At 40.8% G+C, this 288,358-nt stretch overlaps 1 protein-coding gene across 1 annotated transcript; it reads left to right on the top strand.

Annotated features, from left to right (window-relative positions):
• Positions 1–123,783: 123,783 nt before the first annotated feature.
• DYNLT3 (dynein light chain Tctex-type 3) lies at positions 123,784–279,828 on the top strand. The gene is made up of 5 exons (XM_044072410.1): positions 123,784–124,029; positions 169,210–169,251; positions 261,578–261,701; positions 273,138–273,215; positions 278,759–279,828. Exons 1-5 carry the CDS (start codon positions 124,003–124,005, stop codon positions 278,833–278,835), a joined length of 348 nt encoding a protein of 115 aa, XP_043928345.1. The 5' UTR covers positions 123,784–124,002; the 3' UTR covers positions 278,836–279,828.
• Positions 279,829–288,358: the final 8,530 nt, after the last annotated feature.

The following is a 288,358-nucleotide window of genomic DNA, read 5'->3' as shown; positions in this document are numbered from 1 at the left end:
CTGAAGTGCAGAACAAACAGACCCTGCATGTGAACAGTCTGTTGAGCCTCACCCCTCTACAGGATATGGAACTGTTGAATGGGTTACAGCAACATCTGCCACACTCCACAAGTGTTGGTGCACAACAGACTATGGGAACTATAGTCTTATAAGCCTATGAAGTCTGATCTGCAAGGCCATGGAGTCCATCATGATTGAAGTCATAAACAGAGCTATTGGAAGCCTGCAAACACACAGCCCTACCAACTTTGGTTTGGTCATGGGCAGATCATGGTTCCCAAACCTGCTAGACTGTTTGCAAGGCAGTCACCCAGGACATACATCAATGAAATGAGCTACACACGTCCCACATAGACTTTGAATAGCCCTTTTCCAATATCCCAGACACATGTCGTATCCACAAAATCAACAACCTGTGCATAAATACGTATTGTCATTTGATGGATTGGACCACTGGGCCACAGATAGATCACACAAGGTAAGAACTGTGGAGTCCTGTTCAAGTTGGTAACACCTGTTGTCCCCCATGACTCAGTCCTGGGATTGCATAAAACAAAGTGTACACACATTACCATGTCTAGTCTGATGATGTCAGCATCCCACAAGTATAGCAGGAGAAATTAAAACTCCCAATAAAGCATATAGTGCGTCGTGTTAATGTGTATTTCTCTAGTATCATAACATAGTTGCTTAGGGGTTTGAATCCTGCAATTGCTGTGTGTGTGTGTGTGTGTGTGTGTGTGTGTGTGTGTGTGTGTGTGTGTGTGTGTGTGTGTGTGTGTGTGTGATTTCCTTTGAGAGGAGTGCCCTTTCTGGAGAGTAGGAAAACGCCTTAAAAGTGGTATATTCATCTTTGGCAAGTCTGATGATGTCAGCATCATACAAATATAGCAGTGGAAATAGCAACTCCCACTAAAGCATATAGTGCGTTGTGTTAATGTGTACTTCTCTAGTATCATAACATAGTTAATTAGGGGTTCGAATCCTGCAATTGCTGAGTGTGTGTGGTGGTGGGGGTGTATGTTTGTGTGTGATTTCCTTTGAGAGGAGTGCTCTTTTTGGAGAGTAGGAAAACGCCTTAAAAGTGGTATATTCATCTTTGGTGAGTCTGATGATGTCAGCATCATACAAATATAGCAGTGGAAATGACAACTGCCAGTAAAGCATATAGCGCGTGGTGTTAATGCGTATTTCTCTAGTATCACAATATAATTAGGTAGGGGTTTGAATCCTGCAATTGCTGAGTGTGTGGGGTGGTGTGTGATTTCCATTGAGAGGAGTGCCCTTTTTGGAGACTAGGAAAATGCCTTAAAAGTGGTATATTCATCTTTGGCAAGTCTGATGATGTCAGCATCCTACAAATATTGCAGTGGAAATAACAACTCCCAGTAAAGCATATAGCGTGTTGTGTTAATGCGTACTTTTCTAGTATCATAACATAGTTAGGTAGGGTTTGAATCCTGCAATTGCTGTGTGTGTGACACTGTTGGTCAATGTGTTGTGGGTTTTGCTTTTACTACTGTATGACATATCAGTATAACAACAGTATGTGCATTGCACACTTCAGGTATCTGTGTATAGAATAGTGTGAGTGAGGGTCCATGCCTGGGATCTGTCAATAATGGACATTCATTATAGGTGTACAACAACCTTTGTGGATATGCATACAGACCCCTTATTGCTTATGTAATACACCGAGGAACGTCAGAATACCTTTGGAAATGTGAATACCAAAGGACAGATGACATAACACTTGGCTGTATGTATACATCGGTACCCGTTCTACATGTTGGGGGTTACTACCTATGTGGAACTGTCGGGATACTATGTTTAATAAATGTGGATGACTATGCTATAGTTGGCTTATAGCTTTACAGCATGGGTTGGACAACAGGTATCTGTCTGTATGATACCCTTGCGGAGGATAAGTGTCTCATCTGGAGAATGCATTGTAGGCCACTGTATGCATTTCCAGATGTGGACGGACATATCCCTAGTGTGTTTGCTTGTACCTAAGAGGGCTATATGCCAAACAGGAGTGGTCCCAGGAATGGGTGGCAGTCAATACCACTGGTTACTGGTATAGTATAGTACTGGAGGGATCCAAATGTTACTGAGTTTCCTACATCTGTGCGTCAGTTGTCAAGATATCATCTAACGATTGGTTATAGTCAGGCTGTTGAGGTTGTGTATACTACCACAATGCAAACCAATGACAGATAGTAACAGTATTACCCACAGCATAGTGTCAAACCATGTCATACACACATGTGTACCCAAGTTAAAACATATGTGTAGTAAAATGCATACTGTCCACCAATAGAAACTATGAGATTTTAACACTGTGTAATACAGGGTGTGCCACCCTTCACGTGTCCACTATGCATGTACATGCAGACAGTGCACCTCCACCATGTTCACAAATGTACACCTGCAAATCTGTACTGCACACATCACACATGTACTGTCCACTCACTAACACATGCTGCCAAACCTACACACATCAGCCAAGTGGCACATGGGCGGACAATACATTGTTGGAATTAACAGTGGTGTAAACAATACTACATTGAAAATCATAGCTTTAATGCATCATGCCTGCTCAGATATACCTACAGGATATCATTACACTTTACTGTTGACAACATGCTAACATTGCTACACTGCTATAAAGTCACCCTGTGCATCAGCACCATGTTAACCTGTTCCTGCATCAATGTTACAGATGACAGGAGGTGGTACAGTTTCATCATATGCACAGGGTGTGTTGTTGGTTTGTTTGTTGCTCAACAGCATGCAGTGCGAGTGTAGAGAATCCTTGTTAATAACAGTATACATGTCTTTGATGCATGTGTGATGTTCAGTGATTGGCCTCACCCTGGAACAGAATGTGTACATGGACACAACAGTGCTGTGCAAGTATTGAATGCTTTCCAATGTCCTGAGCACCATCACTCACAGGTATACATACCATGGCTGGATGCACACAACCTTCAGGTGTATAGCAATGAATGCTATGTGTAGTACTGTAGTTACTGTAACTGGATGTAGTGTAGTACCATGTGCCATCATCAGTCAGCATCATGTGGTCACTTAACGCCACTAATGTGTGCCACACTGGCAACTATCTTGCTGTACCTGAACTGCAGCACTGTGACTACATTAACCATTTCACAGGCAGTTGTTACATGGGTATGTAAGTTGTTCAATAGGGAGCATTGCCTAACATTAATGTGTTGTGTGTTGAAGAGTGTTGCACCACCCCATTATAGGCCTCTACCCCTCAGGTATAGTATGTGTGCTGTGTGGATGACATTTGGGATACTGGAGTCTGTCCTTACAGCAGGTGTCTAAATATGCCATGTGTATCATATGAACACGTACTGCGTCTGACAAAGTGGTGTATATTGTGTGCATGTGTATTGACTCTGCCTATACAATGTCCACTACAGTGTACCACAATTGTTTGGGATGCCCTGTGTATTGCATGTGTTTGAGGCATCTACTCATGTTACTGGGATGTGCATAGTCCCACAGGAAAACATGCACAGCATGCATTATGTATAGGTGTTTTACATGTGTATATGGCCTACAACTGACCTATGACATGCACATGTTATTTGCTATATGAAATGTAGAACACTCACCAGCATGGGTCAGCTGTCTTGCTGTCACACCAGGGGGACCTACAATGATATGAGACAGTTTGTCAGTGTCAACAACTATGGCATTGCTGCTGTGAGTTTGCAATTTTACAGTAGTACAATGGTTGACAGTCATAGGCATACAGATTATGTTCCAAATTATCAGTATTGCACAACACCAGGCTCCACATCTTTTAAATAGACAGTACACATCTGACATATGCATGTTCTAACAATCGAGATAGCAGTAGTCTACAGATATACCATGTTACCTGCACGCTCTGGGTCAACTTGCTGGGTGACTCCGGCCTCCATGATGACACATGTCTGTTGTAGTGGTTGGCCAGGAGCCACCACGCTGAGGAGCAGCTCCTCCACTCTGGTGAGGGGCGGATGTACTGCTGCACCACCACCTCTGGCAAGCTGTTGTCTGCAGACATCAGAGGCATGCTGCCGGACATGTCTAATTAAATCACTGCAGTGATGGCATACCTGCTCATAAGTCCGGTTATGCATGCCTACATCATTAACCCGACAGACAACATCTTGCCACAGTGCAGTGCACTCATGCTGGTCCTGGCTGGTTCTGGAGAACAGCAGGGTGTGATGTTGTACTAGTGTGGTTATTATTACGTCTTCCTCTTCAGGGGAATATGCAGGGTTTCTATGGTGAGACATGTCCCTGGAAGACAATGAAAGAATAGCTGTGAGCAAGTCATGTGGCACACTTAACATTCTAAAGTACAGATATCAATGAAATGCCATATATAGCAACCTATTGGCTGTCAGTAGATACACACTTTTAATACCACATATCAGTGCTCAGCCCACAACTGCCTGACAGTGTCTGGCACGTTCTATATAGTAAACCATGTTCTGCACAGCAACAAAGACAAACCAGTATGTAAGACTATACAACAGTACATGGCACACTGTATGTGACACAATGCACCACCTAGCCACAGGAGGTATATATGAAGCTAATGCATACAGACATATGTCATCCATTGAAATGAATATAAAGTACAGTTACAGTACTAACAGTACACCACGCTACTTGTTGATAGCAAACCCCTAAGTAACATATGTGCACATTCATTAATATAGGTGGCATACTGCTGTACTACACTATACATGTTGCTAGATATGCACTTATATCCTGTGACACACATACAACCGAGGCCATGTTACAGGCATACCCACACACACATCAGACATACCTACAAGACACAATGGTATGGCAACCCAGATGAGTTTTACCTGTGTACCATACAGTACTGTGTGTCAGCACTTACAAAACCTTATGCCTGAGGTATGTAATGTGTGAGGACTACAGGTAACAAACAAAACAGTGTTTCCAAGCAATGTGGATATACACCATACTGTGCTGTTTAGGCCTACAGCTTCTGACAGTACTACAGTTCATACAGGATTTGTATTCACTAGTGTTAACAATCAATCAGCATACATGTACTGCTTTAGCCTACAATGGCACACTCCAGTCAACACCATGGGCCTACGTCACACCGTATGCCATACGTCTTTTCCTGCCTAGCAATAACATACATATCATTTGCTGGGATCAGAGCTACAACACTACATACCATGGTATACACTGTTTCCCACTAGGCTATCACACACATATACACAACTCTGACACATTCATCTACACATTCACCATCACACTCAGTCAATCTCACATAGCAAGTGATGCAACAAGTACAAGCATGTGTGTATCGGGTCCTAGGTAGCTAATAGGCTATTAGCCGTAGAGCCTATGGAAGCCTAGCCATACGGTACCCTGCCCTTCAACACCCATGTAATTTAAGTTCATGTGCCCCAGTCATGCAGAGCCACAGAGGTGATTCCCAGGTTGTATTTCCTATCTCACATCCAATCATCATGATTATTCATGACAACTGCTAATGAGGACCTTTATTTGCTATTGATAGGTAGTTAGTTCCAGAGTATAGTATGTGTCTGAGATGATAATGTACCACTCCAGCATTCTCTGCTTTTTGACATTACAAGGTTTAGATCAGTACAGTGTTTAGCTTGTATGGATTTTAATCTGTTTATATGGAGCATGTCCAACACCTGTGGGTTTGGCATAGCTTTGTATGTTAGGCAGAGGTTGCCTCTGGGTAGGCGGTATGCGACACAGTGTAGCTGTGGTTTTGTAAGACAGTCTGCATAGGGCATCTGTTTGAGTCTGGTAATACTCTTTGTGAGGTATGTGTCTGGCGTCTACAGTTGCTGTAGATGTCTTCTGAGGTACATACCAAAAGGGCCATTGTACTCTATGATGGGTTTTATGACTGATGAGTAGAGTGGAACACTGACCTTTTTTTCCATGAATGACACACCTTTTCTGATGACATCTGGACCGTACACAGTTTACATGACTAGTGAGGCACTGTGATTATCAAATGGGACACTACTGTCCACCTGTGTCCCGTGGTCTCTTATCACACTTTTGGTGTTGAGTAGCCTACCACCTATGTGGTAGTTCATGGGTACAGGGTTTTTAACAAAAGGGATGGCAATACATTTACAACATTGAGTTGAGCGTACATATAAACATCCATTGGTGTACATATACATATAGCCACATATACAGTCCACCTTTCATGGTGGGAATATCAATTATGCAAAGGTTGAGAGGGATACAGTTATGTAATAATTTTGCACAGTCTTGTGCAGAATGCATGGAAGGTATTCTCAGCCCATGTATCTTTAGCAGGACCTCCTGTCTGGAAGACTAAAAACTTAACAAATCATACCCACAGTGTTTAAACACCACATGTCATATACCAGCACTGTATGCTGTCTTGTTCGCCACACACTACAACCTACATAACAATATGCACATAACAACCTGCACCAACATATATATGCCCACCCTTCATAAACGGTTGCAGTATGTCCCTTGCTCTATGCACATGTTAAGATGCTAATATATCGGACACATAAATATCCCTCCATATGTATGTGCCATACACACACAAGGTCCACACTGGTGTAAGTCTGTACACCTCACGGATGACCTGTTGGGCCTTGCTACAACATGGACAGTTGTCACGTGTGCGTACAGTAATAATACAGGGAGTATATATAGCTGCAAATGCTACATTACTATACTAGCCTGGTACAGCAGTTGCCAATGCTAAGCTACACATTATATGATTATCATGCATGTCTTACTCTGTCACATCCAAGTTTCTATAGGTGTTTGCACTACTCCCCCAAACTGCCATTATACACAGTACTGTACAGAACATAGATAACATGATCAGATGTTTGACATTTAATACTGAGCTACATATGTCACAGTTATGTCCCACTGCACACAGCTACACACTACTTTGTCCATGGCAGTAGTTATGCATGGCATCAGTGCATACATACCTACTGCTGCCACATATGCATGTTTCAGAGTATGTACAGTACTCTTCATAAACATCTACTACTTGACGGTAACTACATATCTGTTACATACCTGTTTGTCACTTTCAGGTCCGTCTGTGTATGCTTTCACTATTTTTTTTTTATTATTAATTAAGTAAAGTTATTTTTTACTTAATTGTTATTTTTGGTTATTAATTAAGTATTTTTTTCTTAATTAATTTCTTTTCTTAGTAATTAAGCTTTTTTTTACTTAATTAAATATTTTGTTATTAAGTAATAATTGTCTTTCACTACTCTCCAGGAGTTCTCTAGTGTGTAGCATGTGCAATGTAATGATTGCATGTGGGGATAGCAAGTACAGTCTGCTTTTATAGGTATCTGCACATGTGCATGTGATGCCCTCTGCACCAATTGGTGCCCAGCATTTGGTAAATGCATGCAGCCTGCTGTGTGGTAATTGCAGTACTCACTGTCATAGCAACCCAATGCTATAAATTGCTAAGGTATGTAGGCATAGCCCTTTCAGATTGCCAGAGTGGGGCCCATGCTTGTTTGCTGTGGACACTGTTGTGTAAGTCAGAAGGTTGGCATACTTCTTATATCTGAATCTAGGGGCGTAGACAGTGATGTAGATGTTGTACTCAGACATGACTGTTGCCATTTCCAGTACTGAGCTATCAGTGTAGAGTTTAACTCACCCCTACAAATGCTTACACAAGATATATGTGAATATGTAGTTTCTTTTCAACTCATATAATTAACTGCCATACAAAAGTAGTTATTGAGAAGTAATCTTTCGGCACATGAACTGTTTGTGAACTGTTATACTGTGAATATTGATGTACTCACTTCTGCAGGGTTTGTGTTTTTTATTGTTGACATTGGCACAGGATTCTCAGGTAAACTGGACAATTCCAGTACTGAGTATGCCTACCTACATCCTTGGTAGACCCTGAACACACAAGTATATTTTTATTGTGGGGGGATGCAGACATACAGAGAGCATTATGTATTATTGTGTGAATGTTATCTTACTGGACTTAAAGGATTGGTGTGTACCTGTTAGTTTATCAAGGCAGGTGCTCTGTCTGCATAGTTCCCAACTGTGAACCTATCCAGATGGTAGCCAGATGTTACACTGTTATTCTTTGTCTGTGCAACCCACAGGTGTTTTCAGCACTGGTACAATGGCATTGTTACAGTCAGTTGCTACCAGTACATGTCTACATCCTTTGGTATTTCTGTGTTGTACTCCTACATAAGGGTATGGTTGTAGAAGTCCTACCAAAGCTATTTGCAGAGTGTGTAACATCAGAATAGCTGATATGCCTGTGTGTTAGTGCCTCTGCCAGGCCTATGAAACACTCAGATACATCTTTGCATGGAGTCAGGGATAGGTAGTTAAAAGTGAGGTACACCTTACACATAATAGAGACAGTAAGTGTAGACTTGAGTGAAGCAGTGTATATGGATTAGTACACCTTTTATGATATACAAGCAGTGTCTACTGTTATTATTGTCAGTATTCATTGTGTAATACCCCACCTTTCTGACTGACGTCAGTACTTTTCAGAGGGATTTAGACGGACACAGCTAAAATATGTTTCACAATCAGGGACATCCCTGAAAAGTAGTCACAGTTAGGAAGTATGGCCTCTGCTCTAATCAGATATGCCAGGGTTTGTCCTGCTATGATACTGTGTGGGGGTGGTAAAGTGCCTCTGTAACATTATTTGCTGCTAGAATGGCTGCTTCTCTTATCACACTCATGTAATGCAATTCCACAACAATTGCTGGTAAAGATCCACAGAAGAAGCTTTGTGTTATGGCCTTTCTATTTTTTCCTTTACATTCACTCATTGTAATGCATGATATATTTATTTCAGCACCAAGTTATTGTATATCTGCTGTGGCTTACTGGTACATCATGCAGTCTAGTGTGCCCAAGGTCTGGGGTTCAAGACTGACAGAGGTGTTTTATTTTGCTGCTGAGCAGAACAAAGGCCCTGACATACAGAGTGACTAAGGCACTTTTAAGCAGTTGTAAGCGGGTTTGTGCAGGTTTGCGCGACGTTTAGCAATACTTAGCTAAGCGCACACATGCACACACTCTCGCAAACCCGCTTACTACTGCTTAAAAGTGCTTACTCCCGCTAACCCCCAAGCTAATTTCTTTGAAAGAAAAGAAAATGGGGAGATAGGAAAGTGGTGAAAAAGGGGGCACAAAGAGGGAAAGACAGTAGGAAAACCAGCTCGGGATGTGCAGGACGGGTGTAGGGAAGGTCCATAGCTGCCCATTTCTTTACCAGCAACAGCTGTGCATATGTTAGAAATTTGGAGTGAAATTTGAAACCTTCCACCCCTGAGAGAGGGGTGAGGACAACAGAGTATGTTGTACTGCCAATTATAATTATCAGTTTACATGTCCAGTGGACATGTGTGCGAAATCGGCAGCTATGTATGGGGTGTCATTTTTTTGTGGGAACAGATTGCCCTTTTTTTTTTCAGGTGAGAGTGGAAAGTGAGGTAGAGGAAGTAGGTATATTTGGGGAGGTAAACAGACAAGACAAACAAAACACATACAGGGGCGGAATATGACACATGGGGTGGGTGTACACAATTGATGGGGACGGATGTTTGGAAATCGCAAGCCCATGAGCCCACAGATGGTAACAGTGGAACTGAGATCCCCACCCATGGGCAGTCACCACTGCACCTTCACAGCCCTGAGGGTGGCTGTGCTGGGGGCTGCGTAGGAGGGGCAGGCTCACCCGTGAGTCGCGCCACTTTCGCCTCGAGCTGGCATAGGGGATCAGCAACTGAACGCTGGATCTCCCTACGCACCACAGCCCAGACCCTTCGGAGGGTGACAGGTGGCCCTTCTCCACCCACACTTGTACAGGGGAGATGAGCCCCATCCCCTGCAGTGCTTCCAACCAAAGGTGGCACAGGACCAACGGAGGAGGGGAGCCCGAGCTGGGCACCAGACCTGCTGGTGCCAGGTGCAATCGCCAGCTGCGGAGGGACAGGTGGGTCCGCTGGGACCGGCCTTCCCTTACGTTCTGTGTTTAGGTGTGTTTAATTACAACATAGACAACAGCATTCCAAATTAGTTGTAACAGCATACAGTAATATTCCCATTAACCCAACACACCAGGGTTCCAACAGTTGAACAGCAAGCATAACACATGCATATATTGAATGACAATGGACATTCCAACAGCATGCAGGGATGATTGGTGGCAACAGGCCACCAAGATTGGGGTGTTTGAACAGGGCACATGCATCAAAGTTCATGCAGATATTTATAGAACAATAGGACATATGTCCCAACAAATGTTGTCAGATTAGACATACCCATTGAGGTGTGGAAGTGCATTGTTTATGCACATACAGTAGGGTGTAAAAAGATACCTCCATTAACATCTTATAAGTACTTTTAGTCTACACTACATTCCTATTGACTGCAGGTGTATATCCCCTACATGTATTATTACACTTGGCAACGTGCATTAGGTTGTGTAATGGGTTTGGCTAGTTCATTATATACCTGATCTATATCTAACATACTAACTGCCCAAGATGCAGATGTTACTGCTACATACTTATAAATTTTATGTATATTTATATATCTACATATCTGGATGTGTTCACGTGACATTTTCTGTTACATTTCTGCAGAAACCTACATTTCATGTAGCACACTCACATTTCTGGGGTACACATTAACAAGCTACTCATGTGCCACATTTACCTATGCATGCCAGCTAATTACCAACTGTTGAGGACTGTATATATGCTTCACAACTACTGGCACTTTCTTCATCCACTTTATATGGGACTGCCCAACTGTGGGTTGACAGCACTTAATACAACAGTATTATTTATAAAATGCAAGGGTACAACAACATTTCAAAGTAAGTGACACAGACACACTCCAAGTATATACCTTTATTAATTACATTACACACTTTTCTACATGCTGTCTCATTTATTTGATATTACAGTGCATACAGAAGACTTATTCAAGATGTATCATACCTTTATTAATAGGTTACAACACTCTTTTTCAGGCTTGCTTACTTATATTATATAACAGTGCATGCAGAGATATTATTCCGGACTTATTTTACCTTTATTAATGGGTTACTACACTCTTTTTCTGGCTCTCTCACTTATTTTATATAACAGTACATGCAGAGAAATTATTCAGGGCATTTTATGGCTTTATTATTGGGCTACAACACTTTTGTTCAGGCTCGCTCACCTATTTTATATAACAATACATGCAGAATAATTACTAACCTGCCTGGTGGTGCAGCCTTAGCAGCCTATTTGCATAGGCTTGCTGATTCACAGCATGAGCACCTGCAGCTGTGAAGTAAATGAAGGGATATTGAGACATACCTATCCATTATATAGACTAAATTAGTATGCCTAACATACTTCATTCCATGGCTACCTACTCAGTAGTGGAGCAACTTGCATCTCACGGGCCTCCTGGACCCATTGGTTCAGTAGGTCCTGCTTCTATCTCTTCAGGTCTGCATGGTGGTGATGGACCTGCTCACCAGTCCGAGGGACGCCTGTGGCACTGGTGAGATCATGAGCTAACCGATTCCAAGCCTCTGCTTTGTACTCCATCCCTTGGAACTGGCCCTGCAGGAGTCTTGACTCATGACAGTGGACAAGAAGTCAAACAATGTATTTTGACTCCTCGATGCCCCAGCATTGCACTCGAAAGTGACTACCCTCTCCAGCACCAGACATTCTGACTGCAAATGGGAGCCTCAATCAGTTATGGCGAGTATTCCCGCCTATGGATCTTAAATATACCGCATTTCCCGCACTTTTTTGTGATTGGCCATGTTTGAAATTTCTCGGCTGACTGCAGACATGCTTAGCAATGGTTAATCTTCCATTTATAAGTATATGTATGTTAAGACTGCATGTTTATCCTAAGCTGTCATGGCTTAGTGGTTCAGTACTTTGATTATGGTGCGCAGTGTCCCGGGTTCAAAACTTGTCATTGCTTTATATTTTACTACTGTCCAGACAGGCTAGGGGGTGTGGCTGTGTTTAGGTGACTTTGCTCTACTTTGCCCCACGTTGCCCTACGGTGCACTGGTTAGCACAGTGCGCAGCTCCACGCAAACCTATTGCGCTAGGTAGGGCACTGCTTAGCTATGGGCAACTATATTGTGCTAGGTAAAGTGCTGCTTAACTACGGGCAACTATATTGAGCTGGGTAAAGTGATGCTTAGCTATGGGCAACTATATTGCGCGAGGTAAAGCGCTGCTTAACTATGGGCAACTATATTGAGCTGGGTAAAGTGCTGCTTAGCTATGAGCAAATATAAGTCAGGATCCTTGTTATATTTATATATATATACATTTTGTTCATTGATACATAGGCCATTTTAATGCATTTTAGTATAATTTTATTCATATATGTCAGGAATTATTTCATATACTAATTTAAACATAAAATAGAATGGGGAGTGGTGGGACTCGAACCATGAATACCTCCTCTTTGTGCAAAGGCTCTACCACTACGCTATTGCTATTTGGCTTAATTTGCATAAACATTTCTTATTATGCTCTTCAATGTCAAATTGCTAACTGTGGCTAAGCAATGGGCACACCCGTGCACACACACGCAAATACGGGCAGCTGTATCGAGAATTATAAAAAAAAAAAATAAAAGTTTTTCATTTTATAACTGTACTGGGGATTTACAATGTGAGGGAGTGTAGTGTTGGGTATGAAGACATTTGAGCGGACTCGCTCATGTGTGTTGACATTTCACAATTCAGACACTTGCAGGGGCATGGACCTTTGGACTGCTCGGCAGTCAGACACACCCCCTGCCTTCCTGCATGGTCCGTGTTAGACTTGGAGTAAAGTCAGCGTGCCCTCATGAATATGCATGGCACGCTGATGTCATACCGTTCAACTGCAGTTTCTGAATAAGACTTATTTAGTCTTACATGGAGGATTCATGAATCCGGGGGTATGTCTTCAAAAAAATGTTGGGTTTGATGAGTTTCCTGAATAAAGTGTACCCAAATGGAGATGTTTATACCAGATTAGTGCTTGGATGGTACAGAACTTTAACAAGGTTACAAAAAGAGGGATGGGCTGAGACGCCATGCTGCTGGTAGTGTGATATGACAAATGTAGACCAATTAAAAATATAGTGGGTATGTGAGGAAATTAACCAGGTAAGATTAACAGAAGAATCTGTAGTGAGATATCTGAGATTTTTCAGAAAGAGATTCCAGATTCATGACAGTTCTGTTTCGGGTTGAGTCCACAAAAAGGAAATGATCTTAAAAGGAATTTATATCTAGTAATGGGGAGCATTAGGAGAAAAATAGCAAGAATGTGGAAAGAAGTGAACATAGAATAATCAAAGGGGGAGGTGAAATGTGGATGAATAAGGTAGCATTAGGAAAGAGAGAATGGATGGCTGGACAAAGAGAAGAGGAGCTCAAAAAAAAAAAAAAAAAAGAAAGCCAGATGAACTGGAACATCAGGAAAGGAAATTGCAATAATTGTAAAGTAAGAAAATGTTTAAGGAATACAATTTAGATGAGAGAAAGAACGGAAGATACAATAAACTGAATATTAGTAGTTGGAGAAAAATGAATTTGAAAAGTGAGAGTGATAGATACTCCAAGAAGAGGGGAAGGGGACTTAAAAGGGGTATAATGGAAATGAAATGGTAGGGTAATGAAGAAGAATGCCGTATTGAATGATCGAACAGCAACAGTGTTATTAGTAGACTATATCTTAACATTTTGTAAAAAGCTTATGAGTTTTTCCTATGGAAACTATTTTGTAACAATGTGGTAACATGAAAAAACAATATAAATCATAATGAATAAAAATTAGGCCCGGATTCTTTTTTTAACAATGTTCTAAACCGAAAACAAAAATAGTAAAACACAACATACAAAAGCTTGAAGAAAAAATAAATAAATTACTACCTGACTGAATTTATTACTCTGAAATTTGCCTTTGCTATCCCCTCACTATGCCTTCATTCAATAACTGCATTTCTAATGACACCTGTCCATCGCTAAAACTCCTTTACTGTTTTATTCTGTCATTAATAATTGCAATATCACGTAAACAATCTGCAGTTCTTCTAGCAAATCTTATTTCTATTCTAGTAAATATGTACAGAAATCCGCTTGATGCACTTCCTTGTCCATTTCCTATTTCATTTTCAGGTCATAATAAGAGGGATTTTCTTAAATCTTAAGGTGCCTTGTACAAAAACTATCTAAAGAAGCAAAGGTTTATTGGTCTGTGTATAGTTATCCTTATTTGCCAATAAATGTATATACATTGAAAGATGGAATTTCTAATATATATGCATCATTGCTAAGAATTATTTGGCTATATGTGAATGTCTCTACTATACACCTGCTTTTGCTGGTATACTTCCTGTAACAGCCCAGATGATACTCATTTGTAACACAGCAGGCACGTTTACCCAAGCATACATCAATACTGAAACTACTATGACTAGATTCTTGAGAATTCAAATCTCTTTCCTGTTCATAGATTCATTGACATAATACAACAGATTCTAATAACTTTCTTAGTGGCACATTTATCTCAAGCATATTAAATACAAAATTTGCAAGATCTTACAGCATTCACAGAAATATCAGTAAATGAAGACTCCACACTCCAAAGTAATCCAAACCTTGTGCAGAGAGTTATTTTCACTCCTTGTTTGATCATCTATATGTTTCCATGCTCAAAATATTACATTGCTGGAAAAAGGAATCTGCACTATCCTGCTTAATGAAAGGAAGCCAACACAAATCTTGTACTTTTCATTGTTGGTTATAACCCTCAATTTCACATCCTGTCTTGCTGAGACCAGTAAAATGCTATAAAAAATAGCTGTGTAGAAAACAGTTTCATTGCATTTTTAATATATGCTTTGTATGAAGAACAGTGATAACTTATACTGCAAAACTTCATTAGTAAACTGGTATTCTGATTTGTGGCAGTGGGATGTTGCTGCTATCAAAGTTACTACTAAATTAAGCTCAGTATCAAACATTTGTAGCCGGCTATCAAACGTGTTTAAAATGCATCACTTTTTAACTCTTTACACTACTGTTATCAGCATTAGTTTTTCGTGTTTTTTTAAACTGCCCAGAACATCTTCCATATTTGTGTATTTCCTATTGCTACCAGGGATAGATATATTGTTGATGTGAATAGTTCTTGCTACCATTTCTGATCTGATAATTAATTTATGGAAGCCTTTATGAGATACAGAATTGGAAAGTAATTTGACTTTTACAAGTAATGGAAACCTTATGCTGTGGAATTTTCTGAAACTCTACATTCTTTTTTTGTTTTTAATTCTGATAATAAGCAATGTTTTCCTTTTTCTAAACCTTATGCTGTGGAATTTTCTGAGACTCTACATACTTTTTTTTGTTTTTAATTCTGATAATAAGCAATGTTCTCCTTTTTCTAAACCTTATGCTGTGGAATGTTCTGAGACTCTGCTTCCTTTTTTTTGTTTTTAATTCTGATAATAAGCAATGTTTTCCTTTTTCTATCTTTAACTTTCTGTTGTCTATCTTTTCTAGCAGTTCTAATAAGGTTTTATTGCATTGCTTTCTAGTGTAATACCAAGTTAAGACTTTTTCATATAATATACTTTCATTAAGTCTCATAGGATCATACCAAAAACTTCACCGTTATTATTAAAATCTAAGAACCATACTATTTCTCTTAGAAATCACTCTTTAAAATCTTTTTATGTGTTATACACTTGTAGTCTGTTAAAAGAAGACAGTTTTGTTGGATGTATTATTACTGTGTAAGGAAATGCATTGCAGTCTGATAAAGATCTATTTTAGACTTAATCTAGAAACCTAACTATTTGATCTATATCTCTATATAGTTGGGTCCCCTTCAAATAACTTACCTGACTTTCAGATGATCAAGGCGAGAACACCGACAGTACAAAACACTAACTGCTTGGAACAACGACGGGTAACTAACAGTAAGTAACTGCTTGGCCAGCATGTTGACCTTTGCCCCTTACCAGCATGGTAGTGCGATGTCAGAGTTGATATATTCAGTTAGGGGGTATGTGGGGGGGTGTGCACAAGTGGCCCGTCTTCAATCCACTAAGATAGGATACAAACTCCAGTGATAGTTTCGTACCCCTGCTGTCTCCAGACAACTTACTACTGGCACGCTGCTATTCCCACATGGTGGCTCCCTCACCTTTTGTTCCCCACTTTGCTTCAGTGGACATTTGCATGTTACATGGCCCCTCTAGTTACATTTAAAACATCTAACCTCTGATCCTGGCCATGTATTTGAACTCGTGGCTTTCCCTGTTACTGGTTACTCTGTTGGGGTGATTTAGGCTGCCCATCATGGGTTCCCTTATATCAATGTACAGAACTGAGTATCCCTTTCCTATGGAGTGATGCCCTGCTTGCTAAGTAGAAATCCTCTTTTCTTCCCAGCTTATCTGCAGAGTTATACTCCCAGTCTGCCAACCAGATTATCATGTCCTCAGGCAAAGTACTAAGGGCTTGTTCCCTCACCAAATGGTCTGCCAGTCTTTCAAAAGTGGTGACCTGACACCCACTCGCCCATGTCTTCCCAAAAGCTCACTCTCTCTTGCTCTCTCTCTCTCTCTCTCTCTGCTTTTTACTACTAATCTCCCTCTATCTTATTCCCCTACATCTTTTCATTTATTCTCTCATGTCCTTTCACATACCCAACTATTCTGCCTTCCTTTCCCAATCTTACCTTCATCTTCCTCTTCCTTCTCCTTCTCCATAATCATTTCACCATCTCCTTCTTCCTTTCACCTACTCCCTCCCTCTTTATTCTACCCTCCCGCCGTCTTACTGTTTTTTTCCTTTCACCCTTACATCTCTTCCTTCTCATTCTTTCTATGTATTCAACCTTCTTCTCATCCCTCTCAGCTCTCATATTTCCTATGCCTGTCTTCATTAAAACTATATTTCATATCCGCTTCTTCAGTTCATTAATTAATACCATCTACTTTGAAAGTTATCCCTATCCTCTACCATGCTACACATGTCTATACTCAGTAAACAGCACCACCATGTTAACTTCTCCTTAATCTCATTATCACTACAACCTATGTTTATATCCCTCACCTTCTTCTGTTCTATCCATTCAACATTTCACTCACCCATCCATCTGCAGATCACAATTTATGTCTGAGTCTATGGTTATTTATTCCATTTGTAAATTATAAATATATTTTTCACTTCTTTAGCTATTTTTTACTTTTCTTAGCCATATGTTACTTGTAGTGCTCCTCTGTTAACTTTAATGCACTATATGAAATTTACAGAGCTTTTTCTACGTATAATCATTTGTTTCTGTTGCTACTTACTCCTTTTGTAAATTGTGAAATATTCTTTCACTGCTCTAAATAATAGTTTCATTTTTGTTAACCATATGTTTCACTCATAGGTTCATAGATTAGTACTAGGCTAACTGCCCTTGCAAGCCATTTTAAGCCTAGCCAATTATCCCTTGCGAGACTCAAACCATGCATCTTGTATTTGTAAGGCAAACACCTTAACCATTAGGCCACCCTCCCAACCCTTACTTGCATTGCTCTTACATTCACTGTAATGTTCTGTTCTTAATTCTTGGAGCTTCTCTCCTCAGAAATCCATTAAAAGGGGTTGTGTATGGCTCAGTTATACTATCTCAATTAACAAATGGAAATAAAGAAAAAGAAAAAGAAAAAGTAAATAAAGTGAAGAGATGCTTTGTTTTCTTTTTTTATTTAAACTATTTAATGTAAAAAGTTGTAAAAAAACTAACAGTGTTAAAGTGGGAAAAAAATAACTATGTAATGTAATTTTTATTTAAGACATTAGGTTTACTCCTGGATAAGAGAAGAAAATGAGGGAAGCATGGTGGGAGAATTAAACTGTAGTTATTTGGAAATGGAGACGGTACAGAGGTAATGATTATTTTCTCAGACAAAAACAAATAGGTTATAAAAAGTAAAATCCCAACAAGGCAAGCTGATGAAATCCCAACAACATTCAGAATGAAAAATCCCAACCTGGAAGGTAAACGCTGGCAGCAAATAATATAAAACGTCTTTTATTGCAGAGTAAAAACAGAAGTAAGCGCTTTCGCGGTCAAACCAACCACTTCATCAGACATGGTTATAGTAAAAAACACAGCATTCTTATATACAAACTCTTCAACTGCCAATTAATCAATAAAATTCCCTCCAAAAATACAATTAATATTCCAATTGGCAGAAAGCAAGTTAATTAATATAATTAAAGCAACAACTACTTACATTCAATTTAAAAAACACAGAGATATAAAAATAAATGTAATTACATTGTTAGACATTTTCATTTAAGTTTCTTCATTCTTAAAGCTTATTTTATACGGACAGAATCGTTAAGCCCCATAAGTCTATGTGCCCCAAGTCTCAGGATCCACTCTAACTAACTCAATATTTTCAGTATTATAACTAATGGGTCCTAATCTACCATTGTCATGTATAACAGATAGAACTTGAAATAAAAAAAGTGTGTTCCCTTCCCAACTCAAAGTGTGCTTTGCAAGTGCACTAAATAATTCACCTCTCCTTGAACAATAGTTATGGTCCCGAATCCTGTCTCCTAATCTCCTGTTGGTCTTGCCAACATAAAAAAAAAAAAACATTTGACACAATGTGCAACAACATAAACCAAATTAGCCGTGTTCCAATCTGCTAACGGACGTAACTCCCAAAGTTTCCCAGTGACAGGATGCTTAAAGAATCTTGAACAATATGGACAAAATCTACATTTCCGTGTCCCTCCCATAGGTGTAGATGCTGTTTGTGCAAGCTTAGGATAACATAGCGTCTGTCTCAAATTTTTCTTGTTCTTATAAACAAACTTGGGAGAAGGGCCTACTACCTTACTTGTTTCATCATCCACTAACAACACAGATCAGTTCTTATATATTATTTGTTTAGCCAAATCAATGTCTTGAGTAAAAGAAAGAACTAATGGAAGGTAAGGGGACTTCTGGAATGAACAACTGTTCACAGACATCATCTGTTCCGAATAATAGGGTCTCCCCCATACAGGACCTTCTCTACGAACTTTCCTAAATGCTCGATCAATCTCAGCAGTGGAATAATCCCTGTGCATAGAAGCATCTTTTAGATAATCCAGCTCAGATGAAAAACTCACTTCATCACCTGACAAGCGAGACATCCTCATACCCTGCCCTACTACAACATTAGAGAAAACATGATGTAGGTCCATGCTCCCTCTATGTAAGAAGGCAGGTATATAACAATCCCATCCTATGCACCTTGGTTCTTATAATACTATTCTCCATAGAGACCATCACATCTAAAACATTAACACTGTCCATAGACATATTAAGGATAAATCCCAAAAAAAGGACTACTACTGTTCAATTTATGATAAAATGAAGTCAAATCATGTTTATCACCCTTCCAACAAATAAAAATGTTTAACACAAAAATTATTTATGTAGTAGCAGAACATTTATTGATTGCAACATAAATTATTTATGTAGTGTACTGGAAAATGTGGCAAATTTCATGTATGGAATACTAGTAAGGAATTTTAAATATACATTTCAGAATTTCTTAACATAAGTTAATGAAAGTGTAATAATGATTTACGCTGTAAAATACTTTAAATAAGAGTGATGGGGCTGATTTTAAATCTGAAATAAAATTAAATGACTACAGAATGCAGAGAGTGACTTTTTTATTTGTGCACCTTTTGACCTTCTTATTGTTTTATTACAGATCAGGCTACTAGCCACAAATGCCTCGTTCCATTAGCAGACAGGCAGAGTGCTCTAGTTATGTGACTTATTCAGACATTTTTAGTCCTTATTTTGGAGGAACATTCCTATTTTTAGACCTAATTTAGGATGTACCTATTTTTGGGGTCTATATTATATATTCAAAGTTTCAAAACTTCGAACCTCATATGTTCAACAACATATGAGCAAAGTTTGAAACATTGAAAATATAATAAAAAAAAAAAAAAAAAAACACTTACCTCAACGCCCGAAGCAGGGGAGCAAGCCCCCCTGTGCCCCCACACCCCCCTACTTAAATATACCAACTCCGAGATCGCACTTCAGTACAGAAAAGGAAACTTTCCCATTGTGCACCATACGGAGCCATTGCTTTTTACCTTCAAACTTTTTAAAGTTCGATCATATGGTGTGGACCGGTCTATATTACACCATCGAACTCACAGGAGTCTGAACGTTGTAATATCGAACCCAAATGTTCGAACTACAAAAATAGTGAAGCCACGGGACACTGATTTTTTCTCAAGGAAAAAAAAACATCGGTGGGCCGTTTTCGGGGCTTAGCTATTTCCTCCACTGTGGTGCGATCTTGGAGTTGGTATATTTAAGTAGGGGGATGTGAGGGGCATAGCCCCCCACATTAATTTCAGTTTAAAGTGTAAGTGTTTTTTGTTTTTGTTTTTTTGTAATGGAACAGCGATTTTTTCCATGGGGAAAAAAAAATCACTGTTCTGTGTTTTCGTAGTTATTGGGTTTTGAACTTCATGGTTCAATATTACATTATTCAGACTCCTGTGAGTTCAACAATGTAATATACACCCATGTCAACCCTATGACATTCGAACTTTAAAACATTTGAATAATTAATAGGGACCCTATTTTTGGCAGTATGTCCCTAACTTCAGACGATTTAATCCGCCACAAAATTTTCTGAATCCCCATCATCATATGTGATTTTTGAAACTGAATAGTACTTACAAGATCACACTATATGACCAACATACTAGTGGCAACAATAACTTAAAGAAAGAGGACACATATCTTACAAATCCCTTTTTTTTTTGAAGCAAAAATAATTTGACCTTGTATGTCAGAATTTTGATATAAGTGATTAAATTCTGCTGATTTTACACTGTCTCTTTGATAATGTGATTGTATTTTTTCTACCATTTTTGTCTTCTTCTTCTTTCAGCTTTTCCCGGTTAGGGGTCACCACAGCGGATCACCTGTCTGCTCATGATTGGCAGTGGAGTTTTATGGTGTTGAGTTGCCAGCTCGGCACCCAACCTTCCACAGAAGGCACACACATGCACGCACTCACACCTAGGGCCAATTTAGAGTGTCCAATCCACCTACAGCATGTCTTTGGGATGTGAGAGGAAACCCATGCGACCACAGGGAGAACATGCAGACTCTGCACAGAAGGAATCCCAGCTGAGGATCGAACCGGAGAACCTCTTGCTGTGAGGCAGCAATGCTAACCGCTGCACCACTGTGGTTGCCCTTTTCTACCATTTTTGTCACTCTCTGTTTTTTCAAACATGTTTTCTGTGTAGTATTCCACTTTCCTACTGGAAGCAGGAAGAGTTATAGTGCTGTTTGGTATTAACATGTTGTGCACATTACATGTCCAGATTTTTACCGGGATGGTCCTATTTGTCAAGGACCTTTGATCCTATTTTCAGTGTCTGTAGGTTGAGAGGTGGAGCCCAAGATTAAAAGATGAACTTTGTTAGCAGTTCAAGCAACGCTTTAAGTATCCCTACTATCCCATCAAAAAACTTTTTACCGTTATCTTTCCCAATTGCTTTACTGACTGATATACTGACAATGCTTTAGCAGCTTAATCTATGTTTTAAATAAATCAATCTGAAAAATCTGAAAGTAATATTAAGGAAAAACAGCTAAACTATGGTCATGTTGAATTATTCTTACTGGCTCCGAGTGGCAATTAAAATGGTATCAGGAGGTAGGTGCTCACTTTACAGTGCATGTGTGTGTGAGTGTGTGTGTGTGTGTGTGTGTGTGTGTGTGTGTGTGTGTGTGTGTGTGTGTGTGTGTGTGTGTGTGTATTCTGACTGATTCTGCTGAATATAATTTCTGTTACAAAAAGGTAAGAAACTTGTGTTTAATATAAGTCTTACGGTTCAACAGAAATGTCACCCTTGTTTTAATTTTAGTGCTAATATTTTTAAACTGACATGAGGCACTGCACAGTGTTGAATTAAAATGGTATAAAAGTCCAAAAATTTAAATAATTGCTGGGACATGTGAATAGGTAAAACTTTTAAGCTCCTGATAAATAGTTATTTTTCCCATTTTTTAAAAATATACTCTTTATTTTCTGCAAGGGTAACAACTGACCACAGCATTGACTTTCAGTGCTAAGACAGTACAGTAGTTATACACCATGCAGTAAAAATTGATATATTTCTTAACACAGTGCTCTTTGAAATGCAGGCTGAGGTTACTGTAAGCTTTAATGTTAGATTTTGAAAGATCATGTTAGCTTCAGTGACGGTGGATGATTCTGTCATGATCATAAGGACAGTCGTGAGATGCACCTTTGTAGCAGACAAGAAGGACAGCATGGTCTTAACCATGTAGAGAACCTGTCTATACAATCCCAATTATCAAGCAGAACACTGTGTCACTCTTCTTATGTACATTAAGAAGATGGTGAGGCTTGGGTGCTCGTTTAAGTAGTTTATTGTATACAAATACATCAAGATGGATAGCAGGAACATTAAACTTAAATGAACTATCTTACTAACTGACTGACTTGCATGTTCACACTCTGGCTGCTCACTCAAAATGGCACTCTTGCTTACATGTGCTCAGTATGTACATACATATGCTAACTCACAAGAAAGCTTCTTAAAGGTATATCGCACACTCTGATCTACATCCTCCCTCTTTACTGAGCTGTGACACATAAAAAAATGACATTTCAATAGGCATGCAATTATAAAAACACTTATAAAGAAAAACAACAGTCATGTCCAGCTTGCCGTGTATCTGGAACTAGGTTTCGAGATGTGACCTGATCTCATGACATAATAGTTAGGACTGGGTTTAGCAACAGGGATAGTCAATGGAGAATGTTCTGCTTGGGGAGTTTCGGGGATTTTCTCAGGAATGGGGATTGCTTACGGAATGTCCTCTGGAACAAGAACATTGGACAAGTCACTCTGAGAACTAGTGTCTTTGTCACGGGCAAGATACTGTAACACTGGTTTGGATACTGGTAACAAATGCTTCCGATTTCATTTGAATTCCACTCCTTGTGATTCCACAATGTACGATCTTGGCTGTTGACACAAACCTTTCACAAATCCAATGCAATCAAAACCTTTTGACATCTGCATCCTTGCTATCTCCCCTTTTTGTAAAGAAGAGAGCAGTTTGTTGGTTTTATCATAGTAAGACTTTTGGGACAAGTGCTTCTTCAACATGTGGGTGTTTGCTGCTTTGTTGTTTTTAACACTTGGAATCAATACATTACTGCTGATTGGTAGTGTGGTTCTGGTTTGTCTCGACATACGTCTCTGGGCAGGTGACCCAAGATGTTTATCACGAGGAATATATCAGAGATTTAACAAGTGGAGTAAAACATTGGTATTGTCATGTCTGGATTTCTCTAACAGCTGTTTTGCACTTTGAACTGCACATTAGACCAAGCCTTTTGACTGAGTGTATTCAGGACTACTCATAATATGAACAAAGTCCCACTCTTCTGCAAATTTCTTGAACTGCTGACTTGCAGACTATGCACCATTGTCAAAAATAACTCTGTGCAGACTACCATGGACAGCAAAATGTCACTTCAACTTAGTAATGACAGTACTGGGAAGTAGGTCACTCGAACTAATTTGAATACACGTCTGCTAACACCAAATAATATTGACCAGTCCACTCAAAGATATCCGTGGCTACTGTTGACGAAGGTAGTTCAAGAATCTGGCTTAACTGAAGCAGTTCTTTCTGTTGATGTGGCTTTATATTATGCATACTGAACAAGATGAATGCACTTTCTCAATATCTCTTGACATAGAAGACCAAAATACTAGTCCTCTCACCCTTCTTTTGATAGAATCAGTTCCTAGGTGGCCATGATGCAAGATCTTAATATACTCTTGTTGAAAGGTCTTTGGAACAATCACCTTAGGACCTTTCATGATGATGCCTTTGTCTGACAAAATCTCATCTCTGTAAGGAAAATACTGCTGCACTTCTACTGGTAAACAAGATTGCTTTGAAGGCCATCCTCAACTGATAAAGAAGTTTAGCTTCTGGAGAATTGGATCTGAAACTGTGTGAGTTGTGATCTCATCAAGATGTGTGGAAGAAAAATTACTCACTTCCATGACTTCAAAATCAAGTTGTTCATTGTTATGCTGTTCTGTGGTTTTAGCCGGTGATCTGGTTAATGTATCAGTAAGATAATGAAGTTTGCGTTTCATGTAAACAAGACTGAAATTGTACTTTTGCAATTTGAGCATCATTTGTAGCAATCTAGCAGGAACTGTATACATAGGCTTTATCAAAATAGTAGCTAGAGGTTGGTGGTCAGTTTTGATCTGCATAGGTCGACTATAAATATAATCATGAAACTTCGAACACTCTTTCTCAATCTGGGCATACTACATCTTGGTCTGGGTAAGAGTTCTTGATGCATGGACTACTGGTCTACCCTCTTGAAGAATGACTACACCTAGACAAAACTTAGAAGCAGCACAGGAAAGAGTAACTGGTTTGTGAATATCACAGTAGCTGAGAGTTGGTGGGTTGACAATTTTCTGTTTCAGGACATCAGATACTCTTTGGTACTGTTCTGACCATAATCAAATTACATCTTTGTGTGTGAGCTCTCGTAATGGTGCTGAAAGGTGGCTTAAATTTGGAAAGAACTTGCCTAGATAGTTGACCATGCCAAGAAAATGTTGTAGGGCTTGGATATTGTCTGGATCTGGGATCTTGAGAATTGCTGTTTGCTTTGAAGGATCTGGTCATAATCCAGAACTGGTAAACAAATGACCAACATAAGTAACTTCTCAGAGCTTGAACTTGAACTTCTGATGATTCAGCCTAAGATTCACTTCACATGCTCTTTCTAGAACTTTCTTGAGGTTTCTGTCATGTTTGGCTTCACCATTGATTCCTACTAGAATATTATCTACTATAACAGCACATGGACAGCCCAAAAATATTTGCTCCATTGTACGCTGAAAGACTTCACTGGCAGAATTTATTCCAAAAAGCATTCTTAGAAATATGTATCTTCCAAAAGACATGCCGAATGTGGTTAATAAGGAAGATTTTTGGTGAAGTAAAATTTGCAGAAATGAACTCTTTGTATCTAAGACAGAAAAAACAGTAGCATTTGGCATGAGGGCATCAACTTCTTCAACCATGCACATAAGATGATGAGGTCTTTTTAATGCTTTGTTCAAATCTTATAGATCAGTACATATTCTGATATCATCTGAGCTTTTGTTATGAGCTACATCCATGGAGGATACCCATTCAGTAGGTTCTTCTGCTGGACATATTACTCCTAGCTGCACCATTCTTTCTAACTCTGCTTTGAGTCTGCTCTGCATAGCTACTGGAACTTTTTATGCTGGTCCAATAGCTGGGCTGACCTCTGGGTCTAACTTCATGGATTACACAACTAATAGTTTGCCTAGTTTGTCTGCAAAATTATCAACATACTCAGAAAAAATAGTATGGGTGAAATTTGAGCTGTTGTCATGCAGGCTTACATGGTGAGCATCTTTATTAAATGAATGCAATCCCATATTTAAACTGCTTCTAAGGCCTAATAATGACTGCATGTGTCTCTTGACTATGAAAAATTACAGGTCATAGCTGTTCCCAGCAGAGTAACATGAAAGCACTATTGAGCCTTTGGTTTGAATCTCTTCACCACCATAACCATCAAGCTTTGCACACTTTGTCAAATTAAGTCGTTCTGCAGCTTTTACTCTAGCAAATGTTTCTGCTGACATAACATTGCATTTTGAGCCAATATCTACTTTGAGCTCTACAGGACTCTCATTAATCCAAACAGTAGAAAAGATCTCATTCTTTGCTTACAAATCTCCTGTATTGACTGGTTCACCAAGCACAGACACACCATCAACATAAAAAGTAGGGTTGCAGCTTTCTAAACTGATCAACTTGCCTCTTGGAATGCCCTCTTTTAATAAAAGAATGTGCCTTATTTGAGTTACAAAACCTTTCAAAATGATTCTACTTATTGAAAGAATGACAATGCTGACAAAAAGCTAAGCACTTTTCTCTTTTGGGGTTCATGATTTCCACCACAATTAGGTTCATAAGTTCATAAGATGTTTGCTCTGAGAGTGTTGATGGAGAAGTATAGAGAAGGTCAGAAGGAGCTGCATTGTGTCTTTGTGGACTTAGAGAAAGCATATGATAGGGTGCCAAGAGAGGAGTTGTAGTATTGTTTGAGGAAGTCGGGAGTGTCAGAGAAGTATGTAAGAGTGGTACAGGATATGTACAAGGGTAGTGTGACAGTGGTGAGGTCTGCGGTGGGAGTGATGCATTTAATGTGGAGGTGGGATTACATCAAGGATCAGCTCTGAGCCCTTTCTTATTTGCAATGGTGATGGACAGGTTGACAGACGAGATCAGACAGGAATCCCTGTGGACTATGAAGTTTGCAGATGGCATTGTGATCTGTAGTGAGAGTAGGGAGCAGGTTGAGGAGACCCTGGAGAGGTGAAGATATGCTCTAGAGAGGAAAGGAATGAAGGTCAGCAGGACTAAGATAGAATATATGTGTGTAAATTAGAGGGGAGGATAGAAGAATGGTGAGGATGCAGGGAGTAGAGTTGACGAAGGTGGATGAGTTTAAATACTTGGGATCAACAGTTCAGAGTAATGGCGAGTGTGGAAGAGAGGCGAAGAAGAGAGTACAGGCAGGATGGAGTGGGTAGAGAAGAGTGTCAGGAGTGATTTGTGACAGATGAATACCAGTGAGAGTGAAAGGGAAGGTCTACAAAAGGGTAGTGAGACCAGCTATGTTATATGAGTTGGAGACAGAGGCATTGACAAAAAGGCAGGAGTCAGAGCTGGACATGGCAGAGTTAAATATGTTATGATTTGCACTGGGTGTGATGAGGGTGGACAGGATTAGGAATAAGTATATTAGAGGGTCAGCCCAGGTTGGACGGTTTGGAGACAAAGCCAGAGAGGTGATATTACATTGATTTGGACATGTGCTGAGGAGGGATACTCGTAAGGATGCTAAGGATGAAGTTGCCTAGTAAGAGGAAAAGAGGAAGGCCTAAGTTAAGGTTTATGGATGTGGTGAGAGAGCACATGCAGGTGGTTGGTGTGACAGAGAAAGATGCAGAGGACAGGAAGAAATGGAAACAGATGATCCGCTGTGGTGTCCCCTAATGGGAACAGCCGAAAGAAAAAGAAGAAGAAGAAGAAGGTTCATAGGTTCAAAGGTGTTTACTAAGCTAACAACCACAAGGGCCTTTTTAAGCCTAACCATCCATCCCAAATCTCTGATGAGTTCTGATACCCTTGATAAGTGTAAGCATGGGCCTGGGAGAAGAACCATTTACAGGGTTACCTATTTGCATCAGAGACATACAATATGTACGAAACCAGGGATGAATTTCCAGTTTCGCATCCAATTGTCCAAGTTGCACTTGAATTGATTTAGGAAGGAACTCTGTTTTACATGGATGGGAAGCCTTTTCCATAGACAGGGTAGTCTCTGAGATACATACCTATCTCTCCAGCAGGCCCTATGTATATCACAGACAACATTTAAGTCTTTAGAATGGGGAATTCTGGTACTGTTTGTTTTGTGAATATGCAGGAGGTCCATCAGAGTGGGGTCTGACAATGCCCTGTATGCCAGGCATAGATCTCCCCTCAAAAGCCTGTAGGAGACCAAATACAGGGATCAGGCCTTGAGGAGGGATGCATAGGACATATTACTTTTGCCCTGTATTCTTTTAGTGAGGAACCTCTGTTGACATTCCAGTTGTTGGATATGCCTGGTTAGATACATACCAAAGGGGGCATTATACTCAATGACAGGTCTGATGAATGCTGAATACTGTGGAACAATGACTTCCTTGGACTTAGATGCCATACCTTTGTTTATAAGTTGCACAACATAGAATGAATTCCTCACCACTGTAGACACGTAATGATCAATGGCTAGATTACTATCTATGTGTGTCCTTAAGTCCCTGACTACTGGGTCAACTCTAAGGGGTGTGTTGTCAATATGATAGTTAACAGGGATGGATGACTTCCCGAAGGATACTGTTATGCATTTCTTGGCATTTAGTTTTAGTCCATGACTCTGACACCAGTTGTTTGTCTGGGTCAGCCCCTCCTGGAGAACATTTGTGTCAGTGTGTGATTCAATGACAGCTCCTAATTTGCAATCATCTGCAAATTTAGTCAGCCAGAGACCACTGACAAATGACAAAAAAGAGCAGTCCAAGGACTGATCCCTGAGGGGCTCCACTTGTGACTGACCTCTTTGTAGAGATGGACTCCCCAATTCTAACTTCCTGGGTCCTGTCTGTTAGCCAGTTGGCTATCCACCGGCTGACATAAGGGTTTGTGCCTAACCTCTTGAGTTTGTCAACAATACCCATGTGAGGTATTGTGTCAAATGCCTTGGCCAGGTCAAAGTAGGCAGTGTGAACCATGTTGCCCTCATCCATTGCTTTGGTGACCTTCTCAAAAAAGTCTACCAGGTAGAATAGGCATGATTTGCCCTATTTGAAAACAAACTAGGTTGAGTTCAGTATCTGGAGATTTACTATATCTCCACTGATCATCTCCATGACAGTTATGACAGTCGATTATGAAGATGGGTGGGAGCACATGTTTTGACTTTGCTGACTCACCCTTATGCTTCACTAAGCATGCTGTGGAATTTGCTGGAAAGACTTGTGGTTTTCCAGGGACTGTTACAGGTCTTGCAGTAGCTGCCATGTGTTTGGGCATGTTTCTTTTAACCACATGCTGCATACTATCAACATGAGCTTTGTCGCTGTGCCTTCTACAGCTATTCTCATTTGTAAACATACTTGTGTGCTTTTCTGTAGGCTCATATATCTGAGAAATCTCAATGGCCTTATTCAACATTAATTCACTATCTCAAAGCAAAATCTTTCTCACTGTGTCATTTTTAATACCACACACAAACCTGTCCTTTCTCAACTTATCTCTCAATTCACCAAATCTTCATGTTTTTGCTGTATTTCTCAAGTCAGTTATATATGCTGCAAATGTTTCACCAGGCTTTTGATCCCTTGTTTAAAATAACTTCCTTTTCCACTGTAATATTCTTTTTGGGGGGTTACACATTTCTCTAAATTTACATTTTAAGCACTCAGTCAGGGTCTTCTCTTGTTTTAGCCGGTACCACTATATGGCGGTTCCCCCTCCCCTGCAAACACACCAGGTACATACACAAATGAATGGTCTCTTTCAATGGCCTCTGAACCAGCTAAGTTGAGCAGAATGAATGTTTTTGTACATGTGTTTTTATCAGAAAAAGCAGCCTGTATGAAAATATTGTATTTCTGTTCACTCTTCAATTTTCTGCAATATTGTTATCAAACACAAGTGGTGTGGGTCTGCAAAATCCTTCTGCCATGCCCAAAGATTACAGTAAAACACAATGCAAAATGGCCCTTGTAATTATGTGTGAACATTCACACACACCAGGTACTTGTAATAATATTGAAATACACAATAAGTCTTCAAAATACTGTACTCTGCGAAATATGCTTTGAAATAACCTTACTTTGTGAAATATTCTTTGAAATGACTGTACTTTGTGAAATAACTGCACTGTAATACTGCACACACTTGCAAACACTTTGCACACTACTGATATTTTGAATAGCTTTAGTTAATATGAAAAAGTAGTATAGTAAACTCTCAGTTAACCGGCACCCATGGGGATTGGTAGATGGCGTATAACAGTAGTTTCCGGTTGCTTGAGAGTTACTCTTAAAAATAGGCCTGACTAATACTGTACCCTATACTATTTGTTTGGTTTGACTTGTTCTCAGGTTGGGAGAGAGGGAATTTATTCCTATCTTCCTTTTTAAAACTCGAAAACTCTAAAAACATAAGGTACGTTTCTGCAGGGGGAAAACAGAAAGTGCAACATGTGAAAATTGTACTGTATTTCTTTGATATTTTTTTGCCTGTTGCTTGAGTTCTGGTTAACCAAGGGTTTACTGTACATAGCAAAAAATACAGTCATTTTCCGTTTTTAGTACATTTTATGTGATTCAGATATTGTTTCAGATGTTTTCCTAATTGTTTTGAATATTTTTATCAATATGTCGCAGTTTCAGACATTTCATTTAATAAGAAATTTGTTTTGAGCATTCTGAGTGCTTTGTTTTATATTTGTAGCAAAATAAATCATTTAAGCAAGTTTTAGTACCTGGAACTTGTTTCTGGCCTGTTTTGTGAGTTGTTTGAACAGTAGGGATGATCTACTGTTGTATATTCCTCCAACTCTAACCAGTTGCCTTATGGCTGTAACTCTGGATCCCATTCTGAAACCATGTTGCTCTTCTTATGTGCATTAAGAAGACATTGAGGCTTGGGTGTTCATTTAAGTAGTTTATTGTATACAAACACAATACATCAGGATGGATATCAGGAACAATAAACTTAAACTAACTGACTGACTACATACTTGCATGCTCACACTCTGGCTGCTCACTCAAAATGACACTCTTGCTTGACACGTGCTCAGTACTTACATGCATATGCTGGCTCAGTGGATAGCTTCTTAAAGGTACACACACTCTGTGCTACACACTGGAGCTGATATTGCTGGTAATGAGGATTTCAGGTAGCTAATCCTGAAGTAGCGTTTCAAGACACCGATGGCTGTCAATAATTAATGGTTGTTATAGTTGGAGAAGAAGAGGTTTAGGTATAGGATAGGGGTTGTTGTGTGACATCATGCCTTACTTATCAGAGGTGCAGAATGTCTACAATCAGTACAGTTAAATTTACCATGTCTGGCTTACTGTTTTGTTACTCGATGTATTGTTTCTGTTTGGGGATTAGGTAGTGCTTCTGTTACATAGAGAATCCTAGGATTAAGTTAGGGTAGATGTATGGGTTTGGTGACATTATTTAGTATTTCGGGGTGCAGAGATAGAGAAGAGCTTTCATTATGTGGACCAACTCCACTGCATAATTGAGTAATACTTGAAGTTTAAGAGTATCAGACTTCATTGTTATGAATAGTGTTGCTGTCAGGATGACAGAATAAGCAAAACTGTGCAAACTTCCATCATGGGACTGCTCAGAAGGTTTATGAATACCTCAGCTAAATAGAATTTCCATTAACATTAGGGTCACAGAAACATTAAGATTAAAGATATGGATGGCGCAGTGGTGCAGCGATAGTGTTGTCACCTCACAGCAAAGGGTTCTCTGGTTCAATTCTCGGCTAGGGTGCCTTCTGTGCAAAGTCTACATGTCCTCCCTGCGTTCGTGTGGGTTTCCTCCGGGTGCTCCAGTTTCCTCCCATGTTCCAAAGACATGCATCTGGAGCATTTCAACCTGGGCCTCTGCTGAAAATTGGCTTCATTCCAAGTTGGACTTTCCCAGTTAACAAATGTTAAATAAAATAAATAATAAAGATGAAGGATGGTATTTATCAGAATATTACTCACTGGGTAGTGGGCTTACACAATGGCTAACTTAAAACTGTAGATTGGGATTCAGAGGCATAATGATTTCTACATTACAGTTCCATAATCCTCCCTTCCACAAGTTGTCTGCAGTGTAAGTCACCTTAGGTTACATCTATGCTAATGCTATGCATGATTTAAAACAGGACCTGTCTGCACAGAACAGGGGACACCTGTGTACATGATAACCATTTCAGGCACTGTGTGAATTGTTACCTATAACCTGCATAAATGTTGAAAAGCATGTGGAGATGTTTAAGAGAGTGAGGCAAGGATTAATATGGTAGGTGCTATCAGGCCATATAAAGTGAGGCATGAAAACTGTCACACATTTCATTCAATTTTTGTTTAATCTGCCTCATACACAGCATAAGATGAAAGAGAAAGAAGAACCCACTATAGAAGAAGTTAGAATGGCAATAAAGAAAAATTAAAAAAAAAAAAAAAAAAAAAACAAGCCCAGATGAACTCACAGTAGATAGCATCGACATGTTGGGTAAGTTAACAAAGAATTGACACCTAAGAGTACTCAGGGTTGTATATAGAGTAAAGCATATCTCAGATGACTGAGAATAAGCATTCTAGTGCCAGTTTACAAGAATAAAGGGCACATTCACAACTGTGGGCAGTATAGCCATATCAAACTCCTGTCACACTGTATGAAAGTGCCAGAATTGGTGGCTGATAAATAAATAGGCAGAGTAGAAAAAAGTAAGATGGGAGATTAGCAATTTGGAATGACACTAGGAATCAGATATAGGAATGGAAGCACATACTTAGAGCAATAAGATAAGCAGCAGAGATGATAAGACTGGTGAATGGAGCAGAAAAGACTGTTGTAAAGTTGACTGGAAATACAAGAGACAAAAGAAGCTGAAAAACTGTTAACAGTTTAAAAGAGGGAACAGGTTAACAGCTTCAAGCAGGAATAAGGAAGGGTGGTTAAGGAACTGAAAACAGATTAAGGAGGTCAAGCACTGACAAGGTTTGCTGCAACAAGCTGTTGGCACAGAGGTGGAAGAAGAGTGGGTGACAAAAGCCAAGAAGTCAAAAGCACTGGTGTGACTAGTTCTTTCTGTATGGTTCAGAAGCCATGGCAGGTTGAGAAGCACAAGTCACTGGGCATCAGAAAATTGAGAATTCAGAAAATTTATTGTGACAATTAAATCTTTCTATTTCTCCACACCTTTTCGTGAATCCAGTGAATGGGATGCAATAATGAGCTGTACAAGCTGAGGAACAGTAAGCACAAAGGCAAATTTTCAATAAAAGTGATTCGGATGCAGCAAGTGAGCAAAGAGAGCAATTTCACTGGTCCAGTGAAGAGAGCTCAGGTGACTGAGAAGCCATCAAAATCATAGACATAGTGAGCCCTCCACAAAACCCCATTCCCCAGCTCACCTTCCTCCCTCTCTCCCCCGCCAAATACCCCCCCTCTATATCTCTCCTAAAACCCCCTCCACAGGTTCTCTAAGACCAGGTTCTAAGGCCAAGAACACTGAGAACATACCAGGAGCAGATATAACCCTGATGTGCCTCTCAGCATAGAACAGTACCTATCAGGGCCCAGACTAACTTGTTCCTATAGACAGCTACTATGGAAAGTCAGTCCTCTGCACAAAGGTGGGAGATACCACAAGTCATCCTAAATCACAAAAGGTGGGCCATCTACAGACCCTGGAAGCTACAGAGCCAGGACTTATAATCATTTTGTAAACTACATGTAGATAAAGAATTGTAAATAATCAAAATAATGATAGTGAAAAAGCATCAGGCTGACCCTGCCCCAGGCCAGATCATGCCAACCTCACCTGTTCACCTTAGAACTCTTGATGGACAACTTAAAGAAATGGACCCAACCTTATTGAGACTTCCCAAAGAAGATGCACTCCAAACCCATGAGACAAGCATTAACACACCAGACTAGAGGCCAGTTAACAAATGATTTTTGACAAATTAACAAACTCAGGGTTTGTTGATCCACTGGATAGCCAACTGGCCAGGCCCCAGGATCCAGGAAGGAAAGAGTCAGTCTCTGAGTCAAGAAGACTACAGCTACAAGTGGCATTGGAGATCGGACAGTCCTCACCGCTTGACTTTACAAGCATTTACTTCTCTCTCTGCAATCATTGGTGGCAATTCTTGTCTCTGTCATTGAACCTCATGATAAAATTAGGAGCTGTCAAATAAAACCTCATACTAACACAAATGTTCTCCAAGAGGAACTGGGACACAGACTAACACAACATGCCCTAAATGCCAAGAAATACATAATCAAAAAAAATGAATACAATCATCCTAAAGTAAAGTCATCCATCCCTTGGTAACTATCTATTGACAACACACCCCTTAGATATAGATTAATAGTCAGACACCTAGGGACACACATAGATAGTAATCTAGCCTTTGACCATCATGTGTCTGGCAAGTGTGAGGTAATTTTTCAAAGTTGTGCAACTAAAGTCCAAACAGTCAATCAGCAACAACAGGTCATCATCTAGCTAGCCTCAGCAATCATCAGACCTATCATTGAATACAATGCCAAAGATATGTCATCAATAAACTGGCATATCTGACAACTGGAAACATCCACAGAGGTTCCTACTAAGTAAATGTCTAGCTTAAGTAAATGTCTTATGCTGACTCCTGCTGCCTCCCTCCTGCACCATGTCTCCACATATCTTGACCTGACACTTTGAGGAGATCTATGACAGACACACACCACACCTAACTCTGATGGACCTTCTGCATACCTGCAGCCAAGACAGAATTACCAAATAAGACTAAAACTTAAATATAGATATAAATGGACATAGCTGAGAGCCAGAGATGTATCCCTGAGATCTCCCTTTCTCTGCAATACAACATCCATGAGCAGACAGAGTCCTCCCCAATCCAAGTGTGACTTAGCAATCAATTTTGGTTGGATGGAACAGGGACATCATCCCAGGTCTAAATGGATATGGGCCCCTGTGTAAATGTTTTTCCCAGGCCTTGGTTGTAAATATTTCATCATCCTCCAACCTGCTTACACTTACCAAGAGGGAGATCAGAACTTCAGAGAGATGGATGCATGGGGGCTGCTGAAAAAGCCCTTATAGTCATTAGTCTTGTAAATACCTAGGAAACTATGAACCTATAAGACAATCTGGTAAAGAAGATCTGGCAGGAACAGGAAGAAGACAAAAGGAAATGAGGACACCCAGCAAAGACATTGATGGACTGTGTGAGAGAATACTTGCAATAATCAAGTATAACTGTCAAAGAAGTGGCATTAAATCAAGAGAGATGGCAGCAGTTGACGCAATACTCTGACCCCATGTAGAAAATAGGAAAAGGGGTTGATGATGATAAAAATTATGATGATGCATATCCCTAGGACATTGATTCCTTGACATCTCTTCTAATGGCTTCATTGCCCTTAGCCCTAGAATTATCCCAGGCACAATGCTTCCCTGACAGCTGTACTAAAGCTTCACTGACTTTGGTCCTATGATTATCCTAGCACAATGCTTCCCTGACAGCTGTACGAAAAGCTTCAATGCCTTTGAATCTAGAGTCTTCCCTTGCACAATGCTTCCTTGACAGATGTACTAAAGGCTTGACTGCCATTGGTCCTAGAACACAGGGTGCTCTCTGTTTACACCATATAAATAACTAACTAAAACTATCACCTTCACAAACAACTATTGAGACGCATAACCAATTGAAGTGAATACTGCTTCACTGCGGGTAATATAACCCATTCAACATTGTTTAAGAAATAATCTGTCCATCTGATATGACTCTACACTCACCATGATCTACTGCATGAAGCTAATGGTGTAGGTTTATCGCTTTATCTTGTATGTACCTAGTATTCTTGTACTGATGAGCTAATAATTTTGATGTAGTCATCCTATGTTATTTCTTTTTCTATTTTCTCTTCAGATACTTTTTTTTACTTATTTGCTTTTTGAAACAAAGTCAGTTCTGAATAATGTAACTATGATGAACACATTTGCCAAAATATAACAATTAAATAAAATAAATCCTTGCTGACACCATATGTTTGATGATGCACTTAATGCCTCTTCCACATCAGCACCAATATAGACAATGATCCTTTTGTACAGCCTAGAAGAATTAGGACCACATACAGAGCTACAGTTAATAAGGAATGAACTGCATGGGCATAACAAAGGTTTAAGGGTTGGAGTTCATGTAAAATAATAAATAGGCATGCATGTGTGTGTGTGTGTGTGTGTGTGTGTGTGTATAATAAATATGCATGCATGTTTCTGTGTGTGTGTAATAAATATGCATGTGTGTTTGTGTGTGTGTGTGTGTGTGTGTGTGTGTGTGTGTGTGTGTGTGTGTGTGTGTGTGTGTGTGTGTTCATATAAAGGAAAAAAAAAAACAGGATGAATGCAAATACATCCAAAGCTCAAAGACACTATTAGGATCCATAGCCGGCCCAGAAAATATAGGGTCAAGCTAGGGGGTAGGGGGTTGGTAGGAAATAAGCTGGTAGACCTGCATGGATGTGGAACACTGGGGGCTGGGTCTGTTAAATGATACCCAAATGGAACCAAAAAATATAAAAAAAAATGATAATCTCTCCAAAGAAGAAGACAATTTCAGTCAAAGGCTATTAGAAAAAGAAAGAAAGAAAAATCTCCAAACGTCAATATCCATATGACAGAACACATAGTTTATAAGGGAGGCCCTTCTTTAGACCCTAATAATTAATGAAGCAAAAAATTCAGATGACCACCACGGCTTAAAACAGCTTTATTTAGACAAGCGCTTTCACATACAATAAGCCACGGTTTCTCAAGTCTTCAATAAAACAGTAAAAATCCCTACACATTTTATATCATAAAGCACTATCAATTACTTAATTAAATACATCATTAAAATAAATCCAACCCTTAAAATACATCAATTAAGTCTTCAACTAGTCTTCTTCTGGCTTTTCCCGGTTAGGGGTCACCACAGCGGATCACTGTCCGCTCATGATTGGCAGTGGAGTTTTACAGTGTCGAGTTGCCAGCCCAGTGCCCAACCTTCCACAGAAGGCACACACATGCACGCACTCATGCCTATGGCCAATTTAGTGTGTCCAATCCACCTACAGCATGTCTTTGGGATGTGGGAGGAAACCGGAGCACCCGGAGGAAACCCACACGACCACAGGGAGGACATGCAGACTCCGCACAGAAGGCACCCCAGCCGAGGATTGAACCAGAGGACCTTTTGCTGTGAGGCGGCAACACTAACCGCTGCACCACCGTGGCGTCTTCAACTAGTATTACATCTTATTTAAGTGAGCGAGCTTCTAGCTCAGGTTTAATGCAGACATAGTTGTTCAGTCCAGGGTATACATGAGCTTGCAGCTTTAATATCCACTTTAATTCAATTCTTCCATTTAAGTTGTTTAAATTACCCCCTCTCTTGTCATTATTAACATTTTGTAGGACTCTAAACTTAAAATTATGTGAAGGGAATTCCATTGTATGCTTAGCTAAAGCATTTAATTTGTTCTTATTTTTTACATCATACATATGCTGATAGATTCTGTCTCTAAGCCTTTTCTGTGTCTTCCCTATATAGAAACATGCACACGCAGTGCACTCTGCCATATATATTAAGCTAGTTGTTCTACAAGTAGCATAGAATCTAGGCTGAAATATGAAGGACAAAATAGGGTGTTTAAATTCTTGTACAGAAGAAACATATTGACACATTTTACACTTATTGCAAGGATATGTTCCAAGCTTTAGTGGGGACACAATGTTCTTTAGCCTATCATTACAAAGTATCTGTTTTAAATTGCTCTTGTTCTTATATGCAAAACTGGGCACTCTACCTGTAACACTTTCTGTTTCCTTATTAGTTATCAGGAAGTGCCAGTTTTTCTTAATTATATCACAAACCTTGCTAATTTCACTAGCATGCTTAGTAATAAAATGCACTTTTTCATTGTGCTTGAAATTCTTTTTTATAGTTACATTCATTGCTGGCTTTACACTGATAGAATGAATCCTTTGCTGTTAACAGCAGTTTCATTCTTTACAGTTTGGAACAGTTTTGTCATATCCCCTCTCCAGAAACAGTTGCTCCAAGTAATTAACTTCTTTCTCTTTATCAGTTTGCACATTGCATATATTACTAGCTCTAATCAATTGCCGTTTGATAATATTTGGGAAAATGTGCTTAGGATGCATGCTATCATGAACTAAAAGACTATTTTTCCAACAGTCTTTTCTAAAGAGCCTGGTATTGATTTTACCCAAACTGTCTCTATACACAGAGATATCTAAGAAGTCTATTTCTATAAGAGAGAAAGACATAATAAATCTCAAGAAGTCTGTTGTAGACTCCAAGCACTTAATGGAATCAAATAATAGTGATGGATCCCCTTCCCACAACATAAAAATGTCATCGACAGAATGTCTATACATCTTAATCTATTTACTGTACACACTGTTGAATAAATACTGTTTCTCCCAATAATAAACTACTATATTCGCATATGAATTTGCACAGGGGGTGCCCATGGCAACCCCCTATTTTTGTAAATATATATTGCTATCATATACAAATATATTATTAGATAATATTAAATCTAATAATGTGCAAATCAACATGATTTCATTTGTATCGCTGATCCTCATTTCTTTCAGTTCATTTCTTATTGCCTCAACTCCATACCCACTGGGTATGCAAGTAAACAGATTTGTACATCAAGGGTAATCATATAGCAACTACTACTACAACCCTAATAATTACAAATTGTTCAGCTTCACATGCATATTGTGCAAGGTGATGTAGAATATTATCATGGAAGTTATTTGGGCAGGACCTGGAAATCTATTACTCCATGACCTATCCTAGTACAGTATTGTCAAAAATAGATCTCGTATGTGTAACCTCCCAATTTTCATAAAAGTGCGACTGCTCGGGTGTGTGCGCAAGTGAATATATTGAAAAGGTGCTCCATGATGACCCAGGATTTAGCTATTAAATTATCAGCTCAATTCATCTCCACCTCATCAGTAAAAGTATAAGACTGTTAGATTAGCTGGGATCCCTGTTCAGCTTCTTCAACTACATCCTGTTCTAGGGAGAACTAGAGTTTCTATACCAACTGTGAAAAAACCAATACCATATGGCAAATATAACCAAGGACATGGCAGTAAAGCCAAAACATAATGCAACCAACTCCGAGTGCAAACAGTGAAAATATGAGTGCTGTCAACAGGCTTTCCCTCAACACACTAATGCAAGAAGTTAAAATGGATCTCCAGATCCTAAAAGATACAGCTGAGGCTACAAAGGACAATGTAGCTATGATTCATCTAATGATGGAGAAAGTGCATACAGATTTACTGGAGCGCTGAGATCTCCTAAATGTCCACACCCCCCCCCCCCCATAGCTGGAAGAATTCAGGGACTGGAGTAGACAAACTGAATTAAAAGTTGATGATATTGAAAAACTGATCAAGACGGAACAACCTGTGGTTGATAAGACTGCCTGAGGGATGGAAAGGCAACAACCTTCTTAATTTATAAAACAAAAACTGATCAAAATGATAGGCTACCAGTCACTGAGTGCAAGAGAGAGAGAGAGTGAGACAGAGACAGACATAGAATCAAGTCCAAACCAAAGTACCTACTCATCACTGAAGGCACTTTATTATAAAGTTCTTTTGCTACAATAACTTTTCCAAAACTACCAAATAAAAGGAACAATAGTATATTTTGCACCAGAGTATAGTCTGCCTTTATACAACAAGTGTAAATCCTTCCTCCCAGTGCTTAACAGATTTAAAGATCGGGGTTTCCAGGTCCAGCTTCAATTTCTAGCAATGCTTTGGGTTCACAAGGGAAAGTTCATCATGTCATCCAGCTGTCCCACTGAAGCTGAAGCTTATTTTTATAAGAGAAGAGTGGGTCTGCGGATCCCTCTACAAGCAATGGGCCATAGTACTGAAACTGAAAGAAAGTTACTAAAATCTCCAGAGGCGGGAAAGAAAGCTCCAGGAAAGAAAAAGATTCATAATTTGTTTGTCTCTCCTCTTAAGAATGGAGCTTCTAATATTTCCATGCCTCAGTAACCCTGGCAACAGACATAAGTCTAAAGTTTTAAAAGATTCTTACCACTAACACAACCATCCAAAGATGAGACTGAATCCCCCACTGACTTTGTGGCTCCAGTCCATCTCTTAAGCAACTGAATAGACTTGAAAAGGAAGAAGATAAAGCAGCTTTTGTACAATTTATAGCAGTGGTGAATGCAAGACTCCCCTCCATCCTGACTTTTGCCCCAAGAGGTTTACTTTCCTTAGTGCAGTAACTGAACTGGGTAATGTTTTGGAAGGGTTCAAGAGGAAGGAACCAATTTAGACATGATGTCCTTAGCTAAGTGTGTGCACTGCTATAATGTGTTTATATAGGATGATGTTTTTCATGTCTGCTATTGCTTGGAAGGCTTTGTTTTTGCGGATAATTTCATAGCATAATCATGATAGTTACATCATCTATATACTGACAGTACGGGAGTTTGAAATGCTCATTTTTTCTCTATTGGTCCTTTTTAATCAAAGCAAGGTTACTATTAACCTCAAGGCATATCTAAACTTTTATTGGTTAATTGCTCTCCTATATTTTGTATTTAACAATCTGGTTGCCATAGCAACCCAGAATAGTCCACTTACATAAGGAGCTAACAACATACATGGAAGCTTTAAACTGTAAGTAAATCCTTCCAGTCAACAGATCACCCAAGCAAAGAACACAATTCTTTAACTTCACTTGATCATTTTTATTTAGAGGGCATTACAATCTTTTAAACCACACTGTTTTAATAAGGTTTGTCTTTACTTCTCAGTGTGGTTAGGGTGGATATCTGCCTCTTTTGTAATACATAAAAGACCCACAAAGAACAGCCCAATTTGTGAGAGCCATTTATTTCCTCTTATTATATTAGGGTGTGTGCAAAGTTCTCGTTAACCCAGGATCAGCAGTACACGAGGAATTTGTGTGTTTCTGCCCCAAGATATACTATCTCTTTCAAGCAAAGTGTCAAAATAAAAGTCACAGCTGATCCAAAACATCCCACACTTTTACACAGCATATTGAAGCCACAGAGACAGAAACTAATGCATTGTGAATGGGGGCCAGATTGTGTGTGTTACCTGCAATGTGTTGTAAGAATATCTTTAATCTGTTTCATTTAGTATATTTACTGTCTTTTCAAAACTGTTGCCAGCATGATTATTAGCTTGAATAAGAAGTTGCAAGAATAATATGAAATATAAAGGGTTAATTTAGGAATAGTATAAAATGCTGAAAATTAGAAAGTAGTAAGTGTGCTGGCAAACATATATAGCTTAATTAGATATTGGCATCCATGTAAAGGAGTATGTTATTGAGAAACAGAGACTGTAAAAATAGTTGTGCAGATGGTGGTTAAAAAGACATCAACAAAATAAAGAAATATAACATCAACAAGATAAGCTGGAGTACTGAGGTTCACATAATGCTGGAACACTAAGTTCAGATAATGCAAGACTCAGAAAACCAAGGACAATCATGAATTAAAAGAACAAAGAAATACTGTTATACATCAGAATGAGGAAAAAAATCAGACTTTTGTATAAATATGAGTGTGTATAAACAAGCTTTGAGAATTTGCCATAGAGAGCTGACAGTATTTGTGTTACATGCTTGTAGACCCAAAAGTAAAATTGTAAAAGTAAACGTATTAACTGAAGCAGTTTGTCTCAGTGTATTTATTGTACCTGGACCGAACCACAAAAGGAGGGGGAGTATCCATATTCATCAAAGATACCCACACCTCCAGGTTAGTGGCAATGCACGAAGCATTGGAGACCATCCATGTGCAACTAACCGAAGGCAAAACTGCCCTACAGTTTGTAGCATGCCACAAACCACCCTCTCAAACTCAGGAACCCCACTCAGCCTTCCTGAAGACACTGGAGAGTATGAATGTCTCTCCAAATACCATCATATTGGGAGACTTCAACTACCCAAACATAGACTGGGAGCATTACTCAAGCCCCAACACCCTAGCCCAAAGGTTACTAGAATTCATAAACTCAAATGCAATGGAACAACTAGTCACCACTCCCACAAGAGGAGATAATATACTAGACCTGATCATCACAAACATGGGGACACAATGCTCCACACCGGAAGTATACCCCTCATTGGTGAGATCAGACCATAAATTAATCTCACTGGAAATCCACATCCCGCCACCACCCCCAGCACAAAAGACCACAGTGAAGAATTTCTCAAAAGCTGACTTCACACTTCTTAAGACTGAAGTGGTATCCTTCAAGGCCCCTGGGCCAGTGGAAACCACAGCCCACACCGATGAATCCTTTATAAATGCTTTTTACGGACACCTTCAAGAATGCATGGATCATGCAATCCCAAATAAAACCAAGACCCATTCCCCCAAAGGCAGGTGTCCTGTCTGGTGGACCCCAGCCATTAACAAGCTTTACAACAGGAGGAGGAAGCTACTACATGACAGAGCAAAATCCCCAAAAGGGAAGGCATCTCTGATCAGTACTAGCAAAAAACTACGATCACTCATAAAATCATCCAAGGCCAACTTTGAGAGAAAAATCGCAAAAGGCACTAAAGACAATCACAAGGCCTTCTTTAGTTATGTTAGAAACCTGGGTGGAAACTCCCAGATATGCTCAGAGTTAGTCCAAAATGACAAAAAATACACTGAACCCACAGACATTGCCAACATACTAGCAGACAGGTTCAGTGCAAATTTCTCCCCACCCTCCCCCCCAAAAGGAGAAATATCTATCCCAGCAGAGTGTAGCCTCCCTGACATCTCAGATGCCCAGGTGAGAGCCGCCCTCTCCAAAGCTAAAAACACAGCAACAATGGGACCAGACGGTGTCCCGGGTTGCGTGCTACATGAACTCCAAGAGGAACTGAACCCGCACATAAGGCTGCTGTTCAGTCTTAGCCTTAATACAGGATACGTACCCAAAGAATGGCGTACAGCAACAGTGGTCCCACTCCACAAAGGAGGTGCTTCTATGGACCCTGGAAATTACCGCCCTATAAGCTTGACGAGCCTGGTCTGCAAAGCTATGGAGAGGATCATTATGGAACTCATAAACAAAGACATCGGGGACCTACAGACACTGGATCCTACCCAATTCGGCTTTGTCAAGGGCAGATCCTGCCTTTTGAACCTGGTCAACTTTTTTGAAACAGTCACTAAGGCCATTGATGAGGGTAAGGCAGTTCACACAGCCTACCTTGATCTTGCAAAAGCCTTCGACACAATATCCCACTCGGGCATCATAGACAAGCTCACCAGCTTAAATGTAAACCCATATGTCATAAGATGGGTTGCAAACTGGCTCAAGGACAGAACCCACAAGGTCAGAATTGCTGGAGCCATGTCAGACTCTAAGCCAGTCACAAGTGGTGTCCCACAGGGCTCAGTCCTGGGACCCCTCTTAGTCGGCATTTATTTTTCCGAGGTGCAAGCAAACATAGGAGGATTGTGGCTGACAAAGTTCACAGATGACTGCAAACTGGGCACCATAACTGATACTCCAGCGGACACAAGCATCCTTCAGAAAGGCCTCATAGAAATGGATAACTGGTGCCAGAGCCATGGCCTTAAACTGAATGCCAAAAAATGTATAGTCATACCCTTTGGGAAAAACAAAGTACCCACAAATTACCACATAAGTGGTAATCCATTAAGTATGGAAGAAGTAATCAGGGACCTAGGGACCCAAGTTGACGGTAACCTCTCATTTGACACTCACATTGCCAAGGTGGTTAGGAAGACCTTCTATATTACCCACCTTATCATGAAAGGATTCACATCTAGATCAAGAGAGGTCATTGTGCCCGTATACTCTTCCCTTATCAGGCCCATAATTGAGTACAATGCCCCATTTGGGATGTACCTTACCCGACACCTGCAGCAGCTAGAAAGACCCCAAAAGTACCTCACCAAGAGGATCAAGGGTCTCAAACATATGTCATATGCTGCCCGGCTGAAGAAACTCCAGCTCTATTCAGTCGCATACTGCCTACTCAGAGGCGATCTATGCCTGACTTACAAGGCCATGTCCAATCCGGAATTAATGGACATGCTCCACCTCAGAAAATCCAAATCCACCATAGTCACGAGAGCGAGAGATTTGAACCTCAACACAGAAATAAATAGGATGTGCTGGAGGGACAGATTCATAACCCAGAGGCTCCCTACACTCTAGAACAGAATCCCAGTCCATGTTAGGCAGAGCCCCTCACTGACTCTCTTCAAGAGAAATCTTGATGAGTGGATGGGAGATCATAGGTTTACCCCGGGGGTCATCTCTGTGTCACTACTAGACAGAGGCACAGTAAACTAAACCCTAAATGGGCATAGTATTCTCATTCCAAGGGGTGGTGAAAGCCACACACACTCTGGCTAGGCTTATAAATGCCCTAGGGCAGATAGCCTAGTATGAACCTATGAACCTATGAACCTAGGAACTTAGTACAATACAGTAATAAAAGTAGTTGGTCACAATAAATAGTTAATATACTGTGGTATGCATGTGTACTAATGCAAGTAACAGCAAGAAACCAACAGAAGACATGCATATAATTTTTCATGTGTGAGGTCTGAATTCTGCAGTTAAGGCAGCATGTGTGCTAAAATAACTCAGTAACATGTAAGTGGGAATGATCTGCTTACAAGAAACAAAACCTACAAAAAGGCAGTGGCATCTGGATCAGCTGGTTGGAAAGAATGGTATGCGGGGGCATAAGGGATGAGGTCATCTAAAGGTATACTCACATTATTTAAATTGCCATTAGGATGGAGTATAAATAAATCCATAGCTGACTTCAGATATAGGTCATTGTCATTGCTAGGTCCAAGGATGAGGGTGTCATATTAGGGAATTTCTAGGACCCCAAACACCTCTTTTTTAAGAATTACCAAACTCAGGAGTGCTCACCTGCCAATTGTGATAGGGGGATTTTAACACTGTTCTGGATTACAAGAGAAACAAATTGCCAGCTGTTTGGTCCAAATTTCATTGACACAGCACCAAGCTATTCACCTAAATGAAAGAATATTTTTTACTAGACACATGGCAAGCATGCCATCCAGATGTACAAAAATTCATATACTTTGCAACTGAACTCAGACTTACTAGCAGATTAGACCTGTTTGTAGTAAGTCATAATGTCTTACAAAGTATTACAGCAGTGGAAATAATTCCCAGGGTATATTCTGACCACAACTCAGAGGTCCTTAATTTTAAGGGTAGAGCCTGGCTTAGCATTCCTAAGAGAAAAAAATGGACCCCCTTATCACAAAAGTCCCTTTGATGATAGAAAAGATGAGGGGCTGGATAAACACTTTTTGGGAAAATAAAAAAGGCAGAGCCTGGGAGTACTAGGATGGTTTCAAACCAATTGTTTTCAGCTTCATAAAATATGTGGGTCAATCAGAACAATCTAAACAAAGGCAACAATATCAAGCTATGAGTGCCAACTAACTCATCTCAACTATGTATATACACAATCCAAATGTAGGGATCAAGTAATATTAGCAGAGTTCAACAAAATAAAAGCAGATGCAAAGGCTTTTAAATAATCCTTTCAGCACCAAGTATGGCAACATCTTAAACTACTCGACTGGACCAAACAAATGTACTCTCCACACTTGTTAACCACTAATTTTAGGAAAAGGAAACAAATGGTCTCAGTTACACTGTTGCAAAATAAAGATGGAGAACCATACATCTCAACCTCTTAGTGCTAGAAATTTGGACAAAGTCTGATAAAATGGGGGGGGCAAAGTCCCAAAAATAGGGGCATATTTTAAATATTGCTCTTATAAACTTAGAAAGTTGCTAGAATATCAGGGTTTGTGTTAACATGCATTATCTGAAAATTTTGAAATCTGAAACTCGAATGTATGTCATTATTTAGTGACTTCAATCCTCAGACCTTCCCAGTGATTTACCAGAAAATCACAAATTTTATGTGGAACACACCAAAAATATGAGGTAAAAATTTGGACATTCTGAGAAAATCTGGACAGTTGAGAGGTATGTGGGGAACAGCAACAATATGCACATGATTTGAATTGCATCATGATATTAGAAGTTACACAGGTGATGGATTTCTCAGTTAAATAAGCTGGCCACTTCTCGCCTTAAAGGAATCTGAAGAATTATATGCACCCTTAACTTTTTAGATGTTAAATGAGCAATTAATGAACCAAGGAGCTTAAGCTATTTCAGGATAGTCTTTCTAGGGCACACTCCCAACTCATGCAAGGACTGCTAAAATTACTACTTTCCCAGATGAAGGCAAAGACCCTTCTCTGCCTCAGAGCTATTGGCCACTATCTTTTCTAGTTACAGGGATGATTTTAGCAAAAATCTTTGCTAACAGACTTGGGGAAATATATACCAGTCTTAATTAACTGGTAATTCACAACAATGGTTTATCCTGGGGCAACAAGAAATCCAGGGATAATTAGATTATTCTTCTCTTTACAATAAATAGGAGAACAAAGTTCACTCCTTATGGCTGCAATATTTATTGACTTTAAAAAAGTCTCTGACTTGGTATATTAGGACTGTATAAGGGAAATTATGGACTGCTTTATCATTCATGGAGACTTTCTGAGATAGTGTCAAATAATTTACTACAAACATTTAGATACAGTGATAACCAATAATTTTTGTTCTGAACCCTTCATTTTATACAATGGCACAACACAGGGTTGCCCCCTATCCATTTTATTATTTATATTGGTGGTTGAAATGTTGGGTTTATACATCAGACAGTGTCACTCACATTGGAGAATACATCTGCCAGATGCATGATTTGCCATTGAGTCTGTCCTTTGGATTACAGACTAATACGGCTCAAAGCAGAATTATACCTTATCCACTGTTAAGCCATTACCCTTACCATCATAGAACAGGGGAAGGTAGGGGATACGGGTAGTAGGGAAAAATGACTAAATGTTTACTATCTAGGAATCTTTACCAAAAACTCACAGTTTAGGAGAAAGAATATGGGAAAACAAACACATTTTAATTGATTAAAAATACTATTTACTGGGGTGCCTGAGTGAAGGGTTACATTATTTACTGGAGGAATCTGTTTATTGGCAATGGTTTGACACAGCTAACTTTGGTAGAATGTATTAATAATGCCTACAGTTCCCAACTACTCTCATGTCAGTATTTATAACTATTTAGCCTGTCTTGGCAACTAGATAAAAACAGCCTATTTCTAACACAAGTAGCACTGTAGAATTCCCACCAAGTAGCCAAACCCCATCTCCTATCTAGCTATTTCAAGGGAACTACCTAGACTATCTAAAATTTACTATTATTGCAACCACAGAACAAAACCTTTTTACTCTGTAAAGGCAACAGCTGAGGCACTAGAGATTCAGAGTTTTTATAATAAAATCCATTTTTGGGAAAGTAGAGCTGTTTTTCACTGGTTTTGTTCTGTGGTTGCAATAATTTACTTAATCTATTGTAGTCGAAATATCTAAAACTTACCACCACCCACAAACTTATCTTTAAACCCTCTGACTGCCCATCCCTTAGTTCCAGCTTTACCTCCTACATTCCCAACAGACCTCTTAGATCTGAGAACACAAACCTCCTCCAGGTGTACAAGTGAAAGCATTCACCTGGACAGCTTATTTTCTCTTTCTCCCTTGCCAAAAAGTTGAAAGCCTTCCTACCATCCCTCAGAACTATCCACAGCCATGACACCTTTAAGTCTTCTCTACACTCTTATCTCTGCTCTGCCTGGAAATGCTCCCACTCCCAATCCTCTGCTAACCACCCCCCCATGAAAATTCTCCACTTCATGACTATACATTCAATGGCAAGGCTTACCATTAGCTAATATGTTATCTTTGAATCACAGTGTGTATAAAGTCTAGATATATTTTATTCTTTCTGTACTGATAACGTTGTGTGAAAACTTCTTTACTGTGAATTGTATAACTCTTCTAATCTTGTTGTATAAAGTCTACAAATGTTAAAGTTTCTGTATATATTACATTGTGTACACAACTCTTTATGTGAATTGTATTAACTCTTCTAGTTACTGCAACATTTCTGTTAATGTACAGTCTTTCTATTTACTGTGGAGCTTTTCTCCCTGGGTCTCCACTGAAAACTGGTTCTTTATGGCCCAGTGGATTACCCCGGTTAACAAATGGCAAATAAATAAATAAATAAATAAATAAATTAGACAATTATAGCCCCCCTATATTGGAAAGTGATATGTAACACTCGGAAGTGAACATAAACTCCAATATTACATAAGATGTTGGGATAGCTATAACTGCATCTCCACTCTAGTCAAAACAAAATGCAACATTCCTTACACATTAAAAAATACTATATTAATGACATCTCACACCGGATCTGTTCAAAAGAAGGAGAAAAGCTATAAGGAAGCATTTGAGATGTGGTGAGCTTAATGCCAACTCATCATCTTCTTTCAGCTGTTCCCGTTAGGGTTCACCACAGCAGATCACCTGTTTCCATTTCTTCCTGTCCTCTGCATCTTGCTCTGTCACACCAACCACCTGCATGTCCTCTCTCACCACATCCATAAACCGTATCTTAGGCCTTCCTCTTTTCCTGTTACCTGGTAGCTTCATCCTTAGCATCTTTTTCCCAATATACTCAGCATCCCTCCTCAGCACATGTCCAAACCAATGTAATCGTGCCTCTCTGGCTTTGTCTCCAAACCTTCCAACCTGGGCTGACCCTCTAATATACTTATTCCTAATTCCGTCCACCCTCGTCACACCCAGTGAAAATCTTAACATCTTTAATTCTGCCACATCCAGCTCAAACTCCTGCCTTTTTGTCAATGCCACTGTCTCCAACCCATATAACATAGCTGGTCTCACTACCCTGTTGTAGACCTTCCCTTTCACTCTTACAGGTACTCGTCTGTCACAAATCACTCCTGACACTCTTCTCCACCCATTCCATCCTGCTTGTACTCTCTTCTTCACCTCTCTTCCACACTCACCGTTACTCTGAACTATTGACCCCACATATTTAAACTCATCCACCTTTGCCACCTCTACTCCTTGCATCCTCACCATTCCTCTATCCTCCCTCTCATTCACACACATATATTCAGTCTTAGTCCTGCTGGCCTTCATTCCTCTTCTCTCTAGAGAATATCTCCATCTCTCCAGGGTCTCCTCCACCTGTTCCCTACTCTCACTATAAATCACAATGTCATCTGCAAACATCATAGTCCACGTGGACTCCTGTCTGATCTCGTCTGTCAACCTGCCAATCACCATTGCTTAATGCCAGCTACTATCACTTAACTGGGTCCTGTTAAAAAGTCAACAACACATGGCATCATGTTTATGATGCAGCTTCCTTTTCAGTCAGATCACTTATTCCTCCTTTACGTGACATGCAGTATCGGATATCAGGGATTAAACCTTCAGACCTTACCTTAAGTAACCAAGACATCACTTAGCTTCTGCACCTGCTTATGGTTTCATCAGCTATAATTTTCTGCTATTGAAAAGAAATTCCTAAAGATGTTTGAAAAAGACTTTCACCGTTCTGGTGATAAACCTAGCCAGACATTTAAAATTGATCCGATGATTGCATTGCTTAATGAAAATTGGTGTAATTTTTACTCTTTTTGAATAATGTTGGCGTTTGGCCATTGTTATATATTGGTAGTTTTGTTCTCTTTCATTGTAAACATAAAACACCAGTTAGATTTGGTCCATAACTTCATTAACATGAGCGAATGCATTCATTAATTAATTAAGGCAATATATAGCTTCTCTATGGATCATATTTAATGACACTATTTCAGTTGTGTTTTTGTTTTTCTTACAGTTCATTGTGATGTGATTGATCTGTTCTATAAATAAAGTTTCATTTGGTGAAAAAAAAAGATTGTGACTGCTGCCTGGATAAAATTGTATCTGCCCATCCAAGTTACCTCAATTTAGCTAAAGTGGTTGATACTATATCATATGACGGAGCATACATACACTCAGGGCTCTCAAGGTAAAAGAAGCCATAATAACTTGGGTTCATAATTGGCTACAAGGCCATATACAACAAACGACAATAGGAAGACTTATGTCTTCAACATTTCCTTTCACCAATGGAGTCCCTCATGCCCCTGAAATGGACTTCATATTTATGGTCTGTCCCTCATAAAATTTGTAGTTTTCTGGCAAATCACTGAGGATTGAATTCACTAAATAATGACATATGGTACATTTGAGTTTCAAACTTCATATTCTTCAGAAAATGCATGCTAAGACAAATCCTGTTGTTCTACCAACTTTCGAAGTTTATAAGAGCAATATTTAAAATATGTTCCTATTTGTGCACCTTTGTACCCCTATTGTTTTAAGTTTTTCCAGAGTTTTTGCACTACGATATTGAGAGGTGTGAAACCCACTCTAAAGTCAAGCTCACCAAACACACAAATGACTTAAAAATGGGGACATTGTTATTAGCCCTACTGACACCATCTCCTTCCACAAGGCATTCTGGATAACGCCAAACTCAGAAAAGACAGCACAACATGGCAGAGTGAAACGACAAACCAAATTAAAAACAAACACTCATCGAGCTATTGAGTAGAGCAGTTTCACTGACTGTCAAAAAAGATTGTGAAACTATCAAATTCCTTTTTGACAGTTGATGAAGCTGCTCTACTCACTAATTTGATGAGTGTTTTGTTTTTATTTTGGGTAACTTGTTAATGGTGTAGTAGAAATGATTATGCCTTCAGTGCCAAAAATGAAGCATTTTGTCATTTGGCAAACATTTTTGGCTAGTATTATATACTATTAGAAGATGAATAAAATGAAAAAAAAACAGCTAATCTGATAAGTAGCATTTTGAAACAAAGCATCATTCACCAAGGAAAATGTATTGAAAAAACAAGAGCTGTTTCTCACAGCACAAAAACTCAACTGTCAAGGAGCACACAGAAAATAAAAAGGCTGCCTTATTTGTCAAAAATTGCATTGACATTTGCAAAAAAAAAAAAAGTGAAACTAAAGAAAGTACGAGTACACCATCATTAATTATGGTTAAAATCATTTAAAAAATCCAGACCAAAGTACTAAGAACAAAAAAAAGCATAAATGCACAAATAAACAGCACACCAGTATATTGTTCAAAGTATGTCGACTTTATACATCATTCAAACCCAGTCTGGATTCATTTAAAAGAGATCTGCTTATCACTTCTGATACTGAGTTTGATGGTAAGGAAGAAGCTGCAATTTAGAAGCATAATAATAAACACATAAATATTCAGCATGGCAAAATACTATCTAAAATATAAAAACAGCAGTCTGTCCTTGCACAATAATCCAAGCTGGACATGGTGGGAGAAGCTAGAATACAGTACATCAGACATACACACACTCGCACGCGCAAATGCATTTATGCATCATAAGTTCCTTCTGAATACAAAATGAAAACATGAAAAGCAAAGTAAATACTAAGCTAAATACAGAAAAAGAATGTATTCACCATACCAACAAGCCTTGTGAAAAAAATAACACGTGCATATACCTACACATAAGAAGAGAGGGAGACAAAGAGACAGAGGAAGGAAGAGAAAGATAAAGTGTGTGTGTGTGTGTGTGTGTGTGTGTGTGTGTGTGTGTGTGTGTGTGTGTGTGTGTGTGTGTGTGTGTGTGACTGACTTCTAGTCTTGTGGAGATATCTAGTGGACATAATGTAAAGCATCCACACAATACTCAAAAAAGATACAAAACAGAATAATGCACACAAATATTGATAATAAAGGATTTTTGTCAAAAATGTAAACAAAGATATAAAAATACAAAATATAAATAAGAAATGCCATGTTGGATATTATTATCTGCTCAACGGTCAAAAACTACAAGGTGTCAAAACAGTAAAAGATAGTAACAATCCTTGTAGGTAATGACCTTTCATTTGATACCCACATAGACACTTGCTGTGTCTTTCGGCTTCTCCTGGTTAGGGGTCGCCACAGCGGAACTCCAGTCCGCTAATGATTGGCAGTAGATTTTTACGTGCCGAGTTGCCAGCCCTGACGTACAACCTTCAATGAAGGTATGCCCATTCACGCATGTCTCCACACAGAAGACGCTCTAGCTGAGAATCGAACAGGACATGGTCTTACTGTGAGGTGACAATGCTACTGCAGCGCACACTGCTATCTGAAAACCTAGGCATTGTCAATCTGATCCTCAATGTAGTAGATAGACATGTCACTGAGATACATGCCCCCTTTATGCAATTCTTATCAGAGCTATTGTACAATACTTCTCCCAACTCTGTAATCTCACATGCCTTCTGGTGCATATAGCTCTCAGATGTCCCTGATTTTACAGAGGAACCCTAATTTTGCCTTACAGTTTCACCCTTTCTCTTCTAAAATTTTGATTTTCTGGTAAATCACTGAGAATTACAGTCAATTAGTCAAAAATGCCAGACATTAGAGTTTCACACTTCTTATTGTTCAGAAAACATACTGTGATGCAAAATCTGCTAGTCCATTACCTTTTAAAGTAAATTTGGATAACATTTAAAAATTGTCCATGATTTTGGACCTAAGTCCTCATTTGTCAGTTTTTGTCCCTGAGCTGATTGGAGAAAATACAAAGATTCTGCAACTAGAGTCAACCCCCTCTCACACCCACCCATACCCCCAAACCCTCTCACCCTCAACAATCCCTCCCAATAATACCATCAGACATAATCCTCCAACTATACCTAGGGAGCATGTACTGGCTGCAGTCACTAAAGCCAATAACATGGCCTCAATGGCCCCCGATAACATCCCGGGTTGCATCTTGAATACTCTGAAATATAACTTATCAGTACCCCTGGAGTCATTATTTAACTATAGTCTTAAAACAGGCTTTTTGCTACATGAATGGAGGACTGTGATGGTCACCCCCCTTCATAAGGAAGGAGCTTCAACAGATCCTGGAAACTACAGACCCATTAGATTGACTGAACTTATTTGTAAAGACATGGAAAGAATTATCATGGAAATTATCAACAAGGACATAGAACTCCTCCAGACTCTGGATCCATCCTAGTTTGGCTTTTTCAAAGGAAGGTCATGCTTACTGAATCTGGTGGATGTCTTTGAAAAGGTCAGTAAGGCAATGGATGAGAGAAAAAACGTGCATACTGCCCACCTAGATCTGGCTAAGGCATTTCATACAATACCACACTCAGGCATCATCAGCAAACGTATGCAATTAGGTATAAACTCTTGTATAACATGCTGGATAGGTAGCTGACTCACTGATAGGACCCAGGAGGCTACCAGTAGAGTCCCCCAGGGCTCTGTGCTAGGTCCACTCCTCTTTGGCATCTACTTCTCAGATGTTAAAGCCAATGTTAAAGGCCTCTGGCTAGCCAAGGTTGCAGATGATTGCAAACTGGGAGGAGTCATTGAATCCCTTAAAATAAGAACGCCCTTCAGAAAGGTCTAATACAAACGGTTGGTGCCAAACCCATGACTTAAAACTCAAGACCAAGAAATGCATTATAGTACATTTTGGGAAGTCTGCCACCCCAGGTTACTACATCATTAATAAAACACCCTTAAAAGTTAATTCACTAGTCAGGGATCTGAGAACTCATGTAGACAGTAACCTAGCCTTTGACCAACATGTGTCCAAGGTAGTAAGAAAATATTTCTGTATTCTCAACTTATAGGCAATGGCATGGCATCTAGGTCCAGAGAGGTCATCATATCACTGTGCTTGGTCCTCGTGAGGCCCATCATAGAGTATAATGCCCCCTTTGTTATGTACCTGACCAGAGACATGCAGCAACTGGAACATTCACAAAGGTTCCTTACAAAAAGAATAGAGGGAATAAATACAATGCCCTTTACTGATCATCTCAAAGCTCTGTGTCTTTACTTGGTAAAATAAAGACTTGTGAGAGGTGATCTTTGCCTGACATACAGGGCATCCCTGGACCCTGTTTTAATGAATATTTTGCAATTACACAAAATAAACATCAGAATTACTAGATTAAAGGACCAAAATTTCACTTGCAACATAAATAGAACATATTGGAGAGACATATATGTTTCTCATACAATTCACATTCCCTGGAAGAGGCTCCCCATTCTTGTGAAGCAGAGTCCCTCTCAATCCCTATTTAAGCAAAACTTGGACCATTTGATGGGTAATCAGAAATTCACCCCTGCTCTGGCTCCTATGTCTCTGATGGACAGAGGCAGTCAATCACCCCCTATAAATCAAATATAAATCAAATTTGTGGGTCACATTTGGGTTGCATGGCTAGGTTTTTATGGACCCTAGTGGTTGTTAGCTGAATATACACCTATGAACCTATGAAAGAACCTTGAGACTTGTCTAACAGCAAGTGGCTAAAATGACTATCTCTTCTTAGTATCTTATAATCTTCTTAGGGGAATCCTTGGCCTGACACACAAAGCATTAAACAACCCCTTATGTTTTGAAATCCATTGCTTAGAATATGTCCTTGTTAACTGAACACAAGAGGGCACTCAGCCTGAATAAAAATTAATATTAACCATATCATGAAATGTGAGAACTTCATATCTGAACGACACTCACGTCTATGGAATGAACTCCATCTACCAAATAAACTCAGCCTATTAGTACATACTTTCAAAAAGGAACTGGATAAGTACATGAGCATTCCCAAGGGAGGTTGGCATAATGGTTAATGTGTTTACCTTACAGACACAAGGTGCAGGGTTTGATTTTCACTTGGGGTAATTGGCTAGGCTTAAAAATGGCCCACAAGGGCAGTTAGCCTAGTACTAAACTATGAACTATGAACCATGAAAGTTCCAAAATATGGGATCCAGGCATCTTAACGACCAATTTGCTTTGAGTTAGTATCTCACGATTTATGAATATATGAGATTACTTTTTCATAATTTGCCTTCTGTCTTTGTATTGTTATGAATTTTTGCATAAGGTCTCTAAAAGTTCAATACCTCTTCACTAAGGTTAGTAGAGCTATTCATAGTAGGGACTTATAGCAAGTAACAAAACTGTAACCAATAATAAGTAGTGGGTGTCAAGCAGAAAAGTAAACTGAAAAGAAAGAATCGGCTAAGAAAAACTAAAGCACATTAAACTAAGCTATGTACTACAGTAAAGATAAATGTAAATAAATAAAAATGCAGATTGTATAAATAAAAATAACCAAATCTGGGCACAGCTCATAGCTCAGCTATGGATTTAATGCATCTCAATTTAGCATGTTCATCTTAAGGAAGACTTCTTCAGAAATTAGTACAAAAGTAAAATAAACGCTTTAATAACTGTGATAAAGCCATATGAGCAAAACAGCAAATCAGTACACAAACAATGTAAAGAAAAAAATAGTATGTTAAAACTACTTTAAAATTGTCACTTTTTTATTGAATTTGGTTTTTAAATATTTTTAATTTTGATTAAATCATTCAGACATGGAGGTTTGTTATAATTCAAATGAATCCACAACAAAACTTAACACTTCCAAGTCATTTTCAGCGTCGCTACCTCTATAATTGCTATTCAGTGAATCAATAATGAAAAAAAAATAATAATATACACCTGTCTTTATATATCCTTAGAAAGTAGTTTACTGGGTCTGCCTCAAAGTTTAATTCAAGCTATTGATCCTTCTTATCAGGTGGTTTCTGGTAAAAAAGAGAGATACCTCTTTTCATGAAGAAATTCAAGATTCTGAATCTGGACAGGAAAATGAAAGGACTGATACAGGATTTTCTCCTCAGCTTTCTGATTCAGACTTGGAGAAGATCGCAGTTTCTTATTCTCCCTGGGGGTTTCTCTTTCTCTGAGACTATTTCCAGAATGTGCCAATGTATTCAGTGGGAGTATGCTGAGGTTTCTCAGTCTCCCAAAAAAATTCTATGAGATGTTACAGAAGAAACTTCAAGCACCTTCATCCATTCCCCAAGTTCTGCTAGCTCTGGAGATGTGTGTGTCAGTACCTGCAATTTTCCTGATACCCTGCTGCCTCTAAAAAGGCTGATAGAATGTATAAAGTTCCTCAGTATTTTTAGTTTTTATACACTCTTCCTAAACCTGACCCAGTGTCTATAGCTTTACTTAATCCTACTGCTGGTAAACATTTGGTTAATTATAATTCTACTCTTTCTGACAAGGATGGGAAGGTTATTAATAAGTACGGGGAAAAGCGTATGCTTCTACAACTCTGAGTTTCAGAATTTTGAATCGTCAGGCTCATTTGCTAAAGATTATTCTGATTAATTGTGAAAGTATGAGGAATGTTTTGTCTGCAGTTTTTTCTTGTGAAAAATCTGCTTTAATTAATGTAGCTTCTTCCATTGTACAAGTCACAACTCCTTGTTTGCAGTGGGTGCATGACTCAGTAGGCACTTCTTCAATGGCTAAGGCCACTGGTACTGTTTTGAGGAGGTTTTCCTGGCTACATTCTCAGAACCTCCCAGATAATGTGAAAAATGAGATTTTAAATTCTTCTTTGGATAGAGATTTGGTTTTTCATTCATCTGCTAAAGAGGTTATCAAAATGTGTGATGAAAGGGGTAAGCTAATATAGAGAATCATTAAGATTTTCTAGCCCTCATTTTCCAAATTTCCTAAGGGATTCTGTAGCCACTCATTCAATTTTGGCAAAAAAAAAACAAAATAAGCAGTCTCAACAAAATGTGGGTAAACAAACATTTAAGAAGAAATGGCAGGAAACCCAAAACCAAGGCAGTCCAACAAGTCAGAATGACTATTTAAGGGACATTGTCTCTTTTTTTTCTTTCCAGAAAGTCTGAATTTCTAAATTTCTCTTTGGCAACATATAGTTTCAGATGAATTGGTTCTGAGGATCATTCATCAAGGGTACAGATGGCAGTGGGAGGAAATCCCCCCTTTTCAGGAGGTAATTTTTCATTCACCAGACCAGATGTTTTTACTTCCCCCTGCACTTCATAACATGCTGTCCCACAAAGTGATAGAACCAGTTTGTCCTTCCCAGGCTGGGAAAGTTTTTTTTTTCAAGGATATTTTTATAGGCTCATAGGATCATAGGAAATTACTAGGCTATTGGCCCTGAGGCCCTTACAAGTCAGCACCCTATGCCATTGTCCAGCAGGGACATAGGTGGAATCTCAGGGGTGTATTTTCTGTTCCCCATCCAGTTATCCAGATTGTGCTTAAAATGGTTTAATGAGGTACTCTGCTTAATGTGCAGAGAGAGTCTATTCCACAAAAAGGGAGTCTCTGGGACACAAATCTGTCCTGCCAACAAGTCCTATTGATGTCACATACCAGGTTGAGATCTCGCGTGCGGGTTACTTGAGTGGAGCTTGACTTGCGGATATGCAGCAGTCCCATCAGGAGGGGATCTGAGATTGCTTTTTATGCCAGACAGAGGTCACCTCTGAGGAGTCTGTAGGAGACTGAGTAGAGGGACAGGGCTTTTAGCCTTTTTGTGTAGGGTAGATGTTTGAGGCCCTGGATTCTCTGGGTGAGGAATCTCTGTGCTCTCTCCATCTGCTGCATATGCTTTGTGAGGTACATGCCGAAAGGGGCATTGTACTCAATAATCAGTCTTATAAGGGAAGAATACAGGGGTGTTATGACCTCCTTGTTCCTGGATGAGATATCCTTACTAATGAGGTGGGCATGTAGAAAGCTTTCCATACAATGGAGGCAATATGGTGGTCAAAAGTCAGTTTGCTATCAACCTGGGTTCCCAAGTCCCTCACGACTGATTGCATGATTAGTGCCTTATTATCGATGTGATAATTTGTGGGGACATCATTCGCTCCAAAAGGGATGATGATGCATTTTTTGGCATTCAGTCTGAGGCCATGTTTCTGGTACCAGTCATTTGTTTGGGGGAGACCCTCTTGGACGATGTCCACATTACTAGGGGAGTTGATGACAGCACCCAGCTTGCAGTCATCTGCAAACTTGGTCAGCCATAGCCCACTAGATTTGGCTTGCACCTCTGTGAAGTATATTCCAACAGCAGAGGCCCCAAGACTGATCCCTGGGGTACACCACTTATTACGGGTCTACTACTTGAGGTGGCTTCCCCTATTTTGACTTGGTGGGTTCTATCAGTGAGCCAGTTTGCTACTCATCTGGTAATATATGGATTGATGCCTAGATGAGAGAGTTTATCTATTATACCTGAGTGGAGAATACTATCAAAGGCCTTGGCCAGGTCAAGGTAGGTGGTGTGCACTGTCTTCCCCTTGTCTATGGCCTTGATGACTGTCTCAAAGACGTCAACCAAATTTAACAGGCATGACCTCCCCTTGACAAAAGCAAACTGTGTGGGATCAAGTGTCCACAGGTTGCCAATGTCCTTGTTAATGAGGTCCATGATAATCCACTCTATGACCTTGCAGATCAGGCTAGTTAGGCTGATGGGTCTATAATTTCTTGGATCGGTGGACACTTCACCTTTGTGCAAAGGGATGAAAGTAGCTGTCCTCCACTCAGCTGGGACAAAGCCGGTACTCAAGCTTTGGTTGACTAGGGTGCTTAATAGTGCTGCACGTTCCTGCCTGAGTTCACTTAGGATACAGCCTGAGATGTTATTGGGTCCCATGGAGGCTGTATTTTATGCCTTTGAGAGGGCAGTGATCACTTGCTCCCTAGAGATAAGTGGAAGGGGGCAGGTATTTGGATGTCCTGTTTTACTGATGGGGGGGACAGAGGAGTGAAATTTTCACTGAGCCTGTCTGCCAGCAGGTTGACTATATCTACAGGGTTTGTGTATGTGATGTCCTTGACCACCAGTTCTGAGCAGATCTGGGTGCTTCCTTTGAGATTGTGGACATATGTGAAGAAAGCCTTATGACTGTCTTTAGTAGATGTGGCCAGTTTGAACTCGAAGTTTGCTTTGGAGGATTTCACTAGTGCTCTTATTTGCTTGTTCAGGCTAAGGAGAGATTGCTTCCAATTAGACAGCTTCACCTTCTTGGTCCTGGACAGCAATTTTTTTCCTTTTATTATAGAGTCTATTTATTGTAGATGTCCACCAGACAGGTTTACTCTTCCTTGAGGAGGAGGATTTCATCCTGTCTGGTATTCCTGATTCCATGCAACTATATAAATGTTCATATAGTACTTCGGTGTTAGTTTGGAAATATGTGCCAGTTTCTGTGGAGGGGGAGGGGGCTGTAAAGCTGTTTATACCTTCCCTCAGGGGGTTGTAATCAGCTTTGGAGAATTTGTTTTGTTTGACCCTAGCAAGGGGCAGGGGGGGGTGTTGGGGGAGATGGTGACTTTGAAAGTAACTGCTTTGTGGTCGGATCTTACCAGGGATGATGACACTGTAGGGATTTTGCAGTGGTTACACATGTTGGTTAATACCAAGTCCAAGATATTTTTACCTCTTGTGGGAGTGTCACCCAAGTGGTGCAAGGCATTTGCATTGACAAAATCAAGGAATCTCTGGGCATTTGTGTTTTGGGATGAGTATTTCTTCCAATCTATGGTTGGATAGTTAAAGTCTCCCAGGATCAGGGTTAAGAGTTGAATCTTGATAGATTTGAAGAGGTCCAGATAGGTGGAGTGGGCATCTTGAATCAGAGTTGGAGGCCTATAGCTAGCTATGATTTGAATAGGGGTCTTGTCAATTTTTAACTGCACCTGGAGTATTTCCTTTGCATCATACTGCTTGACCAGCCTAGTGGTATGTATGTCTTTTATATATATATATATATATATATATATATATATATATATATATTGCAACTCCACCTCCTTTTGTTTTGCTGTCCATGGCTTGATGTCTGAATGATTGATAGGATGAGTAACATGGTATGGCTGGGGTGCTGTTCACAGCTTTAAACCAGGTTTCTGTGATTGCATAAATGCCAGCTTCTTTCAAGGTTATGAATGCTTGCAATGAGTGCAGTTTCATGTTTAGACTCCTAGCATTTAGCAGCATAACCTTTAATTTATGTTTTGATGAAGTTTTCATGTTGGTAGTGTTGACCTCATGGCATTGCCTAAAAGGCACTATGGAGGATGCAAGAGCCTTTGCCAGGAGCCTGAAGCCCAAGGGAGACAGATGCATTCCATCTCTGGCAAAGCATCGTGGCTTGTCAGTCATGTCATCCCAGGCTATCAGGTACTGGATCCACTTTGAATGACACCAGAAACTAAGCCAGTTGTTAAAGGCATCATTCTGGGTGATGGTAAAATGTTTCTTAAAACTAGGGACATACCTGCCTGGGACACATACTCAGCGAGCTCGATCATGTCTCTCTTCATATAGTCCAGGGACGTACATCTCAAGTCATTCACTCCAACATGGACTATGACAGAGTCATAACAGTACCTGTTGAGAGACTTGAGTGCATTGGTGATATGGCAGATTCTGAAACCCAACAAACAATTAACTGTGACTTTATCCTTATCCAGCCTGGTGAGGGGCACATCTGTGTGTCTCACAATGGAGTCTCCTATGACTAATGTGTTGGGTTTATGTTTTGGCCTTAGTGGCTGTGAGACATGGGTGTGGACTATGTGTGGTGTGTGGTGTAGTGGGCAGTGAGTTTGCATGTATTTATGCCTCGGTGGTCTCTTTTGTTTGGTATGCTTTTGTTGAGGGCTTCCACATATGTGGGAGTGTGTTGTGTAGGTGTGGGCGGTGTTTGAGGTGTGATGCTCATGTTGCAAACCTTTTCAGTGCCAGATATACTGGCTTGTGGGGGAGAGAGCAATGACACTAGTTGCTTGATGTACTTGCATCTCTCACAAATTGTGTTCATAGGTGGTAGTAGTAGAGGGTTGTCCATGTACATGAGGCAGTTGCTACACTGTCTCAGGATGCCCATATCGACCAGACTGACAGAAGAAAATGTAGGAAATTGTCCATCCATATTTGTCAGAAACTGAAAGAGCTAAGAGGGTAAAGGGAGGAAGGTCTATGAGTAGCACTACTAGATGATGACACAAGTTCTACTAAGGGAAAACTTGTAGCTGGAATACCTCAAAAAGGGTTAAAAACCATGAAGCTGAAGCTCTGGATGCCACAGACCTGTGTCTAGACTATGCTGCGCAATTTTAAGGTTAAGAAAGCTCAGTAGGAAAAAATCACAATGGAGCACAGATTAATCACTTATAGTCAATAGAATAGAACTCGCAGTATGAAAAAATACAGTTAAACAGCAATGAAATGCAGTAAGATGCAGTTAAACAGTAATGAATTGCAGTAGATAGCAATGAAATATAATCAGTAGATTACTTTGAAACAGTAGCTCACAAGTCACAAAGGTAACAGACAGCACAAATAAAGCAGCGTAATAAATACAGCAAACTCCTAAGCACAAACAGCAAAATGAAGTGAAAAAGGTACAGTTTTTTTTCTTCTTTTTTTTTAGAAGAAAGTGAAGAGACAGAAGATAATGAGATAATTCAAGGTTCAGAAGCTAAAGGGGTGGGCCTTTACTAAGTTCTCACTATTAACAGTAGAATGAGCTAATGTAATGTGACTGGGGGGAGTGTCCAGTATCAGCTTTATACTAGAGGCGGGCAACTCAAAGCCACCAAGACTTAAGACCACCATAACAGCTGGGCAAATGGGTGGGACAAAAAAACAGTTGCACAAATTAGACAGATATACAGTAAAACAGAAGTGCAGAAAGTTGAAAATAAGCAGTTATCTTATCCAATATCACAGCAGAGCAAATGGCAGAAGGCCTCTCACTGCAGCTTTGAACAGCTTGAGCAAATACGTACAACTGCTTTAAAACACTGGCTATTAAAGGCAGAGAAACAGAAACCAGCCCAATTATCCAATCAAAAATAACAGCATTAAGTGCAAAAGGAAGAAAATTCTTGGAGAACAAATCTGGATCTTTCTTTCCTAAACCTGTTTGTGCTAGTGCTCAAATTCAAAATTATGTCACTTCACACTAGATTTAAAAGATGCTTATCATCACATTCCTATTCATCCAGACATCTTAAGGTTTAGTGTTTCTGGATCACATTATCAGTTCTCCGCCTTACCGTTTGGACTAACCACAGCATCAAGTGTTCACAAAGTGTCTAGCTCCAGTTATAGCTCATTGCAAGCTACATATTTGGATGATTTGCTTATTTTTGCAGTCTTTTTCAAAGCATCATGAATCTCTCACTTGAGAAATCTCTTGCGCAAGCTGGGATTCCAAGAGAACATTCAAACGTCTTTTTTGACTCCTTCACACAGGATTGTGTTCCTGCGATGTCAACTGGACACCTCGGTTCAAAGAGATTTTCTTCTGAAGGAAAAAAATCTACATATATTTCTAAAGTTTCCTACTCACACTTCAGTCACTGTGAGGGAATACCTCAGAATTTTGGCTCTATTGGCATCTATGACTCTCGATACCACTGGCAAGACTTCACATGAAAAATATACAATGGTATCGGAAGTATCTTTGATGTCAGTACCAATGTCTTTTATCTTTTCAAATCCTAGTGCTGTTTATTTTTTTCAGAAGAGAAATTGCTTGGTGGAGACAACAAATTTCTCTAAACTCAAGTCTCCTTTTCTCCCTTCCTACTCCAAAATAGTCAGTCAAAACAGACACCTCAGACTTTCCTTGGGGAACTGTTTCAGGAGGGATAAAAGTGCAAGGTGTTTAGGTTCATAGGTAGGTACTAGGCTATCTGCCTGAAGGCATTTATAAGCCTAGCCAGAATGTGTTGGCTTTCGCCGCCCCCTTAGATTAGTTCCCTGTGCCTCTGTCCAGCAGAGCCACTGAAGTGATCCCCGAGGTAAACTTTCTGTTTCCCGTCCACTCGTCAAAATTTCTTTTGAAGAGTGTTAGCGAGGAGCTCTGTCTAATGTAGATTGGGATCTTGTTCCAAAGCATGGGAAGTCTCTGGGGCAGGACTCTATCCCTCCAGCACGTCCTATTTATTGTTGTGGTGAGGTTTAGATCTCTAGAGCGTGTGGCTCATGGGGATAAGGTTTTCTTTAGGTGGAGCATGTCCATCAATTCTGGGTTGGACATGGCCTTGTATGTCAGGCAGAGATCACCTCTGAGTAGGCGGTATGCAACCGAGTATAGCTGTAATTTCTTCAGTCGAGTTGCATAGGGCATCTGTTTGAGGCCAGTGATCCTCTTGGTGAGGTACTTTTGTGGTCTTTCCAGCTGTTGCAGGTGTCTTGTAAGGTACATTCCAAATGGGGCGTTGTACTCTATGATGGGTCTGATGAGTGATGAGTAGAGGTTCACAATGACCTCTTTTGATCTGGATGTGAACCTTTTTGTGATTAGGTGGGCCACGTAGAAGGATTTTCTAACCACTTTGGCAGTGTGATTATCAAAGGTGAGATTACTATCTACTTGGGTCCCCAGATCCCTTATTACGTCTTCAGTACTTAGGGGACTACCACCTATGTGATAGTTTGTGGGTACTTTGTTTTTTCTAAAGGGGATGACTATGCACTTTTTGGCATTTAGCTTGAAGCCATGATTTTGACACCAGGTATCCGTCTCAGTGAGACCCTTTTGGAGGATGTCTATGTCAGCCGGAGAGTCAATTGTAGACCCTAGTTTGCAGTCGTCTGCGAACTTGGTCAGCCATAGTCCTCCTGTGCTTGCCTGTACATCTGAAAAGTATATGCCGAACAGGAGGGGTTCTAGGACTGTGCCCTGGGGAACTCTTCTTGTAACTGATTTACAAAAAAAAAAAAAAAATATCCTTGTTTTCCCGCTTTTCTGAACTAGAATAGTCCAGTCTTCAGATTTTTGCTGATCTCTGGGCTTTGTCTTAGTTCCTGTGCTATCCATATCCTTATTTGGATAAGAGGAAGCTTCTTTGTTCACCAGTGGGAGTGGGGAGCACTGAGCAACCTATTTGTCCCTAGAGGAGTGGTTCCAGCCCAGCAACTTGTAGTTTATTGGCCATTGTTTATTGGCCATTTTGGGTCAATTCCTGGCTCTTTTAAACCCCCTGCTATAAAGCCCATTTTTGCGTGCTTTTTCACTTGTATACGACTCAGCACAGCTCCTCGTGGTGTCCTGCAGAGTTCTACAAGCAGCAGAGAGTGAAAGAGTGACTTTCCATGATTTTTAAGTATTTTTTCTGGCTTTCGCTTTAATTACTGCATCTCGACTGCATTTCGCCTGAAAAACAGCTCTGCATATTGTTTTTACTGTACCTGTGTAGATTCTAAACTGTTTGCACTTTAAAAAGTTATTTTTGTTTAATTTAACTGTTAGGCTAACACACTCAAGTGCGCTAGCTGTTTTATAGCATTACTGTTTGCTACTGTATCTTTTTCTTCTGTCTCTGTAAAAAAAAGAAAAAAAAACAAAAAAAATATCCTTGTTTTCCCGCTTTTCTGAACTAGAATAGTCCAGTCTTCAGATTTTGCTGATCTCTGGGCTTTGTCTTAGTTCCTGTGCTATCCATATCCTTATTTGGATAAGAGGAAGCTTCTTTGTTCACCAGTGGGAGAGGGGAGCACTGAGCAACCTATTTGTCCCTAGAAGAGTGGTTCCAGCCCAGCAACTTGTAGTTTATTGGCCATTTTGGGTCAATTCCTGGCTCTTTTCAACCCCCTGCTATAAAGCCTGTTTTTGCACACTTTTGTGCCATTTTGCGCGAAGTTGCTCATAGAGCAGCATCGGGCAGCGCCGGTTAATCAAGTTTAAACTATTTCTGGCTCCGTAAAGTCTGCTCTTCAATTTTTCCCTTAGAACTGCTCTACTTGCAATCTAAACAGCCTATTCTCTATCTGAAAAGCTCAGCACTTGCTCCTAAAGCATTTTTTATACAGGTAAAGCACTCTTAAACAAAAGAAAGTACTTCATTCACCTAAATTCCCTTGAGTACCCATTTCCCTATAGGTCCTTTCTGACTCAGTTACACAGCAATCTTTTTCACTATTCTAGCATGTCAAAGGGTCAGTTGCTGGCGTCCTCTCCTGTTCAACTGGTGAATCTGGGAATCTTGAGGCAATGTTACAATTGCCTCATGTACACAGACAACCCTCTCCTCCTCCCAACAAATACAAATATATGCGAGAGATGCAACTATATAGCCAAACTGGAGGCTGAGTTCTCTCAACTCAGTACTGGCAAGACCAGTCAGGAGGAGAAGGTAACCACGCACACCACAAACCCAGTCTCACATAGAACTATCACAACTGCAAACCAAACACATAAACACACAAAAACATACTCGGAGGCGCTGATTAAAAATCTACCAAAACAACAGAGGCCGCCAAAGCAGACACCCAAGCAACCGCCACCTCAAGACATAGCACATGCAACACATAGTTCACAAAGTCAGTGTGCTAAACAGTCACAGCCCTTAAGGCCAAACAACATGCCAGACACACTTGTAATAGGTGACTCCATAGTCAGACACACTGACGTCCCGCTCACCAGACTGAACAAGGAAAAGGTCACAGTAAGCTGCCTGTTGGGAGCTAGAATCCGCCACATAACACAAGCACTCAGGTCACTCCACAGCAAGTACAAATATGACTCAGTCATTGTACATGCCGGTGTGAATGACCTGAGACGTACCTCCCTGGACTACATGAAAAGAGACATAGAGGAGCTCTCTAATTATGTAGCCCAGGCCGGTATGACCCTGACCCTGAGCAGCATCTTACCCCCACCAAGAATGATGCCACAGTACAAAGACAAAATGATCAGTTTTAACAATTGGCTTAATTACTGGTGTCATTCTAAGGACATCCAATGTCTGTCTGCTTGGGATGACATGCTCGACAAGCCACGCTGCTTCGCAAGGGATGGCTTGCACCTGTCACCCCTGGGCTTCCGGATATTGGCCAAGGCTCTTGCCACCCCCATAGTGCCTTTTTTAGGCAAGGCTCAAATGACAAACCTACCTCCCTAGAAAACACAAGTGGAAAAAAATGCCAGAAGTCTAAACCTCAAGATGCATGCTCTCGAAGCCCTCCTCAGTATGGAGAACATCGATGTCTGTGCAGTGACTGAAACCTGGTTCAAGGCTCCTGAGAGCACCCCAGGACTATCATATTTTACCTCATATCATGCTTTCCGGCCCCAAAACTTGGACTGAACCACAAAAGGAGGGGGAGTATCCATATTCATCAAAGATACCCACACCTCCAGGTTAGTGGCAAGGCACGAAGCATCGGAGACCATCCAGGTGCAACTAACCATAGGCAAAACTGCCTTACAGTTTGTAGCATGCTACAGACCACCCTCTCAAACTCTGGAACCCCACACAGCCTTCCTGAAGACACTGGAGAGTATGAATGTCTCTCCAAATACCATCATATTGGGAGACTTCAACTACCCAAACATAGACTGGGAACATTACTCAAGCCCCAACACCCTAGCCCAAAGGTTCCTAGAATTCATAAAATCAAATGCGATGGAACAACTAGTCACCATTCCCACAAGAGGAGACAATATACTAGACCTGATCATCACAAACATGGGGACAAAATGCTCCACACCGGAAGTATATCCCTCATTGGTAAGATCAGACCATAAATTAATCTCACTGGAAATCCACATCCCGCCCCCACCCCCTGCACAAAAGACCACAGTTAAGAACTTCTCAAAAGCCAACTTCACACTTCTTAAGACTGAAGTGGTATCCTTCAAGGCCCCTGGGCCAGTGGAAACCACAACCCACACTGCTGAATCCTTTACAAATGCCTTCTACGGACACCTTCAAGAATGCATGGATCATGCAATCCCAAATAAAACCAAGACCCATTCCCTCAAAGGCAGGCGCCCGGTCTGGTGGACCCCAGCCATAAACAAACTTTACAACAGGAGGAGGAAGCTACTACATGACAGAACAAAATCCCTAAAAGGGAAAGCATCTCTGATCAGTACTAGCAAAAAACTACGATCACTCATAAAATCATCCAAGGCCAACTTTGAGAGAAAAATCGCAAAAGATACAAAAGACAATCACAAGGCCTTCTTTAGCTATGTTAGAAACCTGGGTGGAAACTCCCAGATATGCTCAGAGTTAGTCCAAAATGACACAAAATACACTGAACCCACTGACATTGCCAACACTCTGGCAGACAGGTTCAGTGCAAATTTCTCCTCCCCCTCCCCCCCAAAAGGAGAAATAACTATCCCAGCAGAGTGTAGCCTCCCAAACATCTCAGATGCCCAGGTGAGAGCTGCCCTCTCTAAAGCTAAAAACACAGCATCAATGGGACCGGACGGTGTCCCGGGCTGTGTGCTACATGAACTCCAAGAGGAACTAAACCCACACATAAGGCTGCTGTTTAATCTTAGCCTTATAACAGGATACATACCCAAAGAGTGGCGTACGGCAACAGTGGTCCCACTTCACAAAGGCGGTGCTTCTACGGACCCTGGAAATTACCGCCCCATAAGCTTGATGAGCCTGGTCTGCAAAGCTATGGAGAGGATCATTATGGAACTCATAAACAAAAACATTGGGGACCTGCAGACATTGGATCCTACCCAATTTGGCTTTGTCAAGGGCAGATCCTGCCTTTTAAACTTGGTCAACTTTTTTGAAACAGTCACTAAGGCCATTGATGAGGGTAAGGCAGTTCACACAGCCTACCTTGACCTTGCAAAAGCCTTTGACACAATACCCCACTCGGGCATCATAGACAAACTCACCAGCCTAAATGTAAACGCATATGTCACAAGATGGGTTGCAAACTGGCTCAAGGACAGAACCCACAGCGTCAGAGTTGCTGGAGCTATGTCAGACTCTAAGCCGGTCACAAGCGGTGTCCCACAGGGCTCAGTCCTGGGACCCCTATTGTTCGGCATTTATTTTTCTGAGGTACAGGCAAACATAGAAGGATTGTGGCTGACAAAGTTCGCAGATGACTGCAAACTGGACGTCATAATTGACACTCCAGCGGACACAAACATCCTTCAGAGAGGCCACATAGAAATGGATAATTGGTGCCAGAGCCATGGCCTTAAGCTGAATGCCAAAAAATGTATAGTCATACCCTTTGGGAAAAACAAGGTACCCACAAATTACCACATAGGTGGTAATCCATTAAGTACGGAAGAGGTAATCAGGGACCTAGGGACCCAGGTTGACAGTAACCTCTCATTTGACACTCACATTGCCAAAGTGGTTAGGAAGACCTTCTATATTGCCCACCTTATCATGAAGGGTTTCACATCTAGATCAAGAGAGGTCATTCTGCCCCTATACTCTTCTCTTATCAGGCCAATGATTGAGTACAATGCCCCATTTGGGATGTATCTTACCCGACACCTGCAGCAGTTGGAAAGACCCCAAAAGTTCCTCACCAAGAGGATAAAGGGTCTTAAACATATGTCATATGCTGCCCGACTGAAAAAACTCCAGCTCTATTCAGTTGCATACCGCCTACTCAGAGGTGATCTGTGCCTGACGTACAAGGCCATGTCCAATCCAGAATTAATGGACATGCTCCACCTCAGAAAATCCAAATCCATCAGAGCCATGAGAGCAAGAGACTTAAACCTCAACACAGAAATAAATAGGACGTGCTGGAGGGACAGATTCATAACCCAGAGGCTCCCTACACTCTGGAACAGAATCTCAATCCATGTTAGGCAGAGCCCCTCACTGACTCTATTCAAGAGAAATCTTGACAAGTGGATGGGAGATCGTAGGTTTACCCCGGGGGTCATCTCTGTGTCACTACTAGACAGAGGCACAGTAAACTAAACCCTAAATGGGCGTAGTATTCTCATCCTAAGGGGTGGTAAAAGCCACACACACTCTGGCTAGGCTTATAAATGCCCTAGGGCAGATAGCCTAGTACGAACCTATGAACCTATGAACAGTCAGACCTAGCTCCCGCAACTGTCACCATGTGGGTTCTGTCTGTGAGCCAGTTGGCAATCCATCTTGTGATACAGAGGTTTATGTTCAGGCTGGTGAACTTGTCTATAATACCAGAATGGGGAATGGTGTCAAAGGCCTTTGCGAGGTCTAGGTAGGTTGTGTGTACCACCTTTCCCTCATCTATAGCCTTGGTAACTGTCTCAAAGAAGTCCACCAGGTTTAAGAGGCAAGATTTGCCCTTAACAAAGCTGAACTGGGTAGGGTTCAGTGTTTGGAGGTTCCCAATGTCTCTGTTAATGAGTTCCATGATGATGCGCTCCATAGCCTTGCAGACCAAGCTAGTCAGGCTTATAGGTCAATAGTTCCTGAGGTCTGCTGTGGCTCCACCTTTGTGGAGTGGAATTACCGTTGCTGTGCTCCACTCTATGGGTACATAGCCTGTGGAGAGGCTGAGTCTGAACAGTGTGTTTAGGTGAGGGGTTAGTTCTTCTTTGAGCTCATGTAGGACGCAGCCTGGGACACCATCCGGTCCCATTGATGCTGTGTTTTTGGCTTTGGAGAGGGCTGTTTTAACCTGAGTGTCTGTGATTTCAGGGACTCTACATTCTTCTGGTATGGTTATGGGCCCTTTTGGGGGTGAGAGGGGATGAAGTTTGCGCTGAACCTGTCTGCCAGGATGTTGGCGATATCGGTCGGTTCAGTGTATTTTGTGCCATTTTGCACTCCGAGTAGATATGAGCATTGCCACTTAGATTCTTGACATAGCTAAAGAATGCCTTGTGGTTATCTTTGGAGTCCTTGGCAATTTTTCTTTCAAAGCTCCCCTTGGATGATTTTATGAGGGATCGTAGTTTCTTGCTGATACTGATCAGGGATGTCTTCCCTTCTTGGGATTTTACTCTTTTCTGTACTAGTTTCCTCCTTCTATTGTATAGCTTGTTTATGGCAGGAGTCCACCAGACTGGTTTCCTTTTCTTGGAGGAGTGAGTCTTGGTTTTGCTTGTGATGGCATGATCCATGCATTCTTGTAGGTGCCCGTAGAATGCATTAGTAAAGGATTTTGCAGCTTGGACAGCGTTATCCTTCAGCATGAGGGCTTTGAAACTTTCCACCTCGGTCTTAAGTAATGTGAAGTTTGCTTTTGAAAAGTTTTTCACAGTGGTTTTCTTGTCCAGGAGTGGGGGCAAAATGTGGATATCCAAAGTGATTTGATTATGGTCAGATCTAACCAGTGATGGGTTGACCTCCAGTGTGGAACACTGGTCACCCATGTTGGTGATGACTAGGTCCAATATGTTGTCACCTCTGGCGGGAGTGTTGACCAGTTGAACCAGGGCATTTGAGTTTATAAATTCTAGGAAATGTTGGGCAAGGGAGTTAGTACTTGAGTAGCTCTCCCCGTTAATGTTTGGGTAATTGAAATCACCCAATACCGGGGTGTTTGGTAGGACCTTTATGTTTCTTAGTGTTTCCAGAAATGTGGAATGGGGGTCCTGGGACATGGTGGGTGATCTGTAGCAAGCTACAATTTGAATTGCAGTTTTGCCCATTGTTAGTTGCATGTGGATGATCTCTGAAGCATCGTGCTGTGCCACTAACCTGGAGGTGTGGGTATCCTTGATGAATATGGATATGCCCCCGCCTTTTGTATTTTGGTTTGGGTTCTGTGGCCGAAATGTGTGGTATGAGTTGTAGCCTGGTAGTGCTGGGGTGCTCTCTGTAGCCTTAAACCAGGTTTCTCTTACTGCACATATATTGATTTTCTCTATACTGAGGAGTGCCTTGAGTGTGTACATTTTGAGGTTCAGACTTCTGGCATTGAATAGCATTACCCTCAGTTTTTTGTTACTTGTGCTATTTACAGTGGTGGGTTTGTCTTTTGAGCCTTGCCTAAAAAAGGCTCTATGGGGGTGGCAAGAGCCTTGGCCAGTATTCAAAAGCCTAAGAGTGACAGGTGCAAGCCGTCTCTAGTGAAGCAGCGTAGCTTGTCGAGCATGTCATCCCAGGCAGACAGACACTGGATCCCCTTTGAATGACACCAGAAACTTAGCCAATTGTTGAAATAAGATTTTTTTCTTTATACCGTGGTATCATTTTTGGTGAGGGCAGGATGCTACTCAGGGTCAGGGTCATACCGGCCTGGGCTACATGATCAGAGAGCTCTTCCATGTCTCTTTTCATGTAGTCCAGAGAGGCACAGCTCAGGTCATTCACACCAACATGGACAATGACAGAGTCATATTTGTACTTGTTCTGTAGTGACCAGAATCCACCACATAACACAAGCACTCAGGTCACTACAGAACAAGTACAAATAAGTCAGTTAACAGTAACCTTCTCCTTATTCAGCCTAGTGAGTGGGACATCAGTGTGCCTGACTATAGAGTCACCTATTACTAGTATGTTGGGTATGTTATTTTGCCTTAAGAGCTGTGATTGCATGGCACACTGATTTTGTGAAGTATTGAGACACAAGGACATGAGCAAGAACATAAATATAAAAGAAATTTATTTAATGAGAAAGTCCGACTTGAAATGAAGACAATTTTCAGCAGAGACCCTGGGAGAAATGCTTCGGATACCTGTCTTTCTAATGTGAGAGGAAACCGGAGTACCCAGAGAAAACCCACACGAATGCAGGGAGAACATGCAGACTCCACACAGAAGGCAGTCCAGCCAAGAATCGAACCAGAGAATCTCTTGCTGTGAGGTGACAATGCTACCACTGCACCAAAATGCTTGTCCTGATCAAGTCACTCAACTCTCTGAATCATTTATGCTCCCCTGGACCTCTTCAAGTTGATACAAACAATACCACAGTCATGTGGTACATCAACAAGCAAGGGGGAGCCAGATCATGCCAGCTCTACATACTAACCATGTTAGCTTGTGATATTGCTTCACAGCATAATCTCACTCTACAGACATCTTGCTTTCTGTCAGAGTAAAATTATGTGGCAGGAAACCTGAGCAGGACAAGGGAAACCCTCATAAATACAAACTAGATTAGGGGGTCTTACAAGATTTAATCCATCTGTGGGGAGTTCCTCCAGCAGACTTATTTACTTCCTGTCTGAACAATCAACTAGCAAGATTCTGCACCAGGACTCCATCTAAGAAGGCATGGAAGACAGATGTCTTTTCCTTTCCTTGGACAGGAATGCTCCTGTATGCTTTTCCACCCTTTCAACTAATACCCAGGATACTTCTGAAGATTTAGAAGGAATCCCCCAAGATCACTGTGGTGACTTCCTTCGGGCCCAGACAACAGTAGTTCTCCCTTCTTTTGGAAATGGCCAGGGTGAATTACCACAAGCTTCCTCACAGAGTGGATCTACTCACACAAGATCAGGGGTGTTTGATACACCTGGACCTCAATCAATTTCAACTAACAGCCTGGATAATAGGGCATCAATTACCTTTAGGCACCTATTTTCTAAGGACATGCAGCAGATACTAATATAGACAAGAAAGCATTTTACCAGAAAACCATTTATTTACAAATAGAAAAGGTTGCCCAATCATGGTTAGCTGTTTTCTGGTTAACAATATTTGTGTAAGTTACTATCCTATGGCCTCTCTTACTCCTCCATCAAGGTTCATTTATTGCCATTTCAGCATTTCTACATATGGATCCTGCTGTTTCAGTGTATTCTTATGTCAAAATGTATTTCAAAGGGGTTTTGCATAAGAGGCCTCCAAGAAAACTGGTGGTCCATCCTTGGGATCTTTGTGTTGTGTTCATAGCTTTCAACCTCTTAGCACAAAAAATCTGGGCAAAACCAAAAATAATGGGGGACAAAGCCTCAAAAATAGGGACAGATTTTAAATATTGCTTTTATAAGCTTTAAAAGTTACTCGAATAAAACGGTCTTGTGTTATCATGCATTTCTTGAAGGATATGAAGTCTAAAACTTTAATGTGTGTCATCATTTAGTGAATTCAGTCATCACTGATTTGCCACAAAAATCCAGAAAACTACAAATTTTATGAGGTATAGATCAAAAATATGAGGCAAAAATCTGGACAGTTGTGAGGTATGTTTGTGTTACAGAAGCTAATATTTGGCTCCATTTGAACCAACTAGTCTGGCTGACTTGGAATTCCTAACATGGGAAACTGTTTTACTGATTGCTCTGACCTCTACAAGAAGAAGTTGCAAGTTCTTATAGTGAGGCACTTCTATCTCATTTTCCCCAGAGATAGTGTTTTTTTGAGAACTAATACTTCTTTTATGCCTGAAGTGGTATCTGAGTTTACTTTAAACTAAACTATCCATATCATGGTTTTCTTTCCTGAACCTAAAAATGAGGGAGAAAAGATACTCCATACATTGGATGTCCACAGACAACTGAGGTACTATCTTGACAGAAATACATTTTCAGATCTTTGGATCAGTTGTTTATTTCTTGTGAAAGTAAGAAGAAGGGACAACCTGTGTCAAATCAAACAATTTCCAAATGGTTGCATCAGCCTATTACCTTTTGTTATACTCTCCACAACAAAAATATTCCATACAGGGTCAAGGCCCACTCTACCAGGGCCTTTGTTTCATCTATGGCTTTTTGGAAAGAGATAGATTCTGGAAGTATTCTAGAAGAAGCAATTTGATCCTCCACACATGTTTACTAGACATTTCCAGCTTGATTCCTTCTCTAGGTCTAGAGCAAACTTGATAGGACCATTGTCCAGGAGTTCCTGGACCCTTTTACTTCCTCCTCTCATAGCTTCATAGGTTCATAGGTGTTTACTAGGCTAATGACCCTGGAGCCTTTAAAAGTAGAAGTGCCCTGGCATTGTGCTGCCTGATGTTAGTTCCCAGTGCCCCTATCAAGTAGAGCCACTGGAGTTATCCCCAGGGTGAACTTTCTATTACCCAGCCACTCATCAAGATTTCTCTTGAAGAAGGACAGCGAGGTGCTCTGCTTGACATGTATGAGAAGTCTATCCCAGTGCATGGGCAGTCTCTGGGTGATGAACCTGTCCCTCCAGGATGTTCTGTTGATTGTGGTAATGAGGTTGAGGTCCCTGTAGCATGTGGTACGGAGGGATTGGGATTTCTTTAGATGCAGCATTTCTAACAGAGCTGGGTCAGACATGGCTTTGTAAGTCAAGCAGAGATCGCCTCTGAGTAGGCGATATGAGAGAGAGAGAGAATAGCTGGAGTCTTTTGAGTCTGTCCATGTAGGACATGTGTTTAATGCCTAGGATCCTCTTCATGAGGTACTTCTGTGGCCTCTCCAGCTGTTGCAGGTATCTAGTGAGATACATGCCAAATGGGGCATTACACTCAATGACTGGTCTAATGAGAGAAGAGTAGAGAGAGATGATGCCCTCTTTCTTCCTGGATGCAAAACCCTTGGTAATGAGATGTGCCACATAGAAGGACTTTCTGACCACAGCGGCAATGTGGTAGTCAAAGGAGAGGTTTCTGTCAACCTGCGTCTCCAGATCTCTTATAATGCCTTCAGTGTTCAGTGGGCTTCCATCAATTTGGAAATTAGTGGGAACTGAGTTTTTACCAAAGGGGATGGCGATACATTTTTGGCATTAAGCTTAAGGCCATGGTTTTGACATCAGTCATTGGTCTCAGTGAGGCCTTCCTTTAGGATGTCTGCATCACTTGGGGAGTTAATAATGGCTCCCAGCTTGCAGTCATCTGTGAACTTGATCAGCCAGAGTCCCTTTTTGTTGGCCTGGACTTCTGAGAAGTAGATACCGAACAGGCGAGGACCCAGGACCGATCCCTATGGGATTCCATTCATGAGTAGTTGGCAGTCTGACTTGGAGTTCGCTACTTTCACACTGAGTTCTATCTGTGAACCAATTTGCAACCTACCTAGTGATATAGGGGTTGATGCCTAGTTTTGTGAGTTTATCAATAATTCCTGAGTGAGGAATTATATCAAAGGCCTTGACCAGATCGAGGCAGGTTGTATGCACTGCCTTACCTTCATCCACAGCCCTGGTGACGGACTCAAAGAAGTCAATCAGGTTGAGCAGGCATGATCTCCCTTTCACAAAGCCAAACTGCATGGGGTCCAGAGTTTGGAGATTTCCTGTATCTTTGTTAATCAGGTCCATGATGATGTGCTCCATAGCTTTACATATCAGACTCATCAGGCTAAAGGGGTGATAATTCCCAGGGTCTGTAGTTGCTCCCCCTTTATGGAGAGGGATGACTGTAGCAGTGCGCCATTCAGTAGGGACAAAGCCTGAGGTGAGGCTGTGACTGAACAGGGCACACCGATGTGGTGTCAGTTCACTTTGTAGTTTATGTAGAACACAGCCAGGGGTATTATCAGGTCCCGTGGAAGCTGTATTCTTGGCCTTGGACAATGCAGCTTTAACCTGTGCTGCAGTAATGGTGGGTGCCTGGCATTCTTCAGGTATTGTGATTGGTCCTTTAGGGGGGGAGAGATGGGTAACATTGGCACCAAATCTGTCAGCCAGTATGCTGGCAATATCTGTTGGCTCAGTATAGGAGGTACCATTGTGCAGTAGCTCAGAGCAAATCTGGGTATTGCCATGGAGGTTCTTGCTATAACTATAGAAGGCTTTATGATTATTTTTAGTGTCTGCCGCAATTCTGCCTTCATAGTTGGCTTTAGAGGATTTGATGAGGGATCTCAACTTTTTGTTGAGGCTAATAAGGGAGTTTTTCCAGTCTTAGGACTTCACCTTTTTCTGCAACAGTTTCTTCCTTCTGTTGTACAGTTTATTAATGGCAAGGGACCACCAGATTGGCTTCCTTTTTTGGAGGAGAGTGTCTTGGTTCTGTTGGGTATGGCTAGTTCCATGCATTTATGTACACGTTCGTACAGTGCATTGGTGTATGATTTGGCAGTCATGCAGCTATTTTCCATTGGCATGGGTGCCATGAAGTTAACACCTCTGTTTTTAGGAGTCCAAAGTCAGCTTTGGAGAAGTTTTTCAAGGTGGTTACTTTTGTGGGGGTGTGGGTGAGATGTGGATTTCCATGGTGATTAGTTTATGGTTGGATCTGACCAGGGAAGGATTGACTATTGGTGTAGAGCAACGGTTGCCCATGTTAGTAATAACCAGGTCAGGAATGTTGCTTCCTCTAGTGGTGGTCAGAATGAGCTGGTTCAGGCCACTGGAATTGATGAATTCTAGGAAGCATTGGGCCAGTGTATTGGTGCTTGAGTAGTTTTCCCAGTTGATGGAGGAGTAGTTGAAGTCTCCTAGTATGAGAGTGTTGGGTTGGATCTTGATAGATTCCAGGGTGCTTAGGAATGTGGTGTGAGAGTCTAGAGACATGGTTGGGGACCTATAGCAGGTTATGACCTGGATCACTGTCTTCCCCAATGTTAGTTGTACCTGAAGTATCTCAGATGTGTTATGTTGGGCTACTAGTCTGGAGGTGTGCATATCCTTTATGAATATGGAGACACCACCACCTTTGGAGCTTCGGTCCATGTTTTGCATCCAAAAGGTGTGGAATGAGTTATAGCTTGGTAGTGTAGGGGTGCTTTCTGCCGCTTTAAACCAGGTCTCCATTACAGCACAAATGTTGATATTCTGCATTTTGAGGAGTGCTTCGAGCAAGTGCATCTTGAGATTTAGACTTCTAGTGTTGAGCAGCATGATCCTCAGATTGCATTTATTTATAGCTGTTATGGTGGTAATTTGGTCTTTGGAACACTGCCTAAAAAGGCACTATAGAGGTGGCAAGATCCTTAGCCAGTACCCAGAAACCCAGGGGTGACAGCTGCAGGCCATCTCTGGCAAAGCATCGAAGTCTGGATCCCCTTAGAATGACACCAGAAACTTAGCCAATTGTTGAAATCAATCATTTTTTGTTTGTACTGCAGTATCATTCTGGGTGATGATAGGATACTGCTAAGGGCTCAGGGCTAGTGTCATGCCTGCTTGGGCCACATAATCTGAGAACTCCACCATGTCTCTTTTCATGTAGTGCAGGGAGGTGCATCTCAGGTCATTCGCACCCACATGGACAGTGACAGAGTCATACTTGTACTTGTTGTGGCATGACCTGAGTGCATGTGTTATGTGTCGGATTCTGGAAGCTGATAGATGACTGACTGCTACCTTCTCCTTATTCAACCTAGTGAGTGGGACATCTGTGTGCCTCACTATTGAGTCACCTATGATTAGTGTATTGGGCAAGGTGTTTAGCCTTCGGGGCTTAGGTTGACGGGCACACTGTGGAGGTGAGCTATGTGTCCTGTGGTTTGTGCTGTGTTGTGATGGTCGAGTGTGTTTCTGTCTTGGAGGTCTCTGCTGTTTGATTAAATTTCTATTGAGAGCCTCTGCGAAGGTGGGTGTCTGGTTTGTTTTTTTATGTAAGAGCTGTGATAGTGGGTGTTCTGGATGACTATGTGTTCCATGTGGTGTGGTGCAGGTGTTGACCTTCTCCTCTTGACCAGCTAGTCCAGTCTTGGCTGGAAAGTGCATAGCTTCCAATATGGTGATATAAGTGCATCACTCACAAGTCTGAGTGTTGGGAGGTAAGAGGAGAGGGCTGTCTGTGTACATGAGGCAGTTGCTACACTGCCTCAGAATGCCCAAGTGCACCAGGTTAATAGGAAAAAGCACAGGGAACTGAACTTTAATCATACCAGGAGGGGTCTTAATAACTATTAAGTACTGGAGCTATTTTTGTGAAGAAGGACTAATGCTGATGGTACTTAGGTGTGCTATAATAATTGCTACAAAAACCTGTTGAAGTGCAAAGTGATTAGGTTATTTGAAGTCCAAAAGAGAAAGAACTAGCAAGCTCTAAGGAAAAAACTGAAGAGCAGACTTTCTAGCACCAGTAATAGTTTACCTCAGCTCGACGCCGCTGAGCAGAACTTAAACAAGTGCACAGCCACGAAAATGTGGGCTTTTAAACCAGAAAGTTGAAAGGGATGGAAAAACCGCCAAAATGGCGAATAAACTACATTTTTTGGGCCAGAAACCACTCCACTTGTGGTAGATAGGCTACCTAGTGCTTACCATTCCCACTGATAAGCTAGAAAGCTTTCCTCCAACACAGACAGGCTTGGGGGGCTCAGAAGCTTACAAACAGTCCTGGATACAGCAAATCTGTATCAGGACTAGACTAGTTACAGGAAAGGTGGGAAGCAAGTGCAAATGTGGGTTTTTAAACCAGAAAGTTGAAAGGGATGGAAAAACTGCCCAAACGGCCAATAAACTACAGTTTCTACAAACAGTCCTAGATACAGCAAATCTGTATCTGGAAAAGACTATTTACAGGAAAGGTGGGAAACAGGCTTACTTTCTTTTTACAGAAAAGCAGCTAAAACAGCAGCAAAAACAATTCAAATGCAGTGCAAGTTAGCACACTTGAGTATGTAGCAATATTAAAGTAAATACAGTTTAAATAAATGAATTAAATTTAAAAAAATGACTAAAAACAAGTGCAGAAAGCAGTAAAGTAGGAAAAAAGTCAAAATGAAGGCACTTAGAGTATCAGAAAACAATGCCAGCAAATATATAAATAATTCAGTCAAGCAAAAAATTAAGACAGTGCAGAACTCTGAACAGTTAAAAAGTGCCAAAAATATACTTACCAGTTCAATATTTTCAGATTGTTTGAGAAACACACTCAGTCAGAACACAAGGAGATTCTACCAATAGCATATTCTAGCAAAGTATTTTTTTTTAATAAAGTGAAAGGGGAGAAAAGATGAACAGAAGATAATTCAAGGTTAAGAAACTAAGTGGGTTGGCCTTCTCAAATGTTCTCTCTGTATTAGGTAGAATGAGATAATGACACTAGACTGGGAGGAGTGTCCCAGATCAAGTTTAAAATAGGGGCGAGCAACTACAAAGCCGCCAAGTATAAGAACAAGACACCAACAGGGAGGGAGAGTGGGAAACTATACTACACCTACTAGCTACACTATTTTAGTCAGAAAACTCTACAGAAATCTTTATCACAGCAGACAAACAGCAGTGAGCCACTAAATTAAAGTTTTAAACAGATAAAAGAGCAAGGAGACTCTAGAGAATATTTTTAACTGCAAACAAATCAGTTGTATGAAACACTCCTTGGCAAGAAATCAGAACAAACAAACAGATGATTAACAAATTGTGAAAATGTCAAGTTAATAACTTTCACACAGTGAAGCTACCTAAAAAAGCTTTACAAACAGTGTGACAGTAAAATGTAGAAAGCTACGGTAATCTGCCCAGGTCTGTTGTGTATGACTGAATCACCCTAATGTTAAATGTAAAACAATGACAAAATAAGTTCAATCATACACAGCAGTAAATAAATGCAAACATGAAAATAATATCAACAGAGGAAGAATATTTCCTCTCCCAATATTAAAAATAAAAACCTGTGTAACACTAGTCTCAAATTTATCTGAACAGTGGCAGTGTTATGGAAATGTTTTAATGATGTTAAGGTGCAGGGTTAGGGTTGAGGAAGGGGCAGCATTGGGCTTAGAGTTAACATCCATTACTAAAGAGGGCAGTGGGCTCCCTGCCCTCTTTAGTAATGGGTGCAAACCCTAATGTTGCCCTTTCCCCCAGTCCTAACTCTACACCTTAACATCATTAAAACCTTCCCATAACACTACCACTACACACGACAGACTCATACTCAAACATTCACAAACACACAAAAACAACACTATAGCTATCCCCTAACCTAACCCTTACCCTAAAATATACGAACTCACACACAAATACACAACACCCATCCTTTACTCATCCCTGACCCTAAACCTAACTCACACACACACACACGTGCGCACACACACACACACACACACACACACACACACACACACACACACACACACACACACACATACATACAAGCACATTCTCTCATCCACCTCAACCCCACTTTTAACATTCCATACCATTGACATATCCACCATTTGGCCACCTGTACCGTTGACATTAAATCACACCCCTGCATTTTTGGGACAAACATACATTTGGTAAAATGCAGGGGACCCATCTATCCATTTAGGTAAGCCTACTGCAGCAGTGATGAATATGATGAACATAGTACAGTTCAGTAAATAAACTTACTGTAACAGTAGATATTTGAATCATCACTGCTGCAGTAGCCACTCCTTCCATCCATCCCCCTTGTTTTTTGATGTATTGTTTATGTTAGGGTGTGAATACTTATTTTTTGTTTTTCCCAGCATTGTCCTTTCAGGTCTCAGTCTCCCTTTTACTTTTGGCATGAAAGCTCTGAATAGCTTGACACCAAAACTTGGATTTTTAGTCAGGTCAGCTCAAGCTGACTGATGTTTTGGAAACATGGAAGATGCCCCAAAGCTCTGGCAGGATATAACCTATATAGCTAAGGCCACTGTAGCATTGATCATTTTAAACGTCTACTGTTATGGTAAGTTTACCTACACAGCTGTAATTTTTGATCTTAATAACATAGGTTCTCTCTGATTCTATGAAATAATTACCTTTTAGTTTTACCAACATAGAAGGTATCACAGGAAATACAGTTAGGGCAATACACAATATTTTCACTTTGATGAGCACATCTCTGCTTGACCCCATTAATATAAGCCATGTACGTGAGAAATATATTGGTGCAACATAAATGAACCATCACCATTTTCAGTATTTAGAAGTGAAAATGCCTGTGCTAAATTCAGTACTCTGCAGTCCAGCGATTCCCAACCAAGAGTATGCGTACCCCCAGGGGTACATGCTTTGTACTGTAGGGTTATGCAAAAAAAAATTAATAATGGCTCCTTCCTAGCCTACAGTCTGTGAGATCAAATCCTGCCCAATGAAGATCAAAAGGCAGAAGCCAGTTTTATACAGCGGCAGTTTGGGGCTATGATGCAACCCAAGGTCAATAAGTTCTCTCTGCAGATTTTCAGGAGTCAGAAGGCTGTAGAGAAGGAGCAGGAAAGGGTGAAGTCTGCTGGCTTTTGGATTATTCAATCTTACAGTGACTTCAGGTAAATGCAAAAGATTGAATAATTAACTAAACCAGTTTTATGTTTGGCTAAGTCGCTCATAAAATGAGAGTCTCAGTATAAATTCAGCTGTCAGCAGGGCTCATATGTTCTGCTTGAGTGCTCCATCCTTCCTGTAGGCATCATCACATTTCATATCTTAAATACAAAGCTGCAAGTGTACTGGTTTTGTAACTTTATATACTTTCAAAAATGTAATCTGGGTGCCTGAAGAAATTACTTGTTCCATTTTCTCCTCAGTTTTTGTTTAATTTATACTTGGGAGACCTTTGTATGGATGCATGTGTTGGGAGGATGTCTGCCGGTTAGAATAGTATTAAAATATTTTTGTCAGCAGATACCCACTGTTGGTAGGTTTCCTAGAGAAGTGTAGTATGCGTGTAGCTAAAAAAAATCAACATTCCTGCTTTATTTAGGCAAGTAAATCATCTGCAAACCATTGCTGTTTACTTCATAGTGTACACTCAAAAATGATCAAGCTTTTCAACCAATAGGAAGATATGCCATACATTAAAGTGCTCGGTGGCAGATTTAATTTTTGCTGTGATGAAACTGAAAATGGCTGTCTCAAGAAGGTGCAATAATGTTAGTAAAAACAGTTCGAGTAATTGGTGGTTTAATCAGGCTAAATGTTTACGTCACTTGGGTTGCTGATACTGGATTGTGTTAAGGGGATGGAATGCTGCAGTCCTGAGTATCTCCTCCTTTGGATGAGATGCCTAGTAACTATGAACCTGTTTTCAGTTTGCCATCCATTCCCTATTTTTGAAAGTAACATAGGCAATTTATTATTCAAGGACAGCAGGCACTGAATTTGTAGATGAAACACTGAAATATACAGTTGTTTGCTAGCAGCAACCTTTTCATTAATTACAGATCTCTTTAATGTGAAATTATTCAGATGACTTTTACTTTTGCAGAGATTGTGCATATTGACTGATATTGGTGAATTGTAATGACCGAAGTCTGAGTGGCCTTTTATGGTTGAAATGTTCTGTCTGAATTTGGTAGTTTTGTCATTATTGGTTCATATGTTTTGGCTGTTGCTGGGCCCTTTGAACAGTGTATGATGAGTGAGTTTTTCCTGATCTTCTTAACGTACAGTAATTTTTATCATTATTTAAATTTAATTTCTTAATTTATTATTAAAAATGGATAAGTAGCTGAAACCTGGCACAAGAAAAGAACTGAAGCATGATATGTAAAGTGATCAATTACTAAGTACTTCTCGAGACATGTCTGATATTTTGGTGCAAAACAATAACCAGGCACAGTCCTTAGTTTCTCAGAGAGAAAAAGAGAAAATACTATGTTGAATACATGAAATATGGATTTTCGTATGTTGGAGATGAAGACTGTCCTAACCCCAATGTGTGGTGTGTGCAGAAGTGCTGTCAAATAGCAGCATGTAACTTTCCCTACTTTTATGACATTTAGAAAAGAAACATGCTAATTGTAAAAACAAGGAATATAGTTTTTTCAAATGCTTAGCGGAAAATAAAAAAGATCGAATTTGACATCATACATCCTGACAGCTAACAAAAATTATGAAAACACAGTTGAAGCAATTACTGTATTAGTTACCATATCACTAAATGTGGTAAAAATCATACTATAGCTGAAAATCTAATATCTCCCTGTATAAAAGATGTCATTCAATGTATGCTTGGAGAATAACATGTGTGGAAAATGAACACTATCCCTCTTTCGAAAAATACAATATCTTGAAGAATTGAAGATATGTCTGATGATGTAATAGATAAAATTAAAAATAGTAAAAGTTTTGCTATTCAGGCTGATGAAAGCACAGATGTTGCTAATTTTGTTACTTTGCTTGTTATTGTGAGGTGTTTGAAAGATAATGAAGTTGAAGAAAACCTTTTGCTTTATCATCCTCTGTCAGAATGCACAAGAGGTGAGGATATATTTAATATTATTGATTGTGATTTCAAAGAAAAGGAAATTAATTGGTCTAACTATTGTGGATTATGTACCAATGGCAGGGGCGGCCCGTGCTATTGGACTGCCGGACTGCAGCCCCCTCAACTTCAAACTAACAAATAAAAAGAAATAAAAAGAAAAAAATAAGAAAAAAAAATTTTAAATTTCGCGGACTTCGCACATGCACACTAGTCCAGACTGCTGCTGAGACAGTCTGGAGCATGGAGCATGCGCAGATTGTCTCAGCAGCAGTCCTGATTGAGACATGTGAACAGGAGCGCTCCCAGACTGCCTGGGAACTCACTGGGGAAACGCGTCGGGGGATTGACTAGTGTGTGTGTGTGTGTGTGTGTGAAAATGCCCCTGGTGCAATATACTGGGGAAACGCGTCGGGGGATTGACTAGTGTGTGTGTGTGTGTGTGTGTGTGTGTGTGTGTGTGTGTGTGTGTGTGTGTGTGTGTGTAAATGCCCCTGGTGCAATATACTGGTGGTTAGGCTCATGGTGGTGTGGTAGGGAATACCTCAGGCTTGAACCCTGTACCTTGTATGCAGGTGTTAAAGACCTGAATTCCCTACCCACCACCATTTGTAAAGAAATTGCAGATTTTTGCCTCATATTTGATCTGATCTGTTCCTCATAATATCTGTGGTTTATAAATGGTGCAATGCTTGATATTTGATGGTGCAGTGGTAGCATTGTTGCCTCACAGCTGCAGGTTCTCAGGTTTGCTTCTTGGCTGGGGTGCCTTCTTTGTGGGGGGGTCTGTATCTTCTCCCTGTGTTTGTGTGGGTTTGCTTTTGTGTCCTCCCATGTTACAAAGACATGTCTGCATTATTTCTTCCTGGGCCTCTGCTGAGAATTGTTTTTTGTTCCAAGTCAGACTGTCCTGATTAACAAATGTTAAATAAAACTGACAGGCATTTGAATTTCAGACTTCAGGTTTCTGAATGTTTAGTTCCTTACATATTTGATGGTGCAGTGGCAGTATTGTTGCCTCTCAGCGATAGGTTTTCTGGTTTGATTCTTGGCTGGGGTGCCTTCTGTGTGGAGTCTGCATCTTATCCCTGTGTTTGTGTGGATTTGCTCTGGTGTCCTGCCATTTTACAAAGACATGTGTCTACAGTATTTCTCCCTGGGCCTCTGCTGAAAATTGTTTTTGTTCCGTCAGAAGTAAAATTGACAGGCATTTGAATTTCAGACTTCATATTCTTCAGAAAATACATAGTAAAACTTTTATTCTAGCAATAAATATATAGTAACACAACCTTTTATTATAGCAATTTTTTAAGTTTATAAGATGGTTATGCAGTGTAAATGTGCAGAGAATCCCACCCATCCAAGGTAGACACAAGTACTAGAGTGGCTTTTCATCTGTCCTTGATTTTTACAGAATGGTCTGGTTTGGTTTCTGTCATATTTTTTGTACTGTTGATTTATGCTTATTACTCAAAGTGCCTGTTGCTCTGTTTAAGTAGCAATACTTTAATGACCATCAGGTAAGCTTGGCTGAGATTGCAAGATGCAAGTAAGCTTTAATAAGCATACTGTTAAAGAATTGCCAACATTTAAAGCCTTTCTGTTGCCATGTAGAGAATACTTAACTAGATAATGTATAAGCCTTGGGTATTGAAATGCATATGCCAGTATTTGTAATAAAGGACAGAATTACATTATTTTAAGAGTCTCATTACACTTGGAGACTTCCAGTCATCTCTGCAGGCTTTAGCCGTAAACCGAACGCCAATCGTGTGGCCCATAACCTGTACAGTAATCCTTTTAAGCAATGTATCTTAAGCTTCTTTCTTGTTTGCTTTTCATTTTTACTTTGATCATGTTTTCCACATGAAACAAGTAGATGTCAGGCAGCAGGTCTTCTTTGGATAAGAAACATTTTTACAAGTGGGGCATCAGAGATTTCTACTTTGAGCATGTTACTTGTTACTTTAGTAAAGCTGAATATAAATTATAATTAGAACTGCAGTGCAAGAAGTGGTTTGAGTTGAGTGCTGCTTGTTTTTCTTATACTTGATTTTGACTGGCGTTCCATTAATGTATTTAAAAAAAGTAATTTATTTTTCATGCCTCACAACCTTTTTGTTTCCATCTAGATATCAAGCTGTCATGCAGCCAATGCATTGAAATATTTTTATTCTTCTACACTTCATTTTGTCTTGATTGGACTCTCATGACGACTGTTTGGCACCCAGTGCAGTATATTTAGTTTTGTGGTTTGCTACTACAGGGGTGTGTGTGTGTGTGTGTGTGTGTGTGTGTGTGTGTGTGTGTGTGTGTGTGTGTGTGTGTGTGTGTGTGTGTGTGTGTGTGTAGGGAATACCTCAGGCTTGAACCCTGTACCCTGTTTGCAGGCGTTAAAGACTTGAGTTCCCTACCCACCACCATTTGTAAAAAAAAAACTGCAGATTTTTGCCTCATATTTGATCTGATCTGTTCCTCATAATATCTGTGGTTTGTAAATGTTGCAATGCTTGATATTTGATGGTGCAGTGGTAGCATTGTTGCCTCACAGCTGCAGGTTCTCAGGTTTGCTTCTTGGCTGGGGTGCCTTCTTTGTGAGGTCTTTATCTTCTCCCTGTGTTTGTGTGGGTTTGCTTTTGGGTCCTCCCATGTTACAAAGACATGTCTGCATTATTTCTTCCTGGGCCTCTGCTGAAATTTTTTTTTTGTTCCAAGTCAGACTGTCCTGATTAACAAATGTTAAATAAAATTGACAGGCATTTGAATTTCAGACTTCAGGTTTCTGAATGTTTAAGTCCTTGCATATTTGATGGTGCAGTGGTAGTATTGTTGCTTCACAGCTATAGGTTTTCTGGTTTGATTCTTGGCTGGGGTGCCTTCTGTGTGGAGTCTGCATCTCCTCCCTGTGTTTGTGTGGATTTGCTCTGGTGCCCTGTCATTTTACAAAGACGTGTCTGCAGTATTTCTCCTGGGTCTCTGCTGAAAATTGTTTTTATTCTGTCAGCAGTAAAATTGACAGGCATTTGAATTTCAGACTTCATGTTCTTCAGAAAATACATAGTAACACAACATTTTATTCTAGCAATTTTCTAAGTTTATAAGATGAATATTTGAAATTTGTCCCTATTTTTGGGACTGTATTCCCCCATTATTGGCTTTGTCCAGGTTTTTTTGTGCTAAGGTTGACAGCTATGGCAAGAACTGAATTCACTGAATGTTTGAGGGCTGTATTCCCTCATTACTGGGTTTGTCCAGGTGTTTTGTACTAAGAGGTTGACAGCTATGGTGAGAACTGAATTTGCTAAATGATAGCCATTTAAGTTTTTGTCTTCCTCTTTTACAAAGCAGCTGATTTGGTGTAGTGGTATGTTGCTCTGACTGTTTTGCACAGGGAGCTTGGCAGTAAAATGTATGGTTCTAGCAAGTTTCCAAGATTATACAAGCAATGTTTGTGTCCCTGGTTTTTGGGCTTTTGACCCCCCCCCCCCAATACATTTTGGCTTTTTCCAGTTTTCTTGTGCTGCGAAGTTGAGTATTGAGTAGATTTTACAAGGAGCTGAGAGCTGCAGGGGAACAGAAGTTTAGTGTTGCTTAAGTGAAGTTGGTTTGCCTTGTTAATAGCACAACAGGTTGTGTACTTGCCTTTGATGCAGAAGGCTGTGGGTTCTACTCCCACAAGGGGTGGATGCTGCCGTACTGAGAATGTTCTCCTTGGTGAAGATACTAACTATGAGTCCGTTATCAGTTTGCCATCCATTTCCTCTTGCAATATTACTAGCTTATCATTTTTTAATGTAATATAGGCAGTTTATTCCTGAGGGGCAGCAGACACTTTATTTTTCGATGAAACCATGAAATATAAAGGTGTTTGCTAGCAGCAACCTCTTCATTAGTTACAGATTTCTTTAATGTGGAATTATTTAGATGACTTTTACTTCTTCAGAGATAGTGCATATTTACTGATTATGGACTGTGTAGAATAGTGCATATTTACTGATAATGGTGGACTGTAGAATTGTGCATATTTACTGATAGTGGTGGACTGTAGAATTGTGCATATTTACTGATAATGGTGGACTGTGGAAGTCTGAGTAGACTTTTATGATAAATGTTCTGAACTGGGCAGTTTTGTCATTATGGGTGCATGCATTTTGTTTCATTGCTTACTGGAAAAATGTTCAAAACAAATTTAAAACGCCCTCTAACAACTGTAATATATTGTACAAGGAATATAATTTAGTACAATGAGGAAGGTGTATCAAAGAGCACATGTATGTTTCATATGCAAGGGGCCTATGATTTGAAAACAGCCCAAAATTAATCTTTTATCTGCCACTGGCAAAATGTATTTTCTTTGAATGTGGGTTTCAATACTGTTTCAATGAATGTGAGTTTCAAGGGCAGAGAAGTTTTAATGCTAAGTTTTCATTGTGAGACTGCATTGCTTTGTTTAGTAGATGACTTAGTGTTTGTGCTGTAAAATACAAAATAAAACTTTCAAATGAAGTCCAACTCATCATAGAAGTAAAGCAGTATGCACATTAGTGTTTATGGTAAAAGGAGTGAAATAGCCAAGTAATGGTTCATTGGAATGGCTGCAGAGGCTCCATTCAACCATGATTTTGTCAGGGGGGAAGGGCAGCAAACTCAGACAGGCCCAGCTGAACTATACCTCACAACTGTCCAGATTTTCAAAGAATGAATAGATTTTTGCTTCTTATTTTTGGTTTGTTCTTCATAAAATTTGTAGTTTTCTGGCAAATCATTTAGAAATTAAGTCACTAAATAATGATACACTGAGTTTCAGACTTCATAACCTTCAGAAAAATGCATGCGAAAGTAAGAACTGTTATTCTATCAACTGTCTCAATTTATACAAGAGCAATTTTAGTACTGTTTATATGTTCCCCCAATATATTTTGCCTTGTTCAGATTTACTGCATTAACAGGTTGAGAGGTACATGCAAATAAAATTGCTTTATAGAATTAGGCATAGCCAACCTCTCAACCGTCCCGATTTTGGCTCAAAATGTTGCTCTCCCCCTAATAATCCCTCCGCAAAATAGCAATTTTGGAAGAAAACATGGAGGGTTTACAATTAAGAAATAACTGTAATAATCAAAGTTATAGATTACTTGAAATGCATGTAGATTCTTTTATTTTGTTAGCTGCTCAAGTTAGCAGTGCTAATATTAAAGTGTCCCTTCTTTGACAGGTTCCCAGCTGTATTGTGTGGCTATTTTATATTTTTGCATCACATTTGGTCCATTTTTCATAAAATTGTGTTTTTGCCAAATTAGTGACAAATCACTAAAGACTGAAGTTAGAAAATAATGACAGACATTTGAGTTTCAGATTTTATACCCTTCAGAAAAGTCATACTAATGCAAGACCTATTCTATTATCTTTCTAAGTTTATTAGAGCAATATTTAAAAATTGTCCTTATTTTTGGGTATTTGTCCCACTTCTGTGTATGGCTTTGTCCAGATTTCTTGCTCTGAGGTTGAGAGGTATGACAAATGTGTCAGGGCCATCAGTCAGCCAGAGACATTTCAAATTGTGACATACTTGTTGCACCCCACTCCACCATATAGTGACTCTGGATGTGTCCAAGCAAGGCAAGGAGTAGTTATGCAGTGTAAATGTGCAGTGTCCCCCCATCCAAGGTAGACACAAGTACTACAGTGGCTTTTCATCTGTCCTTGATTTTGCAGAAAGGTCTGGTTTCTGTCATATTTTTGTACTGTTGATTTATGCTTATTACTCAAAGTGCCTGTTGCTCTGTGCAATGCTTTAATGACCATAAGGTAAGCTTGTCTGAGATCGTAAGATGCAAGTAAGCTTTAATAAGCATACTGTTAAAGAATTGCCAACATTGAAAGCCTTTCTGTTGTTGCCATGCAGAGAATACTTGACTAGATAATGTATAAGCCTTGGGTATTAAAGGACAGGATTCCATTATTTTAAAAAGCTCATTACACTTGTTGGAGACTTCCAGTCATCTCTACAGACTTTACCCGTAAACTAAACAGAATGCCAATGATCATGTGTGGTCCATAACCTGTACAGTAATCCTTTAAGCAATGTATCTTGAGCTTGTTTCTTGTTTGCTTTTCATTTTTTTACTTACATGTTTTCCCCATGAAACAAGTAGATAGTTGTCAGGCAGCAGGTCTTTTTGGATAAGAAACATTTTTACAAGTGGGGCATCACAGAGATTTCTACTTTCAGCATGTTACTTGGCACTTTAATAAAGCTGAATATAAATTATAATTAGAACTGCAGTGCAAGGAGAAGTGGTTTGAGTTGAGTGCTTCTGTTTTTTTCTTGTACTTGATTTTGACTGGCATTCCAGTAATGTATTTAAAAAGTAATTTATTTTTTTCATGCCTCACAACCTTTTGTTTCCATCTAGATATTAAGTAAGCTGTCATGCAGCCAATGCATTGAAATATTTTTATTCTTCTACACTTATTTTTGTGTTGACTGGACTCTCATAATGATGGTTTGCCACCCAGGGCAGCGTATTTAATTAAAGTTAGTTTTTGTGGTTTTGAGCATAGCTCCTCCCCTTTCTAGTTGGCCACACCCCTTCCCCTTGACCCCACCCATTCAGCTGTCTCCTGCAGCCCCCCTTTGATTTGAAGTCAACAGCCGCCACTGACCGATGGTGCCAGGTTTATGCCAGGTATTTACTATGGTCTTCATGATCATGTCATGAATGAAGCTGCCAATAAGTTGGAGCCACTGCTGCATCCACAGATAAAGTCTGGCATGTAAGAACCTCCCTGGTGAATTAAAAGGCATTTTGGATGAAACTGTGAAAGTGGTGAATTTTCTAATGTCAAAGTCCACAAATGCAAGAATTTTCAAAGCTCTGTGTGAAGAGATGATGAGTCATCATTCTACTCTGCTCCTACATGCGGAAGTAAGATGACTTTCTCGAGGTAATGTACTTACCTGGCTGTTTGAACTTAGACATGAAGTCCAGGTGTTTTTTGAAGTTCATCCTTTCCTCCTTGATTCCAAGTTACATGACTGTAAATGGATTCAGGCACTTGTGTATTTATCAGATATTTTCCAAAATATAAACAAATTAAATTTGACATTTCAGATAGCTAAATAACAATCTTCAATGACTCAGACAAAATTGAATCTATGATTAAAAAATAGATTTTGGAGGTCATGTCTTGAAAATGGCCAACCTAAGGTATTTGAATCTCTGCATAATTTCTTATCTGAAAACAAGCTTCTTCTATCCCAGGAAATAAGCAATAAAATAATTGAACACTTGAAAGGGCTAAAATCAGATTTTGAGAAGTACTTCCCCAAACATGAAGAAGATAACTATTGTATTTCAAATCCTTTTGAAGAACAATACATCCAGGTAGCTAAATTATCAGTCAAGGAGTAAGAGAAGTTGATTGAACTTTCCACTGATAAGCTGAATTCAAAGGACAATTTCTTATTAACTTTTGGGCAAACATCAGCAGAGAATACGAGCAGCTTTTTGACAAGGCCCTTAAGTTTCTATTGCTGTTTACAAGTATGGAACTGGCGAAGAGAGCTGTCTCTTCTTATAACTTTATAAAAAACAAATATCATAATAAACTGAATGCAGTTCCAAATTTATTATTACGCCTAGCAACAGTTGAACCAGATTTCAAAAAACTATGTGCCTCAAAACAAGCACAATGATCACACTGAATATATGTTTAAGTTAAACCCCGGGATTCAATAAAGCTTACACAGATTGTAAGGACAGTGCAGTCACTCCTGCATGGAATATGGTTGCCGAGTGATCCAGTAAACAAGCCTGGGGATGTGCATGAGCATGGCAGCACTATTCCTGCATGGACACCACTGAATAACGCTAATTATCTCATTTGCTGGTGAAAACCATGTAAATGAGATGAATTAGTGATTCAGTAAGCAGGCAGGCATCTGTGAGGGAATAGTGTGAGGTGCAGAAATGTATTTGGCTACTAGCCAAATACAGTTCTGCAAAAATCAAAATGGAAGCATGACAGCTCAAAGTAAAGCATGTATTATTCCCCTTAGGCATGCCAGTGGTCAAATATATGGCCATTGGAATGGGAAAGTGTTGCAACATTATAAAAATCAAAATGTATTTATTTTTTGGCAGATCTTAGCCATTTAAGCATAGGGCAGCGATGCACAAACGGGATTGTGCCGAAAATAAAAAAAAATGTGAAAGGGCAATTTTAAGTGAAAGCTGCATTTTGCCATTATAGTCTATGGCATGCAGAATCAAAACAGTAACAGGTAACACTGGTTGCTAAGGAAGAAGGCTATGGTGTAGTGGTGTAACCAGAGACTAAGGCAGTGGGGTGTGCAAGTTAGAAAATTTTACTGAATCACTAAAGAAGAGACCATTCTCTGGCTGCACCTAACAGTGTAGCAGCTATAAAACAGTGGTGTAATCAGGAGAAGCAGCTGACATGAAAAGGGTGTGTCATGCTTGGTGTAAGCACATTGGAGCTCCATGGCTCACATTTGAGCTTAGCTAAGCACAGGTAAGCAAGGGTGTGTGTCTGAAGCTGAATTGACTTATTCCATGAAATGAAGAGTGTGTTCATGTCCAGGAGAGGGCCAGTTTTCATTGTTCACCTTAGCTAAATGGGTTTGCACAATGTGCACCAGGTCTAAAACAAACAAACAAAAAAACTCGGAAATAGCAGGACTGTTTACATTTGGGTACCAGGTTTGTGCGACATGCCTCATGGCTTAAAAGGGGTGGAAATGGGAAGAGAAAAAAGAAGAAAAAGGCAAATAGCAGAATAAAACCAATCAAGTACAAATAAAATAGCAAGCAGGTGGAATGTATCATAGCCAGCCAATCATACAGGCAGTATCTGCAGCACAACAGTATAAACTGTGCAATCATGTTTCAGTCTGGTTTTCCCACAAACCTTGCACCACTGGTGTACACATGTGGGGGAATTTTAACCAAAATAATGTTAGGGGCTGTTGTTGCTTTGATCTATCAGTATGTGCTAGAGGCAGAGGGTTGTGAGGAGGATAATGCTGACAACTGCCCCAGACTGAGGAGGAGGAGAAGAGTGTTCAGACCTAGTGGGGACATGATGGGGTCTCACAGGCATCTGCATCTAGAGTACTGCACCGGTTCCTGAATGCCATGCTACCACATGCTGGTGAGCACATTTACTTCCCCAACACCCGTGAGGAGAGGACCAGTAATATGCATCTCTTCCCACGTGTTGCAGACTACCCAGAGGTACTGGATGCGATAGACTGCACGCACATCCACATCAAAGCACCACCTGGTGTGCAGGCTAGGGTTTACATAAACTGCAAGGGCTTCCCCTCCCTCAACTGCCAGGTTGTGTGCAATGCCCAGGGCATTATCATGAATGTGTGTGCTGGCAACCTTGGAAGCTATCACGACTCCCACATCTGGTATTCGTCACAGCTGTACCAACATTTGCCAGTGAGGACATCCCATATGGCCATCTGGTAGAGGATGCTGGCCATGCACTGGAGCCGTGGATGATGACACCCATCAGAAATGCACACCACCCAATCAAGAACTCCATAGTGAGGTACACGCACAAACCAGAATCATTATAGAGCATGTGTTTGGGATTTTCAAGTCACGTTTCCACTGCCTTGACATATCTAGTGGAGCCTTGCAGTACTGTCCAGCCACATGTACACACATGTTCATAGTATGTGCCATGCTACACAATATGATCCTGCAGAAACAGCTGCAGTCTGAAACTCAATTGTATGCCATTACAATCTAACCTGTGGTCTCAAGTGATATTCTCCAAGACAGAGCACAATACTATGCTAAATTGAACCAAAATGTAAAGCCAATATCAGCACAGTATATGCAAATGTGTACCATTGACAGGTGTACCCCCCAACACCCTTATTCCCATAGAAATGCAGTAACATGTAAGTTTGTAGGGTAATAGCAGCAGAGCACACATTGCCAGGGCTGTCCCAATCGACAGGATAACCTGTTGTATGTCCACAATATGCAGGGGTCAATGAGCTATGTATATGCGTGGGAAATACTATCAGGATGTGGCTAGCACTTACTCACAGCTGTTGTGTCTTAGTGGCCTAGGTACAGTACTGTGGTAGACAGAGCCATGTTCCAAGAATCACAGTGCCAACTATTTTGCATGCCAGCTACACCTACAGTGGAAGTTTTACACACTGTCCAGAAGTCAATATCCATTACTGCTGATAAGCTGGATAGATCATGGACAGGGGGCCACACATGTGAACAGTACACAGGTCAGAGTAACCTACACAGTGTCTATCATACCTCCCAACTGTACAGACCTTTTGCAGAATGTACAGAGGTTTGCATCATATTTGTTGTGTCTTTATCATGAAATAGTTGTTTTGTGGCAATCATTGGCAAACCACGAAAGTCTAAATTCAGAAAATAATGACAGATTGTAGTGTCTCAGAATTCATACCCTATAGAAAACACATGCTAATGCAAAATCTGTTATTGTAACATCCTTCTATGTTTGTAAGGCCAATAGTTAAAATGGTCCCTATATTTAGGCCTTTGTCACCTAATTATTTATGGCTTTGTCCAGATGTCTTGCTCTCATACATAGACAGGTATGGTGACTAGTAGCACAGCAGGTACCTGAAGGTCAGTGTACTAGCAGGTCATAAAAGGCTGCCATCTTACTGTGTTTGCATTGACAGCATGTCACTGGCCAACAGCCATACCCCTGGAATGGCAGGTTGTCACAGAAGGAGCACAAGTATGCCTTGTATATCTGTTTTGTTTGTCCTAACATTGCATTCACCTGCAAAGTATTTGCAAAACAAGAAAAGGTCATGTCAAAACATCAATAACAGACAGTGGAAAAGCAGATGTCACACCCATAAGAGAAAGCAAGCAAGTAACAAACTGGTCGTATCAACACCCTGTCCCCATGTGTGGGCCTTCATCTGACTGTCATTTGTGCACCTGTCCAAATGTCACAGTCAGTGACAGTTTGACAACTACTAGGCCAACATGTAGCCGCATGATAACATAGTAACACAAACTGTCTGAGGACCCCAGCAGATGTAGTGGTACAATAATGGACAACCTGCCAAATAAATATGCTCAGATGTGTGTAGACCAAAACCTTGTGTGTGATGTTATGGCATTTACCATGCTCACACCAGAATTACAAATACATAACAGCAGCCACTATGGGCAAAGCTTGTGACCAGACTACAGAAGGATAAAGAGACACACAGAAGGGGGAGGAGAACCACTGGCCAGACAAATGGAGAAGATGCACACCAGAGCACATTTTGCAGTAACATAGGTGCCCTGCAGTGTATGGAGTCAGTAAGCATTACCTGCAGATACACAACACTCACCCACATAAGTGGAGATCCATAACAAATCAACCCCCAAGTAAAGGACATCTCAAAGGCAAAAACACACGAGAACTTCCCAAACTTACACACCACAGACCACGCATACTCCACACACCAAGGTCCTGCAAACACTAAGGCCTTACCATACACACAACATATTACTCATAGAAGACTCCACTGTGAGACACACAGATGTGCCACACACCAGGCAGGATAAGGAGAAAGTCATGATTACTTGTTTGGCAGGTGCCATAATCTGCCATATTACACATGCACTCAAGTTACCCCACAACATGTGCAGGTATCACACTAGCCTGGTCCATGGCAGTGTGAATGATGTCAGAAGTACCTTACAAACTATAGAAAGACAGACATGATGCAGCATGCAGAATATGTGTCTCATGCAGGTATGTCCCTAGCTGTAAGCAGCAGCCTGCTGTCACCCAGAGTGATGGAGCAATATGAACAGAAAGTGAGTGTCAGTAACACCTGACTCACCATTGCCACCCCAGGGGGATCCACTGCCTGTCAGCCTGGGAACATATGAGTGACAGAACACACTGTCTTACTACAGATGGCCTGCAGCAGTCTCACATTGCCTACAGGCCTCTGGCAAAGGCCCATGCCTCACTCATAGTGCCATTGTAGGGAAATGTCATGGAGTCCATAGTACCAACATAACACAGTCAACAAAATGCAAATAAAAGGCCATGCCACTAAATGCTAGTAGCATACCTCTCAACCTCGTAGAGGAGAAATCTGAACAAAGCTATACATAATAGTGGGATAAAGGCCCAACTATAGGGACACTTTTGAAATAATGCTCTCATAATGTTAGAAAGATGATAGAATAACAGAGGGGGTATGAAGTACCATGGACGTCAAGAAGAGTGTGAAGTCTGAAACTCTAATGTTCAGTCATTATTCCCTGACTGCAACCCTGAGTGATTTGTAATAAACTTGCTAGAAAACCACAATGTGAAGGGAAACTGACCAGATATATGAGGCATGAATCTGGATAATCTGTGAGAGTCTGTACCATTGAGAGGTATGGCCACACCAGGATATGATCTTTCAGGTAAGAAGAATACCACACAACCAGGAGATCCCTAGCCAGTTTATCACCAAGGTGCTGGACCTTTTATACAGCTTCATCAGTTAATTGGCTGTAGCCACACCTCCCAACTAGCCGGATTGTGCAAGAAGGTCTAGCCTTTGCTTCATATTATTGGTCTGTGCATCATCCATCTTGTATTTCTCTGGTAAATAACTGTGATGATCTGCTGATATCTGCAGTAGGTAATGACACAATACATTACAGTTTCAAACATTGCATAAGTCATAAAATGTCTGCTAAAGCAAACCCTGTAACTCAAGCAACTCATACATTAATAAGAGCTATAGTTACAATATTCCCCTATGTCTGGGCCATTGTTTCCCCATATTGACAGCCTATCTCCAAATATCTTGCATAAATAGGTTGCAAGGTATGGCTGTAGCACACAACACCCCGGACTGGAGTTACAACTATTCCTGGAATGGATTCCCACACTTACTATAGAAGGTCATACTGGGCATGTTCCTACACTTAGAGAGCATCTATATTATCTTACCGAAGTTTCAGAATATTGAATCTGATATTGTCGACACCATATCATCAAATTCTGAAACATCGAAAGATAAAAAAAAATTCTTAAAAACAAAAATAAATAAAAACTTTCCTTTGCAATCAGGGGGGGCAAGCCCCACTGCACCCCCCATCCCCCTACTTAAATATACCAACTCCGAGGCTGCACTATATTGAACTTAACAGAAATCTCCCCTTATGAAGATTTCCGTTTAAACGTTCAATGTTTTTTGCTTTCACTAATCTGGTGCCGATAATATCAGCTTCGATATTGTCGGCCTTCGACAAAGTGAAGTAGACCCCTTAGAGAGATAAAGCCCATGTCTGAAACCACAACAGACTATATATATATATCTGTATTGTGCAGATGTCTTTGCATACACACAGCTATTTACATCTAACTGTCTCCACACACACCCATCAGACAGGATTACCCACAGCCAGCTGTAGGTGGCACATATGTGGTATATCTGCATCTGTTGACTGTGATGCGCACACATATATATGCGCAACATATTACAACATGTCAAGCATACACAAACATAGACATGGGGAAGAGAGAGACAGACAGAGATATAGTGAGACACACAGGGAAACACACACACAGAGAGGGAGTCATACACCGGGATACACTGAATGGCAGAGAGTGATGTCCTGCTGCAGACAGTTGCATACCAGTTGTAACCACTGGCACGTGCCAGCATGAAAATGAGAATCATTGTTTGATGGTACTGAGGTGGGTGTTGTAATATCACATCACATACATTTGTATGTAAGTGTGTCTGTAGGTCTAAGTATCATGATGCCTTACCCATCCAGTACACTTCCCATTGTCCTACTTTACAAGGTCTGCTGATGTCATTCACCTTAGAAGTACATTTGGACTAGTTTCATTTCTGTAATATCTGTAGCATGTGTGATAACTGTGTAACACTATAATACAAATAACTAGATAGGTAGGGGTCCTAATCACAGTCCTGGCATATGTAAGCATGGTTGAGTGTGTGGGCGCGTGTGCGCACATGTGTGTGTGTGTGTGTGTGTGTGTGTGTGTGTGTGTATGTGTGTGTGTAGGAATAAGTGTTTTAGTCCTTTCCCACCCAGTGTGGGGGTGTGTGCATCTAGGAATACATGTTTTAGTCCTTTCCCGCCCAGTGTGGGGGGTGTGTGTGTGTGTGTGTGTGTGTGTGTGTGTGTGTGTGTGTGTGTGTGTGTGTGTGTGTGTGTGTAAGATTAAGTGTTTTAGTCCTTTTCCACCCAGTGTGGGTGTGTGTGTGTGTGTGTGTGTGTAGGAATAAGTGTTTTAGTCCTTTCCCACCCAGTACACTTCCCATTGCCCTCCTTTAGCAGTACTGCTGATGTCAGTCACCTTAGAAGTACCTTTGGGCAGCCCTCAGCCCTATAAGCTCTGTGGTGTGTTCGATAACTGCGTAACACTATAGTACAAATAACTAGTTAGGTAGGGGTTCTAATCTCAGTCCTAGCAAATGTAAAAGTATGTGTGTGTGTGTGTGTGTGTGTGTGTGTGTGTGTGTGTGTGTGTGTGTGTGTGTGTGTGTGTGTGTGTGTGTGTGTGTGTGTGTGTGTGTGTGTATGTTGGGGGGGTGTTTGTAAGTTTAAAATTGTGAGCCCATTCACACCCATTTCATTTCCATTGCCCTACTTTGGCAGTCCTGCTGATGTCAGTCACCTTAGAAGTACTTTTGGGCAGCTCTCATCCTTATAAGCTCTGTGGTGCATGTGATAACTGAGTAACACTGTAGTACCAATAACTAGTTAGGTGGGGTTCTAATCTCAGTCCTGGCAAATGTGTGTGCGAGTGTATTTGTATTTGTGTTTGTAAGTGTGTATATCTGTTAGAATCTGCAGAAATACCATCAAGGCTGGTTTGGACATGGCCTTGTATGCCAGACACAGGTCAACTATGATCAGTCTGTATGAGACTGACTACAGGGACAGGGGTGTACCTGTATAGGGTAGGTGTTGTAAACCCTGGAATTGCCTGGTCGGGAACCTCTGTGGCCTCTGCAACTGCTGCATTTGCTTGGCAAGGTACATGCCAAAGGAGCCATTGTACTTGGCAGTGTGTCTGGTAAGGATGGAGTACAGGGATGTTGTGGCCTCCAAGTTCCTGGATGACATACCCATATTTGTGAGGTGGGCCATGTAGATGGCCTTCTCTACAATGGTGCCCACACGGTGGGAAACTGTCAGGTTGCTACCAACCTCGGTGCACAAGTTGCCACACACCTGATTGCATGCTCAGTACATTATTACTGTCATACTTAGTGTGAATGACATCTGCCACAGCAGGGAGAATGATGCCTCAGTGTGCCGTAATGCTCCTTGCACCAGCCAGTAACTGGGTGAGTGCCTCCTGGGTGATGATCACATCAGTCAGGGAATGTAAGACAGTGGCCAGCTTGCATCTGTACACCTGGGCAGCCACAGACCACTGCTTTTGTCCTGTACCTCAGATACATATATCTCAAACAGTAGAAGCCCCCAGACTGATCCTTGGGGTACACCATTTTGGAAGAATCTACTACTAGATGTGGGTTCCACTACTTTGACTGTGTGGGTACTATCATTGGGCCAGTTAGTTACCCATCTGGTAACCTACAGGTTGGTGCCTAGCTGTGTAGGTGTATGTATCCTGGCCATCTGGGGATTAGTGTGAGAGGATTGGGCTAGGTGAAGGTAGGCATTGTTCACCATCTTCCCCTCATCTCTGTGTTTGTTGACCACTTCAGAGAGGTTGACCAGGTTTAACAGGCCTGATCTCCCTTTGACAATACCATGTTGTGTGGGTTCAAGCATTTCAATGTTGCCGATGTCCCTGTTCATAATGTCCTTGATATTGCCTTCCATGCCCTTGCAGAGCAGGCTAGTTAGGCTGATGTGCATAATATTGGCTGGGTCAGTGGATTGCTCCACCTTTGTGTATAGGGATGACAGTGGCTGTCCTCTGTGCAGATGACATGACACCGATGCTCAGTCTTTGGTAGACTACAGTGCAGAATAGATCTGAGATCCCATGCCTGTGCTCATATAGGACACAGCCAGGGATGGTATCAGGCTTATGGAGACCTCTGTGTGTTTCCTTTGACAGGGCATTATGGACCTGCTTCCTGATGATGAGGGGAAGGAGGCAGGTGCTATACCGGCATGTCTAAGGGTCAGCTTTCGGTGATTTCTCCTGTCTATCTGATGAATCTGGGCCTTTTGGGGCAATGCAGCAATTGCCTCATGTACACAGACAACCCTGTCCTCCTACCACCCAACACTACAACCTGTGAGAGATGCACTTATATAGCCAAACTGGAAGCAAAGCTCTCTTCACCCAAGACTGGACTAGACAGTCAAGAGGAGAAGGTAAACACTTGCACCACACCACACTCGTCACATAGTCCCTCAAAACCTACACCACCAAAACACACACATAGAAACACAAAACACACACCTAGATTCACAGAGGCTCTCAATAAAAACTTGCCCAAGCATCAGGGACCTCCAAAGCAGAAACGCAAGCAAACTCCACTCCCCAACACAACCCAAATGACACATAGCCCACAAACTCAGTGTGCCACTCAACCACAGCCCATAAGGCATAACAACGTACCCAACACTTTAGTCATAGGTGACTCTATAGTCAGACATACTGATGTCCCACTCACCATGCTAAACAAGGAGAAAGTTACTATCAGCTGCCTGTCAGGTGCCAGGATCCACCACATAATGCATGCATTCAGGTCATTCCACAAGTACAAATATGACATTGTCATTGTCCATGTTGGTGTGAATGACCTGAGACGCACCTCCCTGGACTACATGAAAAGAGACATCAAGGAGCTCTCCAATCTTGTAGCCTAGGCAGGTATGACCCTAGCCCTGAGTAGCATCCTGCCATCACCCAGAATGATACCACCGTACAAGCACAGAATGATTGGCTTCAACAATTGGCTAAGCTTCTGGTGTCATTCTAAGGGGATCCAGTATTTGTCTGCCTGGGATGACATGATCGATAGACCACAATGCTTTGCCAGAGATGGCCTGCACCTGTTGCCCTTGGGATTCCGGATACTGGCTAAGGCTCTTGCCACCCTTATACTGCCTTTTTTAGGCAAGGTTCAAATGACAAATTCACCACCGTAGCAGGTACAAGCAAGCAAAATCTGAGGTTAATGCTACTCAGTGCTAGATGTCTAACCTCAAAATACACTCACTCGAGGCACTCCTTAAAATGGAGAACATTGACATCTGTGCAGTGACAGAGACCTGGTTCAAATCTCCAGAGAGTACCCCTGCATTACCAGGCTATAATTCATACCACACCTTTCGGCCACCTAACCTGGAATGAAGCACTAAAGGTGGAGGCGTGTCCATATTCATTAAGGATATCCACACCTCCAGGCTAGTTGCACAGCATAATGCATCCAAGATTATCCAAGTGAACTAACTCTGGGCAAGACTGCAATCCAAATTGTAGCTTGCTACAGACTCCCCACCATGCCTCTGGATTCCCACTCCTCATTTCTTGATACACTGGAAAGTATTAGGGTACAACCCAACACCCTAATAATGGACAATTTCAACTACCCCACCATTAACTGGGAAAACTACTCATGTACCAACTCTTTTGCTCAACATTTTCTGGAATTCATAAATTCCAATGCCTTGGATCAACTTATTCACACCCCCACCAGGGGCAGCAATATCCTAGACCTCGTCATTACCAACATGGGCAACCGGTGTTCCACACCAGAGGTCAATTTCTCGTTGGTCAGATCCGACCACAAGTTAATCACCTTAGACATCCACATCCCAATCCACCCCCAATTAGGGAAACCACCATAAAAAACTTCTCCACAGCCAACTTCCCACTTCTTAAGACAGAAGTGGCAAACTTCATGATACCCATGCAGATGGACAATAGAGGTACGACTGCTGAATCCTACAAAAATGCTCTTTATAAGCACTTACACGAGTGCATGGATCATGCTATCCCTAATAGAACCAAGATGCTATCCTCCAAAAAAGGAAGCCAATCTGGTGGTCCTCTGCCACAAACAAACTCTACAACAAAAGAAAAAAACTGTTGCAAAAAAGAGTAAAATCCCATGACTGGAGGAACTCCCTGGTCAACCTCAGTAAGAAGCTGAGATCCCTCATAAAATCCTCCAAAGCTAGTTACGAAAACAAAATTGCCACTGACTATAGCTATGTCAAGAATCTCAATGGCAACACTCAGATCTGCTCTGAGTGACAGCACAGTAGCACTAAATATACAGAACCAACTGATATTGCCAACAACCTGGCAGATAGGTTCAGTGCTAACTTTACCTCCCTCTCACCCCCTAGAGGGCCCATCTCTATACCGGAAGAATGCAAAGTTCCTGTAATCACGGCTGCACAGGTAAAAAACACACTATCCAAAGCCAAGAACACAGCATCCATGGGACCTGACAATATCCCAGGCTGCATTCTACATGAACTACAGAATGAACTGGCATCCTACCTAAGCACCATGTTCAATCATAGCCTCACCTCAGGCTGTGTGCCCACTGAATGTCGCATCATGACGGTTATCTCACTCCACAAAGGGGGAGCCATGAAAGACCCTGGGGAACTACTGCCCCATTAGCCTGACAAGCCTGGTCTGCAAGGCCATGGAATGTATCATCATGGAACTCATAAACAAAGACATTAGTAATCTCCACACTCTGAACCTTACCCAGTTTGGGTTTGTAAAAGGCAGATCATGTCTCCTAAACCTGATTGACTTCTTTGAAGCAGTCACCAAAGCCATAGATGAGGGTAAGGTGGTTCACACAGCTTATTTAGATCTCACCAAGGCTTTTGACACCATCCCTCACTCTAGAATTATAGATAAGCTCACTAAACTAGGTAAAAATCCCTATGTCACAAGATGGGTTGCCAACTGGCTCATGGACAGAACCCACACTGTGAAAGTAGCAGACTCCAAATCCGACTTCAGACCAGTGACAAGTGGAGTACCACAGGGTTCAGTCCTGGGTCCTCTCTTGTTTGGTATCTACTTCTCTGAAGTACAATCTAACACAGAAGGTCTTTGGCTAAAAAAGTTTGCAGATGACTGCAAACTAGGAGCCATAATCGAAACTCCTAATGATGTGGACATACTACAAAAGGGCCTTACTGAGACAGATGCCTGGTGTCAAAGCCATGGCCTGAAGCTCAATGCCAAAAAGTGTATTGTCATCCCCTTTGGTAAAAACTCTGTACCCATGAACGACCACATAAGTGGTATTCTACTTAATGCTGAAAGTGTGATAAGAGACCTTGGGACACAGGTGGACAGTAGTCTCTCCTTTGATAATCACATTGCCACAGTGGTCAGGAAATCCTTCTATGTGGCTCACCTCATCAAAAAAGGTTTCTCATTCAGAAAAAAAAGAGGTCATTGTTCCCCTCTACTCATCACTCATTAGACCCATTATAGAGAACAATGCCCCTTTTGGTATGTACCTCACAAGACATCTACAGCAACTGGAAAGGCCACAGAAATACCTCACAAAGAGGATTACTGGCCTCAAACAGATGCCCTACACAGACTGTCTCAAAAAACTCCAGCTTTACTCCATCCCATATTGCCTACTCAGAGGCGATCTCTGCCTGACATGCAAAGCTATGTCAAACCTAGAGCTGTTGGACTTGCTCCACTTAAAGAAATCCCAGTCCCTCTGAGCTACACGCTCTAGGGACCTAAACCTTGTCACAATAAACTTGCTGGAGGGATAGATTCCTGTCCCAGAGACTTCCCATAATCTGGAACAGACTACCTGTCTATGTCAAACAGAGCTCCTCATTAGCACTCTTCAAGAAAAATCTTGATAATTGGATGGGAAATAGGAAATTCACCCCAGGGATCACTTCTGTGGCTCTGCTCGACAGGGGCACAGGAAAATAATTTTCTTGGGTGGCGAAAGCCAGGGTACCTTTTTGGCTAGACTTATATAGGCCCTAGGGCTAATAGCCTAGTACCTACCTATGTACCTATGAACATGCACATGGTTACCAATGGGGGGATAGGGGGTGATGTTTACACTTCACCTGTCTGCAGCCAGTTGCCTGAACAGTGATGGCTATGTGGTAAGATATTACCAAGGAAGATGGCACTGTAGGAGTGCTACAGTGACTACTCATGTTGGTTAGGACCAGGTACAGGATATTTACACCTGTTGTAGGAGTGTTGACTGGCTGATCCACTGCATTGCAAATGACAAAGCCAAGGAATCTACGTGTGATCATTTTCAGATGCATAGGTCATGCAGACTATGGTTGGGTATTTGAAGTCACCCAGGAGCAGGGTAGACATTGAATCCTGACAGATTCTAGCAGGTCCCAATAGGTGTGGTGGGTGCCCATAGTCATGTTTGGAGGCCTGTAGCTAGCTATGATTTGAGTAGGTGTTTTGTCAACTGTTAACTGCACTCGGGATGTCACCCATGCATCATACTGTTTCGCCAGCCTGGAAGTGTGTATGTGTATGCTAATGTTCAACACTCTACCTCCTGCGGCTTTGCAGGCCTCCATTTGGGGTTTAAACGTATGATGGCATGAGTGACCTGGCAAGGTTGGTGTGCTCTCCACAGCTACAAAGCAGGTGTCAGTGACTGCAGAAATGTTGGCATCCTACAGGACAAGGTACTCTTGCATTGACATGGGTTTCATGGTAAGACACCTAGCTCCTGTTACAGCAAGACATCTGCACAAAGGCACATATCAGTGATGGGCAAAGGCCAGTAAATTGTGTCACTTTATGAATCTGGCTGAAACACACTTAGTTGCCAGCAAAGACAGTGTTGCATTCACAGGACTACTTTGCAGGATATGACATCTGACAATCAAATGCATGTTAATATGTTATGACTTCAGTCTTTAATGGGTTGCCAGTGATGTGCCAGACAACACACAACTGTCTGAGGCATTGACTACAAATATGAGGCAGACATGTGGTCAGTCTGCAAAACTCTGGGCAGTTGTCAGGTATGGGCTCAGTATATCACATACAGCTCAAAACACACATCTGCACCTGTTGTGTAGTATGCACATACCCTATATACATCTCTTACATTTGTAAGGCAAGCATATATATCAGAGTAGCATTCACAGGTGACATATGAATAATTACAACATCCCAGGTAGCTGGCCTAGCGGTGACACACTAAGTATTGGACAACAGACACTCCAGTAGTATTCATACATGAGCTGACCTTTGCTGGGATGACTCAGGGGCCAAAGATGTGCTCCATGTCAATGCAGACAGGGCAAGTGGGAATGGCCATAGGGGCTGGACAGCAGCATGTGCATCCAGCAGGTCTTGTTGTGGCCTAGTGTTTAATTTCCCATTTGACATCATTGCATCCCCCCTTCTGCATTCCATTACAAGCTTACATGATTGACATACCTGATATAGTGCTGAAGAGTTTCCTGACAACAATGCAAATGGTTAGGTTTGTGTAGTTGCAGTCTGTCTTTGTGTAGATGGGTTGAGACCTATGTTGCATAGGCAGCAGCTTGCCTTTTGTAGGTTCTGCTCATGAGCAGGTGATGGCCTGTGCACCAATCTGTGTCTCCCACTTGCTACTTGCATCCTTGAGCAGCTGTGTTCTCTTTCCTTTTGCCAATGCCATAGCGACACAGTGTTATAATTACGTCCTTCATGTGGACCTTGCTCCTTTTCCTTGCCTTTGTGGAGGACATTATGGAGGTGTGGGGGCTACAGTTTTATAGACAGTAGGTGGGAATACCTCTCAGGACAGGACATATGGAGACAGCCCAACAGCATGGGGGACAAAGCTCCAGAACTGGGTACAGATTGTAAGTCAGTAGTGCTGTTATACACATAGAGGGTTGCTAGATTAACAGGGTTTGTCTGGACATGCATTTTCTGCATGACTTGACATCTGACAGTGATATGTCTCTGACATACCTCTCAAATGTCCTGATGTCCACAGACTGCCCAGAGGTTTGCCTATGTTTGGTCTGTTCTTCAGACAATGTCTGTTTTTGTGGAATCAGTAGAATAATGTGAGGATTGTAGTCAGTAACTGTTGACATCCACTGGTGTTTCAGACATCATATGCTTCAGGGTTGGTATGTTACAACAAAGCCTGTGACACCAGCAACTGTTTCAATTTGTAACATCATTATGTGAGATATGTCCCTCTTTCTGGCCCCCTGGCCCCCACGAATGTCATGCTTTGTCCAGATGTCTTGCAGTAAGAGGTTCAGAGGGATCGTATATTATTATTTAGTGACTGCACTCCAGGTATCAGCCCATTGACTTAACAGACTCCTGGAAGTGGTATGCGGCAGTGGCCATGAATATGGTCTCACACCCTGGACAGTCTGTGGAAATCTGTACATATGAGAGTTATGTATGTCTGGCCATTGTGACAGACTGCCAAGATAGTGTAGCAGTGTTATGTGTAGATGTTTGTTGGGCTGAGGAGGGAGAGTAGCAGATGTGAGTGTCATAGATCCTTTTTCTATCTGACTGTGCATACTGCTATGGCTGCTGGTCTGTCAGTTGTGTATGTTTGTAGGAGCAGACTGAGAAATGTCCTGTAACACCTCAGGATTCCCAGTACACTGTGTGCTGGGCCAGTATATGTCAGTGTATTGTGTGACTACCAATCAGGATATGTTTGTTCAAACAGTACTTCTACTCTAGAGTTCATTTGGGGTACTGGTATGTTGCTGTGACTGTTGTACAAATGGGTGTGGCTGGACACTTTTGAACCACTATATGCTTTTCCCTACAGTTCCATCCCTGTAGTGCATGATACATTTGGATATACATGGGTAATTGCCCAGAGCTGATTTGGGATAATGTCTTGTTGGTCTTACTGTGGTTCAGAAGGTGCTGGGTGACATTGTTGGCAGCTGTCATGGGTTTTTCCATTCTTCTACATGACTGCAGTCATACCTCTCCACTGCCCAGATGTCTAGACACTGTCCAGATGCATGTCTTATGTGTTTGGTCTGTTGCCCATAACAGTTGTGGGTTTCTGAGAAAGTACTGGGATGATGTGAGCATTGACATCAGTAAATAATGACACTCATTTGTGTTTCAGACCTGGAATCTATCTGGAATTGTATGTTAAAGCAAACCATGTCCTTCTAGTGGACTTCTACACATATAACAGCCATATTTCAAAGATGTCACTATTGTTTTCCCTTTATCCCCCCACTTTGTCGGGCATTTTGCAGATGTCTTGCAGTAAGAGTAAGAGGTTGGTTATCTCTCTCCCTCTGTAGATATATATATATATATATATATATATATATATATATATATATATATATATATATATATATATATACACACACACACACACACACATGAATATATATATATATATATATATATATATATATATATATATATATATATATGTATCTACTACTATTCACCGAAAGCACATTTCACCAAAAATCAAATTAGAGTGCACTTTTCACAGCAAGCTCATTTCACCGAAAACACAATTCACAGAAACACATTTCACCGAACGTTGTAGATGCCCTGTACCCTACTGTAGTGTGACCCTGGAGTTAGTATATATAGTAAAGGGGTGTGGGGGCACCACATAGTGGGGTGTAGCCCCCCACATATTTTATGTATATATTATTGCCAGAGAACAGTAATATATTGTAATTACATGTATCCATGTATATAATTCAAAATATTTAAAATATGTGGGGGGCTATGCCCCCCACACCCTCCATATGGGAGGCGGTGCCCCCCACACCCCCTTACTATATATACTAACTCCAGGGTCCCACTACAGTGGGGTACAGGCCATCTACAACTTTTGGTGAAATGTGTTTCGGTGAATTGTGTTTTCGGTGAAATGTGCTTTCGGTGAAAAGTGCATGGTGAAATGTGTTTCAGTGAAATGTGCTTTCAGTGAATAGTAGTAGATCTATATATATATATATATATATATATATATATATATATATATATATATATATATATATATATATATATATATATATATATATACATACACACACACATATATGTATATAAGAGTACTATGGATATATGATTTCCTTATGTTAAATGACTGTTGTGCATGATATGTTTGTAAAAAGATTACACATTTCCACAGCTCAGATGGCGTACAAGTATGTTGTTGTGATTGTAGTGCACAGGCTCCTGGGTTCCAGACTTGGCAGTGATGACTTTGTTTTCCATTAATGTTAAATGACCAGAATGCATGATATGTTTGTAAAAGCATTGCAGATTCCCACAGCTCAGATGATGTAGTGGTATGCTGCTGTAATTGTAGTGCACATCATTTTGGGTTCAAGACTTGGCAGAGCTGATTATTTTGTTGCCAGGTAGAACAAGGGATGATGGAGACAGAGTGATTAAGGCACTTTTAAGCAGTTGTAAGTGGTTTTGCATTGTTTTGCATGGAGCTAAGCGATGCTAACAGATGGTTAAGTCCTGTTAGCTTTGCTTTGCACCTCTTACTCCCGCTTACACTCGCACTAATTTTCATTAAAGAAAAGAAAAAAGGGTAATAGGAAAGTGGTGAAATGGGGGCAAGCAGGGGGTAAAACATTAGGAAAAGCAGCTAGGGGTGTGCAGTACGGTTGTATGAAAGGACCATAGCTTTACATTTCTTCTGCAGCAACAGCTGTGAATAATGTGTAGAATTTGGAATTTACAGCCTTACACCCCACAGAGAGGGGTGATGGTGACAGACATTTGCAGAATTATCTGTGGGTTAATTGATGAGTTTCACTGTACATGGGGGTGAAATGTAGAGCTATGTATGGGGCAATTTTCTTTTTTGCGGGACAGATGCCCTTTTTTTTAAGGTGAGCGTTGGATGTTGGGGAAGGGATCTAGGCATGTTTGGGGAGGTAGGTTGGGTAGGATAGGTTGCATTTGCAGACAGACAAGACAGCAGACAGGGGCAGTATATGACACATGAGGGGGTAAACACCTTTGATGGGGAGGGTCATTGGGAATCCAAAGCCTATGAGCCCCCAAATAGATACAGTGAGACTGAGGTCCCCACCCATGGGCAGTCAGCCTTGAAGGTGGCTGTGCTGGGGGCTGGAAAGGAGGGGAGGCCTGACCCTTGAGGTGTGCCAAGCAGCCCTCAATTTGGCACAGCTGTCCACCCAACTCTGCTCGGATGGTGCGGCACACCAAACCCCAGAACTGACTGAAGGTGAAAGGCTCCTGTCAGAACCCGGTCCCAGGGGGAGGACCTGAAGGTGGTGCAGGACCAACAGATGAGGAAGTCCCGAGTTGGGTCCCAGATGTGCTGGGGCCCGGTGCCACAACCAGATGAAGTGGGACAGGTGGTTCTGCCATGATCTGCCTTCCCAATCGTGATATTGTGTTGAGGCTTTACAAAATATGTCTGTTAGTCATGAACAACGCATTTCAAGATTAGTTTTAACAGCATGCGTGGGTGTTTCAATTAACACCATAAAACAGATTTGAAACAGTCGCATAGCAAACAGAACACATGCATACATGGAACAACAGTATGCATTGTAACAGCATGCCAGTAACATTGATGGCAACAGGCCACCAACAATGGTATTTTAACAAGGATGTTAACATGCAACCAATCAAATATATGAATAATAATAGAACACAAGTCCCAGCATAAGTGTTAAATCTTGTGTTATTTCAGCTAAATATCTGAGCTTTTGGCTGGCTAAGATCTACCTGCAATCAACTGGATGTATAAGTGAATTTAAGTACACTTTTATCTGCACTTTTTCATATAGTACTGCATTTTATTTTTTTTTCACTGAATATTAATTGAATTGAATATTGTGGTCTCTGGGTCTATACAGAGAGCTTGTTAGAAGTGTAGCCATTGGTAGCAATGGGGGTAGTTTCATTTCATTGATATTTTGTTTTTAACTCCTAGCCTAGGGGGTTTGTCTTGCCATATAAGTGTTACATCTCGTGTTATTTCTGCGAAATATCTAAGCTTTGGCTGGCTAAGATCTACTTGCAATCAACTGGACATATAAGCGAATTTAAGTACACTTTTTCTGCACTTTTTCATATAGTACTGCATTTCATTTATTTTTTTACTGAATATTAATAGAATTGAATATTGTGGTCTCTGTGACTCTACAGAGAGCTTGTTAGAAGTGTAGCCATTGGTAGCATTGGGGGGGTTCATTTCACTGATATTCTGTGTTTAACTCCTAGCCTAGGGGGTTTGCCTTGCCATATAAGTGTTACATCTTGTGTTATTTCTGCTAAATATCTGAGATTTGGCTGGCTAAGATCTACCTGCAATCAAATGGACGTATAATCGAATTTAAGTACACTTTTATCTGCACTTTTTCATATAGTACTGCATTTTATTTATTTATTTCACTGAATATTAATTGAATTGAATATTGTGGTCTCTGTGTCTCTACAGAGAGCTTGTTAGAAGTGTAGCCATTGGTAGCAATGGGGGTAGTTTCATTTCATTGATATTCTGTGTTTAACTCCTAGCCTAGGGGGGTTGTCTTGCCATATAAGTGTTATATCTTGTGTTATTTCTGCTAAATATCTGAGCTTTGGCTGGCTAAGATCTACCTGCAATCAACTGGATAAATAAGCAAATCTATGTACACTTTTATCTACACTTTTTCTTATAGTGCTGCATTTTATTTATTTTTTTCACTGAATATTACTTTAATTGAATATTGTGGTCTCTGTGTCACTACAGTTCGTTCTCTACCGTCCCTCCCTGTTCTTGTTTTGGTGTTAATCTTGGTGACTTTGACATTGCCTGCCCTTCTTGTAAATTTGTATTTGGATACTCCTTCTGGGCCCATCTCATTTGCTCACTCAACTGAGTGCAGTGAGATCATATTCTGATTTCAGGCACTCCTACTATTCCCATCTCTTCAGCTGTATCTATTGTGTACAAAGAGAGCATTTGGGAAGGACAACCCCTGTAGCCTCTTAATCCTGCTCTTTTCCCTCCCTCAAAATAAATAAATAAAAATGTGTGTGTGTGTGTGTGTGTGTGTGTGTGTGTGTGTGTGTGTGTGTGTATATATATATATATATATATATATATATATATATATATATATATATATACTTTATTCAGCTGTTCTTACTGAAACTGTCTTAATTTGCTGTTCTGCCTGCTGTTATCTGTTCAATTGCTCATACTCTGCATTTATTATTGCTTGTTAGTAGCCTTCTAATTTACTGCCTTCTGCACTTGTTTTTAGTCATTTATTAATTTAATTGCATTTATTTAAACTGTATTTGCCATAATATTGCTACACACTCAAGTGTGCTAGCCTGCACTGTATTTGAATTGTATTTACTGCTGTTTTAGCTGCTTTTCTGTAAAAAAAAAAAAAAAGAAAATAATAAGCTTGTTTCCTGCCTTTCCTGTAACTAGCCTAGTCCAGATATAGATTTTCTGTATCCAGGACTGTTGGTAAGCTTCTGAGCCCCCCAAGCCTTTCTGTGTTGGAGGGAAGCCTGTTAGCTTATCAGTGAGAGTAGTTAGCACTAGGTAGCCTATCTACCACAAGAAGAGTGGTTTCTGGCCCAGAAATTGTAGTTTCTTGGCTGTTTGGGTAGTTTTTCCATCTCTTTCAACTTTCTGGTTTAAAAGCCTGCATCTGCACTTGTTTCCCACCTTTCCTGTAACTAGTCTACTCCAGGTACAGATTTGCTGTATCCAAGAGTGTGTAAGCTTCTGAGCCCCCAAGCCTTTCTGTGTTGGAGGGAAGCCTTCTAGCTTGTCGGTGGGATTGGTAAGTACTAGGTAGCCTATCTACCACAAGAGGAGTGGTTCCTGGCACAGAAATTGTAGCTTATTGGCCGTTTGGGCAGATTTTCCATCTCTTTCAACTTTATGGTTTAAAAGCCCACATTTGTGCTTGTCCCCGCCTTTCCTGTAACTAGTCTAGTCCAGGTACAGATTTGCTGTAAACAGGACTGTCTGTAAGCTTCTGAGCACCCAAAGCCTTTCTGTGTTGGAGGGAATTCTTCTAGTTTATCAGTGAGAGTGGTAAGTGCTAGGTAGCCTATCTACCACAAGAGGAGTGGTTTATGGCCCAGAAATTGTAGTTTACTGACCATTTGGGCAGTTTTTCCATCTCTTTTAACTTTCTGATTTGAAAAGCCCTCATCTGCACTTGTTTCCCACCTTTTCTGTAACTAATATAGTCCAGATACAGATTTGCTGTATCCAGGACTGTTTGTAACCTTCTGAGCAATGCCAAAGTTTGCTCTTCAATTTTTCCCTTAGATCTACTAGTTCTCTACCATCCTGCACTTTTACTTACTTGTTAGCTTAGCACTTTACCAGACTTCTTGTAGCAATGATTGTAGCACACAAAAGTGCTACCAGCACTAAACGTTCTACAAGGAAATAGCTCCAGAACTTATTAATACCCTCCCCTCCAGGCATGTCTAAAGGTCAGTTCCCTGTGCTTTCTTCTGTTAACCTGGTGAACTTGGGCATCCTGAGGCAATGTAGCAACTGCCTCATGTACACTGACAACCCTCTCCTCTTACTCCCCAACACTCAGACTTGTGAGTGATGCACTTATATATCCAAATTGGAAGCCACGCACTCTCCAGTCAAGACCGGAATAGTTGGTCAAGAGGAGAAGGTCAATACTTGCACCACAATACATGGAACACATAGCCCTCCAGAACACACACCAGCATTGCCTTCACATAAAAACACTAACCACACACCCACCTTCACGGAGGGTCTCAATAAAAATCTTACCAAACAGTAGAGACCTCCAAGGCAGAAACACACTCGACCACCACAACACTAACCACAAGACACAGAACTCTCCTAAACAGTGTGCCACTCAACCAAAGCGCCTGAGGCAAAACAGCATGCCCAACACACTAGTCATAGGTGACTTGATAGTGAGGAACACCGATGTCATACTCACTAGGTTGACTAAGGAGTAAGTAACAGTCAGCTGCCTGTCAGGCGTCAGGATCTGCCACATAACACATGCACTCAGGTCCCTCAAAAACAAGTACAAATATCACTCTGTCATTGTAAATGTGGGTGTGAATTACCTGATACATACCTCCATGGACTACATGAAAAGAAACATGGAGGAGCTCTTGGATTATGTAGCCCAAGCGGGTATGACCCTAGCCCTGAGCAGCATCCTACAATCACCCAAAATGATACCACAGTGCAAGCAGAAAATTATTGATTTCAACAATTGGCTAAGTTTCTGGTGTCAGTCTAAGGGGATCCAGTATCTGTCTGCCTGGGATAACATGATTGACAGACCTCAATGCTTTGCCAGAGATGGCCTGCATCTGTCACCCCTGGGCTTCTGGATACTGGCCAAGGCTCTTGACACCCCTATAGTGCCTTTTTTAGGTGGTGTTGCAAAGACCAAATTACCACTGTAACAGCTACAAACAAATGCAATCTGAGGGTCATGCTGATCAACGCTAGAAGTCTAAATCTCAATATGCACTCACTCAAAGTGCTCCTTAAAATGGAGAACATTGACATTTGTGCTGTAACAGAGATCTGATTCAAGGCAGCAGAATGCACCCCTGCAGGCTATAACTCATTCCACACCTTTTGGCCCCAGAACTTGAACCAAAGCTCCAAAGGTGGTGGTGTTTTCATATTCATAAAGGATGCGCGCACCTCCAGACTGGTAGCCCAACATAACACATCTGAGATACTTCAGGTGCAGCTAACATTGGGTAAGACATCGATTCAGGTTGTAGCCTGCTATAGGTCCCCAACCATGTCCCAAGATTCACTCTCCATGGTCCTAAGCACCCTGGAAAATATTAGGGTCCAACCTAGCACTCTCATACTTGGCGACTTCAACTACCCCGCAATTAACTGCAAAAACTACTCATGTACCAATACACTTGCCCAAAGCTTTCTGGAATTCATTAATTCCAATGCCCTGGACCAGCTCATTCTTACCCCCACTAGAGATAGCAGCATCCTTGACCTGGTTATTACTAACATGGGTGACCGTTGCTCTACACCAATAGTCAACTCCTCCCTGGTTAGATCCAATCGCAATCTAATCACCTTGGAAATTTACATCCCTCCCACCCCCACCCCCAACAAAGGAAACCACAATGAAAAACTTCTCCAAAGCTAACTTTGGGCTCCTAAAAACAGAGGTGGCTAACTTCACAGCCCCCATGCAAATGGAGAATAGTTGCATGATCGCCAAATCATACACCAATGCACTGTACAAACATATACACAAATGCATGGATCTCGCCATACCTAATAGAATTAACGTGCTGTCCTCAAAAAAGAGGAAGCCAATTTGGTGGTCCCCTGCCATAAACAAACTCTACAACAGAAGGAGGAAACTGATGTAGAATAAGGTGAAGTCCCAAGACTGGAAAAACTCCCTTATTAGCCTCAACAAAAGGTTGAGATCCCTCATCAAATCCTCTAAAGCTAGCTTTGAAAACAGAATTGCAGCAGATAGTAAAGAAAACCACAAGGCCTTCTATAGTTATGTAAAGAATCTCCATGGCAATACCCAGATTTGCTCTGAACTACTGCACAATGGTACCTCCTATACTGAGCTAATAGATATTGCCAATAGATATTGCCAATATACTGGCAGACAGATTCAGTGCTAACTTTACCCCCCCAAAGGGCCAATCACAATACGAGTAGATTGCCAGGCACCCAGTATTACTGTTGCACACTTTAAAACAGCACTGTCCAAGGCCAAGTATACAGCTTCTATGGGACCTGACAGTATCCTTGGCTGTGTTCTACATGAAGTACAGAGTGAACTGGCACCTCACAAGTGTGCCCTGTTCAATCACAACCTCACCTCAGGCTTTGTCCCTACTGAATGACGCACTGCTACAGTCATCCCTCTCCACAAAGGAGGAGCAACTACAGACCCCGGGAACTATCGTCCCATTATCCTGACAAGTCTGATATGCAAAGCTATGGAACGCATCACCATGGACCTAATAAACAAGGATATAGGGAATCTCCAAACTCTGGATTGTAACCAGTTTGGTTTTGTGAAGGGTAGATCATGCCTGCTCAACTTGGTCAACATCTTTGAGTCAGTCACCAGAGCTGTAGATGAAGGTAAGGTGGTTCATACAGCCTACCTTGATCTGGCCAAAGCCTTTGATACCATTCATCACTCAGGAATCATAGAAAAACTTACTAAGCTAGGCATTAACCCCTATACCACTAGGTGGGTTGCAAACTGGCTCACAGATAGAACCCACAGTGTGAAAGTAGCTGACTCCAAGTCAGATTGCCGACCAGTCATGAGTGGAGTCCCACAGGGTTCGGTCCGGGGTCCTCTCCTGTTTGGTATCTACTTCTCTGAAGTCCAGGCCAACACGAAGGGACTCTAGCTGACAAAGTTTGCAGACAATTGCAAGTTGGGAGCTATTATTAACTCCCAGAATGATGTTGACATCCTACAGAAAGGCCTCAATGAGACCAATGACTAGTGTCAGAACCATGGCCTTAAGCTCAATGCTAAAAATGTGTCTTCATCCCCTTTGGGAAAAACCTGGTTCCCTTGAATTACCACATTGATGGTAGTCCACTGAACACAGAAGGCATTATATAAGATCTGGGAACACAGGTTGACAGCAACCTCTCTTTTGACCACCACGTTGCCACTGTGGTCAGAAAGCCCTTCTATGTGGCACATCTCATTACTTAGGGTTTTGCATTCAGGAAGAAAGAGGTCATTGTCTCCCTCTACTCTTCCCTCATTAGGTCAATCATCGAGTACAGTCCCCCATTTGGCATGTACCTCACTAGACACCTGTAACAACTGGAGAGGCCACAAAAGTACCACACAAAAAGGATCCTAGGCCTTAAACACTTGTCCTATATGGACAGACTCAAAAAACTCCAACTATTCTCTGTCTCATATTGCCTACTTAGAGGCGATCTCTGCTTGACTTACAAAGCCATGTCTGACCCAGCTCTGTTAGAAATGCTATATCTAAAGGAATCCCAATCCCTCTGCACCACATGTTCCAGAGACCTCAACCTCATTACCACAATCAACAGAACATGCTGGAGGAACAGGTTCATAACCCAGAGACTGCCCATACTATGCAATAAACTTCCCATCAGGGCCGGTGTTAGCATTTTGGGGGACCCCAGCAAATCTCAAGTTTGTGGCCCCCTAGGCACTTCAGTCAAACTATCACCCTGTCACTGCCACCCCTCAGAAGCAGTCTTTTAGTTCATGCTGCATCTGTGCAGTAACTGAGACCTGGTTCAAGGCTCCAGAGAGCACCCCTGCAACACCAGGCTATAACTCTTACCACACTTTTCGGCCACCAAACCAGGACTGAAGCACTAAAGGTGGAGGAGTGTCCATATTCACCAAGGATATTCACACCTCCAAGCTCGTTGTCCAACACAATGCATCGGAAATTCTACAGGTGCAACTAACACTAGATAAGACTGCAATCCAAATTGTAGCTTGCTACAGATCCCCCACCATGCCCCAAGATTTTCACTACACCTTTCTAAACATACTGGAAAATATTAAGATACAACCAAACACTGTAATACTGGGTGATTTCACATACCCTGCAATTAATTGGAAAACTACTTGGGTACCAACACCTTTGCCCAACGGTTCTTGGAATTCATAAATCCCAATGCCCTGGGTCAACTAATCCATAGTCCCACCAGGGGCTCAAATATCCTAGACCTGGTCATTACCTACATGGGAGATTGATGCTCCACACCAGTGCTCCCCACCTCATTGGTCAGGTCTGACCATAAGCTAATCACCCTTGATGTCCACATCCGACCCCCCAAGTAGGGAAACCTCCATAAAAAAACTTCACCAAAGCCAACTTCATGCTACTCAGGTCAAAAGTGACAAACTTCATGACACCCATGCAGACAGGAACTGAAAGTTTGACTGCTGAATCTTTTACTAAGGCACTGTACAAGCACATCCACTCATGCATGAATCATGCCATTCCAAATAGAACCAAGACGGTCTCCTCCAAAAAAAGGAACCCAATCTGGTAGTTCCCCCTGCCATAAACAAACTGTACAACAGACGGAAGAAACTGTTGCAGAAAAGAAGAAAATTCCAGGTTGCAAAAAAACTCCCTTACCAGCCTCAGTAAGAAGCTGAGATCCCCTCATAAAATCCTCCAAAGCTAGTTACGAAAATAAAATTGCCAAAGATTCCAAGGACAACCACAAGGCATTCTATAGTTATGTCAAGAATCTAAATGACAATGCTCAGTTTTGTTCTGAGCTACAACAGAATGGCATTAAATATACTGATTCCAAGGATATTGCCAATATCCTGGCAGATCGATTCAGTGCCAACTTCACCTCCCTCTTACCCCCTAAAGGGCCCATCTCAATACCAAATGATTGCCAAATTCTGATAATCATGGCCACACAGGTAAAAAAACTGCACTCTCCAAAGCTAAGAATTCAGCATCCATGGGACCAGACGACATCCCGGGCTGTGTATTACATGAACTACAAAATGAACTGGCACCTCACCTAAGTGTCACGTTTTATCATTGCCTCACCTCAGGCTTTGTGCCCAATGAGTGACACACAGCTACATTTATCCCACTCCACAAGGGGGGATCCACCTTGGATCCCGGGAACAATCATCCCATCAGTCTGACAAGTCTGATCTGCAAAGCCATGGAACTTATAAACAAAGACATTGGCAATCTTGAAACACTGGACCCCACCCAGCTTGGTTTCATAAAAGGCTGATCTTGTCTCCTCAACCTGAATGACTTCTTCGAATCAGTCTCCAGAGCCATGAACGAGGGTAAGGTGGTCCACACAGCCTATCTGGACATCGCCAAGGCCTTCGACACCAACCCCCAGTCTGGAATCATAGATAAACTTATTAAGTTGGGCATTAATCCCTACGTCACTTGATGGGTTGCCAACTGACAGAACCCACACTGTAAAAGTAGCCGACTCAAACTCCAGCTCCAGACAAGTGACAAGCGGAATACCTCAGGGTTCAGTCCTGGGACCGCTCTTGTTTGGCATCTACTTCTCTGAAGTACAGGCCAACACTAAGGGACTCTGGCTAACAAAGTTTGCTGATGACTGCAAACTGGAAGCCATTATTGAATCCGCAAATGATGTGGATATTCTACAAAAGGCCCTTACAGAAACAGATGCTTGGTGCCAGAGCCATGGGCTCAAGCTCAATGCTAAGAAATGTATAGCTATCCCCTTTGGGAAAAAACATGTACCCATGAATTACCACAAGTGGCAGTACACTAAACACTGAAAGTGTGATAAGGGACTTAGGGACACAGGTGGACAGTGGTCTCACCTTCGATAACCACATAGCCACAACAGTCAGGAAATCCTTCTATGTGGCACACCTCATCACTAAGGGCTTTTCATCCAGTAAAAAGGAGGTCATTGTCCCGCTGTACTCATCCTTCATTAGACACACTATAAGAGTAGAGCTCCCCATTTGGTATGTACCTCACAAGACATCTGCAACAACTAGAAAGGCCACAGAAATACCTCACTAAAAGAATCACAGGCCTAAAGCAGATGCCCTGTGCTGACTGTCTAAAAAACTCCAGCTATACTCTGTCGCATATCACTTACTCAGAGGCAATCTCTGCTTAACATGTACAAGGCCATGTCAAGCCCAGTGCTGTTGGACATGCTACACTTAAAGAAATCCCAATCCCTCAGAGCCACATGCTCCAGGGATCTAAACCTGGTCATCACAATGAACAAAACATGCTGGGGGGATATGTTCCTGAACCACAGACTGCCCATACATGTCAAGCTGTGCACCTCTTTGGCCCTCTTCAAAAGTACAATATCCAAACAGAAGAGGCTCACCACGACCACGTAATAAAATAAAACAATTTAATACTGCAGTAAAAGTAAGCGCTTTCACATTTCAACAACGCTTCTTCAGACTTTAACAAACTGTGGTGAGCCTCTTCTGTTTGGATATTGCATTTTCTTGGTTCTGCAGAGGCTTTTTATCCAGTACTGCTTTGTTTGATTTGCCTCTTCAAAAGTAACCTTGATGACTGGATGGGAGATAGGAAATTCACCCCGGGGATCACGTCAATCACCCTGCTAAACAGGGGACCAGGGAAGTAAGTATTCTGTGAAGAAATAGCCAGGGAATTGTTATGGCTAGGCTTGTATAGGCCCTAGGGCCGATAGCCTAGTGCCAACCTATGAACAAAGATCTCCCCTAAGAAACAAAATATATTCATGTTGCAACATACATACCATGAAATACATAATTTATATTTATGGGTTTGTTATACCTCTCCACCTCCAAGTGCAATAAATATGTGCAAAGCTAAATATAATGGAGGTCACAGACCCAAAATATGGCGCTTATGAATTTAGAAAGTAGTAGGGTAATAAGCTTTGCATTAGTATTTATTTACTGAGAGATATGAAGTCCAAGACTGAAATGTATATCTTTTAGTGACTTCAACCCTCAATAATTTGCCGCAAAACCACAAATGTTTGTGATGAACAGACCAAATATACAAGGCAAATATATGGGCATTCTGCCAAAATCTGGAAAGTTGAAATATGTAGTATTTGTTTAGTTTGTGTAGGACTTAGAACACTGACTCTGCTTTTGACAAGTTTCAAATATTAGTCCAAGGGAGAGCAATCTTTTTGGGTCTTTTAACTTTGCCTTGTCCCCTCTCCACACAAAAACAAACTTGGCTGCCCGTACCGTGCACTGTTTAATCTCCAACTTGCTCTATGCAACGTCTCTCGTGTCCTTGGTTTTGGCTCATATTTTCACTCCGACCTTCTTAAACTCCCTGACACTTTCAGAAAAAAAAGGGCTGGACTGTAGTCATCAAATAAAGTCATTCACTACAGTTATTTACTTCAAAAATGCGTATTAATGCATGCACTCTAATCCTGTCAACATTCTAAGTCAATGATACTAACATTTAAAAACTATCTCTGACTGGCTCCTGACGCTATCTACACATGCTAAACAAAACATCTCACATCCAGTTGGTACAGCAGACTGCTAAATCCTGCTTTTCTACCTTAAACCTTTTATTTACCAGTTCAACCTCCTTATCCAGTGACAGGCTGGACATTATTACATGTCAAAAAAAAAAAAAAAAACAAGTTCTTTTCCTGGCTGCTGCAGCCAATCAGGTCCTGTGCTTACAGGCACAAAAAAAAAAGAGGAAAACAGTTTGCAGTCGCGCGGTGATGTTACTGAGCCATGTGGATGTCCAAAAGGTGCTTTGCTGAGCAAAGAGCGGAGGGGACAGAGAAACTCGCAGCTGCTGCATGGGGGCCCTCATTCGCTGGGATGTAATCGGGGGCTCCCCACGACCACGGGTTTCGCGGGTGCCTAACGCCAGCTATGCTTCCCATACATGTCAAGCAGAGCACCTCACTGGCCCTCTTCAAGAGAAATCTTGATGAGTGGATGGGAAATAGAAAATTCACCAAGGGGATCACTCCAGTGGCTCTACTCGACATAGGCACTAGGAACTAAGGTTGGCATGATGCCAAGGTAATATTATGGGCTAGGCTTGTAAAGGCTCCAGGGCCATTAGCCTAGTATACACCTATAAACCTATGAACCTATTAGGTTTGGAGAGCAACATACCCGTAGTATATGAATAATAATTATTGATGCAAATGAGGGGTGAGGGAGAGACAAAAAGTCTATTAACTGTTTATGCTTCTATTTTCCACAACAGTACTGCTCGATACTCAATGGGTCTGCCCTCACTTTACATCTACCTATGGCCCATAGCTTCTGTAGCACAAACATACCTATTAAACTGTCAGCCTGGAATGGTATGAGGCAAACTGTGACAACTCTGGGCACATGACTAGAGGGGACTCGTACATGTCAGGGTTACATATCTGGAACAGGAGGGGTACCCTAAACTGCTGTTATGTGAGTGTGCTACTGGCATACTTCAGCTGGTTTCCTATCTGTATCCAGGATTATTGGCAGCAGTGACCACTAGCCATGACAGCATGACACTTGAGAGACATGTATCGGGAAGTGTGCATGTTATATGTATCTATTCTGCTGTCATTTGCAGGTATGTGGTGGGATAGTTGAACAGTTGTACACAGTTTATTAATATACCCTTCATACAGCTACTCCCAACATTTCCTTACCTGTAAAACCTGTGGAGAAAATATCTGTTAACACTACCTGACTGTTTTTTCATATATTCCTGATTCCTTGTGTGTAGATACGCACACATCTTAGTACCACTCCCTATTCAAACAATGTCTGGGTGTGCAAAATAACAACTAAGCTATTTCTCATCACACTGAGCTACTGGGGAACGGCTGTTTTTTATTTCACTGGTTTCTGCCTATTAGTCTCTTGGTTAGACAGTCTGAACTTGTAATTGTGTGATGTATGCATGACAGATAGTTAGTGTACTGTGCATTATTCCTTTGAATTACTACAATCTGGAAAGCAAAGGTTGACACAGGGCATTTATATCTTGTTTTACAGCTCCATTCTACGTCTACAACAACATACCAGAGTAAACACAACTGTTCGTGTTATAGATGTTTATTTCAGATCAATATTAGTCAGACATACTTTATTTATTCCACTAACACAGTAACAGTATACCTACTAGCACTACACAATGTGCTCCTTCCTAGTTATTTGCACAATATACTGCAAAATAAATTTTTACTCACTAGGCTGTCAGCACAGCCTCAGCAGTCTGTCGGCATGGGATTCGATATTACTAGCCCTCTCTGCTGCAGCTGTAGGATAGAAAAACAAACATTATGCATACCTGTCTATCACATCCTCAGGCTAGAATTTGGTACACCTATATCTGTGATACTTACAAACTGCTGGAGCATGGTTGTCCCTGACCTCTTGGATCCACTGGTCCAAGAGAACCCCTTTCCTCCACTTTAGGTCAGAATAGTGGTGCTAGACCTGCTCACCAGTTCAGGGGATGCCAGTAGCACTGGTGAGATCATGGGCGAGACAGTCCCAGGCTTCCACTTTATATTGTGAGCCCTGGTACTGGCCATGCAGCAGTCTCTCATCATGGTTATATACGAGGAGTCCTGCAATGATCCTGGACTCCACGATGCCACAGCACTGTGCCCTAAAATGCGAACCGTCACCTACGCCAGCCATGGTTCCTGTGCAGGTTGAACTATAACAGGTACTGACTGTGTTCCCACCTGTACAGTTTAAATAAGGCCATATTCCCTCCCTTTGCCATCATGGGTCGATTTTGAAAATGTTGAGCACAGCTTAGAGGTACGCAAACCTGCTAAGCCAATTTTAGCGATGCTTAAAGGGGAAATTGTTGCTCAATGCTTAGTGTGCAAATCCACTTAGCTGAGATGACGGTTGCTTAGCATTTATATCTAAGCATTGCTTAAACTGGCTAAGCATAGCTGAGCACTGCTAATCATGGCTCACTTTTAATTTTTAGATATACTAGAATAATGACTTCATTTAGTAAGTGCTTATAGTTTACTTTACATGCTGTCCCTCTATGTGCTTTCTTTACATTACCAAGGGGTGTGACTATACTGCATGGGACACTTGTGTATACATGGGTGGTTTCACATGTTATATGCACTCACACTTCCATTTTAGACCGGCTACACTACTCTGGTTGACAAATATCACTTACTGCATCATTTACAAAAAAAAATAATTTTAACACTACCTATGTAAAAATAAAGTGGTTGTCTTGGTACTCGAAGTATGAACACCTGTATACAAAGTCAGGACTCTAACCACTACACAATCCCAGTGTTAGGATTTTAGCTGATTATTTTTATTTATCTCCTCCGGGGTGTTTAAGTAGTGCTGGGCAGAGGGCCATAATGCACACACCTGCTCAGCTATGCTTAAACATACCTTAGTAGGGGAAAAAATTATTTTAATTATTTATGACCTTGTACAGCTTTGTTACTCTAGGAGGTTGTCACGTATGTGAGTCAGGCATCTGGGCATTCTGCAGACACCTGTACAGTTGGGGGGTATGGCCGTATGGCATGTTCAGATGGAAGACATTTGTGTTTCAGTCTTCATACCCTTCGGGAGGTCCGTGCTAATGTTAACCTTTTATTCTATCAGCTTTTGGGTTTGTCAGTGCAATGTTTAAAATGTGTCCCTGGGCATTCTGCAGAAACCTGTACAGTTAACAGCTATGGCTGTATGGCACTTTTACATGGCAGACATTTGTGTTTTAGTCTTCATACCCTGCAGTAAGTCCATGCTACTGCAAACCTTTTATTCTATCAGCTTTCGGGTTTGTCAGTACAATATTTAATACTTGCCCCTATTTTTGTGGCTTTGCCCCCCCCCCCCATTATTTATGGCTTTGTACTGCTTTATTGCTTTTGGAGGGTGCGATGTGTGTGAGGCAGGCATCTGGGCATTCTGCAGAAACCATACAGTTAATGGCTATGGCTGTACAGCACTTTTACAATGCAGGGGGTGTGTAACAGAACCTGTCACACACCCCCTGCATTGTTTCTTGCTCCCCTAGCTATTTCAGTGTCTGCGGACACTGAAATGCTCATTTTAATTTCATTTCAGTGTCCGTGGACACTGAAATAGTGTTTGAAAGTGCTGTACGTCACTTTCTGAGTGCAGGGGGTGTGTTCAATGTCTGTGCACTACTTAAACACAACCCCTGCCCTCGTTCACTGTTCGTGTTCTTTTAGCCTTAAAAGCAGTGCATCTTCATGAATATACAAGGTGCGCTGCTGTTAAACCTAAGGCTAAATGAACACGAACCACTCTGTGCAGGAATAGCACTATTCCTGCATGGAGTTTATTGAATCCTGGGGAAAGTCTTTTAATTATTTAGTTTGAAATGTTTAATAAGTTTGAATGTTTAATTGTATGATAACTTTATAACATTTCTATTTATCTTTTGAGTTTTGGAAATAAATACATACATATGCATACTTTGTTCATTTTAATATTAGATTGTTTTTTATTTATTTAAACTTACAAAACATACATTGGACATAAAAGCAACTATATAAATTACAAAAATACGAGGGATCCAATTTAGGGAAATGGATAGCCAAGGAGTACGTAAGTCAAAGTTTCCTTTTCTTCCAATGAAATTAAGCTCCAGCCGAATCTTATCCATAATGTCAGTATAACCTAAAACATGCAAATTTACCTAACATAGACTCCAAACAATGAGCATCCACTTTAAAAGCTACAGGCAAGGCTGATAAGAAAGTCAAATTATTACATGTATTAGCCTAGTCACATTATGCATTCAACAATATTGGTTTAACAGCATGCTATCTGTTACTCTATACATCTGAAAAATAAGCTCACTACCTATAACACCTCTTACAAATATGCTTTTAAAAATTCTTCAGACTAGAAATTAAATGTTCATCTGATATCACTATTCAGAAGAAGCCAGTGGTTAGATTTTGAATTGGGAGCATAATAAGTAAATAATTTTAGTTTTCTAAATAAATTAGATTTAAAAAAAATTCATCAAATAAGTACAAAATGTTAGTTTTCTGAATAAATTAGATTTAAAAAATCGTTCATCATTTAAAACTGTTACATATATAAATATAGTTGTCTGTGAAGTTTAATTTAAAATAAACTTTACAAGATCTTATCTGTGGCCATTATCACGTAAGAAATGATTTATTTCGTCGAAACTAAAACTACTACAAAATACATGGCTAATACAGCAACAATATAACAAATCTTTGTGGTAAAATTCATATTTGTAGGGAAACATCCCTTCCCATTCATTTAACTTTTTCTGTATATCCTTCTTGCGCTTGGTTTTGTTTTCCTGAATATTTGAGAGCTGTAGATTTTGTTATACTAATTAGGGTTACCGTCTTTCTGTCTGTGGAGAACTCGCTTGATTTGGGTACCTACACCTTGCCTGAAAGTATGAAAAATAATGTATTAAAATAGCAAATATCCTGGAGTTTTCAGAAAAAGATATGTTTTCTAACGTTCATCCAAATACAGCAGAAAAATATGCGAGTATTAAAACACACTGATATGACTAAACTGACAAAATAAAATAATAACATTTTATAAAACATGTAGTTTTTATTTGCAGCAATGAAGGTAACAGAAGTATTTTGCATTGCGTGAGGGTGCAGCTTGCCCTGCAAAATTTCATGAATAAATGCCTCGCCTTGCCCATCTTAAGAGGGGGCAGTCCTGTCCTTATTCCCCACACACGGGCGGTGCACTAAGGAGCGCATTATTTAACGGTGACTGAAAAAATGCGCACGTTAAAATCGGTATGATTTCAATTAAATGCATTTAGCGTCCGATAGGTGACAGCACTAGTAAAGCTTTAGAGCTTCGTAACAAAGATTTTCAGCTTGGCCGGTCATCTCGACACTTCCGGGTTGTAGAAAATCAGGGAGGAAAGTCTCGCCGTTCATCTGGACGAAAGACCTGACAAACACAAAGTCAACTTTTTTTTTTATTTACACCTCTGAAACTCGAGAATGGACGAGTACCATCACGGGGATGAGGTAATATGAACCAAGAGTGATCTGTAAATGCCTTACAATGATGGGAAGGATGGTGTACAACGTGTTATGTTTATTAGCTGCCAGGATACAGTATAGGCGTGGAGATGACTGCGTTTCTCTATGTTTGTAACCGAATAAGATTATACCTAATTTTACCAGTTATAGAAATTTAGACCTGTTATACATAAATGCCATTTTAGGCGATGTCAGTGTAGAATCATCATGGAAAACGACAGGCAGCTCGTGGTCTCATTTTGCGTAGGGTGTGAAAGTCTGCTTTAGATTCTGACGGCTGAATATCAAAGCCGGGTGTGACGTAACGTCTTTCCTACAAACATGTACAGGCATGAAGTGACGTAGTGTCTGCATTACCACAGTGTACATACAGGAGCGTGACGTGGCTTTTGCACTACCAAAGTGTACATGCAAACTGGTGTGTATACCCCCCAACAGACCCACCCACGCGCGTTGCAGATGATAAACACATAGCGCTCAACCTTCTATCTTTAAAACGAGGAACTCTAGCCCTCATAATGTGGAACAAATGGGCAAAATGTGGAACACATACTAATGGCTTACTAACAACTTCAACTAGGAAGGTCATAGGAAGGTTAAAATATGATGGTTTTACTTGTAAAGAAGATCTTTTAATGAATTAATATGATTCATTTCTATTTACAATGGATTTCACACAAAAAAATCCTAACACTGAATGTGTGACAGTCTTTCAATGTGGAACTTTGAGGAACTTCGAGGAACTTGAACTTTTTAAGACCCCAAATGAGGTACGTTTCTCGTAATGAGGTACACTTGAGAGGTATGAATTGATAAACATATTTCCCTATAGTGCTAAAGTGAGACATTTATATCTCTTTAATAATCACATTTTTATTGATGATCTCATACCTCTCAGCTGTCCAGCTATTTGCAGAATGTCTAGCTTTTTGACTGATATTTTTTGGTCTATTCCTCATAAAATTTGTGGTTTTCTGGATTTTTGTGCAAAATCAGTGAGGACCTAATTCACTATATAATAACAAGCAGTTGAGTTTCTGACTTCACATCTTTCAGAAAATACATGGTAACAAAGACCTTTTAGTCTAGCAACTTTTTACATTTATAAGAGCAATATTTAAAGTTTGTCCCTATTTTCGGGGATTTATCCCCGCATTATATCTGGCTTTGTCCATATTTTTTTGTGTTAAGAGGTTGACAGTTATAGGTTCATAGGTTCATAGTTTGGTACTAGGCTATCTGCCTGAAGGCATTTATAAGCCTAGCAAGAATGTTTTGGCTTTCTCTGCCCCCTTAGATTAGTTCCCCGTGCCTCTGTCCAGCAGAGCCACTGAAGTGATCCCAGAAGTAAACTTTCTGTTTCCCATCCACTCATCAAGGTTTTTTTGAAGAGTGTTAGCAAGGAGCTCTGCCTAATGTAGATTGGGATCTTGTTCCAAAGCATGGGAAGTCTATGGGACAGGAATCTATCCTTCCAGCATGTCCTGTTTATTGTTGTGGTGAGGTTTAGATCCCTAGAGCGTGTGGCTCGAGGGGATAAGGTTTTCTTTAGGTGGAGCATGTCCATCAATTCTGGGTTGGACATGGCCTTGTATGTCAGGCACAGATCACCCCTGAGTAGGTGGTATGCAACTGAGTACAACTGGAGTTTCTTCAGTCGAGCTGCATAGGGCATCTGTTTGAGGCCAGTGATCCTCTTGGTGAGGTACTTCTGTGGTCTTTCCAGCTGTTGCAGGTGTCTTGTAAGGTACATCCTAAATGGGGCGTTGTACTCTATGATGGGTCTGATGAGTAGAGGGTCTCAATGACCTCTTTTGATCTGGATGCGAACCCTTTTGTGATTAGGTGGGCCATGTAGAAGGATTTTCTAACCACTTTGGCAATGTGATTATCAAAGGTGAGATTACTATCTACTTGGGTTCCCAGATCCCTTATTACGTCTTCCATATTTAGAGGACTACCACCTATGTGGTAGTTTGTGGGTATTTTGTTTTTTCCAAAGGGGATGACTATGCATTTTTGGCATTTAGCTTGAGGCCATGATTTTGACACCAGGTATCCATCTCAGTGAGACCCTTTTGGAGGATGTCTGTGTCAGTCAGAGAGTCAATTATAGCCCCTAGTTTGCAGTCATCTGCGAACTTGGTCAGCCATAGTCCTCCTGTGCTTGCCTGTACCTCTGAGAAGTATATGCCGAACAGGAGGGGTCTTAGGACTGAGCCCTGGGGAATGCCACTTGTAACCGGTTTAGAGTCGGACCTAGCTCCAGCAACTCTCACCATGTAGGTTCTGTCCATGAGCCAGTTGGCAACCCATCTTGTGAAGTAGGGGTTTATGTTCAGGCTGGTGAGCTTGTCTATAATGCCAGAATGGGGAAACGTGTCGAAGGCCTTTAGTGATGTATAATGTATAATGTTTTTTCATAGGTTAGTACTAGGCTAACTGCCCTTGTGAGCCATTTTAAGCCTAGCTAATTATCCCCATGTGAGATGCAAACCCTGTACCTTGTGTTTGTAAGGCAAACACCTTAACCATTAGACCACCCTCCCAAACTCCATTAGGCCACCCTCCCAAACTGAGGTCTAGGTAGGCTGTATGTACCACCTTTCCTCATCTATAGCCTTGGTAACTATCTCAAAGAAGTCCACTAGGTTTAGGAGGCATGATCTGCCCTTTACAAAGCCAAACTGGGTAGGGTCCAGTGTTTGGAGGTTCCCAATGTCTCTGTTAATGAGTTCCATGATGATGCGCTCCATAGCCTTGCAGAGCAAGCTAGTTAGGCTTATAGGGCGATAGTTCCCGGGGACTGTTGTGGCTCCACCTTTGTGGAGCGGAATAATCGTTGCTGTGTGCCACTCTCTGGGTATGTAGCCTGTGGAGAGGCTGAGTTTGAACAGTGTGTTTAGGTGAGGGGTTAGTTTGTTTTTGAGCTCGTGTAGTACGCAGCCTGGGAAACTGTCCAGTCCCATTGATGCTGTGTTTTTGGCTTTGGAGAGGGCTGTTTTAACCTGAGTGTCTGTGATTTCAGGGACTCTACATTCTTCTGGTATGGTTATGGGCCCTTTTGGGGATGAAAGGGGGATGAAGTTTGCGCTGAACCTGTCTGCCAGGATGTTGGCGATATCGGTCACTTCAGTGTATTTTGTGCCATTCTGCACTAACTCCAAGCAGATCTGAGCACTTAGATTCTTGACATAGCTAAAGAATATCCTTGTGGTTATCTTTGGAGTCCTTGGCAATTCTTCTTTCAAAGCTCGCCTTGGATGATTTTATGAGGGATCGTAGTTTCTTGCTGATATTGATCAGGGATGTCTTCCCTTCTTTGGATTTTACTCTTTTCTGTACTAGTTTCCTCCTTCTATTGTATAGCTTGTTTATGGCAGGAGTCCACCAGACTGGTTCTTGTAGCTGCCCGTAGAATGCAGTAGTAGAGGATTTTGCAGCTTGGACAGTGTTATCCTTCAGCATGGGGGCTTTGAAACTTTCCACCTCGGTCTTAAGTAACGTGAAGTTTTGCTTTTGAAAAGTTTTTCATGGTGGTTTTCTTGTCCGGGGGTAGGGGCGGAATATGTTTATCCAAAGTGGTTTGTTTATGGTCAGATCTAACCAGTGAGGGGTTGACCTCTGGTGTGGAACACCGGTCGCCCATGTTGGTGATGACCAGGTCCAATATGTTGTCACCTCTGGTAGGAGTGCTGACCAGTTGAACCAGGGTGTTTGGGTTTATAAATTCTAGGAAAAGTTGGGCAAGGGGGTTAGTACTTGAGTAATTTTCCCAGTTAACGTTTGGGTAATTGAAATCACCCAATATTAGGGTGTTTGTTAGGACCTTTATGTTTCTCAGTGTTTCCAGAAATGTGGAATGGGGGTCCTGGGACATGGTGGGTGATGGTTGTTCTTATTCTTTTGTTGAAGCGTTACAGTTTGCTGCACACTCCATCGTCTGCTATGAAGCATTACCGTTTGCTGCACAGCCCATCGTCTGCTATGCAAAGAAATGTATTCACTTTCCAGTTCTTCCCGATTTATCCAACTGTTTGTGAATCAAAACGACGGCTGACAGCATTTATGCTCTAACCTACACTAGCCGTTTTGGTGTTTGAGATCTGAGCCTTCAAACTCTTACTTCAGGCAAAAAAAAAAAAAAAAAGAATCATGGGAGACAATGTCCATACATCAGATAAAGTTTTAAAATAGTTTATCAATTTGCATACCTGGTTAATAAAAAATAAATAAATAAGTAAGTCAAATATGCAGATGGAAATGTTAGTTGATAGAGGATGAATCTAGGGTACCAATACTTAGTTTAGACAACAACTGCAACTTCAGATGTCTTAGTAGTATGATTTAATTTTCCACTTTCAATGGATTCATTGTTGATAGCCAGTTTATTTTTAAACAAATGTTTTCATTTTTAAATATTTTTTTTTTTTTGTTTTGTCTTGGTCATAGGGTAAAAGGCCCTTTGTGCTGTGGTATCTTTTAATAAAGTCTGCATGTATATGAGATGCTCATGATTTCAACTGGTGTGCATTTCACATCCGTCGGTTTTTCTGATTACATTGGTAGCATGTGTCATGGTAGATTAGTTGTACATTTTGTATCTGATTTAGTTTTCTTTGTCATTCATTATGCAATGGAAGCATGTGGTGCTGTATTTGCAGTATTTACTATACACTCTTAACTTGCTGCACATGTTTTAATACTGACAAGGGTACTTTACTGTAAGCAATGGAAATATTTCATTTGTAAAATTTGGTTGAATGAATAGCCCTACTTCCAGATAGGTATTTCGGTACTTTGCCTTTGTGAGAAATGTTGTTTTGATAATTAAATTATTGGAAATGGGAGATGTTTCTCTATTATTATACAATTATAGATTTAATCTTTCTGTACAGCAGGTTTTGACACTGGCAAGGTATAAATTCCACAGTTTTACCATGCAGCAGGCAAATCCACTGTTTCCATATTTACTTTTGGCATTCATTACTACAATGCACTCCTTTAGATTTCAGCTGTCTTGTAAGAGTGTACTGTTTCACGGCAGTGCATACATGGAGAAGGCATGGAGAAGGCAAGAGGCAATACAGAGTAGCTCATGAGCTAGAAATGGTTTAAATAGTTTTAATTCTAGTAGTTAATTCAGGCCAGTCCAACTTACAAAACATCAGTCTGTGTTGATCACCATGTCTTTCTGTTCTAGCAAGCTATGCTACCTGTCAGTAGTAATGTAAAGTTTCTTTAGTAGGTGAGAAGACAAGTAGATATGCAGGTTTTGTCATAAAGTAGTTTAGACAGAAGAATATTTATTCATTTGCAGTGGACCTCTGAAGTCAGGTCTTTCCTCTACCTTTATAGTAAGCCAGACTACAGACTATCTGTGGGTGTTTTTTGTATATCAGCTATAATCTGCAGTCTAATTTTAGCCTGTGATCAGTTCAAACCCCTGGACACTTAGTGTTGGTAACTTCCTGAGTGTTCTTACAACATCTAGATAGGGTTGCTTTTGAAATTCCTGGTACCCGAAGTACAGTCTGAAATCAGAAAGCTATATATGTAAATATAGGGAATGCACTAACTCGGAAGGTGTGGAAGCTCAGAGTATTCCTTCTAGTCCATGGTGCAGTGATATTAAAGGTAGTATACATAAGCAAGTGAAGTTTGGAGGACTGATTTTATAACATGTGCGGCATTTCATTTGCAATTCAGTGTGTTTTGAAGTTGCAAGACTTGCAATTACTGTTCTCTCGCCTGTGATAGGAAGCCGCCTAACTGTTACTTTATGTGAGATAGGAGTATGTGAATGATTAGAAAGAATAAAAAAGATGATTTTTAGTTTGTCAGGCTGTAGAATGAGCTTGGAATCTTGTCACCTAGACTTTTTATTTATTTATTATTTATTTATATTTGTTTACCAGTGTAGCACACTGATCTCAGTGGACCATTTGCAGACACAGCCCAGCTGATAAGGATCACATAAAAAATGAACAAAACATATTACAGATACAAGGATATGCTTAAAAAACAAATCTATGTACACATTTACAGATGCAAGAATGCCCTACAACATTTAGTTTAAGAAGCAGTTTACAATGTCAAAACATGGATGGAAAAACTGAATTATGCTTATCAGGGCTTTATGGATAAGATGTAGTTATAATGACTGAGATGGCATATGCTACAGGGATAGCAGCATATCAGTATATAAAGAGGTATGAAGACACTGGAAGAGGCAAGTGAAAATAGTTTCATGAAAGGCTACAGTGGGAGAGGACAAACTAAAGGTTTGCAAGCCATGCAAACGTAAGAGGAGTAGAAAGGAGAAAGAAGTGTGAGAGAGATGCAACTCATCTTTTAAGTCACCAAACCAACACATTTTAGCTTTGTTCCTCGGGTCACTTATATAAGCTGCAAAAGTTTCCCCTAGTTTCTGATCTCTTGTGTAAAACAAATGCCTCTAAATTAATATTTTTCTGGGGGTTACACATTTCCCTGAATTTGTGCCTCAAACACTCAGGGTCTTCCCTTGATTCAGCCTGTACAACAATATGATGGTTTTCACCTTCTCCTTCATATACTGCTGGTGCATACACAAATGAATGCTCCCTTTCCATGGCCTCTGACCCAGCTAAGTTTAGCAAAATCAATGCTCTAGTGCATGCTTCTTTGAAAGAATAAGCTGCTTGTATAAAAATATATTCTTGCTCAGATATTCTCCAATTCTCTGCAATATTCTGATCAAACACAAGTGGTGAGGCTTTCAAAATCCATCTGCAATATTAACACACACCAGTGAAGGGTTTTGCAAATATGCACAGACATGCACACATGTACATATGTCAGAGAGTTATGCCAGTACTTGTAACTATGCCCAATAGCACAACAAACCTCTGAATAACTGGACTTTGTAAAATATATCTCTTGGACACTGTAATACTCATGAAATCACCTCTTATCAGTGTAAGAAACATCTCAAAATAACTGCTCTGTGTGAATGAACTAGGCAGAAGAAGCTCAGAGTAAGAAACATTTCGAATAACTGCACTTTGCGAATAAACAGTACACAGCACACTATAACTTCCCCAAAATGGCGGTACTTTGTTAAATAACTCTTTACAGTGCAAGAATCACTCTGTAATGCAGGCACTTTGTAAGTCTCTGGCTGCAGTCTGAAAATGGTACTGAAGCTAGCATGTGCTAACTATTTATATTCACATTCAGTCCTTGCAATGCTTCTTAAAGCTACGGCACAGATGCTCTATTTTGTGTCTACTTGAGATTACTGAAATCTCAGTAGACCGACACATGAAATACCGAGCCAAAAAGCTCGACATGTCAGATGACTGACACATCAGAATGCCGACTTCCGAATGGTCGACAGTCTGACTTGAGCGGAACAGGAAATCCGCTCTTGTGGACATTGTAGTGCGATCTGTAAGTTGGTATATTTAAGATGTCCTTCGTGGTTCACTGTTGCAGTCATCACTGTAGGGTTCTTCCTGCCAGCAGCAGCCCCCGATCAGCCAGAATGCCAAAGTCTGGATCGGGTGCCAGCTGAGGTCGCATTTATCCTGACACCAATGCGCCGGAAGGTATAAAGACCTCAAGTGACGCCATTTCCCCAGTCTTTCTTGCTGCGCAGTGCCCTTTGCAGTTCACTGACGCCGGTCAGCCTGTTCCTGTTTGTTTTTGGATCTAATCCCAGGTTTTTCATTTTTTTACAGATAAGTACCCCGTTGGGGAGGTCTTTTTCTTGCTCCAGTCAGATGTCAGAAAAAGTTAATAATTGTATTTCTTGTGGGAAGCAAATACTTCATAGGGATTTTCACTCTTACTGTATTCCCTGCCTGGGTCCTGACCACGATGTTGCTAATTGTGTGTTTTGTGCTAGATTTAATCAGCGTCCTATTAGGCGTAGATATAACTTTGCCTTTTACTATTTTGGAAAAAGGTTTAATTATAACATGTCTTCAGATTCTTTTCCAGCTTCTGGGATGTGTAAGAGGCGCAGGGATGCAGACAGGCCTCCGAGGTCCACAGCAAAGGATGTTACTCAGTTATTGCCAGTTGCTGGTTCGACGGTTGTCAGTGAGGCACCTTTGCAGCCCCTGTCGTCCGCCTCTTTTGAACCAATTGCCTGTACCAACTCCAGTGTGGAGCTGATGGGGTCTTCAGAATTGCCAGGGGCTGGACCTTCGGATACTGCTCCCTCAGTTGGGTCCGGAGCCGGTAGGCAGGTACCGGCTTCTGAGGGAGTTCTCAGGCCTTCACAGCTTCCTGTAAATGTGGATTCAGGTTTACATGCTAAGTCAAAGTCTAAGGCTCCAGCTAAATTGAAGTGGCTAGCACAGGCACCTTTTGATCAGAGTCCTAGGCCACAGAGGCAGATGCATAGGATGGCTGAAGATCTCTTAAATATGATCAGGGGTTCTCATCCCCCTCCTGGCAAGAAGCCTAGATTACAGTCCGATTATGATTCTTCAGACCAAATTTATGTTTCTTCTGCTTCTTCCCTTGAGCAGGATTATGCTTTTCCTCTTTATGAGGATTCTGATGCTGAAGATTCCTTTCCTTCCGCCTCTCCTCCTGAGGATAATTCTTTTGGTGAAACTTTGCATGATATGAGGGTGCATTTTCACTGGGAAGGGCAGGAATTCTCTGAATCCAAGAAAAGGCTTAGGGATTTTCTTCTTTTCTCACAGCATAAGCCTCTGGCTATTCCCCCTGTATTGGACATTGTTGATGATGTTTTTTCAGAAGCTTCTCTCTCTCCTGATTCTTTTCCCCCTACTCCAGCCAAACCGGATAGGTATTATAGGGTTCCAGATTCTCATAAATTTCTTTTTAAAAATCTTTCGCCTGATCCGGAAACAATTTCTCAGGGTCCTAAGGGTGTTAAAGCGGCCTCTGCTAAAAATCCTATTCCCTTTGACCGAGAGTCCAGGGCTTTGGAGAGATGGGGTAAAAAGGTTTATACTTCTGCTACATTGTCTATTAGGGCTTTGAACTGTCAATTTCATATGCTGAAGTATCAGCAATACCTTTTGTCTGTATTTCAACAAAAGATGTCAGCTGTGTCTATTGGTGTGGATAATCAGGAGTTACAGGATTTATTGCATGCTATTGAACAAGTGGGTAAACATACCCTGCATTGTGGTTTTGATTCTTTGGAAACTTCTTGTAGGGCTGAAACAACTGGCACTGTTATTAGAGGACATGCCTGACTAAGAGATCAAAGCTTGCCGGATCAGATTAAAGCCAAACTTTTGGATGCCCCTTTGCAGCACAATGTTCTCTTTGGGTCCAAAGCTGAAGAGGTATTGAAGATAATGGAAGACAAAGCCAAATCTATGCAGACGGTTAAGGATTTTCTACAAGTGCAACCTCCTAGATTTAGCAGACACTGGCCAACTAAACCTTGGTCCTTTCCGGGCTCGGACAGGTCTCAGAGAGGCAGATTCAGGCATTCCAGAGGTAGGGGACAGTCACAGTCCCATTTTAGGAATAGGCAGTGGAGTGCCCCCTCTCCCAAGGGAGGTGAAGATAAGTCTCAACCCTACCGAAAACAGTCTTTATGACTCTCCCTTTCTGGTTCCAGGGGCTCCTCTCCTGGAAGCTCCTTTGGGGGGAAGGATTTCTCTTTTTTATCAAAATTGGAGCCACATAACCCGGGACAAATGGGTTCTGGACATAGTCTCAAGAGGTTACAGATTTCAATTCCACACTATGCCAAAACTGAACGGTTGGCCAGGCCTGCCATATCATCAGTGGGCAGAGGCACAATGGCAGGTTCAGTCCCTCCTGGCTATGAGGGCCATAGAATTGGTACCAAATTTAGAAATAGGGCAAGGTTTTTATTCCAGACTTTTCCTGGTTCCCAGGAAGGAAAATTCGTGGAGACCAATCCTGGACCTGTCTGTACTAAATATCTTCCTAGATATACCAAAATTCAAGATGCTCACTCTGCAGCAGCTGCTGCCTATGTTGGGCAAGAACGCTTGGATGGTGACTTTGGACTTAAAAGACGCTTACCTGCATATTCCTATAAGGCAAGAGTGCAGAAGGTATCTGCGTTTCAAAGCTGACTCGAAACATTACCAGTTCTCTATGCTGCCCTTTGGCTTATCTACTGCGCCCAGGGTCTTTACGAAGTGCCTGGCACCAGTAATGGCGTTTTGCAGACAGACGGGGATTCAGATTTACCCGTATCTGGATGACTGTCTTCTTCGAGCGGACAACAAAGACACTCTACTTCAGCATCTAGCTTTTGTGCAGCGTCTTCTTCTGTGCCTCGGTTTCACAGTGAATCTAAAGAAATCAAATCTGGTACCCACACAACAGATTACTTTCCTGGGTGCTCTTCTGATTACTTCAACCCAGATGGCTTCCTTGACACCAGACAAAAAAGTGCAACTGGCTTCTTTTTTCCAACGCCTGGCTTCAATGAAACAGCTGACAGCAAGAAAAATTCTGCAGGCTTTGGGTTACATGGTCTCCTGCATTCTCCTAATACCATATGCAAGGCTGCATATGAGGAAACTGCAGTGGTACCTCAAGAGTGTCTGGTCTCCGCATTACCACAGTTTGGAAACAGTGTCATGATTTTGCCTTGTCTCCAGCGAGAGTTTTTTTGGTGGGCCGAAGCCTGTCTACAGAACAAGGGGAAGCCTTTTTTTGTCCTCCGCCGACTGACCAAGTTCTGACAACGGATGCTTCAGATTATGCCTGGGGAGCCCACATGCACGGGAGATGTCTTCAGGGTGTTTGGGCGAAGGAACAAACGCACCTGCACATAAATTTGAAGGAGATGCTAGCTGTACAGAATGCCCTGATAGCCTTCAGGGACCTTCTACTACCAGGACAGTTGTTGATACGGACAGACAATACTACAGTGATGTGGTACATCAACAAGCAGGGGGGCTCTCACTCTTACCCCCTGTGCAGATTAGCCATGAATCTCTGGTACATTGCTCTGACCTGCAGTGTCGACTTACAGGAGCAATTCCTGCCAGGGAAAGACAACGCTCTGGCAGACGCCTTGAGCAGACGCATTTCAGATCCACACGAATGGATGTTGGATGTTCGGATATTCAGGATGATTATAAAGGCTTGGGGATGTCCGGACATAGATCTCTTTGCATCCCCTCAGAATCATCAACTTCCAACATTCTGCACAAGGACCTACCACAACCTAGCATGGAAAGTGGATGCCCTCTCATTCAGTTGGAAATACCTCTCAGTATATGCTTTTCCTCCCTTTCCTCTTCTACCTAGGGTACTTCTGAAGATAAAACAGGACAGACCGCACATGATTCTACTGGCTCCCAATTGGCCTCGGCAATTCTGGTATTCCACTCTGATGACCTTTGTCAAAGGAAAAAACTTCAAAGACCAATACACGTAAGGTTCAGTTAAGGCACATTTAATAACTTGCAGCAAGGAGACAAAAACATGCAAATACAAGATTTTGCCTAACTACTAACAGGAAGTATGCTATTCTTATACTATTTTACAAGACATGGCCTTCTATAGCTGACATAATCAAACACAACTTTCAGTATTGTTATACAGCAGATGTTACTCAGATTTTCTGCTGACATGACTAGATTTGTGAGAAACTTTTTGAGAAAAACAACCTGGCCTTGGTGGGGACTAGCCCGTTACAAGCTTCTATTGTATAGTTCTAATGCATGTGTTACATTTCAAGGTACTTTTCTAGCTCAGACACAAGCAAATGCTGATTGCAGTTCATATTTTCAAGCAGTCTTTGTTCTAGTTATCTATAGCTTCTGCAGCTGTGTATTTTCTCACAGCACAAGCGGAACTCCTTGTCTAAGTTTCATAACATTTATACAAGTGGTATTGTTCTATTCATTATTTTCCTGACACAAGCAGAAATCATCTGCTTCTCAGTATATTTCCAAGGCATAAGCAAAGGTTTTAGCTGCACATATTTCATGACAATACAAGGTCAGAAAGCTTCTGCAATTTGTACAGATTTATGCAGTGTAAAATAGAATAAATGTGTTAACCCTTTTCAAGCTCTAAATGCACTAAGCATATTACTAATACATATACTAATACATATTTTTTTGACAACCTTGGTTCAGGAGCCTTCCTGGATTCTGCCTCAAATTTCTCATCTACTGTCTCAACGGGACAGCCGGATACTGCACAGTCATGTCAAGACTCTGCATCTAGCTGCCTGGCAGATCCAGGGTCTGTAAACACGTCTGCCCTTTCCAAACAGGTATTGGATGTAATCCTTGAAGCTAGACGGCCCAGCACTAGAAAATCTTATGTGGGAAAATGGAAAAGATTTTGCTCCTGGAGTCAAGTCCAGGGTTGTGATTCTGCTGTTCCGAACATTCCTCTGATTTTACAGTATCTGACAGAGTTATTACATACGGGCCTATCTTTTTCGTCTATTAAGCTTCATGCTTCTGCTATTTCTGCACATTACGATACGGATCCTCCGATTTTTTCTCATACATTACTTAAACAATTTCTTAGAGGGGCTAAGAATATTCGGCCCCCTATAAGGGCTCCTGTTCCCACTTGGGATCTTAACTATGTTTTGGGGAAATTAACTTTGTCTCCTTTTGAACCTGCAGCTTCCACGGATTTAAAATTTTTGTCTTGGAAAACTGCTTTTCTTTTAGCTATTACCTCTGCTAGAAGAATTTGAATTACAAGCACTCATGGCTGTGGAACCCTTCCTTATTTTTCATCAGGACAGGGTATCTCTATGGACTAATCCCACATTTATGCCCAAGGTGGTTTCAGCAGTGGCCTTGAATCAGTCTATTCATTTGCCTACCTTTTATCCTAATCCTCAAAGTGAGGAAGAAAGTCTTTTGCACTCTCTAGACGTGCACAGACAGCTTCATCTATACCTGGACAGGACCAAAATATTCCAGAAATCTGATCAGTTGTTTGTCACTTATGCTCCTACTGTTCATGGGAAAGCAATCACTAAGCAAACTATTTCCAAGTGGATTGCCCATTGCATCAAGTTCTGTTACTCTTATCATGGCAATCCGGTTCCTATTAATGTTGGGACTCATTCTACTCGGGCTACTGCTACTTCAACAGCTTTTCTTTGTGGGGTTCCTACCAAGGATATTTTGGAAGCTGCTACTTGGAGTTCTGTGCATACTTTTTCTAAGCATTACACCCTCCCTCTCTATTCTAAATCCAGGGCAGGTTTTGCTTCTGCGGTTTTGCACGGTTTTGTGACCGCTCCCTCTGTTTCTCCTCCAGCCACCCTTTCTTAGCTTTGGCACTCAACCCTACAGTGAACCACGAAGGACATAGTACTGTTGTGTACTCTTACCATAAATGTAGATGTTCGGGTGTGTTCACTGTTGCAGTCCGGGTTACCCTCCCTCCTATCCCCTCTTTTGTTTTTTCCTTGAGTATTGTCTGTTATGAGGTATTTTGGCTGCTGAGGTTTTGGGCATGGTTTCCTTTTTAGCCTTTTCTTTCTGGGCACCTGACTTCTGGGGCAAGAAAAACTGGGGAAATGGCGTCAGCTGAGGTCTTTATACCTTCCGGCGCATTGACATCAGGATAAATGCGACCTCAGCTGGCGCCCGATCCAAACTTTGGGATTCTGGCCGATCGGGGGCTGCTGCTGGCAGGAAGAACCCTACAGTGATGACTGCAACAGTGAACACACTTGAACATCTACATTTATGGTAAGAGTACACAACTGTACTTTATGGGGGGGGTGCAGGGGGGACCCCCTGCGAGAATGTGAAGGTAAGTGTTTCAGATTTTTTATTTGTAGTGTATGTTTTGTTTTAGTGGTAAGGGTTTAGTTTATTGTTGATGGTGGGCAGGGTGTGAGTGAGGGGAACTAGGTAGTTTTATGTTGATTGTTGTGTTTTTTCTTTTGATTGATGTTTGTGTGCATTGTTGTGTGTATGTTTTACAGAGGTGTGTTGGGGTTTTGACGTGTTGGTATTGTGTGTGTGTTGGGTATGTATGGTGTCGGTGGTATGCAATGTCAGTGTTGTCGGCTCGGTGTTTTGCGTGTCGGTTATGTGGGATGTCAGGTAAGTGAAGTAGACCCTCTATTGTACATATATGTTTTCTTTTTTTAGTAATTGTCATTCAGTCTAACATTAAATTGTTCAATTCTTGCCTTCCCTTAAACCCCATTCCTCCTCATGGACTTTATTCTGCATGTTTTGTTTACATAAATTCCAATTATTTGCATGTTATTTGCTGCTTCCCTTTTTCTAAAGATCCCATTTCCAGTTCATTTTTCGTCTTTACAATATTTAGTAGTTTAATCAAAACCAGGTCATGGTCAGATGGGTCCCTAGGCAGGGTAATGGACCAGTCCTCCCTCAGCCAGTTCAGTGTCCCATTACTTGACTGTCTCTCCCCAATCACCATATACACTTTTCAAACCTATCAGTGTGCATACTGTTTTCTGCTGTACTTTTACAATGATTACAGAGGTTTAATTATAAACCTTTATTTCAGATTTTATAGCAAAAACACCATTTGCTAAACAAACCAGTCTCACATTGAAAACAGATGTGGCATGGAACTTCACTTCATTTGAAACTCACTTTCGTTGAAATGCACTGAACCTCACATTCATTGAAAACACATATGCCTATTGACAAATTGTGTGTACATTTATATCTGCAAATTCATTAATTATAGTTGCACTGTTGACTACGTTCTTCTCGGATCATTGTGTCAAAAAATTAGTAACAATAGTAATGAACAAAGTCACATATTTCAAATTTATTTTACACAAATAGTAGCCATAGTATGCCAACTTAATATACACACACAAACACAGACAGTAGTCTTGCAAAGCCAGATTAAAGATTGTTTAAAAATGACCAGATGATAAGAGCATAAGATACTTTCTTCCACATGGCGGTCCAGCCCCCAGCAGTTCTAACACCCTTTGTTGTTATGAAGAAATAAGTTACATGAATTTCATTGGTAGCTTTGTATGAACTACATGTGATTCTATTAAGATCACTAGCATCATGCCAAAAAATCCAGGCATGTGTAGCACAGTTTAAATAGAAAACAATTTATGAGATCATAAGACATATTAGCCACCTGGTAACATATTCTTAGTCAATATGCACAATCTCTGCAGAAGTAAAAATAATCTGAAAAATTCCACATTAAAGAAAACTTTTATTAATGCAGAGGTTGCTGCTGTCAAATAACTTTGCATTTCAGTGCTTCATCTGTAAATGTAGGACTCACTGACCTTGAAGAATAAGTTGCCAGTGTTGCATTAAACAATTGGTATGCCAGTATTCTATTTTTGATGCACTATGGTTGTTTGAAAATGATTTGTGCATCAATGACTGACTGGAAAAAAATGTGTACCTGCATACTGTTGGAATGTGCTAATAATATGTGCAAGTTTATTTAATGATGTAATATATAGTTTCAGTTTTGTTAACCTAACCCATAGTATCCTAACTGCACACAACTTCAAGAAGCAAGGGATTTAACAAACACTTCTGCATTATAAAGCAAAACACCCCTTTCTTATATATTCCCTTTCTCCTTCTAAGGTCATTGCATATATCCAGTAAAAAAGTCAGTTTCTCCTTGAGTATCCATTATAATAATTATTTGAGGCTGCATGCATCAAAAACAAGAGTGGCAAAATGTGTTCCTGCCTAACATTTACAACTGTTTAGGACTCAAAATGAAAAAAAGAAAAGCACACAAAAAGCATTTATTGCACAAAAGCAAACTTCCTTTTGCCCGCCCCCAGGTATGTGGATTTGCTCTCACAACCTCCTTACTTTATTTTCTCACTCTGATCTCTGTACCTCAGACAAAATACAGAGAATAATACAGTAAAAAAAGATGCAAAGGAATATCTAAAAGTATATCACTGTGCTGTTGCAATAACTTGGTTGACAACCCCAGCAGAGCTGTAGCAGGGTGGATTGGTGATCACATTTGTCAGTCCCATGCCCATACTGACAACCAAAAGAAAGTATCAGAGTTGTGGACCAAAAAAGAGAATGCCCTTAGTAACTTTTGTTTAGTAACTTTTGTTTGTTAGCTTTGATGAAAAAATGTATCACATCAGAGTTCAGTGGCATGGAGTTCTGTGTAGTGTAATGGAGCCTGTGATGAATAAGTAAGAAACCATGTGTGTAAGACTAAACCCTAATCAAGAAACCCTTGAAATATGGTTTGTAACAGAATGGGCTAAATGGTTTGCGTCCCTGGGGGCAGTGTCACTTAATGTAGTACAGAATATTAAGGATAGCTGAGACACCTGTCATAGATATAATGTGGTTTATTGCACAAAACAAAGATGCAGGTTCTTCCCTAAAGAAAAGTCTTTTGGATTAACAAAAGTTCACAGCAAGTACCTTTTACACAGTCTTTTACATCTAGAATATAGTCCTTCAGGAGGTCTCTCTGTCTCTTCCTGAAACTCTATATCTCTATCTCCTGGATTCCTTTGACAGGAACAGTCTCCAGTTTCCTCATAGTATCTTCTTCTGACCTTCAGTCACTCTGCTATCCCTCTTCCACAGTACTGCTCTAGACGTCAGATCTCTTCTCATGAAGGACAAATTCCACTGTCTTCAGGGGTTTTCCTCCGCTCTCTCTTTATACAGTGTTAATTGCAACATGAAGTTGTGGGGAGGATGGTAAGGTGTTTGCCTTACAAAATAGAAAGTGAGTGAAGTGCCTCACATGGGGGCACATGGGGTAAGTGGCTTGGCTTAGAATGGCCTGCAAAGGCAGTTAGCCTAGTACCAGCCTATGAACCTATGAACCCATAAGTGTAACTGCTCTGGAGAATACAACAAAGTTTCTACATGCTCTTAAAGAAGTATTTTTAACTAAGATAAAGTAACAGTGTTCCATTATACCACTGTCACTGTAAAAGTTATGTATATATTGTTTACATCAGTGTTTGCACACACTTTTGGTTCACTTGTACTTCACCATTTGGTGAGAGCCACCATTCTTGTATTATAGTGTTATAATACGTAATGGGATTCATTATCTTTAAACTGGTTATTGGTGCATTAGTTCTGAATTATTTGACCAATCCTTTTCATTGTAGTGTTATTTTTTATGTGAGTGTGTGTGTGTGTGTGTGTGTGTGTGTGTGTGTGTGTGTGTGTGTGTGTGTGTGTGTGTGTGTGTGTGTGTGTGTGTGTGTGTGTGTGTGTGTGTATGTGTGTGTGTGTGTGTATGCATGTGTGTGTGTGTGTGTGTGTGTGTGTGTGTGTGTGTGTGTGTGTGTGTTTTGCTGTAAAAGGACAATCGTGGCATCTTGTTATGCTTTTTGCTGTTTTGTGACATGGAAAGAGGGGGTGGTACTTGGACATTCACGTCTACATAATAAATACAACACACGGTACACTGATGATGTGGGTGTGCTGTGTAAGGGAGATTATTGTAGCTGTAGTGCAGTTGTATGTTTTTGTCAACTTAAGCTTTGCACTCATAGTATTACTTAAGTGTGAAAACAAACTCATTTTTTAAAGATTATTAGACATATAGTTGAGGCATCTTTAATTCGACATGACTTATATAACCACCAAGCGGTCAAATACAGTTCCATCATTTAATCCTCACAGTGGAAAAAATGCCAGCATTTTCTGTTCCAGTTGTCTTTGCTTGCAAGTGTACAAGACAAAACATTCTCTACATCACCTTTATAAAAGTAATACAAATATTGATTTTTTTGTACCGTGCCAGTTCCTGCATGTTGTATTGCAGCTTAACTTTTCAGTGGTTTTGCCAGTAGCAGTACCTATGTGTGAACTGCTGCATGTCATGAGTTAAGTATATTTGCAGTGGGGACAAGCCCTTCTACATTCCTGACATGTGGAAGTGCATCGTTACACGCCTACTATTGTGCACATATGTTCTAAGTCCAAGGGTCACACAGTACTGGGGAAAAACACAAATTCCCTAACCATCACTTCTGTGCTATCATGCTACACTTCAACACACCTATTTGGTGTACTTGCTGTCGACTGTATGATTTAGGCGGTCACCTACTCAACTAAAAGTACATTCAAACAACTGATATTACCCTTTTTAGAGATTTATATATTTATTTTATTTACTTTGAATTTGTTTACCAGGGAAGAGCACTGATCAGTTCTGACCAATAACATTCTCAGCCTAAGTTCAATTCAGTGGCCACTCTTACAAGATACGAAAACGTGCATTCACAAATAAAGTGACAGCGAGTTAAATACAAAGGTTGTAATAAGCAAAGCAACTTAATCAAAAGGAATAATGATATCATGCCAATATTGCATAATATGTACAAAAAATTGCTTTACGTTTAGTCTTCCAGAAATAAGATAACTAAGATTGATATATAGAAGCCTAATGTGGGAGAAAGCTGAGCAAGTTGATGTTAGGGGAGGAGATAGTGTAGAGGAAAGATAATGGTGGATTTTAGGTTACACAACACAAAAGGTAGCAGATTTGCTTGATTAAGTACATGAGATGTTAGGTGTGCATGGAACTCTAGGTAAGATGTGATATCTTTTAAGTTTGGATGAAGAAGATTTCAACAGTTTAGGACCCAGAACTGAGAAATCATGGTGAGAGGTATGTAATTTAAAAAGTGCCGTTTGTGGAAAATAGGGCCGGTGTGATTAAGATTACTGTGGTTGTATGTGATGGTTTATCTTAACAGTCTTGAGGCTAAAGGAAGGAGATAATGTTCATGTAAGAGTTTCAAAAGTTGGGAGCTTAGGAGCAGATCATTTCTTTGCTTAACTGTGAACCAGTTTGCTTTTTCTAGTGTTATGCAGTGGTGTTAATTTCTAGGAAACTGCGGATAAATCTACCTATTTTGTTATCTAGTCTTTGAATGTTAGTGGAGTTTTTAACAGATGCATCTGAGACAAGAGGGAAACCATATTTGAGTTTGGGGGAGAAGTATTACTTTACCTTTTTCAGATCTGCTGGGGTGTGAGAGAAAGGAGAATATTACTTGTGCCTGAAAGGAAGGGGGTTATTTTTTATGTGTATTTCTACATACATGTTGAAATTGTTAAAGGGGTCTAACTGAGGTACTTGAAGAAGGACACTTGCTCTAAGGAAGAGTTCTGAATGTAGATTGTTATAGTCCTTGGAGCTTTGTTTGGTGCCCTATAGTATTGTTCTTTGTTTTTGATGTGTTTCTGTCAATCTATTCACAGAGGCTTTGTAAGTGAGATTCTGGGTCCTTTTGTACTTAGTTACTGAGTGGTTAGAGGGGTAGAAACACATGTCATGAACTTGTAATAGAAGAGAAAGGTGAGAAAGATTCACTGGAAGTTTTTTGATGGATACAGAATAGCAGGGGAGGCGAGAATAGAACCTTGAGGCACACCAATATGAAGAAGGGACGTGTGAGAGTTGCTGAAGTTATAGTTAACTGTGAAATGCTAATCTAATAACTTTGGAGCCAGGCGATGGCATTTGGGCTAAAGCCTAGTTAAGTCCTGTGGTATAAGAGGTGGAGTAGTTAACTAAGTCAGAGGCTCAAGTGAGGTTTATGAAAATGGTAGCAGGTAGTACGCCTTTGTCCAATGACATGAGAATGTCATATGTAAGGGACAAGAGAGCAGTGTAAATGCTCCTCCCAGACTAGAATCCATGATGTTTGTGTGAGAGAAGGTGATATTTAGGGAGAGTCTGTGGGTTGGAGGTAGACAGGTTTTTTTCTAAGATGTTGCATAAATTTGGGATAATGGAACTGGGGCAATAGTAGGAAGTGAATGTAGAATGCTTTTGTTTGTCAAGTGGTTTTACTGTGGCAATTTTCCAGATATTCTTCACAGTGCTGGTGGTGAGTGCACAGAGCCAGTGTTAGCATTTTAGGGACCCACAGCAAATGTCAGGTTGGGAGCCCTTGGGCACTTCTAGTCTAAGTATTACCATGTCACTGCAACCGCCCAACAACCTTGTAGTTCATGCTGCAAGCATTTGGGAGTAGTATGCACAAACTGACCACGGTAGTGCAGCAGTTTAGCGTTGCCGCCTCACAGCAAGAGGTTCTCTGGTTCGATTCTCGGCTGGGGTGCCTTCTGTGCGGAGTCTGCATGTCCTCCCTGTGGTCGTGTGGGTTTCCTCTGGGTGCTCCGGTTTCCTCTCACATCCCAAAGACATGCAGTAGGTGGATTGGACACTCTAAATTGGCCATAGGGTGTGAGTGTGTGCATGTGTGTGCCTTCTGTGGAAGGTTGGGCGCCAGGCTGGCAACTCGACACTGTAAAACTCCACTGCCAATCATGAGCGGACAGATGATCCGCTGTGGCGACCCCTAGCCGGAAAAGCCGAAAGAAGAAGAAGAAGAATGCACAGACTGACCTATAGCTACAATGATTTTACATGACAACGGGCCTGTGTACCACACTATGTTGGTCCATCTCACAAAGGGACATTCACAGTTACTGGCATTTAGTTGCAACAGTGATATATTATAGTCACTGTATGTACAGGTCTGGACTTAGGTGAAGTGGCACCCGAGGCATTGCCTACTGTTTTTACTCCCCAACACACACACACACACACACACACACACACACACACACACACACACACACACACACACACACACACCGCTTCCGGTGTTCCCCTTTGTTCCCCCTATCTTGTCTCCTCATACCATGCGCATTACTTTTTTCTTCCTTCAGATTTTGCCTTAACTCTTTAAACTATTCAAGAAGCCATAACTTTTCTATATGGTCTGAAGTTTATTTTTTTTTTCTTTTACACAATCTTTTCATCCTTTTCATCCAGTGATGGCTTGAACAGAAATTATGGTTAAGGAAAGAAATTCAGTTTTGCTATTCAACTTTAGTTTTTCCTTGCATCCTTTCAATGCACATTTCCTGACTAAGACAGCACAGTAAACTCAATTAAGCCAGTGCTCCCAGATGCCATATGGTTATAGATGCTCTGGGATGCATCTTGGAAAATTTTCCCAACTTTTTAGTCCAATGGTGGCCTAGCCAAAAATCATGAGTAAGAAAAGTTTCAGTCTCATTTTTTCTTTCAAGGAAGATATAAATTGAGCCCAAAACTTAATGTTCAAAGCTGACAAAATAATAGCTCATGATAAACGAGCCAGTTGTGAGGATAATTAGATTCTGTCTGGGAATATTGCCTGCTCCCTAACCTCCCAAAGACAGTCACTGCCTGAGCATGCCTCTGGTGTTAGATTGGGATGAAAGCAGAATTTCAAAGGGCCGAAGTCATGTATGTCAAGTTACTGCTGTCATATGTATACATAGCACCTAACCCCAAAAGCAGCCACCTCTATACGTGCCTGATGTGTGATTTTGAGGAAAGTGAAAAAATGATTACAGTAATATATTCCACTTTGTTGCTCCCAGACAGTACAATGCCCCTACACAAGCTATAGTAAACTTCTTTGTACACCTCTGAGTTTTGTGAGAAAAGTAAAAGAAACCATGACCATGCTGTCACTAGGCTAAACACAAGCTATAATGACTTCTTGTGCATACGTCTAAGGTTTGACTGTGAAGAAAATTAAATAAGTAATGACCAGACAATCCTCTCCACAAAACATACAACAGCCTTTGGTACACACACATCTGATCAGGGTTGGTTTTAGAATGGTTTCGGTAGAGGGCAGAGGCCACCACTAAGTCCAAGTCAAAATCCAGTTATGCAGTCTGGGGAGTGGGGACCGCCAGAATCTTAGAAAATCTAAGCGTCTGAATGTTCTGTAATATGTTTTATGCCTAACTTTTGAAATATAATGATCTGATAACTAAATTTTTTTACCAATTCCCAAAAAAGCATTATTGGGAGTGGGCACAGATAAAAATCACACACACACACACACACACACTCACACTCACGCATAAGCCATAGCAATACTAGTTTTACAGTTATTTCAGCAAATAACAATGCGTTGTACAACACTGGTACTGCCACACTAGATCAGTAACTGCTTTTAGCAGTCGTCCAACAAAACTAAGGATAAGTTACTTTTATTTACCTCACTGAAGGAGTAATGTATACCTGTCACTGCCCCTGATTTCACAGGCCATCCATAATTTTGTCTCATAATTTTGCTCTGTCCCTTGTAAAAAGTTTGATTTCCTGATAAGACATTCAGGATTACAGATAGTCAGTAAATCCAGAAATTAGAGTTTTATACCTTTTATTGTGAAAACATGCATGTTGATGCAATGTGTGTTTTTCTATTAACTTTATAAGTGAATCAGAGTAATATTTTAAAAGTATTGGTGTTATTCTGTCCTGTTCTTGCCTGCCACTTAATTGGCATTTCATCTGATCAATATCCTTTGCCTTGTGGATTGTGATCCCCACAGCCTTTTAATTTACCTGATTGTTTTAGTGGAAGTAGTAACTTGTTCCAAAGTTTGGTGAAATAATGTAATACAGAGCATCTCGTGCAGCACTATTTGATTTTGTGATGACCAGAAGTTCTTTTTTTCCAATGGAGCTTATCTCTGCATGCTGAATACTGCCAAGCAATGTTTTTATGGAGGGAACAATTATAAGGATTTTAGATAGGATTATGGGCTTTGACTGGCTATATGTATATTACATGTTGTGGTAGTTCTAACAACTGTGGTGTTTTTTTAAGGACAGACAAAACAGTTGTGAGACCTGTATGAGACTTTTGTAGCACATTTTGTTGCAATTGTGTAACTTTGTTGCAGCATGCCTCTAGAAGAATGTTATGAAGTTATTTTAGCTGAGTAGATGGTGCACTTTTTCTTGGTTCTTTACCACTCCATCTCCTACTCTGACAGCATGTCTTCCAAATCTCCTAGTTTCATTAATTTGAACTGATTTTAGCACCCTACAAAAAGGCTGCCACATCTTCCACTTTTGTCAGAATGAATTTATCACTATCTGCATCCACTAGTACAATAGCTGGGCATACCAAATGGACGGTATAGTTGAGGGTGGAGAAGGTCTTTTCATATTCTCACCATTTGTTGCTTCAAACTATGCAGTCTTTTTAAATAGTCTGCTATGAAGTAAATATAACCTTTTCCTTTCCACCATGTCGTTTACTATTCCTCACCAGCCAGTCTTTGATGACCGCTGATCTCATGACCTTTAGTACATGCCTGTAGATTTGTTTTGCTATGTGTCTTGCCCTTTCTTTCTCCAATCAATGGTTCCTTTCAGAAGATGGCTCACTTCCTTCAATAGTCATTTCAGTAATGATCTTTTAAGTCTTTCTCCTAGAAGGTTTTGGGTAAGTCTTTTATTGTGATGTTTACACAACGAGAATGATTTTCCAGTTTATCCATTTTTCTCTGTATATCTCTTGCATTCTTTATCTACCTTGGTAATTTGTGCTTCTATTGTCTCTTGGATAGATCAGAACATTTGCTGACTGCTATTAAGCATTTCTGTAACACTTTCTATGTCACTCATTTTCATTTGTTGAGTCACTGCAACCCAGTGGTAGGACTCCATCTCAGCTGCTACTACAGACATTTTCTTGAAGATAATAAAGATTCTTTCTTCTTTTCATGCTGGTTATCTTTGACACTCCTTCAGCCATTGTTATTATTGGAGAAAACAAAACCTTCTGTATCAGATGTTAGTATAAATGAAAGACTTCGTCACTCACTCCGGTGGAGCTCACTCACTCAGCTGCTATCTTCCGCTTAGGCTAACCATGCCCCAATAATTCCCCTTTAAGAAGGATTGTTTGTTTGTGCTTTGCAGAATGATTGACTTCCTGGTAATTTATGGAAGCCTATGTTGTGTAATTTCCAGTCAATCACTCTCTTCAGCAAGGATATCACTGCAGAAAAATAAGATATATGTTCCTGTAGCATACTCACAAAAATGTAGATTACCTGAAATTTTCCTTTGTGGTTTTCACAAAGATTTTACAGCTGTTTGTTATACATTTATCTGTGTGTGCATATGTGTGTGTCTATATACGTATATGTGGGTGTATGTGTGACAGCGTATACATTTTTAATTGCTAAGCTTCCATGGTAAGGTACCTGTTACTGAAGCAGAGTATTCACCATGAGACACAGGTGACCTGTATGTAAATAGTGGTCTGGATATGCCTTGAGAAATTACTGTCTTTGCTTAATTTGCTTTCCTTTGGGAGAAAAAAATGAGGTTGGATGGTAATGAAAATGCTTCTCAGTCTGCTGCACTGGCACTGTTATTGGTAACCAAAGGTACTACAAAGGGAACTATAAGTAATTGAGTGGTAGTCTCCTTAGAATACATGCAGGACTAGTCTGGAGTGGTAGTCTCCTTAGAATACATGCAGGACTAGTCTGGAGTGGTATTCTCTTTGTAGTGGATGCAGGACTAGTCTGGAGTGGTAGTCGCCTTACAGTGGATGCAGGACTAGTCTGGAGTGGTAGTCTCTTTACAGTGGATACAGGAATAGTCTGGACTGGTAGTCTCCTTACAGTGGATGCAGGACTAGTCTGGAGTGGTAGTCTCCTCAGAATAGATGCAGGACTAGTCTGGACTGGTAGTCTTATGGATGAAGGACTGGTCTGGACTGGTAGTTTCCTTAGAATAGATGCAGGACTAGTCTGGACTGGTAGTCTCCATAGAATAGATGCAGGACTAGTCTGGAGTGGTAGAATAGATGCAGGATTAGTCTGGAGTGGTAGTCTCCTTAAAATAGATGCAGGACTAGTCTGGAGTGGTAGTCTCCTTAGAATAGATGGAGGACTAGTCTGGAGTGGTAGTCTCCTTAGAATAGATGCAGGACTAGTCTGGAGTGGTAGTCTCCTTAAAATAGATGCAGGACAAGTCTGGAGTGGTAGAATAGATGCAGGACTAGTCTGTACTTGTACTCTCCTTACAGTGGATGCAGGACTAGTCTGGACTGGTAGTCTCCTCACAGTGGATGCAGGAATAGTCTGAAGTGGTAGCCTCCTTACAGAGGATGCAGGGCTAGACTGTTAACACCCCTATCAGTTGAAAATAAATGGTCAGAAATGGTTATGGGCAGTGTGACAACATACCACTGCATTTGGTACCTAGACAGATAACAGGGCTGAGTGCAATATTGTATAATAGCATTTACTCTGGAAGGACACTTCCTACCAGAAGTATCAGTACAACACCTACAGCGTATGTGTTTTTCCAAAACGTGTTTCTCCTTGCATGTAATTGTACAGATACTTTTTCCCCATCCTGTGAATAAATGTTTCATACCTTTCTGCACAGTGAGTCATGGGGAGATGTAGGAACTGTTCAGCAATATGGAGGCTTTCCTGTTCTGGATTTACACTTTGTAGCAGCTGGACTTTTTTTCTGCCTTTGTCTTTCTCGTCTGAAAAACTGGCATGTTTTGGGAACATTTTCTATATAGCACACACTGTTATTTGGAAATCCAGCTTCCTAACCTACTAGCATTATATTTAGTAATGCTGGCATTTTTTGTGTGTTTTGAAGTGTATTTTGTCAGGCTAGAATAGTTCAACCAATACAACTTGCTAAATGTTTTTTTCTCTTTTTGTTTTCCCCTGTTCCCGTCAGTTGTTAAACCTCACTTGATTGCCCTGGACCCATTGGTTCTTTCATATTCATGCTGGGCAGGGAGCAAGAACCATCCAGAGGGGCCATCATTCAGGCAGCCAGGATTGTGGTTTGTGCCTTTGTTGGCATTCTAGCAATGGGGGCATATTAATGGATCCCAACCTATTCCCCTAGGTGGGAGACAGATGACCCACATTATCACAAGGACCACAGTGAAATCCCCTGTGTGAGTACATACCCCTGTCGCTTGTGATAAAGGATTTAATCAAAATGGCTTTGTAGCTGGATGCCTGCCATGTGGTCATCATTTGAGTCACTACCCTCCTGAAGCACTGCGACACTACACAGCATAGTCAGAGCTTTATTCCTCAATATGAACAGAGCTGGCTAGAGTAGCTCAAAACTTAAGTAATATGGGTTAATCTAGTGCTGTACTGTTTCACACTAACACACTACTTATTGTAGACAATGAACTAAATGTGAGTATGAGTCTAGGTCATTTTGAGAGTTGACAAGGAAGATTCTTATGTCCCTGGAGATGGCTCCTATTTCATTAGAGACTGGGTCACTGCGGCCTGCTGCTTGCTTGTTGGGAGTGTTCAGACAAGTGGGTAAGATTGACCTCCGCTATAACACCACTGCATGTTGGTGGTTTTTGTTTATAGATTTGACTGATGTGTCTGTGTGAAGGTAGATACAGTGGACCATTTGCAGCTTAACAGCATGATCCCACATAGGATTACCAAGACATGAATTAATATCATTCATTTGACAGGAAAGAGTTTCTTTGGATCAAGTTTTGTCCCCTTTTCCTAAGATTGTGAGGGGTATATTTATGATTGCCCATCCAGTCATCCAAATTGCACTTGAAATAGGGCCAGAGAGCTGCTGAGCTTCACATCTATGGGGAGTCTGTTCCATAAAAGTGATATTTTCATTTGATAGGTATCTGTCACACTAGCATGTTCTCTTTTTATTTAGGTGGAAGGTTCGATTCCTTAAGACATTATATAGGGTATTATTAGTCTTGTGGATGTGAAGGAGGTTACATATGACCAGATCCTTCAAGGCCCTGTAGGCAAAGCAGAAGTCCCCTCTCAAAAGCTGATATGACAGAGAGAAGAGTGAGAGCCCTTTAAGGCAGTCAGGTTATCTCAGGGTAAATGTACACTTATTTTAGTAAGGAAATGTAGAAATGTAGTTGCCGCCTGAAGTGGATGTTGTTGTTATATAAACAGATACCAGAAGTGGAATTCTACTCTGTAAGTGACCTGATAAGGGAGGAGATGGGTGGGATGTCTCATATGATCTGGTGATATACCTTTGGTAGTCAGTCTGCCTAAATGAAAGGGCTCCTAGCAACAATGGCAGCATGACGGTCAAAGGAAAGATCATTGTCATCGAAAGTGCCTAAGTCTATGATAACTGAGTTGGCTTTTATGGGAATGTTATGTGTCTGCCTAGGCTTACCAGAGTTCTTAAGTTATACTTTAGTGCTTAAGTCTAGAGACCGTCAAGGAAAACTGATCCATTCACTTCTTTGTCAGATACCAAATCACCTGTTCTGGTACATAAGTATTTTTAAATACTACTAAACTTTCTGATCTATCCGCGGTGGTGGTGCTGCGGTAGCGTTGTCATCTCACAGTAAGACGCTGACTGGTTCGACTCTCAGCTAGAGTGTCTTCTGCGTGGAGACATGCGTGAATGGGCGTACTTTCGTTGAAGGTTGTGCATTAGGGCTGGCAACTCAGCATGTAAAAATCAATTGCCAATCATTAGTGGACCAGAGTTCCGCTGTGGCAACCCCTAACCGGGAAAAGCCGAAAGACACAACAACAACAACTAAACTTTCTGATCTCTTAATCCCCCCGTAAGCTCTTTTTCCATAATGCTGAAAGTTAATATCAGATATGAATATTTGATACTTGTACACCTAAGAAATACAGATTTGAATTTGTGTAAGTCCATCTTATTTTCACAGGTTCTCAGATTAATATTTTGAAAGGATTCATCCTGAAATGCCTTGTATCCAAGTATGAATTTTCCTCTTATATAATGGTAATATAGCATACATAAATTAAATACATATATTATTCATATATTCCATTTGTATGCAATATAAAATTTACTTCTAAAGTTTTCGCTGTACAGCCCTTATTTTCCTTAACTGTTTGGCCTTTTAAGCACAAAAAATATTGTTGAATTTAAAGTTGGATGCATATAGATCTTAAAGGGGTTAAGCTGTATGCATCCCATTTTGCTGATTAGGCATAGTTTTCAATTGATCTGTTTATTGTAGTGTCAACATGTCATCCATTTTTGAGGTTTCTAGACTCGGTAGTTCCCAAGTCTTTGATCAGATATACCACCAATAGTATATCTGATATCCAGTATATAGGTTTTGTTATGCAAGATCTTTCTTAATATATTACTCTGCATTTGTCAGCACTAAATTTTAAGCTGATTAGCACAGCCTAGTTACAAATGTAAGTCAGTACTCATTAATAGCATTAAAATCTTTATTAAATGCAACAATAAAGCTTATCTTACAGTCTTCAGCATATTTGCTGATCCTTCAGTTCTTATGTGTTGGAATAGAGGCAAAAATTACATTAAACTAAACTTGACCCAAGCAAGGAGGAACCCAGTGGTACACCTGAAGGAACTGGTTCATAATCTGATATTGTTCTCTTAATGTCCACAAACTGAGTCCTCCCTTTTAACCAATCCAGTATCCACTTAATAATGTATGGCTTTAACTTTGCATTAATTAGTGTTTTCATAACTGATGGGGAAGATGGAGAATCAAAGGCTTTTGCAAGGTCTAGGTATATGACGCTTGATGATAATCTTAAATCACTTTCTATACCAATTCAGTCGTAGAATTTTGTAAGGTCGGTAAGTGTTGATCTGCTGTCAGTGTATTCATATTGAATTTGGTCATAGAATTTTGTAAGGTTGGCAAGTGTTGACTTGCTGTCAGTGTAGCCATATTGATTAATGTCTGGTAGTGCAATTTGGCTGTTTTGTTCATTATTATCAGTGAAGTACCTTCCAAAACACTGAGACAAAGCTGTATTTAGGCTAATTGTCTGTAGCCTTTTACTTCATCCCTGCTACCATTTTGTATATATTGGTGTTATATGAGGTTTTTTAATAATAGGTGCGAGAGTGTTTAAATACACAGTAGTGTGGCTGGTATATAATCCAGATCAACTGAAAATTGTATTTATTTATTTTTTGCTTTTGTTTAATAATTGAGTACCTACCGTAATTCTGTTTAGTGCTACATTAACTGAGTTGCTACATATTGGCAATAGTTTCTCTTCAAAGTCTCTGGTCCAAACTTAGACTCATAGGAAGTGCTTCAGACAGAAGCAAAATGCTTGTTAAATTCTTTGGCTATTGTTAAGGCATCCATAAGTAGAGAATTGCTGATTCTTAAGGCTTTCACTTGGTGATTTGCTTTACTGTTACTACTGATACATTTGTAATATCCACTTTTTATTACCAGTGTCCTTAGGCAAATTTTATAATATATTTGGCTCTTACATGTACAGTTTTGTTTTCAAAGATTTACTACTCTTGTTCAGTTTTGTCATACTTAAGTTATTGGGGAATCTCTTGTAGACACTGAAAGCCCTTTTCTTTTTTGTATACATTTTGATTAATTTATAATTCTTCCAGACTGGAAACTTTCTCATGTTGTTATGTTTAATACTGGAAGTATACATTCCACATGATGCTATAAGATGTTTTCTAGCATGGTACAGCCAAAATCTCTTTCTGTATTAGATGATGCTATAAACCAATCAGCATTATTAATAATATTGTGTAATTTAGTATATCCAATCTTACTATACTTAAATTGTTTTGTTTTTATTAACTTATTTTTTATTAACTTATAGGACAGTTCTAACTATGTCAAATTCAGCAGAATTTTCATCTGAGCAGCCCAAAGGCTGCATTATGCTCAAGTTATGAATAATTTGGGGGGTATTAATTGCCCTAATGTGTAACATCTTACTTCTTCTAGCATTAGCAGTAACTATTTGTTCAAAGCCATAGTAAGTGAGTATAGTTTCAGAGGTGTTTACTAGGCTAACAACCACTAGGACCTTTTTAGGCCTAGCCATGCATCCCAAATCTCTAGCTAGTTCTGGTACCCTTAATAAGTGTAAGCAGGGCCTTGGGAAATGAAACATTTACAAGAAGAGGCTTGTGAGATGAACTATTTACAGGCTGCCTGTGTCCCTTCGATAAATGGGTGCCAAAATAGGGATACATTTCTTGTTCCCTATCCAGTTGTGCAAGTTACACATAAATGAAGTTAGGGAGGAACTCTGTTTCACATGGATGGGGAGCCTGTTCCAGAGAAGAGTAGTCTCTTGGGAACATATTTGTGTCTCTAGTATGTCCTGTTTGTATCACAGGCAAGAGCACTCTGTCAGGACACAGGAAGGCTTAAGCAATGATATGCAGGCTGTTACTAAGAGGGTCAGCAATCGTGTGTGTTATCTGACTATCTCAAGGATTACTTGCATAAAATTAGACCTTCTTAGTAACAACCTGCATATCATTGCTGGAGCCTTCCTGTATCTTGACAGAGTGCTCTTCAAACTATCTGGAGATATACAGAGCTGAGTATATTTTTCTAGCACTTCAGAGTTGTGCACTGTTATTTTTGCTTCACTGTATAGTTTTTCAGATCTCTGCTGAAGGTGTTGGTTTTCCCATACCCACCCTCCCTATTGTCTTGTTGTTTAAATTTGGAGGCTTTTGCAGTTGCCCGCCCCCACTGTAGATTTGATCTGGGACACTCCCCCAGTCCCATCTCTTTACCTCATTCTACCTAATAGACTCCTTCTGCACTTGTTTTTAGTCATTTTTAATTTAATTGCATTTTTTAAACTGTTTGGTCTAACATTGCTACATACTCAAGTGTGCTAGCTTGCACTGCATTTGAATTGTTTTTACTGCTGTTTTAGCTACTTTTCTGTGTATGTATATATATATATATATATATATATATATATATATATATATATATATTATATATTATAAAAAAAAAATACCTTTCCTGTAACTAGTGTAGTCCAGATTCAGATTTTTTGTATCCAGGACTGTATGTAAGCTTCTGAGCCCACCCAAGCTTTCTGTGTTGGAGGGAAGCCTTCTAGCTTATCAGTGGGAGTGGTAAGTAAGCACTAGGTAACCTAGGAGTGGTTCTGGCCCAGAAAATGTAGTTATTGGCCGTTTGGGCAGTTTTTCCATCTCTCTCAACTTTCTGATTTAACCGCATTTGCACTTGTTCCCCCCTTTCCTGTAACTAGTTTAGTCCAGATACAGATTCTTAGTTTTAGCACTTGAATTTGCTTATTTGTGATCAGCACTTGTTCAGAACTTGTTGTAAGCATTAAATAACCTACTAATTACTACAGCACTCAACCTTCCTCATTACCTAGAGGAAAACAGTTTTTGTACTTACTTTCCTCACTTGCTTAGAGAAAAACAGCTCTTGTACTCCCTTTCCTCACTTTTATCTAGAGGAAAATAGATTTTTATTCAGGCATGTCCAAGGGTCAGCTCACAGTGTTCTCTCCTGTCTATTTGATGAATCTGGGCATCTTGAGACAATGTAGAAATTGCCTCATGTACATGGACGACCCTCTCCTCCTACTACCCAACACTAAAACCTGTGAGAGATGCAGTTATCTAGCCAAACTCTCTCCAATCAAGACTGAGCTTGACAGTCAAGAGGAGAAGGTAAACACTTGCACCACACCACACTCATCACGTAGTTTCACTAAATGTACACCACCAAAATCCACACATAGTAACACAAAAACATTCGTGGAGACTCTCAATAATAATCTGTCTAAGCAACAGAGACCTCCAAAGCAGAAACGCAAGCAACCTCCATCCCCCAACACAACCCAAATGACACATAGCTCGCAGACTCAGTGTGCCACTCAACCACAGCCAATAAGGCAAAGCAACATACCCAACACACTAGTCATAGGTGACTCTATAGTCAGGCACACTGATGTCCCACTCACCAGGCTAAACAAGGAGAAGGTTACTGTCAGCTGCCTGTCGGGTGCCAGGATCCACCACATAACCCACGCACTCAGGTCACTCCACAACAAGTACAAATATGACTCTGTCATTGTCCATGTTGATGTGAACGACCTGAGACATACCTCCCTGGACTACATGAAAAGAGACATGGAGGAGCTCTCCGATCTTGTAGCCCAGGCAGGTATGACCCTAGCCCTGAGTAGCATTCTGCCATTACCTAGAATGATGCCGCAGTACAAGGACAAAATGATTGACTTCAACAATTGGCTAAGCTTCTGGTGCCATTTTAAAGGGATCCAGTATCTGTCTGCCTGGGATGACATGGTTGACAGACCACAATGCTTTGCCAGAGATGGCCTGCACCCGTCACCCCTGGGATTCTGGATACTGGCTAAGGTTCTTGCCGCCCCTATAGTGCCTTTTTTAGGCAAGGTTCAAATGACAAATTAACCACTGTAACAGGAACAGGCAAGCAAAAACTGAGGGTGATGCCACTCAATGCTAGAAGTCTAAATCTCAAAATGCACTCACTCGAGGCACTCCTTAAAATGGAGAACATCGATATCTGTGCAGTGACGGAGACCTGGTTCAAGGCTCCAGAGAGCACCCCTGCACTACCAGGCTATAACTCATACCACACTTTTCAGCCATGTAACCTGGACTGGAACACCAAAGGCGGAGGTGTATCCATATTCATTAAGGATATCCACACCTCCAGGCTAGTTGCTCAGCATAATGCAGCTGAGGTTATCCAAGTGCAACTAACTCTGGACAAAACTGCAATCCAAATTGTAGCTTGCTACAGATCACCCACCATGTCCCAGGATTCCCAATCCTCTTTTCTGATGTACTAGAAAATATTAGGGTTCAACCAAATACCCTAATAATAGACATTTTCAACTACCCTACTATTAACTGGGAAAACTACTCATGTACCAACTCCTTCGCTCAACGCTTTCTGGAATTCATAAACTTCAATGCCCTGGATCAACTTATTCACATCCCCACCAGGGGCAACAATATCCTAGATCTAGTCATTGACCAACATGAGTGACCGGTGTTCCACACCTGAAGTCAACACCTCATTGGTCCGATCCGACCATAAGCTAATTACCCTAGATATCCACATTCTGCCCCCACCCCCCATTAAGGAAACCATGGTAAAAAATTTCCACAAAGCCAACTTCATGCTTCTTAAGACAGAAGTGGTGAACTTCATGACACCCATGCAGATGGACAATACAGTTATGACTACTGAATCCTACACAATTGTACTTTATAAGCACTTACATGAGTGCATGGATTGTGCTATCCCAAACAGAACCAAGACGCTATCCTCTAAAAAAGGAAGCCGATCTGGTGGTCCCCTGCCATAAACAAACTGTACAACAGAAGGAAGAAACTGTTGCAAAAGAGAGTAAAATCCCATGAGTGGAGGAGCTCCCTTGTCAGCCTCAGTAAGAAGCTGCAATCCCTGATAAAATCCTCCAAAGCTAGTTACGAAAACAAAATCGCCACTGATTCTAAAGACAACCACAAAGCATTCTATAGCTATGTCAAGAATCTCAATGGCAACACTCAGATCTGCTCTGAGTTACAGCACAATGGCACTAAATATACAGACCCAACTGATATTACCAACATCCTGGCAAATAGGTTCAGTGCTAACTTTACCCTCCTCTCACCCCCTAAAGAGACCATCTCTATACTGGAAGAATGCAAAGTTCCTGCAATCACGGCTGCACAGGTAAAAACCACACTCTCCAAAGCCAAGAACACAGCATCCATGGGACCAGACAACATCCCAGGCTGCATTCTACACGAACTACAGAACTAACTGGCACCCCACATAAGTACCATGTTCAATCATAGCCTCACCTCAGGCTTTGTGCCTGCTGAATGGCGCACAGCGATGGTAGTCCCACTTCACAAGGGGGGAGCCACCACAGACCCCAGGAACTACCGCCCCATTAGCCTGACAAGCTTGGTCTGCAAGGCCATGGAACATATCATCATGGAACTTATAAACAAAGACATTGGTAATCTCCATAGTCTGGACCCCACCCAGTTCGTGTTTGTAATAGGCAGATCATGTCTCCTAAACCTGATAGACTTCTTTGAAGCAGTCACCAGTCACCAAAGCCGTAGACAAGGGTAAGGTGGTTCACACAGCCAATCTAGATCTTGCCAAGGCTTTCAACACCATCCCCTACTCTGGAATTATAGATAAACTCATTAAACTAGGTATAAATCCCTATGTCACAAGATGGATTGCCAACTGGCTTACTGACAAAACCCATACTGTGAGAGTAGCAGACTCCAAATCCAACTTCAGACCAGTGACAAGTGAAGTACCACAGGGTTCAGTCCTGGGTCCTCTCCTGTTTGGTATGTACTTCTCTGAAGTACAGGCTAACACAGAAGGTTGGCTAACAAAGTTCGCAGATGACTGCAAACTAGGAGTCATAATCGAAACTCCTAATGATGTGGACATCCTACAAAAGAGCCTCAATGAGACAGATGCATGGTGTCAAAGCCATGGCCTCAATCTCAATGCCAAAAAGTGCATTGTCATCCCCTTTGGTAAAAACTCTGTACCCATGAACTACAACATAGGCGGTAGTATACTTAACACCGAAAGTGTGATAAGAAACCTTGGGACACAGGTGGACAGTAGTCTCTCCTTTGATAATCACATCGCCACAGTAGTCAGGAAATCCTTCTACGTGGCACACCTCATCACAAAAGGTTTCTCATCCAGAAAAAAAGAGGTCATTGTTCCCCTCTACTCAACACTCATTAGACCCATTATAGAGTACAACACCCCTTTTGGTATGTACCTCACAAGACATCTAAACAACTGGAAATGCCACAGAAATACCTCACAAAGAGGATTACCAGCCTCAAACAGATGCTGTATGCAGACCGTCTCAAAAAACTCCAGCTTTACTCCGTCACATATTGCCTACTCAGAGGTGATCTCTGCCTAACACACAAAGCTATGTCAAACCCAGAACTGTTGGACATGCTCCACTTAAAGAAATCCCAGTCCCTTTGAGCTACACGCTCTAGGGACCTAAACCTTGTCACCACAATAAACAGAACATGCCGGAGGGATAGATTCCTGTCCTAGAGACTTCCCATACTCTGGAATAAACTACCTATCTATATCAAACAAAGCTCCTCATTAGCACTCTTCAAGAAAAATCTTGATGATTGGATGGGAAATAGGAAATTTACCCCGGGGATCACCTCTGTGGCTCTGATCGACAGGGCACAGGAAAATAATTTTCTTGGGTGGCAAAAGCCAGGGTACCTTTTTGGCTGAGCTTGTATAGGCCCCAGGGCCGATAGCATAGTACCTACATATGAACCTATAAAATGGGTAATTTTGGTGTTGTTTCTTTTGTGGATATGGAGGAAGCCCATGAGGGTGGGGTCTCACAGTTCCTTATATGCCAGGCATAGATCTCCCATTATCAGCCTGTAGAAGACAGAATATAGGGATAGGGCTTGGAGACAGCCTACATAGGGCATGTTATGTATGCCCTGTAAACTTTTAGTGAGGAACCTTTGAGGACGTTCCAGATCTTGAATATGCCAGGTTTGGTGCATACCGGCATTGTATTCAGTTATAAGTTTGATGAATGCTGAATGCAGTGGAGCAATAACCTCCCTGGACCTAGATGCCATACCTTTGTTTATAAGTTGCACAACATTGACTGATTTTCTCACTACTGTACACGTGTGATGGTCAAAGGCCATATATGTATACTTGCAACATGTGTAGCTGCAGAAACTTTTAATCATGTAATTTTTTAGTGAAAATACAGTGTTACAGCTGGCTAAATTACATTATAGTTGAGTTGCTAAAGATAGACTATAATGTAATGGTGTTTTTTTTCCTTTGGCACTTGTGTGACCATGGAGTTAGTATATAGACGTTTTGAAGGTGTGGAGATAGTCCTCACATTAGGGCATGTGGGGTGTTCAACTCCCATGTAAAAACACATTTTTAAAGTTTTATTTGTTTTTATCATTATTATTACTAATATATATATATATGTATATATATATATATATATATATATATATATATATATATATATATATACTTTTTTTTGTATTTTTAATCTAAGTAGAATTATGATCCCAAATATAACTGTGCTGTTTAATTTCCAGTCATTAATGTAGACAATTATTTTTTGGGTGGTGGTCACTTTTTGTTATTTTTCAATATATATATATATATATATATATATATATATATATATATATATATATATTTGCGTGTTAGCATGTGTGTATACATATATATCTGTGGGTATATATATATATATATATATATATATATATATATATATATATATATATATATATATATATATATATATATATATATATTCTCACTGCATTATTCACCAAATGTCATATGTCATCAACAAAACATTCTAGCAAGTTATTTACGTGTACCAAGTGAGGTACTGAAATTATGGACAAAAACAATCCTTTACCAAATCTTCTGTTATTCCTGACACATTTATATTTGACAATGTCCTAAAAACATAAGTCTTCAACGCTCCAAGCCTCTGTGATAACGTTGCTCATATATTCTTCAATCTCAATTATATTTCTTAGTTTGTAATGTTTATTGTTAGCACTTTTGAAGCTAGAATAAAAGCATTTTTACAAACTTATCAGATCTTCTTGTTCTGACAGTTCTCTTGAAGTGAGATGCTCTAAAAAAGGTTTAATCATTCTGTAGTTTTGCTATATACAAATTACACACATAAGTTTTAATTTTTAAGTAGTCATTAGAGAACATTATAATGTCGTGGTCGTACACCTCCCAGTATGTAATTAATTTAATGTTATAGACCAAACATATACCTCATCCAGGTGTTGAACATAACATGCCTTAGTGTATGAGTAATCATCTCACCTGGAGAGGGGATGATTTTACAAAGTTCATTTTTGTCTCTTCACATCAGTGCTTAGTGTGAATATGACTGCCTTACTCACATCCAGTTGTTGTGGGCAAGTGTTCTAGTACAGGAAATGCCCCCTCCAGTTAAGCAAACACTGCATGTTCCCAGAATCACTAGAAAACTGTGGGTTAGCAGCACTCAAAACACATTAAAAGTTCAAAAAATAAAAATAATACCCATGTCAGAACTAGAAGAACATGCTGAAATAAAAAGTAAACTTCAAATAATGACTACTGATTGCCAGCAAGTTTTCTAGTCCATGAAGTATCCTGATAGGTTAAAACATCTGCCAGTCAATCAAACAAAATTAAAACAGCAGTGAGTGTTCATGACTAAAGTGCGCAGTGCTACATTTCTTGGCATTTTGCTTGAGGATCTAGGCAGCACCTGTTTGTGCATGTTAGGCCTTCCTGCAGAATCAGGTAGTCTGCTGGGTTGTTTATGACAGCTCACAGTTTGCAGTCATCAGCAAACGTTATCAGCCATAGGCCCTTGATGTTGAGCTTGATGTCAGAAAAGTAGAAAACGAAGAGGAGCAGTTTGGGCACCAACCCCCTGTGGTACACCTCTAGTAACTAATCTTTTGGTTGAGAGTGTGTCCCCAATCCTAATAGAGAGGGTTCTGTTGGTGAGCTAGTTTGCTGCCCATTGAGTAACATGAGGTATATATTTAATTTGATTATGTGGGCAATGAAGCCAGAATGTGAGTGTATTTACTATTGCACATTAGTTATCCAGGCAGAATGTGGAATGGTATCAGAGGCCTTGCCCAAGTCCTGGTAAGCAGTGTGGAACTTATTTGCTTGCCTTCAAAGTCTCTATGAGGTCTTCAAAAAAGTCCACCAAGTTTAGGAGGCAGGACCAACTTTTAACAAACCAAAACTGATTTGGGATCAGGACTTTAGGGCTGCTATTGTCCCTAATGATGAGTTCTACATTGATGTCTTGCCTTGCAGATGAGGTTGGTGAGACTTATGGATTTGTAATTCCCTGGATCAGTAGTAGATTCCCTGTTATGGAGTTGGATGACTACAGCAGTTCTTCAGAACTTTGTTATGAATGCAGTGGAAAGGCTGAGATTGAATAAGCTCAATAATAAATCAGTCAGACAGTGTTTGGTACTGGGAAGAGGGTAGCCTGGTACATTATCTGGGGCCATGCAGCTAGTGTTAGGGTAGCCTGGTACATTATCTGTCCACATGGAGCTAGTGTTACGGTAGCCTGGTACATTATCTGGGCACATGGAGCTAGTGCTAGGGTAGCTTGGTACATTATCTGGGCCCATGGAGCTAGTGTTAGGGTAGCCTGATACATTATCTTGGCCCACGGAGCTAGTGTTAGCCTAGTACATTATCTGGGAACATGGAACTAGTGTTAGGGTAGCCTGCTACATTATCTGGGCCCACGGAGCTAGTGTTAGGGTAGCCTGGTATATTATCTGGGCACTTAGCTAGTGTTAGAGTAGCCTGGTACATTATCTGGGCACTTGGAGCTAGTGTTAGGGTAGCCTGGTACATTATCTGGCCTCATGGAGCTAGTGTTAGGGTAGCCTAGTACATTATCTGGCCTCATGGAGCTAGTGTTAGGGTAGCTTGGTACATTATCTGGGCCCATGGAGCTAGTGTTACGGTAGCCTGGTACATTATCTGGCCTCATGGAGCTAGTGTTAGGGTAGCCTGGTACATTATCTGGGCCCATGGAGCTAGTGTTAGGGTAGCCTGGTACATTATCTGGTCTCATGGAGCTAGTGTTAGGATAGCCTGTTACATTATCTGGGCACATGGAGCTAGTGTTACGGTAGCCGGGTACATTATCTGGACCCAGGGAGCTAGTGTTAGGGTAGCCTGGTACATTATCTGGGCACATGGAGCTAGTGTTAGGGTAGCCTGGTACATTATCTGGGCACATGGAGCTAGTGTTAGGGTAGCCTGGTACATTATCTGGGCACATGGAGCTAGTGTTACGGTAGCCGGGTGCATTATCTGGACTCAGGGAGCTAGTGTTAGGGTAGCCTGGTACATTATCTGGGCACATGGAGCTAGTGTTCCATTAGCCTGGTACATTATCTGGCCAAATGGAGCTAGTGTTAGAATAGGCTGGTACATTATCTGGGCCCATGGAGCTAGTGTTAGGGTAGCCTGGTACATTATCTGGGCCCATGGAGCTAGTGTTAGGGTAGCCTGGTACATTATCTGGGCCCATGGAGCTACAGTTAGGGTAGCCATCTATATTATCTGGGTCTGGAGCTAGTGTTAGGGTAGTCTGGTACATTATCTGGCCCCATGGAGCTACTGTTAGGGTAGCCTGGTACATTATCTGGGCCCATGGAGCTAGTGTTTTTAACCTTTGAAAGAGTACTTATTACTTGATCAGAGATGATCATAGACAGCACCATAAGCATATGAATGTGCAGCAGATAATTTGACAAGGATAGGGGAGTAAAGTTTAAGCTGAAGTTGTCCTCTGATAAATTGACTGATATGTTGGCCGTGTCCTCAGGGGGTGGTTTGCATTTCTTCTGGGATTTGCTGCTGTTGATCTGCTCTTCTTGGAGGAGGGAGAAAAATAATTTTATTTATTTTCCCCCTTCTATGCAGAAAGGCAGGTACAGTATCCACAATTCCCTGTAAGAGAGCAATGCACACCTTTTTTACATTCTTCCGTTTAGCATCTCTAACTCCTTATTGCATTTAGTCATTTTGGGGGCCACCTTCCTTAACCAAATGACTTCATAATTAAAAAGGAACAGCCTTAGAGACAACAATGTATAAAAAGTCTTTTGGCTTTTCCCGGTTAGGGGTCACCACAGCTGAACTCCCGTCCACTAATGATTGGCAGTGGATTTTTTACGGTGCCGAGTTGCAAGCCCAACCTTCAAAAAAGGCATGCCCATTCATGCACGCATCTACCTGCATGTCTTTAACATCACTCGACGGACATGCAGTCTCCACACAGAAGGCGGTCCAGCCGAGAATCGAACGGGAGAACCTTTTGCTGTGAGGCGACAGTGTTAACTGCTGCACCACTGCGGCCTGTATCGGAGACAACAATGTATATGTATAGAGACAACAATGTATATGTAACAAAAATGACAATAAGGCCTACAGTGAATATTAAGTCATTGTTTTTCATTTGTTCATATTTTCTTATTTACATTCATAACTGAGAGCTACATTTTATTGAGTGACATGGTAGGTGACAGAAAAATGTGTCATCAGTGTTCTAATATACTGCACTGTGTTGCAGATATTGTTTTTTTTTGCTAGTAATTTTGAAGGGATGCAATATTTGCATATGTACTTAATATTTCTAAAAGTAAGTTACTTTCAAACTATTGCATGGCATCAGGTAAAACCTTAGATGATGAAAATGTTCATTGTTATAGTACTAGTAAGTTGTGTATCTTGAGGGATTTTAGTATTATTTGTATTGATAATTGTATAATTAAGCATATTTTCCATATTTCTGTAAATCTCAATAAACAAGCACCCAGAGAAGAATGTCTTGTCATGAAGAAGCATGTATGGGTCACAGTTGTTTTGGTAATATATCTCTAAGATGTGCAATTTTTCAACATATCACACTTTATTTGTGAAATTTATAGAGAAAATATTATTCTTAGTTTATGTGTAGTGTAAGAATGTGAATATACTATTATGATTGAAAATGAGACTTTTTATTGTCTGTATTTTTGAATAGCTTTCAGTGTTCAAAGATTATTTACATTTGTTTGTTTCATGTTTTTTAACTTTGTTATTTTCAGAAAATGCTCAGGTATGTAAGGATGAGTGTAAGCTGTTTAGAGATGGGACATTCCACAGCTTAGAAGTGCTAATGAATTAAGGGGCAAAGCAAGAAAATTTGCCTGCCTAGGCATTCAGGAACACCAGTGATCAGCTTTGCTTGTCTGGTACCAGTTATTAACTTGTTTAGTAGAAAGAAGTAAGTAAATTACAATAATAATGTGTGTGTGATTATTTTCTTTGTTATGTGTGCTTCAGTTTGTCATTGGTTTAGTCAATGACTATTTAGCTGGAAATGCTGCACTTTTGTCATGTTGGCAGGGGACACAGCATAAAATCACTGTGCAGTTCTCTTCAATGTTGTTTCTTCATGAATTCAGCTTCCAGAGGAATCATTTAAATTTCATATAGCTGCATTGGATGCTGACTCCATGGTGGGATTCTTTTGTATGTATTTCTTTGTGTGTGTGTGTGTGTGTTGCAGTTTGTTGATTATTATGATATTCTTATTTATTTATTTATTTTGCCAGACAGTAATGATCTTGGTTTTGCGAGTCTGTGTACAGTATGCACATGTTCAGAAGTTTCTCATAATCATTTTATTATTTTGCTGGAAAGATACTTTTGTAATGTTTGTGGGGTAACAGCACAATATAGAAGACTGTATAACCTTCCTCAACTTAATGTAACTTTAAAACAGCCTATATAATTTATTTTTCTGTGTGTGTGTGTGTGTGTGTGTGTGTGTGTGTGTGTGTGTGTGTGTGTGTGTGTGGTGCATCTGTGTGTGTGCTTCAGTTTGTTAACACAATCATTATGCAATGCTTTTGGTTATCTTAGTAGTGACAGAATCTTTCTAATGTTTGTTTTTTATCAGTACTATATAACCTCGGCACTAATGTCCAGAATTCATGTAATAATGTTTTTGGTTATTTTAGTAGTTAGAGAATATCTTTCTAATGTTTAGTTGCCATCAGAGGATGTTTGATCTCTGTAGAAAATGATAGATAAAACTAATGTCCAGATTATATAGAGTATGTTCATTTTTGTTGAGGTTAAAAAAAATTATGTTATGTATTTTACTAAAAGAAATTGCTTTGGCTACAGTGCCAAGCTTTAACAACACTAAAGCTAGGAAGCTCTGAGGACAGAATTTCAGTCTTAGACTTTTGTTGTACCAGAGCACCCTCTTATTTTGAAATTAAAGTTTTGTAGTGAAATATGTGAATAAGGATATAGAGTGTGACAGACTCTTTCAAAAGACTGGCCCCAGTTGCTTTAGTTCATGTGCCTTTAGTGCCACTGCCTGTCATTTTGTAATTGATCAATATCACAGTGAGTGGAGTGGCCATCTCACAGTACTTTGTGCTGGTAGAGTTCTTTGTTGTGACTTTTTCCTCTGTGAAGTCTGTATATCCTGTCTGTGTGTGGGTTTATTCATTTACTCTGGTTTTCTCCATCTCTAACAGCTCAAAGGTAGCATGTGTGTGAGCTGGTGTTCCTCAAATTTGCCATTGACCTGGCTTGTCAGATGCAGTTTGCCAATTTTTCTGTGGGAACTGTTTCTGTGCATATACCTAACTCCTTCTTGGTAGCTGTAAAAAAAGTCAGTTAATAATTTATCTTTCAAAAATAATGCATCACATAACATCTAGCCCCTTGGAGCTTCTATGGACCTGGTAGATGCAGTAAGTAGATTTTGATACAGCTGTGGCTGCAGACCCCATTAAGTGTAAAACAGGTCTGGCTTATAGGTGGGCACATTAGGTCTCTATACCTCGTTTGTAGGGCTTGAGACAGTACAGTCATTATTCTTTAACTTTCCTCATAAATAAACCTTTAAAGTTGTCCCCAGAAAGTTGCTATAGCTTTTGTGGATGTCCAGGGACAGTGTGGTCATTATATTTGTGTGGGACAAAGTGGATGATGGAGGGTGTGGCAGGATAGGTGATGGGAGTAGGGCAGCATGGACAATGGGTTGCGGGGAACAGCAGCACTAGACCTTAGAGTGTACAAACTGAAATAAAAACTGTCTATACCTCTGTGTCTAATTACAGAGTGCCCTATGACCAAGACTTTTTTAGATGTACATGTCTGGTCCAGCTGCTGTAAGGATTACTGCAAGCAGATGGTGTGACTTCTTTTTGTGGCTGTGTTTACTGTGTTGTCAGGATGCAAAGTGTGTTGGTAACTTAGAACCTGTTCAGGCTACATAGCTTGCAGGAGTTAGATTTCAGGGATTTAGACAATGCTTAGATTTAGAAGCTCTAGGAGGCTTGGGTGGAGATTTTTTAACTACATCAGCATAGGAGAGTTTAGTGTTCATAGTGTCTGATTGGTTAGGTGGGTGTAAGACAGAATTTAGCTCACTGCATGCTGCTGGTGTGGAGCTGAATGCTTCCATTTTAATTAAACAATTACACCTCTTGCAAATTAAGTCTTTTGGATTAAGTAAAAGTTCATTATCAAAGATAATAAGGCAGCTCTTACACTACTGTAGGGATCCATACCCTACAAGTCTGGCAGTAAGATGAATAGTGTGAGAAGCTGGGTGAGAAATAGTAAGGAATGTTAAGAGAAAGTATGGATTGAAGGAAAGTGTGGGGAGTAGTTTCAGGGGTAATTTTTTGAGTTTTTTAAGGGTTTCGGCACCGGTCCACACTATGACAGTACAGCAGTTTACCAGACTCAGCAGGTCAGCTGTGCTAAGTCAAGACTACCACAGTGAGGTGTAAGCCTTTTGGATGCAGCATAATCAGATCAGCAAACCACAGACGTTATAGAAGAGCTTTACCTGTAGAACTTTGAGGGAAGAAAAATTCTTGCAAAATCTACCCATTATGGAATTGCCATTGTTGGGCTCTGTGCTCAGCGCTGCTCTGTGCAGTAAATAATATCCAGCAAAGCAAGGGACCCAATCAAAATTTAGTGCAATCTGAAACCTCAAATACTCTTACTAGCTTCAGATACTCAGACATTTATTTAACTCTCATGTATATAAATCCCTCAACATGTAAGATGGCACAGCGCTTGACCTTGCAGATTTACCCATGCAGATAAAAAAATAAGGAAATACAAACAGCAGGTAAAGCTATGTAAGTATGAGCAACAGAGTCAGTAGATACAAGAAGAGTTATCAGTTACCTTACAGTGGCTAGAGTGAATTTTTTTCAGCGGTCCAAAATGAAAATCAAGTCAAAAGCATATAACCCTGAGGGAACTTGAACCCCATCCTTCATCACATGTATTACACAAAGCCCTCCATTTGCTGGCTGAGCTGCAGCAGTATTGTGCAGTGTATATGGTTTGAATAATGCATCTGTGTGAAGTTACAAAACTGTTACATCACTAGTTATTGGTGGTTTTGTGCAGGATGCTGGATTGAAACATCTTTCTGAAGGTAGAACTTAATTGCTACACCACTGCAGATAGATGGCTTAAAACAGGGCATTTAGGTAGCTGACTGCAGGAAACGCAATTAAGTGAAGATCCTTGAGGCCTATTTCTAGTAATTAGGCATTGTAATGTGAGTGGAAAAGTTTGAAACTTCACTAGAATTCTTTTTATTTTTACATTAATAAATGTCACAAATAAAAACCATCTTAACATGACCATGTGCATATATATATATATATATATATATATATATATATATATATATATATATATATATATATACATACACATACATACACACACACATATATATATATATATATATATATATATATATATATATATATATATATATATATATATATATATATATATATATATACATACATACATACACACATATATACATACATACACATACACACATATACATATGTTATACATTGATGTCAAATACCACAGGATATAGGTCATACAACATATCTATTTACACTATGTACATAGATGCTTTCGTTGTTAATTCCACAGTTATATAGACAGTATATACATTCGTAATATCCAAGTTATTTAATATCTGAACTTGTATGTGTTCTTTGGTTCCATTATAGTGTATTTCTAAGTTGCTATGTGATGAATTATGCTAATATGATGTTAAAGGTTTGTTCCCAAATTTCTGTGGATTTCATGTTTTTGTTTCCTTTATCTATTACTATTTTATGAGCTAAAAGGTGTTGTATAGCTACTTGTTTAAAACCCTCCCAAGAGATATTTATCGTATCTAGCCATTTAAAAGCTATATACAGTTTCATTAGTAGGAAAATTGTATTTGCTTGTTTTCTTGGGATGTTGGGTGGGAGAATGTGTAACAGAGTGAATTCCCAAGTTAATGTTGATGTTTGATAACCGTAATTGTACCTTGAGAGAGTTCCAGAGTTTATAGACACATTTACAGCTCCAAAATACATGGATTAAGTCAGCTATCTGGTCCTTACAGTGTGGGCAGAAAGGTGATTTTGATGTGTTAAATTTGTGTAGGATTGCAGGTGTAAAATAAGCATTATTATTGATCATGAGCTGAGTGTATGCTAACTTTTTGAGGGGTAGAATCTTCAGTGTTAGATTGATTGCCTGGCTTATTTGCTGATCATCTATGGATGGTTTAATTTTGAAACTTCACTAGAATTCTTGATAGATTGTGTGATGAAGAGGACTGAAAACCAAGCTGCAACTCGTAGGTTTGAAGTACAAAGTGCAAATGAAAAGTGAGTAAATAAGTAGAGCACTTGTGATGTATCTTTTTTTGTCAGCCATGTCTTTTATTGTTAATTTCATCTTCCTTTTGATCCTATAAGCTATTACATAAGTCAGCTTTTCTTGTTAGTGACGTCTTGTGATTGTAATGATGGTGTGCCTTTGTTTTATTATAGGTTCCCTTCAATGCTGATGAAGCCCATCATATTGTCAAAGAGGTAAGCTGTGACTGTTGTATACTATTGTGTGCTGAAGTCCCTTAATTGCCTTGTCTTATAGCATGTTAATTTAGTAGAACAAAGCTAAGTAGACTATGGAATTTAAGAGTAGCAAGTTGTTCTTGAGAAAATGAGCCGGTTAAGTAGGTTGGGACTGTGCGACTCCTGCTTACCCCCCAGTATGTGTCTCTGCATGCCTCCCAGGTCATACTATTGAGAGTTTGATTTCTATGAGCTATTTCAACCACCTTCCCTTTCCTCAGACTAATCTCACTGGGTAGGCTTGAACTATATCTAAGGGCTTGACAGTTCATACTCTTGTGCAGATTAGGTGGACTAAGTCATGGATTTTCTGCACAAATAATGGCATTTTCTTCCTGAAATATAACCACATAAAATCATACCTTCTAATGATTTTAATTGGCTGCATCTAAATTCAGCAGCAAAAACAGTGTCATAAATATTCCAAAACATATTAAAATCTGATAACATCACTGGCATTCATTCAAGTTATTTAAAATAATCAATGAGAACAGCCTGACCATGTTTATCTGTTTGGCAAGTGTTGTGTAATGCAGCAAAGGAAGAAAGTACTTTACTTGTTGCTTCAGTTAAGTTGAAAACAGAAGTATTACTTATTGCTGGCAGAATATATCTTAAGAATCTGTCAAGATCTGCATGCATCAAAGACTATGGCCAGGATTCTGAGAGATCTGCCCATGCTGATTGGCTAAAGTGGGTTGGTCAGTTAGCAAGGCAAAGAGAATCTCAGACTGAGAGATATAGTAAAACTGCACAGAGAAACACTGCCATACTAGTCTCTGAATCAAACATTGTTTTGTTAAACCCTAGTATGCTAGTGTTCTCCCTGCCAGCTTATGCATCACAGTAGCATAGGCAACCTGCTTCACACACAGTCTCACACACACACACACACACACACACACACACACACACACACACGCGCATACACACACACACACACACACACACACACACACACACACACACACACACACACACGTGTGTGGACTTGCATCAGAGTCAGTGTCCCCTGTGTACCTCCTGTAATGCTGTAATGCAACTATCTAGACAGACAGACACACCACACACGCACACATACAAACACACACACACACACACACACACACTCTCTCTGACTTGCATCCATTCAGCAACATCACATCCCTATTGACATGCACACATCACACATATGGCTACGTAGATGCCCGCAGACTCTCATGGTTGTGTTATACTTAACCTGTACTGCAACTATTGCCATTTGAGTTAATGGGTGAGTGCCATCAAAAGACAGCATTCACTTTTCTTCCTAAAGAAAACAAAAGAAAGAAAAAAATAGCTTTGAATCACTCTGCCGAGTTAGTCCAGAGACACAGCCATGGGGGTGGGGTTGCAGCACATGGCTAATTAGCATTAGCCACTTCCCTGGACAGCCACATAATATGCAGCTTCTCCAGTGAGACTGCTGGGCAATCCACAGCCCATTTCATGGGAAAACCATAATGGGAGACTGATCTCTGAATTGGGAAGGCTTGCTGCAATGTGAAAACCCTCCAAGTTAAGGTTTCTGCTTTGTGATGAGCCTTTCTGAATCTCATACTATGAAATTACGTGAACCATTTTCTTCTACAGATTTCATATAAAACTGAATAGCTCGGAAACTAGATTTTAACATTTTGTACTTTTGTTTATAGTAAAGTTATTGTTTTATTGTATTATCATTTATTCTTTTCCAGCCTCAGCAGTATTCAGTCTTTAAAATGGTGTTCTGTTTAATAATTTTATTCACCTGTTGCCTCAGCAATGTTTAAGCTGCAGTCCCAGTCGCCTACTGTGACTTTAAGTGCAGCTTCCTGTTTAGTTCCTTCTTACGGGTGTAGGACAGACTGGATTTACTGCAGTTTTGCTGTAACTGTACTGCACTGAAAAGTTTACTAGAGCTTAAAAATGAATGAATATGTCTGTACATTAGACTGCAGTGATAAAACCACTTGTAAAATATTCTGCTTGAACCACTTTAAGACCAATAGGTTGGTGACCTTCTTTTTCAAAAGGGTCTGACTTTGCTATTGCTATGACAAAAGGCATCAATAGCTGTCTAGCACATTTTATTAAGTGTTGTGCCCACTGAAGCTTTTAGTGGAAATAGGATACTAAAAAAGTGGACAGGCTAGAGAAATGTCATATGGACTGCTGAACTTCTAGCTTGTTGAATGCATTACTGGTCATGTAGATTCAGTAGCTGTTATGCTGTCAGCTGTGAAGTTGCAGTCCATTTTGATTATTGCGATGAAGTGCAACTCCTTTTTGGTTCCTTCTTGCAGGTGTAGGCTAGGATGGATTTACTGCAGTGTTGACCTGTAAACACATTTTGAAAAGTTCAGCAGATTAGATTGTAGTACAGCTTTGGTGAAAGTGCTGGCTGAATTCTGCTCTGCTGTTTGCGTACACTTAACCAGATAGCTTTTCTCTAAATTTTTTTGTATTTGTTTTATATATTTGTTTAGTTGCTCACAAAGTGAATAGCCATACAAGACTTCTTTCAGTCATGACCTGGACCATAGGCACAAGACAATTTTAAGCACCGGTGTTTTATATAACTGAGTATGATAAGTTTACATGTCATCAGTTAATAATTCTTGGAAATAAAGACATGTATTTCATTTTAAGGAATGATGTGTCTAATAAAATGTGAACTGATCACAACAGAGTAATAAGTAATTAACAATCATAACTAAAAAACAAACATAAAGAATACCAAATAGTTTTAAGAGGTTATCAAATTCATAGGGATCATTCCTAAACGATAAATGCTTAAACACCCCAAAAAAGTCTTAAACAAGAAAACTAAAAATGTAAATTAATGAATAGTTGTAGACAGTGAATAAAGGTAATCACTAACAGGAATGTGCTTCAGATTATAATTAACTAAGATTTTGGGTGGCGCAGCGGTTAACGTTGTTGCCTCACAACAAGAGGTTCTCTGGTTTGATTCTTGGCTGCTGAGCCTCATGTGCGGAGTTTGCATGTTCTCCTTGTGTTCGCATGGGTTTTCTCCCACATTCTAAAGACATGCATCTGGAACATTTCTCTCTGGGCTTTCACTGAAAATAGGCTCTGCCCTAGTCAGACCTTCCCGGTCAACAATAAATAAAAATAAAAAGAAAGGACTAAGATCAGACATGAAGCTGAGAAGAAAATGTATTGTCTGAGACTTTATAGCTTTAGGTAACAACTGATTCTTAGGAGGAGAAACCGTGAACGGCAGTGCATATTGTATTATAGGTAAGATCAGTCAGATGGGGAACACTACACTCACACTCATTTATAATTATCTTTGTAAAAGTGTAGTGATGGACTGATGGACAGGTTTTGAATGCTGCTTGTGGCTTTGCATTTATTTTGATTTGTTTTGTTGCCCTAAGCTAGTGTCAAACAGACTAAACCTGCACATTTTGGAACGTAGCCACCAGTACATTGAAACCTAAGAACTCCATAGTGTATTGTTGTGTTAGCCCTTGTCCTTGTAGCACTTGCATTGTCTTTCTTTGAACAGATGGTCTCCTTGTTAGTTGGTCTGTGTTCTTAATGTTTTCTAGGAGATTGTTCCAAAAGAGCTGAAACTGGATTGGAGAAAACTGTTCCACACACACACACCAAGTATGAATGGGGGCCTGTATTACGGAATACCATTGTCTCTATGTTTGGTTTCCAGACTGTAACCTGCTGAGGAGTGGTGGACAGTAGCCTTCATTTAATGTTTTGCAGTGCATCGAGGAGTAAAGTAGCATGAGCTGTAACAGGTAGCCAGTTGTTTGAGCTGTGTGTAGTGTTGTGATGGTTGTACTTGTTACCTAGGATTAGGAATCTAAGTGCTGTACTCTTGGCCAGTTGAATTAGCACAGTATTGTGAACAGACGGAAATGCAATTAAATTGTAAGAAAACCCAATGAAATTGTGAGCAAAACCATGAACTACAAACACACAAAAATCCTAATGCAGAAGACAATACGAAAACCAGAGTCAGTGCACCAGCAAATCTAAAATACAAGAGCTTTTATTAAAAGGTGAGCACTTTCGCAGTGAAACCCACTGCTTCTTCAGACAACCAAACAGTACAGCAGTATACATTTAAATACTCAAGATACTTAATTCATTATCCAATAAAAAACAAGCCTTATGCAGGCACATTTAAATAGCTAATCAAAATACCTATCTTAAAATAAAAACTATAGCAATGCACTCATAAATATCACTTTAGTTTCTTGGCTTTAAGTGCAGGTTTCAGGGGGACACTGTCACTGAGCCCATACCCTCTATGTGAGCCCAACCGCAAAATCCACTGTAGCTCTTTATTTTCACTTTTATTAGTAATATCACCCAACCTTAAGCCAGTTCCCACATCATGCAAAACCTGAAAAACAAAAGTGTGATTGCTCTCTTCCTGAATCATATGCTTGGCTAAAGCACTGAAATCAAGCCCCTTCCTGGTGCAATGGAGGTGGTCTCTCATTCTCTCCCTCAACCTACTGTTGGTCTTACCAACATAGAATCTGAAGCAAATAGCACAATGCGATACATAGACTAGATGTTGGGTATTACAGTCAGCACTGGCTCTTAATTGCCACAACCTACCCTTCCCAGGATGCTTAAAAAACCTGGATTCATCTATGTACTCACAGTATGCGCAGGTACCACATTTAGTGGTCCCACCCCAACTTCCATCGTGTTTATACCTTTCAGGATAGCACAAGTGCTGCTTCAGATTCATTTTGTTTTTGAAAACAAACTTGGGTTGGGGTCCAACCAATACTGAAGTGCAGTCATGAGCTTGCATAATAGACCAATTATTTGTCAAAATATCTTGTACCACTTCAGCATCCTGAAAATAGGTCAATACCACTGGAATAACTGAAGGCTCAACCCTCAGTCTACTGGAATGCAGTACCCTATCTGAGAAATAGGGTCTCGCCTGACCACCCCTTTCTTTAAGCACCTTACGATGGGCCTTGCATATCTCATTTTGTTTATATTCTCTGGACTCAAAGGCTGCTCTTAGAACCCCCATTTCTAAACGGAGGCCAGCCTCATCACAGGATAAACGAGATACACGCATAGCCTGTCCAGTCAAGATATTAGGGGAATACATGCTGAGGGTGCATGCTGTCTCTTTGAAGAAAGGAAGGACCATAACACTCCTTCCTATAGAATTTAGTATAAAAACTCTCCCCTTTCCTGAACACTGTCAGATCTAAAAAGTTCACGGACTGTACTGAATAATTCATGGTAAATTGTAAAAAAAGAACTACTGCTATTAATCGTAAGAAGAAAGAAATTCCTGCAACCCATCCTCACTTCCATGCCAGGCAATAAAAAGATAGTCTACAAACTGATGATAAAACAGACATTAACAGAGTAATTACCCAGAACATTTTGCTGTTCCCAACCAACCATTTCAAGACTGGCATATGAATTGCCGCAACATGTACCCATTGCTACACCTGATACCTGCCAATAACAGCTGTCATTGAAGGGAAAAATGTTGTTTTCAAGAACCAGTTCAGGTAACATACATAAAAAGTCAACATTGCTAAGGGAAAACTTGTTAGAATTTACAAGAAACAACTTTACCATGTCAATCCCTTCTTGGTTGGGAATATGGGTAAATAAATAAACAACATCTAATGTTACTAGATAATCTATCATATTCACAACTACATTATCAGTAGCACTATGAAAGTCTCATAAAAACGTTCAGTATCCTTTAAGACCACAGGGAATTCATCAGCACTTTCCTCAACTGTGCATCTAAGAGGCTCCATTAGCCACCCACCCCCAGCTAAAATCGGTCTAAAATTAGGCTTAACAGGATCTTTATGTATCTTAGGTAGACCGTGTAGCTGGGGTACCAAAGGTTGCTCAACCTTAACGTAATCATACAAAGCCTGCGTCAACATCCCCATACACAAACTCTCATCCAGAGCATTCATAATACGTGCTTGAAGTTGATGCACACTACACTGCAGCATTACTTTACATTTCAAGCATAGTACCATATTAATATTCAGAGTCAAGCACCACAATAGGTCCGCCCTTGTCCACTGGGCGGATGACTATATCTCTGTTACTTTTTAAATCATTGAGCACTTTCTACTCTGCTTTAGAAAGATTACCAGAGTAAACCATATTATGTCCAGAGTCTAAACTGCTATAAATCTCTCTCACAAACTTGCAAAAAAAATTCAAGGAAATTTGCTAAATTAGGCACAAATGTGATAGGTTTTTTAAAAAGAGTTCCCTTTGCAACTGATTGATCTTTGAACATTAATTTGAGTGCTACATTCTGTGCAGAAATGCAATTAAAGGGAGGCAATATTGCAGTCCGGGGAAGAGTACATTTATGGTAGTGGCTCACCTAGACTCAGTGATCAACAAGTCTTGATATTTTCTGAGACTTAAGCTGAGTTAATACCTTGTTGATTTGAGCCTCAGTGTGTTGGTGGAATTAAAGTTTTTGGTCTTAAGATTAGTCTTAGATACCTCTGTTGAGTAGTGATAGTGAGGGGGGTGCCCATAGGATCTGTAATGCTTAAGTTATGGATGTTACTTAGTTTTGTGCCGGTATCAGATAGCAGCACTGTGATTTTATTTTTTATGTACTGATGGACAACTTATTTTCCCAAAGCCAGTTCAATACAGTTTCAACATCCTTATGAAGTTCACTGTTCCTATAACAAAGAACAGCGTTATGATGAGAGTCAGCAGTACAGGTATAGTGTGGCAGAGAAGGCATAGCCTGTCTTGAGTTTATTGTGAGATAGTTTTAATAATGTAATAATGTGAACTGAAAAGGAAGAGTAACATTGTTAACTGAAAAGCAGGATCTAATATCAGAAAGGACACTGGTAATAGGTATATGCAATGGCAAGCTGAGTGGGTTAAGTATTTGATATTGAGAAGAGTGACATAGTAGGTGAGTGGTTAGTACTGTGGTGGGTGTTAAGCTGTTGATGTCTGGAGGAGCGAAGGATACTGTATGGTAGGTTAGAGTTTGGGATAGGAGGAGTAAAGCAAGTGTAAAGAAAATTATGTCAGGGGTTGGTGGAGATGGGGCTGGGTAGCAGAGTGAAGTAAAGGTGTGTGGGCCAGAACTGCATCCTGTAGGGAAACAGCCAGTCAAAAGCAGAAAAAGATAAGTAAACCCTTTTAACAGGCTAAGGTTTCATTGGCTAGGAGTGTTTCAGAATTTCAGGCTTTCATGTGCAAAGTGCTGTTTCTGATCTACCATAAGAAAAGGGTCAGCTCATGCAAAAAACCCTCCTGCACGCTTGAAGTATTTACTAGGGATAGCACTTAATCAAGCTGTTCAGTTACCAGTGTTTTCTTTCACCCCAGGACAATGGGAGAGGATCTTATGTTCACATGGATGTTCGCAGGCAATTGAAATTATGTTTGGATAGAATAAAAGGCTGTAGGAAATCTGATCAACTTTTTAGTCACCTATTCTGGGATAAAAAAGGATGCCTGTAACCAAACAGGCCATTTCTAAGGGGATGGCACATTCTACTTTACTTTTTTAAAAAACTCCATGGAAAAAAAGCCTGCAATACAAAATCAGTTCTCATAATATCATGACTATGGCTATTGCCATGGCCTCCCTAAAAGGAGTTAGTGCCCAAACTATCCTTAAAGCAGCTATTTATTTATTTCACTTTGTTGATCAGGTGAGTGAACCAGTCCAAAGACCCTTTTCAACTACATTCTAGGTGCAAATGCACAATTACAGAGAGATAGCAGAAATTATTCAGTTACAGATATGAGAATAATTCAGTTACAGAAATTTACAGTCAAAGAAATCAGTTGTTATACAATAGTAAGTAAGTCTACTTGTTCTTCCATGTTATACAATGTCAATCCACTTGAAATCCTTCTATATCATTGTTGCAGTATTCTGCATCATAGGGATCTCTTGCCAAGGATAGCCAACATCCAGCCAGTATACCAAAGACTTTAGATCTTGTATGCATCATACATCACACATATGCTTCCCTTACAGTACGTAGGGCATATGTATGGACATGGTCCCAGAACCTCTTTGCTGCCAGTCTGAACACCATCATAGATCATCAGTCTGAACACACTTTGTTGCGCTAATACCTACCCATTAGATAAGTGCCCTAGTGGGGTCATTTTCTTTTTTTGGTTACCTTGGAATTAATGTTTTCCAAGAAGGGAAAATGTCAGTGTGGGATGCAGATTCCACATAAGGACCATCATGAACACTGTGTGTTTCATTTGAGTGCTTCCCATGACCATACTTCCTGTAGTATTAGTAAGGCATATGTGCCTAAGACACTTAGAAGCTAGTTGCCTTCCCTGGCCATTTATCTTGAGAACAGGCGGCTTAAATAATTGGCCCAGGGTAGCATGGTGGAATCAGTTAACTCTTGAGGTACTACTGTTAGGCAAGAAGAAGGCCATGAAATCTGAGTTGGACTCTCTTGCTGGCCAGCCGCCACTGGACATCCCTCTAGAAGTGGGTGATAACACTGTAGGCTTCCTGGTGTCATCAGATTCCTCTGATGTGACCCGGTTGGAAACCAGATTGGATCCTTCCTTTCATATATCCTCTGAGGCTTTGCAGGTGTCTGTTCTGGACATCGAGGGGGAACCCCTGTAATCTCAGAAGGCCCTAGAGTGATTCCCCAGAATATGTTCAGAGAAAAGGTACCAGGTACTCTGAATTGAATGTTGTCAGGAGTCAAAACCACTAATGTGTTTGTTAGGGCTGGCTGATGTACCTACCAAGAAAAAGCAGAATACCAAGCGTTGTTTTGTTCTTCCAAAGGACCCTCAGAGTAAATAGTGGGAGTTTCCTGAGAGCATGTTCAATGCCTTGATGGCCCTGAAGCTTCCCTAAGGTGTTTCTCTGTCTACTTCACCTTGGACTTCTATTCATTCTGAAAGGACTAGGGAACCTGATTCCTCAGATGAGGATCCGGAGACTGACGAGTGGCCTTTGACTTTTTCTTCTTAGCTGCCTTCTTCCTTGACTTATGGCCATGTTGAAGAGGAATACATTATCTTGAGTTATACTTGGAGGAGATGTCTTTTGGGGACACAGTAGTCGAGATGATGGAGTACTTCAGGTGGAATTCTTCTCAGGTGTTTGATATCCAGAAGAGGTGTTATGGGTTGCTACAGGTTTACACATCTAATCCTTCTTCAGTACCTCCTGTGTTGGCTGCTTTGTTGGACACTTTCATAGCTGCCTGTAAGACTGCTGATGCTCAGCCCCCAGCTCCTAAGAAATGTGACAAGTTCTGCAAGGTTCCTGAGGATTGTCAATTCCTGTTTAAATGTCCTTCTGATGATCCTGCTTTGGTGTCAGTCTCCTCTGACAAGCCTTCTAAGCTTTTGCCCTCTGCCAAGTTCCTACTTTCAGATAAGGACAGTAGGGCTATGGAGAGGATTGTAAAGAGGATCTATATTGCTGCCACCTTGGCCTTTAGGGCCATTAATTACCAGACCCACATGACCAGATGTGCTCTGGCCAAGATTGCCCAGGTGTGTAACATTATTTGTAACCTCCCTGATTCTGAAGGAAAGTCCTCTGCTCTTTCTATTTTGGGTTCTACCTCTCAGGTGGCTCACCACTCTATCGTGATGCTACTGATGCCTCTTCCAGAGATGGTGTCTTTTGGTCTATCATGAAGCATTATTATTGGCTTCATTAGCAGTCATTACCTGAAGACATTAAGGTGAAGCTGCTGGATGCTCCTTTGGATAATAAAAATCTCTTTGGGAGTGCTGCTGCTGATATCTTTAAGTCTCTTCAGGAGAAAGGTAAAGCTTTGCAAGACCTTAAACATATTTTTGTGTCCTCCATCGCCATGTTCCAAAGGAACTATCCTACTAAGTCTGCTTTTGTTTATAGGCAGCCTTTTCAGGCCACCAAAGGCCTCCTACTAAGTCTTCTCAGAATGCTTTTGCCCAGAAGCCTTCTTTCCCTGACAAGCTTTCCTCTTTTTGACATTTTGCCCCAACTTACCCTTGGCCAGGTCCCCTTGTCTCTTCAGCCCTCCGTCTGTCTTTCAAACTGGAAACTCATTACCTCAGATTCTTGGGTGTTATAAATCATCCATCAGAGGTTCTTGGATCTCTGGTAAACCAGGGAAATATTCAGCCTGTCCCTCCTTCCCAAGTAGGAAAGGGGTTCTATTCTAGAATGTTCTTGGTTCCTCAGAAGGAGAACACTTGAAGGCCTATGCTGGATCTCTCCTTGCTCAACACCATTCTCAAGTCTCCTTCCTTTTGGATGCTTTCTCTTCAAACCCTATTTCCTCTGTTGCTGCCCCAGGCTTTTCTGGTGTCCTTGGATATGAAGGTTGTTTATCTTCATATTCCTGTTCACCCTCTTAGTTTGGAGTTTTTGTGTTTCCCTGTTTCTTCCTCTCATTTTCAGTTCCCTGCTTTGCCCTTTGACCTCTCTACTGCTCAAAGGTATTCACAAAATGCCTAGCTCCTGTGGTTGCTTTTTGCAGGCTTCAAGGCATTCAGATTTTTCCTTATTTAGACATCCTGCTGGTTCACGCACCTTCTTCCAGTTGCCTCTTACAGGCTCTGGAGTTCACCATATCTCACCTTCAGAATCTGAGGATCACTATCAACTTTCAAACATCTGTCCTGACCCCATCTCAGGATCATGTGTATCTGGGCTGCAGAATTCAGACGGTGACAATGTTGGCATCTCTTCCAGTTTCAAAGGTATTGTTCTTGATAGATTTCTTTCAGTCTCTTCTTCCTGTACCTGTCATTCTGGCCAGGGAGTTTCTTTGGGCCCTAGGATTCTTAGCCTCTTCTATTACAATGCACTCTCTTGCCAGACTCTATATGTGGAGGCTTCAGTGGTACCTCAAGTTAGTTTGGCTTCAGCATTGCCATCCTCTGGATTTCAGAGTGCCTCTCCTCCACATCTCAAGCGGGAATTTGAGTGCTGGATGCAGTAACTTACTCCCATCCCAGGTCTGCCCTTCCACAAAACTGAAAATATAAAGCTGCCCTGGGTGTGCCACCACAGCCAAACCATCATTATGAGAGTCCAATCAAGACAATGAGAGTATTTCAATTTTTTCAATGCATTAGCGCTTACTTAATATCTAGATGGAAGAAAAAAACTGTGAAGGCATGAAAAAAAAAAATATTTTACTTTTAAATACATTACTGGAATGCCAGTCAAAATCACAAGAAAAAAAAAGGCAGCACTCACTCAAAACCCACCTCTTTGCAATGCAGTTCTAATTATAATTTATATTCAGCTTTATTAAAGTACCAAGAAACATGCTGAATGATTGCAAGTCCCCAAATGTAAAATGATCTCTTTAAAATAATGTAATCCTGTCCTTTATTACAATACTGTCATATGCATTTTTAATACCCAAGGCTTATACATTATCTAGTTATGCAAGTATTCAACCTCAAGCAAGAAATCTGGGACAAACAAATACATACATATGGGGGATAAGGCAAAAAAAAAGACAGTTTTTTTATTATTCTCTTTATAAAACTTAGAAAGGTAGAGTAGTAGGTCTTGCATTAGTAGTTTTTTTTTCTGAATGGTATGATCTGAAACACAAATGTCTCATTATATTTTCTAACTTCAGTCTTTAAATATTTGCTACTAATTTGCCAAAACACAATTTTATGAAAAATGGACCAAAAAGGCTGACCTATCAAAGAAGGGACACTTTTTAATATTTAGTACTGCTAACTTGAGCAGCTGACAAAATAAAAAGAATCTACATGCATTTCTGAAAAAAAGTAATCTATAACGACATTAGCAGTTATTTCTTAATTGTAAACCCTCCATGTTTTTTAATGAGAACAAACCAAAAAATAAGAAGCAAAAATTCATCATTCTGTGAAATCTGGACAGATGAGAGGTATAGTTCAGCCAGGGCTGTCTTAGCTATTCCAGCTGTTTCCACCAATGAACCATTACTTGGCTAATGTATACATACTTTACTTCTCACGATTACTTTACGATGATTTTCATTTTACAAGCAAATAAACACTAAGACATCCAAACACTAAGACATCAAAATCATCTCACAATGAAAACAGACTTAGCATTAAAACTTCCTTGAAACTCACATTCATTGGAATTCATTTGAAAACCTCATTTCAAAGAAAAAAAATTTATTTTACCAGTGACAGATAAGTGACAGATTTTGTTTTTTTCAAATCATAGACCCCTTGCACATGAAACATACATGTGGTCTTTTGGTACATCTTTCTGATTTTTATTAATTATATTCATTTGTATATATATATAGTAGTGTTGTAATTTTAAATTTGTTTTTAACATTTTTCCAGTAAACAAACAACAAAAAAAATGCACCAATAATAACAATAAAACTGCCAATAATTCACATTTTTTTTAGTAAACAATGAAAAAAAATGCATAATATAAAAAAACAAAACTGCCCAATTCAGACATTTCTGTCATAAAGTCTACTCAAACTTCTACAGTCCCCACAGGATCAGTAAATGTGCACAATCTCTGAAGAAGTAAAATTCATCTAAATAATTCCACATTAAAGAAATCTGTAACTACTCAGCATAGCATCACTAAACTTTTGTTCCCCAGCAGCTCGCAACATACACTATGCCAAATCAAATCATCATTTTTATGAAAGAGGAAGACTGAACTTAAATAGCTACATTCAGTGAGTTCAGTTCTCACCATAGCTCTCAACCTCTTAGCAAAAAAATACAGTCCCAAAAAAGGACAAATTTCAAATATCCAACTTATGAAGTTAGAAACTTGCTATAATAATAGGAAATGCCAGTAGTGTCATTTTATTTATTTAACATTTGTTATGTTAACCAGGAAAGTCTGATTTGAATTTTTGGCAGAAGAAAGAAAACACTCCAGACACATGTCTTTTGTCTTGTAAGAGAGACACCAGAGCAAAACCCACATAAAACACAGGAAGACATGCAGACACTACATAAGGCACACTCAGCCAGATCAAAAACCAGAACCTGTAGCTGTGTTGGGCAACAATGCGCCACTGCTGCACCACTGTACAACAACTGTGTGTTGAGAAAAAAAAATACTGAACCACAGAGATTTGTGAAGAACAGAAACACATATGAGGCAAAATCTGCATTTTACACACACACACACACACACACACACACACACACACACACACACTATTTTTATTTTTTTTTTTTTTTTTCTTGTTTTACAGCTGGGAGGGCTGCAGTCCTGCAGTCCAATAGCACGAGCCGCCCCTGCCTTTTAGCCTCTGGTTCCTTCTCAAGAACTGTTCACCAATGCTTCAGACATTGGGATGGGACTTCCTGTGGTCACCTCAAAGTTCAGGGTCTCTGCCCCTCCATCAGACGTCAGACTAGATCAACTTTAAAGAAATGAGAGCTCTGATGGGATCTAGCTAGCAGTTATCAGCTAACCCTTCAGGCAGTATATATTCCTTCAGAGCACAATCTAGTGGCAGAGTCTTTGAGCAGGTCTAAAACACAGACTCATGAATGGATGCTTCACAGAGACATGTTTCTGAGCATAGTCCATCGGTGGGATATCCCTCAGGTAGATCTTTTTGCCTTCCTTCTGAACAGGCAGCTCCCTCTTTTCTGTCCCAGAGTGCCACACCACCCGGGGTGGAAGACAGATGCCCTTTCATTTTCCTTGGAAGGGGATGTTTCTTTATGCCTTCCCTCCTCTTCCTTTACTTCTAAGAGTCCTGAAGTAGATACAGTTGGACTTCGTTAAAGTCTTGCTAGTGACTCCTTTTTGGCCAAAACAGAACTGGTTCCCCCCTTATTGCACCTGGCCAGGGGCAATCAGTACAAGTTACTTTGCTGGTTGGATCTTTTCACACAGGAAAAGAGGTCCCTCTTCCATCCTCACTTGTCCACTCATCAACTGACACTGTGGGTGGTAGGGTTTTGATCCCTTTTTGGCAGCTCTTTTATGAGGACATGATCTGGATATTGCAGGAGATAAGAAAACCCACAATCAGAAAGTCTTATTTGTCCAAATGGAAAATATTTTCTGTCTGGTGCCATGCTGATAGCCAAGACCATTTTTCAGTAGAGTTCCCTCTGATTCTGTTCTATTTGTGTGAGTTGTCCCAGTCTGGCTTGGCCTATTCTTCTGTAAAGGCCCATTTGTCAGCTCTTTGTATCTGTCTGCCTCAAATCCTCCTTTGGCTTCTCATTTTCAGGTCAAACAATTTCTAAAAGGCATCCTCCATCTTACCCCCCCCCCCCCTCCAAGGTAGACTATTCCTTCTCCTTGGGACCTTTAATTTTGTTTTGGAAAAATTGACTTAGCCTCCTTTTGAGCCTGCAGTTTCAGCTTTTCTGTAACACTGTACCTGGAAGACTGTTGTGTTGCTTGCTTTTACTTCTGCTTGGAGAGTTTAGGAACTTCAGGACCTTATTGCCATTTCTCCTTTTTTTTGTTTTTTCCCAGAGACAGGGCATTTCTTTGCACTAATCTTTCTTTTATGCCCAATGTTATTAACGAGTTGCCCTTAAGTCAGGCATCACAACTCCCTTCCTCTTTTCCTTCTCCACAGTCTACTAGTGAGATGGTCCTTCATACCTTGGATTTGTACAGACAACTCTGGTATTATATGGATAAAAGACCATTCCTAAGTCTGACCAACTTTTTCTTTCTTTTCATCTTAGAACATTGAGTTTGGCTGTTTTAAGCAAGCCATATTCTCCTGGATATCCAAGGCCATTTCCTTTTGTTGTTCTCTTTCATGGCAAATGTCTGTCTTCTGCAGTTAGAGCTCATTCTACTAGGGCTGTTGCCTCTTCTGGGGCCTTGTTCAAGGGTTTGAACACCAGTTCCATCCTTGAAGCTGCTAATTGGTCTTCACTGTATACCTTCACTAAGCATAATACACTGGATATAGTTTCTAGGGCCAGAGTAGGTTTTGCTAGGCGCATACTGCATAGGTTTGTTGAAGGGTCTTCCCAGCCTTTCATCTACCACTCCTTCTCTTGAACTTTTGTACTCTCCCTAGTAATGTCTTTCGGCTTTTCCCAGTTAGGGGTCGTCACAGTGGAACTCCGGTCCATTAATGATTGGCAGTAGATTTTTATGTTGCCAAGTCGCCAGCCCGATGCCCAACCTTCAAAGAAGGCACACCCATTCATGCACGCACCTACCTGCATGTCTTTAACATCACTCAACTGCGTGGAGGGCATGCAGACTCCACACAGAAAGTGCTCCAGCCGTGAATCGAACAGGAGAACCTCTTGCTGTGAGGCAACAATGCTAACCACTGCACCACTGAGGCAACTTTTGTATTCTCCGTAATGTGCAGAATACTGCGACAGTGATACAGAAGGACATAGTACAGTTGTGTAAAATGTTTTCATAACAGTAGATGTTCTTCTTTTCACTGTTTCAGTATACAGCCTCTTCCTTGATCTCCCTTTTTCTTTTGGAATTTGATTTGGTTACCCTCCTGGCTGAGGGTTCCCCTTTTCCATCTGCATTTTCTACCTCTGGATGTGCATAGCCTCCTTTGCCCTATGGAGACTGTTCTTTAGTAGGGAAATTCAGTTCTGGGTAACTGTGTCCTTATATCACCTTTACCCCCTACGTACTGTATGGGGGCATACTTGTGATGTGCTGTTCTTACATGATCTAAAGCCTTTGGTATACTGGCCAGATATTGGGTATCCTTGTCAGAATATCTTTAAGGTGCAGAATACTGCTACAGTGAAGGACATCTACTGCTATGGTAAGATTTTAAGCCGCCACGCTTTCTTACATTTTGTATCTTATAATAAAGATTGGTAACATTGTACTGACCTATGGTTGTTGACATTTTTTAATGAATAGTGTGATGATAGGAGGTACTGCCAGCACAGCTAACTGGAATTTTGTAAATAATTATGTGTCATTTGTGAACATCAAACTGATTTATACAAGATGCTTGTGTTACAAATGTATTAGAGCTGTATTTCATGTGTATATCAAACTGATTTGTACAGATGTTTGTGTTGAAAAGGTATTTGTAAAGTGCTTGTGTTTGAAATGCATGCATAGTGTGCCCTACTGGAGAGAACAGAAATGTACATGCACTATTGCAACTGTTTAAATGTTTATGTTTTAACAGAGGAAACTGGGAGACAGCAGGTTAACCTCAGTCCAGCAAACTTTAAAATATATCTGAAATGAAATCACTTTATGGGCTAGGCAATAAAGATGCTATCTCACAGGTTCCAGTGCAACCAGAGACACAAAGTCTGTACTAGGAAGCTTTCTATATTCTCTTTGGGGTGAACTAATTACGACTCTGGAAGTGTGGAGGTATGCACTTGTTTTACGACTTCTAGCACCTGCCACTGATCTGAGCAAAAGCCTTTGTGTGTGTGTATTTATCAGGTAGATGCTAAATCCTGCCAGCTTCCAGCAATGGGAGTTTGCATGGTAACTAGAAATCAGATGACCAGAAGTGATGTCATTCTGAAAGCTATCCCAGAGGTAATATTTTAGATATTATTTTGAGAAATATCTTATTGAGACCGAGCATTCTGTATTCTGTCTTGGGCCTGACAACAAAAAGGACCATTCACCACATCATCTGCCTTGCTCTGTTAAGTAAATAAGGAATAGTGACTCTCTTAGATTCAGTCAGGAATTTAGTGAAGCTTAGTTCAGATATTATTTTTATTTATTTGTCTGTGTCTGTCTTTCAATTTTATTTTAAATATTGCCTGTGATTTTCAACTCTGATGTCACTGTGAGTAGATATTTAGTATTGTCTTGTTCTTGTATTATTTATTATTAAATATATTTTAAACCATTCATTTTGGCTGATCTTTATACAAATATTTACATTTTGAGAGTATTTGCATATTTATTTGGTGACACTCCTAATAGACTTGATGTTGGTTAAACTACCATTTGTATTAATATTAATTTCACTCAGTATATTGGGCACCCTTGTAAGGGCCTTAAGGTAGCTGGCAGGAGTGTCTGGTGGCAGTGGTAACTACCTTATAGTCTGGGCAGAAGGGGCATAGTTAGTAAACCTGTGCCAGCCTTTCCCAGGTGTGTGTGTGTGTGTGTGTGTGTGTGTGTGTGTGTGTGTGTGTGTGTAAATCAAATCTTCAAGAGTGTGTGTCAGCTACTTGGGCAGGGACACGAAGCACTGGTGGGACAGAGGGGGTGCTGGAGGTCTTGGCTTGGACAAGCAGCTGAGATCCCAGTTCTATAGCTGTGCTAGTGGGGATCTGGGGAAAGATGGAGAAACCTGCCCCGGACTGACTGTGTTCCCCATGTGTTCTTAAGAGAAATTGTGCTTGACTGTACATGATACAGAGGGCTGCATCTGGAAATATTGGGTGTGTACCTGTTATCCTCTCCGTGAACATTCCTCAAAGGTTCCAGTGGTGAGGATTGAGGCTCCTTGATTACTGGCCCAGAGGTGAGGTGTCACAAACAGTCACAAAACTATTTAAATATACAGAAAGAAAATGTCTCCTATGGATTGGGATTAGTAAAGGAGAGCTTGACAGTCGTATGAGAAGGGGTACAGATTAGCACTTATCAACTAAACATGTATAGTTCGTTGTATGTTGGTTTAAGATGTTTTCCTAGTTTTTTCCTGGAAAGTGAATATTCTGTAATTTCTTTGAGTTCTGTGGGATGGTGGTTCCATTTAGCAAGGATAATTTTATTGCAACTTTTTTTTCTGTGAATGCTAGTCCAAAAGATGGCCTCTCTCCAACTTTTTTTAGCATTAAATAATGGACGTGATCTCTAGGGCTAGTACAAGATTTGCCTCTGTGATTCTGAAGGGTAAACTGACCCTCTTCAACTGTGGTCTCTTTAACCCCCCCCCCCCAAACAATGGCTGCCAGCTCTAGTAATCTTCCCTCAAGTAATGACTGTAGCATTGAACCAGATGAGGTACACAGTACATTTGTGTAATAGGCTTACCATAATTGTAGATGTTAAAGTGTGCTCACTATTGTAGTCCAGTTACCCTTCTTCCATCCCCTCTTAAACTGGGAACCCTTAGGGATGGGGATGGTAAATACCCTTCCCCTTCTATTGCTGCCTTTGTCTCTTTTTATTCACATAGCATACACAAAGTTCTCTCTTTGTGGATTTCCAACCTGTAGAGTTGAAAGGCAGAAAAGAATCAGGTCTGACTGGCCACATATCAGTTTGAAACCGGGCACATGAGACATTCATGGTAAAAGTGATGTCAGCTGGCATAGGTAGATGGGTGCTTGGCTTTGAATGTCTTTCCAGATGTGGGCCACATTCTGCAGTATAGTTCACAAATGGTCTTTTTGGTTTGTGCTGGACTGATCAGAGCTGAGCAATTGTTGCATCTATGAAGGGTGTTATGAATAAGTTTTAGTTGGAATACTGTTCTTGCATTAAAAAGTTTCAGTCAATCTTTTTTTCTCTGATGCCTGACAGTGGTGAGATCAGTATGAGAGACTTCCAGCAAACCTAGTAATGTTTTTGCAGCATCTCGCATGTTTACCTGTTTGAGTCTTTTGACGATTAGTTAGAATTGAAAATTAAGTGTGTGTTTGTCTGTGTGTCTATGTTTTAAAAAAAACCTTACCTTGACTGAAAGTCTAAAGTACTTGACAAGCTTCTCCGATTCATAGAGCACGTTACCTAGAAGCATAACTCCATGTCACCGTACAGTAATGATTTTGGTGCCATATTTAAAAATGGTTGGTGGTGGGTTGGGCATATGCTAATGAGGCCATGAGTAGCCTGGTGCCTTGTTCTTTTAGAATATGTGCATAGTACAGACGTCCTACATATAATCCACCTGTGTGCATCTTCCTCCACTCTTGTATGTCACCCTATGTTCTGTGAATTGCAAAATGGCACAGCAGTGCAGCTTAGCACATCGGTGCAGAGTTTTTTGCATGGTAACCATTTGAAATGTCAGAACTCGGGACCTGCTTTATCAAGTCTCCTAATGCTGAGACTGAATGGCTGAAAAAACAGATGTACATATGTTAAGTCCAAGATGGTCATGTATTGGATTTTTCCATTTTCTCGGAGGTATGGTGATCTTGGTGTTAGTATATATAAGTTCAGGAGGTGTGGGGGCTTGCCCCACACATCGGGGATGCAGAGGGGCATGCTATTGCAAAAAAAAAAAAATAAAAAGTTTAAAGGAGGACAACCATATTCAATTTTCATTCTTTTACTGCAGTTTCTTTGTTTTTGTTTTTTTTTTTTTTTTTTTTTCTGGCTTGTCACAGCTTAGAGTTATGAGTGCTGACATTTCATTAGGGGGCTGAATTGCACTGCTGCTTCATTTTCTATGAATCCCAGTCATAAGTTCAGTAAGAAACATGTGATGTCCTTCCATTTCACTGTTCCAGTATTCAGAACATTAGGGATCCCCTGCCAAGGGGCCGGACATCCGGCCAGTATACCAAAGCCTAAGATTGCTTTAAGGTAATGCCGTACGTCACATGTATGCTTCTCGAATAGCGTAGGGCATAAAGGTGATGTCTGGACATACCATCCCAGAAATATTTCCTCCAGTCTGAATGTCATCTCTTGATCATTGGTCTGAACGCCAATGTTCCATTGCTGGTTTTACCGAGCTGTTGCAGATAAGTGCCCCGTTGGTGTTCTTTTTTTACTTATCTTTTCTTTTTGTTGCTTGTGGAGTTTCATGTCATCCAAGATGGGTAGATGCCAGTGTGGGAGACAGATTCCCCATAAAGACCACCATGAACAATGTCTGTTTTGATTTGGTGCCTCGCATGACTATACATCGTGTTCCATCTGTCAGGCATTTGTACCTAAAACCCTGTATAGTAGACACTCTCCTTTAGTGCTTTATTTTGAATATCAACATCTTAAGATTCTCACAAAATACACAATGGAGGGAACCTCCCACTATGAGGGACAGCTGTCAGTGAAGAAGAAGGCCAAGAAGCCTATGCTGGAATCTTCTGCTGTGCAGCATCTATCGGATGTCTCTGCTGAGGCAAGTAAATGCCCAGAGATTTGCCCGGCTTTATCATTGGATTCCTGTGCTGTGGTCTGGTTGGAGGCCAGTAGGGATGCGACTTTAAGCACGTTCAAGGAGGCATTGCAGAAGACTGCATCAGACGCTCAGGGGGAGCCATGGCTTATTATCTCAGAGTGGCCCAGGGGTGTTCCTCAAATATTAGTCACAGAAGAAGTCCCTACTACCATTGAGTGCTGTCCTGGGTCAGAACCTTCCAAGTTTTAAAAGGCAGACATCCCATTGAAGAAAAAGCAAAAGAATAAGCACATTACTCCTGCACCAAAGGACCTTGAAACTGAGTGGCAGTCCTTTATTCAGGGTTTGTTTGCTTTTTTTTGATGGCACTGAAACCTCCTCGGGAAGTTTCTGTTCCTAACCCCCCCTTGGTTCTCTACTCCCCTTAAAAAAACTCTGGGAACAAGATTCTTCTGAGGAAGAGATGGATTCAAATGAGTAATCCCTTGCTTACTTCTAGATTCATTCTCCTTTGGATTATGGCTCAGAGGAAGAAGAGTCTTCTAGTCCTGGTACACCGTTTGAAGAGATTTCTTTTGAGGACACAATCTCAAGGACGATGCAGTTCAAGTTGAATTGTGCTCAGGTCTCTGAGGTACAAAAAAGGTACTAAGAGTTGCTGCAGATGGACTCTCCTTGGCCTTCTGCAGTTCCTGCTGTTCTGGCTGCCTTACTGGATGCATTTTTTAATGGTTTTAAGTCTCCAGATTCTCAGCCTCCTGCTCCCAAGAAACTTGATAGATTCTATAGAGTGTCTGAGGACTGTAGATTTTTGTACAAATGTTCTTCCACCGACCCCTTGGTGGTGTTTGTAGCCACTGACAAGCCCTCTCAATTGCTTCCTTCTCCCAAGTTACTGCCCTCTTATAAAGATAGCAGGACCATGGAAAGGCTAGGCAAGAAGGTTTATACCTCTGCCACCTTGGATTTTAGGGCTGTTAATTATCAGACCCCTATGACCAGGTATTTGTTGGCTCTCTTATTCCAGGCTTGTCAGGTTATTTCTGACCTTCCAGACTCTGAGGGTAAGACTTCTGCCCTTTCCTATTAGGGACATCTTCCTAGGTGGCTTGTCATTCCATCAAGTGTAGTTATGATGCAACAGATGCTTCTTCTAGGGATGCTGCTTTTGGGTTAGTGATGAGGAGGTATTCTTAGCTTCAGCTTCAACTTTTGCCTCATGATATTAAAGCTAAGTTGTTGGATGCCCCTCTTGACAATAAACACTTGTTTGGTGAAGCTGCTGTTGCCTTGTTAAAGTCCCTTCAGGACAAGGGTAGGGCTTTACAGGAACTTAAGCGTGTTTGCTTCTCCTGTGCCTAAATTCCAGAGAAATTACCCTAGTAAGTCAGCTTTTGTTTGCAGGTAATCGGCAAAAGGGCTCATCCTGCTAAAGCTACTTAGACTTCTGTGCCTCAGAAGTCTCCTTTTCCTGATAAACCAGATGCTGTTTGACTATCTCATTCAGCCAGTTTCCTCTTTCTCTTCTCGTCTCCTGCTCTCTTCCTGTTTGGCTACAGATTACTTAAGATTCCTGGGTTCTGTCCATTATTCACCAGGAGTATTTCATATGTGGAAATCCCTTCCCCCTTTTATGAGTATTCCTCAGCCCCCTCAGGAGTAGCTATCTTTCCTTCCAGAGGTACTTTGGGATCATTTGATTCAGGGTACTATTCAAGAAATGCATGTGTCTCAATGGGGAAGGGAGTTTATTCCAGAATGCTTCTAGTGCCCAGGAAAGAAGGTACTTGCGGACCAATTCTAGACGTCTCTCTTTTGAACACTTTTCTAAAGGTGCCCTCCTTTCGATTGTTGTCCCTTCAGACTTTGTTCCCCTCTTCTGCTTCCTCAGGCTTATTTGGTGTCTCTGGATCTCAAGGATGCTTATCTCCATATTCCAGTTCATCCCCTTTTCAGGAAGTTTTTACGTTTCTCTATTTCCTGACATTTTCAGTTCTCTGCTTTGCCCTTTGGCCTTTCTACTGCCCCAAGAGTATTCACCAAGTGCCTCATATCAGTGATTGCTTTTTGCAAGATTCAGGGGAGCCAAGTCTTTCCTTACTTGGACAACCATTTTTTTCAGGCATCCTCTCCAGAGATCCTCTTGTAAAATCTTCATTTTATCATTTCTCTTCGGCAAAGCCTGGAGTTCACAGTAAACTTCAAAAAGGCTTTTCTGACTCCTTCTCAAGACCATGTTTTTCTGGGGTGCAGGATACAGATTGTGCCTTTGCTGGCATCCCTGCCTCCTCCCAAAGCCTTAACTCTCATTTATTTCTTTCAAACTCTTCTTCCTCTGGTCTCCATAACAGCCAGAGAATTTCCGAGTGCTCTGGGGTTCATGGCATCCACCATCCCTATGCTTCTTCTGGCCAAACTCCATTTGAGAAAGCTTCAAGTGGTTTCCGGAGTCAGTTTGACTTCAACATGTGAATCCCCTAGAATTTGTAGTTCCTCTTCTGCCTTTTCTCAAGAAGGAACTCCACTGGTGAATCCAGAAGTTGTCTCTAAATCCAGGGATCCCCTTTCATCCCCTTCTTCCCTCTAAGGAGCTGTTCACAGATGCTTCAGATGTGGGATGAGAAACAGCTTTTGGTTCCCTAAAGGTTTGGGGGGTGTAGTTGCCTCTTCTACAGAAAGAGCATATCATCGTCAAAGAGATAAGAGCTCTTCTTCTGGTGCTTCAGGCTTTTCATCTTCTATTCTCCCCAGGACCTCTCAAGGTGTTTACAGACAATACCACAATGATGTGGTATTTAAATAAATGGGGGACAAGATCTTATCTTCTTTGCTGGGTAGCACTCCTAGTGTGAGATCTTGCTATCCAGTATCAAGTGACTCTTCAGGCAGTTTACATTCCCTCAGGTCAAAATATTATGGCAGAAATTCTGAGCAGGTCCTTAACTCAATCCCACAAATGGATGCTTCACAGGGATGTGTTTCTGCACATTGTCCACCAGTAGGGTACTCCTCAAAAAGATTTTTGCCTCCCTTCTGAACAGACAACTTCCTCTATTTTGTGCCAGAGTCCCAGGTCCTCTGGTTTGGAAGGTGGATGCCCTATCTTTTTCTTGGAAGGGGATGTTTCTCTATGCTTTACCTCCCCTTCCTCTCATTCCAGAAGTCTTGTTCAAAGTTCAACAGGATGCTTCCAAAATCTTGGTGACTCCCTTTTGGCCGTGACAGCATTGGTTCTCTCTTCTTCTGCATTTAGCCAAAGGCAATCATCACAAGTTACCTCACAGGGTGGACCTTCTCTCATAGGAAAAAAGATCTCTCATCTGTGCCCACCTGTCCACTCTTCAGTAGACACTGTGGGTGATAGGATTTTGATTCCACATAGGCACATTTTTTTCTGAGAATGTGCTTAGGGTCCTGCAGGAGGCCAGAAAACCTACTACTAGGAAATCCTCCTTATCCAAATAGAAGTGGATTTCTCTTTGGTGCCTTTCTCATAACTTGGATCCACTTTCTGTGGATGCCCCTTTGGTTCTTTCTTATCTGTGAATTACTCTATGCTGGGTTGGCTTATTCTTCTGTTAAGGCCCACTTGTCAGCTATCTCTGCTTGTCTGCCTTTATCTCCTCCTTTAACTTCTAGATTTGCAGCTAAACAATTCCTTAAAGGCATTCTTCATATTAGGCCTCCTAATAGCGTGTTCATTCTCCCTGGGATCTTAATTTTATTTTGGAGAAATTGACTCCGGCTCCTTTTAAGCCTGCATCTTCAGCTTCCCTGCAGAACTGCTCTTGGAAGACTGTACTTTTTGTAAGCCCTGACATCTGCCAGATGAACATTTGAGCTTCAAGCCCTTATGGCTTGTCCTCCTTTTCTGGTGTTTCATAAGGACAGGGTATCCTTGCATACTAATCCTTCTTTGATGCCCAAAGTGGTGAATGAGTTTCCCTAATCAGTCTATTCATTTGCCCACTTTTTTTCCCTTCTCCACAATCTGCCAGGGAGAAGATGCTGCACATGTTGGATGTGCATAGACAACTCAGATTTTATTTGGATAAGACTAAGACTATTAGGAAATCTGATCAGGTCTTTCTTTCCTTTCATCCTAGGTCCTTAGGATTAGCTATGTCAAAGAAAACTATTTCTTCTTGGATCTCTAAAGCTATTTCTTTTTGGTATTCTTTTCATGGCCTTCCTTGTTCTGTTAAGGCTCATTCTATTGGAGTTGTGGTTTCTTCTGGTGCTTTTTCAAGGGTTTGGATACTAACTCTATTCTTGAGGCAGCTACATGGACTTCTGAGCATACATTTACTAAGCACTACAAGTTGGATGGAATTTGCAGAGCTAAAGATGGTTTTGCTAGGGCCATCCATCATTGGCTTCCTTGAGGGCTCTGCTGGTCCATCTTCCTCCCAAGTTTCTTCCTGAGCTTTGGCACTCTCCTTAATGTTATGAATAGTGCAACAGTGAAATGGAAGAACATAGTACAGTTGTGTAAAATCTTACTATAACTGTAGATGTCTGTCTCTTCACTGTTGTAGCATTCACTCCCTCCCTCCTTTCCTGGACCATTTGTCTTCTGGATGTACTGGTTATCTCTTTTTTCCTTGGCCTAGCATTCCTACTGGGGCTCTCAGTTCTAGGGATGGTAAGTCCGGATGTCACCTTTATGTCCTATGCTACATGAGGAGCATACGCATGACATATGGCGTACCTTAAAGCAAGCTTAGGCTTTCGTATGCTGGCCAGACATTGGGATGCCCTTGGTAGGGGATCCCTAATGTTATGAATGCTGCAACAGTGAAGAGAAGGACATTTACTGCTATGGTACTGTTGTGGTAAGATTTTACACAATTGTACTTTCTGATTTTTAAGGCTGGATATTCTACCAAAAAATCATTAGTGCTTCTTTTCATCTAGAAACTTTTTACAGCATGTTACCCCAGTAATTTAATATTTTAAAAATGTATTTATTTGCGTTTGTTAATCAGAGTAGAGAACTGTAAAACATGTAGACAGCTTTTTCTGACTTAGCCTGGGAGCACTGCCTGCTTAAGTGACTTGCTCAGAGTAACACAGTAAGCAAATAGAGGCTGCTGTATGACTCCGCTAACTAAAGGAAGCACCTCATACAGAGCAGTAGCCCTAATTATCACCATTCTTTTTTTTTAAATTTCCACATGAGGTGTGGGTGTTGCATTAACTGTCGCTAGCTTTCTTGATTCAGTGTCACTCTCTTACATCCTCCAGTTGCCATGCCTGATTGTAACAGGTCTTCTCTCATACGGTTCATCCATTTTTTTGCTGGATGCCTTCTTCTTGTCTCTCCCAAACCTTCTTTACAAGATTGTCTTCTGCTTTCATGCATATGCCCAAACCACCACCATCTGTTCTCTTTAACCTTCTCTGCAATTGGAGCTACCTTGTTTTCTGCTCTGATGTTCTCATTTCTTCGTTTGTCCCACAGTGTGCATCCTACTATCTCTCTCGGACACTCAGTGCAGTAGCTCTAATCTTCTGCACTAACTGCCAGATAATAATAGGAGACTCTTTTATTTGTTTTTAATGTATTTATAAATAAGATTATTTACGTGCATATTTATATGTGAAATTGTACTAAATTATGCTTGGTAACTAAGTTACCTGTTTAATTCACATAAATCCAACAACTTCCTGCCTGATTTAACTGGACTGCCTCAATTCTTAACTTCTTATTAGATGGCAGTTGACTTGTATTAATTTATAGCTGGTGTAAATATAGATTCTGCATATTCCAAGATGTGACGGCACTTCTCACTTTTGGAAAGAAGTTAAGTTGTGAACTAGAAGCTTCATATAATTTTTATTTAGGTATTAATGGTATGACTTATTTATAAAAGCAGATTTTAAATTGTCATTGTAGGATGAAAAGTTAGTAAGTGCTAACAAGAAATTTAGTATATGTTATTATACTTGACTACAAATTCTGTGGAGCTTTTCCCCTCGGGCATCCAGTGAAAATGGGCTCACCTAGGCCCTGTGGACCATCCCGGAAAACAAATGCAATAAATAAATAAATAAATAAACAATAATACACTATTTAATGTGTTACATATATTTTTATAGAGTAGATAACAATACAGCTGTTACATTTTTAAAAGTAACATCCTCACACTAAGGTCATTAAAGCAATAATAGCTATGCTATGAAATTAAAATTATGTTAAAAGTAAATATTAAGAGAAGCGCCAAGGTGGAAAGCAAAAAGCACTACCACTTTCAAGTTAAATGTCATCACTTTTTTTTGCAATTCCATTTTATGAATGGTAAATAATCCTTTTGATTTAAATATTTTAGTATTACAATATGATATTCTATTTGCAGATTGTCAGTGTAGTTCTGATATGCTTAATATTGCATGGCAAGACTTAAGATTTCTGACATTCATTTCCTGACTCTCTATTATAGTAATTTACACATTTCTTGTCTCAAAGTCCTCCACCTACAAACACATTGTCAGGGTGTTGTAAGAATACTATTAATGGTTATATTGAATGCTTGTGCTGCCATATGCTATGCTGTAAAACTCCTGTATCCGCACTTCAAGAGCAGAACACTTCTAGTTAATTTATAAAACACAGCTGGAAAGGTTGCTGTGAAAATGCTTCATAAAGGGTTCTAATATGATGTTTCAGTGCAGTAATGGCTCCACCTGTCTCTGACACATTCATTTAATTATGAACACAAGACCCAGGTCTCTGAAATAAAATTTTTGTGCTTTAAATTAAAATTTAAATTGTCTTCTTGATGTTAAATGTACCAGTGCATTATGATAATCCCCAGGATTTACTAATCTTCCGTGTAAGACTAGATTAGTCTTGCACGGAAGCACCAGTCTAAGAGTATGACGGCAGAACGCCATGCATATTAATCTGGGTGCGTTGCCACAACTCTAAAGCTTACACAGAGCTTGGACGAGTGTAGGGAGCATGTCGGACTTCCGAGCAGTTCAAAAATCCACGCCCCTGCAATGAATAAATGCCGCAATGTCAAGTTACATGAGCGAGTCCGCTTACATGTGCACAATGTAACACTACACTCCCCCATATGTTAAACAACTGACAAAATTAAAAATAGAAGGATTTTTAATTTTTTTTTTTTCATCCGATATAGCTGCCCGTATTTGCTTGTGTTTGCGTGGATTTGCCCATTGCTTGGCTACAGTTAACAGTTTAGACACCAGAAGAGGATAATAAGAAAAATATATGCAAATTAAGCAAAATAGCGATAGCGTAGTGGTTAGAGCCTTCGCACAAAGAGGAGGCATTCCTGGTTCAAGTTCCACTACTGCACGTTCCATTTTCTGTTGGAAATCTGTATACAAAAATATTTCCTGACATTTTTTATGTATAAGTTTTGTAAAAAGCATTGAAAAGTTAAATGTAGTAGTGAACGAATTTTATACATATATATATATATATATATATATATATAAAGGTGAAATGGTTATGCATTCTGAGGCATGAGTACCCTATTTGAAGCAATATAAAGTACTGCTAAGCACATTTTACCATTATTGAGCATATTTAAATCCAATTGCTCGTAGCTATGCACCTCATTAACCAGTGCAATGTCTGTGCACGTAGCTGTGTATCGCACTAACAAGTGCAATCACAACATATTTGCGCGTAGCTGCACACCGCGCTAATCCAGCGCAATGTCGGGCAACGTCAAACAACATTGAGCAACGTTGGGCAAAGTCGGGCAAAGTTGGTTAAACACGGCCACACCTCTTTTACTATACCTTAACCAGTCAGGTCTGACCAGTAGGAAAATAAGCAGTGGCAGGGCTCGAACTCTGGATACTGAGCACTATAGTCACAGTACTTAACCACTTAGCCATGACAGCATTTCATAAACATGCACTTTCAACAGACACATATCTATCAAAGGAATTTTAAATATTGCCAACATCAGCTAAGCAGGTGTGCCTACAGCTGAGGTTTTTTCAAAACTGGCCAATCACAAATAAGTGCGGGAAATGAGGCATATTTAAGCTCCACAGGTGGGAATACTTGCTATAACTGGTTGTAGCTTCCTTCTGCAGTCAGCATGGCCGGTGTTGGAGGAGGCACTCGATTTAGAGCGCGACGCTTGGGGCATTGAGGATTCCAAAGTAATGATTTGGCTCCTTGTCCACAGTCATGAGGAAAGACTCCGCAGGGCCAGTACCAGGGTACCCAATATAAAACGGAGTCCTGGAACAGTCTTGCTCGTGATCTCACCAGTGCCACTGGTGTTCCTTGGACTGATGAGCAGATCAGGCACCATTATTCTGACCTGAAGCGACGTAGGGAGGATCAACTGGACCAGTGGATCCAGGAATCCCGTGCGATGCCTGATGCCCCAGTACTGAGTAAGTAGCCATTGTATTAAGTAGTTAAGAATTGCTATGCTTGTCTATACTATGGATAGGTATGTCTCAATATCACTTTATTTACTTCACAGCTGCAGGTGTCCGCGCTATGAATCAGCAAGCCCACGAAGATAGGCTGCAAAGGCTGCGTCATCAGACAGGTTAGTAATTATACTTCATGTACTGTTATATAAAATAAATGAGAGAGCCTTCAAAAAGTGTTTTAACCCAATAAATAAAGTTGTAATAATCCTTTAATAAATGTATAATTCCTGGAGTGCATCTGTGTCATTTTCTTTGATATGTTGTTGTACTGTTGCAGTCTACAAATAGTAGTGTTGTATTAAGCAGTGTCAACCCACACTTGGGTAGGCCCATGTAACGTGAATGAAGGGAGTGCCAGTAGCTTTTATGCATATTTACAGCCCTCAACTGTTGGTTCATGCCCAGCATGTACAGGTTAATCTGGCACATGAGTAGCTTGGTATTGTGTTCCCCAGAAATGTCAGTGTGCTGCCAGGAATGTAGGGAGCTGTTAACATATAACTGATACTTTCACCTGAACATATCTAGATAATAATTATATGAAAGTAGAGCTGTCAGTGTACCATCTTAGCAGTAGTGTGTGTGAGCAACTCTCACAATATGTAGCAGTAACATCTGCAACCTGGACAGTTTGTATGTAAGATACAGCTCATGTATATAATGATCTAGCAAAATCCAGTTGCACAATATAAGGACATTGGGTAGTGTAATAATACATGTAAGGGACATATAACTGCAGTTAATAGGAATGTAGTGAAAACTAGAAGGATATATAAGTTGTTAATTGAGCTATCTTTCTCCACCCTACTGTATGTGCATAAAAAATGCAATTCCACACCTCAATCGGTATGTTTAATCTCAAAACATTTGTTGGGACATATGTCCTACTGGATTATAACTATTTGCATTTATTTCTATGCATGTGCCCTGTTAAAATACCACATTATTGGTGGCCTGTTGCCATCAATTCAGCCTGCATGCTGTTGTAATGTCCACTATTGTTCTATATATGCATGCGTTATGCTTTCTTTTCAACTGTTGAAAATCTGGTGTGTTGGGTTAATGGGAATACGTCTGCATGGTGTTATAACTAATTGTCAATGCTGTTGACTGTTACTAACCCATATCTTTATTAAACTCTCCAAAACATAGTTCGCATGGGAAGACCAGTCCCAGCGGACCCACCTGTCCCACCTCAGCTGGCCATGGCACCTGGCACCAGCAGATCCGGTGCCCAGCCTGGGACCTCCTCCTCTGTTGGCCCTGTGTCCTCTTCGAGTAGAAGCACTGTAGGGGATGGGGCTTGGCCCCCCCCGTGCAAGCGTGGGTGGAGGAGGGCCACCTATCACCCTTCGAATGGTCCGGGCTGTGGTGCGTAGAGAGATTGAATGTTCTGTTGCAGAACCTCTATGCCAGCTTGAGGCTCGAGTGGCGCAACTCCTGGGTCAGCCTGCCCCTCCTACACAGCCCCCAGCACAGCCACCCTCTGGGCCGTGAAGGTGCAGTTGTGACTGCCCATAGGTGGGGACCTCAGTCCCACTGTTTCCATCTGGGGGCTCATGGGCTTGCGATTTCCAAACATCCCTCCCCATCAAAGGTGTTCACCCACCACGTGTCATATACCACCCCTGTATGCGTCTTGTTTGTCTTGTCTGTTTACCTCCCCAACCTACCTCTCCAAATATACCTACTTCCCCTACCCCACATTCTACTCTCACCTGAAAAAAAAGGGCAATCTGCTCCCAAAAAAAAAATATGCCCCATACATAGCTGCCCATTTTGCACACACATCCACTGGACACATGAAATGTTATTTAATTGGCATTACAACATACTTTGTTGTCCTCACCCCTCAGTCAGCAGTTGAAGGTTTCGTATCTACCTCCAAATTTATTGCATATGCACAGCTGTTGCTGTTGAAGAAATGGGCAGCTATGGACCTTCCCTACACCCATCCTGCACATCCCGAGCTATTTTCCATACTGTCTTTTCCTCTTTGTGCCCCTTTTTCACCACTTTCCTATCTAACCATTTTTCTTTTCTCCCAAAGAAATGACCGCGGGGGTTAGCGGGAGTAAACACTATTAAGCAGTAGTTAGCAGGTTTGCGCGAGTTTGCGCTTGTTTGCGCTTGGCTAAGCTATGCGCAGCAATGCACAAACCTGCTTACAGCTGCTTAAAAGTGCCTTAGTCACTCTGTATGTGAGGACTCTTTGTTCTGCTCAGGAGCAAAATAAAACACCTCTGTCAGTCTTGAACCCCGGACCTTGCACACACTACACAACATGAAGTACCACTAAGCCACGGTAGCTGTACATCAAGTTGGTGCTTAAATAAATATATCATGCATCAGAATGAGTGAACGTAAAGGAAAAATAGGAATACCATACCACACAACTTGTTCTGTGGATGTTGACCAATAGTTGTAGGATTACATTACATGACTGTGATTAGAGAAGCAGCCATTCTAGCAGGAAATAATGTTACACCATCACCTTACAACCCCACACAGTATCACAGCAGGACAAACACTGGCATATCTGTTTAGGGCAGAGGCCATACCTCCCAACTGTCCCCAAGTTTCAGGGATGTCCCTGATTTTGAAACAATTTTTAGCTCTGTCCCTCTGAATCCCTCTGAAAACTACTGACTTTGGCCAGAAAGTTGGTGAATTACACTTAATGAATAATGACAATAATTAAGAGTTATACACTTTTTTTATTTTAGGAAAGGTGTATTAATTCATATGCTCTGATTCTCTCAATGTCTCAACTTAATGGCACTAATATTTTAAAGTTGTCCCTGACTGTCCCTGACTTTTTCTTTACTTTTCCCTGAGTCTGTTCAAATATGTACCTGAGTGGTTGAGAGGTCTTTCAGAGGCAGAAACACAGAGGCATATCAGCCTTTCTGCTGTTACACACTGTGCAAATAGCTTTGGAAGGAGTTTCGGAAGCATACCCTTATGTTGGAATACAACACTGAAATACAAATAGATGAAGCCATGTACTGGTAGCAACCAACAGTAAGAATGCCATTGCTCTAGTGCTGAGAAGACGTGTGTGGTGCACAGACAAAAAATAACAAGCTATTCTCTGGCTATCATGTGGATAGGTCCACAGTTGAGAGTTACGGAGACAGACTACTTGCCTTGATAAACTAACATGTACACAGCAACCCTGTAAGTCCAGCAAGATAAAATCAACACAATAGTACATACGCTGTCTGTACTTCTGCAACCCTACCCAAATGTAGAATATACGTGTGTGTGCAGGGTCTACCAAGGATGTAGGTAAGCATACTCACAGTACTGAAATGTGTCCAGTTTTTCTGAGCAGCTTTTGCTAATGTCAACACTAAAAAAGCACAAACTGTTTAGAACTGAGTAAATTAATATTCACAGTATAGCAGTTTACAAACAATTCTTGTGTCAAAGGAATACATCTCAATAACTAGCTTTGTATGGCAGTTAATTGTAACAGTTGAAAAGAAAGTACATCTTTCCATGTATCTTGGGGTAGCATTTTGAGGGGTGAGTACATTTCCACACTGACAAGTGGGTATTGGAAGCAGCAACATTAGCTCTGAATACAAAATATAAATCTTTGGCTACACCCCTGGCTTCTAATATAAGAACTATACCAACCTTCTGTCTTAAACAATGATGTCCACAGCAAACAAGGATGATCTCCATCTTGGAAAGCTGAAAGGGCCACACCTGCATGAGTTAGCAATTTATAGTACTGGGTTGCTATGACAGTGATTACTGCAATTACTACACAGCAGGCTGCATGCAATTAATTGGTGCAGAGGCCATCACATGCTCATGTGCAAATTCCTACAAAAGCAGGCTGCAATCTCTGCCAACAAATCAATCACTCTATTGCAGAGACTGACAGAGAGAGAGACAGAGAGAAAGAGAGAGACAGAGAAAAGGAAAAAGAAAAATAAATATTACCAAATCATACAAAGGAAAGGTATGTGACATATATGTATTTACTGGCATGTAGTAGATGTTATTGAAGAATAGTCTACATAATGTGAACCATTCATATGTAGCAGCAGTACTTCTTTATGCACAGATTTTCTGCTTAACTGCTGTTATGGACAATACTGTGTGTACCTGTGCGTAGTGGGACATACCTGTGAAATGTGTAGCTCAGCATTAAATGTCAAAGATCTGATCCATATTATCTGTGTTCTGTACAGTAGTGTAGCCAATGGCTGTTGTGGGGATTAGCGCTGACATTATATAAACATGGGTGTGACAGAACAACACATGCATGATAGTCATATTAAAGGGTAGCTTAGCCTTGGTAACTGCTGTAGCAGTCTAGTATGCTTATCAAGCATATGTTGCCATATATATCCCCCCAATGTTAATGTGTGTTCATATGTGACACCTGTATTTGTTGCAGCAAGGCCCAACAGTTTAGCTGTGAGGTTCAGGGACTTACAACAGTGTGGACCTTGTATGTGTATGCCACACACATACGGAGAAATATATATGTGTCATACATATTCACATCTGTATATGTGCATAGAGCAGGGGACATATTGCAACTGTTTGTGAAGGGGGGAGATATATATGTTGGTGAAGGTTAGTATGCGCATGTTTGTATGTAGGTTTTAGTGTGTGACAAACAAGACAGCATACAGTGCTGGTATATGACATGTGGTGGTTAAACACTGTGGGTGGTTTGTTTGTTCAGTTTGCAATGTTGAAGCCAGTAAGGCCTGCTAAAGCTACCTGGGCTGTGAACACCTTCAGTGCGTTTATCCCAAGACTGTGCGATTTTATTACATTACTGTACACCTTACATCCTTTGCATAATTGATATTCCCACTATGAAAGGTGAAGTGCATATGTGCCTACATATATATGTATATGTATATGTAGACCAATGGATGTGTATATGTGTGTGTATATATATATATATATATATATATATATATATATGTATGTATGTATATATACTCATACACACCTACATCTACTTGTTGCAATAGATTCTCTGTACTGTTGACTGACTGTGATGGTCAATATGTTTGTGAATACGTCAAAGATATGTACCTGTGGGATAGCTTAGTGGGAAACTGTTTATGTCCTGGTATTATGGGTCTTTGCTTTGATCCTAGCTAAAGCTGTGTATTCTGTTGCTAGGCAGAACAAGTGCTATTGCATACAGTGTGATTAAGTCCCTTGGTTTAAACTAGGTTGTGTCATTGGAGGCTAAAGCACTACATCTATGATTATTGATTGGTACCAGCAGATCCGGTGCCCAGCCTGGGACCTCCTCCTCTGTTGGCCCTGTGTCCTCTTCGAGTAGAAGCACTGTAGGGGATGGGGCTTGGCCCCCCCCGTGCAAGCGTGGGTGGAGGAGGGCCACCTATCACCCTTCGAATGGTCCGGGCTGTGGTGCGTAGAGAGATTGAATGTTCTGTTGCAGAACCTCTATGCCAGCTTGAGGCTCGAGTGGTGCAACTCCTGGGTCAGCCTGCCCCTCCTACACAGCCCCCAGCACAGCCACCCTCTGGGCCGTGAAGGTGCAGTTGTGACTGCCCATAGGTGGGGACCTCAGTCCCACTTTTTCCATCTGGGGGCTCATGGGCTTGCGATTTCCAAACATCCCTCCCCATCAAAGGTGTTCACCCACCACGTGTCATACCGCCCCTGTATGCGTCTTGTTTGTTTACCTCCCCAACCTACCTCTCCAAATATACCTACTTCCCCTACCCCACATTCTACTCTCACCTGAAAAAAAGGGCAATCTGCTCCCAAAAAAAAAATATGCCCCATACATAGCTGCCCATTTTCACACACACACACTGGACACATGAAATGTTATTTAATTGGCATTACAACATACTTTGTTGTCCTCACCCCTCAGTCAGCAGTTGAAGGTTTCGTATCTACCTCCAAATTTATTGCATATGCACAGCTGTTGCTGTTGAAGAAATGGGCAGCTATGGACCTTCCCTACACCCATCCTGCACATCCCGAGCTATTTTCCATACTGTCTTTTCCTCTTTGTGCCCCTTCACATCCCGAGCTATTTTCCATACTGTCTTTTCCTCTTTGTGCCCCTTTTTCACCACTTTCCTATCTCCCCATTTTTCTTTTCTCCCAAAGAAATGACCACAGGGGTTAGCGGGAGTAAACACTATTAAGCAGTAGTTAGCAGGTTTGCGCGAGTTTGCGCTTGTTTGCGCTTGGCTAAGCTATGTGCAGCAATGCGCAAACCCGCTTACAGCTGCTTAAAAGTGCCTTAGTCACTCTGTATGTGAGGACTCTTGTTCTGCTCAGGAGCAAAATAAAACACCTCTGTCAGTCTTGAACCCCGGACCTTGCACACACTACACAACATGAAGTACCACTAAGCCACGGTAGCTGTACATCAAGTTGGTGCTTAAATAAATATATCATGCATCAGAATGAGTGAACGTAAAGGAAAAATAGGAATACCATACCACACAACTTGTTCTGTGGATGTTGACCAATAGTTGTAGGATTACATTACATGACTGTGATTAGAGAAGCAGCCATTCTAGCAGGAAATAATGTTACACCATCACCTTACAACCCCACACAGTATCACAGCAGGACAAACACTGGCATATCTGTTTAGGGCAGAGGCCATACCTCCCAACTGTCCCCAGGTTTCAGGGATGTCCCTGATTTTGAAACAATTTTTAGCTCTGTCCTCTGAATCCTCTGAAAACTACTGACTTTGGCCAGAAAGTTGGTGAATTACACTTAATGAATAATGACAATAATTAAGAGTTATACACTTTTTTTATTTTAGGAAAGGTGTATTAATTCATATGCTCTGATTCTCTCAATGTCTCAACTTAATGGCACTAATATTTTAAAGTTGTCCCTGACTGTCCCTGACTTTTTCTTTACTTTTCCCTGAGTCTGTTCAAATATGTACCTGAGTGGTTGAGAGGTCTGGCAGAGGCAGAAACACAGAGGCATATCAGCCTTTCTGCTGTTACACACTGTGCAAATAGCTTTGGAAGGAGTTTCGGAAGCATACCCTTATGTTGGAATACAACACTGAAATACAAATAGATGAAGCCATGTACTGGTAGCAACCGACAGTAAGAATGCCATTGCTCTACTGCTGAAAAGACCTGTGTGGTGCACAGACAAAAAATAACAAGCTATTCTCTGGCTATCATGTGGATAGGTCCACAGTTGAGAGTTACGGAGACAGACTACTTGCCTTGATAAACTAACATGTACACAGCAACCCTGTAAGTCCAGCAAGATAAAATCAACACAATAGTACATACGCTGTCTGTACTTCTGCAACCCTACCCAAATGTAGAATATACGTGTGTGTGCAGGGTCTACCAAGGATGTAGGTAAGCATACTCACAGTACTGAAATATGTCCAGTTTTTCTGAGCAGCTTTTGCTAATGTCAACACTAAAAAAGCACAAACTGTTTAGAACTGAGTAAATTAATATTCACAGTATAGCAGTTTCCAAACAATTCTTGTGTCAAAGGAATACATCTCAATAACTAGCTTTGTATGGCAGTTAATTGTAACAGTTGAAAAGAAAGTACATCTTTCCATGTATCTTGGGGTCGCATTTTGAGGGGTGAGTACATTTCCACACTGACAAGTGGGTATTGGAAGCAGCAACATTAGCTCTGAATACAAAATATAAATCTCTGGCTACACCCCTGGCTTCTAATATAAAAACTATACCAACCTTCTGTCTTAAACAATGATGTCCACAGCAAACAAGGATGATCTCCATCTTGGAAAGCTGAAAGGGCCACACCTGCATGAGTTAGCAATTTATAGTACTGGGTTGCTATGACAGTGATTACTGCAATTACTACACAGCAGGCTGCATGCAATTAATTGGTGCAGAGGCCATCACATGCTCATGTGCAAATTCCTACAAAAGCAGGCTGCAATCTCTGCCAACAAATCAATCACTCTATTGCAGAGACTGACAGAGAGAGAGAGACAGAGAGAGAGACAGAGAAAAGGAAAAAGAAAAATAAATATTACCAAATCATACAAAGGAAAGGTATGTGACATATATGTATTTACTGGCATGTAGTAGATGTTATTGAAGAATAGTCTACATAATGTGAACCATTCATATGTAGCAGCAGTACTTCTTTATGCACAGATTTTCTGCTTAACTGCTGTTATGGACAATACTGTGTGTACCTGTGCGTAGTGGGACATACCTGTGAAATGTGTAGCTCAGCATTAAATGTCAAAGATCTGATCCATATTATCTGTGTTCTGTACAGTAGTGTAGCCAATGGCTGTTGTGGGGATTAGCGCTGACATTATATAAACATGGGTGTGACAGAACAACACATGCATGATAGTCATATTAAAGGGTAGCTTAGCATTGGTAACTGCTGTAGCAGTCTAGTATGCTTATCAAGCATCTGTTGCCATATATATCCCCCCAATGTTAATGTGTGTTCATATGTGACACCTGTATGTGTTGCAGCAAGGCCCAACAGTTTAGCTGTGAGGTTCAGGGACTTACAACAGTGTGGACCTTGTATGTGTATGCCAGACACATACGGAGAAATATATATGTGTCATACATATTCACATCTGTATATGTGCATAGAGCAGGGGACATATTGCAACTGTTTGTGAAGGGGGGAGATATATATGTTGGTGAAGGTTAGTATGCGCATATTTGTATGTAGGTTTTAGTGTGTGACAAACAAGACAGCATACAGTGCTGGTATATGACATGTGGTGGTTAAACACTGTGGGTGGTTTGTTTGTTCAGTTTGCAATGTTGAAGCCAGTAAGGCCTGCTAAAGCTACCTGGGCTGTGAACACCTTCAGTGCGTTTATCCCAAGACTGTGCGATTTTATTACATTACTGTACACCTTACATCCTTTGCATAATTGATATTCCCACTATGAAAGGTGAAGTGCATATGTGCCTACATATATATGTATATGTATATGTAGACCAATGGATGTGTATATGTGTGTATATATATATATATATATATATATATATATATATATATATATGTATATATACTCATACACACCTACATCTACTTGTTGCAATAGATTCTCTGTACTGTTGACTGACTGTGATGGTCAATATGTTTGTGAATACGTCAAAGATATGTACCTGTGGGATAGCTTAGTGGGAAACTGTTTATGTCCTGGTATTATGGGTCTTTGCTTTGATCCTAGCTAAAGCTGTGTATTCTGTTGCTAGGCAGGACAAGTGCTATTGCATACAGTGTGATTAAGTCCCTTGGTTTAAACTAGGTTGTGTCATTGGAGGCTAAAGCACTACATCTATGATTATTGATTGGTACCGATGTTGAATGCAAATCCTGTGTGTACTGTAGTACTACTTGAAGCTCTGGGCCTGTACAGCAAAGTATGGTGTATGTCCACATTGCTTGCATCCACTGTTTTGTGTGGTCCCTGTATTCATCACAGATTACATTTCTCAAAATTAAGGTTGTGTAAGTACTGACACACAGTACTGTATAATACACACTGAAAGCTTATCTGGGTTGTCATACCTTTGTGTCCTGTAACTATGTCTGATGTGTGAGTGTGCATGTCTGTAACATGTCCTTTGACATGGGTGGTAAAACATATAACTGCGTATCTAGCAACATTCATAGTGTAGTACAGCAGTATGCAACCTGTATTCCCAATTGTGCACATATTTTGGCCACGGGTTTGCCATTAACAAGTTGTGTGGTATAATAGTAATACATTTACTGGACCTTACACTGATTGTGATGGATGATATATTTCTTTACACATCAGCTTGATGTATATCTGCTGTGGTTAGGTGGTGCATCGTGTTGCATACAGTGTGCCAGGTACTCTTGTATAGTCTTATATAGTGATTTTATTTTGTTGCTGTGCCGAACATGGTTAATTAGATAGAGAGTGAGCAAGGTACTTTCAAGCAGGTGTGGGGTGAGCAGTGATAAGTGTCAGTTACAGTGTTTCACTCTCGGTTAGCTTATAGGTTGCTATATATGGCAGTTCAGTGATATCTGTACTGTATAATGTTAAATGTGCCATATGACTTGCTCAGACATATTTTTGTATTTATGTCTTCCAGGGATCATGGCCCATCGCAGGAACCCCAGTTACAGTAGTGCTGAAGATGATATCATTACTAGCAATATGATTCAGCACTACCGTCACATGTTCTCACGAACCAGCCAGGACCAGCAGGAGCGTACTGCAATGTGGCAAGATGTTGTCCGCAGGGTAAATGAGGTAGGCCTGCATAACCGGACATATGAGCAGGTACACCACCACTGCAGTGATCTTCTCAGAGATGTCCGTCAGCATGCTGCTGATGTGCGTAGACAACAGCTTGGAACAGGAGGTGGTGTTAATATCCATCCCCCCCGACCAGAGTGGAGGAGCTGCTCCTGAGCCTGGTGGTACCTGCCCAACAACAACAGCAGCAGACATACACTATGATGGAGGTTGGAGCCACCCAGCAGGCACACATGGAGCATGCAGGTAACATGGCATATCTGTAGACTACTGTTATCTGTATTGGTAGATCATGCATATGTGAGATGTGGAGTGTGTCGTTCAAAGATGTGGAGCCTGTTGTTGTGCAATACTGATCATTTGGAACATAATCTGTAGCCCTGTGAATGTAAACAGTTGTACTGTAAGATTGCAAACACACAGTAGCAATGCCACAGTTGTGGCCACTGACAAACTGTCTCATCTCTATGTAGGTCCTTCTGGGGTGACATCAAGGCAGTGGACAGATGCTGGTGAGTGTGTTCTAAATTTATTATTGTAAGTAAAAAGTGCATGTTATAGTTAAGATGTAGGCCATGTACACATGTAGCACACCTACCCATAATGCATGCTGTGCATGTTTGATGTAAGAGCACGCACATCTCACTAATGTGATTAGCTGCCTCAAACACATGCAATACCCAGACCATCTCAAACAAATGTGACTAGACTGTAGTGATCATTGGATAGGCACAGTTGATACTTAACATGCACATAACATACACATCTATGTCATACACAGAGCATTTTAACATGCTACACATAAATGATTCCCAAACCCTCTGTAAAGACACACTCCAGTATCCAAAATCTCATCCACACATTACACATAGTATACCTGAGGGATAGAGGCCTATCATGGGGCATTTAAACACTCTGCAACACACTACACATTCATGTCAGGGAATGCTCCTTATTGGCCTCCTTACAAACTCATGTAACAACTGGTTGTGAAATGGTGAATGTAGCCAAGGTAGTGCAGTTCTGGCACAGCATGATTAGTGCTGGTTTGGGAAACATTTGTAGCCTTAAGTGACCACATGATGTTTCATGATGATGGCCTATGGTACTATACCCCATCCAGTTATTGTAACCACAGTACTACACATAGCTTTCATTGCTATACACCTTAATGTTGCATGTGTGCACACATATGCACCTCCAAACAATATGCATACCAATCAACATTTGCGCAACTGACACATATATGTCTTGCGATGCTATTGAGTGGCTAGGTCATATGACACACATAAGGTATGTGTAGTGTTTAAATATGCAGTTGTGTTTTAGCATGCCATGTCATGGATGAGACTGGCATGTCCGCAATATGATCTACACTCACCATAACTACCGAACATTGGGTATGTGGCCGAATGGTATTCCATCAATTATCCATGCACCACTGATGTTGTTGTGTGAATACTCATCATGCATGTGCTAAAAATATGTCCACAATTATTTGCTAAAGACACAGAGGCTGTAATCAGCATTGGATACCTATCTGACACACAGATACACATCCAACAATGGTATGTGCACCTGTGAGTTATGGTGCACAGTACATTACAGGGTTATGAATACCTGCACAGCAGTGTCATGTCCATGTATGCATTGCGTTCCGGGGGAGGCATATCATCTAATAACAAAACACATGCATCAAAGCCATGTATACTGTTAGCAACAAGGACTGTCTACACTTGCACTGCATGCTGTTGAGCAACACATGTCCTGCATGCTGACATGTGTGATATGGCTGTTTTGCTTGTGATACTGTACCCCACCATCACCTGATACTGTGTATGTTCTGAGACTGCTGGTGTGTGTGTCTGCTTTACAGAGGAGTGTATTTTTGTGTGTGTGCATGTGGTCTAAAGTCATGTTCAGGTCTTAAAGTGTGCTTCCTGTTTTCCTCTCACAGTTGCCGAGGTGGGGCTGGTTCAGTACAGCAGGGAACCTGATGTCACTGAGACAGACAGTGATGATGAGGATAGGTGTGTTGAGGCACAGGCAAGTTTGTCAGGGTCTGTTTTTAGGCCACCAATTGACAGTACACAAGTCTCCACCCCATCCATGCAAACAATCATACTGCCTGTACATCCATCATCACCATTGCCCTTAGCTGAGGGACAGTGTATGGTTGGCACTGGCCAGGACAGTGTGGTATCTATGCACATGTATCAGGACACAGCAGCCATAGCCAGATGTCTGGAATGGTACCACATAGGCAGATGCCCAGGGGTTCTCGTCAGAGCACTGCTGGTCATCATGCCTCTGGCAGACATGCCGCACCTCTTTCTACCACACGCATGTTCCAGGCTGTCATGGAGTCACAGACAAGAATCGAGCGATACAACAGACAGGGACTAAGGGCACAGAGAGCTCATAACACCTCTGTAAATGACAGTATCTGTGACCTAGCTGGTGCCATATGTAACTACACTGAGGTCATTGATAGACGTTGGGGTGAAACATTGGATGCCCTCCACAATGTCATGTCCATGTGTCAGGACAGTGCGGGACGGTTGAGATGTCGACGTGGACGTATGCCAGCAACATCAGCACTGGAGGTTGCCGTGGACGTCCAGCAAGTCACAGCCCTCCCGTAGTGCCAGTACCAGCACCAGCAATGTTGGGAGGGGGGCTGTCCATAGGCCGTCCTAGCAGACCACGTGCACGTGGCTCTGGCCAGTCCCAGAAGGGACCTGGATCCAGTGGACATATGTTAACCTCTTCGGATAGTACCCAATCTGGATTAGTACCTGATACTGTCTGTAGCACCCCTGCCAGGCACAGGTTCCATATCCATGGCCAGAGGCGGTGATCTGTAAAGCCTGCCAGGTACAGTCTGTAGCTGTCTCACAAATCCCCGTATATGACAGCCACATGGTGGAACTGTGTGCATGCAGACACACACACATAAACCAGAAACCTAGAGCAAACACATATCCACACACATTACATCAACATTGGCCCGTAACAGTACTCATGGCTCTCACACACATACACTCACACACACATGTCGATTGTATGGCTCAGTGTAGGCCTCTGGCAAACCAACAACACACCCTGTGCATATGATGAAACCTGTGCCATCTCCTGTCATCTGTAACATTGATGCAGGAACAGGCTAACATGGTGCTGATGCACAGGGTGACTTTAATAAAGTATAGCAAGGGTTGGATGTGTAGCATGTTGTCAGCAATAAAGTGTAATGATATCCTTGAAGGTGTAGCTGAGCAGGCATGATGCATTAAAGCTGTAATTAGCAATGTTGTATTGTTTTCACCAGTGTTTATTCCAATTGTGTTTTGTTTACCCATGTGCCACTTGGCTGATGTGTGTAGTGTCAGCATGTGTTATACAGCGGACAGTAAGTGTGGGTTGTGTGCAACACAGGTTTGCAGGAGTCCATTTGTGAACATGATGGAGGTGCACTGTCTGCATGTACATGCATATTGGACACATGGGCAGGGTGACATGCCCTGTATTGGCCAGTGTTAACACTCCATAGTTTCTGTTTGTGGCCAGTATGCATTGTACTACACACATTTTGGAACTTGAGTACGCATGTGTGTATGACATGGGTTTACACTGTTCTGTGGGTGATGCTGTTGTTACTATTTGTCGTTGGTTTGAATTACTAAGGTTAACATTGTCCCAGCTACATAATCCTGTAGTAATGCACACTGTTCACTCACAGGGTTGCATGGACCTGCTATTACAAACACAAGAAATTCTCACTTGTACAGTAAAAGTGTATTAGTCTCATGGACCCCTACCATAAACTAAATATATAATAGAAGGTGTGAAGTTGTACCAAAAAAGAGTTATATACCAAGAAGGGATAACCTCTCTGGTCAATATCATTGGGAAAATGCAATCCCTCAATAAACATACAAGGCAAGCTTCAAAATACAAAATGACAAGGATTCCAAAGACAACACTAAAGCTTTCTTTAGTGTTGTTTATAATCTACAGGGGAAATCTCAGATCAGGTCACAGTTAATGTAAATGTTAACAAAGTACACTTATCTGACTGACATTACCAATTTCTTGTCAGACAGTTTGAATGCGGATTTCACCACCCTGTCATTACACAAGGGCCACATTTCCAGACCTGAAGAATGTAAAACGTGATGATTCACAGACACTCTAGTTAAAACATCTCTTTACCAAAGTCCAAACCACAGTGGTACTGGACAGTGTCCCTGGCTGTGCCATACACAAGCTGACATATGAAGTCACCACTCACCTAAACACTCTGTCCAGATGCAGCCTCTATACAGGTTACATACTTGTGGAATGACACACGGTAATGGTGTTCACAGTCCACAAGGATTGAGCTACAACGTCGTCTTCTTCTTCTACTTTCGGATGCTCCCATTACGGGTCGCCACAGTAGATCATCTGTTTCCATTTCTTCCTGCCCTCTGCATCTTGCGCTGTCACACCATCCACCTGCATGTCCTCTCTCACCACAGCCATAAACCTCATCTTAGGCATTCCTCTTTTCCTGTTACCTGGCGGCTTCATCCTTAGCATCTATTTCACAATATACTCTGCATCCCTCCTCAGCACATGTACAAACCAACTTAATCCTGTCTATCTGGCTTGGTCTACTAACCTTCAAACCTGGCCTGACCCTCTAATATACTTATTCTTAAACCTGTCCACCCTTGTCACACCGAGTGCAAATGTTAACATAAATTGATTAAGGATAGAACTACAACAGATCCTGGAAACTCTCACACTATAAGCCAGACAAATGTTATCGGGAAGGCAATGGAGCACAGCATTATGGAACTCATTAACAGAGACATTATGAATCTGCAAACACTGCACCATACCCACTTAGGTTCTCTAAAGGCCAGATCATGGTTCCTACACCTAGTAGACTTCAAGTCAGTTAAGAAGGCTATAGGTGAGGGAGGGGAGGTCAACACAGCCAAGCTATAGCTCACCAGCAATTCATACCCATCCCACATTCTGGTATTATATATAACCTCAACAGACTGACCATAAACGATTGTTAGATGATGGCTTGACAACTGACGCACACATGTAGGACACACAGTAACATTTGCAGCCTCCATGTACTATTCTATGCCATTAACAAGTGGTATTCACCTACACTCAGTCCTGGGACCACTCCTGTTTGGCATATAGCTTTCTTAGGTACAAGCAAACACAGTAGGGATATGTCTGCCCACGTTTGATGAAAATGCATACTGTGGGCTATACTTTATTCTCCAGATGGCACATACATCCTCCAAAAGGGTATCATAGAGACCGATACCTGGTGTCAAACTCATGCTGTAAAGCTATAAGCCAAAGAAAGTATAGTTATCCACTTTTAGAAAACAAAGTATCATCAGAATACCACATAGGTAGTAGCCCCCAAAATGTGGAACAGGTACTAATGTATACATAGAGCCATGTGTTTAGTCATCTCTCCTTTGATAATCACATTACCAAAGGGTTTTGGAAATCCCTCTGTGGAGCACATAAGAAATAAAGGGTTTGCATGCAGATCCACAGAGATTTGTTGCACACCTATAATGATTAGTCATCTTTGCCAGACTTTTTGCTTGCTTTGGAACAGGTTTCAAATATACCTCAAGCATAAACCCTCACTCACACTCTTCAACAGAATCTGTGATGAGTAGATGTGAAACAGAAGACGTAGCCCAGGGATCACTGCAGTGGTTAAGCTTGTCACAAGCATACAGAAGTGACCTAAGGTCTGGAAAGCACGAGCATGCTCTGGCAAAGATAACAGATGCTTTCATGGAAAAAAACAGAGTACCCACTTATGAAATAATTGAGGTCACATGTATGTATATGGATTTGCCCTACAGCTACCTTACATGTGTAATGCACATACAGTTGTCATTGTGATATGTCATACACTAGAAAAATCAAAACCCACTCCACATTGACCAACAGTGTCACACACCTAGAACACACACAAACAGTCAGCAAGTGTGAGATTCAAACTCCTTCCTAACTACATTATGATACTACAGCAGTATGCATTTACACAATGTGCTATACACATTACTGGGATTTCACTTTTCCACAGGTATATTTGTAGGATGTTGACATCATCAGACTTGACAAAGATGAGTATACCACTTTTAAGGGGTGTGAGTAGTCTCCAAAAAGGTTGCTCTTCCCCAGGCAGACACACACACACACACACAGTTGGTAAGTGCAGGATTTAAACCCCTACCTAACCACATTATGATTCTACAGCAGTATACATTTACACGATGCGCTATACACATTACTGGGACTTCTCCTTTCCATAGGTATATTTGTAGGATGGTGACATCATCAGACTTGACAAAGATGAGAATACCACTTTTAAGGGGTGTGAGTAGTCTCCAAAAAGTTGCTCCTCCCCAGGGAGACACACACACACAGTTGGCAAGTGCAGGATTCAAACCCCTACCAAACTACAATATGATATTATAGCAGTATGCATTTACACGACGCGCTATATACATTACTGGAATTACTCCTTTCCACAGGTATATTTGTAGGATGGTGACATCATCAGACTTGACAAAGATGAGTATACTACTTTTAAGGGGTGTGACTGGTCTCCAGAAAGGTTGCTCCTCCCCAGGTAGACACACACATTCTCACACACACACACACACACACACACACACACACACACACACAGTTGGCAAGTGGAGGATTCAAACCCCTACCTAACTACATTATGATACTACAGCAGTACACATTTACACGATGCGCTATACACATTACTGGGTTTTCATCTTTCCACAGGTATATTTGTAGGATGGTGACATCATCAGACTTGACAAAGATGAGTATACCACTTTTAAGGGGTGTGAGTAGTCTCCAAAAAGGTTGCTCCTCCCCAGGGAGACACACACACTCTGACACACACAGTTGGCAAGTGCAAGATTCAAACCCCTACCTAACTACATTATGATAACTACTGCAGTATGCATTTACACGACACGCTATACACATTACTGGGATTTCACCTTTCTACAGGTATATTTGTAGGATAGTGACATCATCAGACTTGACAAAGATGTGTATATTACTTTTAAGGGGTGTGAATAGTCTTCAAAAAGGTTGCTCTCTCCCCAGGGACAGACACACACACACACACACACACACACACACACACACACACACACACACACACAGTTGGCAAGTGCAGTGTTCTTAATCCAAACTAAGTATGTCTTTACACTTCAGCAAGCAATATGGAGTTACAGGGTGCAATACAGACATTACTTGCTGACAGTTTGCCCAAAGGTTTTTTTCACATTTGCTAACCTCAGCTGGCTTATCATACTAGGTGTATTGTGAGTGTATTGTATGCATAGGCCATGACCATATCATATATGGGTTGATGCACCACATGCTGGCACACACAGGGCCATACTGGTGGTTAAGCTATGTCAACCCAGTACTGGACAATACAGTCAGGAGGAGTAAGATCATACAACCACAACACCAACTGTCTCACATAGACCTATAGTGTAAGCACCAGCAAAATACACACATAAATACACATTACCATACTCGGAGAATACAAATATTAATCTGAAAAAGAGAGAGTGTCCTCCTAAGCAGACAAGCAAGCAACATGCACCTCCAAGCACACGCCAGAAAACACATAATATACCAAAGCAGTGTGCCTCACAACAGGCTTTAAGGCAAAACAACATACCCAACACACTAGTAATAGGTGACTTCATAGTCAGGCACACAGATGTTCCACTCACTCGGCTGGACAAGGGGGAAGGTTACTGTCAGTTGTCTGTCAGGTGCTATGATACACCACATAATACAAGCACTTACATCACTCCAGAACAGGTACATATATGACGTGTTCTTTGTACATGTCAGTGTGAATGATCTGAGACATACTTCCCAGGACAACATGACAAGAGATATATATTAGCTCTATGATCATGTAGCCCAGGCTGGTATGACCCTGACCTTGAGTAGCATCTTACCTTCACCTACATGATACTGCAATATAACAGAAAGACGATAAATTCAACAATTGGCTGAGCTTCTGGTGTCATTCAAAGGGGATCCAGTCTCTGTCTGCCTGTGATGACATGATAGACAAGCCTCGTTGCTTTGCTAAAGATCGTTTGCACCTGTCACCCCTATGCTTCTGAATACTGGCCAAGGGTCTTACTGTCCCCATATTATCTTTTTAGGCAAGGCTCAAAGATTCATAGGTAGTTACTAGGCTATCGGCCCTGGGGCCTATACAAGCCCAGCCAAAAAGGTACTCTGGCTTTTGCCACCCAAGAAATTTATTTTCCTGTGCCACTGTCGAGCAGAGACGCAGAAGTGATCCCCAAGGTGAATTTCCTATTTCCCATCTACTCATCAAGATTTTTCTTGAAGAGTGCTAATGAGGAGCTTTGTTTGATATAGATAGGTAGTTTATTTCGGAGTATGGGAAGACTCTGGGACAGGAATCTATCCCTCCAGCATGTCCTGTTTATTGCTGTGCTGAGGTTTAATTCACTGGAGCATGTGGCTCTAAGAGATTTGGTTTTCTTGAGGTGGAGCATGTCTATTAATTCCGGGTTGGACATGGCCTTATACGTCAGGCATAGATCACCTCTGAGCAGGCAGTAAGTAACCGAGTAGAGCTGGCGTTTCTTTAGTCGAGCTGCATAGGACATCTCTTTGAGGCCCATGATCCTCTTGGTGAGGTACTTCTGTGGTCTTACCAGCTGTTGCATGTGCCGATTAAGGTACATACCAAATGAGACATTGTACTCTATTATGGGCCTAATGAGTGATGAGTAAAGGGGCACAATGACCTCTCTTGATCTAGAGGTGAACCCTTTCGTGATTAGGTGGGCTACATAGAAGGAATTTCTAACCACTTTGGCAATGTGATTTATCAAAGGAGAGGTTGCTATCAACCTGGGTCCCCAGGTCCCTAATTACATTTTCCGTACCTAGTGGATTACCACCTATGTGGTAACTCGTGGGCACTTTGTTTTTTCCAAAGGGGATGACTATACATTTTTTGGCATTCAGCTTGAGGCCATGGTTTTGACACCAGGTATCTGTCTCTGTAAGACCCTTCTGGAGGATGTCTGTGTCAGCCGGAGAGTCGATTATGGCCCCCAGTTTGCAGTCATCTGCGAACTTGGTCAGCCATAGTCCTCCCATGCTTGTCTGTACTGCAGAGAAGTATATACTGAACAGGAGGGGTCCCTGGACCAAGCCCTGTGGGACTCCACTTGTGACTGGTTTAGAGTTTGACATGGCACCCGCAACTCTGACCATGTGTGTTCTATCCATGAGCCAGTTGGCCACCCATCTCGTGACATAGGGGTTAATGTTCAAGCTGGTAAGCTTGTCTATGATGCCAGAGTGGGGAATGGTGTCGAAGGGCTTAGTGAGGTCCAGGCAGGCTGTGTGGACTACCTTCCCTTCATCTATGGCCTTGGTAACTGTTTCAAAGAAGTCAGCTAGGTTTAGGAGGCAGGATCTGCTTTTAACAAAGCCAAATTGGGTAGGGTCCAGTATCTGGAGGTTCCCAATGTCTCTGTTTATGAGTTCCATGATAATTCGCTCCATAGCTTTGCAAACCAGGCTGGTCAGGCTTATAGGGTGATAGTTCCCAGGTTCTGTTGTGGCACCACCTTTGTGGAGTGGGATGATTGTTGCTGTATGCCATTCTTTGGGTACATAGCCTGTGGTAAGGCTGAGTCTGAACAGTGAATTTAGGTGAGGGTTTAGTTCAAGACGCAGCCTGGGACACCATCCGCTGATACTGTGTTCTTAGCATTGGAGAGGTCTGTTTTTACCTGCATGTCTGTGATGTCTGGGGCTCTGCATTCTTCTAGGATGGACACAGGCCTGTTTGGGGGTGAGGGGGGGTGAAGTTTGCACTGAACTTGTCCGCCAGGATGTTGGCAATGTCAGTTGGTTCAGTGTATTTTTTGCCATTTTGCAGTAGCTCAGAGCATATCTGAGAGTTGCCACCTAAATGTTTGATATAGCTAAAGAAGGCTTTGTGGTTATCTTTAAATTCCTTGGCAATTTTTCTTTAGAAACTGGCCTTGGATGATTTTATGAGCAATTGTAGTTTCTTGCTAATAATGATCAGTGATGCCTTTCCTTTTTGGAATTTTGCTCTGTCATGCAGTAGTTTCCTCCTTCTGTTGTATAGCTTATTTATGGCCAACGACCACCAGACTGGTTTCCTCTTTTTGGAGGAGTGAGTCTTGGTTTTACTTGGGATGCCTCGATCCATGCATCCCTGTAGATGCTCATAGAATGCACCTGTAAAGGATTCTGCTGATTGGATAGCATTATCCTCTAGCAAGGGGGCTTTGAAACTTTCCACTTCGGTCTTGAGAAGTGTGAAGTTTGCTTTTGAAAAGATTTTCACAGTGGTTTCCTTGACTGGGGGTGGGGTTCGGATGTGGATGTCCAGTGTGATTACTTTATGATCTGATCTTACCAGTGAGGGGTTTACCTCTGATGTGGAACACTGATTCCCCCATGTTGGTGATGATCAGGTCCAATATATTGTAACCTCTAGTGGGCATGGTGACCAGCTGTTCCAGGGCATTTGAGTTTATAAACTCTAGGAAGCATTGGGCAAAGGAGTTTGTACTTGAGTAATTCTCCCAATCAATGTTTGGGTAGTTGAAATCTCCTAATACCATGGTGTTTGGTAGGACCTTTATATTTTCCAGTGTTCTCAGGAATGCTGAGTGAGGGTCCTGAGACAAGGTAGGTGATCTGTAGCAGGCTACGATCTGATAAGCAGCTTTGCCCACCGTTAGTTGCACTTGGATGGTCTCCGATGCCTCGTGCTGTGCCACTGACCTGGAGGTGTGGGTATCCTTTATGAAAATGGATACACCCCCTCCTTTTGTATTTCGGTCCGGGTTTTGGGGCCGAAGCTCGGAGGTACTGGGATTTCTTTAAGTGGAGCATGTCCAACAGCTCTGCGTTTGACAAAGCTTTGTATGTTAGGCAGAGATCACCTCTGAGTAGGCGATATGCGACAGAGTAAAGCTGGAGTGTTTTGAGATGGTCTATGTAGGGCATGTATTTGAGGCCGCTAATCCTCTTTGTGAGGTATTTCTGCGGGCTTTCCAGTTGTTGTAGATTTCTTCTGAGGTACATACCAAAAGGGGCATTGTACTCTATAATGGATCTAATGAGTGATGAGTAGAGGGGAACAATGACCTCTTTTTTTCTTCATGAGAAACCTTTTGTGATGAGGTGTGCCACATAGAAAGATTTCCTGACTACTGTGGTGATGTGATTATCAAAGGAGAGACTACTGTCCACCTGTGTCCCAAGGTCTCTTATCACACTTTCAGTGTTAAGTATACTACCGCCTATGTTGTAGTTCATGGGTACAGAGTTTTTACCAAAGGGGATGACAATGCACTTTTTGACATTGAGCTTGAGGCCATGGCTTTGACACTAGGCATGTGTCTCAGTGAGGCCCTTGTGTAGGATGTCCACATCGTTAGTAGTTTCGATTATGGCTCCTAGTTTGCAGTCATCTGGGAACTTCATGAGCCAAAGGTCTTCTGTGTTAGCCTGTACTTCAGGGAAGTAGATACAAACAGGACAGGACCCAGGACTGAACCCTGTGGTACTCCACTTGTCACTGGTCTGAAGTCGGATTTGGAGTCTGTTACTTTCACAGTGTAGGTTTTGTCAGTGAGCCAGTTGGCAACCCATCTTGTGACATAGGGATTTACACCTAGTTTAGTGAGTTTATCTATAATTCCAGAGTGGGGGATGGTGTCAAAAGCCTTGGCAAGATCTAGATAGGCTGTGTGAACCACCTTACCCTTGTCTACGGCTTTGGTGACTGCTTCAAAGAAGTCTATCAGGTTTAGGAGACATGATCTGCCTTTTACAAACCCAAACTGGTTGTGGTCCAGAGTTTGGAGATTACCAATGTCTTTGTTTATAAGTTCCATGATGATACGTTCCATGGCCTTGCAGACCAGGCTCATCAGGCTAATGGGGCACTATTTCCCAGGGTCCTTGGTGGCTCCCCCCTTGTGTAGTGGGATAACAATTGCTATGCGCCATTCAGTAGGCACAAAGCCTGAGGTGAGGCTATGATTGAACATGGTACTTAGGTGTGGTGCCAGTTCGTTCTGTAGTTTGTGTAGAACGTAGCCTGGGATGTTATCTGGTCCCATGGATGCTGTGTTCCTGGCTTTGGAGAGTGGTTTTCACCTGTGCAGCCGTAATGACAACAACTTTGCATTCTTCCAGTATAGAGATGGGCTCTTTCATGGGTGAGAGGGGGGTAAAGTTAGCACTGATCCTATCTGCCAGGATGTTGGCAATATCAGTTGGGTCTGTATATTTAGTGCCATTGTGCTGTAACTCAGAGCAGATCTGAGTGTTGCCATTGAGATTCTTGACATAGCTATAGAATGCTTTGTGGCTGTCTTTAGAATCAGTTGCGATTTTTGTTTTCGTAACTAGCTTTGGAGGATTTTATCAGGGATCGCAGCTTCTTACTGAGGCTGACCAGGGAGCTCCTCCACTCATGGGATTTTACCCTCTTTTGCAACAGTTTCTTCCTTCTGTTGTGCAGTTTGTTTATGGCAGGGGACCACCAGATTTGCTTTCTTTTCTTGGAGGATAGCGTCTTGGTTCTGTTTGGGATAGCACGATCCATGCACTCATATAAGTGCTTATAAAGTGCAATTGTGTAGGATTCAGTAGTCATAACTGTATTGTCCATCTACATGGGTGTCCTGAAGTTCACCATTTCTGTCTTAAGAAGCATGAAATTGGCTCTGGAGAAATTTTTTAACATGGTTTCCTTAATTGGGGGTGGGGGCAGGATGTGGATATGTAGGGTAATTAGCTTATGGTCAGATAGGACCAATGAGGCGTTGGCTTCAAGTGTGGAACACTGGTCACTCAGGACAAACCAAACCCTGTAACCAACACAAATAACCACAAAGTGAGCTAAATGCTACTCATTGCCATAAGTCTCAGCCTCCAAATACACACACTTGAGGCACTTCTCAGTATGGAGAATACTGATATCTGTGCAGTAACAGAAACCTAGTTCAAGGCACCAGAGAGCATACCAGCACTACCAGGATACTACTCATTCCATACCTTCTAGCATCAGAACCTGGATCATAGCACATAGGTGGGGATGTATCCATATTCATCAAGGATACCTACACCTCTCTCTATATCCTCTCTACAGGATATGTACCATAGAATGTTGAACAGCAACGTTCTTCCCACTCCACAGTGGTGGGGCCAGAAAAGACCCTTGACATTCATGCTGTATGAGCCTGATGAGTCTGATCTGCAAGGCAATGGAGCCAATCATAATGGAAGTCAACAATAAAGACATTGGGAACCTTCACACAGTTGAGCACACCCAGTTTGGCTTTGTGAAATGCAGATCATGCCTCCTGAACTGGTTGGATTTCTTTTAGACAGTTACCCAGGCTACAGATGATTAAAATGAGCTCCACACAGCCTACCTATACCTTGCTAACATTCCCCAGTCAGGTATCATAGATGAACTCACCAACCTAGGTATGAATTCATACATCACAAGATGGATTGCAAACTGGCTCACAGATAGATCCCACAAATTAAGAGTTGCTGGCTACATGTCAGACTCTACACCGGTAACAACTGGTGCCCCCAGCGTTCAGTTCAGGTGCAGGGTCTGTTTGTTTTGGAGTTCACATATGACACAGCCAGGGAAACTATGTCATCCCATAGACGCCATGTTATTAGGTTTGGATAGAACTGTTTAACCATTGTATATGTGATTTCTGGGTTTTCACAATCTCCAGGTATGGTAATGGGCACTTTTGTCAGTGAGGGGGGGGGGGGGTAAGTATGTATGAACCTGTAGATGTTGGCAGTGTCAATCATGTACATGTATTCATTTACACTTTGCACTGACTCAGAACATATACGAGTTTACATTAATATTTATGACATAGCGAAAGAAAGCTTCATGGTTCTCTATGGACTCTTTGGCAATATTTTTACCAGAACATGGCTTGGTTGATGTTAGGAGTGCTCATTGTTTCTTGATGATACTGATCGGAGATTTATTGATCTTCTTTGGATTTTCACTTTCTTTGAACAACTTAAGTACTTGTAGTACATAGTTTGATTATGACAGGGGTCCAATATATTATATGGGTCTGTTTTCCTATCACTGTGTGCACAAGGCAGGATTGGTGAATAGTGACAAGTGGCTGGAGTAAGAACGGCAACTGCCAGATATGTGTGGCCCACTGTTGTACTCAGACATGGCCTAAGTATGTGAGCATGCCCAGTATGACCTTTCAGTATGTTGCTGACTGAAATTTGCTAAATTTGTTTAAGTGTGTGAGCATACCCACTATGGGCATATATACTATATGTGTGTGAAAAATCAAGTTGGTTTTTACTTCAGGGCTCACGTTTGTGTTGTACATCGACAGGAAGCACGCTGTGCCTGCAGGGCTTCCATGAGTCAATTTGCATAGACTTATCAACATTTCTACATACAGGGGGGACAGCTATTATTTGTACATTTCTACCCGGGGGGGCACACCTGATTGTTACTGTGGGTGTACATAGGATGAGGGGTACACCTGACACTTGTACACATTTGCTAGGCCTGCACTGCTATGTCAGGTACTCCATTTCAGTCTGTACTGTTGCCTATCGTACTGGCTTGAGGCATATCACTGTACTACAGACCTTAGCTTCCAGTTACACGCATATTAGTTTGTGACTTTATAGCCTACCCAACCCACATCACACTGCCTGACCTGCTGTTATCTATCTGCATAGGCCTTGGGGGGGAGGTTACTCATATGCGTCTTCAGAGGGCATGATACAACATTTGTTTGTGTTTGCATTTGTCTACAATTGTCCTGCTGGCTGTGACTGTTAGGTATGTGACCCCCCCCCCCCCAACTGGTATGTGTGAGTGACTTTAGTTGTGTCTGTGCCAGTGAAATGCTGTCATGGCTTAGTGGTTCAGTACTGTGTCTGTAGTGCACAGTATCCTGAGTTTGAGCCCTGTCACTGCTTTTTATTTTCCTGCTAGGCCGACCTGACTGGTTAAGGAACAGTAAAGCAGGTGTGAGCGTGTTTACACAACTTTGCTCGACTTTGCCCAACATTGCCCGACGTTGCCCAACATTACCCGACGTTGTGCTGGTTAGCGCGGTGCACAGCTACGAGCAATTGGATTTTAATATGCTCGATACTGGTAAAATGTGCTTAGCAGTGCTTTGTATTGCTTGAAATAGGGCACTCATGCCTCAGGTGGTGCTGCAGGGCTGCCTATGTCGAATGCACATAGTACACTCACTATACACTCACTATACATGTTTAAAAACAGGTAGTGTCAAGTTAGACATCCCTTTTACTGTATGTGCGAGTCAGAGAGAGGTGTCATTTCCAGGGTTCCTACTGAGTCAGTGTATGTGCTATGCGTTGCCTCTTTGCCAAGGCCAGGGCAAACTGGGCATGCCTCCTTCTGCCTACTAGGGCAGGCTCATGTTGTTCCTCCTCCGAGTCGCGCTGTGCCTTTGCAGGCCTTGGCAATGGTGGGGGGCTGTTTGGCCCTGCCCCATGCTGTTCCTGCTGCAGCTGTTTCCACAGGATCATATTGTGTAGCATGGCACATGCCATAACAATTTGGGTACATGTAGTTGTTGAATACTGCAAGGCTCCACCAGATGTGTCCAGGCACCAGATCCGTGACTTGAGCATCCCAAACACACGCTCAGTTATGTTTCTTGTTTGTGCGTGTGCCTCATTATGGAGTTCTTTTTCAGGTGTGTGTGCATTTCTGATGGGTGTCATCAGCCACGGCTCCAGTGTGTATCCAGCATCCCCCACTAGGTGACCATCAGGGATGTCCCCATTGGCAAATCTCTGGTACAGCTGCGTCAGATGCCAGATGTGGGAATCGTGATAGCTTCCAGGGCAGCCAGCACACACATTCATTATTATGCCCTGGGCATCGCACACGACCTGGCAGTTGATGGAGGGGAAGCCCTTGCAGTTGATGTCAACCCTACCCCGCTCACTGGGTGGTGCTTTGCGTATGTGCGTGCAGTCTATTGCACCCACTACCTCAGGGTATTCTGGTATTTGGTGGAAAAGACGTATATTGCTGGCCAGTGCCTCACAGGAGTTGGGGAAATATAGGTGGTCACCAACATGTGCTGACATGGCATCCAGGAACTGGTGAAGTACCCTGGATGCTGATGTCTGTGAAATCTCCATCATATCACCAGTTGGTCTCTGGAAGGTACCTGTAGCTAGTATTGTTATGCCAACACATACCTTAGTATCCACTGGGATGGGGTCCCCTCTGTTGGTTCTGTGTGTGAGGCTTGGCCGGCACAGCTCAACAATTTGCTGCAGGAGGTCTCTGTCCACCCTATAGCACTCCACAATCTCCAGTTCATGTAGCCCCTGGTAGGTTACCCTGGGTCTGTACACTCTTCTCCGTCCCCTCACTGTGGGTTGCTCAGCAGCATTCACAACATCACCACCCTCAGCACCTTGCACATGTTGGTTTATGATAGCAAGAGCAGACCCTAACATTTTGTCTGACTTAAGCTTTTTAAGCTTGCCCTCTTTGTATACTGCAGTGTTGCAGAGTTCTTGGGAAAAAACAGGGGGTAATGCTGTTTGCAGAGTTTAAAGTGCTGGGCTGGGCTGGTCTGGGATAGACTGTTTCCTATGTAATTGGCTGATTCTGATATATTTCACCTGGCAGCTCTGTTAGTTCTCCTTGGTTAACTTCCTACTACTGCTTTTCCTTCCTTTTCCTTTCTGTTTCCACCTGGGGCAGCACCGTGCAAACACGTGCACACAAGCGCATACGAGCGTTTGCAAGACATTTCCAAACTTTTAACAGTGTGCACCTTTGGTTTCAGGTTTTCAAATAGGACAACTGTAGACACGCCTCTTGCAATCCTGAGCAAGTCAGGGCAAATACAAGCCACTGTGCTCCAGTTAGCTTACAGCCTTTCTGACATACCCCCTCATGATGTCACCTATATTCTACTCTACTACTCACCTACTCCTACACTTACAGTCTTGGGATATGGCTCACATGCTTACTATCCTTATCCTCATTTGATTTGCATAGGATTGCCTACTAATGCATGGTTACATCTCTCACACTGAACCCCCCCCCCCCTTAGCAACCATTACTCAGTGGCCATGTTGTCTTTAGCCTGCCATTCACCTGCATGGCAGGATAAGCTTTTAAGTGAAAATGCCTATTTTTGGCTATTTTTAAATTATTTTCTTGTTTTTTAAAGCGCCGCACGTTTGGGCGGTGCTGCGCTATGCTTAAACATCGGAGATCGGGGAGAAAAAAAAAGTTAGATTTTAATAACTTTAAACATTTATAAATGCCAATAGCCTTATATTTGGCCATTGGCATGCTTCCTCAACTGTATGCATCCTTTATTTGGAGCTGTCATAGCTCCGTTTAGCTGTTTGCAGAAATGCAGCGGTGGTACAGCGGTAGCGTTGTTACCTCACAGCAAGAGGTTCTCCTGTTCAATTCTCGGCTGGGCTTGGGAGTGCCTTCTGTGTGGAGTCTGCATGTCCTCCCTGCAGTTGGGTAGTGTTCGAAAGACATGCATGCGTAAATGGGCATGCCTTGGTTGAAGGTTAGGCGTCAAGCTAGCATTTCGGCATGTCATAAAAATCTACTGCCAGTCATTAGCGGACCGGAGTTCTGCTGTGGCGACCCCTTACTGGGAAAAGCTGAAAGACAAACTCCGTTACCAACGGAGTACATTTCTGCAGATAACACTAATCTTCCACGGACAAGTTAGTATTTCCTGGATTGCAAATTTACCTAATTTGCATAGCTTTCAGCAGCAAATGAGGTAATTTGCATACCATGATGCTGTCCATGCAAGAGTAGCTTTAACAGCTCTCATGCACGCCCCTGCCAGCTATACCTGGATCGCACGGCAGACATATTGCCGCCGTGAGCTCCTACACTCTTCTTGCACTCCATGCAAGCTTTCGTAAATCCAGCCCAATGTATTTTCAAACTGTGTTATTACTGCTCTCGTAAGACTGTCAGCATCTCAATAGTACCAGATTTGCCACCCATTCAGTGCAGGACTAACATTTCTGCCATAGTCTTTTCACTCCATATTGCCGTACTGATTAACACATTCTTTGTGTTAGAAGTTTCTTTGATATCTCGCCTGCCTTTTCCTTCAGTGTGACTAAATATACAGCTCCAGTAAAATGCAGTACACAAGAAAAAGGAGTCCGGAGCTTTTCTCCCCGGGCCTAAGCTGAAAATGGGCTCCTGCCCAGTCGGACTTTCCCAGTAATCAAATGTCAATAAATAAATAAAAAAGAGATAATCGAGAACTGCTTGGTGTTATGAATGATGTCTTTTTAACACTTTGAATAAACCTGGATTTTAAGGAAGACATTTTTTTGTGTATACTTGTAACTGTGTTGCTGTCTTCCATCTCATCTTTGTGCCTCTTTCTTTATAACAAAATACGTATGTGTAGCATTTGGTTATTACTTCTCATGCAGTCTGCACAGAAGGCAGACTTCCTGGTAGGCTGCTTATTGTAAAACTGCTCTGGGCATACCATCAGCAAATATCTCACTAATGTACTTCCTCAGATCATTACCAGAGGATTTCTAATTGCTTTTTAACGTACAAAATGGCACTTGCAGTGAACATATGATGTTTTCCAAATAAATATCACAACGTTGATGTATTGTGGTTGTATAACTGTTCATGTAGACTGGATTAGAAATTGTCTAATTCATGAAGGACTGTGGTTATAAGTCCTGTTATCTTAGTAAGAACACATTTGTGCTTAACAGATAAAATATTTTAATAAGCAAGTGTTCATTAAACAGACCAAGTGTGACAATACTGATGATGTGAGACTGAGCAAAAATAACTATGCTTTTTTTTTATTGGATTAGAGCTTGAAGGAAAACAATAACTCTGTCAATCACTCAGTTAATTTGATTTCAGCATCACTAACTTAATACAATAGGCCAAGCACAAATGCTGCGCTATAACCTGCATATATTACGGATGCTGCAGGAGTAACTTGGATCAGTTTATTTGCTTGCTTAATTGTGCAGAAAAGATGGTGATGGTGAAATGTGAACAGTTGTTGTTGCTATGACAAGCAGTTTGATTGTCATCAGTATGAGAGATAATAACTTTGTCATGCTGAGTGATGCAAATGCAGTTAGCTGGACTTCCAAATAATTTTCACCCTTGCCATTTATAAAAAATATCTTGTATTTTTGAAGGTAGACAAACTGCATTATTCTGGGTATTGTCTCTTCCATTTAGTGATACAAGATGTAATACATTGATTAGTGGCTGCGTGCTCTGATGTAAACCTGCTGTAGTAGAAGCGCACATTTAGGGTGAGACTTGACGGATCCCACTTGCTGAGTGCTGCCTGTACAGTGGAGCACCACACTGTGAAGAATAGAATTCATGCAGGGCAGCACAAAATGCTGAAGTTTTGATGCAGAATGTGATGAAATGAAAATTAGCGTTAGAAGGTCATTAACTTAAAAAAGGAAGTACTTTGTTATCAGAGCTGCAGAAAGCCATTACAAGCAATATAGTTGTTTCCAAGCTTTTTATTTAGTTATCGTAGAATCCTTGAAGAGAATAAAAATTACTGCCACAATGCACAGGAAAGCTTTGCAAAGTGGATTTATCCACTTCTGTATTCCTTGCTACATTGCATTCTACCCTAAATCAGTTAATCAGATATCAGCCAAGATCTTCTGTATCAGCAATAGCACAGTTTATGTAAGGAATGCATGCAAACCAAATTTGTTATTGGACCCCACATGGTAACTCTGTGATGTTATGACAGGCTTCATTCAGCCCTTACATATTTGTAGCACTGAGATAATTTTTGCAGTTATAAAAAACTTGGTTTGTTGAAGAGTTATAGGATTGAAAGAATATTTGGTAACATGCAGGTTGCTTCTTATAAGTACATAATGCATAATTGAGCTACATAGTACAAACACACTCCACTAGACCTAACATTTTATTGTAGTACATTTTCTCCTCACAAATTGTTATTATCATCATTATCAACCCCTTTTTATTATTTTTCTACACGGGGTCAGGGTGTTGTGTTAACTGTCACCATCTTTCTCTATTCAGTGCCTTCTTTGACACTCATGGCCGACTGTCACAGAGCTTCTGTCACATAATACATCCACCTCTTTGCTGGATACCCTCATTTCCTCTTACCTTCTTTCTGTCTCTTCCAAATCGTCTTCACCAGAGTGTCTTCTGCTTTTCTGCACATGTGCCCAAGCCACCATAATATGTTCTCTTTGATCTTTTCTGCAATTGGAGCTGCCTTGGCTTTGTCTTTCCCATGCAGTGTGCATCCTACCACTCTTTTCACTGCATTTCTGTCACCTCTAGCTTTATATCTGCTCTGCCTTTAATGCCCAGGTTTCTGTACCATACAGTAGTACTGGTTGCACCACTATTTTGTACATCATACTTTTCAGCTTCTTTGGCATTCTTCTGTCATACACTATACCTGACACTGTGCCATTTGGCTGCAGCCCCTCTTCATTCAGACTTCCCTTCTTGTCACTCACCCATCCCAGATACTTGAAGCTATTAACCAGTTCCATTATCTTTCCTTCTTCCTCAATTCTCAGCTTCTTCTGATTTCCCCAATTTGCTGCCATTACCACTGTTTTATCCGTACTTAATTTCATCCCATGTGCCTTCAATTTCACATTCTGTTCCACTATCCTTTGCTGAAGTTTTGCTCAGAGTCTGCCTGTAATTCCACATCTTCTGCATACAGCAACTTTGTGGATCTTTCCCCTCTGACCTGTTTGCTAATGCAGTCCATCACCAGTATGAACACCAGTGGGCTTAGAACTGAACCTTGGTAAACACCCACTCCCGCTGGGAAACCCTCTGTGATACCAAACACTGTTCATACTTGAGTCATTGGCCCTTGGACATAGCCTGCACTAATTAAAACCACCACAGCACTGCCCAAAATCTGCTTTGGGACCTTCTGATATGCTTTCTCAAAGTCTAGGAATGCCCAGTTGGACTATTTCCTTATCTCTATCTTTTTCTCAACTATCTGTCTTACTGCAAACATCAGGTCAGTTGTCCTGCATCCTGATATGAATCCAAACTGCTCATCTCCCATCTTACTTTCTATTAACTACTGTGCGTATCCATTTATCAATCAGCCTCTCCAGAACTTTCATGCAGTATGACATGAGTTTAATACCTCTGTACTGCTCACAGTTATGGATGTCCCCTAATGTTCTTGTAGATTGGCATGAATATGCTTATTCTTCAGTCATCTGTGATAGATCTTTCTCTCTACATTACTGTGAGTACCCTCAAGAGCCATTTCTCCCCTATCTCACCCAGCATCTTTATCATATATGCTTTGACCTCATCTGAGCCTACTGCTTTGACTCTTAGTTCTGTTCTTCTTCAGTGGCTCCTCTTCTTCTCGCATCATAGGCTGTGTCTGGGGAAGTAGAGCTTCGCAGGGGTTTTCTTCATTCAGAAGCTGCTGAAAGTACTTCTTCTGTTTGCCTTTGTGTCCTGTGGATAGGCGATCAGGTTGTTACTGTCATCCCTTATGAAGGGTGTCTGACTGTCTTCTTTATCTTTCTTTCTTAGCCTTGTAACCTGATATAGTTTCTTTGTGTCACCTACTGAGTCACTTTCCAGAAGCTGATAAAGAGCCTGCAATGCCTTATTCTTTGCTATTGCAGCTCTTTTCTTAGCTTTTTTGTTATCCAACCAATATTCCCTCGTAATCTAGTCCGCCTTTTCTATCTCCCTTTTTTCCTGCACTCTTTCTTTCTTTCTTTTGATGATTTCCTGGACTTCTGCATTCCACCACCAGCTTTCCTTATTTACCTTATTTCCATACCTGGCTTGGCCACATTTCTGTTCTGTAGTCCTCACAGCTGTTTTGAGGTGCTGTCATTCTTCTTCCATTCCACCTATTTCCTTCCCTTCTTGGGATGCTAGAACCCTAAGTAATTCATTGAACTGCTGTACTTTCTCTGCATTCAACTTCTGAGTATTCAGCCTGGTCTCTGTTGACCTTAGTGCACATTCCAATCATTGCTTGCAGCTGATTGTGGCAACCAGTGGATTTATGCTGTGGACCGAGTTTTTCTATGCCATCACCCTTTCCTTACTAGGAGGAAGTCCACCAGAGTTGCATGTTGGCCACTCTTGTATGAGATCTTGTGATTATCTTTTTCTGAACCATGTATTGACTACTGTCAAGCCATTTGCCAGGCAGAAGTCTGGAATGGCCTCTCCTTCTTTATTCCTATTGCCCCACCCATGTGGACCTAGGCAGTCCTCATATCCTGTTCTGTCTGTCCTGATATGTGCGTTCAGGTCATCTATTATTGACAACAAACCCTGTTGTCCTGCTTTATCTAGTAGATTCTGCAACTGCTAATCTCACTCTGTTTTCCTTACTATCACAACATAAGAGCATAGGCTGAGATTATGAATACTGTCTTATCATTAGGCTGGAGTCTGATTGCCATGAGTCTGTCACTAATTCTGATGATATCCGACACTGCTTTCTGAAGCCTCTCTCTTACCAAAATTCCCACACCATTTCTAGCCTGTCCTCCTCTTGAGTAGTAGACTCTGGATCCCAAGCCAAGTGTCTTTACTGCAGTACCCTGCCATCTTGTGTGTTGGATACAAAGGATGTCCAGCCTCCTCCATACCATCATGTCATCTCCACTTCCAAGGTCCGTCCTGTCAGTGGAACCTACAGTGGATATAAAAAAGTGTACACATCCTTGTTAAAATGCAGGTTTATGTGATATAAAAATATGAGACCACAATAAATCATTTCAAAAATTTCCCACCTTTAATGTGACCTATAACCTGTGAAATTCAGTTAAAAAACAAACAAATCTGTTAGGGAAAAAAATATAAAAAATAAAAAATGTACAATAAGCTGGTTGAATAAGTGTGCACACCCTTAAACTAATACTTTGTTGAAGCACCTTTTGATTTAATTTCTGCATTATGTCTTTTTGGGTACACACCTGCCATCAGTTAGAGACTCTGACTAACCCCAAATAAAGTTCAGCTATCCTAGTAGGATTTTCCTGACATTTACTCAGTTGTCTGCTACAGTAAAAGCCATGGTTCACAGAGAGCTTACAAAGCATCAAAGGGATCTCATTGTCGAAAGGTATCAGTCAGGAGAAGGGTACAAAAAAATTTCCACAGCATTGGATATACCATGCAACACAGTAAAGACAGTGATCAAAAAGTGGAGAAAATATGGGACAACAGTAATGTTATAAAGAACTGGACATCCCTCCAAAATTGATGAAAAGACAAGATGAAAACTGGTCAGGGAGGCTGCCAAGAGACCTACAGCAACACTGAAGTAGCTGCAGGAATTTCTGGCAAGTACTGGTTGTACTACATGTGACAACAATCTCCCATATTCTCCATATGTCTGGACTATGGGTTAGAGTTGCAAGACGGAAGACTTTTCTTACACAGAAAAACATCCAGGCCTGGCTAAAATTTACAAAACAATACATCTAGTCTACCAAAAGCATGTAAGAAAATGTGTTATGGTCTGATGAGACCAAGGTTGAACTTTTTGGCCACAATTCCAAAAGGTACGTTTGGCACAAAAACAACACTTCGCATCACCAAAAGAGCACCATCCCTACAGTGAAGCATGGTGGTGGCAGTGTCATGCTTTGGGGTTGCTTTTCTTCAGCTAGAATTGGGTATTTAGTCAAGGTGGGGGGAATTATGAAAAGTTCCAAATACCAGTCACTTTTGGCCCAAAACATTCAGGATCTGCTAGAAAGCTGAAGATGAAGAAGAATTTCACCTTTCAACATATCAGTGACCCCAAGCATACATCCAAATCAACAAACGAATGCCTTCACTAGAAGACAGTTAAAGTTATGGAATGGCCCAGCCAGAGCCCAGACCTAAATCCAATAGAAAATCTGTGGGGTGACCTGAAGAGGGCTGTGCATGAGAGATGTCCTCGCAATCTAACAGATTTGGAGCACTTTTGCAAGGAAGAGTGGGCAAATATTGCCAAGTCGAGGTGTGCCATGTTGATAGACTCCTACCCAAGAAGACTGAATGCTGTAATTAAATCAAAAGGTGCTTCAACAAAGTATTAGTTTAAGGATGTGCACACTTATACAACCAGTTTATTGTACTTTATTATTTTTTTATACTTTTCCCCCTAACAGATTTGTTTTTCATTTGAATTGTACAGGTTATAGGCCACATTAAAGGTAGGAAAAGTTTTGAAATGATTTATTGTGGTCTTATTTTTTTATATCATAAAAACTTGTTATTTTAACAGGGGTGTGTACACTTTTTATATCCAAAGGTACATCAAGTGTAGCAAATTTTAGTTCATGTTTGGTAGGTTGATTGATTTTAGATCCAGATTTTGCTCAACAGAGCTATCCCAGGTAACCTAGGCTTGGCAGCTGGACACCAGATTCCCAGTAGCTTATTGACTCATGGCTGTCTGGGCTTTATGGCAGGTATACACTGGCCATTTGGGGCATATATACCCCTCACACAATTCCCTCTATAGGGTACCATGTAGAGTCTGTGCTGCTGACCACAGATCCATTCATTGGTGAGTTTGAAATGGAAACCCACAGCATGTTTTTTTTCAGTGGTGGGAGGAAACTCATAGAGACATAAGGAGAACATGCAAAGTCCAAACAGGCACTGGCCGGAGGTCAGGATCAAACCTTGTGCATTAGAGCTGAAGATCTTAACCATTATGCCAACTGGTCTGTATTTTTTTCTCTCCTCTTCATAAATGCATCAGTAATATCTTTTTTCTAGCTTGCATTTCACAGTATTATTATTGTGTTATTTTTATTTATGGTATTCTACCACTCAGCACATAGCCTTGAAACTTCCTGATAGCAATTCATCTGCCTTCAATAATACTACCTATCTTGGTACTAAACCTGCAAAAAAATCAATTAATAGACTCTCGGCTTTATTCATAATAGTAAACATACTAAGGGTCTGCTAGGCATTTTTCATCCCCCCCCAAAAGGGGTGATACACTGGCAGAGTGGATAGCATTGTCACCTCCCAACAAGAAGTTTTCCAGTTCGATTCTTGGCTGCGGTGCCTTCTGCGTGGTGCCTGCATGTTCTCTAGGTGTTCCAGTTTTCTCCCCCATTCCAAAGTCATGCAGTAGGTAGATTGCACTCTCTAAATTTTTCTTACAACACCAACTCTTCAGCTCGAACAGACCTCACTGCACAAATGTTCAGATAAAACAACAACCAGTTCACCAAAACAGTTTATTCTCTATAGAATCTCTAGCGCCTCGGCTTTACAAAGCCTTCAAGGAGTAACTAACAATACACTTCCATTCAGTATTTATACACACACCCATTAACTCATTATACAATTAAGAGTTCATTAAACAATTAAGAATCCAATTAAAAAACAATGTGTTTATATCACACTCTTCCAACAACAATCAACATTTAACCCTTTTGGCATTAATGTTTGATATTTTAAAATGAAAATTAATTCTTTCTTTAAAAGTAAGTTTTTTATTTTTTCCTCACTAGCTTCATTTCTAATAATCTTTTCTAAAATAGACACCCTAAAACTAGTAACATCAGAATTATGGTATTTCACAAAATGTTGAGCCAAAGGGCTCTCTAACTTGTTGTTCCTGATGTCTCTCAGATGCTCCATAATTCTAACTTTAAACATTCTTTTCGTCTGTCCTATATAAAATTTTGTACATCCACATTTTATAATATAAATGACTTGTTCAGTAACACAACTAAAAGAACCTGTAGATTTGAAGCTTATTCCATTTATATAGGGAAAAACACTATCTACATGAGCACAAACTTTACATTTCCCACAAGGTGTGGTACCTATATTTCTTATTGTTCTACCTACATCTTGAATGAGTAATTCAAATTTAGTATGTACTACTAAATCTCTTATGTTCCTCCCTCTTCGATAACTAAATATTAATTTTTTATTAGTCATCTCACTTAATTCTTTAAAATTCTGTAGGAATCTCCAAAAATATGATATACATCTCTTAATATCATCACTACAGATATTATATGTAGACACCATAAAAATATTGTCCATATCTCTATGTTCTTTACTATGCATCATATCACTTTTCTTTTTTACCTGAAATCTATTATTATATCTTTTACAAAATATTTCATCCCTACTTTTCTTTACCACTTGCATGTTATATCTTCTATTCATAAACATTTTTGTGGTGTTATTAACTTCCTTTAGGAATTCTTCATCATTATTACATATTCTGGAGATCCTTAATAATTCACTATATGGTATAGCTTCTATTACATGATTCGGATGGCAACTAGTGCCCATCAAAAATTGATTAATACAATTAAATTTTCTATGTATTCCAGTGACTATATGCTCTCCTACAAGCCCCTTTAGATTAATATCTAAAAAAGAGACATTATCTCCACACTGTATTCCATCAAATTTAATGTTAAACCTATTCTTTTGTATATCTTGTATAAAATTTTCACTATCATTTTTACCTCCTTTACACAAAAAAATCAAGTCATCTATAAACGTAAAATAGTGTATAACATATTTTTTTACAAAAGAATGTGTATAAATACACTCAGATTCCATTAGACCCATAAAAGTATTAGCATACATGGGTGCAAATGCTGCACCCATGGCTGTACCTTGTATTTGGTGATAGGTTCTGTTATTAAAGTTAAAATAATTATTTTCCAAACAGAATTTTACTAATTCCAACACATAATGTGTTAATGGATAATCTCCCATTGATTTAAGTAATGCCTCTATGCCATGTATATTTTTGATATTCGTATATAAACTGCTAACATCCAGTGTTAGCCAATACATGTCTTCACACCAAACAATATTTTTTATTTTATTCAAAAAATCAAAAGAATCTTCTATGTATGATGGCAGTTTAATAGCTTCCTTTAATAATACTTGATGTAAAATCAGCCCTAAATTGTGTAAAAAATAATTTCTTGCCGAAACAATCGGTCTCCCCGGGGGATTATCCATATCCTTGTGTAATTTTGGTAAACAGTAAAATTGTGCAGGACTACATTCTGTTATATTCAACTATTATATTCAACTTATATTCTACATCATTTTCACTCCAGTAGCCCAGTCTTAAACCTTTATTGATTAATTCTAAATAATTTTCTTTGGCTGTTGTAACTTCTGTTAAGGAACTCTCACAATAAACTGATGTATCCACTAACAAATTCATACACATTTTAAAATATTGCATGTAGTGCATAACAACAATTTTATTGCCTTTATCTGAAGGCTTTACTATCAATTCATTCTGTTTCGAAAATTTCATTAACTCAATCCATTCTTTTTTTGTTAAATTAAAATTCACATTTGAAATATTTACACTATTAATAATTTCATCAATTTCAAAACCTATCATGGTAGAAAAACTCTTAATGCCTTCATGGACAAAAGGTGGCATAAACTTCTTATCCATTTTTATCTTTGATGTATCTATTGTGCAATAAGCATTAAATTCACTAACACATGAAGAAAACGAGTCATCCATAGAATCCTGACTACATTCCAATATATTGCTATCTAAACTATTAATTTCAAACTGTTTATACTCAACATTCTTATCTACAATATAATTGAAATAATACCATGAATGTAATTTCCGTATAAATTTAAAGATATCAATTTTATATTCATATTTTTTCGGAAGAACTGTCGGAACAAACTTTAAACCATGATTTAATACTGTATAAACTTCTTCATTGATAAAACAACCAGATAAATTCACAACTTTTTCATAAATATTAGAATTAGTACCATTTTGTCCTTTTGTTTTCGCGCCATGGGCGAAACGGCCCTCCCCTATATGTCTCTTGTTCAGTGTATGTTCTCTTTTGCTGCTGTTGCCTCCCCGCTTGTCTGTGTGCTCCAAAATGTTCTGGCAGAAAACAATCATCAGCTGGTGGTGATAAGGGAGGAAAATCTTGTTCCTTATCACTATACCTTGGCACTTTATTATGTTGTTTATCATTATTCCTAGTCAAACTGTCAATTCTACCTTGCTGGTTAACGTTAACATTCGAGGGATTTCGATTATAGCGTAGTCGCTGATTGGTTCCACCAAAAAAGGCAGTACCATTCTCAAAATCCCTCAAGTCTCTCGTAATTTTATGTATTTTCTGTTCAATACATTTGTTTTCATGAATATGAACTTTTTCTTGAATCTCAATCAAACAAGATTCAAACTTAGTTTTATCTAGTGTAGCTGTTAAATTCATACACAATAAATTGATATCTTTTTTAATGTTGGATAGTTTCAGAATGTCCCGCTCTATTAGTATTTTCAGTATTTTGTAAAGCCGAGGTGCTAGAGATTCTATAGAGAATAAACTGTTTTGGTGAACTGGTTGTTGTTTTATCTGCACTCTCTAAATTGTCCATAAGTGTGAGAGTGTGTGTGTGAAAGATTCACCATGGCAGGACTAGACACCAGGCCATGTAAATCTTGATTCTAAATGATTGACACTGTTGAAGTGACAACCCAAACCCGTGTGGACAAATGGGAAAAAGGGGTTGTGGATGGATGGAAACAGTTGTGTTGTACTGCACTTTATAGAAGCTGCATTGTTTTAGAGGAACAGGCAGCTGTGTGATTGCTGCCCAAAAATAAATACTAATAGTCCTGCTGCATGCCATTTACTGTATAGCAGTAAAGTGAAGTTTGCAGATCAACATAAATATGCTGTTAATCTCATTTCATGTGTAATGTGATATTATCAAACAGTATATTGAAAATGTGTTTGAAAATGTCACATTTTCAAACACATTAAACCACAATTTATGTGTATAATTATTTGTCTGAATCATTGCCAGGCAATTCACACTGTTCCCAGGGACTGTTTTCAACCACGACCTAGCAATCATACATTTATACAAATGAAAACAAACCATATTGACATATTTTTAGCTGGAAACATTATACATCACTTATAATGTATATGGTCATTGTCCAGCAAACGTTATATAGCTCATGCAAATCCTGCCTTTTTTTTTAAACCTCATTCCTCCTCCTCCAAAATGTTATTCTGCTTGTATTGTTCCCAAAATTCCCATTTTTGTATGTACTTTTTTCTGCTAACTTTTTCTAAAGCTCCCATTTCCTGTTTTATCTCCGTTACTGTATTGTAGTACAGTTGGTTTATTTATTTATTTAACAGTTGTTGACAGGGAAAGTCTGACTAGGACAGAGCCTATTTTTAGTGGAGGTCTGGGAGAAAACACTCCAGACGCTTGTCTTTGGAATGTGGGAGGAAACCCACGCAAACACAGGGTGGACATGAAGACTCTGCACAGAAGGCACCCCAGCCGAGAATCGAATCAGAGAATGGCGATGAAGTTAACTGCTGCACCACTCATTCCATTTTCTAGTAACTACTTTGTTGGCAGCCACCATGATTAGACTCCGCAAGGTCTCACTTGTCTAGACAATTCTGATTCTGTATCATAAGTAAAAAAATAATAATTTCCTTAGTTATACCCATTTACTTATGCAGTATTTCTGATAGAGTAGTCTGCAGGGAAAATTTGGCTTCTTGGCCTTTTTTTTAAATGTAGAGCTCTATAGCTCTTTAAGACTTATACTCTGCTAGGCCACGATGAATACAAATCTCACTGTATTCTCCAGATTTTATTATACTTGAACAAAGTTCTTTCTTAGCAATGACATGCTATAGTAAAGAGACAGTACAAGAAGTACATAAAAACTATTCAGTTACAGATGGAACCATTGGCTTACCACTACTTAAAGCTGAATTACTAAAATATGTAGTGAGTCCTATTTTAAAAACATTAAAAACATGGCTACTGTAGATTCTTACAGTTTTCTGATTAACCTATGCTACATAGTTAAAGAGCGTCATAAGTCTGTAAAACCTAAACTCCACTTAAAAAATACTATAGCAGCTTGTTGGCCTACCCCATATCACTGTCCGATGACTTCTTCTTGTAAATGGTGACAAGTTAATTCTTAATGCTGCTTAGGCAGCTACTGTTATACAGGTTAATAGTGCTAAGGCTACTGCACAAGAGTGATGTTTTTAAAAACACAGGTAAAGGTACTGTAGCAATGAATCAGATGACATCTCTGTTATAGCAGCAACGTTTGTCTTTATTCCTGGTCACAAAGCTCACCAGCTGTCCCTCGTCCTTGTGAAAACGTGCTGATCTTGCCTTCACCATTCCTCTAGACGTTGGTGAGTGTGTGACGTTTTGTTATGTAATCACATTGCTAGACACTTGCTTCCTTCCTTTTCCTTGCTTTGAATACATTGCATCTTGCTTTAATGTATAATTATGACTGCACAGAGTGTCTTGAAAGTATTGACTGTTTATTTTTCCTCAACAGTCACCCAGCAAAAGGTCATAGAACCATTTTCTTAAGGGTTTTGGGGCTAGAATCCAGCTTTACCACATAAATCTGTTTGTATTTTCTATTTTCCCATTAACTTTCATTTTTAACTGAAGTTTAAGAAATGTAATGCTTATGTGAACATGGTAAGCAAGTGAAGAGCAGTACAGGGGGATCATCTACAGAAGTTGCAAGAGGCCTAAAGATGTAAATACAATTCCTCCCCTGCTGTTTCCGAATAGGGTACTACAGTTCAAATAGCTGCCAAAAATAAGGAAATTAAGTATTTTTCTAATACACCAAAACTGTCCTCAGCAGCCTTGATGTCACCCAAAGAAGAAGCTCTAATAACACCATTGATGGTATCTATATTGGTATGTCTTATGACTGTCAGATCAAGGAGTTACACTGTTTCCGCTATGGAACAGTGATGTCTGGCCGATTAAAAAAAACAATGAAAAAAAGTCCCTCATCTCAACAGATCAACACTGTTTCATGAAAACACACCCATACACTTCCAGATAAGTCATTTTGTGCATTTGTGTGTTGGGGGGGGGGTGAAATCCACTCTCCCATGTAGGGCAACTCCCCATGGTCCCAGATCTTATTTTCTTCACAGATGCATAACAATAGGAAAAGGAAAAACTTTTACTGGAACATACAGTGGTCTGTCACAAACAGTGATCCCAGTGTGCCTAAATCTCTAGGCTACAATCTGAGGTAATTGTAGAACAAAATAAAAAAACAAACTATACCCAAAAGCCTCTGAGTAGTGTAATAATTGTAAAATAAAATAAAACACTACACAAATAAAACAAAAAAGAGGTAAACCACCAAATATCTTGAACGATTTAATGTTGTTGTGTCTTTCGGCTTATCCCGGTTAGGGGTCGCCACAGCGGAACTCCGGTCCGCTAATGTTTGGTAGTGGATTGTTACGTGCCAAGTTACCAGCCCTGATGCACAACCTTCAACGAAGGCACGCCCATTCACGTATGCCTCCACACAGAAGACGCTCTAGCTGAGAATCGAATGGGACAACGTGTTGCTGTGAGACGACAACGCTACTGCAGCACCTTGAACGATTTAATATGAATACAAAAATTAATTGCTTTCAGCCATAACACACAGGCCTTCTTCAGAACAAAGAAATATCATTCCTTACACTTTTAAATACTCTCACCAATTAAAAAATACCCAGTCATGTATTCTCAATAATCTCAACAAACAATAATGATGCAATTTAAAAAAAAAACAGTACAATTATTGTACACCTAAAACAATGTAAAACCTAAAACATCTTATTTGCACTTGTCATAATAAACTTTCCTATGTAAAACTGCTTTATAATTCACTCCACCGTTCAGCCCAGGTGCATTATGTGCATTAATGCCAGGATGGCCCTGAATTATGCCAACTTGGTTATGGCCTACTGGGAGACTAATATTTTATCATAGTTAGAAGGTAGAAGTAAGATGTGTTTTTACTATTGGCTTACAGATTATTTATTTTTTGTTTGGAAGGGGACAGCAGCTGAATAGAATAGTTTTGTAGATTGTATGAACAAAAAGTTAATCTGTTTTTTAGTTTTTCTTTTGCATGGAGTGTTTCCAGTGTTTGTTTTTGGACTTAGAAGTCTTTAAACAAACTGAGGTATGTAAGTTAGGCTCTGTCATTAGTTATAAAAATGTGGCAAGTAATACTTTATTGCACTATTCCAGCATGCATCCTACCTACGTAAAGCATAGGTCAATTGGTGAGATTAAAAAGGTTAGCTGCAGATTTTACAGTTTTGAATAACTCGTGTACAAGTTACATCTTAGGTTTACATATAGGGGATACCCATCGAAGGTAGTGAGGGAGATGTTGATGGGGGACACATTCCATCATGATGTTGATGTTAAAACTTCACCAGATTGGTCCATTTCCATGCCCTTGGTTTTTAGTATTGATAAGTGAGGCCATCAAAGGGGTTATAAGAAACAACTGGAAGATTTTGGAAGCTAACAGTGGAGTGAGATCAGTTTTAGGTTCTGCTCCTTTTTTATTAATAAGAGGGCAGAGAACTTTAAGGAGTTGTTAGAAGTGAGAACAAGAGGCACCTTTAAATGTATGAGTTGCAGTTTTTGCAGATACATAGCAGAAGGCCCATGTTAGTACCAGTAGTAGGATCTGTCAGGTTCCAGGAGTGTTTCATTGTGGGTTGACCTTTATGGTATATCTAGCTAAGTGTTCTGAAAACACATCATTCTACATTGGCAAAACCAATAGGCAGTTGAGAAAAAGGATGTATGAACATCTATATGCCATACAAAAACAAAAATATGGACAATGCACTTTTTAAACGCACTTTGGTATGTTCAAATTATAAAAAAAATTTATTTTAATGTAATTGACTGTGTGCCTAGTAATTTCAATGGTGACAAAGAGGGGGAATTGGACTACAGAGAATTAAAATGCCAAATTGCATTTAATGCATATAATGCACCTAGGTTGAATGGTGGAGTGAACTATAAAGCAGTTTTAGATAGGAAAGTTTATTATGACAAGTGTAAATAAGATTTTTTAAGTTTTACATTGTTTTAGGTGTACAACAATTGTACTGTTTTTTAAATTGCATCATTATTGTTTGATGAGATTATTGAGAATGCATGATTGGGTATTTTTTAATTGGTGAGAGCATTTAAAAGTGTAAGGAATGATATTTCTTTGTTCTGAAGAAGGCCTGTGTGTTATGGCTGAAAGCGCTTAATTCTCATATTCATATTAAATTGTTCAAGATATTTGGTGGTTCACCTCTTTTTTTTTGTTTTATTCGTGTAGTGTTTTGTAATTTTAGAACATTTGAGACTGGGTAGATTAAAACCAATCAACTAATCCTTGATCACCTGTGGAATTTGTAATCTTTTAAAAAGCTACGTTTGCAGCAGTTCCTGCAGTTTGACCTTTGTTTCATAGCAACTTTATTTTGACTAGCATTTAATTTTGGTGCAGCATTTAATTTTTGATGCATTTAATTTTGGTGCAGACGACTCCATTGAAACAGGAAGAAACCTACAATGGTACCTTGACTGGACCAATATTAGTCTGTGGAATAAATACGGAGATGCAGGTCTTTGCAGGTATGAACTGCCCAACCCCCCCCCCTCCGACTGTATTTGTGAAGAAGGTAGATTTGCTTGTGAGACCTATTAATTCTTATTCCTCTCAGGATTTTAATAAGCACACTTCTTCGCAGTCTGTAGGCTCTCCACTAGAAGATATTCCTTTATGAAAACATTATATTTCATGGGAGAATTTTTTTTTGGTCAGACTGTAGCTAATCCTTCATTTACAAATAAAAAAGAAAAAAGATATAGGGAATTAATGAGACTCTCATATGCAAAATGGATGGTTCCTTTACCTTAATACACTGTTAAGAATGATATAAATTGTGATAATGCCCGTTTTCATATTTCCCTGGGAATCAAAAGGCAGAAAGGATATATAAATCTCCTTTTAGACTAACATGATTTGTAAATAAGCCCGTAGAACTAATCCTGCCGCTATTTCCTTGTTAACATCTAACCATAGTTGAAAGGGAGTTGGCAGAATGGATCAAGAAAGACAGCAAGGGCTTTTTTAGTTACATTGTAGAAAGAAGGAGGGGAGGAACCGAACTGGTCAGGCTGAGCAAAGTTGGAAGGGAGGTCACAGAAGACTGGAAAAAGGCAAAGGTGTTGAATAAATGCTTTGCTTTAGTCTTCACAAAGGAAATAAAGGGGCTGGTGTCATGATGGAAGGAAGGCAGGCAGGGCAGAAAGGAAAGAGCAGTGAACAGACATGGTGATAGAAAGAAACAAGTTTCAGAGGAAACTGACTGATCTTAAGGAGGATGAAGCAGAAGGACACGATGCGAATCCTCCCAGAGTCCTCAGACATATGGCCAGTATGATGGATAGTTCCCCTGATGCCTGGCTAGAGTTGAAGTGCCAGAGGGCTGGAAGACGTCACTTGTAGTACCATTGTACAGGGGAGAGTACAAAAATTCCAAGCACTACAGAGCAGTTGGCTTAATGTCAGTGGAGTAAAAATTGTTGAGATAATCCCGATGTGATGGCTGATCATATTTCTGAAGGACAGAAATCTGCAGCATGATGATTGGATGAGCATCCGCAAATTTACCCCTAACTTGAAGTAGAAAGGCTATTTTGAGGGTGGGTTTTGGCAAGGTGCAAATGTTCTGAAAACGTATCGCTTTGTAATTTCTATGTCCGTATGATCTTTACAGACTGCATGGGTTCATGGCCAACTATAGCTCTCAACCAAACTTGATTCACTTTTATGACTAGTTACAGATGAACTTGACAAGGGAAGACCAGCAAATATAGCCTACCTGGCCTGCAGCAAGGCCTCTGACTGTGTCCATCTCCAGAGGCCGATAGAAAAACTGGATGGGATGGGAGTACAGTTGAGACGAGGAACTGGATAGCTGCATGGTTGAAGGTAAAGGCACAGAGGGTTGTGCTGAGAGAGATCATTTAGTATGTTCTTCTCAGACATATTTGATGGAATGGAAGACAGGATAAGGCAAAGATAGGAGCAGCAGCATAGAATAGGGAAAAGAGTCTAGCAGAGGATTTAGAAATGCTGAATAAATTGGAATAAAAGTAGCAGTTGATGTTCAGTGCAAATAAATACAGAATAATGGACTTAAGCCATAAGAATCCTGTAGTGAAGAATCTTCTGACATAAGTAGAAGAGATGCCAGTGAGGCTAAAAAATAGATCTGGAGGTGTTAATTACACCTGGATTGGACCACTTGGAATAGAATGAGATGGCAGTGGCAACAGCAGACAATGTTGGGATATATTTTCAGGGGAACAGATTCCTGGAGCAAAGAGAAAATTTCCACTGTACAGGATGTTGCTCAAGTTATATCTTGAGTACTGCATATAGTTCTAGAAGCCTTATATGGCAAAGGACATCAGGCTGCTGGAAGGATTTTGGAAAGATCTGTAGAATAGAAGGGAAGGGAGTAAGTCATATCTTGAGTACTGCATATAGTTCTAGAAGCCTTATATGGCAAAGGACATCAGGCTGCTGGAAGGATTTTGGAAAGATCTGTAGAATAGAAGGGAAGGGAGTATGATCAGAAGATATAGAGTGCCTCTCACTTGAGACCACAAGAGGCAGGAAGGACATGGTATTGGTGCAGAGGATTGTCATGGAGTTGCAAAAGAGTCATTCTGGATGTAAAGGAGGGGGCACAAGCAGCAGTTTGTAAGGGCTAGCTGCTGCCTGGATCTTCTGAGTACTTTTGCATGGTGAGGATTGTGGGCACACAAAATGGACTGTTGGAATGGGTAGTACAGAAGAAATCCATAGTTATACAAGAAAGCTTGGAGCAGGTGGGAAGATAGTAAGGGAAGTAGGGATGACTGACAGGAAGGGAAAATTTTAAGGCACTTAAAAGGGCAGACTAGATATGTTTGTTTTCTATCTCTCTGCTGTTAAGCAAATGTAATATAGTGTAATGTCATAGTCGTTCCCCTGAAGTATTTTCCTTTGGATAAGGATTGTAAATCACTAGATAAATATGGAAAGAAGGTTTACACTTCTAGTACAGTAACTGATAGAGCAGTAAGCAATTTTGCCTACTTCACTTCTTATCAGGGGCTCCATCCTAGTGTAGAGTCCAGAATTGTGACAGTAATTTCACTAAGTCGAAAAGGTATTTGCAGCAATTATTGCATACACTGAGATGTGCCTATGATGCTGTGGATGTTGAAACGAGCTGTCACATCTTGGGTAGTTTTGGGAATGCCAGCTTGAATTAGAACAGATCTTTTAATGCAAATGTTAGACAACTACTTCTAAATGTTTATTTGGTTCAAGATCTTTGTTGGTTGGGTTACAGTCACTGACATTATTGATGCATTAAAAAAGAAAGGTTCCAAGACATTCTCTACTAATATGAAATTATTTGATCAGAAAGTATCTAATTTTCACCACGTTTACAGAGGAATAAAAGAAAAAGTCTGTTTACATCTCGAGTGCAAAAGGACATGTGCAACCAGAGAGTTTCATAGTTACTGTTGCCTTCCCCATATCTCAGGCTGACAAGTTTGAGATTCCTCTTTCTTTCTGGCAGCATTCAGTCACAGACAGTGGATGTTGTAAACAATTTAGCAAGACTTTGCAAAATAGGTTGATCGATTAAACCACAGGGGAAGCTAGCTCTATACCTTTCATCATCCCATGTACATCTGACATGCAACTTGTAATGCATAAAGCAGTCAAATGGTCCCTTACAGTCTAGCCAAAGAGTGGAAAGACTGCATCCTTACATAGTTTTGGTTTCCAGAGAAGAGCAGCACACCCCAAGACCAGATGGGTGTGAACAGGTCCATAACTGAAAATACATTCAGGCTACTGACTTTAAAATCTTTGCTTCCTTTCATAGACTGGAGCTATTATATGGCCACACTAGATATGGGAGAGTATTTCTTCATATTCCAATGAGACCCTCTCACAAAAAGTACTTTGTATTTCAGGTACGTAATCGTTTCCAGTTTTCAGCTCTTTTATTTGAGCAATCCACTGCTCCTGTGGCATTTGTTAAATGTTTAATTGCAGTGGTGACACACCTCAGAACCATAGCTATTTTTCCTCTTCTAGCAATTATTTGACAGTGGCAAATGCGTAAGATGTGTTAAGGGATTAGTCTAAACTCTTGCACATCACCAGCACTGACAGCTGTATGGGGATTCAGGTCCTATGCCTTTATTGTGCTTAAACAAGTATGGGTATCCAGGAAAGGGGGAGGGACAGTAGCCACTGGGGATTACTGTAAACCCGTGTGCCATAGTGGCACTAATAGCAGTATGGAAATCGGGGTTGTGGGGGACACTAGCAACCAAAGATGCCACATTTGTGCCATATAACACCTAGATTGGTGTGGGGGATACCATAGATAGGCGAAGGGGGGATGCATATGCTTACACGATGTGGCTGCAGCAGTTAGCTATCATGACATGCACCATGTCCAAGTAGTAACTGTGATTCAGAGGCATGCAAATTGGTCAATAATGAGGTCTTTCCTCATTGCAGCTAACATGTATACGAATCACAAAATACTGTGCCATGTGAGCAGGGTGTTTCTAGAGTGAGATGTGTGGTTCACTCTAAGAACTTTAATGAATCCTCAGGAGACTGCTTTTATAAATAAATCCATCTTTTTGCCCAAGGTGGTTTCTGAAAATTACTTTGAGCTAATCGGTCCAGTTTCTTTCCTTATTCCTCAAACAAGAAAAGAAAGGGGGGCTAGTTCTATACTTCCACTAGTGACCACAGAGCTCTGAGTTATTATGTATAAAAAAAACAAACTTATTAGACTTATCATTTGTTTCTTCTTTCATGGAAAATAATCAGGGCTGCCAGATAATAAGGCATAGCCTTTCAGTTGGTTTTCTAGTACACTGATTTTTGTTATAATAAATACAGCTAGACTTTGGGAAGGTTAGGGACCATTGTACTAAGTCTGGAGCTACCACTGCAGTCTTTCCCAGAAATACTTAAGATCAGAGTATTCATGAGGCAGCAACATAATCACCATTCATGCCTCTTTTAACACCTTTATTGATTTATCAACTTAAGACAAAAGTAAACATACTGGGGCAGCACAGTGGTGCAGTTGATACCATTGTCGCCTCACAGCAAGAGATTCTCCAGTTCGATTCTCAGCTGGGGGTGCCTTCTGTATGGAGTCTGCATGCCTTCCCTGTGTTTGCATGGGTTTCTTCTGAATTATTCAGTTTTCTCACATTCCAAAGACATGCAGTAGGTGGACTGGACACCAAAATCAGCCATAGGTGTGAGTGTGTGGTGTGGAAAAACAACCACGGTAGGGCTAGCCATTCAGTGATGTGAAACTTGGCTCTATATAATTTTAACTGAAGTGGCACCCCAACCCCATCTGCAAAAAATGGGTAAAGTTACCATGGATGGATGGATGGACATAAGCAAATGTATATTTATATAAAGTAAAACAAACCATGTTAACATGTTCTCAATTACAAACATTTTACATCACATATATTCTTTTATACAATTATCTTCAATCCAACATTACATAAATTGATCAATTCCTACCTTCCCATCTATTCTTGCCTTTTTTGACCATTATAAGTTGGATTATAAGCAGTCCCATAGAACATGCTATAACTGCAGTCCTCAGAAAATGCTGTTGAGCAGCCCACACTTCACTGGACCTGTACGGTTCTCTGATAGGTACACTTTCAATTTGTATGTTTGATTTCCTGCAGCAGTGACCATTATGATGTTTATAGCATACCTGCACAAAGTACTTACTACTTCTGTAGATGTACAGATAACAGGGTATTTGCTATTTAAAAGCTATTCACATCCATCCCTATTCTTCTGTGTAAGTATTTGGTCCTACATGACCAATCATGCTGCTTTGTTGATAACTTTTAGTGGTAAATCAAATGACAAGCCTTTGGGGGATGGAATTAATGGTAATGGTGGTGTTGAAAAGAAGAAACACACGGTGCAGGGTTTGAGTCTCACAAGGGATAATTGGCTAGGCTTAAAATGGCTCGCAAGGGCAGTTAGCTTAGTACTAATCTATAAACCTATGAACAGTGGTTGTAGGTAACCAAATAAAAATAATTAGAACAAACCCCATATTTCAAGCAAAATACATTCAAAGACCAGTGTTCCCAAAAAATGAAACCAATCTCCCCTCCCCACACCTCTGCTAAATTAAATATAATAACTGTGAGATCAAAAAAAGGGAAAAATGGTGAAACCAGTCGATATTTAGTGATTTTGCTGAAAGCAGTTCTCATGTGTGATGCCCATGCTCTGGCCCAGCAATCAAGGAGCCTCAATCCTCAACACTAACACCAGAGAGGGCGTCTCATATATGAGGAAAGGATAACAAATACACACAGTAAAGTGCAATTTCCCTTAAGAGCACACAGAGATCACAGTCATTCCGGGGCTGGTCACTCCCTTGCTCCCCAGGTCCCCAATAAGACTCCCCACTGGCACAGCTATAGGATCCAGATCTCACTCTAGCTGGGCAACCTAAAATCTCCAGCACCCTCTCTGTCCAACCAGTGCTTCATGTCCCTACCCAAGTAGCTGACACACACATACTTTGAGATAAGAGTTTACACAACCACACAGACACTTCTGGGGAAGGCTGGCACAGGTTCTCCAGCTATCCCCCTTTTACCCAGACGGTAGTACCACTTGCCACTACCCAGCTAATATTTGTCAGCTACTCAAAGTCCCTTAAAAGGGTGTCCAATTATTACTGTGCAATATTATTATCCAGTTGGTAGTATGACTAAACAATCTAAAGGCTTATTAGAGTGACCTGGTACAGGATCCTTATATACATGCAATGTACTCTTAGACCTTAACTTATCTCTACATAAATCAGTCACAGTTAAAAAGGTTTTAAAATATTTAATAATAAATAATCAAAACCACAAGACAATTCTTTCTACTACACAGTGCTAGTCAAAAGAGTTCAGAGATCACACAGAGATACTTAAAATAAATCCATAGTACAGTTCTGACATCACAGAAAAACACTTAGTCTAATCTTTCTAGTTTCTAGCTATCCCTAAAAGAAAACACATGTCGAAGATTACTTACATAAGACAACAGGCAGAGTGCTGATGAGTTAGATGGACAAGACAGAAATGCTTAATGCCTTCTGATTCTCTCTGTTTAAATTGAAATTGCAGTTCTGATAAACATTACATCATTCTTTCACTTTCCTAGAGTTCCCAGGCTACACATTAACTGCATTTACATTCTTAGCATCTCCCTTCTCTTATCTTGCAGCTGGTCAGGAACAGAGCAATAAAAATGCATTTGCATGTTTAAATCTAGCAGTTTAACTCTTGGTTAAAACAATAGAAAGAATTTCTTCAGCTAGACTTTTCGGCACCACCGTCTACTTCAAAGGGTCACCACATGCTTTACTTTGGTCAGTAGAGTGCACTGTTGTCACATTTATTTCCAGTTCCACATTTAACAGTATTTCTTTACATTCAAGACAACAAGCCTGTAGTTTACATTCATATTTACAAATGACAGAATTATCTGCAAAATTCTATCTGGCTAGACTGGCAGCCTTCACCCTTCTCTACCAGTCTTCACATTTCTGCCCCCTGGAGAACTCAAGCTAGTTTTTCAAGTGACCCATGAGAAATGCCGCTTGAGAGGGTTAGGTCTATCTGAGTATACCTACCCCATTCCCTGTCTTGAGAGCCCATCTGCATTGGCATTGCTACTCCACTGAGGTGCTGCACTGACATATCATATGCTTGCAACCCCAGGCTACATCTTAGCAACTTGGCATTTTGCTGTTTGGCTCTGTTTAACCATATTAAGGGGTTGTGATCTGTAATAACAGTGAATTTCCTTCCATACAGATGAGGCTGAAGTTTCTGCAGTGCCCACACTATGGCTAGACATTCCTTTTCTACAGCTGCATAGCATTCCTCCTTGGGTTGGAGCCTACGACTGAGATAAATCACTGAGTGCTCTTTCCCCTCTGAAGAAATCTGGCTAAGTACAGCTCCCACCCCATTGTTCAAAGCATCCACCTGCACAACAAATTATTTGCTGTAATCTGGACTGGCTAACACAGGCGGTCCTCGCAAAGCTTCTTTAAGCTTCTGGAATGCCTGCTCACTTGCTGGGATCCACACTACCTTATCTGGCCTGTTCTTCCTTGTCAGGTCTGTGAGGGGAGCAGCTATGGTACTATAACTGGGGATGAACTTTCTGTAGTACCCTGCCATCCCTAAAAATGCCCTCACATTCTTTTTAGTAACAGGTGCAGGCTATTCCTGAATGGCTTCCACTTTGGCAGGTTCTGGCCGTATCTTACCACTCCCCACTCTATCTCCTAGGTAGGAGACCTCCACCATACCCACCTGAAATTTGCTTGGCTTAATGGTCAACCCTGCCCTCTGTAGTCTGCCCAGCACCTCCCTGACATGCTGAAGGTGCTCTGGCCAGGAATGGCTGTAGATAGCAATATCATATAGGTAAGCAAGGGAAACCCTCCTGCTCCTGCTAGGATATGATCTACCAGTCTCTGGAAAGTCGCTGGGGCATTCTTCATCCCAAAGGGCATCTTTGTGATCTCATACAAGCCAAAAGGAGTGGCAAAGGCTGACTTCTGTTTAGCACTGGGAGTGAAGGGCACCTGCCAGTAACCCTTGGTAAGATCAATGGTTTTAAGATACTTAGCCCCACCCAGCTGCTCTAGGGCCTCATCTGTCCTAGGCATGGGGTAAGCATCTGACTCTGTGTGACTATTTAATTTCCTGTAGTCCACACAGAACCTGGTGCTGTCATCCTTCTTTGGCACCAGCACCACTGGGGAGGCCCAGGGACTGTTGGACTCTTGAATCACCTCCAGTTCCAACATCTCCTGTACCTCCTCCCTCAGGGTCTGTCTGACTCTCTCAGGCACCCTATAAGGGGCCTGCCTAATAGGCCTTTGGGCTCCTGTATCCACCTGGTGCTGCACTAGGTGGGCGCACCCTGGTTTCCCAGTGAACATGTCCACAAATTCTTGCAACACTGCTTGGATTTCTCGAACCTGGGTAGGAGATAGCTGCTGGGACATTGCTACCCCTTCCACTGAGGTGTCAGCCCGAGCCTCACTGAGGAAATCAGTCCCCAGAATTCCCTCAGACTCCTCCTGCAATCCACTGCAAATCCTCAGCACACAGGCCTCCCTATCATGGTAAGGTTTCACCATGTTAACATGGTACAATTTGTGCCCTGGCCTTCTGCCTAGCAGGTCCACCATGTAGTTAATATCACTTACCTTTCTTACCACCTTGTAGGGTCCCTCCCAAGCTGCTTGCAGCTTGTTGTATCTGACAGGAATGAGAACCATTACCTGCTGCCCCACAGCATACTCTCTAGCTCAAGCATTCCTGTCATACCACACCTTTTTCTTTTGTTGGGCTTCTGCCAGGTTCTCCTGGGCCAAGCCCATGAATTCCCTGAGCCTTGTCTTGAGGTTTAGGACGTATGCCACAACAGACTCCTTGTGAGACTTGCACTCACCTTCCCACTCATCTCAAATTAAATCTAGAGGTCTCCTCACCCTACGCCCATACAGCAACTCAAAGGGTGAAAATCCTGTGGATTCCTGGCAACTTATCTGTAAGCAAACAACAGATTGGGCAAATATTTGTCCCACTCCCTCTTAAACTGATCTGCAAATGCCCATAGCATGGACTTGATTGTAGAGTTTAACCTCTCAAAAAGACCATTAGTCTGGGGATGGTAGGGGGTGGTCTTCATGTGTTTTACACCACAGGACTTTCACAGACAAGCCAGCAGGTCTGACATGAAATTGGCACCTCTGTCAGTCAGTATTTCTTTTGGGAAACCTACCCTGCTGAAAATCTCTACCAAAGCATTTGCCGCCATCTCTGCCTCAACGGAGGACAAAGCCACTGCCTCAGGGTATCGTGTAGCATAATCCACTACCATTAGGATATACTTTTTCCCTGTGGAACTTGGGTTACTCAGAGGACCCACAATATCCATAGCTACCCTCTGAAATGGCTCCTCAATCACAGGCAAAGGCATCAAAGGAGCTCTCACCTTGTCTCCTGCCTTGCCTTCTTTTTGGCAATGCTCACAGGTTCTGCAGTACCCAGTTACATCTCTGGAAATTCCAGGCCAATAGAAGTTCTGCATAATATGCCTCTTTGTATGTTTTATGCCCATATGGCCTGCAAAGGGAATATCATGGGCTATGGCTAGAAGCTCCAGATGGTAGGCTCTAGGCACTACCAACTGCTGTACTCTCTCACCTTCTAGCCCTCCCTCAAGGGTCCACTCTCTGTATAGTAAACATTTGCCCCATTATATAGATTCCCCCTTTCCTTGAGAATCAGGTGCCTCCCTAGCTACCTGCCTCAGGCCTTGTAATGTAGGGTCTAAGATCTGAGCCTGTCTCAACTCTGTCCTTGTAACCCTTCCCAGCTCTCCTTCCACAGGAAGTCTGGCATCCTCTGACAGTGGTGCCTCACTGTCAGCCCGAGTACTACTACTCACCTCTACCTTTGCAGTCACTCTGTCCAAGGGACCATCAGTACCCACAAGCAGCTGTGGCTCACCTTCAGTCTCACTGCTACAGTGTAACTTACTCTCTGAAATAACCACCTCACCAGTCCTGGCTGCAAGTGTGCAGTCTGTCTGGGTCTCCCCCACGCTACCAGACCCACATGCTTGTCTCCTAGCCTGACCACGTATAACTGCATAAGCACATGGTACTGCCTCATCCAAATCATTCCCTCTCAGGACATCTGCAGGATGGTCGTTTAGTACCCCTGTTGTCTCAAGACAACCTACTATTGGCATTTTGCCTTTCCCACTTACTGGCTCCCTCACCTTTTGTTCCCCACCTTGCCTCCATGGACACCTGTATGCCACATGGCCCCACTGATTGCATTCAAAACATTTAACCCTAGCTCCTGGACGTGTTCCTGGACTAGTGGCTTCCCCTGCTACTGACAGATTCTGTTGTGGCAGTCTGTGCTACCTGCCATGGGTTCCTTTAGACCCATGAGCAGTACTGTGGGTCCCACTACTGTGCAGGGCTACCATGCTTGCCAGGTATAGGTCTCCCTTCTTCCCCAACTCATTTGAAGTAGCACATTGTCTATCAGCTAATCAGATCCTCATGTCCTCAGGCAAAGTGCTAAGGGCTTGTTCCCTCACCAAAAGGTCTGCCAGCCCTTCAAAAGTGGTGACCTGACATCCAGTCACCCACCTATGGAAATAAGTGCTCAGATCAGCAACATATTCACACACACTTTCATCTGCCTTCCGTCTATGCTCACAAAACATTTTCCTATACATTTCAGGTGTTAGCTTAAACAGTTCTAAAAGACATTTCTTAACAGCAGTATAATCAAAACATGCAACATCAGACATTTTGGACAAAACAGTTACATCTTTACCATGGAGTAAGGGGGTCAGGAACCGTACCCAGAGCCCTTGGTCAACTTCATACTGTTTACATACCCTCTCAAACATATGAATGAAACTATCAAAATTATCCCCCTCTTTAAACTGTGGAAGAAATTTACTTACCTTTTGTGCTTCTGGGGTCCAGTTACTCCCTTCCCCATTACATCCATGACTCTGGTGAAGAGTCAGCATCTCCTTCTCATGCTGCCTCTGTCTTTCCTTTTCCTCAGCATCCAGATGCAACAGTTTCTCATTCTCCGCAGCTTGCAGACTCCTCAGTCTCTCAGCTGCTTCTATTTCCAAACGCCTGGCCTCCATCTCAAGTCTCTTTAGCTCCAGCTGGATTTTTAAGTACACTGCAGAAAGGTTGAGCTGTCCATTCTACGAGGGAATTATATCTCCACTGCCAGTCTGATTGTTCTCCTGGTTGCTGTTTTCTGATGCCGCTGTAACCAAGGCTGCAATTAGGTCTGCCTTAGTCAGGTTTCCATGCACCAGTCCCCTAGCCTGGCACATCTCCGCCAGCTGGCTCCTTGTCCGATTTCCATACTCCTCTGCTGACATGCTGCCTGTACACCCTGACTAACTAAGCTAACAAAAGAAATAAAACAATTGTGATCTGAACTCTGAGTATTCACTGTGTGGCTGTTTTAGAGTACAAAACACCTTCAAAGCTCACTGTACACAAGCTACAGAATTCACTCTACCCACACCACTACAAGCCAATTAGTATTTGCCAGCTAATTAATATGTGATGTGGATATCCCACCACTGCCAAACACAAATGTGACACCCGTGCCCTGGCCCAGCAATCAAGGATCTTCAATCCTCACCACTAACACCAGAGAGGGCGTCTCATATAGGAGGAAAGGATAACAAATACACACAGTAAAGTGCAATTTCTTTTAAGAGCACACAGAGATCACAGTCAGTCTGGGGCTGGTCGCTCCCTTCCTCCCCAGGTCCCCAATAAGACTCCCCACTGGCACAGCTATAGGATGCAGGTCTCAGCCTAGCTGGACAAACTAAAATCTCCAGCACCCTCTCTGTCCAACCAGTGCTTTGTGTGCCTGCCCAAGTAGCTGACACGCACACACTTTGAGATAAGAATTTACACAACCACACAGACACTTCTGGGGAAGGCTGGCACAGGTTCTCCAGCTGTGCCCCTTTTACCCAGACTAGTACCACTTGCCACCACTCAGCTAATATTTATCAGCTACTCAAAGGCTTTTAAAAGGATGTCCAATTATTACTGTGCAATATTATTATCCAATTGGTAGTATGACTAAACAGTCTCAAGGCTTATTAGAGTGACCTGGTACAGGATCCTTATATACATGCAATGTACTCTTAGAGCTTAACTTATCTCTACACAAATCAGCCACAGTTAAAAAGGTTATAAAATATTTAATAATAAATAATCAAAACCGCAAGACAATACTTTCTACTACACAGTACTAGTCAAAAGAGTTCAGAGATCACACAGAATTACTTAAAATCAGTAATACAGATGTTTATCATGTTTCACTGCTGCAGTCATTGCACTTGGGTTATCCTGCTGTCAGGCAGTCCCGCAGTCGGCCAGAGTTCCAAAGTCTTGGTCCGGCGTCGGTTGCTTTCGCTTCTTCCCTGATGTCAGTGCGCCAGGGGTATATCAGGTGCAGCCGGCACCATTTTCTTCAGTCTTTATTGCTGGGCGGTGCCAGAAGCAAAAGCGGTTCACAAGTGCCGGTCGGCCGACTCCTGAGATTTTCAATTCGAATTTCAGAACCGAAGTCTTCAATAAAGCTAAGTACCCCATTGGGGAAACTTTTTCTTGCCTCAGACCGATGTCAGTAAAAGTTAATAATTGTATTTCTTGTGAGAAGCAAATACCTCATAAGGATTTTCATTCTTACTGTATTCCATGCCTAGGCCCAGACCACAATGTCACTAGTTGTCGGTTTTGTGCTAGATTTAACAAGCGCACTATTAAACGTCAGTTTGATATTGCCTGACATTATTTTGGCCGAAGGTTCAATTTTACCATGCCATCGGAACAACCGACGACCGGAATAAACAAAAAAACGCAAAGACAAGGATAAGGACAGGCATCCGAGGCCCAAAACTGACGATGAAGCCTCTTCTAGGCCAGTCGCCTGTTCACCGGTTCTCAGTGAGGCACTTTCGCAGCCTCTGACAACCGCTACCTCAGAACCACAAGCCGCCTCTGACTCCCACGTGGAGATGGCTAGGCCTCTGGATGCTCAAAATATTGGGCCTACGGAAACTAACCCTTTAGATGGGTCTGGAACCGCTGAGCAGGCATCGGCTTCTGAGGGTGTTTTAAGACCTTCTCAGCATACCATCAAAGCTACAGCCAAGTCTAAAATTCCTTTAAAGACAAAGATGCAAGTGCAGCATTCACCTGGACAGGCCTCCATGCCTAAAAAACAGATGCTCAAAATGGCTGAAGACTTAATTACTCTGATAAGGGGTTCCCATCCCCCTCCTGATAAAAGGCCTAGGCAGGATGCAGACTATGATTCCTCTGACCAGGTTTCCATTTCTTCGGATTCCTCTTCAGATCAAGGATACTCTTTACCCCCCTATGAGGATTCTGATGCTGAAGAATCAATTCCTTCAGCCTCTCCTCCTGAGGACTACTCTTTTGGGGAAACTTTACATACCATGAGGGAGCATTTCCATTGGGAGGGCCAGGATTACTCAGAATCCAAGAAAAGGCTCAGAGACTTTCTTTTATTGCCTCAGCACAGACCCCTTGCTATTCCGCCAGTGTTAGATATTGTGGATGATGTGTACTCTGAATCCAGTTTAAATCCTGATTCTTTGCCCCCTGCTCCAGTCAAGCCAGATAGGTACTACAGTGTCCCTGACTCACAAATTTCTTTATAAAAACCCTGTTGCTGACCCAGAAACTATTTCCCAGGATCCCAAAGGGGTAAAGGCTTCTATGGCTAAAAATCCAGTTCCCTCTGACAGGGATTCTAGAGCATTAGACAGATGGGGGAAGAACGTTTACACTTCTGCAACTTTAGCAGTGAGGGCTTTAAATTGCCAGTTTCACATGCTTAAATATCAACAATATTTAATGTCTCTGTTAAAACAGAAAATGCTTACAAGTTCAGAACATCCTGACTATAAGGAAATGCAGGATTTATTGCATGCAGCTGAACAAGTGGGAAAACATACTCTGTGATGTGGTTTTGATTCATTAGAGGCTTCTTGTAGAGCAGCAGTTACAGGATCTGTGATTCGAAGGCATGCTTGGTTAAAAGAACAATGTTTACCTGATCATGTCAAAGCAAAATTATTGGATGCACCTTTGCAACAGGATGTTTTATTTGGTGTTAAGGCAGAAGAGGTATTAAAGAAAATGGAGGATAAGGCAAAATCTATGCAAACAGTGAAGGATTTCTTACAGGTACAGCCACCTCGATTTAGCAGAAATTGGCCTACAAAAAATTGGTCCTTTCCAGTGTAGACAGACCACAAAGGGGCAGATACAGACGCCCAACAGGCAGATCTCAGCCCCAAGGCTCTTACAGACCACGACAGTGGGGTGCTTCAACCCCAAAAGGAGGGGAAGACAAGTCACAACCTTACAGGAAACGGTCCCAATGACTTCCCTCTTCATATGCCAAGCACTTACCTTTTGGCAGCTCCCTTGGGGGGAAAACTACCACTTTTTTATCACAATTTGCTATGATCACCCAAGACAAATGGGTTCTGAATATTGTGTCTCAAGGTTACAGGTTCCACTTTCACACTTTACCAAGGCTAAAATGAATGCCAGACCTGCCACAAAATCAATGGTCAGAGGCACAAAAGCAAATTACAGCCCTCATGGATATGAGAGCTATTCAAAAAGTGCCACAACAGGAGCAAGGACAAGGATTTTACTCAAGATTCTTCCTGGTCCCCAGAAAGGACAAAGCCTGGAGACCCATACTGGACCTTTCTACTCTAAATACTTACCTGGATGTTCTGAAATTCAAAATGTTGACACTACAGCAGCTTCTTCCCATGCTGGGAAAGAAGGCTTGGCTTGTTACTTTGGACCTCAAAGAGGCATACCTGCATGTCCCTATCAGACAAAATTGCAGAAGATACCTCAGATTCATAGCTGGTTCAATGCATTACCAATTCTCTGCACTGCCTTTTGGCTTATCTACTGCACCCAGGGTCTTCACAAAATGCCTGGCACCAGTAATTGCATTTTGCAGGTAAAAATGAATTCAAATATACCCATACTTGGACTGCCTTATTCAAGCAGAGAGCAAGGACATTCTACTAAAGCATCTGGCGTTTGTAAAAAGATTGCTAATTTGCCTAGGGTACACAGTAAACGAAAAGAAGTCAAAACTAGTGCCCTCACAAGAGATAATATTCCTGGGTGCCAGCTTAAATACAATGGCCCAGATGGCTTATCTCACGCCAGACAAGCAAGGACAACTGACTCAGTACTTTCAATTGATGGCAACAAAAACCCAACTCCCTGCAAGAAAAATTCTGCAGGCCTTGGGGTTCATGGCATCTTGCATACTACTAATTCCATATGCCAGACTTTATATGAGGAAATTACAATGGTACCTAAAAAGTGTTTGGACTCAACACTGTCAAGTTTGGAAGCAGTAATACCACTTATTCCCTGCCCTCAACAGGAGTTTCTATGATGGGCACAGGCATGTCACCTCAACAAGGGACAGCCTTTCACTCACCCCACAACCAGGCAGACACTAACAACAGATGCTTTGGACTATGCCTGGGGAGCACACATGGCAGGAAAATGTATTCAGGGCAAGTGGGCCGCAGACCAAAGGCATCTTCACATCAATCAAAAAGAGGTGCTAGCTGTACAAAATGTCCTAATAGCTTTCAAAGACCTTCTGCATCCAGGACAACTATTACTAAAGACAGACAACACCACAGTTATGTGGTACATAAACAAGCAAGGGGGCACTCATTCTTATCCCCTCTGCATACAAGCCATGACCTTGTGGAACACAGCTCTAACCTATCATGTTCATCTGCAAGCACAATTCCTGCCAGGAAAGAAAAATACTCTGGCAGACGACTTAAGCAGAAACATCATGGATCCTCATGAGTGGAAATTAAATCCACAAATATTCAGCATGATAACACAAAAATGGTGGAGCCCAGACATAGATCTGTTTGCCTCCCTAATGAATTGCCAACTACAGAAATTCTGCACAAGGACTTACCACACACAAGCATGGAAAGTGGATGCTCTCTCATTCAGCTGGAAAAACCTACAAGTATATGCCTTCCCACCACTGCCTCTCCTTTCAAAGGTACTCCTAAAAGCCAGACAAGAAAAGCCAAAAATTATTCTGATTGCCCCAGACTGGCCACGCCAACACTGGTACCCAATCTTAAAGAACTTAGCTCAAGGCCCACCATGGATTTTACCTCAAATACCGCACCTTCTGACTCAACAAAACAATCAGATACTTCACAGCCAGCTCAAAACTTTAAACCTGGCTGCATGGCAGATTCCTTAGTCAAGCAGACAACACCTCTCTCTGTTGTGGATGTCATTTTCGAGGCCAGGAGGCCTAGCACCAGGAAATCCTATTCAGAAAAGTGGAAGGGATTCTGTGCCTGGAATCAGGCTCAAAGCTTTGACCCTCTTGTCCCAAATATTCTTCAGATACTACAATATTTAGCTGAGATGCTGGACAAAGGCCTATCCTTTTCATCCATTAAGATCCACGCCTCTGCCATCTCGGCTCATTACAACACAGATCCACCAATTTTCTCTCATCCTTTGCTAAAACAGTACCTCAGAGGGGCTAAAAACAGAAGACCGCCCTGGAGAGCACCAACTCCAACTTGGGACCTCAACTTTGTCTTGGAGAAATTAACTTTACCTCCTTTTGAACCAACCAGTTCAGCAGAATTAAAATGTGTGTCATGGAAAACTGCTCTGCTTCTGGCAATAACCTCAGCACGAAGAGTCTCAGAGTTACAGGCACTAATGGCAGTGGAACATTTCATTATTTTTCATCAAGACAGGGTTTCTTTAAGAACAAACCCTACTTTTATGCCAAAGGTGGTATCAAGTATGGCTCTTAACCAAACTATTCACTTGCCAACATTTTATCCAAATCCCCAGAATAAAGGGGCAAGACTTCGGCATTCATTGGACATACACAGGCAGTTACGCTTCTACTTGGACAAAACAAAAGCTTTCAGGAAAACTGAGCAATTGTTTGTAGCATATGCTGCAGGATCACAGGGAAAGGCTATTTCGAAGCAGACCATCTCAAAATGGATAGGACACTGTATACGTTTCTGCTACACACAGCATGGAAAAACTGTACCTAGCAACATTAGGTCACATTCCACCAGGGCAACAGCCACTTCAACTGCCTACCTTAGAGGAGTACCTACCAAGGATATTTTAGAAGCTGCAACTTGGAGTTCAGTGCATACCTTTACCAAGCATTACCACCTGCCTCTTTACTCTAAATCCAGAGCTGGCTTTGCCACTGCAGTTCTGCAGGGCCTCATAGCCACCCTGAATGCTTTATAGAATCAGCCACCCAACCTCAGCTTTGGGATTCAACCCAAGTGTAATGACTGCAGCAGTGTAACACGATGAACATAGTACAGTTTTGTACCTACCATAAATGTAGATGTTCGAGTGTATTCACTGCTGCAGTCCAGGTTACCCACCCCCCACTTTTCTAGCTAGGACTTATCTATACCTCACTACCTGTACAGCCTATGTGGTGTATTTGCTTGTAACTGAAGGTATTGTTTTTTATCTTTTATGTATGCTTTATTTGCAATGTGTATTGCCTACCTTTTTGGGGGCACCTGACATCTGGGGCAAGAAAAACTGAAGAAAATGGCGTCGGCTGCTCCTGATATACCCCTGGCGCACTGACGTCAGGGAAGAAGTGACAGCAACCGACGCCGGACCAAGACTTTGGAACTCAGGCTGACTGCGGGACCGCCTGACAGCAGGATAACCCAAGTGTAATGACTGCAGCAGTGAATGCACTCGAACATCTACATTTATGGTAGGTAAAAAACTGTACTTTCTGACATCACAGAAAAACACCTAATCTAATCTTTCTAATTTCTAGCTATTCCTAAAAGAAAACACAAGTCGATGATAACTTACATAAGACAACAGGCAGAGTGCTGATGAGTTGGATGGTCAAGACAAAAATGCTTAATGCCTTCTGATTCTCTCTCTTTAAATTGAAATTGCAGTTCTGATAAACATTACATCATTCTTTCACTTTCCTGGAGTTCTCAGGCTACACATTAACTGCATTTTCATTCTTAGCATCTCCCTTTTGTTATCTTGCAGTTGGTCAGGAACAGAGCAATAAAAATACATTTGCATGTTTAAATCTAGCAATTTAACTCTTGGTTAAAACAATAGAAAGAATTTCTTCATCTAGACATTTCGGCACCACTGTCTACTTCAAAGGGTCACCACATGCTTTACTTTGGTCAGTAGAGGGCACTGTTGTCACATTTATTTCCAGTTCCACATGTAACACTATCTCTCTACATTTAAGAAAACAAGCCTGTAGTTTACATTCATATTTACAAATGACAGAATTATCTGCAAAATTATATCTGGCTAGGCTGGCAGCCTTCATCCTTCTCTACCAGTCTTCACATCATGCACTGTTCGTTCAATGTGCATGTTAGTCATTAACTTGGCTTCCAATAACTTGCATTAGTTAAAGACTGCACTTCAGCCACAACACTGGGAACCATACGTGCAGTTATATACATATATCCATCCATCCTCAACTCTTTTTCCCATTTTTGCACATGGGGTCGGGGTGTCACTAAAACAGTGACAATCATCTCAAGCCAAGATTTACACCGCCGGGTGGCTAGCCCTGCCATTATAGTTCATTTGTACCACTCACTCGCACACACTCATCTATTGCCAATTTAGAGTTTATATATATATATATATATATATATATATATATATATATATATATATATATATATATATATATATATATATATTTGATGTAAAAACACACACATTATTATTTGCAACGGTTATTCATTCATCTGCCATTGTGGTGAGGAATCCTAATAGCATTAATTTCTTCTCCTTTCAGGTAAAAGTGGCACTTCAGATCTTTATCCCTATAGGCTGGCCTGGAGACTGCTTCTAGACACAGATAACTGGTGCTGCAGGTAACTGACTGCATATTTGAGGCAGTCCCATGGCACAGTAGTATGGAGCTCTAACTACAGCTCTGGCGGTTATAGTAATGTCTTTGTGTGCAGGAGGAATCTGCTGGGGGGGTAGTTGGAAGCAGCTGGTGATTGCCTTGCCTATCCCTGGGGCATGAATGACTAGTTATGAGGCCACCACAGGGATGATGAAGGTCGGGAAAAATAACCACAACATATAGAAGGTTTGATGGGAAACATCCTCTTAAGGAGCACACTGTGCCTTGGTTAAAAGTATTGCATGGCAACCTAATAGTATACTTACTTGTGGTTTTGACATAACAGACATCGCACACCCCTCTTCTGCCCAACACTGGGAGGTGGTGAGGGTTTGGGGTTGATGATAAGCACATACTTTAAAAAAACCCAAGCCAGGCATAGATGACAGCAGTGAGCACCCACCTCCTGCCCTGTACTGCCTAGATGAAAGGTGTGGTTATGAAAAGGAGTCTCCCATGGGGTGTTTTGGAATGCTAAACCCAAGCAGGATGGGGAAACAGATGGGTCACTGGGTGCCATAGGAGGCTTTATGATCTGGTTGTTAAGGACCAGAAATGTATCTACAAAATGATAATGTTTTTACATAAAACATGCCACTCTGGGTTTCATACTCACATTTTCTACTGATTGTTTTCTCGTGCTGTTTTTAGAGTATTGACAGTGTCCTGCATGGAGTAGATTATAATAACAACAAGGTTAACCAATGGACTGCAAGCATTGTAGAGCACTCGCTAACTCAGCTGGTCAAACAAGGAAAACCATTCAAGTACATAGGTGAGTGTTTTCACTTGTATTAATTTTAATGAAGCTATCTCCAGACCATTATTTACATAATGCTTGCATGTCTGTGTGTTCACATGTTTGTATACACATGATAGCTGTTGCTTAATGTTGTTAAGGCTCATGTTGTGTCCCTTCTCAAAGAACATGTGTTGACAGGAAATAAGGTAACCTTCTTCTGTTGTTTTTATCCTGTTGTCTCTTATTCTTGAGTTACAGGACAAATGTAAATTATTTTGTGCAGATCCATGTTACAAATTAGATTCCACATGGTCTAGTTAGAAGCTTTGCAGTGTTTCTAGCTACAGAACTTATTTCATAATTATTCTGGTTTTGCATAGTTCAGGTTACTCGAAGTCTAGGTCTTGGTTTAGCATTAAAATGAGTTATGGTTGATAATGATTTTAGGAGTGCCATTAATTTGTGTTGACTATTTGTCATTGTGGTTTGTTCCTAAATATAAGGTGATGCCTTGTGATATATTTTTTGTCAAATTAAATTTTTTAGAAAATGAGAAGTATTTATATCACTTGTCCATTTAATTTTATTAAACATATAGGCCTACTGCCTTTTTGTGTTTTTTTTTTTTTTCCAGGAATTACTATTGACTTAGTATCCTTGGCTGAGGTGCCTTCTGTGCGGAGTCTGCATGTCCTCCCCGTGGTCACGTCGATTTCCTTAGGGTGCTCCGGTTTCCTCCCACATCCCAAAGACATGTTGTAGGTGGATTGGACACTCTAAATTGGCACTAGGTGTGTGTGCGTGCGTGTGTGTGCCTTCCGTGGAAGGTTGGGCGCTAGGCTGGCAACTCGACACTGTAAAAACTCTACTGCCAATCATGAGCGAACAAGTGATCCACTGTGGCGACCCCTAAACGGGAAAAGCCGAAAGAAGAAGAAGAAGTTACTAGTGACTTAGTGTTGCAATAAATACAAGCAGGAGCTGTTAGGGTGCAAACCAAAGGGTAAAAAGGGTACACAGATAAATCATTCAGTAAAAAGTGCAAGAAAAACCCAGCCAATATAGAGTTTCTACCTTAAACGTCCCACAGTGGAGGCAAATGGGATATATGCAGTGACCCCTTAAGGACATTAAAGTGTTTCAGCTACACTGGTTCTGAATGTCCATGACTTTTACTTTTCAAGTTTATGTCTACATTCAGGCCAATAAAGTCAAAACCCTTAGCTGTGGACATGCATGTTTTGGCTTTATTGATCTTGATGTGACCCTGATATTGTTGTTAGACAAGTCCTTTAAAATATTAAACTCTGTCTGATTTAAGTTGTAATACCAATGTGTAGGTGTTTCATATGGTAACATCCTAAATTCCTTAATGCAGATCTTTTTAAACAAGTTTTAATTTTGGTGTGTGTGTGTGTGTGTGTGTGTGTGTGTGTGTGTGTGTGTGTGTGTGTGTGTGTGTGTCTGTGTGTGTGTGTGTGTGTGTGTCTGTGTGTGTGTGTGTGTGTGTGTGTGTGTGTGTCTGTGTGTGTGTGTGTGTCGGGGGGGGGGGGGGTTTGCCTATAACACCAAAGGCATTTTTGAGTGCAGCAATACCAAGTATACCATCATGGCTAAGTGCGGAACTTGTTTCTACTGCAGCTTTATATGTGAAGGACTAAATGTGGTTATGCATAGTTATCCGAAAGTAATACCCTGGGTAGGTAATTTAATTTGTAATACTAGTGGTATTGGTTATATTGCCCTGTGTACACATTGTCTGGTAATTTTTGTCATTAAAACGGGCCATAAACTGAGCAAATGCTTATATGAGTATCTTAATATTGTCAGGAATGGTGACAACACCAAAGCATTATTTAAGCTCTCCTTTGTGTGCAAAGAATTAAAAAAAAATTTAATCCTTGAGAGTGCAGACTGGGAAACTTTTCTTTTAAACAGAGAACTGCACTGGCAGATTTTACTGAAAGCTGAAGCTCTGCCCAGTTTGAATAAGCATTTGTCTATTGCACCTGTTTAAAGAACATGGCAGAGCAGACTGAATTAGCCTATCATTTGTTATGAATTTGTCATAGAAATATGCTGCTTAAGAGTTCTCATCAGTGTACAACAGGATGAGATTCTGTAGGATGAAAGATAAAAAACTGAATATTATACAGATGATTGGAGATGACAGGGAGTCGTGTCGTAGGTGTTCTGAATTTGACAGAAGTTTTATATCATCTCACTGATATAATTTTAACAAACCAAAGGATTTCTTGTCACTTTGTATGGCATTCATTTTCCACTAGTGACACTGCAGTACAGCATGAGCAGGGTGTTGCACACCTAAGTGAGCTGTCCTTTGGATGAGAGGTTAAACAGAGGCCTTTTCTGCCTGAGTTGGTGGTAGCTCAGGTGGATGTAGAAGATACCACACCAGTTATCGAAAAGAGTAGGGCAAGTTCCCTGGTGACCTGGTCAAAGTTCCCCTAGTCTCAATCACTTGAAACTTCTAGCCTAGGTTGATTAATGAATCTTTGATGTGAGTTGATGCCATTTGCATCAGTTTCATAATTGTATCCTGCATAATTTGGACACTTTTGTATTTTAATGCTTTCATTCCTGTAGCCTCATAGGTTAGAGAAAGTAATGAAAAATAACTGTTATTATGTAAAGCAAATGTTGGTAGTTTATTTATGTAGTTGTCTTTGGTTTGTGTTTGCTTACTGTGTACAGGGTACATGATTTTAGCTATTATTCATGCATTTGTTTGTTTTTGTTTGCTAAGCAGCTACAGAAGCACATTCATTGCAGACCCTTTTAGTATTGACTGGAGCCACAGTGGCAATGGTAAACACAAGATATTTTAATAGTTTAGAGTAGTAAGTATGCCAGCATGATTTTTTGGTAGGAAACTCAAGTACATAGAAGAAAGCTGTGTAAACAAAGGGAGAATATCCAAAGTGCACAGATATTATAGAACCCCAGACCCTTGTTATGTAGCACAAACCTTAAAAACTGAGTCTCCTTGCTACCCATAATGCCTGTACCATATAAAACATGTCTAAAGTGATGTGAGCTTATAGGAGGACCAAATATTTTTTACCTGCAATGTAAAGCATCGGAGATTCATCACCTTTGATAGTGGGTCAGTGCAACATGCATCAATATGCAGTAGTGAAAGTAAAAAAATGTCATCATCTCAAAGAATGTTAACTACTAGAACATTTTAGCTGAATAAGTGAGATTGTGTACAGGTACAGTCAAACTGAAGAGTCAGCCTTTGGAACTACATTGTCCTACATGTGATACAAAGTCCTATCCCAAGACAAAATTCAGCTCCCAGGAGATACCAAAGTTGACTTGCCCTACCTCCAAAGTTTTTGTATTAAAAAAGTCTTTGCTGTGGATTAAGTCGTATATTTTGTTCAGTCATGAAAGCAGTAGTTATAAGGTCCTTCGTGTCCACAGTCTGATTTTAAAATAGTTTTGTCCTTCAAATTATTATGTATTTATTTATTAACTTGTTTTTATGTGTTAAATGGTTTACATGTTTTAACTGGGAAGTCCAACAAAAATGGATAGACAATTTGGATAGCAAAAAGTAAAGGAAAAGATTTTATAGCTTTAAAATGGGGATAATTGATTTATTTAATTTTCATATTTCTCCACACCATAAGGCCTCAAAATGTGACACAGTAAAGGACCCCGTACCTTAGATTTGTTTGGCAGGGAGTCTTGGAAGAATAGAAGGAGCTAGGCTGGAATCCCTGAAGAAGGAGGAAAGAGCAGGGTTCCTAGACACATGCAGGTATGTTTTAGCATGTAACATAGCTTGTACACCAAGAGTTAATTAAAACTACAGTGCTTGTTGAATGGTGTTGGAGTGGGAATACATCTTAAGCTGGACTTACCAAGTAAACATTGGACTGTAACAGTAAAGTTTTGGCAGGGCACTGAAAAGCTACTTGGGACAGTTAACATGGACTTCAAGAGCTTTGTTCATTTTAGGGCATACAAGGCAACATTGGAGGTAGCTCAAAGGGGAGCAGAGAATGTATGAAAAGCTGTAGAAAGTGGGGTATTGTGAGCTTACAGGCTTGTGGTCACATGAAGCTAGAAATTCTCTGAATAGTTTCAGTCAGCAAAATAAATAATGATTAAAATACGAATAACTTAAGGCCATTCTGTGAAAAGAAAGAGCCATGAGTGGTTTGTGATTGTAGTGTGAGCCCTGGAGAGGGCATTCAGCTGTCTGAGTGAGCTGGTTGTGAATAGGGGCTCACTAAGTAAATTTACAGTTAGGTGGATAGTTGTCTAGCATTCAAAGCAGACGGCATCAGTGTTCAATTAAATAATGGATATATTGGAGGCAGGGCAAGGTGTAGGCGAGTGCTTGGGGGTGGTACACTACATTAAACTGCAAGGATCCATTTGTGCTCTGTGTTTTAAAATTTTACATCACTTCTGTCCTACAGTCTTAAAGCTTCATGAGGGCAGATGGAATCCAAATGCAAACTGTTTGCATTATGATAAGTAAGCCATTGGGGAGTGTCACGTGCTGTAAAACTATGGAACAGTTCTAGAATTTTGGAAGTGCCTCAGATTGTTTATCATGATATATGTGGGAGGAAGGTACCTCATAGCTGGAAATGCTTTATGTTTGGTATTCCTACAAACATTAGTGGTTGGACTTGGGAAGAAAGAGATACAAGGGATGATGAAAGATAGGCTCACAAACTGATACTGCTTACTTTAATTTATGTGACTTCTCTTTTGAAATCTGATGTGCTGAATGTGTCGGGAGAGTGCTGCACTGAAGTATACCCACACAATACTGGGATGGTAGTGGAAAGAGAGGATTTGACATCAGTATATAGGATATAGAAGCTCATCTTTGGCAGTGTAAGAGAGAGACATGCTGTGAAATGCCTGTGTTATTAGCCATTAATGAAGATATCACAGTCTCTCCCAAGTTGCGGTTGTATACTGAGTCTGGCTACTGCAGTATAACACCATATGACCTGACGAAGCTGTGACGTTTGTGATTTAACGTTAAATGCTTACTTAAGTCTCCGTCATCTTGTGGCATTCTTTAAAGAGATAGCTGCAGCACTTAATGAAGGAGTCTTGGTGCATGTTCCTTGTGTTGACTTTGCTGTGACATTTAACACTATTCTTCCTAAAAGAGTAGTTAACAAAAAAATTAAATGTTAGTGCATATGCATAACAGTGGGATAAACTCTGATTAAGCAACAGGACAAAACAAGTCAGACTGAGGGGTAAACTGTTTGTCCCAGTGGGAGTTATCAGTGGTGCCGCACAGGAGTCTCTACTGAGACACTTGTTTTTGAACTTTTCTCAGATATAAAAAGTATGTAATGGTGTCTGTATTACCAAGTGCACTTATAGTTCCATTGCATATTGTGTAACATGGTAATATGCTTGAACAGGATGAGAGAATAGAGGAGTACGTAGGCAGTTCAGGACATGAGCAGTGAGTATCGATGCAAGATGGCCTTTAGGGAGTGGGAGGTTAGCTGTCACACTAGTAATAAAAATCTGAGCTTCTGCTGCTATTACTGCTATAGAAAAAGATTTGTTGTAGCATATTTGAAAAAGTCATTTTGATTTTAAAAGGCTAATAGAGAGGAAGTAAAGGCTGAACTTGTGTATATTTCATAATGGATTCTACAATAGAAGGCCTCATGTTATCATTCACATTGTTGCAAGCTAAGTCTTTACTTGTTTAAGTCATTAGTGGAAATCAATAGTGATTTTTTTCTTTTATTCCTTAAAGAATTCTTATTTTCTGTGTTTTTTTCCTTTTACTTCCTGATGGTGTTAGACGAGGGAAGCGATGGTACCGATTATTCGTGTGGTAAAATTGGTGCGTTACTACAGTTAATTATGTCTTTTGAGTTAGCATTGGATGGTGCTTCTGTGGCATTATACAAGCATGTACTATGCTGTAAAGTTGAAACCTTAGATACTGTTCATAAAAAAATGCAAGATACTAAAGTTCTCTTAGATAGGTAGTACGTACCTCATGCAGTAGTAATGACTTCAGATATAAGCAGCCCTATAGACAATATTAAAATGACTCCTTAAGGTCTTGGTGTTTCAGCTACATGGCTTTTGAATGCCCATGTATTTTTAATATTTACTTTTTAAGTCTTTGTTGGTATATTCAGGCTAATAAAGCCAAACCCCACTTGCTGTGGATGTTTGGATGTTATTTGGGATATTTTTCAGGTACCTTATTTTTATGGGCATCAGGTTTGGGCTGAAGGTTTTGTTTGGCTATACTTCAGAAACATATCTACTTATGCTGTGATGTGCTGATGAAGTCACTAAAAAGACCTAAACATGCATAGCCACAACTAGTGGGGTTTAGCTATATTGGCTTGAATGTACCCATAAAGACTTAACAAAGTAAATAGTAAAAAGGCGTGGGTATTCCGAAGCCATGTAGCTGAACCACTGTATGTCCTTAAGGGGTCATTTGCATATATTCCAAGGGTCTTAATTATAGGAGGTTTGAGGTATTACACAATGACAAATCTAACTTTGCTGCGTTTTCCTTGCAGTTGACCTTATGCACAGTAGAAAATGTCAGCATGGGGGTCACAATAGTTCTTGAAGACCTGTAGATTATAAGCTTGGCCTTTGAGTTGAACTAAATCTCTGGAAGCTGTTGTTTGCTGCTTATCTAGTAGAGTATAGATAAGTTAACATGCTTCTTAATCTTTAGGTGGCATGAATAAGGAGCTAGACTGGATCACAGGTTGGGGCAATTCTTACTGTCTCTGAAAAGCTGGTCACTGGAACAATACAGGTGATGCCATGCACACTTTTAGCCTCAACACAAATGGTGACCGAACCTTAACTAAGGGAGGGTACACTTCTGTATGTTTGTCAGTCACTTGCGATCATTAAGTCATAGAACAGCAGTTTTTACTTTTTGAGTTAACATCATTCCCCCTAGATTTACTGATCTATCCTTATTAAAGTTATAATTGTAAAAGTGGATGTACGTTAGGTAATTAGACTAACTCTATACAGAGATTCCTTAACTGTTCAGTATGGCATCTAAAAATGCATTTTTAACTCAGAATTGTGGCAAAGACTTCTCAAATACGTAGAAAGGAAAAACATGCTCTGACTTTGAACAACCTGAAATAAAGCAAACTTCCAATCCCCATCTTCTAACCTAATATATGTATGTACGCATGATTGTAGGTCTGGGATTGCAGTTCCATCCCTGTTACCAACCGACGAGATTAAAGTTGTCAGCCCAACAATGAGATCTGTCACAGGATACAAAGCCCCATCTACCTTAATCTATAGTACTGTGCTGTGTGATCTCGCCTCAGTATTGAGAGTTTTCACTAAATGCATTTCATACATGGCAATAAATCTCAGGTTGCAGGAGAACAAGGTTTTCCCATATGCATACTACTGACTGCTGCTGATCCTCACAGTGGACGGTCTCATAGCCTCCAATACTAGCTGCTGTCACCCTTCCAGTCCTAAGGGATAACAGTGAAGACCACAAAGTCACAGCTGATGCCCAGACATCAGTCTCATTCATCAAAAGGTAGACTGACACTCTGTTTCACCAAACATTTCTTTCTTAAACCAGAGTCCTTTCAGTTCAGTCCATCACCTCTTACATCCTGATAAGTCAGTTGATCCCTGACATTCTTTCCTTTGGGCAATGGGGCTCATGGAGGTGTCCAATTATGACCGTCTAATACACTTTACTAATTCAGAGTTTTACACTGAGCCCCCAGAGTTCAATGGAACCAGTTGTTTAATCCCTTGGTCTTTCCAGTACAAATTTCCAGGAAGTACAAGGAATTGTGTCAGGTCATAGATCCACAAATCCAGCCTGCCTCTGGGCAGACCTTTATAAGTCCCCCCCCCCCGTATGTGACTGTCAATACTTCTGCTCTATGGCTGGGTTCAGATAATTCAAGGGATATGTTCACAGGCAGATGCATAGTTGCATCTCAGTGTTCTGGAAGTGAGGACAGACTTTCATAACTTGCAGGCATTTTAGAACTCCATCCACATGCTGTTGCTGTCCACACTGACAGTATTGCTGTTTTATGGTACCTGAAAAAGCTGGGGGATTCTCTTCATACCCTAAATGCCAGGAAGCTGTGAGAGTTTGAGAATAAAGCACTCGCCATCTTATCAGTCACATCTTAGGAAAAAAAACTTTCCATTGGACAGGCTCAGGTAGTGTTTGCTGATGCCTCGTGAATGGCCCCTCTCCTTGACCATAGTCCACAACTTATTCTGATGATATGGAAAACCTTGCTGCAGCTTGTTTACATCTGGAACCATGGAGAATGTTCCAGGGATGCACTTGTCCAGATATGGCTACCCAGGTCTCCTTTATGCTTTTTTCAGGTCTCCTTTTTTCCCATATTTGTTTAGAAGGCCAAGATGCACAAAGCCAAGGTAATCCTGATCGCTCCCTTTTGGCCTAGTAAGTCTAATTCACTCTGCTCTGGAAAGGTCTTTTCTTGTTAAGCTGTTCCAGAAACTTCTGTCACTGCCATTTGAAAAACTTCACCTGGACCTTCATTCCCTGTGTCTAGCCACATCATTTCTTCACTTCTAGTGATGGCCAAATACCCTTCTTACCCTGGCAGGGTGGTCCAGTACCTAACCTCTGCTCAGAGACAAAACATGAGAAATTTTTATAGGAGTAAAAGGATTCAGTTTCCTTTGGGGCATGGCATAGGTCATTGCTCTGATTCTATCTGTTTTGTAGTATTAATCACAAATTTCCAATATGGGCCTAAAATTTGTTCATTTAAGTTGCATGTATCTGTTATTTCCAACTTTTATCAGGGTGCCTTCTCTTTATTACTGGTTCCATTGAAAATGTGCAAGACATTTCTGAAAGTACCTTCTGTGTTCTACAATCAAGCATGCTGTCCTTCCTTGGAATGTTTATTTTGTGCTAGAAAATCTAACTCTGATACTTTTTGAACCTGCCCCAACTGCAGATGTTAAATGTGTCTTGGAAGACTGTTCTTGATATCTGTCACTACAGCCAGCAGGATCTGGGAATTGTAAGCTTTGTCTTCTCACACTTCTTACCTAGCATTGTGCAGTGGCACTTTCCATGAAAACAAATCCTTCTTTCATGACTAAAGTTGCAGCAAAGACAAATCTGGATCAGGTCATGGGTCATTCGGTATTCTTTCAGAGAGGAGTATCTGTTGCATTGTATGGATGTTTACAAAGGTTTAGATTTTGTGGGGGCAGAACCAAATCAACTGGGAAAGATTTTCAGCTAATTTTATATCACATTAAAACAAGAATTTGGGATCCAAAGTGTCAAGAGTTAATACTTTCAGAATGGCTTTTGAATTGCATTAAATTATGTTAAAACACTTAAAACTATCTTTGGAGCCTACAGCTCATTCTTCTGACATTATTTAAAAATGCATATTTGGATGATGTTTTTGCAGCAGCTCTGTGGGCATCACTGAACACTTCTGCAAAACACTGTAAATCTGGATGTAATCCTAGAACCAGATATTCCTTTGTTGCAACCATAATTCAAGGCATTCTTTTACAAGGGTGCACACAAGTTTAGTTTTGGACTCAGTTCTATCAATATGAGAATGGCACTTCAATTCCAGATACAAAAGTTATGTACTTACTGTTGTGAGAGATCTGTATTGGCAGTTCCATCCTCGTGTGTATATATATATATATATATATATATATATATATATATATATATATATATATATATATATGAAAAGTAAACATAGCTTATATAGCTTATATACTTACCCTAATGACTGACCTGGACTGGCAGTTCCTTGCTTATTGCCAAAAAGGAAGTCCACCTTTTGCCCACAATGGTTCGCTCCACAACACCCATATCCACAGCTCTGAAGCAGGACAAAACAAAAACTCTAGAACAAGCGCTTAAAACAGATTCGCATGGTATTGAATTAAATGCTACATTTGTTTTAAGTGCTTGTTCTAGAGTTTTTGTTTTGCCCTGCTTCAGAGAACAAGCACTTAAAACAAATTTGCATGGTATTGAATTAAATGCTACATTTGTTTTAAGCACTTCTTCTAAAGTTTTTGTTTTGTCCTGCTTCAGAGCTGTGGATATGGGTGTTGTGGAGCGAACCATTGTGGGCAAAACGTGGACTTTCTTTTTGGCAATAAGCATGGAACTGCCAGTCCAGGTCAATCATTAGTATATAAGCTATGTTTACTTTTCTGGTAGATGCATCGTCTTTCATATATATATGTATATATATATATATATATATATATATATATATATACATATATACATAAAATAAGTATATGTTTTTCTATATTTTTTCTGTCCTCTGTCTCTTTTCCATCCTTTGGTTCTCTTAATGCAGAAACATGTAAAACAGTTGTATTCAATTGTACATTTACAAAAGATGCTACAGTATGTTGTTTCATATCTGTAAATTATTTTATTCTTCTTTATCCTGTTATTAATGTATAGTTGCATATTGCTTTGTCTGTTGTCTTCTCTGTGCTGTGGCTGAAATAGGTCCTTTATGAAATTGGTCTGATACTCTGATTAACAAGCACAATAAATAAAATAAATAAACAGAGTCAAGAAGTTACTTTTCCTCATCAGTGGTTAAGAGTTGTTCTGTATTTTCTGATCATGGATGCACACAGCATTGCAGACTGGACCTTAACTAATGGCGCACTGCTTTTTTCTTGTCTTTCTGGTAGTGCATATTAAACGGATAAAATAATATCTGTAGTTAATAATGTGATGCTCGGTATTTAGAGGAAAAAACATGATGGAGGAAAAGACGATTCAAGAAGAAAGGTGATGTGACTTTGCTGGGAAGCCTTTTCAGCTGTTTGTAAATTTATAGATGTTGAAGCTGGAGAACTGAGTATTATAAAAGACATTTGTTTGGTTGCCATCTCTGTAGTGTCCAGGCTAATGTTTTTCATATCTGTGAAATACATCCATTTTATCCATTTGCTGGTCATAGTGACTTGCATAAAAAATGCTTGTCATTCTCCAGATGTACCCAGTGAGTTTGTACTCTCTGTGACTATTAGGTAATCAGAGGGCACCTAACCAGACATTCGGACTTCAGTGACTCAGATTTCTGAAAGAGTGTAGAGGAGTTATGACAGAGCAGGAAAATGTTACACTTGATAAGAGTGTTTCCTTCCCCTTCAGAAGGCAGCTCTATACTTTAGTTTTTCTGGCAGATAAGAGTGCTAAGACTGTAGACCGAAGTGAACTTAATTTCATCTCCTTTATTTACATTGTTTGTGTATCCATTTAAAGTATCTAGGACACACTGTTCTTGACAAATTATTTGTGATGCTTGATTGTTGCTAATATTGAGACTAATAAAATTAACATACATTGATGATTTTATGTTTATTGAACCTTATTTTACCCATTATAACAATAGTTTCCTAATTTTATAGTAAACTGTGCAGTAATGCAGAAGAGTGGATCTGGGCTACACACAGCAAACTCATGCTTCTGGGACACCTCTACTGACGGTAAGGTTTTTAATTCCGAATGAATTTAATTTTGTCTTTTATTTATTTATTAGCCTTTGATAACTCCATCAGTACAGTAACATGTGGCCATTTTAAAGTTCTAAACTAGAGAATAGTGTTTCACAGTGTTAGTAAAAGGAGTTAGTAGCAAGTACACGTATATGTGTATGTATATATATATATATATATATATATATATATATATATATATATATATATATATATATAATTGCTCTCATACTGTGGTTGGCAGAAAGAAATATCACAGATATGTATCTTGCAATATGACTTTCTAACTGATTAAATTCATACAAGATAGAACATTGTAACCCTTCCCTTCAACTGTCCCTAGTTTTGCAGAACATTCCTGATTTGGCTCCTTTATTTTCTGGTAAATTGCTGAAGATTACATTTAGTCAATAAAGGTAGACATAAAAGTCCAAGACTTTTTATTGTTAAGTTAATCTGTGTTGTAGAAAAGCCTATTATGATCCGAATTGTTGAGCCAAGAAGTTGAGAGGTATGCTCTCCTTCTCTCTGTCTCATGCACGCAGACACACAAACACGCACTATTTTTCTCTTTCTGCCTCTCTCTTTCTCTTTCTCTCAATGGTATTTTTTTCATTATTTTTACACTTCAATAAGCATGACTTTTTAAACTGCACTTAGCACATGAAGCAGCAAGTACTTTTAACTCTTATTGGAATAACTTTTGCTAGTTGAGTATTCTTTCATTATTATTATTATTATTGTTATTATTATTATTATTATTATTATTATTATTATCATCTTAGATTCACTAAACAACAGAGCACCAGTTAGCAACCATAAAAAATGGTGGCTTTTCTTTTTTCAGTCCCTGATCAGGGCAACTTAATATGCTACTGTGAAACAGCAGCCTTGTTATTAATGCACTTTAGCTGTTCATTACCACCCTGTTGGAGAGCGTTCATTCTCAAATAGGGTGGATGATGTGCATTTAGTCTATTGTCTAATAAAATGTTAAAAAGTGTCCCAGTTTATGTGTGATTATTTCTGGATTTGTCCCCGATTCTGGAGATGGAGGTTAAAAACTATGCTACTACTTTAAAAAATAATAGGTAACATAAAGCTTAGCTTTTAGCCTGCTGACTTCAATACCCCAGATGCCATTAACTGCATAGGTTACCTCAAAACAGTCCACAATGTCTGAGAATTAGACTTCATATCCTTCAGAAAAGACACGGTAATGCAAAACATGTTGTTCTTGCAACTTTCTAAAATTATAAGAGTAGTATTTAAAATCTGTCCTTGATTTTGGGCATTTGACCTCTTCCTCCCCCACTAATTATTTCTGTGTTTGTCCAGAATTCGTGCATATTGCAAATAATGTAAAAATATTATATATATAAGAAACAAAGCTTAGCCTTCAGGTTGTCCACCTTTTACCACTGCTGAATAGATTATAGGGATGTGTAGAATGTTGCAATATGCCCCTGATTTTGCCTCATATTTATGTTGTGTCCCCCATAAAAAATTTTTGATTTTCTGATAAATCACTAAAAATTACAGTGAGTTAGTAATGCCAGACATTAGAGTTTCATACTTATTGTTCGGAAAATGCATGTTGATGCAAAACCTGTTTCAATTTTAGCTTTTTAAGTAAATTTGAGTAATATTGAAATTGTCCCTGGTTTTGGCCTTTCCTCTCTCTATTATTTGGCTTTGTCAGGAATTCTTGAGCAATGTAGCTGAGAGATGTTACTATGGGTTACCTGTCCACCTTCCACATTAAAAAAATATGCAACTTAGTCTGCAGGTTGTCTGCACGGTCTGCCTGCAATTAATGTAAGCTGCAGGCTTCTGTTTTGAATGCTGCTTACCTGTAATAGGCTATCCTGTCCTTCAGAAAGCAAAAAGAAATGCTCTTCTCCATGCTGTGAGCTAAATTGAAAAAGCAACACACCGAGCCAGTCCACTGACTCCACAAAGCTCCGCTAAGGTTCCTCCATCCTCATTCTCTTCAGGCAAGAAGCTTCTGACAAAAGCTAGCAAGGAACTCCTCCAGGAAAAACAGACTACATATCTTTTAAAAGATTGAATTCCAGTCAAACCACTATCTGCTGTTATATTAAAGGATTGGGGAAGTAGGAATTTTCAGCAGAAGACTGCCTGTTCAAATTGTTTTCCAGCCAGCAATATATACTTTATTTATTTATTTATTTATTTATTTATTTTTTATTTAATATTTGTTGACCGTGAAAATTTGACTGGGTTACACAGAGCCTGTTTTCAGCAGAGGCTCGGGGAGAAATGCTCCAGATGCATGTCTTTGGAATGTGGGAGGAAACTGGAGTACCCAGAGGAAACCAACGCAGACACAGGGAGAACATGAAAACTCCACACAGAAGGCACCCCAGCCGAGAATCGAACCAGAGAACCTCTTGCTGTGAGGTGACAACGTTAACCGCTGCACCACTGCGCCGCCCTATATATTGCTCCCACTGTCTTCTTAACCAATCATAATTTCTTCTTTGCAGACTGGTTCTAACAGAAAGCAGTCAGAGCTTGCAGGTCCACTCTGAATCATAGCTTAAAGTAAAACACACACACACACACACACACACACACACACACACACATAAAAAAGTCAGTTGTAGTATAATATCACAGTCCACATCTAACCTGTTACATCTTATACGTGCTGTATGAAGGCAGCAGGAAAGAAATTAAGTAAGTAATTGACTTGGCTTTTTCTTGGTTCTTCACTTTGACAGATCTTGAGACAGATCCAAGCATACTTGCAAACTTGAGTCTGGCTAGAACCACCTATAGCTCACCCACCTCTAATCTAGGATAATCACTTCTTTAGCTCTGATATATTTCTGAATCTGATCTTTGAAATCACCCCATCTTAGAAGATCATCTACACAGATCAAGTAGGTTCTGCATCAGTTTACTTCTGGCTATGTTTTGGACTTCGTAACTCCTCCTCCACAGAGAGTAACACAGTAGAGGTCTTCTGAGAAGGTTACTTCCTTCACTTTATGTTGACCCTTATAGAATGCAATCATAGAAACCATTACTACAGAGAAACATTTAGGGTATCCCTGGAATAAGCTACCACAAGCCAGTCAGATTTCATCTGGAAGGCTTTGGCTGTCATGAAGAAATGAAGACCACTTCAGTAAAAAAATGCTGGATGCCCTAGTAGCAGCACTGTGTAATGGAAGGAAACCCCCCCCAGCAATAAAAAAATATATAGGAGGCTCGTGTGTGGACTAAGACAACCTGGTGTACCAAAAAGCAACCTCAGTTTTCTGCTTCTTTATTTATTTAGGTACAACATAAAGGCTGACTGGCTAGAGTAGGAGAAGTCTCAAAAGCAGTTTTTTCCTCCAAAGCTATCAGGGCCAGGAGGATTGCTTCAAGCTCAAAACTTAATTTGACATTTCAGGTGCTCTAACACAGCCTAGACGAACTACCCAGCTACAAGCAAAGTCGCCATCATAATAAGATATCAATTCGGCTAAAGGAAGGGATTAAACAACTACATGGAGGGTTGGTCACAATCTACTGCCTATTTATAAGGGTCCAGTAACAAAAGATGGTCTATGAGCACATGGTGAATGAAGCTAGTGAAACCTCATAGTCCACTGCAGCATCTACATTCTCAGGAATGCAAACAGCACTATGAACACTGCATCAGCCATTAAGCCTAGAGGGAACCTGAGACTATAGTATTCAATGTAGTCTCAACAGGTCACCAAGGTAATAGCCTCCTAACCGAAATTACAAAGTGTTCAACAGTATTTAAGTAAAAAAGAGAGAGAGCAGAAAAGTGTAATCTCCTGTGGGATGGAAGTAATCATCGGGTAGTGCGTCGTAGACATTGACTTCATTCACTGAACAGTTCACATTGTTGGAGAAGTGAACCAAGCTGGTAGATTCTGTGAGCCATTCTTTCCATCCTCTCCTGCAGCTGCAGAAGGGTCTTCTGGAAGAGAGAGGTGCACCAGAAATTACTGTTTGCCACTTGTGAGAAAGATTTCCTCCCCCACTTCTGCTCAGATGATCTAGACTGAAGATAAGTCATACTAATGTAGGTTATCTTCTGTGGTCCATCTGATTGTTTTACAGATCCCACCATTTTCATTGGTTCTACATCTTATCATAAAGTTCAGGGAAGGAAGAACAAAGCTTATTCTCTCTGCTTGGCCAATGAAAAGGATGTGGCATCAGACTCTTAGAACCTTATCTATATGTGCAAAATTCTCACAGTCAAAGCCAGGAATGTCCCCCAAAGTTGGGGAAATAATGATGTCTAACTCTGATTTTGCATTCTGATGTAGATTCCTTGATCGTGCCAGATTCACTAGCTGTGGTCTGAGAGTTACTGAAGCTGCTAGGAAACCTTCCACTATGTAGAACTTTGCCTTCAAGCAGAATCATGTTTCAGTTTGGGCAGAGTATTATCATGAACCTTTGCCAGTTAAACTGCAAGTGATCTTGACTCATCTCGGATACCTGTATGATTTGGACATCAAGAAGGGTTCTCCTGTAGTTCAAATGATATTGATGGAATATATCCATTATTTATTCCCTCATTTCCGTAAGAATTCCTCTGTGAATCCTATCAGACCCTCTTGCCTTTTCAAGCTTTAGTTGTTGAAATTTTGTTAGCCCTCTCATATGTGAAAGGACAGGGAGCATAGAATCAAAGAAAATTTAAGGCAGTTGAGTCTTGCAGACATTTACACCTTGTAAGTACACCCTTAAACCACAGCCCCTGTCTCAAGGAGAGCTAGGCCAGTCAAACCCTGGATGGGGTGAATTTGTGAATACCCATCCAGTCATCTAGTTCCCATTTAAAAGAAGGTAGTGTATCACAATGCTTAATGTGCAGGGGGAATCTGTTTCAATTGTGGCACAGGTGCTTTGTGATCCTTCCATTGTGTTTTATTTATCTTTAACCTCACTTTCTAAGCAAGATGTTCCTGTGATTAACTGTTTACTTGGTTTGTGTAAACTGGTTTAGTGAAACATTAGACATATTTTTAGCTGTATTTAGCAAGATAAAGCCATATTTTATGTGTAGCTACCTAGGGAGCACAACTATTAGTTAATACAAAATAAAATAAGTTTATGTAAAAAAAAAAAGCTTCCCTTTATTTGCAGCTCACATGGCAGCAATAATGCTTTTATCTACCAGACTTCTTCAGACTGCTGTCGTCTGGGAAATTTGCGGAAGTGCTAAAATTATATTAGAATGGTCTGAATATTAGTAAAACATGTTTCCAGTCAGCATGTAGCATTATTAAGAGACTCTACATGGCTAGAGATTACACCATTTTTTAAGATTTTTGTTCTTCACAATAGGTTATGATAACAGGAAGAATGCCATTTAGAAGCCAGTTACATTTTTATATTAGATACTAGAAAGTGTCTTGTAGTATGCTATTAATTCTTAGCTGATTTTAATATCTGATGTTGCTGTTTCAGGTAAACTTTCTCCCTGACCAGAACCCCTTCCTTACTCACATATTACTTTTTCTTTCCCTTAGGAAGCTGTACAGTGAGATGGGAGAACCGGACTATGTATTGCATTGTTAGTGTTTTTGCAGTTGCTCTTGCAGTGTAGGTGCATAAAACAATGGGCTTTTAAAACTACACCAAAGCCATGGAGATTATCCATTCTAAATATCCGTTTGTATTGAAATGCACATGCGCACATACAAACTGTATTTTAAATGCTGTTAACTAATGCCACATAACGAACAATGGACTGGAGGTTGTTTATTGTAAGTAATTTTAATAAGGAATGTTCAGTGGAGTAGCTTCTTTTTTAGCATAGTGTTATGGGAAAAATGTTACACAGAAACAAGAGTTGCAAACCAAATGAGACCTTTTTTCCATTTTTAATTTGCTGTCATTGCTGGAATGTCCTTTTAATGTACATGTGCATGATATGTGTGGATGATCTTTTCTGCTTGCTGTGTCAATGCAGTATCTTCTTACTGTTAAGAGCCATGGGTGCACGTTGCAAGGTGTAGATGTTCTTACCAGAGATGGCCAGTTTAGTATTTCCTAACATCTCTGGTAAGCAGGAAAGGTGCACATTCTTTGAGAATTTGCTGCTTAAGTACTTGGTAGTAAAACTAATATGCTTTCAGGAAATATATAAAAGTACTTTAATCATGTGCCAGATAAATCAGTAATAAATCATATAGATTCATAAATATTGCTGTGTACTAGTTAAGTAATTTATTAATGACCTGCACATGGTTAGGCCTAATGTGTAAAATGCTACCGATCACTACACCTGGGAAATTTGCTTCTGTCCTTTTTATATTGTAGTGTGTAACATATATTGTACTGACAAAAACAAGCATTTTAATATAGTCAAACCTTGAACTTGTTAATTACTGCTATAAGATGTTGCAAAAGTCTAAATATTTCTGAAAGAGCACTTAATGACAAAATATTTAAATAAAAGCGAAGTCTGCCACTGTTTGATATATGTAACAATTGTTTTACTTTGGCATTTAACCTGCAGTTGAATTTATGAAAAAATAGAGTTTAAAGACTTCAAATACTTATGTCAATGTTATAATAAATATTAATTTATGCAGTATATATTGTCTGTGTGTGAGAATGTAATCTTAATAAGGTGTTTATCTGAAATGTGTACCTTGTGTCATTTCTTATTTTCCTTGCAGACTGTCTACCAAGTATTGTCTGAAGGGCACAGCTACAAAATATTGTCACATGGTTGGCTGAGGCCTGAGTCAGGACTGCTTCCTTGTGGTTGTCCCATCAATAAATGGTTCGACTCTTGTTTTAGCCACGTTGCTTTACTCTTCTGTTGCGGTGTTGTAAAGTGGCAGCCATGACTCTTGTGAAGATTTCTTTGCCAAATAGGCTACTTCTTAATAGCTTTCATAGTTCTCCAAACATCTTTTTAAATATCACTATATTTTCCTACTTCGAAGGAACTGTGCCATTTTCCCTGGGGTGCTTGCACTGCACAGTCTCTGACAGATTACTTATAGGCAGTGGTTGATCTGCTTGATACTAGGGAGTGGTCATATGACTTATCTGTCTGTGGATCTGAATAATTCAAGATAGAAGAGTCCCCTCTCTTTGCCTTCCATAGTCAGAGCATGGCTGGTTAGCCTCAGTTGATCTAGGGTCCGTAAGGTTACTAAACACCAGTACACATCTCAGGACCTAGACCATAAGTGGATGTTTGACGGATATCCATAGCTAAAAATCAAAGCAGTATTGGCCAACTTTTGACTGGTTGAAAATGACTTGTTATATCCTGCAGTTACAAAAGTAAGAAGGAATTCCAAAAACACACATACATACGCACACACTGTGTGTGTGCGTGTGTGTGTGTGTGTGTGTGTGTGTGTGTGTGTGCACGTGCGTGATGTGCACGCAAGTGTGTAATACATAGAATATACATACATATAAATATAGATAACTTCAAAATTAGTCATGCTGCTGGTTAAGGTGAAAACTACCTTCAGATAAAGTTCACATTAAGAAAATTATTAAATTGGAAGTTGATGACTTTGCATCACTGTATAAAGACTTGACGAGAGCTGCTTTGGTGTAAAGTTCTGTTCCAGTTTGATATCTAGTATGAAGTAGAAATTTGCTTATGGAAACATTTCATACCTGGCGAGAACTAGAAATGTGGTTATAAGAGCATTTGATATCTGGTAGGAACTAAAGATGTGATCCTGGGAACATTTGATGTCTAGAGCTAGAGATGTGGTTATGGTAGCAGACCTTTAGGGAGTATGGTCTTAAACCTGTTGTGGGCCTGGTGAAGACCTCCCTCTACTATATCCTACCTTCACTCAATATTACCAGGTGCCTGACTCATGGTGTACATCAGTCTCATGCTCACCTGGTCATGAGACTCTATGTAAGCTTACACTTGCTGGTAGCATTGAAAGTTGGAGTTCCTCCCACTCAGGTTAAGGGTAATCTGTCTAGTCCTTTATTTGCCTCCAGTGACTTTTCTGGAGAGCCTCTCAAGCTGATGAAAACTGTCTTGGCTGATCTTAAACTCTTTGTATTCTGTTCAAGCAGCCAAGAGGCATCCTGACTCTGGCTTCTTGGCACCTTTTATAACTCCCTCACATGATGTATAGAGACGGTAGATCCTCTTACTAAATCCTGACTCTGAAGTGATGTGTTGGTACAACATAGGTTCTAGACACTCCTGCATTTTACTTCCACACTGCCTAATATGTAGTATAGAACTCTGGGTAAGTAAGACAAGAAAGTGCAGTATCATATTTGGACTTAGAGTCTCCAGCTGTTGTTTAAGCTGTCCATATTGCTATTCTACATTATATATAGGTCAGGCTGTGAAAACGTCTGGAGAATATTTAAGTCTAGACTGAAAGAGCATTTCATGGTGACTATCAAAATGGCTAAGTAGATGGGTTTTCATGTAGACTGCCAGGATAATATGCAGTTGATTTGGGTAGGGTCACAATCTTGGATATGTACCTGTATAGGATGGCATGGCTGAAACTGCCTACCCTTAAGGAAGAGTATCTTAAAACATCTTAAATGTGAACTTTAGGTTAGAGATGCTTTTTGTTCAGGCCACTCATGATTTGGTTGACAACTTTCTTATGAGGATTTTGGAAGTTACTAGTGTGGGGAGTCTTGAAGATCCCCTTCTGCCTTGTCTTCTTCTTTGCCCATCAAACCCCAAAAGAGGAAATTCCATTTGAGGAAGTATCATACAGTTTTTCCTCTGAGTGTTGCCAAAACTAAGAGCCCAGCGTTCCTGGCTTCCTTCTAGGATTAGGATCCTAGAATAGGGGTGGGGCATGAGGAGTGGTTCTTCATAGGGGGTGGGGCATGAAGAGTGGCTACTCCAGTTCACACTGGCTTGTTGAACTATCACAAGGGGGCCATCAAGTTCTAGCCATGGTTAATCTGGGCTGTGCTTTTGAGCTCATCAGTTCATCTCCAGAAAAAGGCCTTCACTAGTAGATAAATCCTCTTTACTAAAGCCCTTACCACAGGCCAGAAATGTACTACTGAAAAGGGTAATTTAGACTTTTCCAGTTACTTGTCATGAGCCCAGAATGGAGGAACAGTTTCTGACCCATTTAAGATTACTGTAACTTCAGCCAGTACATGTAGTGTGTCCATTTTTGGAGAGTCACCTTATGAGGGCTCATGTCCTTGCTGCCATAGTCACAAAGATGATGCTGCTGGACACAATGGACACTTTTTGGCATGTTGTTATGTATGTTTGCAAAGCAGATTCCAATGGTGCACTCTGTGCAGGCATCACTTTTAAAACAAAGTTTTGTCACATGGGCTTTCTTCAGTGCCTGTTCTTTTCTAGGGTGTTGACTTATGAAAATAACCTTGTGGGAAAATATCTCCATGTGTTCTAGTACCTGGATGACTGACTGCTTGTAGCCCCTCTTATGGTCTGCATGAAAATGCCCCTGTAGTATGCTGTTCAGTCCCTTTGTTGCAGTCCCTGGGGGTTACCATAAATTCAGAGAAGTCATCTCTCTATCATTCTCATTAGATAGCTTTTACAGTTATAGAGCTGGATACTCCCCATTGTTTTGTCATTCCTGTCTGTGGAAATGGCCCAAGACATCACGCCTTTGTTTGGCTGAATAACAGTTTAATGGAAGGTCCAGTTGCAGATTCTGCTGTGCAGTAGGAGATTAGTGACCGACATGATCTTCTTTGCATCATCTGCATACCCAAGGATGCAGGTATTGCAGTCGAATGTGATGTGCTAGTGGCTACAGAGCCACCATGTCCTCTCGCTGACCTCGTGGTTTCAGAACGTTGTCTCTGAGCTCACATGTAGTAAATTGCCATCCAGTCTTGAGGTGGGTCTTACTTCCTGTAGCCATCCTCATCAAAGATTCTGATGATGAGCTTTTGTTGTGGTGAGAGAAGCTCACCTAGGATCCTGAAGGTGCATGTTCTGTGGTCCTGTCTATAGAGATAATACCACATCAGCCATTTGTAGTGAACGGTATTCTTCTTAACACTGTAGCTATTGGAGACCATGCTGCTCTGGGATCTGTGCACGTTACAGCCCAGTGTGTGATATCTAAACCAGTAAAGGTACAAAGTGTCATGCCATTGAATGTGGAGGTGATGCTTTTCTGGCAGAAGACCATACAAGTAGGTATCATATTTGTAGGGAAGAGAGCAAGCCGGACTCTTCTTTGAAACATTGTTACAGTCTGCTTCTAGACAAACAAATTCTGAGGCTTTGTCAGATCTAAATTTTCTAGAGATGAGACATGACAGAATCAGCCTTTTTGTCACACAGGAAAAAATATTCACCCCCACACACACACACACACACACACACACACACACACACAACACACACACACACACACACACACACACACACACACACACACACACACACACACACACACACACACACACAGCTTCTTTCACCAGGGCAGGAGTGTTATTGAGTTAGGCTCATTCTCTGTCCATCCCATGGTACAGGATGTTCCTGTGTTCCTGTATATGTTCCAGCCTCTCTAATTGATTCCACATCTCATTGGAGACATAGGAAAAAAGATCAGTGCTCGTTCTCATCACGTCTTTGCTGGTTGAGAAGGGTACAATTTCAAGATTTAAGTTCATTCCTAGTGAAATGTGCTCCCTCCAATTGGGCAATAGCTGGCTGAATGGGGTTCCAGAGCTCTTTAAGGCTGCTGGGAAGCCCATCAGAGGGTGGTCTATGCCTCACAGTAGAAGTAGATGAGTTCTCAATTTATCCAGTACTTTATATGTAATCCTGCCCTATCTCAGACACTGGACTTTACAGAGTCTTTTTTTTTTTTTTTTCATTTTTTTATCATTTATTTGTCTTTAATTACAAACTGGCAAGTCATCGAGTCCTATATGAAGTAGCAGTGAGAGAAAAAAAATAGCTCAACAAATTGAAAACAATCAAAATGGTACAAATGCATAACAGATGTAAAAAATGCTTCTTTGCATAATGGATGCCAAGAGACTTATTTTAAAATTCAGCACTGAGAGTGAAATAATGCATATTCAGTGTATTATTTCACCACTCTTGCCCGCCAGATATCATTCCTCCCTTCCTCAGCAGGCATTAAAGAAATGACCATCAGGGGAGTTGTGGTTAGACCCCTCACCACATCTCTTAGTGGCTGGCATGAGTACTTGTACTACTACAGTGGTATGTCCCCTTCTGTGCTATATACTCTCTCACACACGCATGCCTACACAGGCTACAGTCACCAACTTGGAATGCCAAATTCATGTTTTCTGTTCCTGTGGCCATTGAGATCATGCAAGCCTTGGCTAGGACAGGACCAATGTTGTTCAAATGGGACCATGATTTCTTTCACTTCAGGATGGTTGAGCTGGCGTAAGCTGCTCTTTCTCATCCCTCCCTGCCTCTGGCTATTCCAGTACAAAAGCTGCTAGTTCAATTTGGGTCATCTTGGTCGTAGACAAGGCTTTCCCCATTTGTGCCATAGAGGTGGTTAGCATGATTTTTAATAAGCGTAACAGTTCTGTAATTTATTTTGGAATGGTATACTTAAAATGCGGGTATTAGTTATTTTCTTTTGAACTAGCTTACCAGCTTCAAAAAGACTAATATCTGATCTTTTTAAGGTATGCATTATTCAGTACCTGTATGCTTAGGTAACTTGGTGCACTTTCCACAGGTATCTGATTAGTGTTTCAGTTCAATAGATGGTATACTCTGAAAAAGAGAGTTCTGTCATAAGTCTAAGGACTGAATGATACGGACCAGTTAGTTTCTGTATAGATCTCCCACATTCTGAACAAAATATCAAATCATTATCAAAACCAGAAAGTAAAATTACAATTTCCAAATTTTGTTGTACCCGTAGCTGAACTATTCTGCTCTGCCTACAAACAAGCCAGTCACTGATTTAAAGTTATACAAAGCTTGTCAATATGTTCAATGATGTTCACATTAAAAATCTAATGTTAGTCCTAAATATACATAGGACTTGAAACTACATATATTGGTGCATGTTTCTGCTATTATAACACATTGCAATGACTTTGCAGAGGATAGGGTTATGGCACTGCACCACTTGGTCAATTACAGAAAAGAATGCAGCTTCTTGCCTATTTTGAAGTATCCCCCTTCATGGGGCCTGAACTTCATGACTTACAGCCCCCCCCCCACTTCGTGGGGCCTGAACTTCATGACTTACAGGCTTGGCTAGCCGGCATTTAATTCTACAATCATGATAACAGTGAAGATTCGTTTGAAAAAAATGCTGTTCCTAGTGGACTTCACCTCTGTGTATGTGATCTTACAACTTTAAGGGGTTCCTTGGGGATCACTGTCAAGTGCTTCATAAAGAATTTATGATGATGCCATACCTTTCCAAGGTTTCCCTAAACCTGTCCACCTTCCAGTTGTATTTGTGGGGGATGGAAACCTCTAGTGAAAAAGCCTGTTTTCATTCTGTGGATACTTCCTAGCAGCAGAAATATTCTACTGAAAAGGGTCATAGAAACTTTTCCAGTTTCTTGACATGATTCCAGAATAGATGGACAGTTTCTGACCCATTTAAGATGCAGGTGCATGAGTTTAGAAAGATGTATCGGTTGTCCATCTTCTTTGCTGCAGGGAGGGAGGGAGGAGCTCACATTTGTCACATAGGCATTGCCCAAGTAGATTGCCAACTGCATTACATTTTTTTATCAGGATGCCACCTTCCCATTGGAAAGCAGTAGCAAGTATGGTCAAAGCCACTTAAATTGGCAGCCTTCAGTACTTGCTTTTTGCAGAAATTTGTGCACTGACCACTTATCCTTTGATGCACTGTTTACTAAGTCTTACTGCCTTGCCCATGGCTCTGAGTCACACCTCTTTTGCAAAGTTAATAAGCTAAGGCTTTGTCTTCTGAGCTCTGTTTTATACAGTTGTTTAGCTAGTTTCCACTTTGGTAGCTCTCAGGATTCATCCCAAACATCAACCCATGGGCAGGATGATATTAGATGCAACATATCACTGGTGCAATCTTATTGTACCAGGTGATCTATAAAGAGGACCCTCCTTGATGGACTAGGTATACCCTTCCATCATCCTCTTATGAATATGAGTGTCTCTTCCAACCAGTCATTGCTGTTGGAACTCTATGTATGTCAGTCATCTCTGTACATGATGTTCATCGTGCATACAGCTGCAGTCATAACAGATGGGTTATCCTGCCATTAGGCGGGTCCTCGGTCAGCCGAATTCCAAAGTCTAGGTCCGGCATCGGTTGTCGTCGCTTCCTCCCTGATGTCAGTGCGGTAGGGGTATAAAAGAGGCAGCCGACGCCATTTTCTTCAGTCTTTCTTGCCGCGCGGTGCCCGAAGCAGAAGCAGTTCGCAAGTGCCGGTCGGCCAGCTCCTGAGATTTATGAAAGTATTTCAGCCAAAGTCTTCTTGAAAGCTAAGTACCCCACTGGGGACACTTTTCTTGCCTCAGACCAATGTCAGACAAGGTTAATAATTGTATTTCATGTGGGAAGCAAATACCGCATAAGGATTTCCACTCTTACTGTATACCTTGCTTAGGTCCAGACCACGACGTCTCAGCCTGCCGTTTTTGTGCTAGATTCAACAAACGCACTATTAAGCGTCGGGCGGAGTTCACCCTTCACTTTTTTGGCAAAAAATTTAATTATATTATGCCGTCGGATACTCCGACTCCAGTTTTGAGCAAAAAACGCAAAGATAAGGACCGGCATACGAGGTCCGCACCACCTACTGATACCACGCTAAGGCTGACTACCGGTTCTCCGGTACTCAGCGAGGCGCCTATGCAGCTCCTGAGTACCAATGACAATGCATTACCGGTGTCTTCAGTACCCGAGGTCGCAGGCTCCTCGGCCCCCATTCCTACTACAGATACCGATGCCACTTGTGGCGGGGAAACTCAGAATTTAGACAGGCCTGCCATTTCTCAAGGGGTCTTCAGGCCTTCCTCCTTCTCTGTTAAAGCCTTCACCAAATCTAAAACAGCCATGAAAACCAAAAAAGCAGGTTCCTCAGACACCCGCTCATGGCACCATGCCTAAAAAGCAGATGCTTAAAATGGCTGAGGATTTGATTACTCTTATCAGGGGTTCTCAACCCCCCTCTGACAAAAGGCCTAGATTAGAGGAAGACTACCCTTCCTCAGATCAAGCTTCTATTACCTCAGAACTATCTGAGGACCAGGATTGTGCCTATTCTCCATTCGAAGACTCTGATGCAGAGGAGTCTATTCCCTTGGTTTCCCCCCCTGAGGACTTCTCTTTTGGGGAAACCCTGCATACATTGAGGGAACACTTTCACTGGGAAGGCCAAGATTACTCAGATTCCAAGAAAAGGCTCAGGGAATTTCTTCTGCTCCCCCAGCATAGGCCTCTGGCTATCCCTCCTGTTTTAGATATATTGGATGATGTGTACACAGAAGCCAGCCTTAATCCTGATTCTTTGCCTCCAGCTCCTGTTAAACCAGACAGGTATTACCGAGTTCCTGATTCAAACCAGTTCCTGTATAAAAGCCATACTGCTGACCCAGAAACTATTTCACAGGGTCCCAAGGGAATTAAGGCCTCTACTGCTAAAAACCCATTACCTTCAGAGAGAGATTCCAGATCTTTAGAAAGGTGGGGGAAAAAGGTGTACACCTCGGCCACTTTAACCATGAGGGCATTAAACTGTCAGTTCCATATGTTAAAGTATCAGCAGTTTTTGATATCTCAGCTGAAAAGCAAAATGACACAACCAGAACAACCAGATTTAAAAGAGTTGCAGGATTTGTTGCATGGTGCAGAGCAAGTGGGTAAACATACCTTGCTGTGTGGTTTTGATGCTTTAGAGGCCTCATGTAGAGCTGCTGTTACGGGGTCTGTTATACGTAGGCATGCTTGGCTCAAAGAGCAAACCTTACCAGATCATGTCAAAGCTAAATTATTAGATGCACCTCTTCAAAAAGATGTATTGTTTGGTGTTAAAGCAGAGGAGGTGCTAAAGAAAATGGAGGAAAAGCGAAATCAATGCAAACAGTGAAAGATTTCCTACAGGTACAGCCTCCACGTTTCAGCAGAAACTGGCCTTCAAAAATTGGTCCTTTC

This window comes from Protopterus annectens, chromosome 5.part0, assembly GCF_019279795.1.
Source record: "Protopterus annectens isolate FY-2018-M chromosome 5.part0, PAN1.0, whole genome shotgun sequence".
NCBI lineage: Eukaryota > Metazoa > Chordata > Ceratodontiformes > Protopteridae > Protopterus > Protopterus annectens.
The sequence above is the reverse complement of the archived record's forward strand: the minus strand, read 5'-3'. Positions and strand labels throughout refer to the sequence as shown.

Excerpts from the sequence above, each read along its gene's own strand:
- DYNLT3 (XM_044072410.1), top strand. The coding sequence starts at position 124,003 with ATGGACGAGTACCATCACGGGGATGAG. Across the intron at positions 124,030-169,209 it reads AGTACCATCACGGGGATGAG|GTTCCCTTCAATGCTGATGA; the intron begins GTAATATGAACC and ends GTTTTATTATAG. Across the intron at positions 273,216-278,758 it reads CTGGGACACCTCTACTGACG|GAAGCTGTACAGTGAGATGG; the intron begins GTAAGGTTTTTA and ends TCTTTCCCTTAG.